General features: G+C 42.6%; 4 protein-coding genes across 10 annotated transcripts; 1 reads left to right on the top strand and 3 right to left on the bottom strand.

Moving 5' to 3' along the window:
* Positions 1-230: 230 nt before the first annotated feature.
* Positions 231-103553, top strand: unc5cb (unc-5 netrin receptor Cb). Of its 3 annotated transcripts, XM_068573865.1 has the most exons (17): positions 231-888; positions 56998-57228; positions 63972-64115; positions 69261-69364; positions 80398-80578; positions 82219-82386; positions 82670-82834; positions 86693-86749; positions 89470-89661; positions 91399-91761; positions 93852-93939; positions 94081-94252; positions 97591-97824; positions 98532-98681; positions 98770-98934; positions 100190-100368; positions 101611-103553. In XM_068573865.1, the coding sequence occupies exons 1-17, from the start codon at positions 771-773 to the stop codon at positions 101768-101770; spliced, it is 2871 nt and encodes a 956-aa protein (XP_068429966.1). In that variant the 5' UTR covers positions 231-770; the 3' UTR covers positions 101771-103553. The 3 variants fall into 3 exon arrangements, with proteins under 3 accessions (XP_068429966.1, XP_068429967.1, XP_068429968.1); XM_068573866.1 differs by lacking the exon at positions 86693-86749 and having other exon boundaries at positions 101611-103552; XM_068573867.1 differs by lacking the exons at positions 82670-82834; positions 86693-86749 and having other exon boundaries at positions 101611-103551.
* A 1156-nt stretch (positions 103554-104709) lies between these two features.
* Positions 104710-149853, bottom strand: bmpr1bb (bone morphogenetic protein receptor, type IBb). Of its 4 annotated transcripts, XM_068573855.1 has the most exons (13): positions 149762-149853; positions 146467-146534; positions 119625-119954; positions 110634-110793; positions 110117-110222; positions 109728-109830; positions 108358-108454; positions 107601-107742; positions 107025-107217; positions 106638-106935; positions 106370-106539; positions 106033-106163; positions 104710-105786 (listed from the first exon to the last, which is right to left on the bottom strand). In XM_068573855.1, the coding sequence occupies exons 3-13, from the start codon at positions 119710-119712 to the stop codon at positions 105661-105663; spliced, it is 1614 nt and encodes a 537-aa protein (XP_068429956.1). In that variant the 5' UTR covers positions 119713-119954; positions 146467-146534; positions 149762-149853; the 3' UTR covers positions 104710-105660. The 4 variants fall into 4 exon arrangements, with proteins under 4 accessions (XP_068429956.1, XP_068429954.1, XP_068429957.1 ...); XM_068573853.1 differs by lacking the exon at positions 146467-146534 and having other exon boundaries at positions 149762-149846; XM_068573856.1 differs by lacking the exons at positions 146467-146534; positions 149762-149853 and adding an exon at positions 144416-144559.
* An 847-nt stretch (positions 149854-150700) lies between these two features.
* Positions 150701-182864, bottom strand: pdlim5b (PDZ and LIM domain 5b). Of its 2 annotated transcripts, none has more exons than XM_068574089.1 (13): positions 182793-182864; positions 178258-178363; positions 169247-169398; positions 162265-162298; positions 161418-161929; positions 158926-159068; positions 158045-158072; positions 155229-155392; positions 152930-153107; positions 152575-152755; positions 152044-152164; positions 151834-151949; positions 150701-151714 (listed from the first exon to the last, which is right to left on the bottom strand). In XM_068574089.1, the coding sequence occupies exons 2-13, from the start codon at positions 178354-178356 to the stop codon at positions 151625-151627; spliced, it is 1818 nt and encodes a 605-aa protein (XP_068430190.1). In that variant the 5' UTR covers positions 178357-178363; positions 182793-182864; the 3' UTR covers positions 150701-151624. The 2 variants fall into 2 exon arrangements, with proteins under 2 accessions (XP_068430190.1, XP_068430189.1); XM_068574088.1 differs by having other exon boundaries at positions 155229-155416.
* Positions 182865-187013: 4149 nt separating this feature from the next.
* Positions 187014-195446, bottom strand: opn4xa (opsin 4xa). The gene is made up of 9 exons (XM_068574090.1): positions 195310-195446; positions 190692-190825; positions 190138-190341; positions 189859-190030; positions 188645-188806; positions 188249-188356; positions 187990-188164; positions 187523-187666; positions 187014-187418 (listed from the first exon to the last, which is right to left on the bottom strand). Exons 1-9 carry the CDS (start codon positions 195441-195443, stop codon positions 187014-187016), a joined length of 1638 nt encoding a protein of 545 aa, XP_068430191.1. The 5' UTR covers positions 195444-195446.
* Positions 195447-214075: the final 18629 nt, after the last annotated feature.

The raw sequence follows: 214075 nt of genomic DNA on the forward strand, positions 1-214075 counted from the left end.
AAAGGAGAAAAGAGGCTACTTTAGAGCTGCAGGCATCCCTAAATTCAATGATTGAGCCCATCGCGTCCATTAATCGTGCATTTATTTGATAAACGCCATCCATTCCTCGCCGCTGTCCGGGCCAGGTTTTGATGCAGCGCCGCCACTTGCCGGAGCACTTGGATTGGCTGAAGGAGCAAGGTAGCCCGCAGAGACTGCTCCTTCCACCCGGATCAGTCCCGTCAGTGGAGCGCGAGGCGCGGCGCACGCACACACACGGCTCACACACACACACACACACACACACGCACACACACACACACACACACACGCACACAAACACACACACACACATTCTCTCTTGGTCGACACGCGTGAAAGGTGCGACGGAGAGTGGACTCACCGGAGGACTCTGATTTTTGAGTGTGGGGACCAATCGGAGCATGCGTTTGTCATCAAGTCATCGATCCACACCTCCAAACAAACCAAGTGAACCTTTCCAGGGAAAAGCAAACGGGGACAGATTTTAATGCCACCTCCTTCCTGACGGAGGGCGATATGCACCCGCCTCTTGTTCCTTAAACTGTCACAGTTTACATGACTGCAAACAAAACACAGCGCTGGATCTATTTTCTGCAAAGGCATTTTTTTTTCTTCTTCTTTGCGCTCGGAGTTTTTGACGGGTGACATTTTGCGACTGCAGCGCACAACAACGAGCGACAGTGCTGCGCGTGTGAGCGCAGTTTCCCAGTGACTCGGACTTGCCTCAGAGCGGAGTTTGACTTCTCGTCATGGGGCACGGTGCGCACACTGGAAGAAGGGGAGGAAGAGTGCCGAGATCCTCGCCTGAGATGCTGACCGTGTCTTGGCTTTTGCTCATCCTCCTGATGGATATCGGAGTGGCTCAAGGTAAAAGTCGAAAGTCTTTTCTTGACCTGTGAACTTGGCTTTACGCTGTGAAAGTTGTGTGAACTCCAGCTGCGGGGTAGTGGACAGGAGGAAGCACCTGAAGTTAGTCCACTCACAATGAGGGTTGAACAACGTACAACTGGCACTTATAAGTCACAGAGAAGGCCTAAGTTGTGATACTGCGGGATAAATATGAAGATATGAGCAATAAGGTCATAATAACTATGCCTGGTTACAGTTGTGTAAACCACAATTGGTATTTGTACACATAAACAGTCCCACCATCGCATGTTTGTCTCTAGGAAAATAACTCAAGAAGTGCTGTTGTGCTGCAGCTATCCAAATAAAATTGAGCCCATATTTATCGTTTTACATCCAAACCCAAATTGATCCTTAAATATACGTGTGCGCACATTTATTTACTTCAATAAAAACGTCCTGCTCGATATAACATTACGGGAGGTTAAATATCTTACGTGTTGTAATTATTATGAAACAAATTATATTTAAATTACGACACATGACCCAGTTCCTACCGCTATGAATTTAGTTTTAATGTGGACATCTGCTCACTGTGGAAATCCTCTGGAGGAGGTTCATTCATTTGCTTTTTTCCTGGGTTTTAAACAAAAGTGCACAAAATGATTTATTTTTGGGCCATCTTGCTTAATTGCACATATTAATAGTTTCCTTACAAAGTAAGATGTTCATTCTTTTGATACAAGCTCATCCGTTTAATTATGATTATTGTATAAATCCATGTGCAGCTATTGGAAGTATTTAGGAGTAAAGGAGAGAGGTCTTTGTTGGGAATAAATACTCTGTATGTTTTGATATGCATTGAGTTTCTGAGGCCATTCCCCTCCACATATAATCAGTTTGAATTGCTCACTGTATTTACCCCCAACCAGTAAGCACCTTATTATAATGTTGTTTTCTCCAGCATTTTCCCACAGAGTAGAGTCGTCTGTTGAAAGATGTTTTCCGTAAATCGCACTCGCTGTCAGTTCTGGAGAGCATTGTGATAATGCCACAACACCTGAAGCCATTTACTTAATCTGCTCCCTACTGAGTGGGATTGTCTGTCAAACAAAGGGGAGGCTCGGAGGAAGCCATCTGTGTGAGGGTGAATGTTCAGTATGTGTTTGTGCATGTGTGTCAGATGCCAGATGAAGTGTGTGTGCCTCTGGTAGGTGGTCCGCCGGCTCTGCTTGGAATGAACCGTGGCTGACTAACGTGATGAGATGGGAGGAAATGAGCAGATTCTCGGTCTGCAAGGAAAGGCCTCCAGTATCAGATTTTGCAATGATCTGACATATTTTTGGGGGAAGTTATGACTGCTTATGCAAGAGCAACAGTAGCTTAAATTGGAGGTCCAATCACATACCCTGGACAGGTATGGGGCTCCGTGAGCAACCTTATCTAGCTGCTCCAGACCTTCATCTCACTCCTACATAGTTAATGAGCAAAAGAGGGAGAAGAGGAAGAATAAAAAACAGCACAGGTCTGGTTTCTGAAGGGCAGCGTGAGATGACATAATACTCATTCCAAAACCCCAGAGAGCCCTGTGTCATTGACTAGATGGGAATACGAACAAGGTCCTTCTCTGTCCATTAAGAAGTCGATACAGCAGCAGAACATGCTTTGAGACTAATTAATGGGCCCCGCTATTTTTGGGCACTGATGAGCTCTACACATTTCCAAATCGCTGGAGAGTCACTTCTTCAGTGTAAAACTACTGGTGATTAAAGTGGCTCACTTACCCAGGCGCTCCTCGTACAACCAGCCCGCTTCTGCATATCTTGGTTTGGAGTCATTTGAACACACTTTACATATGTGTATACTTTCTTTTAGGTCCATTCCTCCTGGCTATCGCAGTTTGTTTTTACTTCCTGACTTTGCCTTTGAAAGGACCCCCCCCCCCCCCCCACACACACACACACACCACATCTGCAGACAGAAGTGAGCGCTGGGAAATGAGAGTGCTCATTAACCTGCTGAACTCTTGACAAAGGAGACAGGTTGAGACAGATATAAGCTGGGAGCTGCCAGAAAGGTAGCTGGGAGCTCTGTGACAGTAGCCTGATTGGAAACCCTTGGTGCAAGAACAGATGTACTCCGGGTATTTCCAGCACATCAGCAGAGCTGTACAGTATGTGCAGCGTCCGTATCCCTGTGCGGTTATGGGAATATGTTGAATACCTCATCCTGATGATTTGTGAAAAAGAGAGCGATAGATAGGATATAAGGACGATGTGTTTTAAAAAATACATATTTCTTTTTTTGGGGTGGGTGGACAATCTGCAGTTCTGCTGGGTCAATCAGAAATATTATAATTTGTTATCTATCAAACAGAGACCAGTGAATCAGGGGAATTGATTATATATCAAATTGGCCTCAGCTGTGAAGGAGACAATGTGGGTTCACCGAGGCAAATAGAGACAGTTTTGCATGTTAAATGTGTTGTGAGCGAGAGAAAATTACATTTTACGCTGTTTCTCTTTATGGATTCATCCCAGTAATACCTTAACATTAACATGCCTATACTATCTCTGAGGTAGGCAGTGAATACAAATATAAATTCCAGGGAAGTGAATTAGTTCAGTTTTTTCCATAATGCTGCTATTATGTCTCTCCTCCTCTTATGCCATGTTCCCGTTCCTGCCGTTTTCCCACTTTCTGACGACGTGCCCTCTGAGGATTGGGTTTGGGAGGGAAACGTTAAAGCTTCCTCATTATATAGGATTTCTAAAATATGGTGACTCACAGTCAGTGCACAGTAAGACTTTGCTATTTTTCCACATGCGACACTCCCTTTGAGACTGATCTGAGCGTTGCTGTAAGAGTTCAGGTGAACGTGAATGTTATTTCTATCATTATAATTCTCACTGGCTTCCCTGTGGCCTGACAACTGGCCGCTTGGGGGCTGCTCACGTTCCAACCACTGCGGTCATCTTATAAACAGGGCTTGTACGCACAATGAGCACATTGTGTGGAAGGAGCAGCATTTATAAATTACCCTCTGTGATAGCTCTTTGCCAGCGCCCATGAGCCGGCCGTACGAGACACTTACAGCAATTTTCGGTAATTGAAGGAAATTGCTATTCAGTAGCACGCTCCCCTACGTACAGGTGAAGGAAGAGGGCAAAGTAAACAGTGTGTACAGTATGGTCCGACAGTGCCGAGTGGGGTTAGAGGTGCGTGCCGGCTGCTGGCTCAGCCCACAGACGGTGCGGGGAAGTGAGTGATAATTACTGTGGAAAGTGTCTGGTGCTGAGTTTGCTCCACTTGATGTCGTATACTATTGTTATCGTGGCAGAAAATATACATGGAACTATTTTTTGGGCCAGGGTGGCATGATGTGCTGTCGCCGTCATTGTGTTCAGGATTTTAACTACTGGGTTTTAAAATCTTTTTTTTTTTGTTTAAACTCCCATGTTTGACAAGCCACCAAGAAAAGCTTTTGAAATATTCTGAATATTTTAGATTTTTTACTTTATTTTCACTTCACTGAATCATTCACCTCTCACTCTCTTTATACTGTTCCAACTTCCGTTTCAGAGCTTTCCCCAGTCTATTATAAAAGTGATAGATACATTCTAAATTATTCTATTCGTAGTTTAATAAATGAAGCCTAAAATGACATGGTAAAACAGTGTTTAATTGGTGTATAATTCCAAAATGTGAATGCTGTTAATACCAAGAAACTCCCGGGAATATCAGTGTCAACAATGCTTTGGATGGTTAGGAGCCTTGCTGTCAATGCCCATGCACCAGGTCTGAGTGGGTCCCTCAAGCAATTAAGTTCATTCTGCGTTTGTATGCTCTCTCCAGCCGAGTGGAAGGATGCCTCTTCCAGTAAAATAAACCTGAGAGCTATTTCTTCCCCTTTTTTTTCTCTCTCTCGCTGTCAGAGGTTTTCTTGCCATTTTTTATTTGTTGCTCTCATATTTTAGGTATTTTGAAACCAGAGCTTTGCAAATAAACTTGACTGTTGGGGAGTGTAATACCGATTTTAGATTCCCATAATCTCCCGTCCTCACAGAGAGGCCGCAGAAAGAAAAGACTTGAGGTTGTGGGAGTTAGAAGAAGAGGGTGATCGCAAGGACACACAAGAGGCAACCGGGACAGAGAGATTAGTGGTGAGCAGTGGACAGGAAGCTGGAGGAGAGAGAGAGCGAGAGAGAGAGAGAGAGGGAGAGAGAGAGAGGGCGAAAGCAAGATATGGAGCGAGGACAGCGATGGACAGGGGAGGAGAGGAGAGTGTGTCATTAATCACCCCGTGTGACACTCTCAACTACAGGGGAGCTTCACAGTGCAACATTCACTTCTATTAGCAGTCCATTAGCAGAGCCCGGCACAAGTAGCAGCACTTGACAGACGGGCCTGTGCCAGAACGGCTGACCAGTGTCTTCACACAATGTCTGCTGCACCACCTAGATAGAGAGTGTGTGTGTGTGTGTGTGCTTTTGTGATAATAGTGCAAGTCAAAGTGCATCACAGTGCATACATTTTTAATGTGGTGAGTTTAGCTTTTTAGGCTTTGGACGACAAATTCAAATAATTGTGTAAAAGGGTCCTACTTTCAATTACGCGACTGGATCAGATAGGGCATAATGATTGCAAAGATGATGGTGGTGGTGGTGGTGACCTGATTTCCTACCTGTGATATCCGCTCTGCCAGAAAAGGGCTCTTCAAAGTTGAGATGGCTGATGCATTAGAGGTACAGTCATATCTCATTCAACGGCTTGTTGGCCTCTTACTAGCCGAGAGCCTGGTGATTACAGGATCTCAGCCAAGGGGGGAAGGGGGTGTGGACCACTGTCCCTGCTCTTGATCTACAGTTCATTTATGATTAGAGATCAGAGCCGACAGTCAGAAAATCAGGGGTTGAGGGTGGAGGGGATAGAGAGAGGACCAGAGCCAAAGGGGGAGAGAGAAGTGATTACGAGTTAAGTGGCCCTTCCCATGCCATTATAAGCAGCAGGGCTGACAGAGCACATCATGAGTAAGCATAAGTACACACTCCACTTCTGCCCTTTAATTTGGCATGGTGGCCTCCCCCCTGGTGCTCAACCACTAATGTCCTTCTGCATTTTTGTGTTTCCAACAGGAAATCAGTCAAGGGCATGTCATTAGAAGCACAGGTACATAGTACCAGTCTCTCATTGATAGTAGGTCGAAGGAACTTTAATCTTCATAGTTTTACATTTATACTTTTTTACTTGTCCTACATACATCCATATATCTGCTTTTTTTCACGTTTGTTTTCTAATTGTGTGATAATCGTCATCATATTTTGTTCTGATGTAATCTCCAGTGGATGCGGCAAAAAAAATGATGTCCTGTACTGTTGCCATACGTGCTACTCTACCTTGCAAAGAGGATTAGGGTACAAAATAGACAGAGTTAGGGAGGATTTAAGATGGTGCTGAAATTCTGCTACTATGCACACAGACAATATAAAAAAAACTCAAAGTGTTGATGAAAGGCCGAGTCAGGAATGCTGTTATTTCCCCAATGTCCTTTAACAGTGTTCCCTGCAGTCTTGGTTCTCCGGCCCAGCGTGGAGCATGAAGCAGTCTCGCCAGCTACCACATAGCAAGCACAGTCCACATGAAACAGCATGATAATAGGTGCTCCAACAGTAGGCCCCACATTTAGGGCAAACATGCTCCGCATGCAGTTTTAAGGTGTGAGATAATCCTAGCTTATCTCCGTCGTTGCATATCTATGGGGCCAAGAAGCGCCACTGGTCAAAAATTGAGGGATGAATTAAAGAAAAAAAGTTCAACATTTTGGGAAATGTGCTTATTCGCTTTCTTGAGAATTAGATACGAAGATTGATACCTCCTCTCTCGCATCTGCCAGCAGCGCTGAGCTTGGCAAAAAAGACTGGAAACACAGGGAAACAATTATCCCGGCTCGATCCAAAGCTAACAAACTACCCTGAGCCTTAGGGGTGCTGGTAGTTGGATTTAAAACTTAATATTAGTACTTATTAATAATGAGAGGACAGTGGGGAGAGTGGAAGACGGTTTTCTACCTTTTAACCAGAGCTGCTGCCAATCACACAGAAGTGCAGTAACTGAGTGCACTTAAGATAATCTTACCTCAAGTATACACTGCACACAAGTCGCATACCTTCAAAGTACACATATCTCTGAAAACAGCATCTACGATTTGTTGTTTTGTAAAAAAAAAACAACTTAAAACAAACTTCTACAAATTAAGACATTGCTGCTTTGACAGCTGATGAGATCATCCAAAGACAGACAGAGAAAAACCAGCCCAGAGCGCCAATATCTCTCTGAATCCTCTGCCGCCGCCGCCGCCGCCGGGGCATCTTTGATGGTAAAGCCAGGTTATATGTTCGGGTCTGATGAGTATACCGCTGAGGCGGTAATGAGTGAGATGATATCAATGGTGACTCATAACACCTGAGTCACACATGCAGCGTTGAGGCTTTGGCAATCACCTGAAATTTCACATCTCTATGGAAATCCAGCTCGCTCTCCAGAATGGAAATCCAGCTGCTATCTTTCCCTCTGTTCTGACTCTGATTGACGAAGCTAAACCCTTAATCCTGGCTTTGCCCCGTCTTGTGCTCCGAGCCGGAGCCTCACGAGTGGAGTGGGACTAAAGAAAATATGTAAAAGCCCTCATGAAGAATAAGAACAGCGTTCATCTGTAATATGTCATTTGTGTTTTTATCAAACACTCAAGTGGATACATTCATATACGCATTTTATGTACCTGCAGACTGAATCGTTTACTTCATTTTCTGGCTGAAAGTGTCACGTCTCTGTATTTGTGAAGTGCGGTGGTGGTTTCCAGACGCTGCACTAATGTCTAGTTGGGGAGGGTTGTGGTTCATGTATGTCAGCAGAACAGAGAGACGGGTAAGGAGGAGGGAGGGAGGGCCAGTATGGGACCGCTGGTCCCGACTGAAACATGAGAGCAGGAGACCCGCGCTCCCCATTTCCTGTCTCCACTTTATCAGCATCTTGCTCTCTGTTATTTCTGCGCTCTTAAAGCATCCGTTGAAAGCCTTGCCACAGATAAATGTTTGTGCCTCCTTGTTTTTTTATGGGGCTCCAATGAGGGCCTTTATCTGCCTGCCCCCACCCCGTCCACTACATACTCCCCCCCCCCCCCCCCCCCCACCCATTCCTGTGTCTGCTTTGAGATGCCACAAGAGAAGTTATAGCCTCTGGTTTACATTACGGTTCCTTTGAGATGGGCTTGGGACTTCTAAAAGGACAATGCGTGTTCTTGTTCTTCTGAAGGAATACATTTTTACAAGACATTAGGGAGAGGGCATGACAAAAGATGGATGATTTAACCGCACCACATTTGTGCTTACTTTGTAAGAAATAATTATTTCCACCTATAGACTCATTCAGATGTGGTGAATGAGAGGTTGAAAAGAAAGTCGTACTTGTCCTCCAAGTCTGCACTCTTTCACCTCTTATCGCCTCACACAATATTTTCCTTTTGACTTGCATAATTCAGCCTGCTTCTGTTTTCTTAGTTTTCTGTATGAGCGTCTGTGTGTGTGTGTTCTTGTTTGTCCTTATTGATGACACAGTGTGTGTGTGTGTGTGTGTGTGTGTGTGTGTGTGTGTGTGTGTATGTGCCTGTGTTTATTCAATAATAACAGAGTCCGGGAAAGTCTGTTTCAGATAAATCTGTGTGAATACCAGACCATTCATCCCCAGGAAATCAATCTTTCTCATAATTCCCCTCATTTTTCTTCCATCTGTTATCTACAGAGCTGCCAAACAGACTTTTAAACAGAGCAGACCATTACCAGAGGGCAGAATTAAATGTGTGTCAGAATGCCAGTCTGTAAAGTTGTTGTTTTTACTGAGTTAAATGAGGTGCTAAATTAAAGCTTCACGATTGTTAAGCACCGTTGTGTGATGAAACCTCCACCTTCCACGTACTCCAATTGTCAAGAGCAGAGAAAAGTCCAAATATGTGCTGAGAGTCAGGTATCATTTTTTCAATGACGCTATTGAAAATGCTGCTTGACTGTTGTGGGCAGATGATACATGGTCGTTTGTGTCTGTTTTGTGTAATTACTCTGCACAAGTCTCAACAAACACTGTGGAATTCTTCACCAGCGACTTGGAAAAGATTTGATTTCCGCAGTCGGGTCTTAAAGCAAAAGAAGACTTTCAGAGACTTGATTCCCCCCCCCCCTCAACTCCACCGCCATCCCCCCGACCACCAAACACCCACGAACCGGAAAACCCGACTGCGTGACCTCTTTTCTACATTTTGGGCTTTGTTACTGTGAGTCCAGTAATGGTTTGCAACTGGAGATTGCTGTTGGGTGTCAGCACTTTCCTGTGTTTGTATAGAGTGTGTTTGTGAGCTTGTGTGTGTGTGTGTGCCGTATCTCCACCATCAGTCCCCAGTGACCGGAGTACTGGCAGACAGTGTTTAACTGGGGCAGGCTCAATGGGCCTCATTTAAATGGGGCCCAGACAGAAGCCCCACAGTGAAGGGTTACTTTATGACTCCTAATATGTAAAGCACACTGTCAAAGCTGCTACAATTTGCGTAATTGCCAGAGAAGGGAAACTGTTCTGTGTTCTTCTACTTCAGGAAACTGTCAGGGAACCAACAGGTTTGGCTTACGGTTCAAAATCTGCTAAATAAGAAGGTTCCACGTGGAGCATAAGCGCCGTCTTTAGGTCTGTGTGCATTCTTCAGTTAATTAATGGAGACCATGGAGATATGGTTGATAATGACCGAAAGCAGTCCGCGCAGCTTCTAAAGTTCACTGCTGCAAATGTCAGAATTATTAATGAGCTCAATGTGTCGGTCCCTGCGTGTCCTACAAGATGTTCTAACATGAAAGAACGGAGCAAGTCACATTGACAAAATGTCTGCAGTGCAGCGCATGCATGTTCTTATCTGCGGAAAGAGAACTCAAACGCATTAGGAATTATGTACTTTTGCAATTAATGCAAATCTTCACGTCGTGTCAGGGATTGGCAGCAGACGAGAGCTTCCAGCTGTGCGTTTGCCTCTTTTCAAGGAGCTAACCAAACAGTGGGAAGAAGGTGAATAATGGATGTTGTTGTGATGAGTACTCTGAAATGCAGAGAGAGGTAAAAAAAAAAAAAAAAAAAAGCAGGAGTTTTTTCTAAACCAGGTCAAATGTCTGAATTGGCCCTATTTGTGTACAGATGAGCATTCTCGCTCAAAGTTCCTGGAATAAACACAACTCTTGTTTGTTGTTTAACATCCACAGGCTCCCGATCCGTTTAACCCCAAATATTTGTGCAGACATTAAACGTCGCGCATACGCCGCCATCAGACCTCATTGAACCACCTCCAGATTAAAATAAGTCCTCTGTACTATCGCAACATGAAGGATCAGTGACTGCCTTTACAAATACCATTTTTTATACCCAGTATTACTACCAAAAAGCATCATAATGAATCCGTTGCGCGTACGTAGTATTTTTACGAGTAGTATGTGGAGTTTTTTGCAGTTATGCCGAGCTACCCATCACTCCGAGGGGGAGTAACAGGGCAGGTTTTGTCCAACTGCTCTCCCTCAAGTCAAGTTAATGGAGAAACGAGATCTGAAGTTTGGGAAAAAATGACCGAGCTTAGTCAGATGACAGGCTTGTTTCTGTAATTCCAGACCTCAATAAACTATGATCCCATACAGTACACCAGCTGCACTGGAGTCCGCACACTAACTGTAAACCGATACACCATAATGGCTTGCTGCAGATATGCTCAAGCATGTGCTGCGGAAACCGATAATTCAGTGGTGACACATTATGCATAGGGGTTCCCATGGTTTTAGGCTGACGTGAGGTAAACTGATCCGTCAGGTAAAACCCTGAAGAGACATGGAGGGGGAGGGCAACGCGGAGTAACCTCTGCTGTGTGAAGGAAAGAGCCGAGCACTGGTAAATCATACCTCCCGATGAGTTTCTTTCAGTAGCTGCTTGTTTAAATCCTCCTGCGTGCATTCCTTCCCCGTCGCATTTACAAAGCTGCGCATCACTAAATCATGGTATTTTTGTTTTTACAAGTCTGCGAAGGCTTCCTAGCTTTCTGCTAGCCACATTTCCGTTCCTTATCGCTGGTTTTCAATGCCAAATGTTTTATTTAGCAGCCTGCTCTAGCCCGAGACCTCGCCAACAAAAGCAGTGATAGCGGCCAAAGGAAGACGAAGGTGGAGACGAGGGATGAAATGAGACAGAGATAGCCACTCCTAAGCTGCATGGCTTTTACCCACAGGATGAACAGGCGGATGCATTCAGGATTCAGGCACATTACCCCACAGCTATTCTGGGCTGCTTTGTTCATGAAAAAGAGGTAAAAAATCGGGTAAACAAATAAGAACAATGTTGAACAAACCAATGCGTTGTAAGGCTCGGGCGGCTTTGAGCATTACCAACTCGCATCCATGCACGTTTCCCTCCCCTCGCAATTTCTCGGGACATTTGACGGGGTAATCTGAGCCTTATTGTGTTGCTTTTCTGTGGAACACCAGATACCAGCTCAACCTGGTTTGCGTTTTGACTGCCATTTTTTCTCGCTGGCAGTTGTTTCCACGTTGATTGAATTTGAGGACGAGTGACATGTGAAACTCATGCTGGAGTATTTACTCCGCAGCTTCCATTTTGGTTCTTTTGCCGTAGTTTGTTTTAATAGCAGCTTGAGAGAACGCAGTATACTCCGCGAGGAATTTCGACGGGGCATGTCAAAGCCAGTGTCAGCGGCCGCTGTTAACGCGAGGCTCTGTCATGTGGTCATGAAGTCAAATGGATTGGTCAACGAGAGGGAGGACAAACGTGATCAGCGCTTTGGTGGATGTGTCACAATGAGGGGATGTAGCTGTCCAACTTCAGTCGTTAGAGGTTTTCTCTGCTCAGCCCGTCACATCCAACTAACTTTTCGACACATCTTTCGCCTTGGCTCTCTTCTCGACTCTGTCAGAAGAAGCTGGGTGTTGGATGGAAAAAAAAAAAGATAACGTCAAAGCCTACAAAGAGCGATTTTGTCAAGGTTTACAAGATTATTTGTCACTGCGTGGCCCCAGTTACAGAGACAAACCATGTCCTTTGTATCAGGGTGGTCTCCTGGGAGTGAAGCAGACATTTTAATTCAATCAGCTGGAAAGAGCAATAACCCCCCCATCCTCCTCCTTCTCCTCCTCTTCCTCCTCCTCCTAAAACTCACTCATCTCACTTCAGTGATACAATTACGAGCTGCGCTGCGTTGGCCATCTTGTTGGAATTATATGTGTTTACATGGGAGGGAGGTGTTTACTGTGGAAATTGCGGCCCTGTGCTGCTGCCCATTTAGCTACTGGAGAAAAAGAGCTGCTGTGAAATATCATTTATTTATTGTCTCTGCTGCAGAGTCATAATTATTCTCTAACTAGCATTACGATTGTGTCTTCCTGTCCTTGAGAGTCTTGAGATGAGCGGCTCCAGATGTATTGAAAATCGGTTATGAGGTCTGGAATCAAGGACACGAGGATGAATGTGTTTGTATGTGAGGAGAAATCTACGGCACGGACTCTCAAGCAATAACGGAAATGCAGTGTGCACTTACTTTTGCTTTTGATGCTTTGTGAAAAAAACATGAGATATATACGAAGACTTGTGTTTGATTCACAGTATGTGGAAATATCCTATTCTTATTCTCCAAATGATTTCAAACGTATCTTTTTCATGTATTATTCAATATTTCTGTACTGAAATTTAGTAAAGTCTCATCTACAATGTAAAAGTAAAGCACTATTATAATGCTTAGTCTAATACTAACCCTTGAATTTGATCTTTTTTTAAAAAAAATGATCTTATTTGTAAAAGTTCCTTTTCATGGAGCACGATGAATACCAAAAAGAGTAAAAGCGGTAAGTAGTTTTTGAGTAATTGCATCCACAATCAGTCTCTTAAATTGTACGAGACTTTTGAAAAGAGCAAATCAGATCATTCGTCTTCCGTTTCATATTTTTAAGTACCCGTCCACCATGGGCCCCGTGTCGTCCCATCACTGCAGCATTCTGGTGATAACATTGCCTCACTAATCTCACTGACGGTCACATTGCCTTTTCGGGCCCCAGCACTCTGTTTTATTGGTGTAGCTTTATGCACAGTGTTTTGACCATTGTTTACTCCACAACATGCCACTTGTTATCTTCCGCAGCGAATGGCCACGTCTTTACCAATCACGTCTGGCTTTTGTCTACTTCTTTTTTTTTCCACTGGATGAGCAGCCATTTAGTGCAAGGGTCAGGGTTGTAATTGACAGCCACCACTAAACAAATCTGCCCGGCTCGGCGGTAGACCAACCCCACCTCCCGCCCCCCCCCGCTACTCTAATCTAACTAATGCACCCATGTGTGTGCTGGAAAGTGAATTAAGCATAGAAAACTCAATACCTGATCCATCTGACAGAGCTGCCTGCGTGCACATTAGCAGTTTCTCTGCAGCCGCTGTAATTGTATTACACAAGTTGGCCGCTCTAACGATCAGGCCTTACACACACTTACACACTTATACACACTCTCCCTGTTGTCGTTAATCGCTGCCTTTGCTGGCCCCGGAGGCGTGCGGCGGGCCAAGAACAGAGCGGCCGAGGAAGAGGAGGAGGAGGAGGAGGAGGAGGCTGAGGCGCGTATAGTTCAGCCCTCCCTCAAGGCTGACATAAAGTGAAATCATTGCATGTGTCTATGTGACTGTGTGTGTGTGTGTGTGTGTGTGTGTGTGTGTACATGTGTGTTCTGAAATTGGTACATTTCACAGCGTCTTCTTTTTTTACAGCTCTGCAGCCGGACTTTCTGCATCTGCCTCTTTGCCTTCTAATCAGGGCCTTTTCCAGGCACTCCTGCTGCGTGGCCCTGTTTCTGTTTCTGCCTTCCACAAATCCCACCGCCTGCTATCTGTGTACTGTCAGCAGTCCTGCTCCTTGCCAGAGACCTCAGCGTGATAAAATGAGCTTACGCTCTCCTCCTCTCCTGCCCACTAATTTCCCTTGACCTATGCAGACCGATGCAAGGTTAGAGAAGTATCTCTTTGCTTCGTATGTTCAACAGTACTCAGGAGATGCAAACGTAATGAACAATATATCTGATCCCAGTGTGTCGTAAACCTACACCTGTGCTCCTTTACTGTACTTTATCAGTGAGAGCCCAGAGAAAGGAGGAGGAAAAGAGAGAACAAAAGGACTGAGAGGGTGATTGAAGGGGTTGTTGTGTTGATTTGCTGCGTGTTGCCATGCTCGCAACTATCTGTTGCCATGCTAGCAACTTCTGTGGCCTCGCTAATGGAGACTTCAGTTTGAATCCGGGGAGAAGCTCTTTAACATTTTATTCCTTCTAACGGGCTGATTTGTAATGATGAGCCCCGGACTCTTTTCCACCGCAGCAGGGCATCACAAAGCGTCCAGGGGAAGTGAGGGAACTATATATAGTGAGACCGTGGAGGGACTCGCTACGGGCAAGGAAGAACCCAGGAGATAGATGCTGAAAGATGACCTCCCCACATAGCCCGGCCAAAAGCCCAAGGCTGACGATGTATAGATGACCTGCGTTGTCCGGAAGGCCTACGTGACCTCGACGTAATTCACTGAGGTCACCCGCCTCCCCCTCCATATTCCCAGTTCTCGGGGTCCAGTGATACCCTACCTGCCAGATGACACCCCAGGATCCAGACCAGTGTGTGTGCAAGTGTAAAAGTCCCTCGGGAAGGACTTGTCAGAGAGTAGGTCATCAGATATGCCAGTCACTGTGTGTGTGTGTGTGTGTGTGTGTGTGCGTGTACCTCCGTATGCGTGGACGCTCACATTTGTTTGTGTGTGTGTGTGTGTGTGTGTGTGTGTGTGTCTTTGTGCGGCCCATAACGGGAGGCATATGGATGAGCTGGGATGGGCGGATTCATCATGCTTATCTGGAAGGTCACTCCGTCATTGTCGTACTGCACTTTACAGACGCTCCCTGTGGTCACCACGAGGCAAGCTGATCCTGGAGAGACAGAAGGTGGAAAGGGTTGAAAGAGATTAGGTTAGCCTGGAAATGTTGCACCAGTTTAAAGGAAATTTCCAAAGTCTCATTACATTATCAAAATGGCACTTATTCCTCCTCTGTGACTTTTATTTAATGACAATTCATTGTGTTTCTCCACGAGAATTATGGATTTAGAAGTAGGTCCCACAACATGGCTTTTCCTTTTATTTTTATTTTCATTTTTTTACAAATCTTTAACATTTCCCTTCATTTTTTTAAACGCGTTTATTCACAGTGTACGCAAGACCAGGCCAGTAAAAATCCAGCTATTGTGTAAAAAATGAGGCAAGGAACAAGGAACCTGTGGGAGCCTCTGAAAGGGTTAATTATGTTTGGAAGCACAATTATCACTGGAGTGAGAACGCTGTAGAGGTAGGAACTCATCCTCCTGTGCCTACTGTGCACTCGCCAAATTTATGAGCGACACTAATCCTACTGGTTCTGCTGGTTATCCCTCCTCCTCCCATCATCCCTCAGCAGGTACGCCCTCCCTGCCAAAGTTCCTTCCATGACACCTATCCCCTGTTTTTCCCACCTCATCCCCTCCTCAGCCGCCTCTCCTCTCGAGCTCTGTTTGTTTTCACTGTTGTGTCTCGGTGACATTCGCCACAGTAATCCAATCGAAAGCGCCTCAGACCTCGAGCCGGATTCTGTGGGGTTGAGGCGTTTCCATGGGGATCTCATGGATTCCTAATTAAGCTCGTTAAAGCTTGTTATTAAAGCTCGTTAAATCTCATCCTGACACGGTGGCGCAGCTCCTGGTGTCTAACTTTACTAATTCGTACACTGATACCCCCCCGTACACACTTACAAGCGCGCACGCTCACGCACAGAAGTCATCAGTATAATGCATTTTGGGTGTGGGTGTAATTAAAGCTCTCAAAAAGCCCTGCAGTTTTCCCGACTCCTTGGTTCGAACGGCACGGAAAGAATTTTGTGAACAATATCATTTACATAGCCAAACACAGTTTAACGCTCGTGCAGTTGGTGTGATGTTGCTGCCAGTGGGAATTTGAAGAAGAAAAAAAAGACGTTGCAGGAGACGACGTATCATTCATGAATGACATGTTTTCCCCGTGGGAGATATTTCAGTCAAGTGCAAGTCAGGAAAATAGGGAAAATCTTACTTTATTTTCTGTTCACACACACACACGCACACTGCATAATGTTACCGCGTGCCCCCTGACCTCGCTCTGAGTTTACACGTCGATTCCAAATATTGTTCTTTGGCTGAGAGGGAACAGTAAACCATGATGTATTTGGGGTCTTCGGGGGGCTGAGTGGAACAGTGTGTAAGTGTATGTGCTGAGAGAGGGAAGGCGAGGGCGAGAGACTCCTCTCGCAACCTGAATCGGCCCTTTGATGCTGACTGGCCTTGACATCAACAATGTGGCCTTTCACAGCCCTCTCCCACCTCCGAGCCGCTCACCAAGAACACACACGTCTCCAGTCTTTTTCCTCTCCGCCACACTCTCTTTAGTTTTTGGCATTTACGTTTTGTAGCGTTTTGTGCCCCTTCACAAAGCAACTGTCACTTCGGCTTGAGAGGAAAGAAAGCGCAGAAAGGAAGTGGAGGACGGCGTTACATGGATTGAGTTAAAAATTCAGAGCATCAGATTCAGCAGGAGACGATCGCTCTGCTTTTTCCCAGCAGAACCAATGAAGCTCAAATATCTTGTTAAGTCATCTGCAGGAAACACATTGTAAACACTAAAGAAAAGAAAGACTATTGAGCTGAGAATAGTGAAGAGTGGAATCAGTCAGGGCTACAGGGACACATAAGACAGTGGACTTCTTACAGTAAGAGCCCCCTCACTTTTTTGTTTTTGCATTTGTTCCCGTAAAATATTCCCTTCTTGTTCCCCTCTGCTCTTGTCGTTCCTCTGACATGAAAGGGATTTCAACTCTGCCAGTATTTTAAATGTATCCTGTGTCACAATGGCTGCGGTTAAACAGTCTCTCTGTGAATGAAGTCCATTCCAGATGAAAGTTGAAACACTCAAAGGGAGGTTCTGAAGCCCGGCCTGCCGAGAGACGTCCGTCATTGACATCATCGCTAATTTTGGTGACATACTCGGCAAAACATGCCCAGCTGTGTGTGAAAGAATTACATGAACTCAGTGTTTCCATTTCTTTTTTTTCTTCTTACTTATGCTTTTCAACGGCTTACAAAAGCAGACGCTCATGTCAAACATATGTTTCTTTAACGCTGTATGTGTGAAAAGGATCGACCGTGATTGCGCTGACAAATGATGTTTCCAGTTGTGTGTCGGGCTCCTGGAACGTAAATTCTCTGAACTAAAATCTGTGTTTACTCTAGCCGCGCTCTGATGGAGCTGTTAGCTTTAATTAGCATTAGCACTCTAATAACGGCACCACATTATGCTGCTGCGGCCGGAGAGACGTTTATTGAGGTTGACACGACTTGACGGAGGTGATGAACTGTCCCCGGGGCTGCGGCCTTCAGCGCGGCGTAATGAGATAATACCAGAGTGCAACGATTACGCTGACTTAGGGGTGTGTGCTTCTCAATCAAACACCAGTTCACTAAATGATGTGCTTATAATGTAGATGCATGCTACAAATTCATGTAACAAAAAATAAAAGAAGGCAAAATCTTTCCCTTTTTCTCTTCAAAACCAGCAAGCATCTCGCGGTTAGGACATCGACTCTGTCTCTTGTGACGCTCTTGAGTTAAACACATCTTACAGGCCGTGCTATTTTCTGAAGATGAATAGGTCCCTGTGATGAGGGGAGCTAAATGTATGCAGTCATTTCCCCCGCAGCGTGAGTGTGTGTTTAGGTGATGGGTCGAACTGAGGATGTGGGCAGTCGCAGTGCGTCCACTTTGGTGCCTCGCTGCCGGCGTCCTCCGTGTCTTTGCCACGTGGAAGTTGGCCATTGAAGCCGTTGTTTGTCTGTTTTTTCTTTCTCCCTCAATGATTGACTTGTGTGGTTAAGTCTCAGCCAAATGACTAACCTGAAGATGATTGGCGCCAGAGTTGTGCCTATTGATCTGGAGTTCATAGTTATATTACAGAGACTCTTCATCTTTTTAACAACCACGCTGCGCCGCCCTGCCGGGCTTTGATGATATCCATCTATTGACAAATGCCTCGACTTTATGGCATCCGTTATGCACATTGGAATTTGAGAGTGAGAGATGGATCTTGATATAAGATGCTTCATCAGGGCCTTTTTGGGGCTTTTGAGGGTTTTGTCTAAAAGCATTTTCCAGACAGGGATCATGAAACGCAGTTCTTTGCTGCTCTTCATCAACGTTTATAACATACAGTGTATGAACGTAAAATTAGATTTTTTCCAATGTATAATCAGTTAGAGCCAGGGTGATTATGAAGTTAGTTCAAGCTATTTCCGACTTTGAGTACAGTGATTACAGTAATGGCAACAGTGGACGTACAATCCTTCTGCTGCTTACTGATAATTTAGCGAATCTTGTTTTCTCAGCCTGTAAGCGCTCGGTCAAGCCGACTGCAGTCCTGGAGCCTTTGAGCTCCACCCAGCTGCCGCCTGCCTGCATCCGCAGCTTCAGTGGTCAAAGGCTCATATTCCAGTCTTTCTGACTGAGGTGGTTTGCTTTGATAGTCGGGGCTGTTTACTGCTTCATATCCTGGGGGCTAACTGGGCTCAGATCGCCCTCACATGAACTGAGGAGTGAGGGAAATATTCAACACAGCTGTGCTTACTCTACGGGCCGGGGCCAGGAGAGACACGCTGCTCCGTTTTCAGGTACAGGGCAGGTCTCGCCTCTGATGCCGCCTTCAGAGAGCCCGTTTGCATTTGTAAAAATGTTTGCTTGAATACGAAAATAAAGATTTCCCGGATGGCGTGGGATGGGAATGCAGAGAGAGAAGTAAGCTGGATGTAGATAAAAGATTTTTTTTTTCTAACAGGTAGGGAAGCAGCTAACTCAGCGACTGCTTGGGGATACAGCGGCATCTCCGCAGCAAATCAAAGGTAGTGGTACTCGAAAGACTCTAGCGGGCTAACTATCCTTGTGTAAATCTAGCCAGTCGCTCCCTAGAAGCTTAGATTAAGAAAGATGGTGTTGTCGATACTGTACTTTTTCTTTTTTTTTTTGCCTCAGCCTGCTATATGTCATGTTGTCTTGATGCTCAGTCCTCGTTGAATAGCAGTCCCTCATCCTGGATGTCTTCCGCTTTCGCTTTTAAGATCCATGTGCGATGGGGACACATTCAATTCCTGCTCTCTTTCTCATTCTGTCAAGACTTCTCTGAGCCAGCGTTGCTGCTTTGACCAATTTTACCATTTCTGTGTGCCTGCACAACAGACTGGAGGCTGGCAGCAGCTATGTGAGTGGCACAGGGAGGCTGCCGTGTAATGAATAGAGGGCATGGCTCGCTAGTTGGCAGGAGAGGATGGGAGGAGGAGATCACATATGCTGTTAACTTGGGCAGCGTGGAGAATTACGTTAGGTAGTACAGAAACAGCTTCGGCCTGCCAATAATCAAAGTTCACCATGTTTTCCTGAACAGTTGTGCTTTCGCAATAACCCGCCAGCCGCGGGGCGGCCGTTCCGCGTGTGTGTGTTTGTTCTGGATGACCATGCGTAGCCCGCTCTAATTATCAAGCTATTCTTAATTCATGAGTGTGGCCTTGCAAATTAATGCATGCATTCCAATGTTTGTTTACCAAATTAAGGATTCATAATGTGGCTTCCTAGTGTGCCTCCTTTCTATGATCATCATTTGAAATATACCATTCACAATGTCAGCTAATTTATGCTCCTACAATACTACACAAGAGGCTTCTTCTCTGTGCAGTATGCTCCTGAGTTATCAGCATAATACATTGACAAGACTCACATTTTGTCTGATTAATGCAAAACACGTTTAACAAATGCACATTTTTTAAAACTGGATTTTATTTTATTTTTTCCTGCGCTTTCCAAAGCGAACGTACCGCCCAGTGGAATAAAGAGCAAACGTCGACGAGAGAAACGGAAAGTCATGAGCAAGCGGCGAGCGAAAAACATGTTGTGATTGTATCCTAACTGCCCACTGTGTTGCTGGCGGCCAGGCCGGCCCCCTGTTTGTGTGTGCATCCTGCACCCCTCTGCTCGACCGGCCCTCCTCTCGTTTCTCCATATTTCCACTAGTTCTTGCTGTCCAAGCCGGCCTAGTGTGAGCTCTGGCAGGCCGGCCCTTCCCCGCCCCTCTCCGCTCCGCTCCACTTCCTCCCCCTGGCTCGGTGGCCTGGCAGCCCGGCGGGGGCAGCCTGCTCACCTCCGGGGCAGCTGGCACGCCTGATGGTCCCATTCATCAGACCTGAGGGCGAGGGTTGGGGGCCACCAGTGAAAGGAAGGGGAACGGGGAAGGGGGGTTGTATCGCAGGTCTTGTTGTTGACTTTATTGGGATAGTTATTAAATAAGCCATGGTGACAGTGGAGGAGGAGGAATGCTTTCAACTCCCTCTGCAGGAGATGTCCTCTGCAAACTCCGGGACTGGATGGATGTCGGCAAAGGAGGAAGGAGGGAGGGACAGAGCGAGGCAAACTGTAATTTTGTGAGCCTGAAACACGGGAGGGGCGGGAGGAAAGCTGCCAGAAAGATATATTTACCAAGACGGTGTCTTTCGGAAAATTAATCGGGGACTTGAAGAAAAACGAGCATTCTGGAACTATGTGGAGTTTTTAGGTTTCAGAAAGAGATCCGAGTTTATCTTTTCGAGACAGATGCCCTCAATGTAGAGGCTGGTGGTTGAATGGATAATGACTGAATGACAGAAACCCCTCCTGAGACACACACACACACACACACACACACACACACACAGAGTCCATTGAGTGTCCCAGCAGGGGCAGAGAAACGGCCAGGGGCCAAGGGAGGGATGCAAAGGGCAGCGGAGGTCTCCCCACAGTTTCATACACAGGCAGCAGTTAAGCATTGGCATGGGAAAACCCAGCCCTGTGCCTCCACACCCTCAGCTGCATTCAAGCCTAACAGTAGCACATCCTTGTGTGTGTGTGAGAGAGAGAGAGAGAGAGAGAGAAAGAGATTCCCTTGACCCTAACTCTGCTCCACAGCTGTTGAACAAGGGAGGAAGAAAGCCCTAACGCCAGAAAAAAAAGAGAGGGACACAGAGAGAAAGGACGGCAGAGATGAGAAAGCTCGAATTCAGTCCCCTGGGGCAAAATGAATCACTTACTGACATCCTCTCAGCTAGCCTCAGAAGTCTGGTTGTTTCGAACAACGCTTGAAAAAGAAGTTTCTTTTCACTACATTTTATTGCCACATTTATCTTTCAAGTCTTTGTTTTGGATTTTTATGATAATGCTCTGAGGACCTTCTTGTACACAACATTACCTGAGCTTTTCAGTGAAGTCTTGGGGTATTTTAGAGACTATTGAGTGTGTGTTTTGCGGATGATGAACACCATTTATCTTTGAAATGCAGAACAAAGCCACATGCTCTTTCAATAATGCACCAACCGCATGATACAATGTGTAAAGAGAGTTTGACTAAAGAGAGAATCTCAATCGGAAGTGTTGTCATGGAAAAATACTCATTACAGCTCAACCTTCCATCACCACGCTTGTGATTATGCTTATTTACTTGTCTACTTGGAGAAGACCTGACAGCCAATCACAGAGCCCGTAACTGTCAATCATGCAAAATGAATTCACAGCAATTAAACCGCAGGTTGTTGAAACCACACTACCTGTCAGGTGTTGACAATTTAAAGGGATTTCAAAGAAAACAAGGAGCCCTAATTAGTTTATTTAACGCTATGGCGCTAAAGAAGACACATGTATTGCATGTGAAAACCTCAAAAGGAATCTCACAAAAGGAGTTTGATCACCGAGCGACCTGAAAACGTTCCACACGAAAGCTGCCGACCAAGAGTCACTAAAAGAAGTCTAAAACAATGGTCGGCCTTCAGCGGCTCCGTGTACCACTGATCAAAGGCCCTCACCACATGGATACACGGGGGCCGTTTTCGGCCCGCCGGGTCCGGTTTGAATGTTCTCATTTCTAACTGGACTGGACATGACGACGGCTGGAGGACCGGAAAAAATGTCAACTCTTATTCGATGCTATTTCCTTGAAAACGACAATGGCAGCAAAACATTTACAGTGAATGCATTTATGGAAATGTTTCACTTTCACTGTATTCTTTATATTCTTTAATGTATTGATTTTCCATTCTTGCATGCGGCATTGGCACGGTGCGCACAACTATTGACTTGACATTTTCAAGTGAGCAAAATTCACTTTTCTGGTTGGTTTCTGATCCTTTCAGCCGATTATGTTTTTTTAAGAAACAATTTGGGCAGACCGGCCACTGTGTTAGAGACTTCTGGCATTGTTTGTCAGGGAAACTAACAAAAGTAGCTCGGCTGGAGCCAAGTTTCCCATGAAAAAGAAATGACACATGTAGTTACTCAATACAAATAAACAAATACAGCTGGCGGCATAATGAATTGCACTTCAAAACATGCACATGTTTAAGAGCCCATCTACCCGTCTTAAAAATGCACTCGCGGGCATGCGTGCGACCCGGTTTTCATCCTTTCCCTCAGTCTTGTAATTATCTTGTCAATTAACCTGGAGGTGGAAGGATAAATGATACTCCTGTCTCCCTGCCCATTACCACTGATGCCTCCTGTTTTCCTCCGGTTTTCAATCAATGCACAGTGGATGAGTACAGAGAGACTGATGTACTGTATGTTTGGAAAATCCATAGCTATTTAAATTGGACTTTAATTTGGTGTTTTTATGATACTTTCATGACGTTCTATAGCTCTAATTGCCTGGTTTCGAACCTCAGTGGGAAAATTTAAATCGTTTTTTCAGCTGCTGTTGGTTTTTTTGGATCGCGGACGTGTTATAGGTTATAAAGCAGCTTTCTGTGTCGAAAATAACATATTTTTTACACAGTCCAGTTTCCATTTTCAATATATATATATATATATATATTCCCTTTTCTGAGTCTACTCTTCTCTCGTCTCATGTTTTACACCTTGACAAAAGGAGACACTGAAATTCTTGTTTCATCCAGTTCAGTGAATCAGCCAAATGAATATAGACTTTTCACCCTCAGTAACTGTAAATCATGTATGCTTTGTGCTGCATCTGCAGCCGTCCATGTCACATCTGCATAGTCTCAGCGGTGTAAATGAGCCTGTGTGTGCTTCATTGTGTTTCGGGGTACTAGGGACAGTATGCCGTCACATCTGGTCAAGCAAACCACAGTGATTGTTGGAGATGTGCAGGATCTGTCTCCCTGTGCAAAAAAATTCTTCACCTCAGCAACAATGACAACCTCCGTATTGAAAACCTAAAAATAGTGTGACAAGGGATGAATAACTGAATAATCCTATTCATTTTTAACAACACATGTGAAATTAAATGACACATGGTTTGGGGAATTGGAAAGAAAGGAAGCCAGATCGAGTTTTGATGAATATATGATGAATAGCATATTCTGTCCACCTGTGTCCAACACGTCAAGACAATCTGGAATTCAAACATTTTCTACAGGTTGTCCAAGGACATCCCGAATGCACCATACCTAAAACTTGGACCTGAATGTTTCAAGTGCGGGTGCATTTTTTTCCTCTTGTCCTTCAGAACTCACAGAACATATTCTTTGAGATTATTGTGTGTTTACCAGGGAAGTCTGAGGATAAAGATGGACAGAAGTGCTTGTACGGCCAGTGGAGGCAGTTAGTCAATAAGGGAAGATGGGCTTGGCAGCTTGCTTCCCCCCCCTGCTAACTGACTCATTATTCTGTATCAACTCATTGGATCTCTGCTGTCAAAACATGTTTGTTTACAGACAAGCCAGTGCTGACAGATGTGAGAAGCATTTAATAAGCAATCTAGTTGTCAAAGTTATTCCATCAAGGATAAAGCAAGAAGCACAAAGGCATATTTCACTTAACATGTATTTACAGTTTAAAAATGACATGCAACCTGTAGAGTATGCTGTTGAATGAGTGAAGTGTGGTGTCCTCAGAACATTTAGGTTAACTTCTTATACCTCGCTGGTTATGCTCTGCCCAAGAGCATCATGACTGCTAGGGGATGGGAGAGGTAAACAACATTGTTTATATTCACAGCTTGTATGTACATTGACAGATAAAATAAATACAATTATCTATCATGCTGATTTTCAGATTGGACTTGCCCGCTCACAATTTCCTCTTTCTTGTTATGTTAAGCATTATTCCGTGTTATTAGCTAGATTGCTAATAATGTATACAACATAGCAAATATAATTAATACAAGGTAGAAGACACACAAACCTCCACGCCCATGCTCTGCTAGTGATGCACACTCAGACATTTTAACAATCAGAGAAGACGTGCAGACGCCTTGCTCCTGTGACCCTGCATAACACCGGCTACTATATACACCTCACACTTCACGCAGCACAACCACTGCTGGATGTGTGCGCATATGTGGAAGGAGACCGGGAGAAAAAGAAAGAAAAACAGAGGGAAAGAGATATGATCTGTCCACCTGCAGCATTGTCAGTGCATCTGTCCTGTCGGTGTGTATCCGCAGCTGCTCACGCCACTGAGCACTCAATCACTGGGAAAGGTTTGTGCTGAGTTTTTGTGTCTGACTCTAAGCAAGAGGGATGAGAGAGTGTGTGTGTGTGTGTGTTGCAGGGTTACCCATGCAGAAGCTGATCAACACGCCGAGTGCATTAACCCCAACGTTGTGTGTGTATGTGTGTACGTGTGTGTGTGTGTGCGTTTGTTTGAGGCGTGTGTCTGCATGCCCATCCACACTGCACTCTTCCCACAATCCTCCAGGTCATGCCACTTGTGCTCAGAGTGAAGCTTTCGTGAGCTCAACCTTTTTAATTTTTTAGAGGCTTGTGTGCCTGTTAACTTAACCTCCGGGTGACCTGCATGACGTCAGTCTCTCCGGGCCACCAAGCCCCATATTTTCTTCCTCTTCTCAACCAGCCCACAACATGTCTCACTGATGAATTAAATGATAGGAAGGGGACGTGATTACAGAAGAAACATAAAAAGCCTCGGTCTTTGCATAGCACGGTATTATTCCCAGCAGGGCAGATTAACTTGATAGAGATGGTTTGGATAACGTATTGTGCTGAGTGTGCTGTCCTGGTCTTCCGGGACACCTTTTAACATGTTAACAAGCTTGTAAATATGTTTCAATTTCAAGCTGTACTGCTGCCGTAATGAACAGCGGTTCGATAATTAACAGTGATTAATTGTGGGAGGTTCGTTGAAGCGAATGAAAACCTTTTTAAAGGTCTGCAGAACATCATGTCATCATCCTCCCGTTCTTCTTTCTGGTCCCTTTTGTTGGATATTAAAAAACGCCGAGACGGATGCAGAGCGAGAACAGCGGGAGCCGCGAATGTAAATGCAGATGAAAAGGATCATATAGCCCTCGAAACAGAGACCGCATGCTGGTCTCTGGATCTCGTCTCTGTGGAGGGCCAGCTACAGCCCCCACCCCCCCAGCTCCTCATGTCGCACCGGATCAGAGCAAAAAGGAAAGGAAGGGAGAGGGAAGAAGGAGTGGAGGGATTGCATTTGACATTCAGCCCCTCTCTTCCCCCCCCCCCCCCCCCTCCCCCAGTCATCCATTTAACCCTGCCACCGCGGCTAGTGCAATATTAATGCCCTTAAACGCAGATGAGGTGAAAATGTGTCTGAAGGAGCAGATCCCTGTAGGGAGGGCCGCTGCATGCATGCACGGGGTTATGAACAGACACACTCACGCACACACACATCAATACTGCACACATGGAACCCTAGATCGACACCTGCACAAGTAATACTAATTCATGTAGATACATTTACATTCAGATGGTCTTTTCAGCCAGATGTATGTGTCTCTATGCTGTACGTGATCTATCGAGCAGCCGGCCTGCCTAAGTGTTTGAGCAGACTCTTTTCCTGCTGTTTAAAACTGAAACAGGCTTAGCTGAGATTTAAGGATCAATGTGTGTTTATGTGAAGTCCTAAACCAGCTCAAAAGCAGCCTATTCCACCAAATAGCCCTGCATACTTGCTCGTGTGGCCGGGCCCTTTTGCACTCTGTGTGGACGGTTGATCTGAGAGGAAAAAGGAAGCAGGTGAGAGTTGAGGGGTGAGGGCAGTAAATCGATTCAGTCCCGTGTTACCTGAATAATGAATAAGGCACTGTGTCCGGAGATCTGGAAGGTGGACAAAAAGATAGTTGTAAACATGTGTGTTTTGGTTCCACCTTTGCTTTGAGTTTAGCATATTTTTTAGTTTTTTTTCCATCATTTGGGTTTAAACGACCTGAGTGGAAATACTACCGGAGATTACAGCAGTGCTTTGAGCTACATGCAAACATCAGCATGTAAACCTGCTTATAGCGACGGTGCTAACATGCTGATGTAGACAAGCCATTTCCATTGGAAGTTGTGGACAATTGATCAGCCATCCGTAAAGCTAAAACGTCCAAAATATTGTATAAGGTTCCATATACATAAAACACAAACCACCACACTTTCAAATACAGCATTGAAACGTGACGATGTATCAGGGTTACAACTAATTGGATTAGTTGTGTCGTTTTGTAACTTCCTTTGGAGTATATTCATTTCTCTTTTTCTTTTGCTGACATTTCAAACATGACCTCGAGCGCAGTACTTCGGGGAGCAGCACACCGCAGCACTTCTGTCAAAGTGGGTCACACCTTTTAGCCAGGACTCAACTTTTACCTCATCCCTCCCTGAGCAGTCTGAGTAAGTGTCCCACATTGCTTTTGAAGCTGGACAAAGTGGCCACAAACTGCCACAGGATGAGCTTTCTGTGTTTCTGCTGCAGTAACAGCCAGTCCTCGCAGCCTTTTTATATTCGTTATTTTATTCTGTGAAAAAGTGTGTTTTCGCCGTCTCGGGGATTGATGGAAGTAGTCGCGGCTGCGGTGGTGAGGGGAGAGGGGAAGTGCCAAACAAGAGAAGAGGGCTTTTGGGAGAGTGAGCGCAAGACAACTCTGTAACGCTCCGCCACTTTAACAGTCGCTGCAGAGTGAGCAAGAAGTTATTCTGTACCCCAAATACTTACCATTAAGTCCCTCTGAACCTCTGGGAGCGTTCTGCTGTCACCGCCGCCCTCGACTGGTTCTTGCTTGGATGTTTTATTGACATGTGGGTTGGAGAAATCAGTCGTGTGAGTGAAATGTAACAGATTTGAACTTCTGGCACTTCTGGAGTGTGAAGAGAGGGCATGCAAAGACATTCAGATGGGCGGGGTGACCAGTTTTGGTCACACCACTATAATGGATGATGTCAACGCCTGAATCTCGGTGACGCCCGTACCACCGCTCTCCCACGTTGAGTGCTGAAACTACACAGTTCAGATATTCCCTTTCAACCCCAACTCTGAAGAAAAGCCATGCCCTGTGACTGACCTCTCCCTTTTCACAGCTACTGTGCTCACACATGCCTCCGTCACAATTACTTTCACATCACAACGCAGAGAGAAACACATGCATGCACACACATACGCTCTCATGAGGATGTTTTTTTTGCTCCGGCAATGGTGAATGAGGGACAAAGGGAGGGCTAATATTGGCTCTTAATATTTGATGCGCCAAGCTGAGCTTCGTGTGTGTTTTTCATCAGGATGTCTCGGCCTCTTTCGCTCCGTCTCAGGTTTGAGATCGTGAAGAGACATTTGATTGCTTAAAGAAATAGATGGTGCCGCGTAATCTACTTACATCATTGATTCATCTTTTATCCAATTGGGTTTCCTTTTGTAACCTTACTCCAGGCTATATCTCTTCATAGAAAGAAGAAGTAGCCGCTTAAATGTTTATCGACAAAGTCTTTAGGTATTCAATTAACCGTCTGTAGGTATTGTAAGACCAGTCTTGCCATAAAAGCTGTTGCTTGCTATGTTTGCATTTGCAGCAACGGCCCCCCGTTTTCATGGAAAGTTGTCAAAAATTCAAAGATATTTTTTTCCCCCTTTTTTTTCTCTCAAAGATCCCAAAAGACACAGTATTTGATGTCATTGTTTGTTGCAGGAAGGGAAGCAGGGGTGTGCTCTAGCCCAAATAATTGCTGGAGGATTCTCAGCAGGGGAAGGTAAACTGAAAGTGACACCAGGGTGGAAAGCTCGGCATGATGCCTCCTTCCTTTCAGCACTTCAGCTAGAAACTACAGACCCTCTACAGTTTCCACAGGAGCACAAGTGAGAGCTCCCTGACTGGAGGAGCGAAGAGCCCTTTGGCAGACCCGAACACTGATTCCCCCTTCTCTTCCCATTAATCTTTTATATCCAGGGCTAAATATGAGCCGAGTTGATGTGACGCTGCGTCTGTGTCGGGGGCAGACTGAGTAGGGGGGAGGCCTGTTGAGGTTAAGTGCTCTGGTGTCTGCGACTCAGGGGACGTGGGGAGAAGAGACGGGGAGGGAGGGGGGAGTGTGTTCTGGGATGAAATTGAGGGTGGAAGAAAGGAAGAGGAGACGGAGGACAACGGAGAGATCATCCCATGGTTGGAAAACCTCAAAGCCCGGCTACGGTTTCACGAGTTTGGCCTCTGTGCCCCGCATGTGCACGCTCACACTGATACATGCGCGGACACGCACATGTACAGGTGCTGAGCCGCCAGCGAAAGCTCGCCTAATCCAGACAGCTCTCATGTTTCTGTTTTTAAAAGATCCACGGGCTCCTCTCGGAAGGGCGGGTGCAGGCATAATATTCCGGCTATTGTAATCCAGGAGAAGTCTGTACATTTTCTAAATTCTCACAGCAGAGGTTTTGATTTCTGGGCTACTGCAGCTCGTCGTGGGGTGCTTCTATTGCGCCGCGGCTTTTTCAAAGCTCTGTATGATTCTATTGCTGGTGAAATCTGAAGGGAGTGCTGAGGGACGCACTGGAGCGTACAGTAATTCTTTCGGTCTCTTATTTAGTCTCTCGCTCCCGCACTTTTGCAGACGCACATGAGACGTAGCAAAGGTCCCTGCTGTGATGCTAGATTATTTGTTGCTCGATGCTGATTGAAGCCTGTGCCTGTATCTCCCCGTGTGTACGAGCGTGTGCATGAAGCAGAACACAGCCTGATCATCATATCAAAACAATAATGGGAAGAAAAGTCAACATTGTGCTCTGCCATGCTCCATTAACAACAGCAGAATCCATAATCAAATTCATTTTCAAGCAGCTTTATTAAATAAAGTGGGATAGGCCCGGTACCCCCATTACCATAATGCTACTTAACATTAATCTTGGTCATTAGAGAAGACTGACACAATCCCCAGGCATAGGAATTAGGGATGAACTGTGGGAAGAGCAGTGCTTAGAACTATAATTATGTTTTTGCCCCTGTTTTTCAAATAGGTACTCAACGCAAAAAAAAAAAAAAAAATCCAAAGATTCCTAATGCTTTTGTAAGTATTGATGCTGCTTGCCATGGTTTGGAGGTGAAGTTCTGATATACCGCTGTGGATGTAAACAACTCATTAGGAAGGGAGCAGGATGCCTGCTGACTGTCAGGGACAGCAGGGGTTCTGGGGATGGCTGGGAACATGTTAACTATATCACTGTCTCTCTCGCTTGATCCTTTATTCCACTTCCATCCGCTCATCAGCCACCAGAGGCTTATTTTGGAGATGTGGTGGTGTAATTGTATCTTACTCACAATACCCACCCATTCCATCTCTTTCCTTTACCTGCTGATTGAGTCTGAACCTGCTTTCAACCCCCCTTGTTACGCTTCCTCTTGCATTTTAGTCATCCTTTTCATCCCACCTTCTTATACCTCTATCTTTTCCTCCTTTGCTGGGCTGCCTCTTCTCACACATTCTCGCTCTCTTAATCAATAACCCGCCCCACCCTCTTCTCAGCATCCTGCATTTCCTCGTGCTCTCTGTGCCTCACTTCTTCTTTGAAGACGATGTCAGACAGTCTTTCCTCATATGAAGACGTTTCCATTCGGCTCCATCACTCCAGAGACATGACCTCTCCAAGTACCTCTTTTTTTCCCTTTGCACCTACGGTATCTCTTCATCGCTCTTGCACCTCCAATTCTCAATTGAATCACATCTCCTTCTTACAAGCTTAATAATGAAGAAAACGCGTGGTCATCCGTATGTCGTGTCTCGGCCAGAGATCAGTAAACAACTATTGTTTGAGGACTTTGATTACTGCGACAGCAGGATGGTTATGTATTTTTGCAGTGTGGTTTACTAGCATACAGCAGGTAACATGCCAGACAGCCCTTGAGCAAAGTAAACTGATCCAACTCAAAGTGCTTTATGGAAGCAGAGAAAAGCGGCATTCACAAACTAAACAAAATCGAATTAATTGATTTTATTTAGTTTTTGAATGCTGTTTTTCTTAATTAAGAGAAATTCAAATGATCAGAAAAATGTAGAAAATAAATACAAATACATATAGACAAAAGTAATAGACCATAAATACATTAATAGCAGTAATTAGTTGTACACTAACCACATTCAACAACAGGGGTAAAGGTGTAGAGATCAGAAAGGTTGGTCTACAAGTAACTTGAAGCCAGTGTCAATGTGTGAGCTTGGTTCTCTTGGTTCTCTTGGTTCTTGTTAAAACTCTGGCAGGAGGTTCTGATTTAACTGAAGTTGTCTAAATCGTGTGTATTCATGGGACCCGTCATTCTTGCTATTTGATTAAGATGATGGAATAGATATTTAGTTATTGCCTTGATGTGACTGCTGGAGCTCAGATGCGAATCAATAAAGAATCAAGATGAGCAAGAACTTTCCTTTATTCCTCCAAATATGATTTGTGGATTGTGTTTATTTAATTGATCAAAATATAATTGCATCAAACTATTTAATTGCATTGAGAGAATGAGTCTGGGAATCGTAGTCACGTGGTTAAAATGCAGAGTAAATCTAAGCATCATTGTCGGAGCGGTGGAAAGCACCTTCAGTGTCATGTATGGCTTCACCAAGAAGCTGTGCCTGTTGAATAATAGTGGCACAAGAATGTAACCTTGGGGAACTCCACATGTCATCATAATCTGCTCAGATTTATGTTGCATCTGTCTTCGAGATGTGATCTGATCCCATTGAGGATACCAGGTAATCCCGACCACTTTTCTAGTCTGTCAAGAAGTCATTTATGTCTGACAGTATCAAAGGTCGCACTAACATCAAGCGGCACCCAAACTAAAGTTTTACTCAAATCAGTATTCCGCCGAATTTCATTTAACATCTTTATGAAGTAAGTTAAGATAGAGTTTCATTAGGAACCGTAAAACAACTACAACAATATCATACAAATATAAACTTATCAGTAATAAAATACAAAAATATTGTGTTTAAAAAAAGAATACCGAGACCATTACGAAAAAGAGCACAATAGCAAGAAGAGTAAGGTAAAACATATGTAATTTAACTAAAATAGAAAAGGTTAAATACAACAACAAACATTAAATACAAGAGTGAAAGAAGAAGTGAAACCAGTGTCAAATGTAAACAAACAAACAAAGTAATATTGAGCATCTTATTGAGAGAGATATTGTCAATTATATTAAAAAAGTAGTAGAAAGTTATATTGCACATAAATTCATGAAAATAATATTGCACATGAAATTAAAATGTAATATTGCACGTGGTTGAAAAAAAGTAATATTACTCATGATGTGGTTTATTATTGTTGTGAGTGTAATTAGTGCATCTCAGTGCTGAGATAGCAGAAATCTGTCAAAAAGACCATTTACCTTTTTTAAAAGGTTGCTGAATTAAATCCAAACCGCTTTCTCAATATTTTTTTCCAATACAAGGAAGATTGGAGATGAGTCCATAATAATGTACTATTGAACGATCCAGGTTGCCCTTTTTTTTAGAAGTGGCTTAATGCAGTTTTCAGTGATTTTGGACAAATGCCTCATAATTAGTGCTCTCAACAAGCAAAATGAGTTGCTGTTGGTGATGTATTGATTGTTTGTAATAGTTCATGCATTCTAATGAGATTTCTGATCCATTAAAGGGAAGGTTCAAAATGTGAGTTTAAAATGATGACGTCGATACTAATACCTGGGCTGCCCGAAGAAAACAATTTAGGACTCAAAAATAGATTTGTAGGTAGCTTGTGTGTTTCAGGAAGGCTGTATTATAATTCATACCATTCATGTGTGCTCAATCATTAATTGGACTCAACATGACCCAACCCTGACAATCTTTATTGTGCTTTTTAATTCTTTTTTAACTCTTTTTTTTTTTTTTTAACTCTCTAGATCTCTTTTTATTCAATGGTATGTTCAGTGGAGTTGTCGTCTTCCTTCACTACTCCCAGCCAGTCGGTTAAGCTGGGATTAGTGTCTCTTTGTCCCCCTGACTGGCATCGCGGAGTTTGTGACAGACCTGAGAGGCACCGGAGTCTCATCAGATCAACCACCCTAATTAACTGTTTAAAGAAACTTGGGGCGAGAGTCAGGAGAAAAGCTTTCAGCCCCCTTCAAAAAGCCATTAAAAGGAAACAGGGAGGGGAACTAAGTGACACAAGCAGGGTGGTGTGCACTTTTATCGATGGCATGGAACCTGAGTCCTTTGTGTATGTGTGTGTGTGTGTGTTCGTGTGGGGGGGAGAGGAGATTACGAGGCTCTGTGTTTATGGCGCAGGTCAGTCAGGAATGAGGAGCCTTCTGAAGAATCCCAGACATGAGCAACTTAACCTTTGACCTCTGTATGCTGAGCTCAATCAGAGATCGCAAACACAGATTCGAGCGAGAGAAAGAATACAGGGAGGATCAAACAGGCAGCTAAACATACCGAAGTGAAAGTCCTGCACCACAGCTTCATTGTGAACTCTATTTAGCTTGGTGGTTAGCCTTCATATCCAGTGAATCAGACGTTTGGTTTCTGCTCCCAGAATAGGGGGTTTGCGTCTTGCGGCTGTGCACACAGTGTTGTAATATTATTGTAGCTGGTTCTAATGGAGTCGGTGGTTTTGCAATGTCGATTAGCTCCGTAGCATCTGACTGAAGCGTCTTCATGAGGTGCTACGCGTTGTGTAGCCTGCGCTAATGAGCTCCGCTTACTGCCGCTGAAAGAAACTAGCACAACAACCTTCATAAAGTTGTGTGTATGATGCGTGTCACCTTTTCTTTCTTCCTCACTCTCTATGCAGTGTGTTATGCGTTTGTGTGTGTGTGTGTGTGTTTGGTGGCTGGCATTGTAATTAGACAAAGGGCTATTATCCAGTAAAGATGTTTTCCCTCACAGACCAGTGGAACACTCGCCTTGAGGATTTTGCGAAGCTAAGAGTTAATAATAGAAACGTTCAGGTTGAGTAGAGGCAGCATTTCCACAGGGCTTCGTTTAGTAATAAAAAGCCCCCATCGATGTGCAGTGGACAATCATACACACACTGGCGCACACAGAGAGAACATTGCACACCCTGTCAGAAAATGGCAGTGTTGGGCTTTGACATCCTCACCATCAAATGGCTCTACAAGATCAAATCACATCTCCATGTAAAGTTCCTTAAATATTCTTGACAAAATTCCCCTGCTACCAGATTGCATTCTGTGTCATGTACTATAAGTAGCCACATGGTATTAAAAATGCACAGCAAATACATTAAAACAGATGCACAGACACAGAGCGGAGACAAAGCCATGTTGGACCCGTGGGGACGCCTCAGTGTGATGTATGGTCTTCATTTCCCCCCCACGGGCCATCTCCAGCTCAGCATCAGCCGTGAGACAGATAGAGGAAATGAACGCTGGGGAATTCATCTCCCATGCTGGCATTGTTTCTGCCTGGTGAGCTCTGAATTAACACATTTATTAAAGTGCTGGGTTGAAACCTCCACTTATTACAGGGCAGAACTGCTGATTGTGTGTTATGTGTTTTTGTAAAAGTGCAAATTGAAATGAAAGCTGTAGATTAGCGAATTAAAAGGTTGGGAAAATTAAAAGGACGCTATCATTGCTCCTATCATCCTCGTATTTACGCTGAGGGGCCAGAAAGACCATTGAAACGCACACGCTAAAACAAAAAGGTGTGTGAATATGTACACGTGTAGAGTCTCAACATACAGAGAGCTTTTACCTTTTTCTCCGTACACATTTTCTGTGTCTTTGCAAAGTTCCTCAGGAAATCAGCGCTGTCAACATTTGTCACTTCAAAGAAAGTCACGCTGAACGACACATGCTGGAGGAGGTAGCAAAGGCCTTAGCTTACGCGATTGAGTATGAAGCATTTAGTGTCATTTCTGTCTGATTTTGTTTCCAGGCTACATGATGGTTTAGTCACGCTTCATTTGAAACTGACACATCCCTGTAAATGTGAGCAGAATTTGGCACAAAGAGGGAATACTAAATGAAGAATTAGTCCAGTTTGAGCAGTTTGTGTAGTTGATAATCCCCCAGCAGGTTAGTAGTGTTGTGCAGAGGGCTTGCACAAATAAATGGGGAACATGGCTGAACACATGCAGGTAAAAAAAACCCTCAGGCACACCAGCCAATCACAATCACCGTCGCACACACCGGCAACTAATTTAGGGCCCCCCGACCGAATGTCAACACAAAAAAAACACTCATTCTTTAACTGGATTGGAGAATCCCTCAGTAGCTCCCCACCAAACATGTCAACATCCAGTCAAAGTTAGAGGGGGAGCAGAGCAGGAAATCACCCTGATTCGTGATTGGATCGGCTCATAAACTAAAAAAAAGGTCGGTTTGGCAACATTTGAACAGCGACTGTGCTGATTCTTGATCAGACTCAGATGTGCAGACGGAGAAGCTGTGTAGCCTCAGCGGTATGAAACCCCTTCGTGGTCTCACGCTCATTTCCTGTGGTGTTCCCTGCTCTTTTCTTGCCACTGTGCTGTTTCTGTCTCGGGGCTGGAAGCTAAAGCAGGACCTTTGATTTGATGCCTGAGCAACAGTCTTTAACTTTGCCCTCCAGTCCTCTTTTGTTCCTCCCCTGGCCTGGACTGATGTCTCAGGGGCACCTCATCTCCTGTCTCTCCCACTCCTTCATCCACTCTGCTTCCACTTCTCCCCCTACGGCGGCTGCAGCCAGCCAGGCTAATGGAGCCACTTACTACCCCTTTAAATCTTAAAGGTGCTGGTTAACCCTTTATTGATGTTCCGAGACCCTTCAACTGCCTGCCGGCTGACCAGACTGTAAATCTACTACCTGTGCTTGATCAGCTGCTCACAAGGAAGCTTTGACTGGATGCAGGCCCGGTCATTAGACGAAAACAACAACAACAAAAGTAACGAGAACCATTTGTCAAAAACTGAACCGTGATGTGTTTTCCTCGGCATTTCGAAATCCTTTGTTCTGCTTCAAATGCTGTCGCCTTCTGGTGCCTGCAGCCACTGGAGATGGGACATACTGAACATTTTGTAGTTTTCCAATTTACACAATAACACAAAAGTTAAAACGATTAAAAGTACTTGACTACGCTGGTGTGCTCTTATATTTGCATCTAATTTACTTTTAGCTCAAGGCATGTGTTGTTTGTTTTTCATGAAAAAGCTTTCCTTGACATGCCAGCAATAATGCTTTACAGATGAATTCAACTGCTATGTCCCTACATCAGATGGATCAGCCTCTGTGGCAGTCATGTGACAACAAACAAAGCTAAGATGTATCCACATTAGCTTGAGCGAGTGCTAAATGGAAGAAAGGGGGTGAAACTGGTGTAAGAGCAGTGGTTGCGAGGGAACAATGACAACCATCTCGATCATGCTTCTCGGATCATTTCCCCTTCCATATTGGAGTTTATGGTTTGTATATTCTACTGCAGTAAAGAACGCATTTTCTGAAGCAGATGTTAGCTTTTGATGGATTTCTCCTTTGCCATAGAATATCTCCCAGATGCTCCTTCTGTGTTCCTCGACTGTTTGCATTGCAGAGACAGACTAAAGCCTTAAAACCATCAGCAGATCTCCCCTGAGGCACATGAAGCTTTATCAAGTCCGGAGAGCTTGTCCAAATATCTAATAACCTACCTTTAGGTCTTTAGGCTACATCCCACTCTGATCCTACTCATCTCTCTTTCACCCCTAAGCCCTTCAATGGAAACTTAGAGGAAAATATGCTGGTTCACATGCAATATCGCATCTGACCACCCCCATTGGTATTCATACCCTGCAAGTGACAGGTGGCCTCAACTGCGGCCCAATAAACTACACAAGACTGCTTCTCTTCCTTTTTTTTTTTTCCTCCGGCTTCGCTCCAGCCCTCCTCTTCGAAGGCCAGCCGTATCCTTTTACCTCAGGCGAGTGTTGGTCTGATGGTCTGGGACATGTTAGCCAGCTGCCAAATGAAAGGGGATAAATCACGCAAATGAAAACAAATAGAACCAGGTCTGCTTAACTCTAATTAAAGCTGGTTCCCCTCCTCTGTAAACTCTACTGTGTTCTGCATACTTGATGGTGGTGCCGGAAACATGTGTTCCTCCTGGATTCCTTCATCTCTGAAGCAGAGCCATATGGGGCAGCACAGGGGGCAGGGTAGGACTTTCTGGGGCGCTCAATCTTTCTCTTTCATTCAATGTTCTGCTCTGTTTATGTTCTGCAGAAATTACAGCCTCCTAGTTTACCAAGATACCAGTAACCACATGAACATGGAGGACAAAGATCCAAAATGGAATATGTGTCGTAATGTTGCACTTTTTAAATGTTTCTGCAGTTTATTTGTTTGAATTGTGCTAATTGGTGTTTTTCTTTCTCTTTTTTTCCCCTCTCTCCTGCACTCGTTTTCACATTTCCCCACATCTGGTGACTCCACTGCATATAGGTAAGAATATTCTTAAAAATCTATTTTGTTTTGCAACTTTACTCCTCATCTGAATAGTAGGAATCATCTGGAAAGTTCCCGAGACTGAATTAAACATGCATGCACCAAAAATCCATCGCTTTAGTGGTTGAACTTGCATAACTGGAGAGCCAGACTAATGAGCGTTGGCTTGCCAACTAACTTAATGAGATGTATGGCATGTGTTCCTCTGCATCACTCAGACTTTCTCATTTATATTATAACGTCTATGTTAGGGTGACAATTGTGTTTGTAATGGGTCGATTCAGGGATATCGGAATATTAGCTGCAACTGTTTTTGAGTGTGTGTGTGTGTGTGTGTGTGTGTGTGTGTGCATGTGCAATGCATGCGTGCAAATCAAACGCTTCATTTGGAGGATGAATAGATTATTATTTGCCGATTTGTAAATGAGGCATACATGACGCTATATGGATCTGGCGATATGAGAATAAGTGGGCTTTATATTCATAGTCTGTTCCCAAGTACATCCTCATCTGGAGCCTACTTGGCCGAAAGAAAACACCCAGGTTGCCACTCTTCGTAATCCCCGTCATCACAGGGCTCCGGGTTTCCTCTCCGCTTTACTGCAAACCCTAAGAGTGGCTCAGTCGCCGTACAGTGGCAGGCTGAAGCGCCCTCCAGCAACGACGATATCTGCTCTGCCAGAATGTATCTGTGCACTTCTGCACAGGGAAAACAGGAAGGCTCACTGACCCATGGACCAGTTCAATTAGCATTCGGCAACGACACCTGCTCTCACCAGCAGCACACAGTGCTAGTGTGAGCGTGCATGAGTGTGTGTGTGTGTGTGCGTGTGTGTCTGTGTTTTTCTGGTATTACTGCACATTGGCATTAAATATTAAAACATAAGGTTGGGAGTGCGCTGGGGTAGACCTCCTGTTCCCCTCTCTCATCAAAAATAAAAGGACAGCAACTGTAAAGTACTTGGAAGATGAAACAAGGAGGGGAGCAGTAAGAGAACTTATTTTACCAGAAAGCAGTCGGGTGAATATGGGCAAAACACAAAACAAGTCAATTAAAGTAATTAGTGAAATAAAAACATTGTGGACAAATTATGAAAATGGATGTTTTTTTTCTGTTATCCGAACAAGCTGTTGACTTCATAACACCTGCTGCCACACCAGGCCAACTCTAACTCGAAGTGTTGAGAAGAAAAGACAGGCCGTGGTGAAATGAGGGTTAGAGGTCAGAAAGTGGAGCCACCCAGCTCGTAATGGCTTTAACCTCTGACCCTCAACCGTGTCCTGAGTCGTCTCCTAATGCAGCATGACTGACAGCTTCACATTCTTACGTCTGTGTCTCTCGCAGACTGAAGAGAAACTCTCATTTAGACTCCACATTAAACACTGAATATCACTCTGTAAATTCTATTTTTTCCACCTTTGTACTTGCCTTCTCCCGCTCTCTTATGATTTAAAATGCACTGTCAGCATGATGCAAAATGCTGAAAGTTTTACTTCCAGGAAGCACCCTACTGTAGGATGCCATTTGTGCTTCCTCAGAGCCAACAGTCCCAGTTTTCTCTCTAATGAAACAGACGACTTCAAACGTGACTAATTGTTATCTGTTTGTTTGTTAATGTGCCTCTTGTTCGATGCTGTTGGGAACAGATGTGCGTGATGAGCTTTGTGAAGTGGCGTAGCTAGGCAGTGGGACGAGCCTAATCAGTAGCACAATTATAAGTTGTGGAGTGCATCATCTGCATGAGCTGAGGAGGAAAATGAAGTTGTTGTTTTTGGATTTGCCGTACATGCTGCATTTTGAGTGTGCCTTTTTTTTGTAATAGCGTGAGATCTATCAGAAGACAAAACAAGAGGAGGTTTGCCTGGCAAGGCAGAGGACTAACTGATGTGCCTGTGTTAAAGAACATCTGGCCTATGGCCTGACCAGCCTGTAAAAACACAGGAGAGGAAGAAAGAGAGGCGTGTAGTGATATGGGACTGAAATGAGGATGGATCTGTTGTTGAGGGATGAAGGGAGGTGACATACCTCCTAACCTCCTAACTGACCCTGTGTGGTGATGCCTGAGGACTATGAAGGACACAGCCTTTAGAAATCGATGTGATAGGTGCCTCGGGCGTCTCCAGGATGGTCTGTGAACACCAACTGTGTCTTTGAAGTGTTGTGCAGGAGATTCTCTCATCATGGGGCTTAGTTATTTTATTCAGTGATAATTTCAGACTTTACCAATGCATTTTTCAGTTGAAAAAACTGTTGAACGTTGTAGTTGAGTAATTACACATGGATTTCATATCATAACCTCTTAAATTCACAGCGAGACTTTTACTTTGATTCCTGGGCCCTTTAGCTATTGGATTTGTTATGAATATGTTACAAATAAGTACAGTCTTCCTTAAAATATATGTTTTTCATGTTCACATGAAGTCGCATATCTGATCACGCTCAGGGAAAAGCAGCGTGTGCATGTGTGAGTTTAGAGTCCTGTCCAGCAGATCACACAGATTTCTTTAGTACACTGCATTCTGGCTTCAGGTCCTGGATGGTGCCCACATACATGCACGGGGTCTTGAGGTTGTGTTCGAGGGGCACACGGCTTGGCAGCAGAGGACACGAGCTCCTGTGCATTTAAACTGCTTGTGTCTCTTCCTGAAAAGAGGGAACACACTTTGTTCTACTTCAGTTACCGGGTGGTGAGGTTAATGCATATTTCTTTTTTTAACTACAAATGCAAAAAAACAAGACTTAAGTGGAGTCATTTGTAATCTTGTCTTCTCTCAGAATCCTTTTTTTCTTCCTTGTCCACCTCCACCTTCCCTCTCTTTAGCTGATGTTTTATCACCCTCCGTTCTTCCTTCTTTATCCCCTATCAACCTCTGAGAAGGAGAGTCTTTACTGCTTATAAAGCTAGATTTACACCTTCATGCTGATGCGGGCCTTCGCCGTAGTTGTCTGCTTCCCTTAAATTAGACACAGGGCCTTTGCGTGCCACACAAACGTTTTAATTGGTCTGCCTGGTCTTCATTATAACTCCTCACAAAAAAAGTAGCGGTCATAATGTTTCCTTTTTTTCGGTTTCAGCTAAATTTGCTTTTGCTCATGTAGAAAAGTAAGCACCAACCTTTTCTCTATTATGGTTAGCACCCTGTATCACAAAGTCAATCCAAACACGTGTAAATCCTATTACTTTGGGCTTTTCTCAAGAAATGAACGCAGTAAAATAGTGAAGGTTTCCCAGGACTATAAATCACTGGTTACTATTTTAGCACCTACAGCATTATATCACCACAGACGAACAATTCAGGCTTAAGAGGAGGTTTTCCGTATGTGAGGAAATAGTGCTCATCATTCTTCCTCTCCCTCCCCTGATTAGAGTAATGGAAAACCCAAACTATGTCTCAGCAGAGACCAAGTCCATTCCTGCAATGAAACTTAAATCCCTGTGGGCTGTTTGGAAAAGCCACACATTCAAATATATATATTTTTTACCATACAACACATTTCACACTTCTTTTGTTTTCTGAATGTAGAAAGGACCCTCTACCATATGTAATGTAGATTTTGAAGTGTGTGTGTGTGTGTGTGTGTGTATCATGCATTCTTCTCTGCTTGTGCGTTCCTACCTCTCTCGATGTGTGTACATTGTGTGCTTGCTTTGGTTTGCATGTCCTCGCAGTGTAAAAAGCTCTCCTTGTGGATTGTGATATGCTGAGTGTGTCCCTAGCAGTGTGTGGGAGATAATGGCAGCAGGCAGAGGCTAATGTAAAGTCCTATAAACAGTAATGGACCCTATGGGGATACAGCACCGGTATGAAACTTGGAGGCCGCTCTCATGTTATATTGCCTTTAATATGGTGCTGTTGACACATGGTGCCGCACAGTCCATGATGGGCACGGGTGTTCAGAAGAACAGCAGGAATATGACATTACTGTATTAAAAAGACATTAGGCAAATAGGACCCAGGCACTGCGAGATGCTCGGTGCTGAGCTGCGTTCCCCTTGTCAGGACATGGAAGATCATTTTTGGATTTTAATAGGTTCAGATTATTCCAGTTTGTAGGAGATTGGATGTGATATGATGCTGATTTTATCAGTCTTCACTCTGGAATTGTTTTATTAATCCGAGCGCACATTCTTTATTACTCCTATTATTAACACAATGACAGACAAATAGGCCTCCGGCATTCTTTTTCTGTTTTTTTCACGGCGGACAGTCTCTTCCTAGTCACAGTGATTATAGCAAAGTTATGATAATGTTTAGTGTAGTCAGGGGCAGTGGTGCTCGCATGAGCAGATACACCATTAATCATTCTGTCGAGGACGGAGAGAGGCAGGGCGGTGGAGGGAGGGGGGTTGGGGCGTTTGGGGGGTTGGACGGGGTCGGCGTAGGGGGCAGTGACAGTTTGGCAAGGTGATGTGAGCTGAACTACTCGCCTGTGGAGAAGTCCCCACCCCCATCTTCCCCCAGCTCACGCCATCGCTCGCTCTGGAGCTACCACTCCTTGTCTCTCTGTCATTTTCTTCCTCTCTTACCAGCCATGTTTTCATCCCCTCTCTTCTGGCTCTGTTTACCGCCTGGTGTGTTTCTCCTGTGGCTGAGTGTCACTCACACAACTGAATGTTAGAACGCACATGTCATCATGAGATATAGGTTGAATTGTTCGGATGTGTGAGAAATGAAATGTGGGTACAGTATATGCACACTGTATGTGTATGTGGGAGGGACAATAATCCAAATGTACAATGTTACTGGCATTATGAGTCTCTTACCAACCTAAATTTACTTTTACAGCAATTTTAATAAATGTCGATAAGCTTACGTTACAACCATTTGAAAGGTTGAGTCGTCACATAAATAACTAGACTCAGAGGTTCACATTTTAATGCTTGAACCTCTTTTGATTTGGTCATAAACCAAAGTATTGGACAAACTAAAATATCGACCAGCTGATGACGCTCATTGAAAAGTCAGGGCATCTTCATCTTCATCCTCTCCAGCGACCATGATTCTCGGTATATGTTTCATATTTATTTGACTTACCGACTTACACACTAGCTAGCGTGACCAAACATCCAGATTGGGCCATATCATCCAGAATTATATGTCTGTTTATGTGTTTGCACATGTGTGTTTATCTTCGTGTGCATGTGAGTGTGTTGTACAGGCACCACTGGGAACTTAATTGCAATAAGTTCACTGTGTAGCTCTTTAGGTGAGAAGTGACTAATATGATCCGACAGTAAATGTCACTGTAGCAGCTCTTCGTGTGAGCTGTCAAGTCGAACGCTTTCATGTTTTAAATTTAGTTCAAGGATTACATGCTCTTTAATGGGATGAGACGAACGTACACACACCCCTTGATTCATGTAACCATTTCCAAACCTGAGTAGATAAATTAAAAAACACATGGTCATCGAACTAAAAATGTACAAAAACAATACTGTAAGCTCACGCCTTACAAGGCAAGTTGTCATTTAATTACTCGCATAGCGTCTGACAGCTGAAAACATGTATTTTTGAAATGATTTCTTTCGGAAGCTGCTTTGAATGTCAAGTGCACTGATTTTAACTTCCGCAGGCCGGGTAAAAAAAAAAAAAAAAAACTGTTATGTGGAATCCTGATATGAGCTGGAAACAGCAGTGGTCATTTCTTAACACAACCGCAGGGATAATTGGTTTATAGGAAAACATCCTTTGGTAGATTTTCAAACATTCTGAAAGGTTCATCCCCGTGTGTGTACTCTTTGATCTGTCAGCTTGATTTCCCTGTGAAGTTTCTTCGTGTATATTGTGTGTCTGCATTAGTGTGATCCATTCAATACGTGCTCCTGGGTGGACATGCATGCAGTGTTGAGTATTCGTGTGTGTTTGCATGTGTATTATTCCATGACTGAAGGCCATGTGTGTAGGAGTGTGTAGCAGTGACATCAAGGGCTCGCCGTAGACAGGAACCTCGGGGAGTTGCATCAGCATTTCCAGACAGACATGCTCGTATCTGATGTGGTTGTCTGATTCAACCTTGGAGCCTGGCCTTATTTATATAATCAAATACGTAATGGTATGTTAAGTTGAAATATTGCAATTATTTCAAAATGCTTCTTTTTGCTCCTTTCATTTCATCCTGTCTTTTTTTCTTCCGCATGCTGGTGTACTTGTGAGGCGTCTGTGTCAGTTGTGTTTTAAACACCTGCTTTGAGAACAGAGATCAGTCGTGTGGAAAAGCCCAACAGAAGCCTTCAAGGGCTGCGGATCACAGGCAAAGTCAACTATTTGGGCATGGAGCGGCATGGAGGTGCACAGAAGAAATCTTTTCATCCCTCTTCCCCAGATGAGGATTTCTGTAGCTGTCAGAATGCATTTTAGGGTTTTGAGCAATGAGTCCCGGCAGGTGACAGGGTGAGATACGTTTACCAAAGAAGCTGATTACATTTACCATCTGTTTGGCCTAGCTGCTCCCCATTGTTGTCGTAAAGGGATATATGACTTAATGTAAAGCTTCAGCTATCGATTCGTTCTGTACATCATCCTGCTGCTGGGACGTTTACTTTGTAACAAGCAAATATACATCTATTCTTTCTGTAACTACAGGATGTTAAATTAGTAATCCAGTAGCTCACTCTGTATTCTCACAATATTTTTATATTCTCATCAATTCTAAATTAATAAAAACAATAGGACATTTTCAGCCAAGTTCATCTTTGAATGGCTCTAAACCACAAACCTGTGACTGTAAACTGTGCTCCGTCTTTAAAATCACTCGGACTATTGGAGGCCTCGGAAAAGGAGAGTTTCAAAATGGACGCCCGAGGGCCTTGCAGAGAGTAGAAGCGCTGCAATTGTCATTATGACACTTTAGTGCACTTGCCTTTAATGCAAACAATTTAAAAGCCACACAGGTGGAGGATACCATACTTCAGAGCTAAATGTCGCATTGTAACATGAATATCTTCAGCTTGAGGCAGCTCGTTGAACTAAACTTTAAGTGCTGATGCCTGAAGGAGAAGAGTTCAGGAATGAATGAGGCAACTGATCAGATTGTTGCGGCGAAGCAAGAGCTAAAATTAACGTATGCTCTAAGCTTTAGTCACCACTGTTGCATATAATCCCTGTCTGCTCAGTCGTATTCTGGTCTTGAAAACAGATTCTGATCCGAACAAGGGCGGAAACACAAAAGGCTTTTTTAACCAATAAAATGACATTCGGAAGAACCTTTGCTCTTGATCTTCTAGCTTTTGCCAGAAGAGCACTTTGGGGATGTTTCAGGAAAAGGACATCGGGGTGGATAAATACATTAAAACCAGGATGAATGCATTTGAGCTCTTCTTATCATAGTATAAATTAAATGTTGACAAACACAAGGTATAAAAGAGAATAATCTGCATTGCTACTACCCCATGGACGAAACTTATTTCTGCTTCTTGTCGGCAGTGAGGTTCAGTATGAAACCCGGATAATTGGCTGAGTTTCTTTATGTCTGTTGCCTGCTGTCGTCGCTCTGCTGCAGTATTTTATATATCTGCCACTGGGGAGTGTCAAAGAGATGTATGCAGTAGAGATGAGAAGGGGCAGCATCCACTTTTTAGACTGTGGAGCTATCGCTATCTGTGGCTATTTATCCGCATTTCCCTGTGGGTGACAGGGAATGTGGCTGAGCTTAGCTCTGGCTGAGCTCCGTCCTTGGAAGTGGGTGAGCAGCGGACAGGCTGAGAGTCAGACTGATGCCCTCAGCTTACCACAGATCATTAATGCATGAGCAAGATGGAGATGGGCAGTATCCTGTTCCACTGGAGAAAAGGTCATAGCCAGTAGAGACTGCGGAGAAAAGACAACATGAGTTGAGAGTGCAGAGAGATGTATAGAAGTAAGATAAGTAGAGGGAGGATAGCAAACGGGTCTATGAGGATGAACTGTGACACGTCCTGAGGTGGTGTCTTTCCACATTCATGTGTATGGATGCACACTTGTGCGTGTATGCCTCACATGTTTTAGCATTTGCCATCAGAAGAGCACGCAGCATATTTGTTTAACCTTTTGAATCTGTCTGCTGCATTGACAAAAACAATGGTGGAAACACAGACGTGCATTTCTCACCAAGAGATAATCTCTGGGATGTGTTGTCCAGTCAGAATACTACAACATGCCATAAAGAGATTCACGATTTCATTAAAAATGTTTGTATGAAAAGCTCAGGTTAAAAAAAACAACAAAAAAAACAAGATCAAGTTGACGGACTCAAAATTCCAAAAATACTGGAACCTATAATGCGAAACCATTCTGCAGTGTTAGAGTTGTCCTCCTATGGCTTATTAAATTGACTTTGTCATGCACACTTGGTGGAGTGTCCCTTTAATGTTGCAGTCCTGGTAAACATGCTTCTTTGCAAGCCTCCACCTCTCTCCTCCGCCATCTCATGCTCCGAAGGAGAGTGCGTGACAAACCATTTGGTGATTGCGAGCGGTTCCACACAATACACACAGCATCCCATTATTCAATTTTTCCAATTCTCCTTATTTAATTTCGTAGAGCTGAGCATTTTAGGGCGTTGTTTTTTTTTTTTTTCTTCATCTGGTGAATGTGTTCATTCCTTACAAAACGCTGGAATCCGCTCTGTTCAAGCGTGGCTGTGGAGATGTCTGTTGTGGCTGGGAGGTCGGCATGTTGTGGCTGGCCGTGCCCGTCTCCCGTCAGCCTGCCTCTGTGTGTCCATGGGGGGGCGGGGACCATTGCTTGTTTTCTGTTGCTCGATGGTAGAGGTAACGGGTGGGGTGTGGGGGGGGGGGATTGCTGGGGGGCAGGGTGGGGTTGAGGGAGGGCACATACTTGCTCCTCATTGCCCCTCCATTATTTGTGGTTGACCTATTTCAGCAGTGAGCAGCAGCGTCGGGGAGAGAGCTGGGAGGGGTACATGGCAAAATCACAGGCTGACAGAAGTCCCCTGGTGAGTGGAGCTGGGTGTGTGATTCCCTAATGCAGTCTCCCCTCCCTTAATACACACACAAAACAAACACACACATACACACACACACACACACACACACTAACTGCCCTCCATCCCAGCAAGTGTTTTTGCCTCTTAACACGTCCATTAACAGGTGTGAGGTCTGTGCGTGCTTACGTACGTCTTTCTGTCTGTGCGTGTGTGTGTGTGTGTGTGTGTGTGTGTGTGTGTGTGTGAAACGAATGTGAGGGAGTGCTTCTCGGTGGACAATGAATCAATAAGTCAACATTGTGTCTATGTTATAATGGAATAGGTTTCTCTGGATGTATTGGCACTAATATCTGAGCGAGTGTGTCCTTTATGGAAGCATTTGCATTTGTTATAAATTTCCACCCATTTATTCAGTTTTGTTCCTTCTGACACTTGTCTGTGTGTGTGTGTGTGCTTGTTGTTTGAGTTTGTGTGCCTCGAATCAGGATCTGATCTCTGAGGCTGCATTCTGACTTGGTTGAGGATGCATCGGACCGCTAATGAAGAAAGGCCTTCTCTCTGCAGTATTTGCACGCCAAGACAAAGCACAAAAACACAAAAACAAAAGTCTTAACCCGAGGCAAAATTCCGTCGTGTTCCTCCCTCTCTCTATCGCTCTGACAGCACAAGACATTCTCTATCTTGTGTGTGTTTTTTTTTCTAGTTTCAACCAGTATATGATTTGTCTCCCCACAGAAAGGATGTCAGTGGTCACTCAAGATATGTAAGATGCATATTTACTCCAGGTGTGATCTGCCATCTATCTCAGCCCGATATAGTAACAGTCCGGATACAGCTGATGCTCTGATACCGTGTTTGAACAGGGTCACAGTGAAAATCTGTGTTCATGTGTGTGTGTATAGGCATTCCCTCATATGTTCCCTTATGCCAGTGTTTATTATACCATAAAGAAACTGCACAATTACTGTTCATTTATGATCATTTCTGGAAACTCTCTTCTTATCCAAACAACCATGCATGGGAGCCGAAGGCTGGGAGGGCAGTGATATCAGGCAGAAGTGGCTATTTGGCTTCGCAGGAATGCAATCAATGATCCAAGCTGGATATGGTGTAGTGTACAGTATAGGAGCCAATGGGAATATGATACCCTGTCCAATGTGTAATAGCGGCTATGTTGTCAGTTCTCTACAAGCCAATATTACAAGGGAAAGGAACTGTGTGAAATGGGCCGAGACAACAGCTTTTTGTTGTTGTTGTTGTTCCCGTTATAGCCATGGTAACAGGCCTGATATGTTGTTTTGCCAAATCCACACTCAGAGTATTTTGTGCCACAGGATTGGGTATATATTCTACCAAAAGAAGAAGAAGACAAATGAACCAAGTACACGCAGACTCCCTCCCTGAAGTGTTCACTGGTGAGTGTTGGTACTGTTCAAAACAATACAGCCAGCAGCCTTCTGCCGTTGAACATCTACCTTTGGTAGTCTATGTGCAACAACCAGCGCGTCGCGATTCCTCCCGAACGCTTACAAAGCTTTTTTCCATTTTAGGAATAAGCCCAGAAAGCATCCTGGCTACCCTTGAATAAACATGCAGGAATAAACAATGGGCACATTCTACAGCACAAGACTATTGTGAGACAGCTAAACGTGTCGCAATTCTCGCTGAATACCTGCGCTGCCCTTCTCATTTGAGTGTGCTCAGCAGATACGCCGTGGACAGAAATATCCTGATGCAAGGGAAATATTCTTTTATGCATCTTGCCCATGTGAAAGAACAGGTATGTTGCCATTGTAAGGATGCAAGCCCAGTGAGATGTATTTGTATGACGGTGAATGTGAGCTATGTGTGAATAGCCAGTGTTTTCAGGAGTGCACCTACCGGATGAGGAGTTGCATTAATTATTATTTTAATTCACGGGAAAATATGTGTGCTGCTAAACCAGCCGAGCCCACTGCAAGTGTGATGACTCATGCTCTTCACCAGCAGCATCAAAGCCTTATAAATCCCAAGCAATCCATAGAAAACCCATTGAATCCATGAGATATAAGGTACATGTACATAGATCCAATCTAAAAAATCTAAAAAAAAAAAGTCTTGGGGGGCACAAAAAAAGTAGTGTGTCTACATTGACAGACCATCAGATTGGATAGGGACAGCTGTCAGAGTTTTCTGAGCAGTCTGTTTGGAAACAGTTGGATTACTGATCAGCTGGTCAGTGTGCTTTTGACGGCCAGGCGTGTTAATTTACAGTAACACTGGTTAGCTTCGTCTGTGTTTCTGCGACAGTATTCTCAACAGCAATGCTGTCATGCGTTTTCAGAGCTCCATCCCATGCGCTCCACACGGCGAGTAAAGAATTTGCATGTTGTATAACAGCATTAAGATTTGAACAGTATTACAACCATATCTAACACTTGAGCTGTTGGGCTCAAAGCAGCATAAAAAATTGCTGGAAAAGCGGATAGAGTTTGTGTTTTGTGTGTAATTCTGCATGTGTGTTTGTGTGCGTGCGCATGTCATAACCCTCAGGGCCAGATATAGAGTCATGTCTATTAGCAGGCTATTGCGGCGGGGACCTTGTTTTTATTATCAGCATCATAACGTGCTGTGTGTGTGTGCCCTTTAATATATCACCTCCTGCTATGCCTCTACTGATCCCGGGGCTAAGATTTATGATTCTGCATTACATCTGCCTTGTCACATTAATTCAGCCATCACACACGGACACATGTACACGCACGCAAACACGCAGGCTATCTCCCCCCTTCACCCACAGTTCCACCATTAAAGCCTGCATTCGGGCACAGGCCCATGTTTGGTGTATTACCGCATACAGTAAATCCTGATCTTCTCATTTCCCATCACATCTGAGGTCTTTAGTAGATGGCTGCAGGTTCCTATATTCAGCTCGGCGGAGGGGTTGGGGGACACGAGAGAGGATACAGTTCTCGAGAGAGAACATTTAAAGATAAAGGAGGACTTCTTAAAGCACCGCATATGTCTTGTCGTGGTTTCCCACCTCGCAATTTGATTGACGAGATGGTGAAAATGAGATCTGCGAGGTTGGTGTGTGTGTGTGGGGTGGGGAGGGGGTCTGTGTGTCTCTCAGGGGATTAGGCAGGCAGCTAGATTCAGTGACAGACATGGAGAATAGACTGTGCTCCGGGGACTGTGTCTCACACATTCTGACACACTTCCTCTCTGTAATGTCCTTCAGATAAAGTTCTGCCAGAAATGTTTTGTGTGAGGAGCGTTGGACATGTGAGTGCTTCAGGAGATATGTGTGTGTGAAGTATGTATACATATGTAGGGGGTAGCACATATTCCTCTGCTGCATAAAATTGCATTACATATGGAGATCACTTTATTAAGGACTGACTGGATCATTGTCTTTTCTTGGTGTAATTTTGACCGACAATTATCAAAGTCATCATCCATACCTCTATGCATGTATGTCTTTGCTAGCCTTGTCTTTGTGTATTCTATTGTTAATTTGTTTAGCAATTAGCTCTCTAAAGTGCTTGCTGTGTTTGTGAATGCCGCCAGATAAGGCAAACCATTTTGCCTTTTTGTGTCACGTTGTCACACTTCCTCCTGGATTCTTAGGACCACTTGTTATCACAGGAGATGTGATTTTTATGATATGTTTAAGGGAACCTTTCTCAGGCCTCAGCGTCTCTTTTGTGACTTCTAGTATGATGTCAAGTTGACTCCCCAGCTCATTCATGATGACCCCGTGTTCCCTATTGTCATCCGACTCTTTGTATGTTTTTGCATTCTGATCTCTTGGCCTTTCGCTGGTGGCAGAATGGGGCTGCCCGCTGCTCTGGGCCAATTAGCCATAGTAGAGGCATCGCTTCGAACCATTGGGCACAGTGAGGGGTCAGACACTGCGACACGTCTGCTCTGACAAGAACCGCTCCACTCCACAGTCCACCGGTCAGTATGGGGGAGGGTGATGGCCCTGTCTGGCTTTGGGGCACCCAGGGGTGTGACGTGTGACAAGTGAGTGGGCATGCCAGTTTGTGCTAAAAGGACCAGTCGTTATGACTGCAAGTGTAGTCAAGCAAGAGGCGTCTGTATGCAGTGGCTGCTTTAAAAACTGTATTAAAGTGTTTGTGCATCAGTGAATGTGTGTTTTGGTAAGCAGTGGGTGGGCCGCGAGCCACAGGGGCATGACACATATTCATATTGACACCTGTCATTGAGGCCTTGAAGCATAAAGAAAGCAAACAGAAAGCCCGCATGACGTTAATTGCGGTTTGCATCGGGGCTGTCTGCGTTTGACGCCCTGCTCTCCCTCTTTGGAAGGTGTTAGGTCAGACCCTTCCACTCCTTCCTCGCACCCCTTTACCTCGCTTGTCTCTCCCGCGGACTCTACTCCGAGAGCGATGTCTGTGCCGCACTGCACTGCACCGTAAATTAGTCCCGGGTGGTGACATGGTGCTTGCTGGGTAATTTGGACAATGGGGCGTTTGACAGCTCACCCATCACGGCTACAGCGCCCCAGGGAGTCACTACTCCTCCTGAGCTTTTCTCTCTCTCCTTGCGCTTTCCTCCCTCGGTGCTGATGGAGTGAGTCTCTAAGTAGCAGCATCATTCTCCAATCAACCACCAAAATGGCTTTTCATCCAGGAGAGAGCAAATGGGCAGAGAGGAGAGAGGAGAGGAGAGAGGAGAAGAGAGAGGGTGGGAACATACAGTGCAGAAAGTGCACTGAAACACCATCACTGCTGGAAAGACAGAGCAGGAAAACATTTAAAGAAGCGGCAGAAAAACAGAGATTGTGAATAGCTGCGATAAAATAACCAGATCTCAAAATGAGAATGAATAGATAGAAGATTTTACTTGGTTATGAATTAAAAAGCTTTTCATTAATAACCAATTTAAGGATAGACAACTAATCAGTGTGTACACAAACACAAAATTTCAGTATAAAATATTAAAAGAAGGGAAAACATACAGCTCAATGCTTTGTAATTGCTCGTGATAATTACGTGTTTGTGCTCTCAAGCAATGTGACCTTTTCTCGTCTAAGATGAGAGACCTACACTGATCTTTACACGCACATTTCAAATGTCTTGCTCTGGTACGTTCTCACCTGTTCAACAGACAGCATTTATGTCAATCCCACTTTGGCGCTACAGTATTTGTGCATTTTCCAGAGATCCAGAGATCACTTCATCCATCTCAACATCTTGACAGAATTCTCTTTCTCATGAATTAAAGAAGGCGTCTGCTCACTTCTGCTGCTCCCACTCCATCGCTATGACCTGAAGATATGTCTGACCAGTCTGTGCAAACGCTGCGTTCTTGCAGCGGAAGACATGGCAACGTTTAAATCTGGATGAATTCAAACTATTTCAACTTTGAACTATTTGCGCGGTGAACATAGTTTTAAAACAATGTAAAGGATGAGCCTTAATTATCATGATGGTTTGACCTTGCCTGTGATGTGAATGGATAGACAGTGGCCAAGGCCTAGCGTGACCCTGGCAGCCACCAGCTGTCTCCTGCCAGAGTGCAGCCAGAGAGGACCTCGTGAAGGTCAGGCATGAGGACCAGAGAGAACATGTAAACACCTCCAATGAGAAAGACAGAACTGGCTGCACAGAGACAAGAAGAGAGGGATGGCTCTGTGCTCTGAATGCTACTAACCGTAAGACTGTTTTTACAATATTTTACTTTTAGATGAGCTTCTTCACCACTGGAGATGGGTGAAAAGCAGGAAGGGACCATAGGACACTTGTTTATCACTTGAATGTCTATTTCTTAGCCGATAGATTCAAACTGCTTATCTTCAGGCCCTCTCCTCAGCTCTGCGGCTGCTTGCTTTTCAGCTGACTGTTTGCACTTTACTGCAGTGGGCTAAATCAATTTGTTTCCAGATTAATTTTTCCAATTACATCACATACTCTGGTAAAGATAAGACTTGTGTATTTGGACCACTCTATAATGCCCTGATTGAATTATTCATTTGGTTTATTTGGCGGTTTTAGTGTGCAGGGGTTCTCTCCAGGTCATTGTGAATCTGGCCAGCAATGAAAAAACTAGCTGTGAACCGATTGGGAGGTCAGTGTTGGAGCCACCTGACTTTTAACTTGAAGGACTGCCGGCTTGTTTTTTCTTGACTTCTTCCTCTCTTGCAATAGGTTGTGTGATGGCAGGATTCCCCAGAGATGAAATATGAGTGTACTTAGCACGCCCCAGCAAAGAGGCTCAGATAGGACAAAGCAAGGGAGGGGTCACTGGCCCCCAACAGTAATCAATAAATACCTGCTGCAGCCAAGCGTTAGATGGGGCCCTTTAGACAATGTGTGTAGACACATTAGTGTTTATAAAGCACTTGGCTGGAAAGAGACATTAGAGTGGAAGTAAGCCTCTGCTCGCTTTGCCTGTTTCTCATGGAGCTTCTGAAGGATTTTGCTTTAAAAACAACAGCCATTCGTATTGATTTCAGCAACTGGGATGTATGGGTCCAATACTAACAAGTATTGACTGGAAAAGGTCGTTACCATTGATTTATGTTCACTCAATATAATGGGTAGGTGTGCTCAAAGTACATTTACAGGCAGATCTGATTGACAGTCTATTTATCCTGCCTCAATTGACATGACAGCTGAGTGGTTTATTATTCTGCTTGACCACTCAGCTGCGAACCACCTCTCGTCCTTCCCCATTGCCGCATTGCAAAACATTGGCTAGTAAAACTCCCCGTCGCCTATTGGGCCAACCACTTACCGATCTTTTTCTCTATCTGAAGCGGGAATGTGTATAAGAATGATGAGAAGGGTGAGTGGAAAGAAAAGTGACTGGGAGAAGGCAAGTGGGACAGAGCAGAGGGTGAAGAGGATAAATAGGAATAAAACAGGAATGAGGAGGGAGAAGATTTATGCCAGTGCTCATCCTTGTTCATGCTTGACTCTCTCCTGATTGAAGGGAAACATTGGCCCGACTGATACAGTGCTTTCCTTGGGACAATAAATCTACGTGAGTACAGAGAGAATAGAGAGAGCTTATCTTGCACAGTGGTGTCAGAGCCCAGCTTTCAAAAGCTGTTATCATAGACACACATATATATGGTTTAAGAAATACAGTCTTCCATATTTTCAGCACAGACCTACAGGAAAGCAGGTGATATATCAACTATATATATGGTCCATAGGGCATGTATAGTACACTGTATATGTGGGAAGGCATTTTAGTATCGGACTGTCTCTAGCACTATTACATTGTGGTTATTGCTTGATTTGAATTGGTGAACTTATCTCCAGTTTAACAACAAATATGGACACACATTGTTGGTGAAATGGTTCATAAAACTGCGTGTGAGCTCTGCCTTGAAATACGACTTTAGCGCACTCTACGGAAATCTCTCAAGGTCTTGAGTTGGCAGATTTCCAGAGCATCTTTTGTGGGAAATCGACGTTGGCGTCCTGTTGACACGTGATGTCCAAATGTAACCTTACCAGCGCAGTTATGGTCCAAAGTGCATTTGCGAAAAGGCAATCGAGCAGCAGCTGAAGCCCAGGACAACGTCATCGCCGCCTGAACACTGGCTCCATGTCTCATGTGTTGTGGATGTCTTGTCATCCGTTTACACAGTCCTCAGCACAATGGACCTTGTTAATGTGACTAAGGTATTGATGGTTCAGTAAAAGTGGTGTACTGATTGCAGTGGTTAGTAGTAATAATGCTTCGGGAGGCATTACTGTAGCTCCTTTAAAAAAAAAATACATGAACTGCAATCGCTGGATGATTCATTTTTTATAGCCGGCCAGTGCTCGTTTCTAATGAAAGCTATTGATATGCGCTCGTCATTAAGCCTCTGTTGTGTACAAGATTCAGTCAGGTGACGGTCACCCAGACCACGTTGAACACCTTCAACATGAACGTGTAGAAGGAATGAGGAGCACACAATAGGAAACTCTGGCTTTAGCACATTGGGGAGGTCGTTTGGGTCTTGGCCAGCTGTCTGCCACGTACTGAGGGTGCATACTCTAACCTCGTCCATTTAATGTCAATTTCTGCATGCTTGCGTTTGGTGTGGGTGTTGTGCACTTCTCTATGCAACGATTTATATATTTCTTTTACACAGATTAGCTCAAGATGGGCCTCTTTTGGATCATTTATTTTCCAGCTCGGTGTGTCTTATCTCTGAGACGGTGCTTTGATATGTAGCTGTGCCAGGTTTGAGGTTTGCCTTTAATTTGCTCATGTCCATAATGTCATCATCCCTTAATAACGCTCCACTCCCACAGCTATTGGAGTTGACTTATGCCAAAGAGGGGCTGACTGCCAAGACCTTCTCATACCTCTCCCACTTGCTAATCTTATATTAATTTGATTCATTCTTATCCTTCTTTATATTGTTTTTTTTTCTTCAAACTGTTTTGTCCTCCACCAGATAAATTCAGTAACAATGCAAGGGGGCAAATTTCATTCATTCATTAGGTGTATTTTGAGGGCAATATAAAGCTCATTTATCTTCAAAACTTGTTGTAGTTGGGATGTGAAACTGATATAAAATTCAACTAATATTCAATTTGAGTCTTAAAATATTCACTAATAAGACTTACAATATGAGTTAGGAAAACTCACCCCAATTACAGAGCAAAATACAATTTGAATAAAAGTGCTGCGAGGACATATTTCATTAAATGTTAAACACTCAATATGGAGGCAAATTTTCTGATTAAAATCAAGCCACAGAATTACAAATGCTCGGAAAAATCCATATTGCATATGAAACAGTGGAGGCATGCCATATTAATGCCCCTATTAAAGGGCTATGGCACTTAAAAAGAAGAGAGGGAACATTTTTTCACAATACGTATTTAATTCACATGAGTATAGGATTATGTTGGCTATTAGGCTTGTGATTATACACACCGCAGCTGTGCGTATCCACAAAGATTGCATCATCTTTAACGTGACGCGGCCAAAACTTCCAAACTATGGTCTGTTTGTTTTGTCGTTGTATATGAATGGAGACAGTGTGAGAAGGAGCCAGAAAAAATGTTTTCTCTTGAGCTTCTAGTTGCTTTCAGTACTGTGTTCACCAGGGAGGAGGGTGTGTGTGTGTGTGTGTGTGTGTGTGTGTGTGTGTGTATGAGTTAGGGTCTTTCATTTAGTCATGTGGTGTCTTTTTTCATTTCGAGAAAGATTTTTCACTAGCGGGCTAGTTTCATTCACTTGAATTTATTATTTCTCGCACTGAGGAAGTTGATGAATTTGAATATCTGTGAGCAAGTTTGTGTGCGCCTCTGTGCGCATTAGGGCCTGCACGGGTGTATATGTGTGAGCGTGTGAGGCGCTCGTCTCTCACTGTGTAAGAGAGCGACGCTTTCATGGCTGTTTCAGATCTCTCTGCCTCACAGTTCGACAGAACGAGGGAGCCAGGAGGGAGAGAGAGATGGAGAGATAATGGGAATGGAGGGTGAAAGAAGGCTAACACAATCTTTAATGAGTTTCCTTGGCTCTCTTTGCCTGTTTCTGGGTCAGGGTCCCCTGGCTGAGGATGTGGGTGGACTGTGGAGCAGAAGAGAACAGACTAACCCATGGTCTGCTGAAATAGACTTCTATATTAAAGAGTCATCACCTTCATAAAGACATAACTGATAAAAAAAACAACAACTTGACAATGTTTCAATGTTTCTTTTCTTATCTAGACGGCAAAAGATTAAAGTTAATCAAAACGACTGTGATCTTCTTCCAGCTCTTCATTCCACCCACACAAACACAAACAGAGTAAGGAGGCGGCCGCAGTTAAAGGTCAGAGTTCACTTGAGGTTTTACTGCCTCTGCTCAATTAGCAGCCGATGAGGAGCCAAGGAAAGAGAGAAGTTTGAACTTTTTTTTTCTGATAAGAAGCACTCGCACGCTTACAAACACACTAAAAGAAAACTCCCCAGCATCATACCGACAAAGACAAACACTTTTTTAGGAGAGCACACAGACAACTGGACAACTAGCGTGGTGAGGATGGCCTCGGCCCTTTTCTGATTGGTTCCCCCTTGCCCTTTCATTTCCTAGCAATCAACTGCAATCTGTGGCAGGTATGGAGGGAGCGATAACATGAGAGAGACATGGTGGGGAGATATCTGCTGGGCCGAGACATTATTTAGTGCTCCCAAAGCATCCAGGAGACAACCTCTGTCAGACAACAAGGCTCCAGCGTGTCCACACAGGACATGGAGGCGGGCAGATAGAGGGACATGGAAGAATTACTGATGGGCTGATAAACTCCTTTGTTATCCGAACAGTCTGCTTTCCTGTTTCTGTTCTCCCGTGCTGTGTTGCTGTCTGTCCTCCCAACTCCATTTCAATGTCTCAATCTATGTCTGTCTGTCTGAGTTACTTTTACCGTCTCTTCCTGTTCTCTCTCTCTCTCTCTTTCTCTCTCACCTTCTGTTTCCCGCTGTATCTCTGTCTCTATTACTCTGCCTCCTTTCTTTCACACTTGTGAATAATTGATGTCTGCCGGTTCGATGGTAAGAATAGAACAGTTCTGGAGGTGACAAATGGGGTGGCGAATAGGCTTCATCCTCCTCCTGTTTTCAAAGAGTTAGAAAGTTAGCCGCGCTCGCTCCTGGACGTGTGCGCTCATACATTTGTGTGCTCGCGATGTTTTGTGGCGCTGCGAGGGCGTGTTGTGTGTTTGTGTGTGAGCGAGTGCGCATACACACATGCAGTTGTGTGTATGCGATTTAAGACAGGGAGATGAAAGGGAGTTGTAATTACAGGGAAGCGTATCTGTCTACTGCAGAAGTATCCGAGGAATGGCACAAACTGGGCCAAAAGCCTGAGGTCATTAGATCTGCTGTGTGTGTGTGTGTGTGTGTGTGTGTGTGTGTGTGTGTGCGTGTGTGTCTGTGTGTGTGTGTGAGAGAAACAAAAGCAAAGAGAGAGAGAGACAGAGAGAAAACGGGAGACAGAGAGAGATCAGCTTATAACTTCAGTTCCTCAGAGTCAACCTCTGAACTCTGCTTCTCATTATCGGCTCTGCCTCTCTCTCGCTTCTCAGCAGTAGCTGGTTGTGGTTAGACCAAGCAAGGCCCCGGTTCTGTAAAGCCAAGCAGCCTTATTGCCTGAGAGGAATCCCAGAATTTCCTGCGCTCCAAAATACACTTGTGTAAACATTCCAAAATATCAAATGATAGGGATTTCACTGTGTGCTGCGCAGATGGATAATCCCATGCAAAGACTGTGGTTATAATGCACTGTCCCACTGTCTCTTGTCTCTCCCAACACACCCTTTCTCTCTCTTTCTGCGGCGCTCTGCCTCTGTTCTCCACTTCCCTCTCTGTCCATCTTCCCTCTCATCTGCTCCTCCCTCCCTTCATCTTCTTCCCATCTCTCTCTTCACAGTCGAGGATGACTTCATTGGTCTCGGCGATCTGCCGGAAACCTTCCCTTCAGATCCGCCTGAGCCGCTGCCTGTGTTTTTGATGGAACCGGAGGAGGCCTATATTGTGAAGAACAAGCCGGTCAACCTATACTGCAAGGCCACGCCTGCCACTCAGATCTACTTCAAGTGCAACAGCGAGTGGGTTCACCAGAAGGAGCACACTGTGGAGGAGCGGGTCGACGAGAACTCTGGTCAGTAAAACAGATGCATGTGCATTCAAGTGCACATCTAAATCAACCGTGGCATAAAAGAAAATGTATATTATTCATATGTAACACATTTCACATTTGATTTTGCAAATGTTGTTTTGGTGACGTCATGCTGCACCGATTGTTTTAAGCAATATAATGTGTGCATCTTTTGTGAGCGTTAATCTTGAACACACCTGCCGACTTGTGCTTATGTTCAAGAAACTCAAAGTTTGTTAAGGATTAGTGAGGGAAAAAAGTCAATATTTAACCTTTGATTGCATTGGTGAAATATTGAAAAGGTCAACGATAATTTGAAGCATGACAGCCTGACTGTGCAGCATAAGCAGAGATCACATGTGGCAAAACAGCTAACATAATTATTCAGGTAGCAAATTCATATTTTGTAGGAGGCGGGGTTGATGAAAACAAACACATACAATATGTGTACATATATACTATCTTAGTCTGCGTTTCAATCTTACAGGTCAGTTTATTTGATCAATGAGTGCATCATCTTATCCGCAGTACATGTTTGACAAGCATTCTTTCACTTTTGTGTGGGCCTTTTGGGTGTGTAGCTGTGTGTCTGTGTACATGTGTGTGCGCGCGTCTTGAGGAGGTAACGGTCGGTAGTGAAGCTCCAGCAGGGTTGTTTTCAGGTGAATTCAGCCCCCGACGGCTCCAGAGCCATTACGCACAACAAGCACAGCACTGATTGGCTGCATTCAGCTGCTGTATTGGAAATTGAGTTCTTTCTGTCGCCCACAGGTACCAATCACATCACATTTACCCTTTTCATCACACTGTTCTGCCACACGTCTGTATGCTCAGACACACTGACAGCTGCTCTTTCGCTTAAATTTAAATGTTTAGGCCCGTAAGCACACACTTACATGCACAAGATCGGCAAGCGTTCTGTTCCATGTTGTTTCTGAGGTGTTTCGGAAAAATACAACAAGGGAATGGTTTACTGAACTGTATGAAACACACAGCATTGTTGCGGGCTGGCGCGCGGTATAAAAGCAGACACACAGATACAGAAGAGTGCTGGAGCCCAAACACATAGAAAATAAGTATTGAAAAAACAACCTCGCAAGCTGAAATCCTTTCATTTTGACCCAGTGTGCTTTTGGAAGAACACACAGATCTGAGGCTGTGTTTCATGGTTATGATTACGACAAAGAAGAAGGTGAAGGTATCACTGGCTCTTCGCCTTTGTGTCAGAAGGTTTTGTGCTAAAAGCATCAACATGGAAAAGAACCCACGCATCACACACGCACCCACTCTACACAACCATATCCACAGGCTATTTACTGCACAGATATTCATTCATTTTATGCCCTTGCACACCCACCCTCCCCTCTTATCCCCCCACACACACACAAACACACGCACACAACACCACAAGAGCCCAATGGATGTTTGTAGCCTTTCTCAACCCACTCCATTGCTCTCTGATTTCCCTAGATTGACAAAAAAAAAGGAGCACAGATAGAAAGTGGCCAGCCTGGTCAATACCACTGATAGTTTAGCCTGAAGGAATTGGATCTCTCCCTCTTCACCTTTCTCTCTCCTCACCCCCCGTGTTTCTGTTTCTGTTTTTCCTGTCTTTATGTCTCACTTTCATGTTGGCAAGAACTTAGATGAAATGAGAGATAATGAGGTAAAGAGAGGGCAAGAGACTTAAGCTACAGGCTGCATCCAGTGCATGTTCATCCAGATGTGTGACACACTCGTATGACAACAAGGTGCTGTCCACTCCCATGCATGCACAGGAACAAAGGAGTTTGTTTTGTGTGTGTCACATGTGTTTGGCACTGGAAATTAGTGGATTACGTTTAAATCCCCCCAAATAAGTGACTTTATTCTGTATTTTGTTTTAGTTTATTGTGAATTACAATGCCAATAAAAAGTTGTGTTGTCTTGTGAATCAAATTAGATTTAATGGCAAGACCTAAACTATTACAAGACAAACAATTATTGCAGTGCCAAGATGTGCTAAGCATCTATTAAATAATGCATGTGCTAAATACTGACATAAACTCTTATTGAAACTTCATTTATCTGATTCAATGGTGTACCACAATGAAACCTGAACACTTCTGAAGGGCGTGAATACTTTCTATAGACGCTGTATGATGCAAATAACACCAATTTCTGAGTGGCGTCAGCAGCTGCAATGTAATCAGCAATAGGAGGCTTGATTCACTGGTAGCCTTTCCCTGCACAATGTTCTTCACAGCATGAAACAATCCACCTGCAGCTCTCCATTGCGGCTTTTCAAGAGACCCCACGCAGGTACATTTCCTGTCTCAATGCTTTTTATTCAGATGGATATGACTCACAGTGGGCCGTGTGTAGCACACGTGACACACAAGCACTTGGCGCAAAACCACCTGCAAAAAGAGGAAAATAAAGTTGTTATTTTGTTCTTCTTTTTAAAGTTTAGCTCGGGAGCAGCAGTGAAGGCAAGTCATATTCGTGTGAACTCAGGACCGTGAACCACTCTGAATTGAACTGAGACCAGTTTTCTGTGAAATAATGAGGACGCACATGAAAGGAGACCATAGATTCAGGTCACATGTGCAAGTTGTGACTGAGGAAGAGACGAGAGTAAAGAAGGTGGTGAGGAGGAACAAAGCTTGATGGTAATTTGCCTTCCGCACAGTGCTGATTTAGCTTCAGATACTCCCCCTGCTGTCAACTGAACACCAGAGCGTTTACCTCCCGGCGTTGAGGCAGGTTAGAGTTCGTCGCGAGCAAAAGGAAAATTGATGAGTGAACGAGCAGCAAATTAATTATAAGTAGGCACAGCTACAGTCCTGTAATATACACTGGAGACAGCTTGTCAAACTCTCTGAGAAACGAGTTAGAAGATCAAACGAGTACTCTTCATCTGGCCAGATAAACCGAGCGTTTACCCCCCTCCCTCCTCTTCCAGAGCTCCTTCAATGACCAATGCCTCCTTTTCCGCCTGACTGGTCTGATCAATAATGTTAGCCTGCACTACCACTAAGGAGCTTGACTAGCTCATTTTAACGACCACATTAATAATATATCATCTCCAAAGAGGCGCCGTACTTCAGCCTATTAATGGGACCTATTGTAGAATAATTTCTACTGCTAATGGGACACATTGACATGTGTGAAGTAGCCCCTCAACGCTGGTCCTGACATGGGCCATGCTAGCGTGCCCCTCTTGATGGCCAATTGAGTCAAAGTCTGTGTGTGTGTGTGTCTGTTTTGTTGTTATCTTTGTAATGCTATACAGTCTACTGAGAGCTCCTAGCTGAGCAAACACATGAAGTCACTGGATGAGGTCAGCAGGCCCAGATCAGACCACCGCTCATCTGCTAAAGTGATGCTTGTGATGTGTTTCAAGTGCAAAACGTCAGGAGGACTTTACTCCTGCTTGAATGAAGTCGTGAATTACTCTTAAAGTAGACTTATAGCTGGTCGTCATCGTCGCTTGAGGCTATCTTACGGTGCAGAGGGCTTGTTCCAACATCAAACAGATAATTACCCGCTATAGAAGAACCTCCTTCAGACACACAGACGGGAAAAAATTAACTGATTCTGGCGCGTGTTTTACACCCTTGGAGAATTCATATCTTCGTATTGCTTCCACTGTATTGATTTTGCCTCTCCGACTATGTGCGTGTGTGTGTGTGTGATGTTCTAACATCCATCACATCCATCCGCGGCGTTCTCAAACTAACAATCCACATCCTCTCAGACACATTGACTTACAGTACAGACAACCACAGACACACGCCCTTGGACTCATACATGCACGTGGACACATACACGCAGCGGCAAATGTGCACACAACAGACGCGGCTGTTCTCCTGCCTGTCGGCACACTGTGTAAATTTTACATGAGAGCTAAGCTGGTGTGTGGGATGTCACTCTGCCTGGTGTGTGTGTGCCAGAACAAGGAGGCTGTGTGAATGCACTGAACCTGAAGTAAAATGGCATCTTAATTTTTTCAGCCACCCGGTGTCTTTGCATTCAACCAGAAATGTAGACACATGCAGTGTAACCCTACTTGAACCATATAACAGATCCTGAACCTTTGTACAAATTGTGTGCATCCAGAAGAGGAGAATAAAGGTGGGGTCATGGTCATTTAAAAATATGCATAAAAAGACCAAAACAAATCTATTGACTGCTAAGATATTGTCGATCTTCTGTGGAAATACTTTGCTTTATCAATACGTATTCAATGAGTTTCGTATTCCATTGTAGAGATATCTATAATAGCAGTTATAAACATTTGTATGCTTTGTGATGTGGACCTTTTACTGGCACAATAAACTGACTGCCCTGTTTGGGAAATTAAAAGAGCATCACAGTTTTCATGTTTCTGCATCAAACCATCAATGTAAAAAGTAGAAATTGGCCAACAGATTATAGCCAGATTTGTCTTGATACATTTATTACATTATGAGTAAGCTTTCAAAAATTAAACTACACCATTTTTTTCCCAATATTAGATTACTGACTAAGGTTCACAGTGTGTCTCAAACAGGTCCATTTCATGTCTAGCTCAGCAGGTAGCACAGTGAATCACAAAATAATGAATGAGATTTCAGGCAAAGATTGGGTTACTGATTGAATGAACATCGGGGCACCATGAGTCACTGATTTGTGACACAAGGCAGCGCATGTTAATGAAGTCACATCAACCACACACCATCTCATGGGTAAGCTCAGTTAAAAAAAAACACTATGTGAATGGTGACTTATTAAATATACTGGAGGAGCAATAGTTTAATTTGATAGCAATTAGACCATTACAGATGTTATTACATTACAGTTAAAAACACAGGTTGGTTTAATGTTCATGTGCTAAAAGGCAGACACACCCAAACCATGAGTCATTCATTGCATTAGCTGCTATCACTGCAAAAAAAAAAGGCCCAGCCCTCGTATAGTAGCTTAGCTTATCACACAGCCGTTAAAGTTACTGTAGTAACCTACATCATGATAATATTTCACCTACCAACCTAGACAGTTAGCTAAGTTGGCTCACTAGCTCTAACACCGGAAGGATGCCCATAGTTGTTTCACTATCACTATCTAAAACATGACACCTTTGTTTGAACAAGCTACAGTTTAGTAGCCTACTAAGCTAGCCTTTCGAAAACACGGCCACATCATTCATTCTGCAACGGCCCCGTTTGATTTGGTATGCACTCTGAGCAGCCCTTTAATTTGTGTCCCCCAAGAGACATCCGCCTCCCCGTTGTTTTTGAATTAGCAGGCAAGGATGTGCACTAGGACAGAGAGTTTGTGGATGTTTGAGAAACTATATAAATGTTTTTTTGTGTTTTAATTAACTTAAGCCATTAAAATGTGCAAAAATACAATATCTGTAACAATAATAAGATGTACACATCGCTGTTCATGTAAAGCGTTTGGTCATGGTTGTGAGTCTCGAGACATTGACTCAAAGATTCCAGACAGTAGCAATTTTGTGAAAAGAATTGGCAATATATGGTCAACAAAGAAAACAGTGTGCATATTCAACAAGCTCCCTATTGGATGTGCAACAACTGCAACAGAAGACTCCCAGTTTCTGTCATAATGTCAGCGAACAATGAAACACAGCCACAGACCTCGTCATCTCCAAAACAGGGTAACTACACAGTGGGGAATAGTGGTTTTTAATTCTGATGACACCATCTGATTTATGGTGGACCAAAAAAAAAGTGTAGATGCATCCTTTCTGGTGGTAATTGTATAGAGAATGTTTCCAAAGCACACAAAAGGCTCTTCAACAGGACATAATTTGAATGCCACGATCCACTTTCACATTATTGCTGACTAGGTACATCAGCGTGACAGTTCCAGGAAAATGACATCAACTTAACTTTTTCCAGTGGGCTGAAAATCCTCCACATTTATACGTAACAGAGCAGCACTATGATGACGAGGTGGCATTGGCTATTCACAGCATGCTCTCAGCATGTTCTTGTAAAACATCTACATGTTGTCCCCTGACCACAAAACATGCATCAACACATACAATCATTTTCCTTTTTATTGTGTCAATTCGTCTTATGATGGGTTCAGAAACTATACATCAAAGTATGCATTGTCTCCTAATATTTTTAGTGAGTTAATATAGAACATGTCTTTCTTTTCCCAAAGACCACCATTGTCCTCACAAATATCTCATTACATCAAAACCGGATGATGGACTGATCTGCAATAAGGCATAACATTGCATGTGAAGTATCAGTAGCTTCAGTAAACGCTCGTGCGCCACATAACCCATTCATTTATACATACACACAATTCCTATGCATGGTCGACATACACACACTGCGGCAGCAGCTTAATCCGCTCTGGAGGGGCAGCTGTGGGTAGAGGCATTTGTTTTGAGGATGATTTGTTTGTTTGGGTCCTGGCACCCAGATGAGCAGTAATCAGAGGAGTTAGCAAACAGGATTGTGGTAGCCATGACGCCGGGAATCCTCCCCCACAGGGCCCGGACCCAAACAGCTCAGCTCTCTGGCTCTGGAATCGGGGCCAGACTGACACAAACAGCCAGTGTCAAAGCATGTGATGTGACTGATTTCAATTTGACTGATTCGTGATTACAAGGAAGTGCATATGACATAAACTGATCAATTTGGGTCGCTTTCAGTTCATTGGAGCTGGTTGTTCTTCGTTGATCAGTGCTAATATGTACCCCCACCCTTTCCTCTTTCAATCCTTTCTGTCTTTCCTCACAGGACTGGTAGTGAGAGAGGCCAGCATCGAGATCACGCGGCAGCAGGTGGAGGAGTTGTTTGGGCCCGAGGACTTCTGGTGTCAGTGTGTTGCCTGGAGCTCTGCAGGGACCACCAAGAGCCGCAAAGCCCACGTCCGCATCGCTTGTGAGTATCCTCCCCTCTCTTCATCCTATTATTCAGTATTTATCTTCTCTCTAATCTTTGTACTCTTCTCCAAACAAAATGTCTCGTCTGCCGAGGAACTGCGTCTCAAAGACTGACTTGTGTATCATGACAGACTTACAGATTCTGGAGATTGAAGCAGTGGAAAAAGGTCTTACTAACATGGGACTTAAGTGTCCCTTTGAACTTGAGTTGGTAAAAAGCCGACATCTGATTCTCTTTCCTTGTGTACAGTATAAACCAGTACAGAGGATAGAGAGAGCTTCATCAGTGTATACACTGTAAAGAGGCACCGGCACTTGTTTATACCAGTGTTACCTCTTTTTTTTCTGTAGGTGGTCCTCATTTGTTCTCTGCATTTGTGTTGGTCCTTCTACTGAAATGTACAACACAAATCGTTTCCAAGTAAAGAGAAACATTCTGTTGCCTGTAAAGTTTGGGCTTGTTGTTTTTTTTATTACTTTCCCAAAAGGATATGCCAATCAAATTCTGAAAAGTAATGAAACCCCAGAAGACATGGTGAGGAAAGCAGAGATGTAAGAGTAGTTTGAGTTGTGACAGTAAGGCAATGCTACTGCAACACATCACATATTACATAACACGACTGCTTCCACATTATTGTCAAAATTCCACCTGAAGGGACTTCTTTTGTAGTATCAGCTTGATCCCGCTGCGCACTTTCAAATCCTGACGAAGTCACTTCAATTGTCACTTCGCTGTGACTGACATGTGGCAAACAGACACAAGATGCAACACCTACTCGCGGAGCTTATTGTTGTCTGCGTCAAATGTTTTGGTCTCACTGCTCGATAGGGATATCACTGTAGCTGGCAACCTACTGTTAGAATGATTTCATTTTCACTTTACAGTTTAGCAGAGCAGCACAGTACGGAGTCGCAATCCATGGGTTTCAGGTGATTTAGAGGCAGTTTGCAGTCATTTATCTGTCTCTCTCCATTTTCATCTCTCCTAATTCTCATTTTCTTTCTCTGCATCTCTCTCTCTCTCATGATGTCCCCTGGTTTTCTGTACAGTTGGTCTTTGAGTTCAGTGTATTCCCTCTTTTTCAAACACCGGTAGCTCTTCTCATTACTGCTTGTCGCTGTTATACTTGCCTGGTGAATCAGAATCATGCCTCTCAGTCTCCCCCGCTGAGTCCACTCCCGCTGCTCCACCTCCTATAATCACCCATGATGAGCAGCCTTCCAGCACTAACCTATCCCTCAAATCACAATGGACCCCTCTTCCCCTCTTATTAGCTTCTGCTGAATGGATTAGCTCCTCTACTGTGCTCTCTCTTCAGGCAGGCTTCTTCAGAGTCAGACTCGATCCTGTTAGGCTAATGGAAACTGGGCTTGTTTTCCTCTCCTCTCCCATCATCTAAACATATACTGTTTAATCAGACAGTGAGTCAGCGCCAGCGTCGGCAAGTTAAGAGGTTGTTGTGTTGGAGGACTGACTCGCAGACTTTCAAAAAGGCTGCGTCGGGCGAAAAGTATTGTCAGAGATATTGTGTGCCTGTTGTAGGGAGAATGTGTGAATTCCCCGTGATTGCGTTTTCTTCTTGTGACCTCCACAAAACCATTTTGATTGGCCTCCATCGTTGGGGAGCAGTGATTGCTTGCCAAAGAGAGGCAATAAAAGCAGTGCATAGAACCAAATTAAATAAATGAATCAAATCAACTGAAATGCCTTTCAAAAGATTGTCGAAGGGTAAAGTTTACTGAGAAAGCTGCAACATGATTTTCTTGTTTGTAGCTTTATAATTTTACAAGGACAAGTCGAGTGTTTCTGGTCACTGCTAACTGTCTGCATCAGAACCTTATGATTAGAGCGAGGAAGTTCCCGAAGTGTAATTTCACATGACAAGTAGCCAAACATACTGTCTCTTCTTAAGATAACGTTGTCACATGTGTATCTTTCTGAGGCCGAGGGAGGCTGGAAGTGTTTATCGGCCAAGGAAGGAACAGTGGGACTCCCACAGGAATGTCGACATAGCTGCCCCACACCCTTCTGTGTCCCACAGTATTGTTCAGGGTTACGAGGAGTGAGGAGAGACTCTGGAGGGGGAGCATAATTTAAAACCCACATCCAATAAAATATGCAGCGCAAAATTATCACTCGCATGCTATGCTTACTGTGTTTCATTAAGAGGAATGTCAAAGGTTTGCAAAGGATGATGAAATTAACAAAACAAGCACTGGGGGTTTAATTGTGGTTAAACAAGCTGTAGTTGATCTGCTACAACAAGCGCATAAAACAAAACTAAAAAGAAGGAATATATCACATACTTATAAACGCTGGCCAATGCAAGTCATTCAAATAATTACAGTTAGGCTATTCTGTGATGTTTATGTTCTGTACAATAATTGGTGGTTGTTGTGGGAGGAACAGACTCCGGTTTGATACTAAAGACAGAAATGTCACGATCCAAACAAGTTTATTATTTGGCAACAAAGCATTTTTGTTTTGATTGCTTAGGTTTAAAGAGGTTATTAAGTATGCACTTCTTCTCATTATAAACACACTATATTTCTAATTTAAAACATCTTTGGCCCAATGCACGGACACCACCTCCAGTACGACTGCTAAGCATTATGGGCCACCCCGCTAATGCTGCAGAGCGAGCAGCCAGACTGGTATTCTCTCCAGTAGGTTTATGGAGAGTTCATATTGTATTTATTGGCTTTGGTTGCACAGCATATATACTGCATAGCATTAAGTGTGTTCCTGTGTAGGAGACAGTGTGCCTCCTGCTTCTCCTTACCTGTCATACTGTGACAACATCTTCTTTTATCTTGTGCAGGCAGTTTGAACCAGCGTTCATCTCTACATTGTAGTTCTGACATCAGAGCAACAGCAGAATGACTCTCAGCACTTCAAACAGCAGTGCCCCTTTGAGACGGAGCTGTGCTGCCTCTTTTCCTTTCTTTACCTTTCCATCTTAATAAAAACAAACTGTTGCTCCTTGGATCAAATTCCATAAAGCTTTATACTTCCCACAATATACCCCTCCAGTCATCCTTCTTTTAATTTCATACCAGACTTTTACAGAAATTGCCTTCAATTCAACAACTCACGCTTTCAGCTTTTATAATGCATTGAAATTGTGGAGTTAAGGTTATTATTCCCCTGAAGTCATGCATACTAACAGGTGGAGTTGGGACAAGGATTGCATTTGTTATTTTAAAGTTCATTTTTTTCAAATAAAAAATGAACCTTAAAGTGACTATATGTATTATTCGGGGCCTCCAGGTGTAGTCTGATCATTATTCTGTAATGCGAACAGAATCTAGTTTCTCCTGCAGGGAAAGTGGAACCGTTAGCTGAACAGTAAAATGTCTCTATTCAAGTATAATGTGTCCTCGTGTAATAGCTGTTGAACAGAAAGAAAGCAAGTGATGCAATCTGTGAATGTAACCTCTATTTTGATCATGTTTTAGGGGCGCCTTCTTTATATTTCAACATAGTGATGAATATAAAAAGTCTATTGCGAGAAAACTCTGTCTTTACTATGTCCATTCACACACATATCTCAATCCCCCCACACATTTAACAGCAGCTCTTCACGTTTATAGACGTGGGTACTGTAGCCCATTACATGTATATTGTATTCAGAAGTATTACACATATTATGCGCAGTCTGCTTCAACTTTTGAAGTACACATACCGCCATGTGTCGCTGCACATCTGAAGGTGCTTTCAATCGACACTCATCTCACATATAAACCCATTCCCAATGTGCTATTGCAGAGGTATCTTCTGGAGATATATTATAATACATGTATATTTTTTTTAAATTCTAGCACACAATGTCAGTGGGAGACCCCGCTCAGCGGGAGCGCAGGGTCACCCTTCAATCAAAGGATCGGCCGTTCGATCCCCAGCTCCGCTAGTCCGTGTCGATGTGTCCTCGTGCGAGACACTTCAATCCGATTTGCCCCCGCAGGCTGTTCCCGCGGCGTGTGAATGAGTATGAGTGGTTAGATAGTCCTGATGGGCAGGTGGCACTTTGCACGGTACCCCCCACCCCTGCCATCAGCGTTTCAGCGGCTGAATGATGACCCGTGGTGTAAAAGCAGTCCGTTACCATTACTGTAATAATAGCCGTCTGTGTATAAGACTTGCCATAAAGTTTCCACAGATTGAACCAGGGTCATTTGTTTGTTTCCATGGACACGGTTAGGAGCTGAAGATGTCTTGGTATCACACGCTTGGATATTAAAAGTAAAGTAAACACAGACTCCCAACACTCAAAGTCAATCTTACTGTGGCGGCTTTTTTGCAGTTTTATTAGAGCTTTTTTAACATGTATGTTTCCCGCTTCGTTGATCCTTTCAAGGTCTGAGCTTTTTTTATAGCCTCTCAGTTTGAAGTCATCGCACAGATATCCTTTTCAGCTTGGTCTCGCTCGCTCTTTTGCCATGTTTGCCTTTGTTTGCGTGACTCTTTTTTTGCCAAGAATATTTCAAAGACTGTGGAAATGGTATCAGTGGAGTTTGGAGGTTTGATTGTAGATTTGCGGCTTCAGTGACTCCAACGTTCCCAAATGGTGCTGTAACTCCCCATTAAGCCCTCTTCTCTCCCTTCCCCTCTGTTGTTGTATATGATGTCCACCGCTCCTGTCTCAGTCTGTGCAGCAGGTTATGATATATGTCTAATGGGCTTTGGGTTCCAGTGTAGCATGACACCTTCAGTAATCCTGCCCTGTCAGTTCCACTATCCCTCCCTCGCACTACTCCGTCAGGACTCTCACTCCAGGAAAATATTAGTTTTTCATTGGCGGGTGAGGGATCCCCTTCTATCTATCTTCTCTACATCTACTTCAGGGAGGTTTATCTGTTCGCTGAAGGAGAGACGGAGATAGAAAGAAAGCACAAATCTCAGTTGCTGTTTCTAACATTCAAACACACACTGTTGTGTAGTGCTTTCTTTTCACAGTGGCAATTATTATATATGAGTTACCCTGCCTTTTTTCTTCTGAAGATTTATTGTTAGGATACCAATCCTATATTATTGATTGAATCAGTATTTCATATTAAACGTAGCTTTAAAATTGCCCTCACATTGACCTGTCTGTGAGATATAAGTAAATATTGATACACAACGTGTTTCTTTTTATTCTAGACCTGAGGAAAACGTTTGACCAGGAGCCTCTTGGAAAGGAAGTGTCACTCGAACAGGAAGTGTTGCTCCAATGTCGCCCACCTGAAGGCATCCCAGCAGCTGAGGTAAGGTTCAAAACACATTTCATTGGGCCACTGTTTCAAGTTTCAAGTTTTTATTCGCTCAAGAGGGTCAATGTACATTGATGAACACTTAAAATTAAAATGTAAATGCACCCAATTCCAGCCGCAACGCTGATTTCCATTGCCTGTCCCCCTGCCAGAATGTACAGGCTGAGTGTCCTAAAGGAAAAGATCAGTGGTAATAAACGACAGCCCATAGCTCACAATACACTACAGTTCAGCAAAAATCAGTGTAAGGAAGACACCGCACACTGCACACAGATACACTGCACACAAGGGCATCAATCAATTTGCACATTCAAGGTCTCACTCGTTCATATATAACATCAATACATCACACATCCATGACAGCACCAATACTGTAAAACTATCTATGTGCACACTTCATGTGCTTTTTAAAAGTGCTGAAGGTTTGGCACTCATTGAATTGTAGTTGTTAAAGATAAGTTCTAATATGCAATTATACGTTATGTTCACCTTAGAAATGCAGGCAGTTGTCTCAACTCAAATCCAATAAACTGGCTGCTCTGAAAAGAGCTTCATGGGAAGAGCTTCACTGCCAGATTTTAGTTTCAGCTGAAATGTCGACATTATTTTTTGGTGTGATTCTTTTTTTCCCCTTTCTTTTTTTTCTATATAACGGGTTAAATGTCCAACTCCCCCATCATTTTATATTCCTATATGTATTTATTAGCATGTATTACATGCTTTGATAACACCAGTCAACGGTTCTGTTCTTTCATGACACATACAACTCTGTTGATAGCAGAATGTCCCTCAGTTTGAAACTCTGCTCATTTCAGAAGTTGTAATATAATAACACTGAATAAATCTGACATGGTCCGGCGCTCAGATAAGGACATTTTTCCACCACTGCCTGGGCTATTTAAGCTGTTTGGGTATTTCGGCCGGTCACTGCAATTTGGTCCCAGGAGAAAAAAAATTGTAATTATCTGCAGTGGGGGAAAAAAAAGAATAAAAACCATGTGTGTCACCTTAGCTCAGCTAATATCACCTCCCTGCTCCCTCTCTACCTACAGTAGAGCGCTGTTACCGCTGCATTTGAAAAGGTTCAGTTGTGATTGCAGGAACATAAATAGAGGATGAAAGAGTGGCTGGATGGGTGAGGGAGAGGGGGGGAGGGCTTTGGTGTGTTTTTTTTTTTTTTTGGGGGGGTGTTGGGCCTGAACTCTGTAAAGGCTTGTGATTGACCAGGAAAAGCCGAGTTAAGTGAGTGGAACTGCACAGCATTTATCCCCGCTCAAAGTGCTGACAGGCTAAATGGACCAAAAGTTTGGGCCTGGCACTCCGCAGACTCTCAGTATACAATCCAGGCTTGGGTCTGATCGTGTTGCTGTAACAGCCATACAGCACTGGTGATTTTGCTGCCTGTCTGAGGTCTCTCTGTCAATCCTGGATTGGCTCTGCGCGGCGATTAAAGACTCAGCTGGGGTCCAATCATGACACATCTATGCTTTATGAGATATAGAGTTGCTGTGGCAACCTCGATTTTCAATGACGGGTAAATAAGAGGCTTGCCAACATTTGCAGTGTATACAGTCTGGGTAAAAGTATGTGTGTGTATGTGTGTGTGTTTGTGCGATCCAGTAGAATCAGCCTTGTACGACAAACAAGTGGAAAAATAATGGGTTGTTAAATTCTACAGGGACAGGTTAAAGTTTTATATGATGAGGTCAAAATATAGGATATGATGACGGCATTTGTAGCAGGCAGTTCACCTCTTTCTCCTATAAGAAAGAAAAGGAAAAAGAAGGAAAATGCATCATTTTCTGTATTCTGACTAAGAGCAGTGATTGTTTACTTTTCCTTCTATGATCAAGTTGGATTTTGTGTGTGTACCGAGGCCCTTTTCCAACTCCTTTTAATTACTCACACTTACCTCATGGGTACAAAAAAAGACAACAGTTCCGTTCCACAAGTTGTTTTTCTCCCTCTTCTTTTTTCCCAAAGTCAAACACAGCTGCTTCAGTGGGAAAAGGGACAAAACCAAATGCTGCTTTTTCATCTGTGTTTTTCAGGCCTGGAGAAAAAGCCTCGGGAAAAAAAAGCAGATGGGCTAAGTCTGTGGTTACATATGAAATCTGCAGAAATGTGTAGCAGCCGTTTTGAAGGAAGGATCTGTCATATTTCACCCACTCTAAGACAAAAAAATAATATAGAGGGGATGAGAGAGGCTGAAGGCAGAGGGAGAGGAGCTGTTGCGGGTTGTCGGGGTTGGATCCGGTGGGTTGCTGTCAGGCCTCCAGTGGGCTGTCAGTTCGCTCCGGGCTTCCTTCACACGGCTTTGCCTTGCGAGGAAAAATCTGGAGGAATGGCAGGCCCCGACTGAGCCATAAAACCCAAACTCTTAGAGCACTTTTGTTAAATCATGTGGACTGTATGTGGTGGCCATTGTGCTGTGTGGCACACACACACACACACACACACACACAAAAAGGCATTGTACTGACTGTGCATGAACTGTCACATCCCTGCTTTTCCACATGGATGTTCACATGTCGAGGCACCAGCAAGCACATTAACGCGTCTGTGTGCCCGGCTAACATGGTACCATGCTGCCAACAACTCAACTGAGCACTGACAGTCTCTTCATCTATTCTATGGAGTGAACAGTGTGAGTGTGGCTGACCTTCTGGCAGAAAAAACATTCACTGTTGATGTATTGCTTCCTCTTTAGAAACTAGAATAAAGGATCTTTTATGAGGAAAATGTGTCATTTAGGTTCAAACACATTGCGTTACACAAGTTTGTTTTTCCTGCTAACTGACATTATAATAGTTAAATGGTTGCAAGCGCTGACACTTTTACTTAAGTTTTAATGATTCAGTTGAGATCAGCTATGATGCCACATTGTTGCAGCTGTTTTAGATGAAGAGTTACAAAGTAACTCGCCCACACAGAATCATTCTCAGAGCTGCAAAGCCCACGTTCCCGACAATCAAAGTAAGTCGTTCACAATTAGTTTTGATCTCGGATTACAAAGTGGAATTGCGCTATTTGATGTGATCCAGTGTCAGTCTTGTGTTCCCTCTTTGACTTCCCACTTTACAGATGATTTACATTATAGGTTTTCACGATGGTTTACCACAGTAAGGACGTTCTGTTACTCGATTTAAGTGGTTTTGAGTCTTTGTTGGCTTCCTGCAGCGGCTGTTGCCCCGAAAATCCCACATTATGCTGAATAATCAGGCTTGCTCCTGTGATGATACAGCAACTTTTCATAACGGAATATAAAAAACAGTTATTATCTGACATCTCAGAGGTTTTCACATTCACAGTTCATTTTTAGGGTATCCTGGCCCTTATTTTTGACAAGTTATTCAAACTTCATACATTGATTTTCTAGTGTCCAGATAGTCCCGGAGTTGTGGAACACACACACAAACACACACACAGACACACACACAAAGAAAACAAGCAGCCGGCATTTATTTTGGCTCTCCTTGCGGCCATTACCAATGGAACTTTGGCCTCAAAGGACTGAAATACTGCGAGTGAGGTTTCTGAAATAGCACAAGGATTCAGTCATGAGCGTCTTGTATGGTCTGAATACATTAGACACTCACCAGGCCCCCTAAAAGTCATTGTTACACATTTCCATTGCCATGAATATTTGATGTGTACTTAATCAAAAACAGAGGGAAAATGTAACCATTGAGACTATTATTGGACGGAAGGGAGAAGGAGTGATTTGGCAGGAAAAGCTTGGTTTCTGTATTACGTGGGCTCTCATGCTGAGCGCTTGCCTTAGATAGAGGCAAGGTAAAGATGGGGAAACTTTCCCTCAGCTCAACACTGATCATTCTCTTTTAATACTGCCATGAAGCTCTTTCATCACCATCTTAAGGGCCTCTACAGAAGTAACAATACCCTCTTTTCATACTCACGAACATGTGGCAGGCTCATAAAATTGACTTAAATCTCCTTGTGAAAGAATGCAGTTTTATTGTTCCTCTCTCTTTTCTTCTCCCATGCTTGCCATCTCCAGCTCCACTTCAGAGCACTTGTCACAGCCCTGGGAGAAAGGCAAGAGTTCAGAGGTGATGCAGCACTGTGAGCTGCTGAGCCTGTTTCCATGGAAGCAGGTTTTTAATTCAGGCATCTCCTCAGTCAGCCGGGGTCCTGCCGTGTTATCATGGGTAACGAGTCATTGACGCTCTGCGGGGAAGAGGCCCTGCTGCCATGATTAAGTCCACTGGCTTTACTGAGAAGAAAGCGAGGAAACGTAAAGATCTTTACTTCACACTCCCTCATCCAGAGAAATGAGAAAACTAAGTCTGATGAATTTAGACAGCTGGAACGGCAGCCACAGCAAGGGTTTCACATTTCTATAGAGACAGATATTTTGTTATTAGGTTACAATTATGTTTTCTTACCTTTTTGTAATTGACTAAATGTGCCTGTAATGGATCTCTGCATTGACTCTTCTGTTATTAAATCTAATCGGGCTTGAATATCTTGACGTTATGGAGAGCCAGCATCCAGCTTTTCCACACGTCAGACCACGTAATTGGCAGTGATCTGTTGATTTTAGGTCAAGTTCCACTTAATCGGCGATGTGAAAGCGTCGCACACGCTGCCGCTCATCGGGTCACCTTGTCAAAAAACAACTGAGTGCTTCAACCCAGTCAACATGCCGCCTGTGTAGTTATGAGGGGGGCCAGGAATGTCAAGAGTAACAACACTTCAGTGCCCAGTGAAACAGGAAGTGTGTTTTCATTTAGTTTACCCATGGGAGAGAAAGTGTCAGGAGGGCAGACCAAAAAACCCCGGAAACCAATCATTTGCCCTTTAGGCACCCATCTGTCAATCACCGCAGTCTCCCTGTGCAAAGGCTGTGATTTACTCTAATAGCTCAACATGTGTGAGCTCTGCTGTCCTCTAGAAGTCTACTGTAACCTCCGATGGTTCAGGGCTTGACAAACATGGAAATGTACAACGCTGGACCCCAGGGGGTTCGTGTAATCCATCGGACCCCCTGTGAGAAAGAAAAGAAAATATAATTCATTACAGGAAAAAGACCAGAAGCACTTCTTCAGGCTCTAAGATGTTGCAAAAGATAAACTGACACTGGAAAACCAATCCAAGAAACTACTATGTACATGTATGGGCTACTGAAGTAGCGTGTGTATTGAAAACCTCTTTGTATTTTGAATTAGTTCCAAAAAGAGCAACCTGGAATCGTAAGGAAGGAGAATTGCTGGATGCCGAGTGGTATTTTCTTTTAACATGGCAATGAGACTTAAATGAGGGAGTTCTCATTCTGAGATGAACTATTTCTTTATCACTTTCCAATTATTTTTGAAACTGTTTAAACTGAACTTGTGAAACGGTTCCAGCATCTTTCATCCTTACTCCTGAAGGTTGTATTGCATACAAAGAGAGTTCTGACCTCACTGCACAAAAACCCCGTCCCTTGGTAGAGTTATCAACTGAGCTTTTCTAAAGACCAGAGGAGACTTGGGCAGACCAAGGACTGCATGCACATTGTTTATCACACAGTTCTTCACTTTGCAAAGCTGCAGCCACAATAAAACTAGTTAATTTCATATTTCACAAAAAGAAATGGCATTAGTGTGCCATGCCTATCTGCAGCCAACCTGTCCTTGACCATCCACACGTGAATGTAGCAAACATATGTGGGCTTAAAAACTAATTGTGCAATATAATGACAGATATCCAACAGTTACATCATCACCATCAACATATAATCAACCATTCTGTGGAAGAAGCATGAGTCATATGCCAATTTTTAAGCAAATACTTCACGCCTCCCTAATCAACGGACGAAAAGAGAGCGGTGAAAACATAAACTCCTCCCACCTTCATGTTGTTTGCACTGCAGGCGGTGAGGTGTTCCAGGAATCACATTTTAAGAGCCATACGAACTGTGCAAGAGAAAATGGTGAGAGTTGTGTTGCAGCAATGAATCGTCTGGCTGAAGCGAGTTTAAGAAATGGCTGTTCTCGTTCAGCAGACTGTGGAGAGCTTGAGGCGGGACTGCGCTGGAGGAGGCCATTACTCCTGGCTCAAATCTCAGATATCTGTCTTCTGCATGGACACCGTAACCCCTCCAACCTCTGTTACCGAACCTCACCATCCCTCCCTCTCTCCTCCGCCCAACCCCCTCCCCATTCCAGCTCCTCCACATACACACGTCCACCGTCACAAACACACACACACACACGGATATCGAAAACCAGCAAGTAATGACACACACCGCGCACACAGGAGCAGACATTCCGCTCATCACACCTCAATACATCACACCTTAGTGCATTTCAGCTTCTAAATATTTTCACAGCTCACATTTCCATTCTTGTCATGCAGGCAGATGCAGAGCATATGGCTTGTTGTCTCATAGTAAGTGATTGAATAATCAGTTTGTAACCTTTCGTGGTTCATTCTCCAGGTGTGTCATTCGAGCCTGCGGCAGGGTATACGCTGTGAAAGAAGGGACATGAATAAATTACATCGGATGGATAGTTAGACTTCATGTGGAGGAGCAGGAGAGCTCATAATGACTTCTCTGTAGAGGAGGCTCACACATTTCTGTGGAACGTTTTTTTTTTTCCTCCCTGTTCTTCCTTTTCACGCCCCTCTCCACCCCCACACTGTGCCGCACGTTCTATTTCTGACACAACGGGGATGAGGAGTGAATGGTGTTGCCTTGCACTGGTTCTTATCAAGTGAGTGGATTGTTTGCTGGTTCCTACCAAGTGATTGTATACAGTGTGTTTAGTATTTTGTGTTAATTGGTGTTGTGCTGGCGGAAACATCCCACTCCTTGGTTACAGTCTGGTGTGCAGCCAGTTATGTTGGCGAGTGGGAGAAGAGGTGGCCGTGGAAGGACGCCACGTCCACGTTGACGTGTTGAGTATGTGGACCACAATGGGCGGTCTCTCAAAAGACCTGAACCTGCTTCATAGCCCCTATGATGGTACCTTTTTTTTTTTTTTTTTTTTTTAAGTGAACCTTTTAGGGGAAAGTACAGTCCAGGCCTCATTGCGTGGTATTTTTGGTAAATGGCTGCCCATTTAACTTAATTGTTACCACACTGTAAAGACACTGTTCTGTCTCAGCCAAATGACTACATTTTGATTATATTCCTAGAGTGATTATATTTTTGGTATACTTTCATCTAGCAAACAAAGTAGTAGTCTTATGCAAAACACACAGTTTATAACCTCTTGGGTTTTTTTTTTGGCACGCTAGCTGTGACCACATTTGATTTTTCTTTTTAGAGCAGATTAAAATCTTGTTTTATTGCACAGTACTGAGTCTGTATAGCATGTATCCTGAGGTGCAAAAAAACAATAAACTGCAGGGTAATATGTACAATAATACTAAGCATGAATAGGAATATATAGTGGTGAAGGGAAAATATGAGTAGGCGATGCAGTATGATACATGTGCACCCGTACATGTGCAGGGAGAAGTCTAATTTAACACTTAAACCCTACTATGCTAGTGGAAGTTAGGATTCAATTCTAATCAATTCCCCATACCTTCCCTTTAATTCCAATGGAACGTTTATACCGTGAATATATCAGGATTATTACAACCCTGTCTTTGACAGATGTATTTTTCTAACCTGTCTTTACATTTTTCCACAATACCATCAGATGTATTCTGGTATGTGACGTTTCCAGAGCTCAATAGATGAAAAAGATATTTCCTCTAGGTTACCTTTCTCTTTTTTCTTCACATCTCTAGTCTCTCATTACTCCCTCACTTAGTCATCACGTCTTCCAGACAAAGTTACCTCTTCGTAACCTTTTTCCTCCATTCCCTGTCTTTATCCCTGTCTTATTCTTCTTGCCTCTCACTGATGACATGTCATACATTTTGGCACACTAACTGTCTGTCCTCCCGCTCATCTCTCCTTTTCTCTGTCATGTGGTTCACCTGGGTCTAGGTTTAGGTCTCTCTCTCTCTCTCTTTTTCTCTCTCTCACTCTCACTCTCTGTCACTTGGCTGTCTCCTCCGACCAGACAGGGGACTCTGTCTCTGTAAGACAGCTGACATGTGGCAATTTCCCTTCGTTAATGACAGGAAATATGCCAATTACCTCTCCGGATGTTTCACTGCCAATCAGATGCTAACGAGCTGCAAGTGTGTGTGTGTGTGTGAGTGTGATTGACTGATTGAATCTTTTGGCATGCAATAAAGTTGGACAAATGCTATATGAGATTTAGTCTTCTGCAGAATGTTATTCACTTGAAATATTTCCACAAGTGTGCTGTAGTTTGGCTTACCTTTTCATCTCCGCTTTTATTAATGAGTCCTAATTATAGTCGGTACAGAATAAATGATGGGTGAACTGTTGCTCACTTCTGCTCTCGCACACCCGTTCCCACTTCTGACACAAGATTCTTCCACTTTCTATCCCTCGTCACTCGGTCTGCCTCCCACCCCTCCATCTGTGCTGGAAAGCGCTTTTGTTAAATTTTTAATTACCTTCTCATATAAAACTGCTATTGACATCTCAGCGCAGCTCGTTTGGTGCAAAATTGGACAACCTCCTCTCTGTATCAGCTGTCCATCTCGATTCGAAAAACAGACCTTTTGCTTCCCGACGCTCCGCTCACACCGATGTGAGCTTTAACACATTACAACATAACATATTTATGATGTCAACAAAACCCATCGTTTCTCTTGTTTGCATCATCTTTATTTGTTTTGTTGGACTTTTTAACATGACACAGGGAACAAAGGATATAAAATGACAATCGAATCCCTCTGAACTCTTTGTTCCCTAAACACAAGAGTTCTTGCTCATTTTTTTCAGTGTCATTCAGTTTCAAAATGTGTGGCAGTATTGGAAGAAAAAAATCAACAATCTACAAAACCAATGAATGAATACATTGATGCATTCACTATAATCACTTTAGTCTCCCTGTTCGTGGTGGAGAGGTAATAGTGCGTTATGCTTTACTAATAATAATAATTCCAGGTTTGAGTCCAAGATAATGCGCTGGAGTTATTTACCTTATTTAAAATGTATGTTTTAAAATGTATTTCATTGTTGAAACCTCTGGGAGGTTGAGTGTGTTATTTTGTAATTATTTTGCTCTAATCCTGAAAGTCAAGACAGATGTCTAATTGCCACCTCAGCAGATGTCAAGACACATTTGCAGTACAATTAAAACAGAAGCCAACTTATTAGCAATCTACGGAAATACCTAAATATACACACCTATCACATATGGACAGGCGTTGCTATACAATCCTGAAATAACTATTAAAAAGCTGTTTTTTTAAGTAAAAATTACATTTATTTCAGCACAAAAGAATTAACATCATCCACAGCTTGACAAGGACACATCTTTTACCGTAGATTAAATATTTTGATTCATATCTAAGTCCATACTGCAGTTCTTATTGATTTGTGTGATGATGAAGCTGCTTTTATTAACCATCTAGTTGTGAATTTAATTAAATTAGCATCTGTTAACATAAAGCCATGTTTTCTTTGCTGTACCATTATGTTGAGGAATTAAAATGATGTATCACGTATATCTCCGACTAAGTGACCGATGTAATGCATGCATCGCAACTTATATATAAAGTGCAGTATAACTGATGTTATATTGCACTTTATTTCATTGCACTCCTGTGAGAGAGATTTAATTTCAGCTTGTGAAATGGCTCACGAGATGGCTTGTGAGGGAATCCAAGTCAGCCTTTGAGTCAGCTAATATATGTTGATGGGGGAAAACACTTATAAGCATCAAATCAGCAGAGAATATACATCACACTTACAGAGGTTTACAGTAAAGCTCTGCTGATGGAAAGTATAAATACATCACCTGCTCGATATTAAGCATCCAGTGTCCGACAGCTGTTTTACGGGCTGCACAATATGAGCGTTGTGTGCGTTCCCGTGAAGGAGGGCTGGGTAGGCAGAGTTTGACGATGACATAATTGTGTAGTATTGAAAATGTTTTTCGTCCCGGCCTCTCCAATGTGTTCCTGCTGGATAAGGGAGCAGGCCACTGAGGTGTGACGCTGATGGCGTCTTTGATATCCGTCACTTCAAGCAAACACAGATACTGGGAAGCTGGTGATGCATGCAACTCCGTGCATGTCCCAATCAGCCCATCTCCTCTTTTGAGAAAGTTCTAACAATGCTCGTCTTCCAACATTGCCCCATGTGTTATGTGCATGCCTGCAACACGTCATGCCACGTCTGTGTTTCTTAAGAAGTCTAACAACAATAAGCCTGCACATCGTGTTGTCTTGGCAGCCCTTATATCAGGTTATTGTCCCACTTTTTTGAGATACTTTATCTCCCTTTGAGAACAATCTTTTCTAAACATCCTACTTATCTTTGCCTGTAAGACTCTTATCTCTTATCAGGCCCCGCTCCTCGTGGGATATCACAATACACAGGAAGTTAGCTATTTGCCAGGTCTCCCCATCGCTGGACAGCTTCTTTTGAAGAAAACCAGGCAACCAGCAAATACTGTTGAATCGAAGTGGCTTTAGAGTGTGAGGCGGCACAGGTTATTCTTTTTGAAACCTTTACACCTCTTGAAGAGAAAAGGGATCTTGGTGATTTACTGCCGTATAAAGGCTCTAAACGGTCTCCTGTTCTGTGATAGTGCCAGGAGTTCAATATCCGTATCATTTAGAGAAATGAAACTCATAAGTAAAGGTCAGAGAGACTCTCAGATTCAGGAATTTTCTCTCCTGCCTGACAACCCTGATGTTACTGTAGTGCTTTGTTCTGAGGAAGAGGAAAAAGAGCCCGATGGCTCCTGACTTTTTGTAGCCGGACCTCATATTAGTAAATATTTGTGCTCTAATCGATGCTGTTTGAGAGGTTAGTCGGAGACGAGAAAAACTAGATTTGTTTAACACTTTTCTGTGATTTGTCTACAATTGAACGAGGTCAACATGTGATACGTTCTCACAACGTCTGTTTAAAACGACTTCTCCGTTGGCTCGGAAGTTCAAGTTTGTTCAAAGTGCTCTCTTCTTCCTCCTAGGTGGAGTGGTTGAAGAACGAGGAAGTTATTGATCCTGCAGATGACAGAAACTTTTACATCACCATCGATCACAACCTGATCATCAAACAGGCCCGCCTCTCCGACACTGCCAACTACACTTGTGTCGCTAAGAACATCGTGGCCAAGAGACGCAGCACCACCGCCACGGTTATTGTCTACGGTAAGCGACCGCCATCTTGACACTGACCAACACAGTCAATGAGATCTAACAATAGTCCTTTCATCTCCTGACCGGCAATCACTCTTTCTCCTCATTGACCACCTGAGGGATGAATAAAGTGCCGAAGAAAAGTGTTGAATTCATATAACGAGGCAGCTCAACGTGAACAAAAACAAAATTCAAAGTCACTCTGCATAAAGCGAAATCCCTCTCTCTCCTGGGGCGTGGAACAGTCGCTCATTTTGTTCATGCCGGAAGGTGTGCAAGGAATGGAAGATAAGTGATTTTCTGAACTGTGCGCGAGGTGCTGATGTGGCTGAGCCATACTTAAAGAGACCCCTGCTGTGGCTTCACACAGACTTACCCACTGTTTCCCCAACATCAGCTAACGTGACTGTTATTGCACAGTGCGGCTGTGAAGCTGAACAAGGCCTGCTCGAGGCTCTGCCTTTTCACACTGAATAAAGAGGTATTGTTGCGTGCATGCGGATGAATACGGACTCCAGACAAATGTGAACAGATGCTTGAAACTGATACTTTCACCGGGGGTCAAGTTTAAAATCTATAATTCCCTCATCACTTTCTTGTCTCATGAACGTTAAGAACAATGTGGCTGGTGGGGGTCAATGTCAGGGCGATGAAGAAACACAAATTGTAAATTCAAGAGAGCCGATTTCAGGGACAAGGGATGCTGTCTGTGCAAGGCTTTTACTGTCACTGCCGTTGAATAACTGCTTTGATGTCAGCTCATCCTTGGGAGAAAGTACAACGAACCACTGCGTCTATTAGTGCTGGCCTTGCTTGTAATCCAAATTGGGTACTTGCACCTTTATGCACAGTGTGCTGTATGTGAAAGTACACATGAAGCAGTTTAAAAAAACGCAAAGCATAAGAGAGAGAGAGAGAGTTGTGTCTGATAATTGGAGATGGAAAAAGTGAGCACATGCAATATGTTTTTTTAGCCCAACTCACGACCAGAACACTGGAAACAGGAGCACAAGCGATGGATAGAAAGAAGGAGGGAAGAGATAGATCCATAATCCATGGAGGAAAGAAAGCAGACAATACAAAAATGCGGGGCTTTGGCAGTCTTCCCCGAGAGTCCAATATTTTTGGGCTTCACTCATAAGCATGTCACATTTGAAAGTCGGAGGCTCTGAGGGGCCCGGTTCCAGCATCTCAAATGCCACGGACTTGTTCTCAGCCACAAGCCCTGGTGCAGCTCTGCACTGGATTTAGTCGCTGACAGAGATGGATGAGAGAGGGAAGAGAGGCATTAGGAGGACTCGGTGAATGGAAAATGCAGCCATCTGACCAGGATTCACTGTCTGGCTGCATAGCAAAGTAACATCCAGAGATATCCGAAACTCTATACATACATCTATTATAATGGGCAGTGATACTTCATATACATTATGGATTGATAAGTCACACTGAGGACAAACCTAATTAAATACAAGTGTTTTTTATTTGCTGTCTTTCTGTGCTTTTACTGGAATTTTTGGTCTTTTACGTTGAGTTATTGTATCGTGAAGCACCTTTTTACTTGTTGTGTAACATGCCCTCTAAATCTAAGGATGAGGGGAGAAGACGAGCAGTCTGAGTGAGGGTTCAACATGTTTTATTCCCATACACACCAGTGAACGGGGGTTGGTCGACATGGACGGAGTGGTCAGTGTGCAACAGCCGCTGCGGCCGCGGCTACCAGAAGCGCACACGCAGCTGTACCAACCCGGCCCCTCTCAACGGCGGCGCCATCTGCGAAGGGCAAGGCATTCAAAAGCTGCCGTGCAATCCTCTCTGCCCAGGTATGGCATCAAATTACAATAAACCCACTCAGGAGTGGGTGGAAAGGGTTCAGGTGCACACAAACAAAATACATCAAATATGATACAACTCTGTGTTTGCACATTTCACTCTGTTTGTGCCTCCACCCTTACGTGTGTGTGTGTGTGTGTGTGTGTCTCTCCCACATATCTCGCTGTCTCAATCACGTACACATTCACCCACTCGTGCACTGTTTTGGTCTTCATCTTCTCATTGGCCATTTCGTTCACTCTTCCCCCGTCTGTCCCGTCTGTTGTATGGCAGTGGATGGCCTGTGGACCGAGTGGAGTAAGTGGTCCACCTGTGGGACAGAGTGCACCCACTGGAGACGGAGGGAATGCAGCGTTCCAGCACCCAAAAACGGGGGAAAGGACTGTGAGGGCATGGTGCTCCAGTCCAAGAACTGCACCGATGGGATGTGCATGCAGAGTGAGTACCCGACTAATCCTCTGCTACTCTCTCTGACCTGCCCACCAAAAGGAATCTCTTCACCCTTTGACCATGAGTTTCCCTTCGCTCTCTCATTGACACGCTGTGTTTCACATGCCCACGTAACGCTCTCGCCCTGTCTTCACTCACGCTGTTCCACTTCACTCATACATAAACAAAGAGACATGCTAAAACGCCTTTCTCTGTGTCGTCTGCACTCAAACTCTTTTTTTTTACACATTCATAGAACACAAAAGCTGTTGTATGAAAGTGACATAAAAGAAAAAACCACAGCACGTCTTTTCTTGTGTCAGCTCCGCTTCAGATTTAAGTATATGTTAAAAAAAAAGACTATAGGCCACATGGGGAAGTGCTCTAAGTAATTATCCTTGTCACAGGCTAAGCATTTGGGAGTTATATTTAAAATAATAATCAGTGATTATATTTTAATCACATAAAGCGGGTCACATCTACACGACTGCTTTGATTACTACCTTGATTTAAAAACTCTGGATTCCTTCGGTCCAATGAGAGGAAGCACGTGGCCACAAAGTGTCCCGAGTGAAGACTCGCTGCTTTTCCTGCCGGCAATTACATGCGTTGCAAAGTGAACAAGTATGGCAGACTGCTTAATAATCTTACAATGATTTCAAAGTATACAAAAGTCTTAAGGATGCGACAGCATTTCTTGCTCATCGATCACAATCCTTCAAATGTTTTGTACTGTTTTGTTGCCAACAAAAATAAAAAGGCCAAAGCCAGTGTGTGCTGCAGCCAGATATTTTTCTCCAGGCAAAAACAAAAATGTTCTGTGCTTCTCTTTCTTCCAGCAAGTTGAAAACAGCCACGCAGTTTAGTCGAGCCGGGCTCCCTCTCCTTTTTAATACAGTCGCAGATTGGAGTCATGCTGCAATTGCTCTGATGAATGTCTGTGTGTACATGTGTGTGTGTGTGTGTGTGTGTGTGTGTGTGTGTATTTACTGCAGTGTTAGGAATCTACTGGGATAAGTATTTGATACCTTGAACTTCATCTACTAAAACAAGTCTTTGTCTTCGTTTCTGTGCCTGTAATATTAATAAGAGGAATCGAGAAGGAGAAGGAGGGAGCTGGGAACACTGCACAGTAACTCAGTTACATTCTGTGTCTGGTTTAATAAAAAAATCCTCTCCAATAAACATCTTTGAAGGTGTTAGACCCCCACACATTGTCACAGATGCCTCCATTATGTGTATAACCTACTACAGATGGTGATTGTGACACTAATATAATAACAATGGCTCTGCTGCTACTGGATGTCTAGAATTTGATACAGCTGGCCATCACCGTGTGCAGCTGATGTGAGATTTTGCAGCACTATCAGGTTGTTAACGGCTACCTGCAGCATAGTGTCGACATGATGCATAATAGGTTACGATTGGCGACCAATTTGCATCTTCAGACGCAGATGGCTGATGGATTTGCATGCGTCTGTCCAAAGTAAACACGTACGTATGGAGGACCAACAAGAAACTGTGACTTCGGTGCTCATTATTTCTTCTTAGTTTGCATCAGAGGAATGAATGCATTAGCTGATTGTATAGCCAGGGTCCTATGTCTACAGTGTATTTAAAAACATCAGGGAAAGAAATCTATAAAAACTCTTAAAAGTACTGTTATTTGTCTTATTCCTCTTGTTTTATTTCTGTGACTCAGCCCATCACAGAAGCATTAGTTCTCAGTAGATTGATGGCCAGCTTGCAGAGAATATAAAGCTATAATGATATAGATTTAGGATCGTTTCAGGGATTGATTTTTTTTGGAAGCTAAGAGGGTGAAGCCACTTATGTCAATGCTAATGACCATTTCCACTTGCATTTAGAAGAACGGCCCATTATCTAAAAGCTCACATTATGGCAAATATGATTGGGAATGGAAGTTGTGTGCAATCTGAACTCACCTCGGACTGCTGATCTGCTCCCTCTAGTGCAGAGCTGAGATCTGAGCAAACACGTGTCTGTGGATTCCATTGCAGCTTGATCTTATTTGCTGTTGTTTGAATTTATTTAAATCAGTTCAATTGCAATCCACTGCAGGAATCTGGCAAAGGAATTTGATATATAACCAGAGCTGGAAATAGAACTTGAGATGCTCGGTCTCCATTGCTGCACAAAAACACAACTGACCTGAATCGAAAAGGAGAAAGCTGTATTATAATTTACTTTGCAGCTTGTTCATCACATTTAAACTGTCAGGGAGTTTGGGGTTTGGACTTAACAAAGTTATGTATCTACAGATTGCTCTAGAGAGGTTGCACTCTGCTTGTTCGGACAGAACTTCCCAACTCTTAACACAAGAGTGTAGTTTTCACAGTTCACTGAGGCTGACCTGTCGAAATCTCTTGTTTTGCGCTCCCTCTGTGGTCGGCCTTCCCTGATTCTCAGCCTTTGGTAACCCTACTCTCAGACATGACATTTCCTTGACATATTGATGTAGAGAAAGGGGAGCTCGCACTGCAGCCAGGGCAAATGCTTTATTGCTATCAAACACTAGAGACAGAGAAATCATCATTCTAAGGTTCACTTCAGCCTTCCAAGAGCATGAGGTTATTTACACTATAGTGGGTGAAAAGTTTTGATTAAGATAAAATAAGATATACTTTATTGTCCCGCAGGGAAATTTATCTTGGGCTCTAAGCCCAATACTACTATAAATATATATATAAAGATACATACACATGTCTTTGGAGAATAATCATGAATTTCAGTGAATGTAGATTCATACCAAGGAGTAGTGCAACATCAGTTTCGCCACATGACAGTATTCTTCTCTGAGGATGAAAATCTGCCACATTCAAGGAAGTAATGGCTGAAACCCAGACAGTGATTTCCTGTACGACGAGTCCCCTTTTCCTCCCCAGCTCCATGTTGTCAGTAAGGAATAATCTTTGTCTCTCTCTGGGGCTCTGAGGTTTCCTTTGGAGGCCACCCACTGAAGCATGCTTTTACTCTCACTATACTGTAGACTGACGGATGAATAGAAACTCTACAGGATGGGTTCAAATGGGCCATCAGTTAGACTGACCCTGACAGTCTTCCCCTTCCCCCACTCTGGCCCGGCCTTCCTTTTGCCTGATTACATGAACACACCAGCTCCATCTATCAAGCCATTGATTTTGCTGTCGGTCCACTTGTCTGCCCGTGGCTCTCTCCCTCCCCAATAAGGACTTCATTGTTTGTATAGTTGTTTATGGATGTCCCAGGGAGACTGAATATTATGTGCACTAGTGCCCTATCCCTGGCTGCCATTATATGCTGCCTCTCCTTTTTCCAGACAAAGCCAAAAGAAAAGAAGATATTGGCCCAAAAAAACATCTATGTGGGCGATGATCTTCAACCTTTTTCCATGTATTTCTCCCCTAACGTGAGCGATCCTTTTATTTCTTGCACTTACCTCTCCATCCACCTTCCAGCGACCTATGCAAGGCTGTTGGTTCTATTGACTCTGTTGGTGGAGCCCACACTTTATCAGTCCCTCCGTTGCCCTCACCTGCCAGCGTATCAGTCCTGCTGCTGTGAGGCACTGAGCCCAGTTGATAGATCACACCACTCCCTCACAGAACTCTGTGTTCCCCCCGTTCCTCTCATCCATCTCTATACTCTGGACACAGATCTGGAGAGGAGGGGCCAAATCAAGAAAGATCGCTTCCCCGTATCATCACTCCTACTCATGAGTTTGTTGCTGTCTCATTTGTTGAGTTTGTTTTTCTGTTGCCTTAAATTTGATTTTCATCATCCCTCTCCCGCTACCCCCTCCCCTCCCCTTCCTCCCACCCTCCCCATCCTTACCTTCCCTCCCCACAATGTCTACCTCTCTTTAAGGTTCCTTTTATCAGAAGTCTTCTGAGGCTAAAGACAAGAGTGATTTTGGAAATCCATGTGAGTTATTGGTTTTGTTTTTTTAATCATTTATATATTTTGACATTATTTCTACATTCATTGTCATGTCTGTCTCTAATCTTCATTTAAATGTTTTCCAAGAATTTGACCGGCAGTCATACTCCCAGATTAGAAAACATTTCCTGTCTTGCAAACAACTGTTTTTTTCCCATTAACGTAAAACAAAACATTACAAAACAAATGTTTGCCATTGTCCTTTTATGTCCATCTCTGTTTCATTGCTGCTATTCTGCTTGTATTTTATGAGCACCTATAGGCATTTCCTTTTTTTGCTTTCCACTCTTCCCTATCTCAGGATGCGTCTCTGCTCGACAGCTATCTGTTTACCAACTATTGTGCAACTCAGAGCTGACAATGGCCTTTACCCTGTTGCCCCTCGAGAGCTTCTGCTCGACACTTTGCCTCCTCTGGAGCTCAGACACTGATTCTGGCAAAGAGTTTAACCTACTGTGTCTTTCTGTGTCTATATCTCTAATATGTCTCTCTCTCTCTCTCTCTCTCTCTCTCTCTCTCTCTCTCTCTCTCTCTCTCTCTCTCTCTCTGTATTCCACCCTCCCTCTGTAAATCTCTGCGTCCTCCTAGAGAATGAAGTGTTCAATAATCCCTTTCATTTCCATTTCTTGTACTTTTCCCTCTCCGACAATGGCTCATGTTCAAAGGGATGTATTAATCTAAGTGATACATTTTAATGCGTACACTGAGCAGGTTGCTGCCTTTATCATCAAAGCGTGGATGGGAGATTGTTCGACTGAGGGGATGTATGTTAAATAACTGCAGGGAAGCTTGGCAGAAGAAGCACAGTGAAATTACATTTTCAGACTTTCATCATTGGCTCCCTGCTCTGTTTTCTGTTAGTGTCTGTGCTAGAAGAAGGATTAGAGGCCTAACATATATGAGGATATATCTTGACACTCTCCTTTAATGTGATGTCTCAGTTAAGGTTGCATAAAGAGAGTGAGGCCACACACGTCCTTCCTGTGGACCAAGGGAAATGACGTCTCCCAGAGCATCTTAACTGAAAGAAACTATCTACTTTTTTTCTTAATCACTGTGTTAATTCAGCGAGCAGAAATGAATGCCCTGGTGAAGGTCATACCCAATTTAAATTCGATAGAGATCCTCTAAGAGCATTACATATAATGGATGTTAAACTGACTAAGCGTTGAATGACACACTTGTTTAGTTAGATTTAAAGCCTATTCATCTCGCCAAATAAACATCAAGTCATAACTAGAAAAATTGAAGCCTCGCACGTCCACTCTTGGAGTCCAAGGATGTGCTAAAAAGCACAACTTATAGCTTTAGATTGTCGCTCCCTTCATTTGTTTTTCTCCTCCTTTCCTCCTCTGGACAAGACAACACTGGAGACACAGATTGAGTGCCATCTGTATCCTGAGACACATGAGGCTAATTTACACAAACGCTCAGCATCATGCATGTCCAGAAAGTGCTGTGTATGGATGTATGGTTGATGCTGCCATCTGCTGGTGCAGATTCCGTGTCATTTGCATACTCAAATGATCTAAAACAACAAGACATTTCCCTCTGATCGAATAACTTTATTCTCTCATGAACAAGAATGCGTCTTTATACGTTGTTCTTTGCCTTTTAGCAGAGCCCCCTGACATCTACTGTGTGTATACACAGGTTGAACAATGCACACACACAGGCTCACACATGCCTTCAGGCGTATCGCTACCTCTAAAGAAGAGTTTCTCCCCCGTTTGTCAACATGGTGACATTGAAGAACATTCTTTCCCCCGAACACTACAGAGAGTTCAGACTGTCAGTAGGCATCCATTAGAAGGTCTGATCGGTAATGAGTGCCTGTCTGAGTCTGAGTTTCCTAGAGCCACCATATCCATGCCAGGCCCGCTAATCACAGAGGTTACTCCAGCTGGAAAGTGGACAGAAAGACTCTGGGAGGGAGACAGAGATGAAAGACAATTTGAGAAATGCAAGCTATGTCTCGATCGTATCTTCAGTGTGTAAGAACAAAGACAGAGGCAGACTCTGAACTCCAACACATAGCACGGTAATTTGAAGATGAAAACATCCATATCTCCGTCTTCAGCACTTTTGATCTCACTTCTGAGTCTGCTTGTTAGGACAGAGTGTCATTGGGTTGCACTGGAGAGCCTTCTTCCTTATTAATTGCGCCGTTGTGCACAGAGTTCATCATCATTATATATATTTTTCTTCTTCCTAGTTATCTGGATAATGTATGGCGTTCAGGCCTAACATACAACACATCATGACTCTGGCATATTATGTTGAGCAGATATCTTTGCAATATCTTTTACTGGATAGCCAAAATGTAAAGTTAGATGGCCACGATGAAAGAAGAAAAAGGCAAAAAGGTGTGACTATCTACGGTACATGCATCATTATCCCTTTTCACTTCTGACAATTAAGAGTGTCCTTTATTATTTAATCAACAGCAAGATTATTTGCCACAATAAACCGGCATTAACCAAAGTAAAAAAAAAAAAAAAAGACAGGAGAACTGTATGCATTTATTTCCCAGTAGATGGTTGTTAATATCCGGCTAAATCTTGGACCAGGATATTAGTCTGCTGATAATGGCTTCATCACAACCCCGTGCATATTGAGAAAGAAAGCTGTTGATGTGAACTCATGAGATCTTAAAAGGCTATTTTTCTTCCTTGTCTTTTGTCTCTCTCCCGCTCGTCCTCCAGTGGCCCCCAGTACAGATGACGTCGCTCTGTATGTGGGTATTGTCATCGCGGTGATCATGTGCCTGGTTATCTCGGTCGTCGTGGCGCTCTTCATCTACAGGAAAAACCACCGTGACTTCGACTCTGACATCATTGATTCCTCCGCCCTCAACGGAGGTTTCCAGCCAGTCAGCATCAAGACCGCCCGCAAAGGTGGGGTGCAGGATTGAAACATGTTTATTATAGTGTGTGTTTGCCTGCATGTATCAGTGCTTTATGTCTTGTTTTCACACGCATAATCTTCTTTGTATCATCTGAGAGTGAGATAGTGAACATTAGATGGCATTCATTTTTCTGATACTGATACAATAATATCCTAATACACCTACCAACAAGTTAGCAAAAATATGAGTTGAATCAGTATATATCTGATTGAAGCATAAGTTAAATAGGAAAAACAAATCTATGCTATGTGACAGTCTGACAGTTTCCGATGCTCCGTGTTGTTCGACACACATTTCAGCTGAACGACTGATGATTGCGTAGCTGTAATGTCAGGCGTTGGAAATCACTTGCAATAGCAACCCAAAGCATTCACATGGTGAGATAAGTTGCACTGGCGCCACACGCGTGTTAGTGATGGTGTGAATGTAAATGTGCCTTTTTGATTGGAGATGAGCAGGGAGCCTGTGAGAGGACTATAGGCAGCATGTTTTTTGCTGGTGAGGTGGTGAAACTATTAAAATGCTCGTCGCTGTGATGATAAACCGAACTATGCCCCTTCATTAAGGCATAATAAGGCCAGCCTGCATGTCGCATATTAAACTCTAATTAGATCTGAGCTGGTGACGCATGACTTGAAAATACGTCGCAGAGCTGAGGACAGGTGGCAGTGAGCTGGGTAATAAGACAGCAGGGCAAAGGACAGATCAGAGGAATTGTGTTGTGAAAGTCAGTCCGAGCTTTTAGGAACCAGAAAAAGAAAAGCTGGAAAATAATAGCAAGGAAAATAAGGTTTGGGTATTTAATTACAAAGTATTTGCTAAATGTGTGATTTTTGTCACTATTGGACGTGCATCAAATACATGTCAATGCATGAGCTTTTTTTTTTGATTAAATACAAGAATATTTGTGAAAGAAAAATATGTTTTCAAATGTACTTCACGACTATATTGATAGCCTCTGGCAGTCCAAATCAGTAGATGTCTGAACCAGATGACCGCAGACGGGATCTGATGGTCGTAGATAAACAAATCAACACTGTCTGGACTGACGGTCAATGTCAGCATAATAATATTAGGTTATTTATTTTGAGCCATTCCTAAACTAGTGTGGAACTCTACTTACTTACTTCTTTAAAAAAAACTGGCTTGAGACATAATCAGAATACTGCAATGACACAAACATGAATACTACTACAACTATTGTGCTACCACAAACAATGGAAATGAGAATAAGCATGAATCTTTATTTTACCCATCTCGTGTTTTATTTGAAGACTTTGTAACCTACATTGACATATTCGCCATGCAGAAACTTGGTGGTGTTGGAAAGCAGAGAGGGGTCGAAGGTAGCGCAGAAGCTGGAGGACAGAGCGCTCCCACAGTCATCGCTCCACCCACTCAGCACAGCTATTACACATTAATCCTTATACCTATTGGTTAACTGAGCGTTAGTGATGCCATCTGTTACTCATGAATCACAGCTGTGCCTGTAACTTCTCTGACTGAGTAATGCTTCTTGGTGGTGAAGTGGACCTCCCTAATGAGTGAAAAAATAAATGAGTAAAGTCAGGCAGGAGTCTCGCTGATTGCCGCCAACACTTCAGTTCCTCGCGGCTATTTTGGTTTTAAGTTGTTTTCCTACCAGTTGGAAAGAAGATGCAACGACCAATGACCACACAACTTCTCTCAAGACTTTTGACTGATGTCACTTTCTTTTCTGTTCCAGCTGATCTCCTCACATCACCCCCTGACCTGACCTCAGCGGCCGCCATGTACCGCGGCCCCGTCTACGCCCTCCATGACGTGGCTGACAAAATCCCCATGACTAATTCCCCTCTGCTGGACCCTCTTCCCAACCTGAAGATTAAGGTGTACAACTCCTCCGGCTTAGTGACCCCACAAGATGACCTGGGAGGGGAATTTTCCTCTAAACTGTCGCCTAAGCTACCGCACTGCCTCCTGGACAACAATGATTGCACGATGGGCCGTCGCACACAGACCCAGACGCTCCTCCGCACTCGGGATCCATCCTGCACCGCGCTGGGCTCCTTCAGCTCCCAGGGAGGCCACCTCATTGTGCCCAACTCAGGTACTGTACCAGGAGGACGTGTGTTCACATTTCTGCGTTTTGAATCTGTGATTCATTGAATATCATTTGTTTAACCAGGCAAAAGCTGAAGTGTATTTTGATATATGCAGAGATAAGCATCGTATAAGAAGGGAATAAATGAGCTCTCATTCTTAAAAGAGGGATCAACAAGTTCCAGCAAATTCATAGTTCATCCTAAAACTCATTAACTAGTTTGATTGGAGCGGCATGCTTTCATCTACCAGTGGCTCTCCTTTCAGGTGCATTTAGTATAATTATGTTTGTGCATGTGTGAGCATGTGACTATGTGTGGGTGTGCACATATTTCCATACTGGTAGGGTTAACCTATGTCACACACAAATCCCTCCTCCCTTTTTTTATCACACTTTTTAGATACGGATTGAACAAACCAGATATGAAGTGTTAATTAGTGTTTGGAGATGCTGGCAGGGGTCTTTTGTTACCATCAGACAGTCAGGCTAGGTGTTTCCCTCTTGTCCATATGCTAAGATAAGCTAGCCGTCTGCTAGCTGTGGCTTTATATTTAGCGGACAGATGATAGGGGGTCTGATCTTTTCATCTGTAAGAAAGCAAATAATCACATTTCTCAATACACATGCTGAAATAAGCCACAACTGACAATAAGTTCTGGTATGATTGTTTCTACCTTTAGAAATACAGTACACATTATGTTCCAGATGTATGAGATGTGAGCCGTCGCTTTACCACCTTTATCAGGATCAAGGTCACGTCACACAGATGTGACCATAAAATACTAAGCCAAACCAGATGCAACCTATCAGTGTGTTGACTGCACACAGTGTGACAAGGGCTGATGGATACTTTAGGTGTGTGTGCACTGCAGTACTGACCTTAGAGGCATACTGTTTCAGGCAGCTTATATTAGCCACGCTGTCCTCACTTTAAACACATGTGGGCTGTCTGTAACTTGCCAGAGATGCATGTTGACAGTCAAAGACAAACTAGCAGACATTAAAGGATACACCGACTCCTCAAGTTTCTTAACTTTTGTTTTTTTTTCCTGCGTTTTGATTCCTGTAAAAATGTTCTGAGCTGCTAGTTGGGCTCAGCCACCTCATCATGTTACATAGGCAGAGAGAGAGGAAAGAGCACATTTGATATTTGATCTGTTCGTGAGTCTGGGTAATGAAATATGTTGTGGCACCGTCAGTGTGGCTGTTTGGTATTTTGCATCTTAAAATGCATTTCCTATCTCTTTTGAAGCTTTGCTGTGAGGGAGAGTGGCAGTGTGCGAGACGTCCCCGTGGCAGAGTTGTGATTGCCTTGCTAGCTAGCAAGAGAAGCTGTCTGTCACCTTTTTGAAAAGTTCAGTACAAGGACATGGGAAATCAATGAGCTATCTGAGAAACCCCTCCAGAGAGAGAGAGAGCGTGTGTGTGAGCGTGTGTGTGAGCGTGTGTGTGTGCGTGTGTGTGTGTGTGTGTGTGTGTGTGTGTGTGTGTGTGTGCGTGTGCGTGTGTGTGAGGGGGGGTCCTAAAAAAGACATTGGACAGGACATCATATCAAATCAATCTGAAATGGAAAAATGTAAATCATGCTGTCTGCAGCATTATGAGGATGCTATGAAGAGCAGAGAGATCATTGATTTTAGAAATGAAATGTCACACCATTTCCCGGTGCCATAGGAGAAGGCAATAAACTGCCATAGTTTTTATAAGTGAGGCTGAGGGGAATTGTGATTATTACTCTATTTCTGTTATTAAAATATTTATCACTTTTCACTGGGGCTTTAAATGCGCTTTCCTGGTGAAGTAATACATATCCTAATAGTATAGCCATGAGAAGGAATTGGTTTATACCTATCTGTCCATTTTGTTTGTTAAATTAGAGTGTTAGGGACCTTTGTTTCACTATGTAAATATACATATGCAATACTAATTTTACGTCTTCATGCTGGTCTGATCTGTCTGTGCTTTCACTGACTCTCCATTTCACGAAAGAAACCTATTAAACACATTCTTGACATCGGCATTGGCAGCAAAAAGAATCCAAACTACCTGACAACTCACAACAGCCTTTTTGTTTGTCTGTATATTGTGCTCCCCAGGTGTGAGTCTGCTTATTCCAGCAGGGGCCATTCCTCAGGGCAGAGTGTATGAGATGTTTGTGACTGTTCAGAGGAAGGACAACATGAGGTATGCAATGCCGCCAGCCCCAGAGCTCTGTTTACCCCTGTCAAGTCCACCATGTCACACAAACACTGAAACTGCTGTCACATTGTCACTAAACAACATTTGTGTGCTGCTGCATGTGTGTTATTCTCTGTGCACCTCCAGGCCCGCGGTGGAAGATGGCCAAACAGTGCTGAGCCCCGTGGTGAGCTGTGGGCCCCACGGGGCCTTGTTGACTCGGCCCCTCATCATCACCATGCACCACTGTGCCGTGTTCGACGGCCAACAGGATTGGCTGATCCAGCTCAAGAGCCAGTCGCAGCAGAGCCACTGGGAGGTGAGATGAGGGATGAAAACGGTGTCGCAGACTCTTATGTCTATCCCGACAGTCTAAGTTAGAAAATGTGCTTTTGGCAGCCGTGTGAAGTATTCCGTTCATATGATATGTTTGCCAACTAAAATTAGATTCACACATGTGATTTATCCTCATCCACGCTGTATGTAGTTGGTTGAAAACTCCACCTGGTGAAGAGCAAAGGGAAAGGAATCGGGGAAAAATGAAATTGTGTCATGGCAGTGGTAGCAATAGGTAGCATGGAGAAGGTGAAGGGGGATCCACTTCCCCTCCTTTGTTTTGCAGCTCAGCACTTGGAGCGACCCCCTGTTGCAACCAGGTGCTGAAATAGAAAAGCTCTGATAGCATTTTCCCCTCGACTGTTTTCTTTTTCCCTTTATGAATGACTATTTGTGTGCGCTGTGTGCTGTGTTTTTGGAAGCCCTACACCTGAAGGCTGCATCATTAACAGTGCTGATGATGATAAGTTGGGTTGCTGAGGGCAGCAGTGTGAATGTGTTCTGCCTATCCCCCTCTCTCCTTCTCTTCTTCATTTTGTCTGTCTGTCACACACACATACAGACACACAAAAAGTGCACTTACCACAAACAGATAATTTGCAGAGAAACCACGGTATGCTGTAAATTTGTTCCAGTTTTTATCCCTCTCTCCAAAAATGAGTAGTACACCTCAGATGATACGAAAGAGCTCAGTTAAGACTGTTATTAGCATCATTTCTTTTACCTGCCAAGAGAGCCTTTCTGAGTAAGCGCTCCTTCCGTGTGGTTTTTAATGAACTCTCGCAGGCAAGGGTGTGCTGAAACATTTTCAAAGTGTAAGACGCTTGCGTAAAAAACAGGCTAATGAGTTGTGTAACAGCGGGGCCCAACACGAGCGGAAGAAGAGCACCAAAACGTTTCCTTTTCTTCAGAATTTGGATTTTAAGTCCATCAAGGCTTCGGGCCCAAATTAATACTGCATACATTTGAAGAGGGCACTACTCTTTGCTGAGGGTAAATGTTGAAGCATGCTGCAAAGCCCAGTCACAGTTGTGAAAATCCAACCACTTAGCACCATCCTATAACTAATATATATCTGTCAGCTCAATGAGTCGTGCCTGGAATACAATCACGTTCAGGAAGGCACAATCGCCACTGCTGATGTGATGATAGGACTTATGAAGCAGAGAAATTCTGCCGGACTGGCCCCACACGCCTCCGTGACATTGGTGAACCACTCAGAGGCCGTCAATAAAGCTCAGTGTAAACTGAGTATTTATAAGGAGGAATACTATTGATCAAGAGCAACACAAAGTGTCTGTGAGCTTGTGCTTGTGTGTATACAGTCTGATGAAATCTGGAAGTAACCAATTATCAGACAAGCTCCTGTTTGTGTCAAAATGTGCTCATACCTCAAATATAATTCTGGAGTTCGGACCATCCGAAGACGTGTTGGATCATTGAAAATATAATAATTATTCATACATTGGAGGGGATATGTTCCCCCGTGGTAATTACACACTTGCTATTGATTATATATAGCTGACCTGTCAGAAAGGCAGATGGTAATATCCTATATATATATATATCTATATATATATGTATATATGTATATATGTACACACCATCCCTGTCAAAACACATACAATACAGCGTCATTGAGGGAAGATGGTGTTGTAATGATGATGATGATGAAGACAGCAGGTCACATAATGAGGAACATGTGGGGCTTTCTGCTTCAGTAACTCTCCTACAAAGATTCATCCTCCCACGCCTCCAAGAAAAAAAACTCTGCTGATGAATGCAGTCACAAATTTGTGAATAATTTATGCTGTATGAATATCTCTGTGTGTGTGTGTCATGTTTGCGCCTGCACACATATGTATGAAGCAAAATCCTACTTTTCCACTGTGTGTTCTAATTATCCCCCAATAAGGAGCCCCAGTGCCATCCCTCAGGAGCAGTTAAAGAGTCTAATGATCAGCCGTAATGCTGCTGTTAAACGGCCTAGCTCACAATAAAATACTGTAATTCCTCTTCTGTCTCTCATAATAGGCTGAGTTAAAGCCAATGTGCTGCTCACAGGAGTGTTTGGATTAGAGAGAGAGGGAGAAGGCAAGATCAAGAGAGATCAAGAGGCGGTCTTATTGGAAAATAAATACATCCTGGCATTACTGCCATTACAGGGGTCAACTACAAATAGTAGACGCATTAGGAAGTAATACACACTTCCTATGTGTAATATTTTATGGACACAGCTTCTGTAAAAATAAAAAATAAAACGCCACCCCTAATTGTGCTCTCTCTCCTTTAAATTAAAATTGAAACTCAGTTTCAATCAACCCATTTTTGCCCACAACTGCAATTAAACTATTCCCCTTGGGGGAATAATTCTCTCGGCTTCCCTACATTTTCAAAATGTTCTGACATGAATTGCAACGTAAGATGCTTTGCAGCATCACACAAGGATACAAAATAATTGTGCCCACGCGTGAGAATGGGCGACTGTGGCTCAGTGGTGGAGCAGGGTCGTCCTCGGAGGACTCGTCCATGTCGCTGTGTGGCACTGTGCCTATTCCTGCGGTGTATGAATAGGTGTGAATGGGTGAGAGATAACAAGTAGTGTTGAAGCGCTTCAAGTGTTCGGAAGACTGGAAAAGAGTACAGGCCCATTAAGCATTTTTTTTTATATAAACTGTGATACTGAAAGTGGCTGATGTTTTGGTCCATTGTGCAGTAGACATTGATGTGGCATCTTCTTTGTCCAGAGACATTCACTTCTTGAGTCCGTGTTTCACAGCTTTCAGCATCCAACTATTTAAATACATTGACAGTGATTCCATCGGCTAGCTATGCTACTAATTTGACCAATCAGAGTAATTCTTGGTATACAGGTTTTACAAACACGTAGGGGATGGTTCAAATGACTGACCAAGTCAAACAACACATTGAGCTCAACTAGCTGTGACTGATTGTCTCCAGTGAATGTTTTATAGATTGAATGGTGTCATTTATAGGAATGGAAAGAAATCATTTAATTACATTGAGAAGAACAGGAATTTGTCTTGGAGAAAGCAACAGTGACCGTTTTTCTCTGATATTAATGTCTATACTTGGCAACAAATTAAAACACAAAGGGACCAGAGCCAGAGTGACAGCATAATAAATGCTTTTAATTATGCCTTCTTTTGTTCTCATCTTTTTTCTCTATATATAATGTGTTTTTTTCCCAACTACCAAATGTAACAAAATGATGAAGCCCAGACTATTTCTATTTTTCTTTTTTTAGCTTATTATCTCCCACACTTGTGTCACCTTTTTGCTCTTCCTGTCCGCATGTAGGACGTGGTGGTGGTAGGCGAGGAAAACTTCACCACGCCGTGCTACATCCAAATGGACGATGAGTCCTGCCACATCCTGACAGAGACTCTGGGTACCACCTGCCTCGTGGGCCAGTCTCTCAGCGCTGCAACCATCAAGCGCCTCAAACTAGCCATCTTCGGCCCTGTCACCTGCCCGGCCATGGAATATCACATCCGAGTCTACTGCCTGGACGACACGCAGGACTCGCTCAAGGTAAAATATACAGCAGGTTGCCTGTGTGGGACCATATGTTTGTCTCTGTGTTTTGCAGAAAGGTTACGTAACAGAAATGACATGCGTCCGTGAGCATTATTGATCTTTGTGAGTGTATCATTTCAACTGACTTGTTAATGTGTGTGTGTGTGTGTGTGTGTGTGTGTGTGTGTGTGTAGGCATAGCCAGTAGATGAGCTTTGGGAGGGAGAATGAGAAATCATTGTGTCGCTGTGTCATAACAAGGGGAGACAAGCGCTTGCATTTGTAAGAAAGATGTAGCTGCTGCGCCAACACAAAATAAGCCACCTTTATCCCTCTATTCTACTATTGTCTCCCTCTGTTTAATACCTCCATCTACCTACATGGAGGAAAGATAAGGACGGATTATTGTACTGCGCAGGGATATTAAACACGGTTATTAAGTTTGGGAATGGGTAATGAGAAGTGATAGAGATCCTGCTGCAAAGGCATTGAAGTTTGCTTCAGATGGCTGGTCCAGATTCAGGTTCTTAAAGCCTGGAGGGACAGTGATGAATATACTATTAAAAAAAACATTTCATTTCTAGATTAACATTAGACCATTTGCAAGAAACTGCTTTCACAGAATTCAACAGTTTACAGCTGCACAATAGTTCATTTGTGGCAAGGTGAGCATACTTGTTTTCCAAACTAAACTGGTGTGTGTTTATGTGTTTGTGTGTTCAGGAAGTCTTACAGATGGAGAAGCAAATGGGCGGGAAGTTGTTGGACGAACCAAAGACTCTCAACTTCAAAGACAGCACCCACAACCTGAGACTTTCCATTCACGATGTCCCCCACACGTTGTGGAAAAGCAAACTGCTCGCCAAGTACCAGGTAAACCGCTCGTGCACCTTTTTTCAGAAAGACGACAACCATTTTCAAACGCTCGCTGACAGCTGAGTAAATCTTCTTCTCTCTGCAGGAGCTTTCCTTCCAGCAAGTGTGGTGCGGCTCACAGAGAAACCTCCACTGTTGCTTCACGCTGGAGCGCTTCTCTTCCAGCACCGTGGACCTGGCCTGTAAGATATGTGTGCGCCAGGTGGAGGGAGAAGGACAGATTTTTCAGCTGGACACCACACTGTCAGAGGTAGGCCTTGTACTTGCACAAATTCTCCTTTTCAGGTGTAAAACTATTGTGCTGTCAACCTTCCCGTCTGTCCTTGATTGACCGTGTTGTCATGCTGCCCACTGCACTTGAGCTGGTAAACCCTGTGCATCGAAGTGCATTACGCTTTATGATAAATGACAAATGTCAGACTGTTCATTGTGATCCGCATCACACGGTTAGCTGGAGCACCTTAAAGGTGAGATGAAATAGCAATCTTATGACAATCATTGAAGCTGTGAGTTAAATCTAGTAACTAAAGTCACCATCAGGTAACTCACCCTTGTACTGTGGATGTACCTCATGTACGCACTTATGTCGGCAGAACTGGTTTTCATATACGGGGCGTGAGGGGGGAGAAGGGAAATGTATTTTAGACACCTAAAGGACAAAATAATCAATATCTTCCCCTCAGCAGTAAATTGCTTCTCCAGACTGTTGGCGTGCCGGCCATCATCTAGTGCAGGTTTCACACTGACCGTCTACAACCCCACTTCAAAACACCTGGACTATCCCTTGGAGCTCAACGAATGAGAAATAAATCCAATGCAGCCGAAGCTATTGCGTAAAAGAATGAATCGCCTTGTTTAGATATGAGCCATGCGTCACAAAATAATATTTTAAAATGTTGGTTTGAATAATGTGGAGTCTGCCTCCCTCCGTCACATTGCTTTTCCTTCTCTCTTGGCTGTGAGACATGCTCAAATGAATTCACCCTCTCTCCCCACGACCTTTCACCTCTTTTTGCAATGTTCACAAAAAGACAGACAGGGTGGAAGACGGGAGTCTCAACCCTCGGGCCCTCTCATAGTCCCGACAGGCCGATGTAGAGCAGAGGGGGAATAATCGCCCTCCAGTCGTGCTGCACTTGTTTCACAAAGGCCATCTGGCCAGGAGGATGGAGCTTGAGGGATGGCGGAGCACTCTGGCTTTGTGCTCAGTAATGAGATGAATTACAGGACATGCAGTCCAGAGCCGCCTGACCTTGCTTCATTTGTCTCTGAGTCTTGCTCTGGTTCCTGGAGCACTTACTCCTCCAGACGCAATGCATTTGAAAATCAGTCACTTGCATCATTACAGTGACGTCAATAAAAGGACATACACATATTTTAAATGTATACCTTTTATACAACATAGAAACATGCATTGTCTGTGCAGTGGATCAATTTTGAAGCCTATCGTCTTTAAATTTGTGTCGTCTCTCTCTTCCTCTCTCTCTCTCTCTCTCTCTCTGCAGGACTCCCAGAGTATTGACACGTCCCTGCTGGACCCGGCCAGTAACATCACCACACTGGTGGGGCCCAATGCCTTCCGCATCCCTGTCTCCATCCGACAAAAGTTGTGTGGCAGTCTGGACGCACCACAGACCCGAGGAAATGATTGGAGGATGTTGGCCCACAAACTAAACCTTGACAGGTGGGTGGAGGAAAAGGGCCGTCCGAGAGAGAAGAGGAGGGGCAGTAGATTTAGGCTCCTCGTGGTTTTTATGGGAAAATGAAAGAGAATAAATAAGAGTGACTAGTTTTTTAAATATGGACAATCTCCATATTGTTCAAAAAGTTGGTGATGTGCAATTTTAGCTGCCAAATTCTTCGTTTTCACAAGAATTAGGTAACAAGATAACAGAGGGAACAAAACTAAAGTCTGTTTGTATTCGATTAAAATACATTCTGAAGGCAGTGCGGCTCATTTGGATAAGCATCTGCTGAAATGAGCTTAATTAAGTTTGACTAAACTGAGACAGATGCAGAGAGAGACAAAGAGACGGCGACGCTTCTCTTCTTTAAAACGTCACCCATGTGCCTTTGATAGTCTGTGTGGTGATAGTGTGCGATGGAGATACAGTGTGTGCAGTTATAAGGTCCCAGCTCAGCGGGGGGGCCTTATCGCAGGCAGCAGCTGCAGAGGGACGAGACCGCTGACTGAGTGTGGCGTGAAGGAAGGAGAAGCTTCAACCAACCTCTCACTCAGTCATGACTCATACCCGACCGTATGGTGCATACATGGGGCTCATTAGTTTCCACTTTCACATAAATATCCACGCAGCTTTACATGGCTTTGATAATCATTGTGAATCTTCACCTATAGCCAGATAATACTGCGCGTGAGTCCTCATAATTTAGTCATGACATTTATAACATGTCTAATTTGTTACGATGCTTTGGCACATCATGGTAGTTATGATGTTCTGTGCAAGCCAGGAATCAGAATATTCTTTCATACACTTTGGTGTGGATGTATGTCGCATTATGAATGCTGAACTTAATATACGTGTTGTTTTTTATACTTAACATCTGATTTAGGTATTTTTACAGTTTATCAAGAAATGCTCTTTCGAAAGTAAGAAATAATAAAATATATGAACCATGCATCTGCCCAAGAAGGGCCAGAAAGAAAAAAAATAATGTTTAAGCAGATAAAGTCCAACAAACAGATATATTAAAAAAAATATAGGCTCAGTTTTTCTTAAAAAGACAAGTACTATGTTTCATCAAGATGTAACCCCATATATATATATATATATATATATATATATATATATATATATATATATATATATATATATATATATATATATATATATATATATATAACGCCTCAGTCTCATACTTCCTTCTCTTTCTATCCGTCTCGGTCCTTCCACAATCCTTCACCCAGGTATCTCAACTACTTTGCCACCAAGTCCAGTCCTACGGGAGTGATCCTGGACTTGTGGGAGGCCCAGCATTTTCCTGACGGCAACCTCGGCCGCCTGGCCCAGGTGCTGGAGGAGATGGGACGCCACGACAGCCTCGTTCCCGCAGCGACTGAACACTGACACCTGCCCACCGGGGAGCGTGACATTCCAGGGAGGGAAGAAGACACGAAAAGAAAATAAGAGAGCTGGACGCCATGAAAAAAAAAGCCGAAAAAAAAAAAGCAGGCGAGTCATTCGCCATCACGATGACAAACGCGAGATGCACACTCACCCAGGTAGTGAGAGAAGGAAGGAAAAAGAAAGCGCGAGGTCTACTCAGCCATGACCCAGTTAAACATTGGCAACAAAGGGTGAGAAAACTTGGAGGGTAAACAAGAATCTCTGTCATTTCTCTCTGGCTGCTTCTCTCTCTCTCTCTCTCTCTCTCTCTCTCTCTCTCTCTCTCTCTCTCTCTCTCTCTCTCTCTCTCTCTGGTACAACAACTTGATATTTTTGGCCCCTTGTTTCCTTGGAAACAGCTGTCCGGTTATGTGGATAGACTATGTGGATGATGCCCTTGCCATAGACAACCGTCTGAGAAGTGTGACACTATCAAAGGTCAAAGAAGCAAAGGAGCGTTGCTTGGATCAAAGGAAACATCTCTCATTCTCAAAAAAAACAAAAAAAAAACAGTCTCCATAGCAACTCCATGGATGAGTATGTGTCCTGTGATAACATAGTATTTAATAATATGCCTATTTATACATATCTTTTTTGTATTTTATGCTGCCTGTTAAAGGAATACTTTGCAGTGTCCTCGCATTTTGTTTCCTGTTCCATTCTGTTGACTGTGTCATAGCGCCTCCAGGTGGACTCGTGCAGTAATGACTCCTTTACGTGTACAGAGGGAAATCAATAATGTAACCATTTTACAGCTTAAGTCTTGCTGTCGTAACTACTTTTTAATACTTTTTATTCATGTCATGTATAATTAATGATTTTCAATTACGTGTGCTTCTTTTACGTGATTATTTTTTTTTAGATCTTTGAAGTATTTTTGATAAGTTGCATTGGTTATTATTCTTTATTTTCTTTGCATGTTTAATATCAGGTCACTTGGCTAATTACATCAATTGATCGCCCCTTAAATAAAGGGTGAGCCGAGACAATATTCCCATACTGAATAAATTCATGATTGTTGCTGATGATTTGTATGTTGTTCAAGATTAAACCATCGACATTGAAGAGAGGTAGAAAGGGAATAAATAAGTATATTTTTGTAGGACCAATGCAACTGAATACAACTGCTTTGTACCAAATAATTGAGACAGTGTATGAGGTCAACCGGAGAACGGCCATCCGACTATCGCACATCATTTAAAAAAGTGTCACTTGTTGTGTTCAGAACCGAATGACACTCATGTGTAATTCTGGAGAGCGGACTCAGACTCCTGTGTTTGTACATTAACGACAGAAGCCGTCAGTGTTTTGATGACACCGAATGTGTGCAAAAGAAATATCTGATAGTTGTAAACGCAACATTCCCTTGATGCAGCCGCACTCGTGAGTGTTTCAAGTGTTCTTGTTCGGCTCTTGGTTTGATTTCGTTTCTTTTTTAATGGCAGTTGTCCCAGTTTTCGTAAAAGCCGTCTATGCAAACTTTGCATCTCTCTGAAACAATCTTTACATTCTCAGTGGGCTCGCCTTTTGCATTCCCTCGGTGTTGTTCAGCTTCATGATTATTATTGTGTATAGTGAGAATGTAGCCTGTCTGTTTCTGCCACTCATGATGTTCCTCGCAACTGCTTGCATTTCATCTGTCAAGTTATTGTACAAAGTGTAAGAAAGAATTTTTAAGACTAATAATAAATTATATTTATATGCAACATTGAACGCGGCGCATGAGGATCTCATTTGTTTGCATTGCAAGATTAATAACGTGAATCTCACAACAACGTTCAACATGAATATGCAAGCTTTTGTTTTCTATACTCGTACACTCATTAATCACATGTGTTCAGATTAAATGGGAAACCTGCCATAATGGTAGTCGACAGGACAATTAATGTACACAGATAAATCATTAAAACACATTTTAACATTCAGCAATGTAATTATTAATGGATTGCAGCGAAATTATGAGTCAAAAGAGGAGACAATAAGCGAGAGCAAAGCCTCAGTCTGAGCTTTGAAGGACAACTCAAATTCAAGTGTCTTCTGCAGAGGACATAGTTAGATCTTTAAGATAAGACTCAAGATGAACATATAAATACGATGAAAGCACAGCCTGAACACGTGGTCTGAGGCGGAGGCGGCTCGGGCCATCGGAGGGCAGATCCCTCGTGACATCATAAACCTTTTTGCCACTCATTTTTCAGACTCCCTGCGGACTGTCGTGTCCATCGTTCATCCTCGCTGTTGGTTTCCTTTGTCCCATCTTTCACAGTCTCTTTTTCCCCTCTTTGGTGAGGAGAGCATCTCTCCTTAACGCTCCATCAGTTTGATGTCCTGCGTCTCTAACAGCTTCGCCGGGGTCTTCTTCTTCCATTTTTTTTCCTTCTTTTTTCCCTTGACCTCCAGACATGCAAAGTCGGGCCGTCTCCCAAACAATGAGAGCCAAACTGTACATGTCAGCCGTCATGAAACACTGGGTCTGCTTACGGGTTTCTTCCAATATTTTAGGCAGCATACAAGACTTCGTACCAACTCGTAGGTTGAGATGGATATCCTCCTCGTTGGTGTCACTGACGGAGAAACAGAAGTTAAATAAATAGATTTTAGGAAATGTTCATTAAAGAGACATACTGTGTGCAGTATGTCATACAACATGACTTACAAAGTGTTCGGATAATACCTCACAAAAATGCTATATGTGTGTCAATAAAATGCAGAAATATTAATTGTATAATATGTGCAAGAAAGCATTTTTAAGACTAACATACAAATGTGTGTTATAAATATATTATACTCACGACATTGAAAATGAGGATATCATTTGTTTGCATTATGAGACTAATGGCATAAATCTTACAGCATGTATGTTTGACATGAATAGAAAAGCCATCGAGATGCATCGTCATTTTATTTGGGAATGTTATCCAGATCCACTCACACACTCATCAATCACATATGTACAGATTAAATAAGGCACATGCCATAGTGGTAGAGTGGACGGGACATATTCTGTACACAGATAATTCATCAAATACACATATTAACATCCAGCGAGGCAATCAATAGAAGTCAGCTAAGTTATGAACACATTAGTCGTGAGTGGAAAGAAGAGACAAGGAGGGAGAGCAAAGCCTCAGCCTCCGCTCTGGAGGACAATCAAAAAGTCACAAATCTGTTGATGACAAGCGTTTTATGCAGAGGTCTTATTTTAATAGATATAAAATGTGCATATGAATACTATATAGAAAACTTTGTTTCTGCTGGACATGTTTTATCATTACTTTGGTCTTACTCGGCTTTGTAATAATAACAATAATAATAATAATAATAATAATAATAACATCATGGACCATGAGGTCACTGAACGTGACATTTCTTTTAATGGATGACAGTCAGTATGGTCAGACTTGACAGTGACCAAGTCCAAAAAAAAAAAAGTGAAGACAGCTATGACAGTACAAAAGACTGCCCATAGAATACTGCAATATGGCTTTAGAATAAGCAGAGAGATATCAGTGCTCCTCTCCCGCTCTGGTCTCTGTCCGTCTGGGCAGTTTGGACCTGACAACCACTCAGCTTTCACAGAAAGCACAACCCGGACACTTGGTCTGAGGCAGAGGCGGCTCACACAATAGGCGGGAAGATCTCCCCTGACATAAGAAATCTTTTGCCTCTCATTTTTCTGGCTCCCTGTCAACCATTATCTCCATCACCCGTCCTCGCGGTCGGTTTCCTTTGTCCCATCTTTCACGGTCTCCCCCCTCCCTCCCCCTCCTTTTCTTTCATTGGCTCAGTGGCGCTGGGCCAGTGGCAGCGACAAGTCTCCGGTGATGAGAGCATCTCTCCTTAACGCTCCGTCACAGTTTGATGTCCTGGGTCTCTAACAGCTTCGCCAGGGACTTCTTCACCCTCAGGGCTGTGAGGCGACTGGTCGGGTTGTGAGCCCAACACTCAGACATCATGTGCCCCATCTGCCGTAAACACTGGAGACACATGCACAGATACATAAGAATACAGCAATCATTTCAAAAAACATTTGTGCAAGTTGAAACGAATAGATTATTGACCAATATGTCTTTTTTTTTAATCCAACTCTTTAAATCAGTGGTTCTCAAACTTTTTCTGTCACGCAATGATTTACGAAACATTAGTAAACGCCATCAATGCATTTAAATACTTTAAAAAAAAATGAATTGTTTGAAAGGGGGATAGAAAAACATTTTAAATACCTCATCACTAGTCCAACGATTAGCAAATGAAGGCCTTTGTTTCTTAATACAGACAACTTCTCTCATGTCCTCGTAGGACGGATCAGTGGGCACAAGGTCATGATAGGGCAGCTGATACTCCTCCACAATGCCTTCAGAAAAAAACAGATATGGGAATCAGCATCATTTAGAAAACATCTCGGCATGTATAAACCATGTTCAAGTAAAAAGAAAGAGATGCAGTTTTAGTTTTGTTAATTTTGCTGAGATGTGCCCATGTTTATATATAAATTCCCTTAAATGTAAAACACTTTGAGTTCATGTGTAATAAAATGTGCCATATGATTTTTCTCCTGACCTCCAGAAATGCAGCGCCGGGCCATCTCCCAAACGATGAGGCCAAAACTGTACATGTCAGCCATGATGAAAGACTGGGTCTTGTTCAGGGTCTCCTCCAACACCTCAGGGGGCATGTAGCGCTTCGTACCGACTCGGAGGTTGGGAGGGATATCCACCTCGTTGGTGTCGCTGAGAGAGGGATGAGAAACAGAAATGGAATAAAGATATTTCAATAAAATGATACTCCAAAACTCTATTAAAAAGAGTCTTCAAACGCCGTGTGGTACCTGTTAAACTTGACAGCCAGTCCAAGGTCCGCAATGCAGCAGAATCCGTTCTTTTTCACTAAGATGTTTTTACTCTTCAGGTCTCTGTGTGCGATGGCCGGTTTGCCCTGCGTGCCATAGATCTCTGTGTGCAGGTGACAGAGGCCGGATATGGAGGAGTAGGCCAGTTTCAGCAGAGCCTTGACGTCCAAGGTGTTGGACTTGAGGTAGTCGTATAAGGACCCGTTCTCGTGGTAGTCTGTAATTAAGTAGAGCTGAGTCCACGAGCCGGTTCCTTTAATATCTGCTGCTATGAATCCTGGGAGTTGGAAAGAAGGAATGATAGGAATTACGAATGCATTCTTATTTTTTTTTCCAAACTAATTGTTCTCCTTTATGTCATCTTACCCAGAATGTTGTCATGTCTCATCAGGAAGGTCTGATATATTTCAGTCTCTCTGAACCAGCTGTCTTCTTCTGTGGTGAAGAAGACTTTAACAGCCACTCTCTCTCCTCTCCACTTGCCCATCCAGACCTCTCCGTATCGCCCTTTTCCAATCTGCTTAACCATCTGAATCTGTTTGGCGATTGTGCGCTGCACCTGGAAATAGATTATAAAAAAGAATGTGTGTGGATTTATTATGTCTATTTCCTTTAAATACGCTTTTTTTAAAACTTTCTTTATAGACTTATTGATTATTAAAAACGTCCTCATTGCAACAGCTTTTGAACCTGTTGCTTTTTTCTTTATTAGTTGCACTCCCATGGAAGACACTTAACATGAGGGCAGATTGTGGGCCTGTGCTAAAGTACAGTTGTAATAGCTAGGACGTAATTATTCTTGACAAATTATTATCGATAGGTCAAATACAACTCTTATTTCATCCATATCACTCAGCCCTAAGTGAAAGAGACAATGCAGTAATGTACCGGTATTCATAAGGGCTGTGATGTTGAGCCAGATGTGCACTTATATTTCTTTACCAGTAGAGGGAGTCCTGACCCTGAGCCAGACCCGATGCTGCGGGAGCGGTCTATCAGGTCCTTCAGGGACTCCCCAGGGGGGATGTAGGTCTCCTCCTGTTCCAGATCAATACTGTAGCGCGGTCGAGCCTGCCGCCGATATCTGCCGTGAAGAAAAGTAGATGAAATGTTAAAGACAGAGAACAACATGTCATTAAAAGATCCAAGAAGTAAGTGTATGACATGTCATGAAAGTGTGAGAAATTAGTAGCATAATATGTCCTGTATTCGTAAAAGAAGTCATAGTATGACATGTTAATAAATGTTTTAAAAGAAAAGTAATGAAAAAGCTATAATTAAGTTTACCACAAAAAACTAAATCATTATTTCATAAAAAAATGATTTGAATGAACTCATAAGACAGTATGTTTTATTAAAATGAATTACTTTTAAATAGTTGTTGTAGAGTATTGACAGAAAGGCTGTAAGGATTTATTTTCACCAGTATCCTGAAAACTATTTCAAACCATCCCTTGGTCAGTTCAATCCATAAAAAATAATCCCTTTACATTGTCATAAAATAGTCAAAGTAAAATATGTCATTAAAATTCCATAAAAAACGTCATAGTCTAGAATGTCCTAAAGAAATCATAAAAAGGCAGAGCATAATGACAGGTCATTAAAATGAATAATAAAAGTCATAGTTGATGACGTGCACACGGCAGGAGTGTGAATACGTGCGTGTGAAACACACATTCCATGTCTTCTAGACGCTTACCTGATGTAGCAGAAAATGAGGATGAAACCAAGGATGATAATGCAAACTGTGATTGTAATGAAGAGAGCCATGTACTGGATGCTGCTGTCAACGTAATCTAAACAAGTGGGGAGACATATTCATAATAATTTAACGTCATTATAATAAACTCTGTCAAATTAGAGGTGATACATAGGTGGTGACATTCATTTCTGAAAATAGTTTTTCAGCTCGAACATCTTTCTAATATTCATTAGCATGAACAAGCTTCTTTTCCCCATGGTCCCTCCCTCCCCCTCCCCCTCCTGCCCCAGCGTGTGATCGATCACATCCCCTTCCTGAACTCCACAGATCAGTTGTCACACTGACAGCGCTACAGAAACCCCAGAGGCCTCCAGCAGCTCTGGGACTCTAGCCTTTCTGCTGCGCTCCTGCCAATCAGGCACACACACACTTCACGGTGTGCACAGAACCCCCCCCACACACACACACACACACATGCACACACACACACACACAACAGCAAAGTGTCCAATGAACACCGTTCAGAGAGGAAAGGGATAGCTCTGGCTTTAAGGAAAACCGTTTTGGAAGAGACAACAAAGACGATCACTTCTGTTTTGCCACTGAATGAAGTCGTTTCCAGCCTTTGGCTGAACCGCTGGCTCGTCCACAACCCATCTGATCACGTTGGACTGTTCTCACGTCTCAGTGTTAACTTTGGTGAGTGAGGTGTCGTGTAGCTCTATCAATTGATGGCCAAATACTGTAATAAGAAATAACGTGGACAACAAATTGTAAAGTCCTTTATTTCGCCGGTTATTTTGTTTGTCGCCTGTTTGAAGGTCAAATCGAAGTGTGCGAGATTGTGCGAAAGTGTAATGGTGAGTTTGTATAACAGAGACAGGGAACGAGAGAGAAGGAATGTCTGTGCGTGCGTGTGCGCGCGTGTGTGTGTGTGTGTGTGTGTGTGTGTGTGTGTGTGTGTGTGAGTGTGTTTCAGAGTAACAGATGGACAGATATCTCACATCCGTCCCGAGGCAAGAAACTCAAGCAGGCCCTGGGGAGAGGCTGTCCTTTTCATTAGAGGGTGAGAGAACAAGCTGAGCCTACAGACTCTGTTTCACCTGCCTCCCTCTCTCTCTCCCTCTCTCTCCCTCTCTCTCTCTCTCGCTCCCTCCCTCTCTCTCGCTCCCTCCCTCTCTCTCGCTCTCCCCGCCGCCCGGAGCAGCATGTGCCACTTCACTCCAGCACCACACTGTGGTTTGTAACAGTTTAAACTGTCACTACCCATCACCACCCGGCGTGGCCTGAATGAGCCCGTTCTAAAAGGCCCTGAAGCCGGGCAGGATTACAGTGTGTGAAGAACTCTGCCAACAAGTGTGTCTCACCTGATGTCATCAGAGGAGGAAGAGTAGGATGCAAGTCTCTGTTGCAGTAGTCCTGATCGCTGCAACACTCCAGAGCTCTCCTCGAACGAGTTTTCCACGTGTCCTGTCACAGACCAAGACACACACATAAAACACATGCTTTTCTACATCTGGCTAATGAAGACAGTAGGGGATATTTACAGCCACGCCCACTCCTAATGAGAAACATTTTACAATGTACCAACTAATTGAGTAAAGATAGTGGGGCAAGACAAGTCTGGTTTAAATAGGTCTCATAAACAGCGGTGGTGAGTGCAGCAAAGCTCATAAAGGCTTAACAACAGCTCATGAAGAAGGACACACATACACAAGTCCAGCAATGGGCAGAATTACACGCACATCCGACTTACTCTGCACTGGAACTCGAAGCCGGCGAGACCCAAACAACCTGCGGTGACGACTGCCACACCCATCTCCTCCTCATCCTCCACCATGGTGAAGCAATAGCCATCAGTTCTGCCAGAATGCACACACGTCATCGGATGAGTCAACGTTGCCTGGGAGTCTTCCCGTCATTGTCTTCATCCTCATACAGAGGAGTTCACATTTGAAACTGCTTATTGAGACCGAATAAGTTTAAAAATCTCATCATGTGCACCTACAATTCTGTACAATCGCACATGCAAACACACACATATGGAGGCGCAGCTAGTGAAAGTGGGCGTAACCTTCATCTTAAGGGACCTAGTGGATCCAGTTAAAGAGCGCTGTTCAAATATACATTTGCCTCATCTTTGATAATTGGAGCAGATAACCATTTGTATTGTATCTTGATAGCCTTGATGTAGAAAGGGATTCCGGGAGACTGTGTGTGTGTGTGTGTGTGTGTGTGTGTGTGAGCTTAGCTTTGTGTGTGCTTCACCGTACAAGCAGGTATTGTTGACCGAGTCCTCCGGGCAGTGGTGGTAGCAGTGACAGCGAAGCGTGTTCTGAGGCGACGGCGTGGCTGTGCTGCTGCTCTCATCCGCCCTTCGCTCTGATCCTCCTTTCCATCCGTTCTTCAGCAACAGGGTGTCCAACATGTTGGCTAGAGAGCGAGCAGGAGAGAGAGAGAGAGAGAGAGAGACTTAGCACCACATCAGGCCAATACATCTGGTCACTCTTCTGGCTCGAGGAAAGCCAGAGGGGTAAAAACTGAAGTAGAGACACCTCAGGGAAATTAAAGAGGGAATAAATCAAAGGATCATAACGGCATTTCTGCTCATTTCCAAAGAATGATATATAGTTCTGCCTGCTTTGGCACGGTAATCATTGCAATGCAATCCACAGAATGTGTGGGTGCGTGTGTGTGCGTTTCTGCATGTCTGTGTATTTAATGCAAGTATGTAAGTAAGTGTACATGTGTGTGGCTGCAGTATCCATCCACCATATTTGCCGAACATGCAACATTTTCAGAGCTTGCACTTTTTTTTTTAAACATCATTTATGGTATTCATCATGTTGATATGCAATACATCAAATCCTCCAAACCGACACGGGAATTGAATGTCAAAAGAACTGATGATCCAGTCAAAACTGCTCACACAACCCTGTTAAATGTTGAACTCGCCTGTGATGAGGCTGTCACTCAGTAACAAATGTGCAAACATAAAAAATAGAAAGTTCCCGTAATTTGTGAATGATCTCTTGTACACCTTTTGTATCCTCCATCCCATAATCGATCTCCAAATAGCACAGGATAGTTGACAGACAGCATTGGTTTCCTTAAAAGTCCTTAAAAGCTGCGTACACAGGTCACTGGGTAGATAGCAGGACGTGCTCATCCTTGAAAGTGTTAACTGTTGAAGTTGCCACTGAACACTGAATCAATCACATGTTATGATTCGGGAAAAAAAAAAAATCCATATTAAGTTATTTATCAACCGGAACTTTCATAAAACTGGACTTTGGTAAATGTTGATTATGAAAGAAAAACTGGCAACCAACTGGAATTTTAAAACATTAATGAATAAATAAGCCTGCCTTCTGAAAGAAATATTGCAATAATTAGCATTTACTAATTTAGCATTTAACTTAATGAAATGATGAATGCACTACTCCCTTGTAATTAATAATGCTTATATTCAAATACAATTTGAACTGTTAAATTATTCATTAAGAATGATTATTATTACAATGAGCAGCCGTTTTTGTATCCTAACTATGGAGTAACTGAAGGAGGAGACATTCATCGGTGGAGAATGAAACCACTTCAGACAGCAGCTCGTCCCTGAAGACCTTTGTGGTCAGAGAGCTGCACCGTGTTGTGCCTCACGAGATGGGTGTCTTCCTCGCTCTCACTTTCCTCTTCTGATCACGCAGTGAATTATTTATATCATAAAACTGTAGATATTTAATCTGTGACTTAATTTAAGAACGCTCACGAGCAACTACAAACCGAAAGCAGAGACATCACAGGTGTGAATCCCTGCATTGGGTCCATCCAGCTATATAATCCAAGAATAGCTTCTTTGGACCGTGTGTTAAAAGATTGAGTAGATTTAGGAAGTGCTGCAGTCTAAACAAGCAACCAGCCACTGGAAAAGAGACGTGCCATTCTGCCCACATCAGCCCTGTTTTATTCAAGCCGTTACAAAGCCGAAAGGTGAAAAAAGCAGAGAGATGTTACAGGAACGCTGACGTAAGGGAAGGAGGATCCTGCTTTGGAGAAAAGACACACATGTGGCCTTGAAGAGATACAACACTAAAACTTGACTGATCAAGAGCTGATCTATGAAGTTCAGCACTGCGTTAGACATCATATTAAAAAGACAACTGATTTAACCAGTTAAAACCATGGAGAGAGCCGTTTAACATCCAGGATGCAGAGTGGCAGCACATATCTACACAATAAACATGCTATTTTATAGTGAACTTAAATACATTACCAAATGTTTGATTTATTCTCCAAGCAAACTTACCGCATGTACCGTTCATTAAGAGAAACAATGTGACATTTATGTAAAGAAAAAATGTTTAACTTCTGCCAAAAACAGGTTTAAAATTGACTTATTGAGAGTTTGTTGTTATTTATTGTCACGTTTGTGCAGCAAACACTTAATTAAGGGCACAGGGGACTTCAGTTGTAGCATTTAAGTTAGCAGTGGATGTATGCTATACGTTAACGTAGGATTTGTGGCGAGAGAGAATCTGTGTGTGTGTGTGTGTAAAAAGGCGCTTTTACAACAGAGTCACTGTATGTTCAACAGACTATTTAAGAGGCTATAGGATGTAAAGCCAGCAGGAGTCTTACAGTAAGGTAGAGGCCATCTTTGTTACGCGTCACAAACGTTCTACTCACAAAGAGCTTTTCTTCCTTTGCTAAAATAACACATTCATAAGGGGGAAAAAAATCCTGCATAAAATAGCCTACCTTTTTTGAGAAGATAAATTAGATGGACTAATGACTAAACCTATTAGATTTTGGCATATCAAATCAAAAGTTAAGTTAGTATTAATAGTCTGTTATTTTTTACACATAAACGAACAAAAGGACAATTGTTCATTGTCCCTTCGTCTCTGTACACACACACACACACACACACACACACACACACACACACACACACACGACGAGGCACACTCAAGGTCACCCCGAAATCTGATCTGCATCCCCCACACATTCCACAGGCTGTTCCTCAAACTAGAGACGCACACGCACGCATGCACACACCCATACACACACACACACACACACACACACACACACTTGAAGCAATTAGAAGCTACATATCGTGAATGACTCCAGCTGGAGACGGTCAGTCACAGCTCATCACGGTCAGTGGCACTGCATCGTAGGCATGTCCGCGCTGGCTTCAGCTTTCCCCAAAGAGTCTGAATTAGTGATGACAGATCACGCGCCGTTGTGTCGTCTTCTCGGCCGTGTTTGTCATCTCTCCTGAGATGAACACTATCGGTGTGGTCTGTGATACTTCCTCCTTCCACACTTCCAGTTCACGTGTCCATAGTAACATCATGACAGTGGTCACTTCTATGATAATACTAATGACACAGGAACTAAACTGACATTGACATTTTTTTCCCCTTGTGCTCACTTGGTCCTCAGGTTTGGGGTCGTTTGTTAATTGTTGTTCATTTAGAGAATGATTGTGAATAAATGAAAGACGAACTTAAGCCATAATGAATGTACTTGTTATTGTATATACTTAATATTCTACTGATTTTCATGCCATAGACTACAACAACCCATCTGGTACAAAGCCATCACACCATGCGTACAACCAACATGCCGGCCATCCTGTGACCTTGATGCAAAAACAAAACAGAAATGTGAAAAAAAAACTGAAAGAATGAAAAGTCCTGGGTCGAGCCAATTTTTTCTCAACTACAAAACCAATGACATCACTGTTTTAGCTGAATTAGTTTATGAACGCCTTGACTGTTTTAGCTGAATCAGATGCGTGTAACCACAACTAATAGACAGGAAAGTATATTTTGAAATATTTTGTTTATAAAGACACAAATCCCCGACTCTCCAACCAACTGAGTAGCAGCATAAACAGCGAGCTACAGCATTGGCCCAACAGTGATTTTATTTTATTTTTTATTTTTATTGCATATCACCATTAGTACAGGAATCGTGATGAGGAAGATGATCCTAAAGGAAGGTAAACACACTTGGATGATCAGTGTACGGTGACAAGTGTGACACAAATGCAACAGCAAGAGAAGAAAAGTTAAAATTAAATGTAAGTGTTGTGTATATTTAATGTTTCAAAGAAGAAGAATCTTTCGAAATTGATTGTTGTCGAACAGGTCGGGCATTTTTAAAGAAATATGCTTTGTGATCTCTTTGGTAAGTGAATCCAATTGGTCCCTTTGTAGCCTTGTGTGTGTGTGTGTGTGCGTGTGTGTGTGTACAGTTGAAACATGCATCTGAAACTATGTTTTTTCTGAATTTATTTCCTGATATCGATATTGTCTACGGCTACTTTGGATTTGTTTTGTGCACTATGATGCGATCTTTACTGCTAATGCTGCGATCCAGACAGACGCTGGCGATCAATACATATACTGTTAGAATATTGGGTTTGGGGTTTCGTTCAAGAAATAACTGGAAATCAATGCAAAACTGAATTACTGCCATTACCAATGATAAGTGAGGAGATTAATGTTGGGGGTGGGGGGAATTTAACTTCTAGGAAAACAAGAGGAAAACAAATCTCTGCATAAAGTATTCCAATTAACACGGCCGTTTCACAAGAGCCAACTTCACAGCACCACGGCCATTTAGTCTGTGAGCTGAGCCCTGCACACAGTTCATCACGGGCAGAGAGGGGGACATCAGAGAAAAAGGGAGATAAGTTACTCCAGGTGGCCGATATAAATCACCTCCTCAAAGGAGACATCTTCGCCAGCGTCTCCAGAGTGCACTCTGACCCCGAGGAGGTCACAACCAACCTGCAAAGGGGCCTTGCATCCTCCTCCACCCTATACCACCGAGAACCTCATCGCTCTCCACCCCCTGCAGGCTTCAAAGGACTCTGCCACACGAGACACTGGCGCGTGTGCACGTATTGTACGTGCGCACACGTACACACACAACAATGTGTCTGAGGAGCACATTCCATAATCTCTCCACCATCTCTGCCACAACCACATCGGGTCAACCGTTTCCCCCGGAGCAGCTTCCGGGCAACCTGTTCTGTGTTTAGCGGCCATGACCAGACTGCCGCTGTGGAGGACTGAGATGGAGGCGCATCTGCTGTAGAGTCCTCTCCACTTTGTACCCGCAGCCACACACAGAGACGCTCCCTCGACTGGCGGGGATTCACAATGTTTGCAGAGAAAAGAGAACTTTGCACAAAGGTGTGAATACAACGTTGAGCTGCTATATCCACGGTAAAATGCTCAAAACACCCAGCAGACACAGACAGACTGACTGTCGCTCTGTTGCAATGAATACCAAGAACAGAGAAAGAGTGACAGCAGGTCCTGGATAGAAAAAGGTAAGAAAACCAGGAAATAAAGAGAAAATATATGAACCGTATTATGAAGAACATGTTTAAAATGTCCCTATTTCCGTACTTATTTTCATCTTTACCATTTCATGTATAGTTGTACAGTATTTATTCATTAAATTCACATTATTATTATTATATCATGATAGAATTATACCAATCCACCCATGATCTGTAACCGCGTATACTTTACAAGCACAACACACTGACTCAAGCCTATCTTCTCTTAACTATTCCTGCTCTTGTCACATTGAAGATATGTTTCCAACAACGTCTATCCACAATGCCCGTCAGTTCATATCACACTTCGTCTATCTGTACATGTGGTCTGGACTTACTGGAAAAAGCCACAAGCCACTGACTAATGCTGGGCTCCATTACAGACATTTTGAGAGCCCACAGCCATAGCGCCACCACAGCATGTCATTTTACCCCACAATATTACAAAAAATGTCTTTTCCTCAAGGTTTTTTAAGGTCTTTATTGCTTAAAACCAGATATGTATTATTCATGCTTCGGGAAAGTTCGTAATTCAAAAGCAGCAATTCAAAATATGTAACCTCAAAATGTGGAAGATGACTATATCTATGTTATATATTTAATTGAGTTGTGAACTTACATTATCCCAAATATTTCAAAATGACTAAGTACGTGTATAAAAACACAAACTTTCAGAAAGTTATCCTGAGGATCCAAATCTCACACGGCAGATATACTCATGTGGTACATGTGAACAGCTATTACACATAAATGCAAATTCAGTATATGCCTCTCATGCCCGACCGCTGGAGCAGCACATCTGTCTGGGGATCAAGTTCTGTGTGGGGGAACCGTATCCACATCCTGACAGGAAGCAGCGCACAGAAGGCAGGAGAGGCCGGTCCTGCAGAGGACCCACTGCTGCTGTTTTGTCCTCCTTGGACCACTGCACCCCATCACCCTTTGACCTTATTCCACAACACTCAGCTCCATGCAGTCTTCCAAAGAGCGATAAGTGAGGCAAGATATCCAATAGAGGAACCAAAAAGTTTTTATTTCAAGAACAAATATGACCATCCTCGCAGAACATCAGAATGATCCTGTTTTCCCGATACTAAATACAAACAAGAAAGGTTTGCAATTTCTAACAAAAGCTATGCTTCAAAGTCCTTCACACTGCTGTAACTAAAGTGTAGCTACAGAAAACTAATGGGTGCTGATAAAGTAAACTACAAATTCCTCTGAATGTTAGAGAGACACACTCCTACAGAGACACACTGACATTGTCAGATATTCGAAGATCAGTGTGAAAGAAAACAGTGAGTTGACTTCACGTCGGTCCAGCAGACCGGAGGATTGCTTTGGTGGTATAAAGAGAACATACTGTTGGCCTTCTGTGTATTTCCGTCATGGGATGAGATTGAAAACAGCAGTACTGTACTCATAAACAGCTTGTATCAGTCTGGGAGTCAGTGTCTCTGCTCGTGGGTGTTAGGCAACATCTCACCTTCTCAATATAGATTATAGTCATATTTGCAGCATATGTCCTGGACACATTGGGTTTTTATTGCCACCCAGCGAACATGAGATACAGCAAAAACACAATTTTGGATGGAAGAAATAAGCCAAAACCAATTTATATTGTCGAATATACAACCGACATCTTTGTATTTCCACTGCATTGCAACAGGAAGAACGAGGCTGTAGGACTCATCCAGTCTCTGTGAACCTTCGCAGCCTATTGCAACAGGTGGCAAATTGACCGTGCCGCTTTGATTTATGGGCAACCTCCCATATGTTTTACTCATTTGGGCGACCTTTACACAATCAGATCACAGAGGAAACCGAATGAGCAACTGGTGACTCTAGTATTGATGAAAGAAAGTGGACAAAAGAGTGTAAGTATGGAACACTGCACAAAGAGCATTAGTATTGAATCTGTCCAAGAAGGCTCACCGCTTTAGTCTTCAGTCTGCACTGACTGGAACAACCAGAACTTGCCTCCTGTCAATATATAGTCTGTTGGAAGAATAATAATCAATGCTGCCTTTCACGCATTATTCCGTTTGAATTTCACTCCATCTTCCCACGTCCTTTCCATCTGTGTGGTTGCTGACCCTCAAACACACTGAATGAGAAGTTCAACACTTGGTCTGCACAGATATCAATGAAGGACATTCTCTGAAGAAACATTCATTAGCAGCTGAGGTATTTCTTGACCAACTGCGAAAGTTACAGATAGCTCTGATACTCAGTCGGTCTGTGGTTTTACAGCTGGGCTTTATTTTTGACACTTTCAGTGAAGCATCTCTTTCAAGATTAAACAACATCCCTTTGTCTTCTCATGTGAAGAGTTGAATAGCGGATATATATATATATATATATATATATATATATATATATATATATATATATATATATATATATATTATTCCTGCTATTTTACTTTCTAAAGCTTTCCAATTCACGAAGAATTTTTCAGAAAATGTTAATTTCTGTTAATTTACTGTAAAAGCTTTGGTTTAATTTTTTGCTATATGAGGAAAAAATACTTAGTATATTAGATATGTACTGGTATTGGAAACATGTACAAATATACTACGTATTGTCATACACTGTCAGTACACTGTAACTAAAGTATACCATGAGGTGGCCACGGCAGCACCAGGAGTGAATCAATAGGTTAAATTAAAGAACCGAGACGTCAGCGATCATTTCATGGAGATCCAGTTGCAGCAAATCAGTCGTACGGTGAAATTCTCCAGAACATCACTTTAATGACAACATTTATAAACACTGTGCTTTTGCGTCTGTGTGAGTCTTTGTGCGTGTGCATGTATGCGTGTGTGTGTGTGTGTGTCCAGATGCTGGCTTTACAGCCTGGCACCCAACTGTGTTCTTAATAAGTGTTTGACAACTGATTATGTGGGCAAAGATTACACTTCACCATTAAAAGCAGCACAGCAACTTAAGATTGTTTTTATTATTAATGAAACTGAATTCTTTTTTTTAATCAATTAATTAGCTTCTTGGTGTATAGAATTAAATTGAAAATATATGAAAACATTATTTTCCTGAAGCAAAGGCGATGCCTTAAATGGCTTGTTTTGTCCAACCAACAGTACAACCTGTAAATATATTCATCCCACAATCATATAAGGCAAAGAAATGACAATTATGAAAATAGCTGCGTACCAATTTTCTGTAGAAAGTCACACATCGGAAACTTGAAGATAAAAGCATTAAAAACAAAATAGGCCTATTTGTGTGAAACAGCAATCAAACCATACTAATACTAACTAACACTGAGCAATGTGTCTTTCCCATGCTGTGATCCCAAGCAGAACAAATGCACAAGTGTCATCCTTTTGGGGCTGGGAGCCTTTCGGCCCTCCCCGCCTGTCACAACCTTACGGGGCACCATGACACTGTTGGCATTCATCGTAAAAAGACAACTGGCTGTCCATCTTCAAACAATTCAAAACATGACCATGGTGGTGGGGGGTGGAGGGGTGTTGGTGGAGGGGCGGGGGGGGAAGGGAGCAGACAGATAAATGCACACCCGTTCTCATGGTCTGTTGAGATCATAATACATTTTGCTCATCATAAATTCCGCAGGGTAGAAAATAGACGGATAATCTCACAGCTAGTACGATCAACCTGCAACCTGACAACTCCAAAAATAAAAAAAAAGTGTGCGTCTGACTTCAGAAAAAAAGAGTGCATTTAACCTCCCTCCACCCCAAAGCACTAATGCCAAAGAAGTAAATGTGCATAAGTTGTATTTCAATTTGCTTCTTGCAGCTTTATATTACAGTTTGGCATGGAGGCCTCAGCCTCACCAGCCTTGCTGTGACTTCAAACATAAAAGGCAGCATCAAAACACACAGGAAGAGCTGGTTTCCAGCAGCGTACTTACCATCAGACCCACAGCTTAGTGATGCCAGTCCAGTCACCAGGAGAACAGCCTGCCAGGCCCAGTCCTGAGGCGGCCACACCACCACCATCACTCCAGCCCCGACTCCGGTCGCCCACCTCCTTCAACTCCCGGAGGCGCAGCCACAACGAAACACGCCCGTGCAAAGACGCAGAGGTGTGAGACCGTGTTTGATATCCTTCCCGTGAAAAAAAGCGCCAGTCCGCTTTCTGTACAAGTGTCTCTCTGTGTGTGACTTCCACTCTGCCTCTCAGCAACTTCCCACAGCACACTGCAGCCCCGCAGCCTCCAGCTCTACTCCACACTGACAGCCTGGGAGAGACAGACACAGAGAAAGAAGAGGGGGAGTACAGAGGGGGTGGGAGGGTGTTACTTCGTTGCTCTCTCACCGTGCTATTTGTCCGGCCCTCTATGACCGGTTCACTATAGGGAACAGCTGAGTGTGTGTGAATCCACGTATTGCCTCTCTCTCCTTCACACAGAGGCATACGCATTAAAGATTATCATATCACTCGTACGCAGAAAGTTGAGTCGAAAAGAAGGGGGCAACTTGCCCGTGGATGTGAGCGAGGACTGAATGAGGTGGGAAAGCGTTACGAGCTATTGCCACAGGCATACAAACACACAGCATGCCAAGAAGGAAACAGAAACTGCAGTCAGAGCTAAGGAGTATAAACTTACAGAGGACATGAACATATACTTTGGTAAAACCACCTGGTATCAAATCCTGCAAGTCAAGTGTTTGATGCACTCGAGCGAGAACCCAGAACAATAAGTATATTTGTGATTGTTGTAAAAGGGTCAACGCAGGTTATCCATTCTGGCTCAGCAAAGTTTGCAAACCTGAGGTGTGTATGTGTGTTTCTAAACTGCTAAGCGTTGTGAAAGGATGAGTTATGTTTCTGCAAAAAAAATAATATTCTGTCGGGTTACTGTTCTGTCAGATATTACCAGTCAGCACGTCAATTGTATTTTGTTCTTTAAATAAAGAAGTTTCATTTTCCACAATACAACTCTAAACATTCAACAATACAACTCCACATTCAAAAGGAAGTCTGCATGCTTAAATTCACCAAAAGAAGGAGAGTGTGGCCTCCCTCCTTCACAAAGTACAAAAGCGCTTCAAAGATAAAAGACCTTGAATTGCACGTTTCATCTGTCTGGAAAAACAACAACACAAAAAACAAAAAAATCCACGATGACGAACAAAAAGAAATAAGCAACCTACCTCTCAAAAACCTCATCTTCATGTAATGTGTCTGGAAGTACAGCTGTAGACACACAGGTGCTGTGTGAATGGAAAGACAGAGGCACTAATCTGTAACCAAGAGTCTGGTATTTAAGTTCAGACGTAGGCTACATCGCCTTCAGTTTCTCATGTGAGTCGGTGTGTGAAAGGGGTGAAAACACAAACACTTGTCGAGGGATCAGCCCATCACACATGAGGTGATTAGAGGTGGTTAGAGCTCACACCTCCAGGCACCGCCACAATTTTGCAATTTCACACTAATCCAACACAAACATGCAATACCACATAAAACAAACCCACACAATAACAATAATGACACATTCCAGCGGTGAAGAATTATGTGGGTTACAGTTTAAGAGGATTAAGTACGCTATTCGACAGATTACATCAAGTCTAACCGCAGCACCTACACAATGCATAAACATTTCAGAGATGGCAGAATTTTCACATCAGATCCTTGTGAGTGAGCGAGCTGAAGGCGGAGGCATTTATTTATTGCCCATGCAAAAACAAAGCAACAACAATACCAAGTCTGGGTGGTGTTAAAGAACAACAACAACAAATGGGCTTCTCTGCTCTCCACCTGTCCCCTCCTTAAAGTCTGTCTGGGTGGGAACAGCGGCTCCCAGAAGCCACCTCTTTACTTCAGTGCTCCTATGGCCCTATAGCTGTCACTCCTGGTTTGTGCGGGTCTGTGCATTACATGTGATAAGTCAGCCTATTCTGGAGCACGAGTGCATGGGGAGCGATGTGAATGGGTCAGTGCACCTCACACACCCTTCTGCGCTCCATCAAACGCCCAGCGTGGAGCCTCCCTGTATTCTCAGACGGCCGACTCAGCCCACAGGGGTAGGGGGGGGTCCAGAGGAGTGAGCGGCTCTGTAGGTGGGGGTCACTTCACCACATAAAGGGGGTTGAACGTGGGGCTGACTGGTTGGAAAACTTGCTTTTAGTGAAATTAACTCTTCGCTCTCCGTGCTTGTTCTTCGCCTCCCTCTCTTAGTGATAATTTTAACTGCAGAGCTCATCTGTCATCACACATAGTTATAGGATGATTAATACTGCCAGTGAAATCAGTCTGTCAGCGCCTTGATCATTCTGCAAAACCACAATGTTTGTTGCGACTGGAATGAGAAATAGTTACATTAGACATGCAAGCGCCAGAAAACGGATTCGAGGGCTGCCTTAAAGGGTTACTCCACCGGTTTCCCACAGCAAGCTTCAGTCATAGAGAGGACTACTTCATGTGAACATAGAGGGTTTGTTTATTCTGCCTGAACAGTTCAGTTAACTTGGTTTGGGTTTGAAGAGTTTTTACAGGAAGTTTGTATTAAAAACTGGGGTAGGGAATTTAAAGTGATTGAGTTGTATTATGGGTAATGTCGGATCCAACGATTTTCCAAACCTGAGCTACACTTAGGGTTAAAAGTATCAGAACCTCTTCTGCTTTGATTTTGACCACGATTCTGTTGCAAGCCACTCAATGAAAAGTGCAGTGCTAAATTATTTGAGTACATCCTCAATGATTACAGACATGCAGAAAATTATTCTTTGCTAAATAAAGTAAGTCAGTGCTCGGCTGTGAAGCAATTCTAGTTAAGCGATCACAATTAGAATTGCTGGTCCAAAAAAGACTTTCTTTTCCACAATAATTACCACACAAACTGCTGTATCACAATAAGTAAGGTTTTTCCTAAAGGGTCAAACATGCTTTCAAATAACTCTTTGTTTTCTCAGAATTCAGGCCACTGGGTTCAGTAAAACATGTGAAAGTCCCAAAGAGCTGTATTTGCAAAATGTTTTGTGCCAGTGTAAAATGTTAGCAGGAAGTCACCAAGCTGGCTCACCCACAGAAGGACTCCAATGAGCATGGTCAATGGGCCAAACACGGGGAGCCCGACAAAGTTTTTCTGTGTATGTGCCCAGAGAGAAACCTTTGTTGGAATGAATGGAGGGCCATCATGGAAAATGGCTTCCAGTTCTCAAATAAGATTTGTGGTTTCACCTCTAAATTTCTTCAACAGACCCAAAAATTCCACCTTAAGACTCCAGACACCACCTCTGTCCTGTTCTAGGATTATTAACAGCACAAAACTCCTGTTTACTGCGACTTCTTTTCACAACAGTATGGTAAACTCAAAGTTATTCCAACAAAGAAAGATTAAAATACGTGTTATATTACCTATATACAAATAAAAAGCATCTTGAAGGAGCTGTGCCCATCAGAGAGAACATATCTCATCCAACACAATGTGTAAAATATATATGTTGCCACATAAACACTGTCAGAACAATATACTTCAGAAAATTAGATACCTCTTCACTTGTCATGGTGGCACATGTTTTCATTCATGGTGCTCTACTTCTGGCTTTGACCTCTTAAGAGTGGCATTAAGTTTTGATTTGGAGGAGACTGGGAGGCTGGGGAGTAGTTGAGCTGTGCGATTATTTTCAATTTGTTTTGCAGACTCTGTATCCCCCACAATCTGCCCTCCAGCAGTCAGAGATCAATTAATGCAGCTTGGTTGTTTGTAATAATCTGTCTCCATTTCATAAGGCAAACATTTTCTTATGAAATAGAGACCGTTACAATAATACCAGCCACAACGCACCATGAAAATGAGTTACGTTTTTTATTTCAGAAAAGGACTTTAAAAGGAGCAAACGCACCTTTCATCATACAGCAAGAGGAGCGGGATGGATGACTGTGAACAATCACTGCTAACCTGTGAAACAAAAAGCCACGGCCGAACACAGATGATGAAATTACTTTGGGCAGAGATGGAATGCGTGTCATGAGCGATGTTCCAGCCGGGGCCGAACTGACCCCCAGCTCTGTGAAATTAGGAGGATTTTCAGCAGCTCAGTGTTAAACCTGCTGTCACAGAATCCTGGAAAGCAGTTTATTTCTGTGGCAACACAGCTGTCTGGCCCAGATGGTCCAATCAGGTTGCAGGGGTCAAGAAAGCGTGACATCGTCTTCATCATCCAGCGAGACAAAGATGTGCTCGCTCTCCTGATTGAGTTTTTAGAAACAATACTACACACTATGAACCACTAAACATGGGGCAGGATTGATCAAGTCCCACGATACTGAATTTCCAATTCCAGCAGCCTGACCCATCTTGAAGATTCAAGAAGCAGTTCAAAACACAAATATATTACATTTACTATGATATAAAACAGCAGAAAAGAGCAAATCCTCAGGTGAGGAGGTGGAGCCAGCATCTGTTTAGCATTTTGCTTTTTGGATAATTTATTAATTATCCAAATTGATATTGTGGAAATCGATTATTCGACAAATGGAACTGTGCCAAACAACATCCGCTGCAATTGTAGGTCTCTCGTTATAAATTAGATTGTGCAATAGGCTTCGTCTAACAACGAGCTAAGCAGTTAGAGTTAATTCTTTGTATTAATTGGAGTACAAAAGAAGGCTGATGAAGCCTTGTCAACATTTAAGCATGATACCAACTTAATTAAAAGACTATGTATCCATATAACTCCTTGACACCCAGACGTCAGTCATCCATCTCTATACAATCTTTATCTTTATCTACTACTATATTGTGAGAACCCTGCAGATCCGAAGCAGAGTCTCAGTTCTCAAGGAAAAGAAAGACCCTAATGAATATTCACGACTCACACAATAGTAAGGCCATATGACTCTGCTGAGATTGACGCTTTGAAGTGCCAAAGAATGCTGAGAGGGAAGAAAAACGTCATTCATAAAGAGTGAAAAGGCGATCACAGCAAGATGCAACCCGCCTTCCCCTTCCTCCGTCTGTCACGCTGTCTCATTCTCTCACTCCGTTTGTTTCACCATCTCTTTCTTTCATGAAGAGACGACGTTGTGAGATATTGAATTATTTATTTCTGCCAATATGTATGTTGTATAACTTCTGGATATATGCAGAAAAAACCACGACTATCACTTGTGAGTGTCTTGGTAATGATTGCGTGTCACTCATAATTAGTGCCCCTATACGAATATACCATGTATCACTGTTTCATTCAGGATGTGACCTGTCTGACAGAAGAGAGCAACGACTGCAGACTCATAACTATGTTCCAGACAACAAGGAGAGAACGTGATGTATCCACATACTTGAATTTACAGCATTCAGGCCAACATAAAGATGCACAGTGTGCAGGTGATAATTAAGTTTTGCAACCGCACGGTTTCTGTAAGGCGATTGTCTGTGTCAGGCAGTAAATGTCAAAACTTTTGTGATACCAATAAACCTTTCACTGAATACTGCTTCTAGCGAGTCAAGAAAAAACTAAACCAAGAGACGACATGCAAAGAAGCAATTTAGAAACTTTGTGTTATATATAGAGCCCGTGTAGTCCCACACCCACAAGCACGTAAGCACATGAAATATGAATACAATATCCAATCTTAATGGGATATATATATATATATATATATATATATATATATATATATATATATATATATATATATATATATATATATATATATATATATATATATTACTTTTTTTGTTTGGTTAATCTAGTAAATGAAATATCGTACAAAACGAGGCGCTTCTTCTCGTTGATGCAGAAATCCTGTCAATCCAAAAATACAGTGAATTTGTCCGGCACATTAATTTGCAGGACTGCACATAATCTGAGATATCAAAAGGTATGGATATTAACAAATCATTACCAGTAGACTAACCTCTATCCTGTCACAATAAATACCATCAAGCCCCCACTGGCCAGTCCAACAACAGATCCAATGCAACCATTAGCCCACCATAACCCACCATAACCCACCATAACCCACCATAACCCACTGGAGACCTTCTCCCACCACCACACATCCAGAACCAAGCATTGGACCTGAAGTGACAGGTCGAGGAATCTGTATGGTGATACAGAAGAATGAGGAATTTGCTATCTATTGTTCCAATGTGAACTTTTGAATCAATGCAATTTGAAGCTTGAACCTCCCGTGAGGTGAGTGGCTAATGATGACATGGCAGATGGTTAAAAAGCTTTGGTGTGTCTCCAACTGATAACTATAACATTTCTCCAAGAGAAAACATGATGTTACATTTTAGACTTCTTGCAATAATGCAACAGTTGTGTGCACCGTTTTGACTATACGGTGTGCTTGTCGCTTGCTTTTTATTTGTTCCATATGTTATGAAATACATTTTCTGAACTGAGGGTTATATTGAACAACTACAGCTGTCGTACATCATAGAAAAGTGTAAACTGCAAAGAACCTGATGAGATTGCCTCAAAAACCCGCTGATGTAGCTTCTTCGTGAAAACTTGGCGGGACAAAGACGTTGTAATCTCTATATCTTTGACTACTAAACACTGAATCCAACTGAAAGGCTGCGATTACAACAATGCACAAGGCTCTTTCTGTGGACCAACTGGTGACTGCACCTGAAACACACCTGTGGCTCGCGTTTCACTCGCGGGCACCAATGGTTACAAAACCGCCACACAACCTGGCAGATGGATTCCATGTGAAGAAGTGTCCGATTGGCTCTCAAGGTGCCGTTAAGAAAGTGCTCTGGGATTTTCCACGGCCGGGGCAAGGACACGCTCCGGCCAAGATCAGCATAATGCAATCTCCCCCCTCTCTCTCTCTCTCTCTCTCTCTCAGTCTCAGTCTCTCCCTCTCTCCCAACCACCGCAGGTCACCGGGCCTTGCTGGATCTCGACTGAGTAAACCTCCTTGTTCTTGTCAGCAGGCCTGGCTGCCAGTGGGCTGAACTTAAGTTAATTCCCTCACAGCTCTGTTCCTTTTCATTTTCTGGCCACTTGATCTCTACTCTGAAATCTTACATAATAGCTTGTACTCACACTGCAAATATACACAAAACCAAAGGCAACATTTTGTTGAAACAACATAATAGGTGCAGCAGCGTGTAACCTCAAATTAATCATTGAAACTGTTGCAATGATGAAAACGTTTTGGGGGTGTTAAAGCATGTAATCCATGTTTTATAGATTTGACATAGGCTACATGAAAGTAATTACACCTAAAGTAGGTTTCAGTTCAGCAACACACTTAATCTCATCTTTTCCTGTTACTAAATCAGGATTAAACACATTTACTTCTCAGTAATGAAAAACAGGTACGGATGCTCACCATTCAAAGTGAAACATTTCCCTGAACATGGATTGTGTGCAGCAGGAATTGGGGAACTGAGGCTCCTCCTGCCAAGTCAACCAGGAGCATTTAATGAAGGGATTGTTGCCGAGTGTCCGCTGGGCTGCGTTGAGCAGACGCTGCAAACCAAAGGGTCTAATTAAGGGGTTCCTCTGACGGTCAGACAAAGCAGACAGCAGGGGTCAAGACGCCGGCCCACAAACTGGCTGTGACCCTCACACCTGCCTGGTTGCATTACGCTGCACCGTGTCGGCGCACAGTGGACACGCTCACACTGACACGTCATTAGTGAACTTGTGCTTGCCACACACACACACACACACCGACACAAGCGCGAGCAAAGAGACAGTAAAGGGCAAGTGGTCCAATAAGAACGTGATCAAGCAGAAGTGTCAGTGCAGCACAGTCTCATCATATATATATATATGAAAAAGAGAAATAATGACATGTTGACTACCTGTTTTTAGAGTAAAAGCATGCATTTCTGAGCATATTGATGGCGAGAGGTGTTTTCACTTTTGGTGTTGCAGAGAGAACTTTGACATTAGCCCACAATAAGTTAAGCCTGGCAGGCTGCTAAGGGGCCCCATATACGGCGGTGTCAAAAGTTCATGCCCTCCTTCCACTGTTCACACTGCAAAAACAAGAAGATCGCCCAGTGTGAGCTTTTGCCACACCACTAACAAGACTGATTGCTACAGAGGGGCTCCACCTGTCTCTTGCTCCAATTAGTCCTGCAAGCCACTAAATAACCAGCGGGGAGGGAAGTGACATGACAGCAATAGGGTCAATGAAATGTAAAAATGCAAGAAAAGCATGGGATGGAGGCTGAGCAGAGACAATAGTTTAAGTTTAAAAGTTTCAGTTAAAAAGACAGCTTTTTTTTTGTTTTAATGAAGCATCACATTTAGAGGGAAGTTAAGATGTCCCAGTTTAGTCACCCGTAGCACTTGCTTCCTCTGAGGATCACAGGAAGCTGTAATTAAAGGAAACTGGTCGTGTACTCAGCATATCACATGTTCTTTAACAAGCACTAATAGCGTGTGTGTGTGTGTGTTTGCGCGCGCGTGTGTGTGTGTGCACTCAGCGTGTGTAGGAATGTCGTACCAAAGCTGCAGGAAATGTTTAATGACGAGAGCGGCGTGGAAGACATGGTTTGTGTCAAATCTGTCAAACGCAATATAAACCAAAAAGTGTGAACCGGAGGTGACGGGGACAGATGAATGAGTAATGAAGGAGGGTGGTCACTAAATTATCAGCTTTTTAATTCTCGTCAAACCATTAGTTAGTGTGTATGCAGAGTATTTTAGTTCATTTAATATAATGATATAATATTACCAATTTTAGGTGAAAATATAATGGTTAAAATGCCTTTAATTGAGATTAGATGTTGAAATAAAGGGCTCCAAGAGGACAATGTGTATCTATACCTTATAATAAACAAAGTCATCACGTCTTGTGGTAAACTTTATGAAAATGAGTACAAAAGTAAGAGGAACAACAAAAGGTATTTTTCACATTATTGATCATTTTCATCTCACTTGCTTTTGTTTTTACAGAACAAACTTTTATGCACCAAAATAAATGAGCATTCGGCCTCTGGCCATCATCAGAGCAAGACAACATGCACGCAATGTAAAGACACAGTGATCCCTTCACAGGGGGAAACAGTCCAACTGACCAATCACAGCATCAGCAATCTGACTAATGTTAATGTTTAACAGGAACATTCTCAATGTGATCTCGCTGATTAGTTGTGTTGGACAAGCCCAGCATTCATGCCTCTTGGTTAAAGTGGTTTTGGAGTAAATAATGTCTTCTAATGGCGTTTCAATGGCACAAAGATTTGTATTTGAGAATAAAGAAACATTCAGGTCAGTTGATTAAAAATAAAAAGCCTGCATGTTATTCCTCAGGCCCTTTGTTTTTTCAACATGCCCAGGCCTTGGCTGTAGAAAAGCATGAAAGAATGGATACAACCCAACCCTTGCAACATCTATTGGACTACATTTATGCCCCTCTCTACGGACTAGTTGACACAGACAGGTGTGGTTTAAATGGCAAATTAACTGCCCATAGATGCCCCAGAAAGCCTCTCTTCATTAAAACAGAGGCTCCTAGCCGTTACGATTAATGGTGTTTGGATAAATTTAGTTTTACTGCTTTATAATTCAAAAGGCAATTAATAGAATGGGCCGGTCCAATGCTTCTGGTCAAACTACCTGCTTCATGTTGTTGGTGGTGTGATTGAGAGGGAGTGCAGACCAAGAGCAGGAGGAGGGAGTCCTCTGTGCATAGTTTCCATGCACACCCAAAACCCCTCCCTTGGCTGTGGTGCTGAAAGCTCTTTTGTGCATGTGTGAGCGGTATAAAGGCTCGAGTGATACAGCGTACACCTCAGATCTTTGGATGCACGGTCACAGGCAACATTTTGATGGCAGATTTACACAAAGAGATGGGATTACAAACTCCAGCATCAAGCCAGAGATTATCTCAAGATGTCCTGCATGGATCTACGTAATCCTTAGCTTTTTGACAAATGAAACTTGGAGATGTGTAACTCTGGACCAGCTTCTCCATCCATCAAAACCCTCCAGGTTTGTTATCACATGCAAAAGCTGGAAGGTTTGAACACGAGTTTGGGCATGTCACTATCAACGGAGATCATGACGGTCATTATCTGATTTGGCTAAAAGTTATTCACAAAGTTATTTTCTCAAGACTTGACAATTGTAATGAACTCATTCTCTGTCGAAACAATAAAGCACATTCACTCCTTCAAGTTATAGAAAATGCTGCCGACAGACTGTTGGATCAAACAAAGATGATCACATGAACCCCATGTTAGCCTCCTTGCTATGACTTCCAGTTAGCTTCAGGATTGATTTGAAGTTTTAAAGTACTTTTAAAGTGTTACAAGGCCCATAATATATCATTTGAAATGACTTTTTCACCCTGTTTTGAAAGGTGAAAGATCCACAGAGGCTCTATCAGACAGCAATGAAAGACATTTCAAAAAAAAGAGAGAGATGGAAAGATACAATTACTATAAATTGCCCGTAATTAGCACATAACTACCACTTATTAAATTAAGTAAATGACTGAATGGATAAATTAAATTAAGTGTTACCTTTTCTAGACAGACAATGACACACAGTAGTCGTAATGTCTCACAGCTGTTGATACTTACGGTCCTATTTCTGTGTTGGAGCAAATTAAAACACTGTGACCTTTTTGCCGAAGTGAAATGCCTTTCATCTGTGACGGCACATGTCTCACAGAGCTGGCAGCACTCCAGAGGTATACAGATTGAATGTCCCACTGCCTGTTTGAACATATAAACATGTGATGGCTGTGTCAGGTAAGGACATGGTGCAGCTCAAAAATACGGTGTGCTACAGTCATGCTTCTAGATGTTTCTTTTTCATCCCAGTGAAATGTATCTGCACTGAGTTATCATTCTTATCTGAGCCAAAACTTCATATGATGCAATGGATGCTTCAATTTAAATTGGTTAAATCCTTTAAATTCCATTGGATTTCATCCGGATGTGGTCATATTTAAAGAATTATTATTGATTAATCTGTTAAAAACATATTTCAAGGCAACGTCTTCAAATGCCTTGTATTGAACAACTGAAAACCCAAATCAATTCAGTTTACAATGATATAAAACAGAGTAAAGCAATGCATCTTCACAGAAATTGCAACCAGAGATATGTTCTGCCCAGCAGCTATGATGTGATGTCATAGAGGATTATTCCTTTTAACCTATAGAGGACAGTGCAGCCGTGCTCCACAACACAAATCAACTGCACATGGAAAAATAACGAGAGACACAATGTCAAGTTGACTGGATTCCACCAAAATGGAAGACAGAAACGAGGCAGAAGTTAAATATAACATCTAATCTTTATCAGGACACAGACACCCTGCTGACTGGCCCAAACTCCTCTTCACTATCACACTTCATCACTTGTTCCACCACATTGCCTTCTTCTTTTCACAATATCTATTGTCGCTAAGCTGTTCTGTCTCCTTCAAATGATTGATACAGATGGTTTAGCGCTGAACAGATATCCATGTTGTTCCCGTCACATCCGTCACAGCACTATAAGCCTGCACTCTTTCATGATTTCCTCTAACTCAGGGCGGATGGAGATGCAAATGCTAACAAAGATATCCACATTCAGCTGTTACTCCACTCACCTAACCATAATCACCATCAACAGATCTTTCCATTGTCCATCCTGTCGTCAATAAGCTTAGATAGTCAGGAGCAGATGTGAATGTTGGGACTGAAATGAATGAAAGAATAACATGAACGTTGGACACTGGACGTTTCCTGACGTTCAGATGTCTCACAGGGATACAGTAAACACAACAGTAGTCTGGAGTTCAATACGAAATCGAGTGAAGGTCGAGTCTGAAGTGGTACTGGAGTGCAAAATGATATCTCCCTCCCATGCACACAGTCTAAAAAATAAGCGATTATTCATGAAAGTATTCAATTAAATTCCATTTGGTATTGTTTGCCTCCCGTGTTCTTCTGGGAAAGCCGACTGAGCGTTTCACAGTTTGTTCTCCGGGCTGATGGGAAACCCAGAGCCTGTGCAGTGTTGGCGGGGAAACTCTGGCTCTGGTTGTCTTTCTGACCCGCAGCTTGCCAAACAGGCATCTTTAGCCTTAATTGGGAGAAACAGGTCAACAGCTTGTGAACAGAAACATGTCGTTCAGAGGAAAAGCTAGTTGGTTTATTCTACTCTGCTTGTCTGTCTGTATTCACTCTCAAACATCTCGCTCCACACAGTACTGCAACAGAGCTAAAATTGAATTGCTCCTAAAAATATAATATTTGGCATGCATTAAATGACTCTGGACGTTGTTTGATACTAATAAAGACAACTATTCGACAAGGAACGATGTGTGTTCTATAATTGTGTTGTGAGAGTTTATTGTAAGTATCACAGCTCTTACAGTAATAGCTCATTCAGAGACATGCAGACATTACATTATTAGGCGTTCTAGTACATGTAAATGTCTCTCCCCGGAGATCCGAGCGCATTAGATACGGAGCTATCAGTAGCCTTTCCCCCTGACGTTGTTGTTTGCTCTCATCCAATGATAGCGCAATGAAAACACAGGAAGCCGCTCAGAGAGCAATGAGCCTGCGATCGATGTCTCCGTGTCAGACTATAATCTAGGTGAGGTCTTAACGTCTGCCCTCTTCACTTCTCAAGCCCCTCTTTTCCCTCCAGCAGGCCCGTCAAGTCTCGCTCTACCACTAATGTATCTGAATGCAGTGTCATCCAGGGCCGCCTCGCAGCAGTCGATAAATACTGGAAATGCTATCCATCTCTGAAACATCACTCCTTCACTTACTGTAAGTGCGCATCACTGTGGGCAGCATCCCCGCACTGCTGACAGGGAGGAAGACAACACCTCATCTGATGCAACCACAGACGTAGTTTTCAATAGGAAAATGTCAGAGAACAGACTGCATGTCTGAATTGGGCTCGCATTTGTAAAATATGAGCCAGTGTTAGAAATCATCCCAGGAGTCAGGATCAACCTCCAAAAAACAGGCATGACATATGATAGGATGGACTTTTCTCCTGATGTCCTCCGATATGGCAACAACTTTCAGCGCAAGTGTTGGTTTTAAAATGTAAAAAAGAGTCCAACTGGAGTAGGTGGACCAAGGTGAGTTTGAAGTATGCATGATGTCACGAGCAACACTTCCAAATGTATTAAACTATTTAACTTGGTCACTAATTCTTTGACAATACATTTAGTTTACAATAGAGGGATTTCTGGACTTTCTGTCCTGTTCAATATATCGCTAAAGCGTCGCTAATGGAAGACACGTTGCAAAAAAAGACAGTTAATGTTAAAGAGTCAATTCAACAATACTACATTCATACAGTCAGGCTATAAACAATTTATATCTTTTACCCAGGGTCTGTGATAAAAGTGTGATAATAAATATATAATCTGTCAACCTTTAAATGTTTTGAAAGGTTGAGTAATTGCATTAGTAACAGCTGCAGATGCAGTGCTTTGATTTGAGACTTTACAGTAATTCCTTGGTAGACTGAAACATATTTCCTGTGAGAAACTTGTAAGACTCATTTGGTAACGTATATTGAATCAATTAATCTATAATTCACATATTTTGAGTTATATCAGTTTATTAGTCGAGGTCAAACTTCTTCATACGCCTGATGAGATGAGATAGAATCTAATATGTACCACACATCTCTTCATCTGTAGTTAACTCTGCAAAATGCCTGCAGTCAGCAGCAGACGCTAGTAAAATCCATCCTGACTCCATGGAAAAGTGTTGATTTTTAGAAAATGATTGTGTTGGGTTGTTTTCTGCTCTCTTGACTTGGCCTGCTGCCGGTGAAGGCTGGAAAGTTGTTGGCAGGAGCATCTCATTAGACTGTTTCCATTTTCAGACCTTCTGCTCTCCTCATACACTTCTGGAATATACAACAGCGGTAACAAGTCTCGGTTATTGTGATCACAAGTTTACAATTCAAGCTATAGGCTTCAGCCATAGTGCAGGAAACCATAACTCACGTGCTATAAAAAGGTGCATGCGAAGTCAATGGGGCAGAAATAAAATGTATGGAAACAGAGTGTGAAGAAAATTTAAGAGTCAGGTCAACCATATAGGAGCTGCACAGACAACATATTATTGTTGGTGTGAATACCATACACAGCTCTCTGTTTAAGTTTAGAGCGAGAATAATAAATCTACACCCAATGAGTTTGAATCCACGGCAAGAAATAAAACTGCACTTTTGAGTGCATTTCTTTAGCTGCGTCACGCTGTACACTGGCTACACACAAACAAGTCAATAATTCAGTACAGGAAGGCACGCTCAAAATGCAAATACTGGAAGTGCTGTTTGGATATTAATCATAACTGTTTCTTTTGCACAACTTAAAGCTGCTTTGCACTCAGTCAGGCCGCTTGCACTGTGTTTAAATTCTCATTAGAACTTTCAGTTTTTCCATCCCTTTGCAATAAAACCGGCTCTTGTTCGAACCAATTGTGCCAGCTGCCTTCTCACTAAGTCTTTCTCTTACAAATTCCCATATATTTTACACCTTTTTATACTGGTCAATGTAAGGGATTTCTACCTGAGTCTTGCCTGATCTGACTTCCACTGACCAGCACAATAAATCAGCGCACCTTCCAATAACATTTGGAGTTCACCGTATAGCCTCCACAGTCAGTGTAATTAATGGCGCCATGGGTCCTGTGAGAGTGGGACCAGCTGCTTGTTATGTCTTGTCACCAGTCCCACTCTCTTTGACACTTTCGGCCATGTCCCTCTCTTCTGATGCCAAGAATACTGGTGGAGTACACTGCCGGGTCTGAGGACTCTTTGTGCCCACCCTCAGAGAACAAACACTATTAAGACTCGACAACGTGCCCCTTTGCCCATCCCCAGAGTGCAGGCAGTGCCAGCGTCTGTAACTGGAGAACAGAGAGCAAAACAGCTGCTCCCAGTCTATCCTGCATCTGCCACAACTGTGATCTCATGGAACAAAGCGAGAATGCAACCACACGTTTCGGCTGGGTGTTCAGTCACACTCCAGCCATTGTCCTCTCTCTCTCTCTCTCTCTCTCTCACACACACACACTCTCTCTCTCTCTCGCTATACCTTTTCTTCTTCTGTCACACTAATACGCTCCAAGATGCAGAGCATGGATATCAAGCCAACATTGTCAGTCCATCATTAGTCATTGCACTGATTTTCTTTTTCATGTTCATCTTCGCTGTACCGTGAGACCTGGATTCCTTTATGACAGACATACCCAGTAAAGCAGTGGTGCAGCCCAGTTGCTCGCCAAGGCCGCTGGCTGAGTTCTTCAAACTGATTGATGGGGATTTTTGGGTAACTGCTGTCCCACAGACAGGTGTTTCAAACAAAGTGTGCCGACTCTTAAACTGAGGCCGCCTGTTTACTGATATGCTTTTACTCTTCCTACACTTATCAAAGAGGCACTTTCATAAAGTTAGGGCACCTGTGACACGCAGCTCAACAACAATGGTTGCAGCAGAGGGTTAGATATACAGACTGTATAAGTCATCCTACACTACCCATAATGCAACAAGAGAGATCATTGAATTGACTGGTAAACAATGTATGATAAAACTCCTTCAGCCACTGAACGTTTTTCAAAAGCAGACGAGATCTGGTATTTTAAAGGTTTGGGGCAACACATGTTTTTTTTATTTAGCTAAATTGGCATTATGTGCTGTATTCTTTTAATAAGAGATTATTGACTATTTCAATGTACAGGACATGTGATTGCATAAAACTAAAATGTGATTATTTTTTTCTTTGGTTTTAACTCCTAACTTACCTCAACTAATTACCAGAGTAAACATCCAATGTGTGAAATCAAGAGTCCATTTGTTATCTATTGTCATCTATGTATAGCTAGATACTGATTATTAGTAGCATGTTTGTCTTTAGCTGATCACTGCCGAATAGAGTTAAATTCCTTTCACTTTGTAAATCAAAGTTTTTGCAGTTTGGGTTTCTGGGAAATTACAACAAACAGAAATCTACCCATATTTCTTCAGGAATAAAAAAAAAACAACATCAGCAAAACAGCTGTGTGACCAGCTGGCTAAATTACACTACTATCTATGAAAAAGGACTTATTCTTTTAAGAATAATCTCTTGCATAGGTTTCATTGTGTGCGATACATTTCATTTTGTTTTTATTGCAAGATCATCATTCATATGAGATACTACAAACACTAAACACTGCTGCTTGGTACGCTGCCAATAGTAACCTTGATATTTTGTAATCATATTGATAATCATGGATGAACTGCCCTAAGATGAAGTCTCATCGCTCCATGTGGACCGGTGGGCTTAGTTTTGAATGCCTCTGTTGTTTTTAGCAAAAAGGAAGATTTATAGCAAAAACACATCTTCAAACTTTTATCTCTGATTTGTATACATGTAACATGTTTTGTTTTAAGATACTAAATGATACTATGGGGATTCACAAGCAATACGATATAAAGCAGATGCCATTCAATTCCTGTTCATCTTGATTTTGTCCACTCATCGTGGCTGGTTTACGTATTAACATATTTGTCTTGTGAGACAAAATAGGCAGCAGACAACCTCCAGAGGGGTTTAATTTCAGCTTTTATAGAGACTCCTGGCCGGCTACTTTTCCTAAAGTAGCAGACTTCTCCCTGTAGGGCAGTTGAGTCTGATTGGGATGTGACCTCAGTGTGTTAGTCAGCAGCAGTGAAACGTCCACAGGCTTTAAGCACAATGAGCTAATAATGCATATACTTCTGGGACTGGAATTTAAAATTGGAAAACAAAACAGCCATTCTGGACCCATCAGAACGACTCCTCGATGCAACATTAAATCTGCCACAAATTGACCTTGGACTGTATTCACTTCTATAGTTAGATAGTGGCATGCAGCCAGTGTGGCTGTGTGCATGTAGGCATGGCAGAGTGGCCGTCCACCAGAAAGCCTATCTCGGAAGGATCAATACAGGGTTACGGACAAATCCCTCACCAGACGTTGTCTTTGAGTGTGTACAATCCCCAAGTGTTGAAGATTCCCCCTCATGTATTTGACTATCAATCATATTTTCACATAAAACTGAATGACGTTTTGGAAGGCAGAATTTACTTGAAGATGATGACTTGGTTGCAAGTGTGCACGTGCATGTGTGTGTGTGTGTGTGTGTGTGTGTGTGTGTGTGTGTGTGTGTGTGTGTGTGTGTGTGTGTGTGTGTGTTCAGAGCTGATTCAGTGGCTGCCATCACCAGGTGTGTCCATTTGGGGAGTGGAAAAATAAAACAGGAAAGCTGAGCCACGCTGCTTATTTGACATCACAGTGGAAGAGGTTGACTTTGCAGGCTCCAGTGACTTTAAATAACTAAATCAGATGATTGACAGAATGACTGACACTGGTGGAGGGTTTGCTCTGCGCTGCCTACCAATCCACAACAAGCTATACGGTCTATTTTTATGCTTTACATGGTAGTGTTAGAAGGACAAGGTCCTGTGCTAAGAATTCCTGCTTCATTCCCTTGATGGTTTATAAATGTTCACAAAACAAAAGTGTGGGCAGTGTCCTTGATTTCTGACTTCTGATAAAGTCACTTTGAAAAACACACTGGCCAGAAAGCTTTAAATGTGGCTCTGGTCATTATGTTTTCGTCACAAAATTACACAGAAAACGCCAACCTTACAAGCAATAATACATACAGCATGTCATCTGTCTTCCAGACGGCATTGATAGCTCCCTCTCCTGAAAACGTGAGCACACACTGTATACACCCAAACAAAACACACACACACACTCAGGAAATATTATAGACAAAACAGTATTTCTTAATTGACAACATAGGCTTCTTAAACATGCAAACCATCCCACCGGATTTCCATGAAGCCACCTTATACTCTTTACTCAGCTAATAACAGTACTTTTCAACTCGGAAAACAACACAGACAAGCTATCTGTAAGAGAGGAACACACATCTGCCTCATCTGTCAACACATTACAACTGAGCCAGTAACAATCTCTGGGCTCCCAGCGAGGTGGCAGAGAGGTCAGTCAACTGTGGATGTAAGCGTCTGAGCGGAGAGCACGAGTGTCTATTCTGCTCTCCAGGTCTATGCTCAGGCTCCCCCGCCTCCCCCCACGACCCCCTTGGGAAACTGAAACCACAGCGGGCAACCTGAAACCCCATGATGTCATCCTCAGAGAGCACAGGCTACCGGCAGTCAGTGAGAAAATGTACAAAATCCAAAGTCAACATCACACAATTACTGGGGTTAATTGTATTTACAGTTGAGCAGCTGTGGTGGATTACGGGGCTCACCGATAAAGTATGGCGCATGAGTAAAGAGAGGCGAAGGGTCCTCGCTGGGGTCGTTTGAGAGAGGAAAGTCGAGTTGACGAGGACTCTGCATTTGACTAAAGATTCCTCACCGGCCTTTTCTGATCCGAGTGATGAAGTAGAACAAGGATGCATGTCTGCAGGGGTTGATTACAACCTAAGACGTGTAATGTGTTCTCACTGATGAACTCAGCTTCAACCGCAGAGGAGGAACTGATCAGCAACATCACACATCTTTAACCTGATGGCCTATAATAAGAACATATTGTTATATTTCATTATTAAGCCCTCCTGTATTTATTTTGCCGTGTAGATTACTGGTTACAAATTCTCTTAACATTTTGTTGGGCTTGGAGGACTTGGAGGACTTTGAGGATTGGAGGAGGTGAAGATTGACTCCTTAAAAGACATGAATGGCCATGAGATTATTGCCATCTTGCAAAAAAAGTTGCTGTTGTTGTCAGATGATCACACTGACTTGTCTCAATGCTTCTTTTTTGCACCCATTTGTATTTCTGTGTTAGTAAGAGGTCAATGCATCATTACTATTATTCCAACCAAGGAGTTATGTTTTCAATTCCATTTATTTTGTATAGCCCAGAATCACATGCATTATTTGTTTTACTTTTGAGAACGGGTGGTCTGCGTTCTCGAGATGCCCGTTTTGTAACATTGTGTAAATGAGCAATCTATTGTGGGATTGAGAATTTTCTCAAGGTGAAAAAGTGAGAGAGGGAGAGAGGTGGGGAGAGGAGAGAGAGGATATAGGGTCAGAGACGTCATCACATGCTATCCATGATGAATGGCTATTTCCTCCCTCTTTTAGGTTCTTAAAAAAAGACTTCTGTTCCTGTTCAGCTCTGTCTTCGTGCTGTAGAGTCCAGTGCGTGCACAAGGCCCTTTCCCCCGCTGGACCCAACACAGAGGTATGAAACCAGGATCCTCAAAGCATCAAAGACTCTATACTCTATCAGCTCCATGGGGATTACCCCACAGGTTTCATTCATTTACTACGTTCTCCTTTATATCTCTTTTCATACAGCTACTTTTCTGCTGACTTTACTTTCTCAAGGTTCACCATGTGTTAGATTCATATTTCTTCTATACGAGGTCACTATGGCTTTGATTACATTGATGTCTTTTATATTGTCGCATCATTCTAAATTGTTCTTTCACTAAAATCCTCAAGGTGGAATCTCGAACAGGGAACTATAGAGCAGCTGTAGCAGAGCGATCCTGCAGGACAACCTAAAATCAGCTTTGAAATGTAACCCTGTGACCCTGCATTCTCTCCAAACCATATGCTCATGATTAATGCCAGGATGCTGCGGGAGGAACATTGTGGATACCGACTTTAAAAAAAAAAAATGCTTTCGTCTGACTGAGAACTGGGTGAAGTGTCACTGAAATGATGATCTTCTGCGGTACGTTTATCATCTTTTAGCGCATGCTGAGCAGCAGTTTTGACTTTCTTATGATCTGTTGAGCTTCAATCTGAAGGTTCTGTGTGAAAGAATGTAAACAGTCATGGCAAGTCATTATAGTCTCATTATGGTTCCTGTTTTTGCATGTCAACTGTGGTTCTTTCCCTTCAAGATAATGTAATTGTTCATTTTACTTTATGTTTCAGAACAGGAAACTTCCATTTGGTTGATAATTGACCACTTGAGTCAATTTCTACAGTTCCCTGACTAACAAAGCACAGTTGCACTCAATGATACATTTGCAGACATGACCCAGTCTTCGGTATAAGATGAGTGTGTCATATTTTCCTCTTCACACAGTGCACTAACTGTGCACCCTCACTGATCAAAGCCTACCAAATTCCTTGGTGATGATTCCTCTTTTGGGTCAAATGTCAGGATCAGAGACCGGAGCAATACTCAGTCAAACAATCCACATATGATCCATTTGCCATGCAAGATCAATTGCAAAGGCACTCACTCGTCCTTGTGCATGCATACATGGACCAAGAGGAGGCCCAGAGACAGCTGTCCTGTCACCCTGTGTCTAATATAGACAGACAGTGGGTGAAGAAACGATTAGACGCAGTGAGACACTCAGTAAACTCATGGGAGGCTGAGAACATCAGGATGACGATGAACTCTGTTTGTACTGGACCCACAGTATTAACTTGTGTCTGCGGACAAGAGAATTACAGCCTGCTTGGGTTTCTGTAGTAACATATCAACTGAGTAATAGATGGATAGATTGAGCAGTTGAGGACAGAATCTTCAAAGCCTTCCCAAAAGTCAGATTTATCATTTCAAAGACAGACAGTGGTTGTTGAACTTTCATGCACACGATTAAATTGAATTATAACACAATTTAAGAAATATTTCGACCGTTTGGATTATTCGTGGAGTTTGCTTTCTTGCCGAGGAGGTAAGTCCAGAAAGTCCTGTTTGCACAGAGGAGTGTTTATATATATATATATTTAGATATTTATGTCAACATCATATTGTGGTATACCACAATATAATCTCTCAATTTAAATATCTGGTTTGGGGTTGGAATATAATGTGGCAGGAGACCTCAGCAATTAATGCTCTGACGCATGGAAACGGGATTATCAATCAAGTGGGCAACCCATGTAAATATATGATTCATCAAACTTGTTTCTATTAATGAAGTTTCAAAAGAGGCTAAAAATATTTAGTGTCAGAAACCAGCGGCAGAAAACAACGAGATCTGAAAATTACTTTCAAAACCTGCTTCATAACCCCCAAAGAGGTCTCAACCTCGAGGTTAAGAGCCACTAGACTAAAGAAAATGAACAACATTCTTGTCATCTATTCATTCCTCTTCCTTTTCCCAGATCCATACACTCCTTAGGCTTAGGATGTGGTGCACTTAACACACACACACATACACACATACATATACATGCATTGAGTTTGTCATTCCAGACATGTTTACCCAGACAAAGTTAGATCTCATAGCAGAAACCCTGGGGGCTTTGTCTTTGCCAGAGGATTCCCCTTTCTTCTCTTTCTTCTATCCCTCGATCCCTCCTTGTCCTTCTGAACCCTGGTCAAGGTTCAATTTTGGGGACTAAACTCCAGCTTGGCCCCTCAGGACGGTCTATGTCTATGTTTTTGCTTGGTTTAGGTCAATTTACTGCTTGTAGTATTACCAGTAAACTGTCAAGCCACCATGAGAATATTCCCACAAAACACACACAGTTGGTTTTCATGATCCGACATCCAAACCGGATAAAACAACCCGAGGAGGACCCGTGTGAACACCGCCAACGGGCCTTATTGACAAGTGACGGCCGTTAGCTTTACAGCGCTGTTGGCGCCGGTTTGATGTGATGCCTCATCATCAGTCAGGCTTGAATCCCGAGCAAACCCAACCCAAGAAGCCGGAGTCAGGTCTGGGCACACAGCACGCCACCGACCCGTCCAGACAGAGAGCGGCCCAAAAACACTCGGCCTCCTCTCCGTCCGAGCCTGTCAGCGCGACTGAGGGCCTCCTGTCTGTGATTGATGACCGTGGGTTCTGCACATTTGTGAATTCGCCGACACCGTGTTGGCTCTGTTGGCTGGGAGTTGTCTCTGCTCCATTTATTTTATTCTTATTATTTCTCTGACAAACCCAGCTGTGGAGTGCATGCATGTGTGTGGACGTGCACGCAGGGAGGGGTTTTTTCCATGCCCTCAGTTGTACAGGTATGTGTAATGAAATCTTGAGTTTTGTTTTGAAAACCCTAGGAGTTCCAGTCATTTACACATTTAAGGTTTTTCTCTCAGCTTCCTTCTTCTCCGTTTCCTTCTCACCAACCCGTACTCCCACTGAACAATCCACCCAAGGTTACCGGCCGCTTAATTTGCAGCACTTTCAAAAAGTAAAATAAACACATGTTTTAAAAAGGCGGGGAACACCCACCATCTTGACCACTTTGTGTCCAGAATCAGAAAGCAGTCAATTGTCGAAAAACTGTGTGTCAACGTGTGCATGTGTGTGTGCTTAAATCAAGCCTTTTCAGCTGAAAGCTGAACCAGGAAACCAATAAAGCCACACGATGTTGGCCCTTGAGACAAAAAGCTGCTTATCTTCCAATTTCTTGCGAGTGAGAGTTGTGAGCTTTAAACCGGCGCAATCGCTAATTTAACTGGATCTTTACGAGAAGAACAAGAGAACTACTGTTGTGTTGTTCAGCCGCATTACACAGGTGGGGAAAAGGAGGAGCAGCTGTTCACTGACACAAATGTGAGCACGATCATGAAAACACACACACACCTCGTAACATTTTAGGGAGTGAACACAATCTCTAAAACAGAGACATGCTTATTATATAAAGGGTTGTTAAAAAAAACTACCGTGGTGGTATTGAGACCCAGATTAAATATTGTGATCCTATATAACTCACTGAACATAATGTTCCTTCGATATAAATGCTGAGTTATCTAAAAGTGTTAGTGACAGGCAAATCACTCAATTTAACAGCTCCTCATCAAGCCTTTTTTCCTCAAATTAAAATGACGGATACTGAATATGCATGACTCTCTATATCGTTTCAGCATAGAATGATGTGATGGATGCGTGTTGACAAGCAGAAGAAAAGCTGGAGCAGCACTCAGACAGAGAGGTGAGTTAAACCAAATATGAGCGCTCCAGTCTTTGTCCTTTATGTGAGTCTGATACTTGTCCAACACTGATTAAATGATGGATGGACATAATGTAACATGTATATATATATATATATATATATATATATATATATATATATATATATATATATATATATATATATATATATATATATATATATGAAGAAATCCAATAAGTAACCTGATTTATTACATACAATATAATTATTGTGTGATGCTTCTTCAAAGCATCTTGGCAGAGACTAAGAATCAACTTGCTTCCCGATTTGGAAGACAAAAATCTGCACATCTGACCCCCACTTGCGGCTACAAATGATACACATTTGATATTTACCTGAATTTTTCCTGACTGGTCTCACTCTCATGCACTCGCACACACACACCTACACACAGTCGTTGAAACAGTGCAGAAAAAGCAAATTTCAATTCCCTTCTGTGAACAGATGTGGTCGACTGCTTTTGGCAGCGTAAAATGAAACCGACTTCTTCAAAACATACACGTAGCAAAGAAAAGGCCAAAGCAAATATGAGATTCAACCAGAGACTTCTCTTTACCAAGAAACCATTTCATCCCCTGAAATTGTTTTCTGATTCTTAAATCCTAATCTGTTGATTCTGGCATGCCAACATGCACTTGTATGAGGCCATTCATGTGTGTCTGCAGCTCAACGTGTGCAGCTACAGCTCATTAACAGCCGTGTCTGCTCATGAACACCTGCAACAACAGTTCACGCTGTAGCAGGTTAGCTAGCTGCTACTATTTCTCTTTTGCTTTTTATTGTAATCCGACCCCGCCTCTCCTTGACGTAAAGCTCTCGGAGTCACCGAAGGGTCCAGACTGGAGAGACAAGAAGAGAAGCCGGTCTTCTATCAGACTGTATGGAAACTGTAACTAAAGATGAAGGACGAACGGTTGGGTGTGGCTCACTCGTTTTCCCCTCGAATGCTAATTCGGAAAACAGAAAAGGCTCCACGTGTTTCTATCAACTGTAATCTCCCACATTCATGCACAGAGTTGCAAATCAATAGGACTGTATACATAATGAGTCATATGTGAAACAAAACAGCACCACAGTACAGACCACCGATTAAAAATAAGTCAATCAAGCTGCTGAACATATAGTTTTCCAGCTTTTTCCCAAAAGTGAGGCAATCAAGAAATTCTGTCTCCGTCAGGGGCGTCATCAGGCCTCCGTGCCACATGCAAAGCTCATAATTGAAGTAACTTAACTCACAATTACAACATAGTGCTACCAATGTGGGCCATATAAGACTGAATGTCACTATAGTATACTTATAGCCATAAAAATATATTTCACCTTCTGCACTTAATATTGTCACAGTAACACAGTCGTCACCTAATTGAGCTCCAAAGAGGACAAATTATCTTTGCCTCTTGCCAAACCGCAGGAGAACCGGTCAGTAAACAAACTTGAATGAAATGTTCAAGATGTCACAGGGGAAAGTGGAAAAATCATGAAAGCATGTGTCAAAGCACCTACTGCTCCAACAATAAAACCGCAGCTGTCGCAAGTTAAAGTAAGCGCCGGGGTGTGGCATACATAGACAGTTAAGGGTTGACACGCCAGCTACAGTCACATGACTCACCTTTTGTTTGCAATTGTAAACTAAGTTAATGTACCGTTAAAGTCCTTTTCAGGAACTGTTGACATGAGTGTGTCACCTGTCACCTATTTTGGCTGGCTGCCTGATCCACCCTGATCCTCCCTGATCCTTGAGCAATGCCAACACTTGACAGGGATTGTGATATGATGTAGCATTGTGGGTAGCTGATCCTAGATACAGCAGTCTTAAATCAACTGATTAGATAAGAGATGTCACCCAGAGGGGACTCACCCGTTATTATCTATGCAAATACCTTCTTCTGAAACATCACTGCAGCATCCTCCTCAGCCGCCTCTATCCACCGGTTTCCAATGGAAGGCTCCTATTTCAGCACATTTCCCTGCAGAGGGCCTCACAGGTACGACTCTGAATGCCCCCTGCCCTCCACCGAATCTGTGGGGATCGCGCACATGAAAGCCATTTCACAATCTGTCATCAGAAACACAAGGCGGAGCAGCCGGAAAACACGAACAAGACAGAAATTGACTTCATCTGTTTTTCCATCTCCTCTCGCAGTCTGACTGGCACTCGCTGTCACTTGCTATTTAGCGGACGAGTGTGAGGTTCAACTGCAGAATCAGATACGGAGCAGAATAAAGGTCTACGGCTCAGAAGACGCGCAAGAGCACAGAACAAAGCTTTGCAGATCAGTCTGTTGAAAGATCCAAACTGTCGAGGGAGATCACATTGATATGCTTTGAGTCTGGTGAAACACCGAATTCCTTCTTCGCACAGATATAAAGAAGAATGAACTTTAAGCAAGTGTCACAAAGAATACTCCAGTAACCTTGAGCCAATATTGTATCAGCAAAATAACACACTGGGTCACAGCTGGGTACCGCGCTAAGCTAACACGGCAAAGAGTGTTGAATCTCAGACGATCCCTTTCCGCTGGAACAGGTGACTGTATAGTGGGTGGTCTCTCGGACCCGTCTTTTTTGAATAAAACATTAAGTTACAGCATAATTATGGGCTGACTTCCTGCCTGCTACCTGCCTGTCAGGTATGTATGTGCACCTGAGAATGAGAGAGACTGTGTGTACACTGTCATATCTGCTGTGTAACTGCAAACATAGTTCTTGAAACATGTGCGTAACAGTTTGTTGCAATAACCTTCACACGCAGTAATGATATTTGCATAATATTCCTTTGTTTTCTGCCTATCTTCTGGGTTTCACATGCATGCGCGCACACACAGACGGACTCACACACAGCTGTCTTTTATTTGCCAGGATCCAGCCGCAGATGGTGATACAGTGTGAACTTTAACACACGGATTCTTGACATTCCTTACGGGTGTGAGTTACTCTCCATTCAAACCGGTGCTTGGCCTCGGCCCTCTTCACTTCCCTGCCAGCAGGTCACTGTCCCACAAGGAGTCCGAGCAGGCCTCTCCCAACACACACAGGCTGCTATTGTCCTCGCTTAGGTACAGTAACTCGATTTATCGCTGCCCTGCATGGGTCCGGCTCCTGACTGTACACCAAACCTCTACGTTGGAGCTGTGTCAGCATATTCTGCCTTTTATGGCGGGTCCTGTGGTGGCAAGGTCATCATTTAATGTAAAAGGAATGCTAATTAAATGATAAGAGGGACAGCATATATATATATATATATATATATATATATATATATATATATATATATATATATATATATATATATATATATATATATATATATATAAGACATTCAAGTCCCGCATTGCTACAGTAAATTGCTCAGGTGAAATCAAAGCTTCCGAGAGTTTCTAAAATGTACGACACTCTATCAGATGTTGATCTCGTTCGTTTCCGGCACTCCGGTGGGGAGACAGAGTCCGTGTCTGACTTGATACTTTAGTGGAGAAAACAGGAATCTATTATCGTCAGTGAGGTGTATTTTACATAGCCATCCAAATGCTTAGCAGAAAGTCAATTAGTGTGCCACTTTGGAGGCAAATTGCTGCAGAGACGGAATTACGCACACACACACACACACACACACACACACACACACACACACACACACAGGATCATCCGTGTCAAATGCTACCTCTACTGCAGGAGAATCAACACCCAAAGTCTCACTTGATCAATGTGGCTTTTAGCTTTAGATTGAACTGAAAATCAAGTGAAACCCCTGCTGATCACATTTGAGGGCTCATGTTGGACATTTATTCGTATGTCTTAGTTTTACTCATCGGGAAATTGCAGACAAATGCGTGCTTTGTAATTCAATTCATGGCAATTGTTACAAAGTTGAAGAACTACAGATAGAGAGTGCCAGAGAGCTTGACTCACCATCCAATCATAGGACATCAGAAAGCATCCTGTCACCCCCCTGCCACGGCTCCAGCACTTGTCTTTCTCTGGTAGAAAAACAAGTCCAGTTATTAGGAGGAGCTCATATGTCTGCCATCGACAACAGAAAAAAAAACTGCATTTCAGGCTCAGGTCACTTCCCCACTTTGACTTTCACCCAGTCATGCAAAGTACCCCTTATCCTCTTCTGTTCTTCGATTTTCATCCCCCCCACTTATCCTGTACCTCTTTCTCTAATAACAGGATGTCGGCTTTTTCTCACATGGTTGCTGACCTCCCAGGCAAAGAGCAGAGCAGTTTGCAGCTTTAAGTAATTCCTGTTGCCCGCATTTGTCTCTCATCAACGACTGCAGATGAAACGGTGAGCGGGGATCTGTACTTAGCTCTGGCCGCTGAATTAATTGTCAAAGAGCCCGAGGAGTCTTCAGGTAAGAAGAAGATTATTCCTAAGTGGAACAAGAGCAGCTGCATTACGCCTGTACTTCCTAACGGATGGGAGCCAGAGGCACAGCATAATACCCTCAGAGATCAGTTTATCTCAAAGTAGAAGTTCTAACTTGATTTGTATTCAAGAACTGTGGCCACAAAGTATTCGCTCAGACTCTCTATCCTCCAGAGAGGAACGAGTCTGTGTGGAAAAAAACCAAGCACAGACCTGCATCAATGGCCGCGTCTGTGTTGACAGTTTTGTTGTTATAAAGAAAATACGAGTGTGTGGCTGTGTCTCTCTTTTAGTTTGTATGTGTGTGTGTGTGCATGGGAGATAGAGTACATTGTGATAGCATGTGGGAAAAACAGCCGACCACAGCGAGAATCAGTGAATGAATGAAGATGGAAAAGCCAGACTGTACCTGTAGAAAGCTGTGATATGAGATGCTTCTCTATCAGCGTGTGTGTCGAGGAAAAGAAACTAAAGGAAATGGCCGCGCAGCTGGAAAAGACATAGAGCAGAGTCTGACAGTGTGTATGGTGGAGCTCCAGTATATGAAGAGACAGTCTGTCCGACAGTCCACAGGCTGCTTAAAGCTGGAGTGTGAGGCGATAAAGTCAAAACGTTAGTGTTTTTTGCTTTCAATGTCACACAGACTAACCCGAGCACTCCTCATTAGCAAGCGATCGTCCAAACTTTCTGGAAAAACCTCTCCTCCCCCTTGGACATACTTGGTCATTACCTGTCCAGTCTTCAAATACTGCTCCCATTGAGCTTGTTAATATGCACCAAATATCTCTTCTCTGATTGGCTGGACTCATTTCCTGTAATTATAAAGAGAGGAAACTAGGGTGAGGGGTTGCAGCTTGCTAAGTTTAGCTTGTGGACAAACCCAGACTCCGGTGTCCAGGCCGGTAACTGATGATGACTGCTTGTTCTTGTTGTTTCTGTGCAGTAGAGGACGATCTCTGGATGAGCGTGCATGTATCTGTGCATGGACACACATGGACAGCCATCTCTAAGAGGAACTAGTGTCCTCCGGCAACAGATGTCTTTATTTCCCAAAAAATTGTGACGTTATTTGTGGGGGTGGGGGTTTCAAACATGCGCTTTTTCAAAATGTCATGTTTAAGGGCAGTGTATCAAAAAATAAATGCTCTAATCCACTTACAGAGTCGCTTTATTCTCCTCCGAGGTCAGTTTCATAATTTTATGCGGCCATAATTCCATCAAGCCCATATTTTGGAAATATCTCATCGTCCTTCACTTTTCAACCACGGATAAAAGTCCATTACGAAGCCCACAAGTGTACGGACGGAAAGTGCTGTTTAGTTTCAGATCTACATTTTCCTGGATTACCATGAGTCAACATACTCCTCCATGCAGAGGCCTGTGAGGACTCTCACAGGCCGGCCTTCATGCCGTTACTGTAACTTGGCCTAACATGACAAATGTTGGTACTTTTCTCTCTCTCTCTCTCTCACACAGACACACAAAAGTCTGTGGTAGACCACAAAGCGCTGCCTTGCCATGCGCCCTCACTTGTCATGTCATCCCCATCGTGTAAGCCTCATGACGGGCGTTATACTCTTGCCAGGGGGCAGAGTCAGGGCAATGGCAGCGGGGTGGTGGTTTGATCGCTTTCTGTGTGTTTAACATCACCCAGAAACACTCACTTAGCGCCGCTTCACTGAGCGGCTCTGTCCTGAGTCAGAGGCTGGCTGGTGCATTCAAAGACAACACCACAGACGTGCACAAGGTGCAGCGGGATGTGCACGGGGCCCTCTGCACTCTGAGATGCTGATGTAAACATCAGTGAGTCACAGACATCAGTGAGTCACAGACATCAGACGCTCGGTGATGCACAGCAGAGCACAGAGAGGTTTTGTGCCATGCGTTCAACAGTTAAATATTGCCATTGACGCCATGCCACTGTACACCGACTGGCGCTGGAGTCTTTAGCGAGCTGCCAAACATTAACACTAACAGCGGGGTTTTCTTTTCCTGCACTGTAGTTAACTCTCTCTTTCTGCACTGATGAGCGTAATCCTAATCTTAATTGACAAGTGAGCACAACAATCACCAAATTACATCATAAAGCGGAGGTTTAAAGTTTCATCTTGACTTTGGAAGCAGAAGTTGAGAAAACAATCTCACCACAAGGTCCATTTAGAAGCTTCATATCATATGAAATGATCCAGTTTGGAATGACAATTCAACTTTAAAGTTAACATGAAAAATGAACATTTGAATATCTACTAATCCATAGAGACTTGAATGTTTCATCCTTCAGTCATAATAAACTATATATAAACTATATATATATATATATATATATATATATATATATATATATATATATATATATATATGTTAATGTCTATAAATATATATTACTAGGACAGATTTTCATGAGATTCACCATGTTGAGCTCAAATCAATGTCAATTAATTAAAGCTTTAAACTCAACTGCGTCTTATCTTAACGCAGATCGCAATGCTACCCCGGGGTCAGACGTTAAGAAGTACTAAGCAGCGATCAAGGCACCGATTACTGATAAGCATCATCGTCCCCATCACCATCATCACAGCAATAACACCGCCTGGAGTCCCGCTGGTCGCCCGGAGCTGCTGCCAGCATCAAGCTCAGCGCAGGCAGCAAAAACAAGCTCCTCGGTTGAATCCTAATGAATAACAGCAGCACGGAAAGCAAATCAGGCTTCGGTCCCCTCTGGTTTCTCACAGGGAAGCTTGATAATCACAACAGCAACAGTTCAGCTGCAGATCACACCAGACTGCTGCTGCTGGGGGTTTCTTTGTGTCTTTCTAGGCAAAGTATCCTTACCGTCTCCTTCTCGCTGTAAACGCAGCTCGACAAGATCCCACCTGGTCTCGATATGAACTCTGATCTCGCTCTGCTGGATTTCAATGAGTGCCTCTGCGTTGCGGAGTTTTCCAAGTGCACCACGCGTTATTTGAGGCTGGTAGATCTCGCGTCGTCACGCGCACAGCTCCCACCTCCGATGTCTCGGAGCAGTGCGCGTCAGTACTGCTCTGGTCCTGCAGGTACTGCGTCTGCCCAGCGCCTTCACGCAGCGACTCAACTTACTCAACGTTGAGTGTGTGTTTCCTGCTGTCTTCCATTCCTAAATAATGGGACTGAAATGAATTGTCATCGTACAAGAAAGACTGCGCCAAGTGTGTGTGTGTGTGTGTGTGTGTGTGTGTGTGTGTGTGTGTGTGTGTGTGTGTGTGTGTGTGTGTGTGTGTGTGTGTGCGTGTGTGTGTGTGTGTTTCTCCTGTCCCTGTGGAGATGTGTACTTTTTCCTCTTCCTGCAGGTAAAGCTCGTGCTGGTGCCTGTCTGCTCGCCTCTGAATATGTACTGTCACAACTACAGATGTAAAATATGCATGTCAATACAATTAAATTTAAAAAAAGTGATTTACTGCTGTGCTTTCTTTGCAAACACACGCACAAATGCAGTATTTGCAGTAGTTGCTTATTAATGTTTCAGTTAAGGCTCAAATAATACGTTAAGGTATTGTTGTATGACTCATGAGCTTCGACATCAATGTTGAACCCTTTTATTTGAACTGAAAGTAAGGAGAGGAAGAGAGGTGCTTTATTTATGTCCAATAGAAGATCCATTATACAACTACAAACACATATTTTTGACAAAGAAAAGCTGATTATATATATATATATATATATATATATATATATATATATATATATATATATATATATATATATATATATATATATATATATATTAGCGTTGTTTTGTGTTAATTGGACAAATTCCATCAAATACCAGAAAAAACTCTCAACAAATTCAACATGATGGTGGGTAGAAAACAGCAGGTCTCACTTCCGCCATATTTAACAAAAACAATTTCAAATTCTGTGCATTTCATGCAAGGAGCAAGTTGAATTAATGGAGTGCAGTTTTATGGTGGTGCATGAAGCTCCTGAACTATAACAAATCAAACATAAACAACACCATTCAATCCATCGAGGGGTTGTCTCTGTAATAACCAGACTTTTTCTGTAGATATCATTTTTATGCAGTTTCAACACTTAAACTTGACCTGTAACGTGTTTAATTTTCACACTGCTGTACACATTACTTGTCTTGTGTTTTCTGTCACTATGAATGGTTACACACCACATACTTTTATAACAATAAAAAAAAAATCGCATCATAATATTAAAACTTGCCATTTTTATGCTGAAGGCCAGAAGTCATTTAGCGGCATGTTGACTGACCAATTATTGCTTAGAAATAAATAATTTACCCCCTTAATGTTAAATAATCATCATGTCTAAACCCTTCACTCGCTGAACTATTAGCATACCTTTTCCCCGTCAATATTTATTCATAATATGACCCTCGAGGGGCTCAGTAGGTCATTGCAATAAACTATCCGACTCTGTGTGAAACAAAAAAAAGCCCATCAAGAGCTCCACAAAGCTTCAGCACAAACATGTGCATTGGCAGGCAACACGTCAGCTGGCAAAGGGCTAACAGTGTATATTGAAATGTACTCCTGCATATTCAAACTGATATGACATAACAATATGAGAGCAGACATAAAGCTTATAGTGGAACCTCTGACCCAATGTTAGTTCTGAAAATAATTAACATCTGACTGAAATATAAATGCTATAAAAGCCTTTTTGCCCCATGTTTTCATGAGAAGCAGGTCAGACGTTGACACTGTGGGCATGTTTCTTGCACAGCGGCTTGTCTTTTTTGGAGAAGAACTTCTGACCTTCCAGACTAGTAGAGCAGACCTGTGGAGAAAAAGAAAAGCAAAGTTATTCAGAGCGCTGTTGATATTCACAATAGTCGCAGCATTCTCATATTCGCAGCTCTGGCTGTTGCTTTGAGTGAATCTGTCTCGTGGACGTACCGCACACACAAAGCAGGTGTCATGCCAGGTGAATCCCAGAGCATCCAGGAACTTGTCCCCGGCCTCGATGGGGAAGTCACAGCCGTGGCAACTGGACCCAAACAGCTTGTAGTAGTCTGAGTGAACAGCATGTTGACAAAATGTCTGCCTGTTTGCACACATGGTTTCCTTCAAAACATTTAGTTTAGTGTCGTGAGCTTCCTACTGTACCTATTTCACAGTATGGCTGTCCATCCTCCATGTGAAATGTGTTGCCTCTGATTGGCTGCTGGCAGCCAACGCAGACGAAACAGGACACATGCCAGGTCTGTTTCAGGGCATTCATGACTTCCTGCGGAGAACATTGAAGAAGTGAATGAAGAACAGCGCGGTGGCGTTGTCACCTTCATGCTTTGAGTTCTTTCAATGCTTTTAAATCCATTTCATCTGGAGACAGGATCTTTCTGTGCTTGAACTGATATGTTGGATGTGTGGTTTGTACTGCACTTTGATTATTGGTACGTTGGGCTATGAAATGTGGAATCTGTTTGTTTTTTTAATCTGTTCACAACCACATTTTCATGTGTATCTTGTGCTGCATCCTAAATATCTCGACCAGGAGCTCAATTGGCCTCATCATCATTGGATACAGCTTACATATATATATAAAAGGACAGCAAACATTGTTTCTTGTCAACGAAACAAAGACAGAGAAGTATAGACTTTGTGAGAGAACAATCTCGGCTCAGTTTTGTCCCTCACCCCCAGAATCTTCTGCTGGCAGCGGGCGCAGGTGGGAGCGAAGAACTGCTCGTAGCAATGCCCACAGTACACTTGGCCTCTCTCCTCCACAAACCCGTTCTCTGTCAGGGAGGAGTGGCAGTGAGCACAGTTGAATTCCTCTGGGTGCCATGACATGCCCATGGCCACAAGGAATGGGCCCCTTTGTGAGAATAAACAAGCGACAGGAGAAATTAGAGTTACACGGAAATGATGCAGTTTCTACGTGGTGTCCGTTTTGTAGGATTGTACACTCCAGTTGAATTCTACGCAGTGCAATATCTTTCAATTGTTCCAACGTTCTCAGTTTAAATGCAGTCCTTCTGATATTACTCACCTGATGACGTTGTTGCACTTGTTGCACATTGGGGTGCGAGTCCCGGCCGGGATGTGCTCAGCCCGCTGCACCACACACTTGAGGTCCTGTGGGTGTGGCTGTGGGGTGGGCCGATCTGGACCTTTGGGAAGGTTGGTCACGTTGCCAAATGAAGGAGCTGCTCCAGCCTTGAGAAAACCTAAACCGGAAGGAGAAAAAAATGGTTCAGTATTCAAATTGGAAAAATAATGTGTAGTCGATAAAGTGAAGGACAAAATATCCTTTCCAACATTTTTAATTGATCAGCAATCGAGCCAACCATGAAAACAATACTTGACATACTAATTTCATTCCCCTGATCCTCTATTTTGTGAGTTATTTGCATAACTCGAGCAGAACATATGTGCACAGTTTAGGTTTGTGTTGTCAGGATTATTTGATGACCTCTAACCTCCATGCCTGACGCATGAGACAGCTGTGTTGGACAGAGACACCCCACCCAACACTGACAAGGGATACATTTTTCTCACTGAGAGGAAACAACACATTCCCAGAGTCAGAGGAGACACCTGGAAAAATAATCCCCCCCCGCCCCCCTCCCCTCACACCCCCTCACTTTATCTCCAAACATACGAAGAGGATGCACAACTTTTCCTTCTCTCTCACAGTAAAAAGACACATCCAGGACGGAGGTCAGTCCTGTTTCTCAGAGGGAGTGCTCGAGGGTAAAGACATTGGGGACAGAGACACTATTAAAGGAGAACACCGCTGTCAAAGACGTTGGAGGTCAAAGGGCAAGAGCTCCCTAAATTTCCTTGAAACCGAGAGCAAACAAACTAAATGAACAGAGCGGGCAGTGGCAGGGATGCGAGGAGACTGTGTGAGTGAGCTCAATAGGAAGAAAGACCCCAGAGAGCAAGTGTGATGGAGAGGAATATGGACTCCAAGTAGAGACACAAAGATGCTCTCAGACATTTTTATTTAGTTGATTTGAAAGGTTGTTCTTGTTAAAAACTCCATCATCCAATTACTAGTGAAATTAAGAAAAATAAAATGTGTAAAATATCCCAATTGCCCAAAACCTCCTGAGCAGGTGTTCATTTGTATGTTTTTGGGGAATTTGAGGGGCTTAGCAAACCTGAACCTGAAACATGCACATGTGGGATAGATTATATCATTTATATTATGATATTTTAATGCTAATCCCATGTTTTTAGAATTAATATATTCATATTTGACGAGGTCTAGTCCGAGTATTCTGTACGTTGTGTATTTATCCAGTAGTCAGTATCAGTGTGAAGATAGTTTTGAGACCACATTTAGACCTTCTAAAATCTGTTGAAAATAGAATTGCCATTCATAACATAGTGACACTATATAGTATCTAGCCTTATCTGTGTGACCTGCACGATGAGGCGGATGGTGATGAGCTGTCAGTGGGGCGAATATATTCTCAACGAGCCCCATTAAATAAGACAGAAAGTGAATTGATAGTCCATCATTGCCGTCGTGCTATATGAGGAAAATAAGGAGAGAAAATCAGAGCAGGGCTGCAGATTTCTGTTTTGTCTGGTGGTCCAACTCACTGAACTCACAGCCAGCAGGATGGAGAGTGACAGAGAGCAAAAAAAATAAAATCCTATGGCTTTCATACTCCACAAATTTCTTGCTTTAAAAGGTTGTTGCAGTTTAGTGCCAAAATTATTCATTCATGTCAAGAAATGAAAAGGTCACATTCCACATATTGCACACGGCCACTATGAGATATGTGCCTGTTTACTTGAACTCAAGTATGTGTTAACTTGATAAATAACACAGTCAACAGAGAACCAACTGTGGGTTCTCCACCTTACTCCCTGTGGCACCTTTCAGCAGCCGGTTCTTCAAAAAAGGACTCTGGGGAAATACGCTCGGCCACATAGTGCATCTGTTCTTGTATGAGTGCACACTTGTGTCCTAGCATTGCTAATAATGAGCCCTTCACTGATGCCTTTCAGCAAATATTTACCCTGACCAGCTCGAGGTCTGGTGGCAGGGGTCGCTGGATTTAAAGAGCAGCCTTCACACAAAATAAAATACATAATTCTCACTTTCACAATCTATTTAACTAAGGGGGTCTTGGGAAAGGCCATTAACATGAGGTCATTAACAAAATACCTGTGGATTTTATAGAGCTCATAATCTGAAATGGCTTAGTGTCAGATATTAAAACCTGCAATAAACGTTATGGCTGAGCAGCAGTGGTTTAAAAGGCACGGGGCTGCCCCCTGTAGGCTGAAAGAGGCAACTACACAAAATACACACAACAACGTTCCTCTACCTGTTGGACCCCCGGGCTGGAAGGAAGGCTTGTTCTGGACCACTGGACTCTTAAACGTGGAAGCAGGGACGCTGTTGCCATTCCTGGGCGATGCTGCAGATTTGGAAAATGTTTTGGCTGCAGGCGAGGTGTGCGCAGCAGGAGAGCTTTTGTCAAGTCCCTCACTAGAAAAACAGATGTAAAATGTTCTATAAATCACAACAACACACACACACACACACACACACACACACACACACACACATCTTTAACACGTGTCATCTGATGCCTGTCAGTTATGTGGTATTTTTCTTCTGTGTTCTGGACCTCCAGTCCAGACTAATGGTTAGTGCGATCCGGTCGACTGCACAAACGTTTACAATCAGTTGGTCAGAATCTCAGTGACACGTGCAAACAATCAGGACAATTATGGGGTACGTTCAAATGAGCCCACCGTCCATTTGGTTTGTCAATTACCGTCGTAAGGAAACAATTTCAGGTGGTGATGCCTTAGTATCTGCTGTACATTTAGCTCACCCTCCAATCATTTCTGGAGATAACCTGCGGTGTGATTTAAGTAGCGGTTTTTGCTTTTATTCCGCTGGAAACACATTTTTTTCCCATTGCAGCACGGCATGTTAAGTACCACCACATATTTGAGTGTAAAATGAGACGCTCTGGTGTGTCTAGTGCCCACCGCTCGTTAAGTTTCACAGCTTTCATTTCAAGCTCCTAAATGGAACGCAAAAAAGTTTAAAACCCATAAAGGCTGAACACGTGCTGCGTCTCTTTCTCAGACAGAGTTAATGCTCATTTAATCAATTTTTTAAGACAGTTTGGTACATTTTATCTGCTTTCCTAATAATATTGTCTTATTTCCTTTCGGAGCATCCTTCCTGTTACAAACAACAAACAGACCCATGTATACACTGTGCAACAGCGCTCACAAGATGTCAATCAACCCGACGAAGACAAGTGTTCAGCTACCATCCTGTTGCTGCTCAGAAAGGCAGGTTAAGCAAAGGATTTGCACCAACAGGTTGACAACTTCTCACCCTGAGGCTGTTTGGGTTTTCAGCAACACAACACGCCGTGTTAGAAACAACACAGCCGATGTGCTGTCAACTAAGGATTTATGATTCTTATGAACGGCATGAGAAACATGACTAGAAAATGAAACGCAAATCACGCACAGGTTCTATTACTCATGTGCGAGTACATTAACATTGCTTTTGTGTGTGTGTGTGTGTGTGTGTGTGTGTGTGTGTGTGTATTAAACTCAAAAGATGAGAAACCTGAGACATTTTAATGGAAAACAGACCATGCCCTGTTTATAGTTATGGAAAGAAATGTTCTCATGACTTTGAAACGGTGCAGATAAGATAAATTATTTAAATTGAACCATGTACATTTTTGTCTCAATGCTCAAGTTGGTACTCCTGTTTTATAACTTCATATCGGCCTTCAGCTGCAGAACATCTCTAATTGAAAAAGTTAAATTTTTTTCTGCTTGGCAAGAAGAAAATGAGGAATGAAAGATTAAGAAATAGCAAAGCAAAAGCAGAAAAGAAAAAAAACAGTTTATTGAAGAAAAAAAATCATTCAAAGCGGACAAATTAAAGTTATTTGGTTAGTAAAGGCAAAAGAGGAAAAAGACAAATAAAGAAATATTAAGTATCAGATTACAGGAAGTGTGCAGAGGAGAGGAGGCTTGGACATGAACAATATGTTACAGAGATTTATACGTGTACATTAAGACACACTGACACTGTTACTTGCATGCCTGCATTTCATTTACATATATAGCTCAATATAGCAGGATATATCCCTAAAAATACTTTTTTTTACAACAAGAGTTTCTCAAATGTTCTTCTTCACGTTTTACTTGTGTTGCTTACATTTTGGAATTGGGACATATAAGAAGCCAAAGTATATAGTGTGCCAAATAAAGTACATAAAGGGAAGCAATGTATTTTAAATAGTGGTCAAAATATAATGAATCAAACATTGAACGAGACAAACTGTGCCTACTGCACGTAGAGCACGTGTGCTGAAACATCGTGATGCCAATCCCTCAGCTTGTTGTACTTCTGTCCTATAACTTCTGGGTCCAACTTGTCCGCTCTGATTAGCCCCATAGAACAGGATGAAAGGAGAGAAAAATGAAGAGAAAGTTTGAAAGGTTAAGATTGAAGAAGAAAAGCAAAAGATAACACATGTGAGACCACATTGATGCAGGAAATTGCAAAAGCAGCAAAACATAACAATACAAATAACACAGTTGGAGATGAATATAGAAGAAGAGACTTGTTCCTTGCAGATGTGTATAGAATTATAAACCATGGCAGATGTGTAATATGCCCTCGCTAACAGAAAGAGAGCGCGAATCTCCTTCTGGCGGGGCTGCTGTTACCCACAATATCACATAATTACCAACAGGTTCCAGTGAGGGACACGCTGATTGGTACGGAAGGTAGACTGAGCTTATTGGGGATTAAATTGATTTAAGGCGGAGGACAGCGCAGTCACAGCCTGTGCTGAGACGATGTCTGTCAACCATCTTCTCCTGAGAGCTCTCACGGAGGTTTCTCTAAATTAAGCCTTAAATTAAGCATGATACTGTGGGACCGTAAGATCAGGAAATCAGGATTTACAGGCTCTGAATCACAGGCTCCAGGACACGCCTTAATGAGTGCTTTGAGGGCCAACTCTGAATGCGAAACCTCTATAATCAAAAAATTATTATTATTATGAAGCTCAGAGACAAAAGACAGAGACGGAGAATGAACCACAACCACAAACCGATTTGATTGAATCAAAAAGCACCAACCACTTACTTCTTTCCACTGTTCTCTGCAACGGACTCTGCAACAGTGACAAAGAAAAACGCCAATGAAAATGAAGTCAAATGAAGAATAAAAGGTCAGTGAGAATAGTGGAGACACTCTGTTAAAGACAATGCTGCTGCTGGCTGCAGCTCTATCTCTGCTCCTTGTTGTTCCCCGTTCATCTCGTCAGGGTAAGAACTGAATGAGCAACGCTAATCCCCGCAAACTAGAACCTGCTCCAACTTCCTGGACATATTCCCAAATTGTTGACAGCTGCAGAAACGGCGATCACATTGAATATACGTCAAACGTTCAAAGCACATGGCATATCAAACACCGGTCTGGTAACATCATTCTGCAGAAAGAGACGGTTAAATCTCCCTTCTTACTTCATTCTAATAACTGAGTTATTGCAAATTATATTGTGCATAGGTTAAGCAGATCCATGCACACATTCAGACATCTTTTATTCATGGGGGGAGACCCTCTGATTGTGTAACCATTGATGTCCCCTTTACTTAAAACGGTTATATAAACCGTACAGTGATGAAAGCCTTCTTGAATGACTAAATAAACCGTATTCCTTTAATCTAAAGAGGCAAAGAAATAGGATTATAATGCAGGGACATAATCAAAGCCATGTATAAGATTATAAAGGATTACCATAGGATTGGGAACCTTTGGATAAATCTGTTACGTGCTCCGGCCTAAAGTGGTTTGATAGATTTAGAATGAACTGACAGAAATACAAAGCTGAGCCTCGCAATACTCAGACACCTCTTAGAATATTACATAAATATATCAGTGGGATTCAACTCTTTAGAAAATAAACATAAACACTGTAATACGTTCCTGCTGAGCGTTAAACCTTCGAACAGAGCGGTACGCACCATTTTCAGTGCCGGTGAGCTGAGCCAGCATACGGAAAGAGCGGGACTGGGAGGTGCCAGACCTCGGATGCCAATCCTCTGTGTCCTCAATCAGACGCTTCTTGCTGGCATCGCTCAGTGCGTGCTCCTCCAGATTGAGTTTCCTGTACAGTCAGATCAACCAGAATGATGTTACAGACATGAAAGGACTCCTGAATATCACTGCTAAGAACAGCTGTTTAAAGTTTTACACACACACGTACTGTAAGTTAACATGAATACACAGTACACACTCATATTATTGTACTATGCAATAAGTGCATCGCATTCAAACAAGGATGCAGCCTTTAGATTTCACAATGACCTCCGTGGCCGAGCTAGAGGTGAACTTCTGCGGGCGAGCAGTTAGATGGTAGTGATGTAAAAATGTACGAGGTAGAAAGAACAAATTTAAAAGTCACATTAAAGGCCAAGTAACATGAATGACACTGCACTGTGTATTTGCTGAAGTCAGGAAACTGTTCTGCCCGATACTTGCTTAGGACTTCTCTGAGGTTCACTATTAAATAAGGAACCACAGTGTAGAGGAGAAAAGGTCAGCCAGATAATAAAACATCTTAACTGATGAAGCGTTTGGATTTAGTGGATTAAAAACTGAGAAATTACACCGTTTGCAATGTAATAACGAGTGAAAGATGAACGTGACAGTGACCCCATGTCACCACAAGGTGGCAGTAATGTGCTTTGAAACTAAAAAGCTCACCTTTGCTTCCATAAATATTTTGAGGGCATTAATATAGAGCTTACCGGTTTAGTTTAGTCTAAACTAAAGTCAAATCCATGTGGAAAGTCCAAGCATTTGAACTCTGTATTTGTTTCTGTGTATCAGGTGATTCGTGGTGAAGGATGATCAAAGACAGCACAAGTCTGCCTATTCTCAGCCACAGCAGAATGCACTTAGCAATCATTTTCTGGCCTAAACATACTGACAACAATAGCAGATGGAGCTCGACAGATGCACAGCTTGGTGACTCAAACAGCCTGAATGTGCCGCCGGGCCCGCTTGTAAATACAGTATTCGCTTAACACAGAGCCGTAGTCCACGAAGAGAGTGAAGGAGCAGTCTGAGCTGACCCCCACTGGGTGTCCTGTGGCATCTCAGAGATTATTCACGGGGTTTCACAGTTTGTTTGGACCATGAAATGAGCATGTACTGTAAGTGGAAGAGCACGGATGTGAGGTTTGTGAGGGTTATGCTCAAAGAGGTGCAAGCATGCTGTCATTTGGTAATCATAAACCAGAGAGATGTGAAGGCTGTAATCACATTCCACATGGTTAGAAAGCAACTGCAACAGATGTATTATCATTCACAACACTAACTTGGTGTCTGTCCCTGCTTCCTTCTGTGGGCAAAGAAGGGGTAAATGGAAAAGGATTGGAGCAAAGAAAGAGCATGAATAGAGCATTTGAGAAATCAACCACACTCCGAAACGCATGCCCTTTTAGTGAAAGACCCTTCTGAGAGAATGTGCACGAGGCAAATCCACAGAAACCACAAACTAATCATGCAGGTCAGGACTCCAACGCACATGCGGCAACAAATAGGCTTCAAGAGAAAGCTTAAAGAAATGACACCACAATGTTGCGTCTGATAACACTCAAACTTTTGATTTTATACTTAAACTATGACCAATGTGTTCAGAAACCCAGGTTATGAAACCGACTTAAATCATTTAATAATCGTCCGTTACCTCTGTAACGTTGTGAAACACATACAGATAGAGGAGGGCTTCTTTCCCAGATTATAGTATTTAAGTGTGAAGCTGCTTGCTCACTTAAACACAATAAAAACAGATCTCCGGGACCTATCTTTGCAGATGACAGAGTAAAAAGTGGCAAAATACTTCGCTAGCCTAGTTCAGTCTACTGTGACCCGACCAGGGAGCCAGATCCTGCTGATGAAGCCCCGGTCCAGCCAAACTTAGGCCTGTCCCTCGTCTCTAGAAGCCCACAGCCACCAGAAGAAGTCTGGCTAATTGGAAACAAGTGTTGCCCGAGCAGAGGCTGTTGGACAGACTGTGTGTTTGGCAGCGCTGAGAACCACGCCGTCAATTATAGATAGGCCGGCAGTAGCATCAGTTAGCAGGTTGTCTAGACGCTGTTCCCTCTTCGGTTGCCCTGCAGAAAATTCAAACAAGATGTGCGGCATGCTTCGGAATTCACTCGTGTGCATCTGTGTGGGAGCAGATGGGTGATGGGCTGTTTCAATGTTAGCTGTCCAAGCGAGACAGATTTCTTGAGGTGGAGTAGGAGAACGAGGTACAGCGAGAGCAGAGTGGAATATTAGATTTTCTTCTCGGCACACTGAAACACAGAAATGTCTGCTAATCTGTGGCCTCAATGAACCACAACTCCTTCTGGACTAAAGCACGCAGCATACATACATTCCTTCATCACCCAATGATGTTTTGCACTTTCACTAACAAAAACCAGGTCTTCTAGTTGGTACCTACCCATTGAAGGCGTCTGACAGCCCCTGGCTTTCCAAAAGGCCGCGTCTCTGTCCAATGACCGCCTCACATGCATTGGTGTTGGAGTAGAGGTTGATCGGCGTGTTATAGACGGACGGCTGTGGGACATTAGGATGGGAGGAGGGTGCTGTCACTCGAGCTGGAGAAGAGGAGTTAGATGAGGAGGAAGAGGCGGACGGGGAAGTGAAGGTGTGGCGAGCGGGGCCGGGCACGGGAACCGAGGTGGCGGGAGGCGAGTCCGTGGCAGGGAGGCTCGACTTCAGCAGAAACGGAGGCTGCGGTGGCTGAGAAGGGGCAGCTGGCTTGAAAGCGGAGGATTGTGAGGGAATGGTGGGGGCAGCCGGGGAGGAAGCTGTGACCACGCCGCCGTCGCCCCCAAAAGGCCGGGCTGTCTTGTTGTACGCAGCACTGGGCTGACTGGACGGCTTGGTGTATGCGGTGCTCGTGGCGGGGTGAGTGATTGGGACAGGCTTAATGATCTCTTGAGGTTCGTCCTGGATCAATGTGGAGACACACAGCATGCAAATACAGCAAAATCCACCATAAACGCATGCATGTAAAGCAGCATTTTCAAAAGCACTGCACAAAAAAAACAAAACACATCAAAATCAAAAGGTGTTTTCACACTTATGTATGAATGAAAAGTCATGCCTGTGCTACACAAGTTTAAGAGGTGCAATAACACGTGGCCTGTCAGGGCAGTAATGCATGCCAAGCCGATGTGTTTTCTGACATAATCTCAGAAGGGCACAATAAACATGCTCACTATTAATATGTAGAAATGTAATGGATTTCAGGTACTCTTTAGTTAACTATAGTGACTTCTTACCTTCGGTACTCCATCTTTCGGGGCACTGGAGGGTCTAAGAAGACAGAGAGGAAATCATATAAACACCGCACACATGTAATATCTCCATAAAAAACATTAATAATTCTTCATTTCTGTACATTAAAGGACTAGACATGCTAACTGCTGTGAGAATCAAACTTGATTTTCCAGGATGGACAGTGAAAGGCCCAGATAATGTTGTGTGCTCTGCTGTGTGGGTGATATCAGGGCAACATTATCTTACACGGGGATTTTTTTGTGACACTGATTTAATTTTTTGAAAGAGACTTTTTATTATCGTTGTTTTTGATTCAAGGCTTCCTCTATTTCCTCTATAACTTTGATTTAGAAACTAAATAAACCAATGTTTTGAGTGATACAATACCATCCAAAGCAAAGTAAAAGCTCTGGTAATGGACTCTTATTGTCCACTGAAATAAATGGAAACACGGGACCTCGGAAATGTCCACAGCGCTGTCGCGTTTGAGTCCATGTGCAGACTGACGTTGGACTGTGGTGTAGAATTTACACTTATGATTGAAGCAGCTGCCACAGTTTTATCACCTTTGGGAAAGAGGGGTGGTCTGTTTGTCTACATGGAAACGGGAAATGATCCAACAAAGCTTTCATCCCCTCCTTTTGTTACACTCTTACCACTTGCACCGTCTAGCACAATATAAAATAATAAACATCGATGCACATTCGGATGTATTGTGTATTAATACACCACGTACCCCCCTTCATGTTAAACAAGGCACATTTCAAGGCCATGTCTTAAATGATTCCAGTCGTGACGCATTAAACGTAAAATTCAGACAGCTGCCTTTGTTAACAACGTGTGCTATGCTCGGTCTGAACATGCAGACAAGGTGTTTCTTGATTCTCATTAAAAAGAAAATACAAAAAACAGACAGTGAGTCAGCAAGTCAGGTCCCGGACCAGCTGCTACGGTATGTCTGCTGCCAGGCTTCCTTCCTACCATATTAGGAAAACACTCAAACTCTCAAGCCCTTCCTTCGGTACAGAGCCGAGTCGCAACAACTGAGCTTGGCATCATCAGGTAGTTAAAGAGCCCCACCCTCCAACCAGATGTTGATGTCATCCAGGCCCATACTTGCATTCGCAGTTTCCACTTAGCAGCTAATATACGGTATGCTTATTTTCCAATGTACTCTTATTATTGGACATGCGTAGAGGGAAGCAGAAGACCATGCCAATAAAAAGAGTAAAAGGTCCAAAGATTAAAAAGCACATTCCATTACAAATATGGACTGTGTGATAGTCGACAATGAGGCGATGTGCGTCTGCCATCAGTGGCCCAGAGAGGGCAGCTGGGTGGATTCGCTCCCTATCACTCTTTTTCCCAGAGCAAACTGAACAAACAATAGCGAGGGTGGTCCTGTGAACATCTGTTCAGCCCCTCTGTGCCGTCCCGCTCTCTGGCTAGCTGGACCTGCTTTTGTTCTGCTTTGACAAAGAGACAAAAAAAAAAAAGAGGAAAACTTTTTGGCGTACGTGGATGTAGTTAATCGCAATGAAACGGATCCCCTCGCTCCATGAAATTTGTAATGAAATGTGATGTTTGTTCCATGTTAGTACTAACATTGTTTTCAGGGTTATTCAAGAGGCCAAATGCTCATTTAAAAAAGTCATGACTGCACAGGACGTAGGACTTGTTAGCTAAAAGACATGAATACCTACTAAAACATATACAGTATGTCATTTTGAGTAAATCATATTTTAGGAGAGAACATTAAGTATTTTTCTCCATCAACAGTTTAGATTTTTTTTTATCTCTTAAACCAACATAACCATCAAGTTCATCTGTATTTTCACAGATGTCATGCAGTACTACTTTAACCAATAACATAAAGATACAAGTTATATACAATATTAAACATGTATGTGTGTTATCTTCTGTATAACATAGATATGTGATATGTTATGACGTTTCTCTCATTTCCCTTTCATAAACACAACATATCTGCTTTCCTTGTATGTGAAACTCCCCTATTGTGCCACTGCATGTGATCATAATACTGACTCAGCTTTGCTCATTGCAGAACATACTCCTTTAATCTAATCAGGATGCCTCGCTTTATTAGATTAAAGATAATGATAGCTAAAATATGTATTCATGGAACTAAATGTGAAGCCTACATACTAAACAAAAAAGTGTTCTTGGAAGAAGGAAAAAGTTGTTGAGTTTGGTTTTCATCTACTTAGACTTAAACTTCACTTAAACAACTTCACTACTTAAACTTCACACAGAGTTTATTTTGGAAAAGTACCAAAGAAACATCTTAAATTATCTTCTGATTTCAAGCATCTGTTATTCTCTCATTTGCTTCAATTTCTAGTCATAATGTGTTCACTATATAAAATCTGGATGGGAAACAGAAGTTTGTGTAGATAATACAGATGTCACACGCTCGTACAGTAACATCATGCACAGAGTACATTATTCCAAAACATTGAGCAAAGCAATGCCCTCTTATATTTAACATGTGTGATACATGTTCAAACTCTGTGGGAGACTTGGCAAATATGTTTTCTCAGATTTACCGCCTCATGACAGTTTGAGCCAAAGCATAGAGAAGAAGGAAAACAAGAAGAAAAAAACATAGGAAAGCAAAACAAAAACTCCAACAGAGGGATGTGGAATAAGCGGGTGTGGAAAAAAAATAATAATTATATTTTTCTGTGCAGCTGGCCTCTCCGCTCAGTGGCAAAACTCACAGCTTGCGTCTGGCACACGACCTCTCCATCTCTCTCTTCCCACTGCTCCCTCATATTTCACCAAAAATGAGCATCCAGAGAGGGAACGTTGCGCTTTTATGTAAAGCTCACGAGAACTTTTCATTAAAAAGAGTTACGACAAGAAAGGGACAGAGAGCTTTAAACCTGTGACGGTGATAGCAATGACGGAAACATGACTGCTGTTGTTAAAGCTTATCGTGTGTTCAATTATGCTGTAAAATATTCACTTGTTGAACTTTAACCAGACGGGTTTTTAATCAGACGGGTTTCTACATTGAATGTTGCAAGGATGCTGTCATAATTTGTTATTTTTAGAATTACACGTAAGTGACATACTTCGGTCTCTCAAAGTACACTTTGTGACAGTGAGCGGCGGCTGTGAGTGTCTGCAGCAGAGAAGATTAAACTTTGGACTTTTTGAGTGCAGACTAAACGGCAATACTTTGAGGAAGAATGGAAGTTATTTTCCCAAACTTGTACGAGAGAAATTAGATCAGTGAAACATGTTCTGTCGGCCACGTTGCATGTAAAGCACGCGTCATCTCGAGGTTTAAACTCCGCTACAGGTTTGTGGAGGCGACACCGTGTAACCCGACAGCCCGCTGCTGAGCGGCCTGGATACTCGGCTGTGTCTAATGTGTCTGTGCACGCGTTGAGTGGGAACCATGTGCACTGATCCGTATCAGCAGCCTCGTGCATCACCATGACGGAGGACATTCATTTCCGTGTGCCTGGTCAGGACTCTCGAGAGCACCTCACTGTATGTGTGTGTGTGTGTGTGTGTGACAACTCTCTGGTAGTATTGTGCGCTCGCCTTGACGAACAAACAGTGGGATAAAAGTTAACCGCCGGAAACTTGAATTTAATCGCCTTTAGCAAATAAACGTGCATCTTGATCAAATCAATGGAGAAAGCGAGGAGGGATATGCGGCCAGTTCTTCTCAAGGCCCGTTCTCTGGATGCAGAAAACCACAACTGAACGAGCTGCACCTCTAGTTGATATGTTTATTTGATGTAGATCCGAGCAATGCAATAACAAGCCCCCATCCTTTCTTACTTCCCTTCCGACCGCCACACCACATCTGGCTAAGACTGCAATTGGGTTGTCCTCTGCTTCACCCCCGTTATAACCGATCCATAAGACTCGCTGGGAGTACATGATCCATGCAAGGGAATATCTGTAGATTCAGCCGCCTCGCTGACTCGTGATTCATCAATTCTAAAATTCGTTGAAAGTGGGTGATGTAATGAAAAGAAGAGGAGGACACCAAGAGTAAGAGGATGTCAGGAAGATCAATGTTGATTCATTTTATTTCTACTGTTTTAGAGAGCGAAAAATATATAACAGTTAACATACTTAAAAAAGGCTTCACGTTGTCCTTTTCTCCCCAGAAACAGCATGGGCTGGAAACACACAAAGTGAAAAAGACACAAAACCGTAATGTGGGAGCTGCCTTGAGTTCTTGATGTGCGTTGATGTGTTTTATCTTTGAGGTTTTGGAACCAGGTGCAGTCAGCCACAACCTCTGTGGAGTGGTGGGTTTTTTTTTTTTTTTTTGCACTGTGCTTCATATTTCAATGACAATAAATAAACATCAATTATCATTCTTTCCTAAGGCTACTTCCCACAGCCGCCAGCTTTCCATGATAGTGGAACACAAAGTACTCAGTGAACATATCAACTGCATATCGAGTATATATCGTGAGATGGATAATCAGAACACAGATTTTGAATCACGATCACAAGCTTCAAGCTTCAGGAAGGACTCCGTACACGGAGCATGCTCAGCTGAGGTGGATCTTATCGCGTCAAATGTCGGACTGGGTCTGCGTGAAGATCGTCTCCGAAGTGCAACCACACTTCCAAAAAAACCTTTGGTCAACCTATCTGTTCCGTTCTGTTCATGGAAAGCACTGTAATATGTTTTGACAAGCTTTCTGAGACCACAATCTGGAAAAAGGGAAACCTGTTTTGTTCCACTCTGTCACAAAAAGCACAACAGCTCGATGCATATTCAGACTCATTTTGACAGTTGACGACAGGATGAGAGGAGTACTTTCAAACCCAAAGTCCATTTCCTCTCGAAAGCAACAAGGAAACAACTAATGGCATCAATTACTGTTAGTTCAAGTGCGGCTACACACAACACAGAATGATTGAATGGTGTGCAATCTTTTTTTGGAAACAGTGTATGTGATTGATTTGTTACCACATCTATTTTATGTTCACTCGTTAATGTACAACTGTAGGTGTTATCTCTTTCGTAGTTTTTTCTCTGTGTGTTTAAACGTACACATATTTCATGATCTACCCCTCGACTCTTTTTTGTGTGTTTTTTTAGGGAGCTGCCCAAAGAATGTGACCTATGACAAAGTGACATCATGGAACTAAACTGTAGTCGCATTAATCTTCTTTTGGAATGTTATCATAAGAATAGTCTTATCAGTGCTAATCATAACCATAAATCACATGTGAGAACATGGACGGAGTGGAGAATTATTTCAGTTAAATAGTTATTTGAATACATATGTTATACCGAGCTGAGCTTAAGTATTTTAAGAGACAAAACCATAATGATCCCTGTGACTGTATCCATCTATAGTTCATTTAACCAAGTAAAAAGTTAAAATAATGCAATACAGAAAGGAGACAAGAATACACACAGTAATGTTCTGTGTTAGTAAAAGAAGAAATGCAATATCAGAATCATGCGAACCATTCAAAAAATGAAGCCAAAAACGAAGCAAACTACGCTTGTGTATACTTTGCAACAAGGAGACTGTTGTTGTTTACAGGGTGACTTTTATTGGAGCTAACATGCCCTGCGAGAGCCGAATGTTTGAAGTTTCATTGTGCAGCCATTACCCACAGTAGATTACACGCAGCTGTGGCACAGGGCTATTTTAGGACTATTTTCCCACGTTTAGAGCAAAGAGGCTTCTTTCTCTTTTGATGTGGTGATGGAATGACAGGACATGTAAACTCAGCTTTGAGTTTTTCTGTCAACATGTTTTGCAGCTTGGAGAGGGTGCGTGCTTCGCCTCCATTTGCTTTTGTCCGACACTAAACTGTTCGCTTGGCTGCAGGAAATGTTTGGCTGAAATTCATTCGAAAGGATCCCTCTTTTGTTTCCATTGATCTTCTTGAAGAAAAAATAAGCGCACAATATATTGTGCTTTGGGGCGAGAATTGAGCCGAGTGAAAATGCTCTTGGACGCGCACTGCTTCCTGTGAAAAGAAGTGTCAAGTTTGAGCTCTTGAGAAGATTTCTTGTTCTACAAAACCAACCCAGGACCTTCCTGTGCATGGACTGTAGAAGGAGTTTGGCTGAAACGTTTCCGAGGTGGACGAATCTAATGACAAACTCAGGTGAAAGCCCTGTTTTCCTTTCTTTGAAGCACATAATACGACTCAATGGAGCGCGAGATAAGGGTCATGTAACGTGCTCACCGCACTGCACTACGGCTTTAATATACTACGGTCTTCTTTTTGTCTCATGGGAGGAGGAGAGAAGCAGTTGGTGAACTCAGCTTGACTAAAAAAAAAGTGAAGGCTTTCACAGATTATTGGCCATAAAGAAATTCTGTGATAAAATGTATAATAATACAAACGTTTGTGTGCTGTGTAGCTTTACATGCAATCAGTTGAGGCGTTTAAGTTTACACATGCCCTTACTGGAGATCCAAGGTGTAACTGGAACTTGACTCAATTCCATTGATTTACATTAAATGTGTTTACAATTGCTTTGTTTTAAATTGTACTTTTCAGAACACAGGGGAATTACTATAATTCCTATATCATGCCAAAGTTCTCCAACTATAATGGAGATGATATAGAAATTGTGCAAGAAACATCAAGCTTAATTCAGTCTTTTTAACGTTTAAACTTCCTGTAGTTACAGTAGAGTCTGACGTGTTTTAAAGGAGCACAACGGACGTTCATCTGTTCCAAATAATAAGAAGCACAAATAAACCAAACAGGACAATCAGACTGATATTTTTCTTTCTTCTGTTCAATAATAACGTGAAAAGTATCTTCAAATACAAACTACAGTACGGAAACTCTTGGATCTGCACAAGCTCTTCAAACAGGCTTACAGTAAATACACACTGGTTGGCAAAATCAACAAAGTATGCATTCCATTGCCGAGCGAGGAAATCCATAGATTATGTTGTAGTGAGTGTGTGCTCATGTGTGTGCCTGCATGTGTGCAACTGTTACCTCTGGACAGTGAGGCTGAGATTGCCTGTGCAGGCCTTAATCTTGTTCTGGGCGTCGAGGTGATTTATGCCATCTGTGGAAACGCCATTAATGGACAGAATGATGTCTCCAACACTCATCTTGGCTCTGGCTGCTTTGCCGGCTTCGGTCAGCTGCAATGACACACAAAAGACACACAAAGAAGCTCATCATTCACATATTTGCAGCACACAAAGAGATGTATTCACAAGGGCTGGGTACCCGTAAAATGATACAGATACCAATAGAGTACTCCATTTGATACCCGTCATGTGAATGGAGGGTTTCAGCTGCGTATGATAAAGGCACCACCACCATATTTTCTTTTCTCTGACCACACAGGCACGTGCAGCCGTACTGTCCGACACTTTGGTGGCATAGTGTGTGCACCACACCACAGATTGGGCCGTAGCTGCTGTGGTTGTAGGCTAATCACACGTTGGGTTAAATCAAAGCATGCATGTTGTGATTTGAAGCAAGCAAAAACATAAAAATAGTCTTTTTTTTCTAAATCTGGTCCGAGTACTGATACCCAACCCTTGTTTTCACAAGGCATTTTGTTACATCAACTCCCCTTCTTGTGCATAATTTAAGATGGTGCCATGTCAACATTTGAAACTTCATAACGTGAATAAGATAAAGGCATTTCATAAAAACATGTGTATGCACCACTTTCCGTCTCCTGTCTTATCTTTTCTTGGATAAGACAAGTGTCATCACAAAACAAGTTAAAATGACTTCACAATGGTTTGCTATGTATATTATGCATAAGGATCAGATTCACTTGGAAGGTACATTTATAGTAAATATATACATATAATAATTTAGTAATTCTATTTAAAACAAATGTCTTAGTAAATCATTTATATGCTGCATTGATCACTTTGAAAGAGTCAATCACTGTCAATGATTACGGCATCACGTGCCGTCGTTCTCTCAGATTTACAGCTTTCAGAATAAATATTAGTATTGGTGAGTTGTAATCTCCAGCTCTCTCCTCAGATTGTCGATGGGGGTCACATCCACAGCTTTCCGCTGGGTGTCTCAACAGCATTCAGAGGCTTTGCCGTGTGCTTCATCTGTTATTGTGGTGCACAGCCCGTTTGCTCTAAAGCAGCTTTTCCTTTGAGAGCTTAATGTCTTTGGCTCCACCTCTCGTCCCAAACCAGCCTCCCATTCAATTGTTTTGTCTCATCACACGCGCCTTTGTGTATCAAGGACCTGCTGCGAAAGACTGGTATTTCTGTATCGCAAACTCTTTAAGTGTATTATGAATTAAAACAAAAACCTATTTTCCAAAGCTTTGACTCCAATGATGGAGATGAAGCTCTATAACGGTCTTTCCAGAGAGCAGCGTAAGGTAAGTTTAAGGTTGATCAGGATCCTCCTCCTTTCCACCATGCTGAGACTTGCATTACTCACGTAGGAAGTAACACAATAAAAGCATGACGCTGGGGTGAGTCTCCACCAGGTGTGGTGCTTGACCAGTGATTACACACTTAAAGCCAGTAATCTGCAATCATGCTTCAACAGAAAGGAACACTGTGTGCTTATTATATTACACTGCTTTCATCATATTTCTATGGTCTCTCCCAGTAGCAGCTATTTAGCAGTAGCTAAATACTTAAACTAAGGACATCTAGGGACACACACTCATGTACATGAGGTGGTGGCGCAGGTGAGATCTATGCATGTGTTGAGAGACAGAAAAGTATCATGAAGAGGGCACGAAGCACGATTTAGTCTGTCAACTCTATTGAGTGTCATCAACGATTAAATTATAATGCATTTAAAACACCTTTTACTTTAGTTATTAATATCAGCTGGCCTTGATTCAGTCAGAGAAGCAGGAGGTATTCCCTCTCCCCACTGCTAAAGAATGCATTCAGGTTAGAAAACTCCAAATAGACTTCCCCTTTGGCTTTAAAAAATAAAGAACCAATGAGACATAAGGAATGTGCCATTGTGTTAACGTTCAAAATGAAATAAGGGGGGGAGTGGGCGGGAGTAAGGGGGAGAAAGAATGAGGAAGTGACAGTGGCGGTGGCAGTGACCCACACATTTTCTCTGGAGCTTTCCTTGTGTCATTATCAAGCAGATCAGCAGCAGGAAGTGTCGAATGCATAGCTGAGGCTGATGTATGCATACCAGCGTCCTGGAAACCTACCGCCACATGCTAAGTGTGGCTCACAAAGGGAAGGGTCCTCGCGAAGCAGGCATGAGCGCAGCGACTGACTCACTCATGGACTCATAGACACCTGCCTCACGCGTCTGTCCCGACTCATTTACTTTCATTAAAATAACTCATTGCTCCTCAAGGCGGAGTGGAAGCGCTCTTCAGAGATCGCTGGTATTTGCTGCCTCTGTTTTTCGATCTACTCGACAGCCGAAGAGGTCAATGGATTGATGAATGGACAGACAGTCTTGTCTCTCCGTCCGCCCGTGTCTCCCTCTGTGTGTGCGTTTGTGAGACAGGAAGTGAGAGAGAGAGGGTAGAAAGAGATCTGAAGCTCTCTCCTTGTAAGGATGTGAAAAAAGACAATACTATACAGCTCTATATATGGCAACTCCTCAAACACTATTTCAAGACATGAAGAGAGGAGAAGACTGTTGTAACATTCTCACACAAAAAAAAATGTGTTTTTATATGCGGTTAACAATGTTTAATGCTGTAGTCTGCGGTGAACAGAGAGCACTTTATGAATCCTAACTTCTTTCAGTCAAACACATTCTCACATGGGTACAAAGCAAATAGATGTTACTGTAGGAATTCCTGGCATCCACAGTCTCTAAATATAAATCAAGAGAGCTCTGAAGCACTCGTGACGAAGAGAAGATAAGTAATGAAGGGGAACTTTTGGAAGTTTTACTCCAGCTCTCTGAAGAGAGAAGAGGATGTTTCAACGACATCATTTTTACCAAATACTGTTCAAAAGAAAAGAAGTCATGCAAGGCAGTTTCCCACAAGTCAAAATGTTGAATTTAAAGAGTAAAAAGAAGAAGGATGTCTCCATTTGAATGAAGTGTCTTTCCAACTGCGCTCTCATGAATGGGATTCCAGGCACATAATGGCGTTGCCGCTGTGCTGCTCTCCACACTGCTGATTTCACTTCAGTGCAGTTACTGCTAATGACTCGTTATCCCTAACACATGCTCCTCTGCGCTCACGAATGTAGCGTGAGTAAAGCATGCTGCACAATAGTTTGGAGAAACATCGTGACGCTTATGACAAATCCCGAATGGAGGTGACGATATGACGAGCCAAAACAGATCATGTATTTATTGCAGGTGTGAATGTATTCGTGGAAGAACAGCATCTTCAAATAATTGTAAAGAGATGAAGATACATTCAAAAAGGGATTTGGTACCCGGCGTCCCGGAAAATAACACAAGTGGTGCAAATTAACAGTCCATTGCTTCCATGTGTCTTTAATTCGTCCATCATAAAGCCGTAATCAAAAACATTCAAGTGCGCTTAATACTAAATTGGTTAATTCCAAAGACTATTAAGATTTATATGTTTACTGAGTGATCAGCTTCTCCTCGGTAAGGCAGTAAACTAATAAAGAAAAATAAAGCTTTCTATAAGAGCCAGCGTTGGTGAAAACAAGACACAAGAGATTCTGTTTGGAGGGAAAAGCAGCTTTGCTAAGTAGTTGACACAGCAGAGTGTGTGACCTCCAGTACCTCTCTGGAGGCTCTGTTCAGTGCAGGAGGCTGCTGCCAAACCTCCCATTACACTGGAATCCTTCAGATCAACGCTGTATTTTCAAACCACTGATTTACAGTGGTTCGTCAAACATTTAAAATTCCACACAAAACTCTTGATAGGGGGAAGAAGCCAAACACACTGAAGGTACGGGTAACAGATGTGCGATAACACTTCAGCACGACTGGGACACTAATCATCTTCCAGGCTGGTGAAACTCCCTGACTGCAGGGGAATGATGGAGGAAGGAACGGGGCTGTGGTCGCTTCACTTTTGAGAAGTAATGTTACAGGAAGCTTCTTGTGGTGAAGGCTGGAGGCCTGCGAGATGCATGTCATGTCTGTATAGGGGAGACTAAAAAAAAGAGGCCCATATATGGAAAAGACTTTGAGCCGAACATTATGTCATCACAAACACAGACTGATTGACTCACAGAACTGGCAGGACCAGTAAAGCTCATTAAAAAGTTCACCCTGCAGAGTCTCTGGGATGAATCTGTGAAGTGAACATCAGACAGCAGAGAGCACTGCAACCTGCCGGGCGAGCACAAGCAGAAGTCATAAAACACAGTTTATGATCTTCTCTTCGAGGCTCGTACGCCAGCAACCCCTTGAACTATTCAAACAATGACGAGGTAGAGAGATGAGGCGTCGGTGGAATACAGAAGTTCGGGGACCAAACGGCAAGAACCGCAAACCGAACATTGCAACCAAAGGGCACTTGAGCGGAGGTCGACCCGTGGTTGTCATGGTTTGACCCCAGTCTCTCACTATATCCACCAGGCGTCTGAAAAACGCGAGATGCCAAGCGGACCTACGTACGAGCTCTTGGGTCAGGTCACCACGACAACGCAAACAAAACCACACAAAAGCCGCACCAACCCCGCGCTGCATACCGAACGCTCTTTAGTCGGGTTAGAAACAAACCCGGCTGAGGATCGCTGCCGGCCGCTGATATGAAAAGGCTTTAGTCGTGTTGGGGCTTGAGCCAAGTGCAAGTGCTGGTTTCCACCTCCATCCATGATTCATTCAACTCTCCTGTGGGGTTTAAATTGGGCTTTTTTTTCGGGGGATTCAGCCAAACAGCATGATTGTTAAGTGTTGAAATGCGCTGGCTATGTAATGTACTAATGACGGGACTGACACAAAAGAATACCACACCCCTATTTGCAAGAATATACAGTTTATCATGACGTCACAGGTTCCATCAAAGGTACAATAACACAACACATATTTTGCATGATGGAACAAGATGGTTGTGCGACTGTGGTTAATGTTAAATGGATTGCACCATAATTGTAATCCAGAGATCTGTGCAAAGCCCTTTACAATGCTTGATAATGTTGGATGCCTGGTAAATATCATGAGTGACTATCGCTGTCGGTGAGGTCTTTAAATCCAACTGACTTTAGTGATGGAAGTGAAGGCCGATCAAATGTAGAGGCCCAAAGGGTCTTTGAATTTACAGCATATGGGCTCATTCTTCTTTCTTCTTAAACTAAGAGAAAGATTGTTGCTTAAAATATCTTTTCTCAAAACGATAAAACTCCAAAAAAAGTGTGAGCAATCTAAATCAAAATGAAAAGACAGCTTGGTTGTTCTTTATAGCTCTGCCATATAGAATTAGGGAGATTGAAAGCAGATGCCCTCAATACAACTCCAGACAGACCCCAGGGAGATCGTACTGGGATCAAACACAAACTTTAGATAACTGTGTTCTACTAAACCCACATGTAACCTGAACACATCTTTACGACCCCGGATAAAATCATAGATTATTAAATATGCCTTGTGACGCGTAAAGTCACAAGGCTCTGAAATACATGATGAACTTCACTGGTTTCTATTGAATTTCAGTTTCCACATAAAAAAAATCCTAAGGAGACTTTAATCCAAGAGGCAGATAAAAACAAATACAGACGGACTGTAAGCTTTGCAGCACAGGCCACGAGTTATCTGTCTCAATAGTTTCTTCAAATGCCAGGGGAGTTTTTTCACTGCATGTTTTTGTTTGAGCTGAACCAAAAGTTATGTCTCAATGGCGGGGAGATTGTTCTTTATCCACTGAGCTACACACGACACAAACGTCTTGCAGAATTAACAAAAAAAACAGGCAGATTTCCTCTATAGTTGCAGAAATTCTAGTACTTGCACTTTAACACTTGCTTATCACACACGCACCAAGCATTTCTCATGAAGGTTTTAGTAATCGATACAACTCAATGTAATGCATTACAATAAACATCTTGTGAGACGATGCAACATTGTAACTGATTTAGCTAATAATATTTCCAGCTAGCCAATGGCCGTCCACTCTATTGGATCCTCCTCTCTTCAAATGAATGCACAAAGACTACCTTTTTCCCCTGATGTTGATCTTGGTTGCCCAGACACACTACTTCTTCACATTCCTGTAGCCTCAACATATTAACACATAATGGGGTGCTTGAAAAAAGACCAACTCTGGAAGTCTAAAGTCTACTGCAAACACAGAGCTAAAATTAGTTCGTACAATGTTCACTTAAAGTATCACATGCCACTGAAACAACAAGCCAAAGGAGACAAAAGACAAGGGGGGGAAGTGAGGGGTCAATGGGAAATGTGGGGCCACGTCTCCGTGCTGAGCTCCAGCTGACCTTTTTATGTTGTGTTTCTGCTGTTTCGTAAGCAATGCAAACATTACTTAAGTGTTTCTCATCCGGAAGCCTGTCAAGAAATGCCTAAAAAAGGAGCTGGAATAACTACGGCTGATGGAAAGAACATAAATGGGGGCTTCCTTCGTAAGTCACCTTGACATTATTGGGTATTCTCAGTTTCCACAAACATTCGGAGTCATTATTACTGTGACTTATGACATACTTCCTTCTATGACTTGTGGTATGTAGTCCACCTCGTACCAAAGTCCAAAGCCGAGTATTCCTAAAAAGGTTTCAGGATAACAGGCGTCGGTTGTCGTGTAAGCAACCCGCCTTGTACAGTACTGATGTAATCTTTGGATTAGTTACATATGGTAAGGACATGTTAAGTCATTACATCATTATTCCATAGCGATCACATCTATCTAAGCTCAATAAATATTAGCTTTAACGTGAGCGAATATTCTTTCCTGTAGTCGGTCTAATTAGCGTTGTGGGTCTCTAATGAACCCGAAAATAAGCCTATGATCGAGACAATTTCCTCGTCGCTCCGCTCATGATTGAACTGAAGTAATGGTTAAACTGTTGGCAGATGTTTCCATATATGTACGTTCTACTCACTTACTGTAAATAATGTTACTCCTTGAACTTAGATTTCAGATACAGCAATCACAACAACAACGATCAGTTTTAAGAAAACGCATGGACAAAAATGTGTAAAGAATTCAGCCTTATTACAAGGAGACCATGCTCATGATGTGTTCGGCTGGTTGTGCCCTATGTGACATCAGGATTTGGAAGATAAATAGACAAAAGGGCGACTTATTCCTGGCTCCTGGACAACAACAAGAAATCTAAGCCATGTATGGTGTCATTCACTGGTCATGCGCTGGGATGAAAATATGTCACAGGAACGACACAAACCACCGCAGCGTAATGAAAAGCTGACGTTTTGTTTGGTTCGGCAGTGCTGAGGCACGCTCCAGACCACTGATGACTCCACACTGCGCTGCTGGTGAGCACATGAGGCGTATTCAACACGTTTGTGAAAAGAAATAATCAAAACTATCACATTACATGCACTGGGGAGTTTAACAGATTCAAGGATTCTGGAAGGCTTTTTTTGGAAACCTGTCAAAACTCACCCATCTGTAGTCATTCAACTAGGAAAAACATGACTTGTTCCCACACCCCTACAAATATCACAATCAGGTGTCAGATGCCCTTCTGCTTTTCATTGTTTATGTGGGTTGTATGCAGTGTAGTAAGAATATTACACCGTGTCAACTCAAAAACCATTGTCTTACCCGAGTACATATTCCAGTCGAAATAGTAAAAATGATGTGTACAATTTGGGTCTGTGCACTCTTGTCCTTGCAGGCCCTTAAGAATTCCCAGTGAAACTACATTTAGCTGTTAAAGGTAGAGGAGATTTGTAGCAGATGTTGGTCTTGTGTTTTTTTAACAGCCAATGCCAAAACTGAAAGGGCAACAGAGGCAAAATGGCCAATTTCATGTCGATTTTGTTTTCCTGTTCCTCTACGGAGAGACACAAAGGTTTTATTTTTATACACACACATATATATATATATATATATATATGAAAAATGGAATGAAGGACATTATGTTGTCACATGCATGGAGCTGTGACAACATAATGTCCTTCATTCCATTATCATCATTGTGTCAAGGCATAAAAATAGTCTGCGTAGCCATGCTGGCCTTTTCATACTCTACGGTTTAGTCTGCTCTTGACAAAGGAAAGTAATTTCTCCTTCACAAACAAAACATTCAAACTTCTGTAACTGATCCAGCCAACAACAAATAAACAGAGTAACTGACCTTGGTCATGACACGGAGATAACAATTACATAACAGGAAGCAGCATGAACTGCATAACACAGCTCGTTCTGCAGCAGTCAAGAGTTGTTGACAAAGTACAGACTACACTAATAGAGGACATGCCGTCTTCTTTTAATCCTGTTTGAGAAGAAGCCATGTTATTATGGTTGAAGGCTCTTCAGATACCCTTGAAAAAGGCCTATTTCTCAATCAGTCTCCCTGCTAAGGACTCAACAGGACCTGGTCAGCCAGAGCCAAATCCCAGTTTCAGGGTGCGTAACTAGTTATTACAGAAGCGCTGTGGCTTTTTGGCCGTTCAGGGACAGGTTCTGATGTTCCAATTACGGATCCAGCAGACATAGTTTCTTGTGCTTCGCCTCAGGACGAACGCGAGGGAGAAAGGCCCGGACGTTCAGCACCATCACTCATCTGAACGACCAAAATGACAGCAGCCGTTAACAGCCATCCAGCTTAATCCTCCAAATATATGACTGTCGGAGAGATTCAAGGGAGTTTTTAAAATGGAAGGATATTGTAGTGATGGTTCGGTTATGCAACACTATTATGACAATCAGTCATGGCCTTTACGGGCGGTAGCTCATGAACGTAGGGGACCGAGAGACAGAGGTCATGAGCTGTTAGAAAAAGTGTCTAAATCCAGCGATGAGTGTCACACAGGAGACGGATGGCACGCGCACTTTCATCACCGACGAGACGAATGGGATAGCGAGCATGGACAGCATTCCTCAGAGACGATTGTCATGGCGGGAAGGCCGCGCAAGTGTTGTGTGTACGTGTTCCACTCACCCGTGAGATGGTGAGGGGCATACAGAAATCCTTCCCCCCTTGCAGTCTGAAGCCCCAGGGGGCCGGGCCGGCCAGGGAGACACTGTAGCTGCTGCTCATGATTCACCTATAGAGACAGAGGAAGATATATGTTACACTTCATGATAAAAGGGGCATAATCTATCAAGAGACAGAACAAACATCACAGACACAAGAGACTTTGGGAAAGGGAATAACAGGAAAATGAGGATATAAACAAACAAGCGTATCACGCAACGTTTAAATGTTGCGCAACCAACAACTGGCATTTTGAAGAGATTACTGCGTTTTGCACCGAAACCCAAACAGGAGGATTCATCTGAGGAGATTAAATGTATGCCATTGTTCGTTGTCTACCACTGTGAGCTCTGAAATCTCGTTGTCATCCAATAACATTTCATCACATTGAAGCTTTCTAAGTGAAAAGAAAAGTTAGAGATATTTAAAGCACAGAAGTACTGACTGTCCTCTGTTTACCTTAAAAAAAAAAAAAAAAAACAGATCAGCAACTCTGGAGCTGCACTTTGGACCTCTGCACTTAGTGTCCTTTACTGAACCCATTGCATTTGAAAAATAAAAAAGGTACCCAGTGTGAACACCTATAGTAAAAAATAATCTGATTTCATGGATATATTGCACACCAGATTAAATCACAGGGGGTTAACAATAAAACCAGGGCCAAGTCAAGCATTTCTTTTATAATAAGGCACTGTAAGCCAAAGACTCTTCCAAGTCAAACGCTGTGCAGCAAATAGTCCCATACCTGTATCATCCTTCACACTCATTCCCGAAGTTGAGAAATCAGGATTAGGAGATTGAAACCTTAATACATTCAAATCCTGTGAAAACCCTGTTTAATCCCTGACAGGGTGAGTGTGGGCTTTTCCATCGGGCGGCGGTGGAGCTGCTGGGCCTACATAGGGTCAGAGCAAAGGCCAGACACACCCTGGATGGCCACCGACTTGATAGAGCTCAGCTGCCAACTCAGCGTTTCATTGGAGAGCAGGTTCGCTTTCCATTTCAACATCTTAACGGCTGAAACGCACCCTCATGTTCCACATTACCTCATGGATGGATACAAATACCATATTCCGCTTAAACGTGTGTGCATTCAAATCAAAAGGACAGTTCCAGTAAACAAAGACTATTTGGTGCAGAGCAATATTTCATGCACTATTGAGTTTCACTGGTTTAAGCCCTGCCTGTCATGCATTCCTTTTTCCCCTGAAAAAATTGAAGCTGCAAGCTATTTACTGGAAGCGAGACTGAGGTTAAGTACAGTCACATGTTCATATTTAGTATACTATTACATTTATTAGTTTAATAATTGAGGAAATTGGTGTCCCATATTTGCAAAATCCTTTAAACTGGTTTGAGTATTCAGCTAACAGGCTGTAGTGAATCTGTCTGTGTGACTGTGAACCGCTGTGCACAGATTTAGAAAAGAAACACCAATCATGTTGAAATATACGACCTTCGCCCTGCCCAACAGGAAGGGTGTATGTTGACATGAAAACATGACATCAAAGGCTCACCACATGCATCATATGTCACATACAGTACATTGCAATTATGATGGAAAAAGGGGAAATGTAGAAGCAAAGCAGCTGAGTCGAACTCTGAACAGACGGGTGCTTTGTTAGTTGCTATCAGGGTGTACTGTAGAGAAAAACCGAGAGCCTGGGAAAGCTAAGACTCATACTTCTGATGTAATGAACTAAAGGTGTTCCAGTTGAACTAAAAAAGAGTAAAGGGACTGGTGGTGAGCACAGAGGTTTCATTCGGTGCTGAACTTAATGCTCATGACAGACATTTGAGAATCTGCTCTTTTATTTCTGGCTTTGATGAGAAACGGTTTTACTTCGACAGCACAATGGTGAGAGAACGTGTGCATGTGACTTGTTCAATGAAGCAATTATATGTGTCAATGACTGCCTGGAAAAAGTGTTACACGTTAAGACATATTCACACGTTCGTGTGACGGGCAGTGCAGAAAAAACATACTTTCCTGATAAGTATATCATGAATAATAATGTCTTGTCATCCCAGAGGAATGTCATTTTGTGGTTGTAAGTCATGCTCCTGTCACAAATTCCCTCAGGGACACAGCAACACCTGCCAGCCTGTCACCTGGTCAACTGTGACACACACATCAAACCAGAGGGGTTGGCCTGCGCTGTTTCACCATCAGGCCTGGAGGGGAATCAGCCTCTTTAAAGAAGCCAGCAATGGAGCCACCAAAGTGTGTGTGGCGAGATAGAAATAAAATCACGTGTAAAACCCAGCTCTACTATTTATACAACACACTTTCACCATCAAGCCAAACAAAATCACAAGCAGAAAGGCAGGTCTATAATAAGAAAGCAACCATTTCCAGACAGCTGCCACCTTCAAGGTGACTAAGTGTGGAGGTGAGCCCAGTAGTGTATTTTTAGAAAAATAAAAGGGTTGTTTTGCCCATTAATTGTTATCATGAACATGCTAAACTCATCAAATTGCAGCATTATTTGAGAAACAACCTTTAATAATTAACAGTGATAATGAACAGACATAATGTTTCACCAACAATGCTTTAAGAACATGAAAGCGCCTCAAGAGAAAAGGATGCCTATCCCACTGTTTTGTTTACAACGTACTTTGAATCTGAGTCTTCATGAAATGATATTCTGACACAAGACACAATGGACATAAATACAGCAAGTTGTATTCAAAGATTTGTGAGCCAAGAGTCACGGCTTGAGCGAGCCTTAAGGAATACACAGGACCGAACAGCTGTGTCAGTGTTAGATTTCATCTCGTACATAAATGTTGATGGTGAAATCTGGATCATGCTCAAGTCATATCCGCATATTCTCTTCCTAATATGGAGAGAACAAACATTACGTCTCAAGCTCCTACTTGTTTTGCAATCTCTCTTATGATATCATGCATAGACACGAGCAGACACACCTTTCGCTGTTCCCAAAATGAGGAAAGAAGTCGCGCTCTACACACACATTTTATTGATAATCACGTCAACCCTTCTGCTTCTGGTTATGTTCCACTCAGGCCTTATCTTTCATGCTCCTGTCGTAATGGCACATTACTGCACTTGACTTTTCAGCACGTTCGCACCAAAAACCAAGATTAAAACACAACACTTCCTGAACAGCTCAAGTGGGAGTTTCTGAAGTTGTCTCCATTTATGAATTTTTGTGGACGTTGATCCAAATAGTGTGACACTGAATTTAGATGTTGAATTTACAGTTAATATGACGTGTCAATGGGAACATAGATGGAGATAAATAGAAGAATAGATGGATACTTTATTCATCCACAGGTTTTTTAAAAGAAAATGCAAAGTATATTCAGTGTCTATAAAGTGTATATAAAGTATATACAGTGACTAAATAAACAACAAAAGTGTTGCTTGGGTTATTGATGATTCAATTGAAGGAGGATCTGGCCAGTGGTGATTAATCATAAAGTCTTATTGCAGTTAAATGCAGTATTGGGGGGGTCATTGATGAATAATAACAACTTTCTTAAATTGAAAAAAAGCAAGATCATCAAGGTGCCGTTCACTGTTCTGACCTCGATCCCTATGCACTGCATGTTGTGTCAAACTGCAGCTGTGTTTCCGTCAGGTAACCTTTAGTCATATAGGGAAGTGGCTGTTGCTTGTTAAAGAGTTTCAGACGTCATGCTCATTTCACAATGCAACGGGAGACAATGTTGCCAGGTGACATCATTGCAGGACATGTTGACTCACAGAGCGGAGTTTATAGCGGCGTGTCGGCCCATTGTACCTCACTAGTAGGGTGTCAATGACATCTATTACATTATTATTGGTCAAATATCAAAATCATATTGCATATGTATAAATAACTCTAGATACATTTTTTTTGTAAAACTACACCAAAAACTTTAAGGGAACGGTTGACCGTATGAAATGTCTTTGGCTTACCAAACATCAGAAGAACAACTTGTTCCAACATGACTTCATGTGACACTTTTTCTACACTGGCTGATTTGTTCTAAAGCGACTTCTGTGCTCTTGTAACCAATCCTACACTCAGTGTATACTTTTCAAAGTTTTTTTCCTCAGTGTCAAGACCATAAAATATAATATACCTTCCAGGAGTAATTATCCAACATAACGTTTGAGTTGCAGTCGTTGTCATCTTAGGACATCCTGTGTTTACTTCAAGGGCCCTTCATTAGAGTGTGTAAAATCCAGCATGCTTATTTTTTTTTACTCACGGAACCTGCACTTTAACGTGTTGCCTCAGCGGGTGTGAAATAAAACACGTCAGACATTATTAGTGCACTTTTCTGAAATGCTTTTTTATCCCACTTCTTACTTGTCAGTGAAACAAACAGCCCAACAACATGTTTACGTTTTGTAAAGTTATTGATCCATATTTCGATGGAGCATATGGTCTATTAATTGCAACTTTGTACCGGGCACATGCAGCAGTAAAATAAAAAATGGAAACTTTGACTATTTTTGAAAAGGTGTCGTCAGATAAACTCACCTTGCGTTGTGAAGCCGGGTCTGGTGTGCAGAGAGAAGCGTGACTTTAGTCCGTCTGTTCGCAGTTTCGGAGTCAACTGGACAGAGCGGAACTGGAACTTCCGCATATAAGCCAGCCCCATCTGGCAGCCGGTAGGAGGGTTCACAGCATTGTGTGTGTCTGTGTGTGCGTCTGCGTGTGTGCGTGTGCGTGTGCGTGTGCGCGTGTGTGTGTGTGTGTGTGTGTGTGTGTGTGTGTGTGTGTGTGTGTGTGTGTGTGTGTGCGCGCGCGCGCGCGTCGAGTTAAGGCAACGCAGCAGCGGCAGGCATGGGCTTGCCAGACTGAAACAGAACAGGTGAGTTTTAACTAGTTTAGTCCTTTTGTTGGCGGGCTGACGTGAAGCTTAGCATGATACCCGCTCACATTCCGCAAAAACGACTAAATCTTGTAAAACGTGAAACACTTATTCTGGGATATCGGCCCTCATTGGATTAAGATACAGCACAAAAAGGAAAACACGTGTTGCATTACATTGTAATCCAGTTACAAATTTAGATAGTGTTTGTTGTCATTACTTATTTTCTTCTTGTGATTGTCGTTGATTTCTCTGCTGTTGTTACAATTTTCGACAGACATAGCAGAGTTTCTCTCTTGTTTAAATGAGGGGTATAAAGATAGAGGGTGTTTCATTCTGCACAGATTATATATAGTAACAATTGACTTGACAGATTTCCTTTATTATTATTATTATTATTATTATTCCTCGCGTTATTTGTATCCACGTGTTCTTAGCTTTCATCGTGTTTTCACTTTGTCTCTGCATTTTGTGCGCTCTTAATCCCTGTAAAAAAAACAACTTGTTGCAACGTTGTTAGGTGCATCGATGTCCTTTATTTATTATACTACAGCCACTATGATAGCAGCTTTCAATCTTTACCCAGATGTAAATGTGTAACCGAGTCAAATTCCATGTATCTGTACACACACATGGCCAATAAAGCTGATTCTGATTCTGCTGGTAATGGCGCGGTGTGTGTCTGCCCTCTAGTGGTCAGCAAAGGTAGTGCATGCTTCACAGTGTATTCCGGCCCTGTGGATTATAAACTACTGATCATGGCCCGAGGGCACAAACTCATACCTAAACATTCATCGTCTCATCTTGTTCTCGTCTTCCAAGACGTAGCTTTTAGCCTGAGGCGACGGTTTTCACGAAGTCAACTCAAGCCAATGTAAATAAAGACAAATATATGACTGAAAACTGTGTTTTGACCGTCAAAAGTTTTAATGGAAAAAAAATATGATCATTAACAAGAGTTTACTATATTCCAGTCACAACTGTATCTTCACTGGACAGGCCACACCTAGAATAATAATACATGTCCAAATATAAAAACAAGGTTTTACAAAGTAAAATCAGATTACATTCGCATACTTTTTGTGGATATACCTTTTCTCCAGTATTGGCCAATATTGTCAATATAAGAGCAGATTGACATTGATTGAGCACATTTAATGCCACACAGATGATTCAGGTTTGGACAATTAGTTGACCAACATTAAAATGAATTGGCAATCATTTTGAGAATCAAATACTTATTTTAGTCCTTTGTTTAAACATAACAATAGCAAATTATAATTTATACATTTTAATATTATAAGACATGTTGGAGTGTGGAACAATAAAAAACGGGGCTTTGTTTCAGAACCTTTTATTAAGTAAAATCTATTAATCAATGAATTAATCTAAAAATGAATTGTTATTATTCAATAATCATTATTGCAACTCTATTTCTTATCTTCCTAGTTTCTTATTTATTGTCTGATCTACAGGTTAGGTGGAAGATTAAGAGGTTCGGCAGCATTAGAGGAAAACCTTTATGAATGTCGGTCCGTATTATAAAACATATCTGGACGACATTCACAAAGGTAAAACACTGCACACTTATTTGATGGACAAAAGCCTGTAATCCCTCAGGTGTAAAGTATGATTATAGCTTAATCCACAGTTCCAAACAGGACAGGAATGTGTATACTAGGATGTCGACATTGTACAGAATTTTGTTTAACATTTTAATCAAAGTGATGTTTCACAGTATTTCAGCATTCCAAGGGGTAATTGTCCCGGTACTAATGCATTGCTAAATATATCTTTGTCCCATCTGATTTGTTTGAAATAACTCACATTAGTGGCTATTCCAGCTCTCTCTGAACTTTTGTATCCTTTTATTTCTGCACTGTGATATTTTGTTAAATAAATATACATTGATTTATGTACTTGCTAAAAAGGCATGACACATTTTACAGATTACCATTAACTGTACTCAACCATTGAAGCTAGATAAATGTTTGCATTCAATCTTCACTGCAGGTCAGCAGGGCTTTCTTTCAGCTCCATGTGAGCCATGTCAATATATGGCTATGGACTAATGGGAAGCCCGGCAGCAGAATTCCCTTGTGCAATGCGATTGAGCCACTGAAGTGCACAAGTCCTTTATGTAAGCTTTGCAGTACATACCTTTAAATCATCTTTACATAACTGGAGAAGTGAACCGCTCAGAAAATCTTGGAATTAAAGTTCAAAGACATGTCGATCGAGGGCTTTCTGGGTGTTTGATGTGGAAGGAAGAACACACTTTCAGTATCACTCGAGATAAACGGCCTCAGCTTTGGAGGGAACTGTACCATGTAATCACATGGACGCACAAGTCAAAATGAAAAAGGATGCACAGTGTAGAACAACAGCCCCTTGCCAATAGAGTCATACATTTAACAGATCCACATTATTTATGGACTCCTGCCATCCTGGTGTCTCAGATGGTCAAAGCACATGCACTGTGCCCTGCTTTTAAATCCAGCACGGGACATCTGTTGATGTCATCCCCTTCTCGTCCTTTGCACACTTCATCTGTATTTACGCTCGCTGCTCTACGGTACAAACAGTTAAAACATTAATGGGGTGGGGTGGATTAAAAAAAGACACGGAAGAAAATAGATATAATGCATGTATAACATATGATGCACAGACTCCATTGGAATGTTGTTATCTATGCTTAGCACTGTTTATTATGTGTGAATTGTTGATCAAACTGCTTCATTACAACACTACCGGTAAATTGACTTTATTTCATTAATGAATTGATTTGCAGCGAGTTATAAAGACATTTCCCTGAAGACTGGAATTATTAATGTAAATTACACTTTCGAGTGAAGTGAAATAAATTACATAGTCTTTTATGTTCCATGAGGAAGTTGTTTATAAAATCAATGTTTTATTTTTTTTCCAAGCTCTAAGAAGATGGACCAAAAAAATGTGTTAAAGATTTATTTCCCAAAACAAATACACCAAATAAACCATTCTATAAAGATTTACCAATAGCACCAAGGGCAACAAATATGTAATGTTTGAGGATGTAACAATTTCAATGAATGCCGCTACTGTTCCCGGGAACATGCAGCTGTAGTCCTTATCGTAACGGGTGATGATACGATACATCAGGCGCCTTTATGGCTTGCTACGTCTGGTCGCCGAAATGTACTATGACTCATTTTGCAGAAGGCTTTTTATCAAATATAGTACATGGTTTCCAAAGTAGCTGCGGTGGATGATATGTTTGGTCGTGTAAAGCTTCACTGTGGTGCCTGAACTCATGATACAGCACATGCACATATGGAGGCGATCGTGCATGATAGACATGGCATTCACGAGACATCGATATATAGCCTTGGCAACTAAACAAGTGTATAAAAATTAGCTTACTCACAAAATAAACCAAAAAACACAAAAAAGGAGACACACGTTGGTCTCTCAGCAACAAGTAGATAATACATCTGATTGGCCTTTAGTTAGTTTTTTTTGTACACGGTTGATTCTAGGCCTTTTTGACAAAGTGCATACTATTTTGAACTTCTTAAAGGTCATTTTAGATACGGTTCCATTTCTAAGATGTTCCTTTGCGTCACCGTGACAGTGTTGATGGTACTGAAGACCCGCCTTTCACAAAAACAAGGGTAGCATTATGTTGTATGTTAACAGCAAGCCTGAAAAGGAACGGTGTGCCTCAGGATTAATATCTAAAACAGTGAAGTATACAATTGCACAAAAACGGACAAACCAATGTATTTGGTTGCACTGCATTGCTAAACAGTGGATGCAAGTTTTGTCAGCTGCTTTGGAAGATACCTCATTCTTCAACGATAAAAAAAACAAACAACTTGTTTACTTGATACGAGGACACGTAACATTTAGCTGAGGAATCTTTGCACGGACTCAAGCTCCTGAGCAGAACAGTCCAGAGGTTGTAAAGTCAGCAACAGTTCTCTTTGTCTGCTCTGTGTGCTTTGTTTCTCCTCACAATGGCTGCGATCCAGAGGATCTTTCTTTGAGTCTGCTCTGGTGATTGCTTGGGAGTGCACACATACAACACTGTCCAAAGAGTCTGGCTCCTTCTCGTCTTCCTCCTGCTGTTCTTGCTGTGTCTCTCTCGGATCCTGTTCGTCTTTCTTTACTTCCTGTTTCTTCTCTCCATTCCAACTTTTAGGATTACCCTGCCTTCTCATCCCCGGAGCCAGCGGCATCACTGTGTTGACACGTTCAGACGACAGGGTGTGATCACTTCTGTTCAATGAGCCTCGCTCCGGGATGTGGATCTAGAGCAGGAATAATCAAAATAACACAGCCCTCTATAAATACATGACTTGGACTTCAAGCATATTAGACTTTGATCAACAAGTATAATGATGAGCACCTGTACCTGTTCCTGGCTTTGGCTTTCTTTCTTCTTGATCTGCTTCACCAATGACTTGTACTCTCTGTCCCTCAGAGCTCCGAGGGAATAGCTGGACCTCACACAATGGCTCTGATCAATAGGGTCCAGCTCCACATCACTCCAAACCTGCTGCAAGGGACATGCACATTAATGTAAATCAAGGTAATCATCTCATAATGTGACTCTGTATCACACACACACACACATCTGCCTTGTAAATGTGGAAATGAGGCTGCTCCTTTTTTTTCATGGTGTCTCTTGAGCAAGAAATATAAAAATAATGATGAGAATTTAGAATCATGTAGAAGCCACACTGTATAATGCATATTTATTGTGACCTTCATTGGCCAAAAGGGAACCATACCAAAAAAACAACAACAAAGAAAATAACCCAACTTCAATGTCTGTGCGTTTGATGTCTGGAAGCATATCGCTGATGGTGCCACACTCACTGTGTCTGTTGTGGACATGGAGGAAACTCTGTGGAACTTGGTTTTGGAGAGCGATGACTGTCTGCTCAGCATCAAGTCCCTCAGGGAGGACTCGCTGTGCGACACTGAGATGCACTTCCTCCTCTGGGTCTGGGCTAGGAAGTGGAGGCAGGGAACCTTTTCTGCCATGGTATCTCTGTGGAAAAATAAAGATCCCTCAGCAAAACTTCTATCTTCTTTTCAAGCTGAGCTTGCAGATAAGTTGAAAGACTGCACTCACCTGTATTTAGAGTGGATGATGGCGTAGATAAAGGGATTATAGATGGCCGATGCCTTGGCTATAACCGCAGGGACAGCTTTGGAATAGGGACTGAGGCTGCTCCCATATCTTGAAAGGTTTAAAGTGTTTGTAAAGCGTCAAACTGTACATCACCTGTGATGGTACCGGTACTGTCTTTGACCCCATTGCACTTCATCATGCCCAATATAATCATATTCTAAAAGAGATGGAATATGGCTCATGGTTTAATGGCTAAGATGAATTACACAATGCAACCGAGCATCCTATTTGTTTAATGGCTGAATCTACGTAACTGTCTGTACACAACAAATGCAGTTAGACTATGAGAACAAATGTATTGGATCATAAGGAGCCCTTGTGTTGCTGTATATTTACCCAGCCCAGGCGATGAGGGTGACACATGCATAGGGCGACCAAGAAAGCACAAACACTATGATGACCACAAAGGCAATCTTGGCCAGCTTCCATTCAGTCTTGATGGACTGCTGCTGGATCAGGGTCGACTTCCTCACCTGATACCCAAACTTCTCTATATCTCTGTGGAAGAAATACAAGACAAAGAGAAGGAATAAAGACATTTTGGAGTCAACATAGAAGTATATTCAGAAGTATAAATTATTTCAAATGAACCCAACATGTATAGTGTTTGCAGACAGAATGGTTTTATGTTGTACGTATGGAAGACTGGGGACCCAAACGCAGACGAAGTGCGGCGCGGCCAAGCAGACCGTGCAACCAACAGGACAGGCAGGCACAGACACAGGGTACATCCAATTGTTCTTATTTGCTCACTCGAATCGTTGTATTCCTTTGAAGAGGATTGGAATACTCGTAGATGGCAAACATGATCAATTTCCACATCAAAAGGATGGATTATTAAATATGAATTAAGAAGCTGATGTACCAAAACTGGGTAGAGCAGGCAAAAAGTAACAAGATGTTGCTCAGAGGCACGCAAACTTCTTTAAGGGACACGGCCTTCAATACTGAAAACAAAAAGTATTGGATGATTTTGTCGTTTAGTTAGTCACTGTATATACTTCTCACTGTATACACTATATACACTTTGCATTTTTGCATTTTCTTTATTTCATTTTCTTAAATGTAATATGTTCTGCTCTGCTATTGTATTGTATATTGAGTATTTTCATACTTTATCTATTTGTCTAGCTATCTATGCTACCCTTGAAAAGAAAAGGCTTCACTCACTGAGGGGTGAATTGCTAATGTGTGGCTACAGACCTATCTGAAAAACAGACACATATACACACACACAGACACACACACATGGATAATATATAAAAGGAAAGAACGAGGGTGACGGATGCCAACATCACAATATATGTCACATGCTTGTGTTAACATTTGGGAAATTGCATTGCAGCAATGTCAAGCCTCTTCTGAGACACGTTTCAGTAGATGGTTGACGTGTAGATGTGACAATAGAGGGAAGCTATAAGCTGCATTGCAATGGTATGATATTGTTTTATAGAGTTAATAAGAAGACTTGCTTCAAATGGCAGCATTTCAAGTAGTTTGGATGTGTTTAGTGCTTTAAAGTGCTGCATATTCACCTATAATTCATTCACCTGCTTGCATGGCGGATAGCCAGGAACATGCACAGATAACAATAGGATATAATGGCCAGAGGGATGAAGAATACAAAGCAGCATAGCATCAAAGTGTAACTTTTATTGGCGGGAGTAGAAGTCACATAGTCCCATGTGCATGAGGTCATCAAGCCCTCTGGTATGTATGAACCTTGAGGTAAAAAAGGACAAAGACGGATAAGACCAAAGTGTAAGGTCAAAAGTATAAATAGAGGGTTTGTTGGATAAAAAGAGCAGGTGACAAATTAAGTGACTTACTCCACCCCAAAAGGGGTGCGAGGCTCCATGCGAGAGAGTACAGCCAGACCAGGGCAATAATGAAGTACGTGCGTCTCTTGGAGGTCCACCGTATGGCCTGCAGAGGCTTGGTGATGACAATGTAGCGGTCCAGAGAGATCGCCAGAAGGTTTATCATGGAGGTGATTCCAAATAAAGCTCCACAGAAGGCGTATATTTTACAGCCTGTGGAGGAAAAGAAAGACCGAGGTATTTCATTCATATGTGTTTTTTCCCTCTGATTGGAAGACTATGTATTACATGAGATAAGTAATATGAATAGTCAGGACTTCAAAATGCAATTCACACCATGTATTCATTGGTTTCAGGTTAAAAGGGAGTCAGGGACTAAATGCTCCTAGTTTCTAAACGCTATTATAATCAACAGCAGGCACAGATTATATCATACACATATTCTGAGACTATAGAAAAGAACTCGCTAAAAAATAGCTCAAAACATAGACAATATTGATAGATAAATAAAAGACAGAGCTATTTTTGGAGTACAAACTATTTAATTGATAGTTAAAAATTACCTGTTTCACCAAAAATCCAGCCCTTGTAAAGGGAGTTCACAAAGAAGATGGGAGACTGTGTAATTGCCATGAGGAAGTCACTGATTGCCAAGTTCATGATGAAAAAGTTTGGAGGGGTCCGTAGCTTCTTGTTGCTGAAACACAGAGGATTTAAAAATCTTGAATTAGATTCAATATGCCACAAAACAATATAATGTTGTTATTGTCACATTTCTGACTAAATTAAAATCAAGAGGGAACTTTCATTACAATGAGAGTCTTATTGTTTGGAAAGGTTGTTTTTTTTAAATTACATTTTCGCTAGTGCGATGCACAAACATGTAGAAGGTCAAAATCTTTCCAATAAGTCAAATCCTCATCTTTCTAAACTCTATTCCCACTGCCTTAACATAACAAAGCCAGGAGGGTGGAAATCAATAACAATGTCACATACCCCCATACAGTACTTCAATACTTGTACTCTCCTAAAGTAAGTAACACTAAAACTGTGCACATGAAATGAAAGGACAGAACACACAATCAATACTCCAGTATAATGGCTTCAGTGGACTCCCCTTTTGAATCACTGGGGCAAGCACAAGCTCTATTGCCAGTCAATGATTGTATTTGTAAAGCGCTTTTCTAATCTTCCGACCACTAAAAGCGCTTTAACACCACTTGTCATCCTTCACCCACTCACACCCACTCACACACTGACGGCAGGGGCTTCCATGCAAGGTGCTACCTGCCCATCAGGACCATCTAACATTCACACTGCGTTGGCAAAGCTACGGGAGCAATTTGGGGTTAAGTCAGTCAAAATGGACTCACTATCATAGGAAAAATCAAATTATAAATAGCCTTTCAATTGGAGCGTCACTAAAGGAAAAAACGAGTTCTATGACCCACAAACGCCTGCAAACTTCACTAGATCCCGACAGTTAACAGCTTTGTACAAGTCTGCTTTCACCTTTAATTGTCCAGAACTAACCTTTCTTTAAAAAAGACAACTCACACAATATTGGTTAGAAGATCTGTCGCTATTGTCCACCCAGGGCCTTCACATGTGTACAACAATAAAATAACACAAATAATTATCTTCAGTGAGGTTTATAATTAGTCAAAATACTGCAGTTATGACAGACCATTATTCATGTGATGCATGTTGTATGTTGTATGTTGTTATGAAATGGGCTGCATTATTATCAAAGACATGAGTATTCATTTATTGTTGATTAAAAGTAGCTTTAGGAGGACAGTATGGAATCACTATAGCCAAATGCCTTGACAATATCCATTCGATCAAAGCAGTAAATTCAGACATTGATTGCAACACAAGCTACAGTAGTTAATTCCTGAGCGGGTTCAGGTACCGGCAGGAAGTGGATTTCTTTGGTCTGTATTTGTCTCCCACAAAGGAACACTAAACTTCACACCTACAAAAGACGTTAAATGTCCCAGAACAAAGCAGCTAGTTTTATAATCAAAGCCTGTGAACAAGTTCAAGAGGAAAGTTACGTTGCACTGGAACATTACATGTGTTTGAGAATTTAAATGTTCAAGCTTTTTCACCCCAATAGCAGCTCCTCGCCTTCAAAACTCCCAAAAATCAGTTCTGTCCGAGTAACACGTCTATTCGCCATCGCTGACAGGAGAAACAAACACAAAATGCAGCCGAAACAGATGCCCAATAAATCCATTATTTCTGTGAAATGATCTTATATTGGGTCAGCCATCAGTTAACAAGAAGATAACTGTTAGCATATCCTGGGAAAAATCTGAATATTCGCACAATCCCGCTGTGACACATTTTAAATTTACAACGTGTTATGAATAACAATGAGCTGCGACCTAGCGGTCTATGAGGGGGCTGCAGCAAATGTACCGCTGCTTTTTCTCAGGCTGTGAGTCAAACAGATGGTTAAAGTTTGTACTTAAGAACCTCCCATTAGCATACCCTTGCTCACCTCTGCTTACTTTTTTGTCATCAGTCTGTAAATTATAGATGATGCCCTTGTTACTTTGAAACAAGCCCCCAGAAACAGTGCCAGGTTGTGGAGAGGGCGAAATCTCAAGATCACCAAAATGGAGAAAATCCTTTTGTACATGCAGACTTCTGAATACGAACAACTTTTGATGTCTTCCATCATTTTTTCACAATGACATAAAAGGCCTTGAGAGAGTACGGGACACAGATGCTGGATGAATATGTGTTCCAACTGAAATGAAAACAGTGCTTTGTCCTGGATATCTAAACCTGAGACCAGTGTTTATATACAGTGACATAATCTACTGTTTACTGTAATAGTTACGCCGGCTCCATTTATCAGTTAAAGCTTCTGCATTGTCCGCTGACTGTAAAATCACCTAAAAACTAGTAAATATTCTACATGTTTCCGTTTAGGTGAGTGTCTATGTACACTGAGGTGAGGTGTGACTGGACTAGAGATCGAGTGATGCCACAGTTAAAAAAGATTTGTGTCCCTTGTGGTCGGACCTTAATGCAGAAAACATGTCAGACCAGGGGTTTTATCTAACTCTTGGGCCTGTGAAGGCGAATACTTCAGTGGAATACTATATAGCCAGAGTGTATTTACATGTCACGTGTGCTGTCATTTTAGCTATATCTATATTTCAAACTCTTTCAAGTACAATAGAAATTAAGAGTTTGGGATTTGACCTGCGTGTTAGAACGTAAAAAGTAGCGTCGCAATAATCGCATTAATTGGCAGACAGGTGCTTCAATCTGTATGAACACAATACCAAGGTGTTTTATAATAGATCGGACACAACATCACACACAAGAATAAGGCAGCTCTGACCGTCCGGTTGGTTTGTGGTTGGAGAATATTAAGACAGGGAGGAGATTTTGTTGCTGCATCATAATATGTCACTGGAAGTCAACATAATTAATAAATGAGAGACATGGAGGGACTTTTTCCAGAGAGGAGAATATATAGTGGGGCACGCAGTTGATTGGATTATCCTGAGTTGCAGTCCTGTTATTTAAGCTTCACTGCCCTCTATGTGGGTTCGGTGGAACTATAAGAGTGTTGGCTGTATGTAAATAAGGCAGAAGCTAACTGAATTATTAAATGCACGCATTGATTTATCCAGTACAGGGAGAAAATCACAGAGCGGCTTCCTGCTGTTGAATGCCTGCAAGCGTGTGTGAAGACCTCGCTGCTTGTTCTTCCTAAATCAAGCACAGAGTGATCAGTAAAGGCTGGAAATGGAAATATAATGCAGGAGTTTGTGTTTCGAATCTCTAGAATATTAGACACTTTTAGTTAATAGTGACAATGTAAGATATTCAATTGGATATATTATAGATTTTATACATCTTCATCCAAACAGATATCTCGAACATGCTTTTGATATTGTTATATTAATAATATGACTATTATTATAAAACCAGCAACATGCTAACATGCTCTAAAATATACAATAATTTCATACTCTGAAAGAGGCCGTTCGGATTAACACAGGTTTTTACTGTATGTGCAATTTGTTGCCAAAAATGTTTTTTTAACTTGTGACAGAATATTTTCAGGGTGAGAAATTTCTTCCACCTTCACTGTTTGATGTGCGATTTTAATGTGTCCGATAAACAAAACAGCTCTTGTGAACTGGGTTATTTTGACGTTCCAGCGGATCTTGAACAGTAGAGCACTGTGGAAACTTCCAAGACATTTGTTCATGGGACCAGTCCATGTGCAAAAAGATGATAAAAAGTGCTAATTGAGCCTTACGATACCAAAATGTCGGCACGTCATTCCATGTTGGCTGATCAAACTGCGGTCATGCTGCAGATGGGAATGCGCCGTCCTCGTCAGACACTAGCATTTAGATTCCCAATCTAGTCGTGGTTCCAGAGAACTTCAATCACAATGTTGGTTGTTTTGTTTTTACTGATCTCTTTCTTTATTAATTGGAGCTATTTTCAAGACATTTATTCAAACTATATACTCCTAATTCATGGTAATCTTAATGTACCTTAATCTTTTGTCCTTTTCTTTTCATGATGAGCCTCATTCACAGCTTTCACTTGAGCATGTTGTATTGTTACGGTCGTATAATAGATTTTAAAATGACGGTTATTTAGAACCCATCAATATTTGCACCTCACTACTCATAAATATTCACTACTACTGTAGTTAAACGCAGCCTGCCTCATGATGCTTTACTTCCTGCTTTAATCTTAGTTTCCTGAAATGCATTAAATCCATTTGTTCCATCTGTTAATAAGTTCTCAAGCAAAGTTAAAGTGTGATTAATATTGTTAGAGACATGGACTAAATTGAACAATTATACAATTATACTGTGAACAATGAAAAAATATTACAAAACAGCATTGTTGACTTTATTTGGACCGTTACTTCTTCCAGACTAGTTTATGGGATGATGGCATCTGAGGACGTGAGACACGACGCAGTATGACATTAAAAAAAAAATCATTAATAAAAAGCAGAATTACAAATAATAGTTTTCTGGAAAACTAGAAGTTGTATTGTGATCAAACTCTTTCTGCACAGTCCCTCATCTGTAGAAAAGGTGAGTAACGTAGAACTGGTTGAATCATGCTACTCTTCGATTAGTGACAGGCGTGCTCATCATTCAGCATCACCAGTTCACTTACCAGAAAAAGGCGTACATGACCAAAGCGTTGCCAGCAACACCCAGCGTTCCGATCACCAAGACGAAGAAGGCGACGATGTAGTGAGCGTGGGCCTGGACGTCCACCTGCCGATAGAATCCGTGATCCACATCCATCTCTGTGAGAACAAACACACACGCGTGCACACACACGCACACATCAGCATCAGAGACTTGATCCTGTCTGACCCTCTGACCCACTAAACTTCCCTGTTATATAAAAGTACTCATCATGATAAGTACAAGCCCCGGGGGCAAGAGTATGAAATAAGACGTGATGGAATACAGCTTCCATCTGTAACACAGTCTTCATTCACAGAGGTCAACACGTTAATTAGTCGAGTTTGACTCAAAGTCATGTGAATTAGTTTATGTTTAAACATTAACTTGTGCTCATAGGGTATACAGTATATTCAGTTTTACATGTAGTATCCCTCAACCTTTGATCCATTGTACTTTGTTTGCTTTTATGTTTTCCAGGTCTACCAGTTCAGTGCTCACCTTTTGAACACACCCACTATTTTCCACGAGAAAATCTGAGGAAATCCACACATTTCCTCCCAGCGTGCCATTTTGAAACTCATATGTGAACTTTGTTTAGTTTTAAAACAGGAAATTTTGGGTTTTGGGGTTGCTGCTGGGCACTGTAACAACATCGTAAGCTCAGAGGAGAAGTCAATACTGTTCAACTGCCTCCACCACTGTACAGTCTGTCTGTCATGTCTGGCTTTAAAGCTGTGTAGGGAAAGCTCTCATGCTACTTTCACACAGAATAGTGCGAAAAGCCCTGAAACTCTACACCTGGGCACTTTTGAGCCTCTACTGTGTGGATGTAATGTCAGGCTGTCTGCCAACAGGTTGCCTACTCGTCCTGTTGGCACACCAGGAGCCCGATGTGTGCCTGTGCACAAAAACATATATACGGCAATCTCTGCAAGTAACGGATAGTTATCAAAAAGTGAGTAAGTGGTGAGAATATGTGCACTATGAAGCTACAGTGGAGATAGATGTTATGATTCTGCCTCATTTTATTTGGTTAACTATTCAAAGCAGCAATTATAACCTTCATCAGGATTAACTACCAGAAATGAAGCTCACGCAAAAGCGGACAGTTTCACAGAAATTGCAAATCTGAGTTTCACGCGTCAGCCTCCACATTTAGTTTTTCATCCTTTCACTCTTATGTTTCAAGGTTGTCCATCTGTCCATCTGTCCGCCCGTCTGTCCCATTTCCATGACCACGACACCTCAGGAGCTCCTTGAAGAAATGTATTCACATTTTGCACCACTCAAGCATGAATGGATGGACATTTTGAGGTTGAAAGTCAACATAACTATGACCTCACAAAACTTGTTTTGGGCATTAACTTAAGAATTGATATGCTCATGATAATTTAATATAAATGTTTAATAGGATAAAATGATGAAGAGACATTTTAGACAAACCAGGATGTAAACTGCAACTTGAGCGGTATTATACACAACGAGTCAGTTATGCAACGACTTGTATCTGACAGTGACTAGGACTAGGACAGTGAGTGCATTTTATTATGAGTTAATAACCCTTGGAAACTGTGAAATCGGTTGGCGAAGTATTAATCACAATAAGAGTTGAAGAGCAGTGAAGCTGAAAGTGAGAGTGAGATCCTCACTTAGTATTATTGAATTTACCAGCTTTGGCAGGTTTTTTTTCTTTTTTTTCTTTAGGAGAGCCACAAACAGCTTTTTAAGTCAATAACTCTAATAAGAGAACATGGAATTTAAAAATGGACAATGCAGGAAAGATGCATGAACTGCAACTACTGTTTTTAATCTGTTAAAGTGCCCAGTGACTGAGAAATATGTCCCCACAAGATGATGAAGGAAAGACATTCTGACAATGTGAATTACAGCGTGGACTTCAACATGCAGTTCTATGTGGCCATTGCTCAGCTCGGGCTGTGGTTAATAGACAATTTCTATGTTTTGTTAATGCGATGGAATCCAAAGGGCACGTTGAGTCAAACAGCATTCATCATCCTGTTTGCCTCCGAGCTGCATTATAAAAAGGAAATTAGGTGCTCTCTGCTACAGACGATGCTGTAAAGCATCCGTCATGTATTGCATTAATAATTTGTTGGAGAACATGAACATGTTATAAATCATGCCTGCTGTTGACTCAGAGGCCACGATGCAAAGCTGAGATGGATAATCCACCAGAGCAGAGGGAAATCTGACTCATCATGCACGTCCATGAGAAATCTCTTGTGTTCTTTCTCAAATGGCGTGTCGATACTGTAGAAAAAGAACTAATGGATAATATGCTACTTATTAGATCGTACACATGGACATGCGGGGTGTCGGAGCCAAACGGGGAGCTCGTGCTGTGCTCAGTGAAGCCTTGGACGTCAGAGGAACCCGCAATCACTTCTCACTTCCCCTCGTTAGGCATCAAAGCACCGTCTCGTACGAGAGGCGAGAGTCCCATAAATCAAATACATTCCTGATTTAGTATGACCGTGTTCACACGAAAGGTGAAATGCAGGTGAAAAACAAGCAAGCAAAAACAAAAGAAAAGTAGAGTATCCAAGCTACAGATTTCTCTGCAAACCCAAAATGCAATTATTGAATGAACACCTTCTTGTAAACTGTTCTCCAAGAAAGTTTTGTTGATACTGTTCATTTTCAACAGATTTGCATAGTTTACATACTCAGAATCAAATCAAAAAAAAAAAGAGGTTCCAATATCAAGTCATTATATACATTTTCTTTATGAAAAATTAAAAAGTCTGATTTTACCTCATCCGGGGAGTGAAGCCCCTTCCTCTTCTCCTCCTCTTCGGGGCACCTCTGTGTTCGTAGCGGACTGTCAAAGAGGATCAGAGACACTGAAGCCGTGCAGCATGTAGAAATGCTCCACGCTTAAGGTTTAAATGGATAAGGCTGATGACTGCTTCTCTAATCTCCAACTTAGATCAAGAATCACTCACACACAGCAGCAACAGTGCACTGCTGCTGCTGCTGCTGCTGCTGCTATTGCTGCTGCTGCCAGGGCTTGTGAGAGTGAGAATACACAGAAACACACACACACATACACACACCAAAAGCAAGCAGTAGCACATTGACCCATCCCCCTGCTGGCTACCCATCACACACAGCTCTCACATGGCACAATGCATTGATCAAGCCAGTGTGGGGGGGTGTGCATGCATGCATGAGGATTTGTTTGCGTGAGAGGCTGGTCTGATCATATTAATGTGTGTATATATATATATATATATATATATATATATATATATATATATATATATATATATATATGAACTATTTTCAAACACTAATTGCATTTGGCATCATTGCTGTTTCCCCGAAGGAATAATGTGCATTCAGCAAAGTATCTCCACATGCATTGCTTTCCGTGTGTGTGCAGTAATACGTATTGACAGTGACGCAATTTCATGCGAGCACCAGATGCCATTGCTGACTAAATGGGATGTGAGGAACGGCCACAGCTTAATTCCGACTGCTTCCCATTGGCTGATTTGTGGATTGCAAAGAAAGGTTGTGTGGTTTTGAGACGCGCCAAACCTTTTACATATCAGACGTGTTCCCTGTGCATCCTTGTGTAAGGGGAATCTTGAGAAAAGCACTCAGATAAAAGCTTCCCAATGTTCATCATCTCATGCACAACTGAGCAGGCAGCTGTTGCACCTCCTCATGCCCTTAATATTTCTCTTTTGTACCTTGCAATCTGGCCTCATTGCATCTGGGGAAAAAATACAAGGACTTATAAAATAGTGCTTTCCCTGTGACGCGTCAGTCTGAATCCCGTCTCGCAACAGGAGGATAAGCCTTTACACTTCTGGGTCACTGCACTTGTGAGGGAAACAGAGCCATCAACAAACACTACTTTCCAACCAGTTTGCTTCACTTTACAGATTCTGACATCTTCACACAGGGAGGCAGACGCTATGTTTTGCTTTTTGTGTGGATTGTGTTTTTTTTCTACGCCGTCCGTTGAAGCCTTGTTCAATCGCTTGCTGGGTCATACTACAGGATTGTGACGACCAGCTGATCCACGAGCAGGGCATTTGTGAGATCATGGGTACAACGCTGAACTGTTTTCTTTATACGGCTCAGACAAAGAGAGCGTTCAGCTTCATCAGAAAAGGAAATCTGAAAGGTTTTCGCGAGAAGTATGTGAACTGTCTACAATGTTAACTCGTTTCCATGTTTATGGTCATTTTGTGGTGTTGCATTGCATTTTCCATGGGGGGAGCATATTATTAAAATTATATAATAGCTACTGGAATGGCATATACACATTATGAAGACAAAAAATACTGGGACGACGTGGCCAGAGGGAACAACTGTGTGGGAACATGTTGTGACACCACTTTGTTTGACTTTGCCATTGCCTGGAGGAAGACAAATACAACAATTGTTGCTTCAACTTATTATTATGAAGTAGATGTTGTACTACATTTGGAATAATGAGTGTTTGGATTGTTTCCCCTTACTTTTACGATGTATTTATGTCTTGTGCCAAATGGGATGATGGGATGGTAACAGTGACCATAAACTAAAAGCATCCTAATGTTAGTGGCTTTCATCAGGCTATAGGAGTGGATGAGAGGGCTGTTTGTTTGAATCGTGTGCCTGAGGTGACCCCCACCACAACAATCAACCATCCAATTACTGTCAACATAGTCTGGCACCTCTTTCAATCCCTGTGAGGTGTGAAAAGGACAAATGCATTCTGCAAAATATTCTTCAATAAAGAAGCTTGTATGTGAGAATTAGTCTGCCCGTAATGGGTTTTAGAGACAAGCAGTGGACCACAGAATAAAACTGAAGATTTGAGGGGCCGCCAGCACATAAGTACACACACAACATCTCACCGCGCAGAAGCATCGGGAAAACATCGAAGAGAAAAGTTTGATTTGTCTGAAACCGTCTCCAACTAAAATCTTTAAGCGCAAAAGTAAATGTTTCTCGACCATTTTAAGAACATATATGTTTAATGGCAAGGCAAGATAAAATTGTCATCCTTAGTGAATGACAATAATAATCATCACAATCATGACCATGATGACAGTCGTTTTTGAATCGTAATTTTAGGGCTCCAACAGGCCATTATGTGTCATTTTGACAAGTGAATGCAGCGCTGAGTGAAATGCCAATTCAAATGTGGGTTGTATGAAAAAGAAATTGGGTGAATAAGCTAATTAGGTTGCCACATTAATTGTAGTCAACCAGATGCCAGAGACCAGACAGAAAAGATGGTTTGAAATTGTTTCACCTTCTTTTTATGAACCGCGTGTCCTCGCACACCTCCTGTTGTCCAAGAACATTTTTGAATCCAGTCATTTCTTGGATCACTTGTTCGCTCTTTTATATGTCACGATTATATTTTTAGAGCAACGACGTCCAGAAATTACATTAAAATTCGACACATTTTTTTCTGTAGCTGCTCTTCCCCTCCATGCTGCTTTGGTTAGCTGCTCCCCCTCCCCCCTCTGCTCAGAGGTGTGTCTCTTCATCTCCTTACCTTCCTTAACTTCCTTTCCTGTCCGGGTGGAAAGGGTGTAGTTTTTCCTTGAGGATGTTTTGGCATTATGTTCCATTTATATTTTAAATTATTTACTCTACTTTGATAATGCCTTGTTTCATTTTGCCGATTCACATCAGTCAGTTGGTTTGACTTCCAATCTGCTGCATCATCAGACTCCATCGCCACCTTTCTCTTTTTATACCAGTCAAAACAAGAATGAAACCTGTGACCCGTTCATGGGCATTCACGAGCCCTGTGGGACTCTGACGTGTGGCAGTCATTTGTGTCAATCACAAATTGCCGCTACACTGCCTACACACAGATTTGCAAATCTGTGTGTAGGCAGTGTTCATCTCAACCGGCCCCTGGTTGTCGTCATATCCTCAGCAATTTATGTGTGACCATGCTTGGCTCCATTTTCTTTGGAGTGGATAAAGTCCTCACTTTACACACCGCGCTGTTAGCAACTCCATACTCAGGCAACATAGAGATATATAAATTCCCATACAGTATCCCAACAGCTGACACATGTTAAAGGATTGACTAGTCACCTTCACAGTATGCTCCTGTTCATTTTAATGTTGTTATATTGATTATTTTTGGACATTACGCAAGTGTCTCAGCATAAGTGAGGCAGGGGATGGTTAGAGGAACACTCCAGGGCCGTCATTAGGAGAAAAGTATTATCTAATGGCAGAGGATCAACTACTCAATTATATTAAAGGCTCCTGCAGACCTGTCTATATGGATTACTACAGATTTAGTTATAGCTAGTGGCACAGCAACTCACAGGAATGAGAGATTATCAATGAAGTTCACCTCAGTGACACCATGCTCTGTCAGAGGCTGCGACAGCTTTACCGAGACAATATTGAATAGTTGTTTTATTCTATGGCTTTTACATTAAACATCGTTCAGTATTTTAACAATGCAGCTATATCCTGATGACTGACAGATCAATAACAGTCATTTCATTTCTCAACTCTACTTAAATTCTTGTCATTGTGACGTCTTCTGCTTGTCTAGATGCATGAAGTGTCTTTGACATGATAACACCTGTGCAATATGACACAATCCAATACAACAGCCCTGCAATCGGTACTGCTTAGAGAGGCTTACACACATCCAGTGTTGTTAAAAACCTAAAGGGAGTCCATTCAGCTCCAAAGTCATCTTGTGTTTTTATATAAAAGGTGCCACTCTTCTCTACATTGTAAAATGCCATGTGAACTATTATTTACTATTGTGCCACTTAAATGCAAGAACACACTTTACAGTACGTGTGTAAGACAAGAAGAACAAACATGTTGTCACGTGTTACATTTGTCCTGTGAGAATAAATGTGCCAATAAAAATGTGAGAATAAACCCAGAGGATGGGTGTGCTGGCATACATAACACTTACATTTCGTGCACTTTATTCTAACTTTTCCCATTTATTGCACTCTGTTTATTGTTAAATATTAAATGTTATGCATTTCCCGCCAGGACAAATTCCTTCCTGTTCCTATCGCTGTGCTATTGTTTCATGCAGATTTATTAGTACTTACCATAACTCTGCATTATCCTTTATCTCAACTGCAGATGCTACATAATACAGCTATAACTACAGGCTTCCTCAAGTCACGTCCCACCCATCTGGGGGCAGCATGAGTGATTTGGCTGCTCTATAGGAATTCACCAAACATACTGTAGTCTAGTGAGACCTGAAACTATTGTGACATTGTCATATGTCTTACTCTGTATCTGTCTTCAGTAGAGTTTAATGGTGTTGTACTTTAATGTGTGGATGTGGGCTGATTGGGGTGTGTGTATATTTATCAGAAACTACCATTGCACAACAGATGTCCAGAGGTTTTGTCATTACAAAGACGTGCACTGAATCAATGCTGAGGGAATATCAGATAAACTTTCAATTGTTACAAATGTGAAGAAAACATATATTGAGTGTAAAGTATACTGAACTCTAATGTACATTGCTAGCTGGATGTAATCTAATGTTTCATTTTATGTGCGGTCAGTACACTTTACTGCTTGCTACCAACCACCAGAGGGCAACATGATACATTTTTCACACACCCACGCTCACACATAGACACACAAGCACAGTATGTCACAACAATGTCAGTGGCATACTGTACACTACAGTACACTGTTTCCCATTATAATGTATCTTTTAATAATAACTTTTATAATTGCTCTTAGTTGTTGTCATATACATCATATGTATCTGTTTAATTGCTTTGTGAAACTTCAGCATCATCTGAGCTAATTACAAGTTAACTATAGCGTTTATACATTTCATTTGTTGCCATTCTGTCACTGTTAGCGTATAAATAAGTCGTGTGTCATTTGGTCTGCACGTGTCTGTGGCTTGCATCTACAGTAATGCGCAGCATGTCTTTCCACCACACATGGAATTGGAGGAATTGGATGAGTGTAATTGAGTATGATCACAGGATACAGATCAGGGATCGAAAGACATTCATGGCACTGCAATGAGAGATGATGCTCTCATATTGCAGGTAGAGTTTGGTTCTATTTTTAAAAATTGAACAATAAATTTAGTAAGAGTACCTCACTGCACGAGACAACACATTCCAGTACTGTTAGCCTCACTGAAGTCTTTCGCGACCTTGAACAGAATCCCAAAGGTCATGGACCCGTTTCAAATCAACACCATGGTTATGGACAAACACGCATGGCCACTTATGCACCTCACGCTGTATCCAATCACACTTTCATGGTTTAATTAAAACCGAAAATTAATTTCTGTGTTATCCTCTCATCTTTTTTTTTTTAGTTAAGCTTTATTTAAGCAGGATAGAGATTAAAAGTCTTGTTTTCTATAGAGTCCTGGCCAAGGTAGGCAGCAGCACAGGATTTCTGATGATACAGTCCAGGGTCAGAGTTCAGACCTGCTGTAGATATGCTGTCTCCTGGCGGATATCCCGATAAAGAGATGCCTTATATGGAGCTTTACTACCACCTAGTGGATCCTCGAGGAACAGCAGCTCCTGCAGATGTACAGTATCCTAGTGGAAGATGTAGGTGGTCTAAGGTGGGCCTCTCCAGTTGTAAATAGTGTTCTGACACGTGTGTGACCACTCCGGTGTCTGTGACCTCTCACCCCTGAAAGCTTAGCTGTACCACCTGGGGGGGGGGGGGGGGGGGGGGGCTGTTCTTGATCTTGCGGCACTTCGAGCAGGCTGGTACACATCTCTCTCCCTCAGTCTCCATGTAAAGAACCTCAAGGTCCACTTTATTGTGCATGCACATACAATTACATGTGTGTGTGCACGGCCCTTTTTTTTTTAGTAAACAGCTCTATTACAAAAGTATTTTGACGTTGAGGTTTTTGGAATTGTTCGTGTCATTTTTGAGCTGTGAGTGGCTCATGTTTCTAAGTGTTACTTTTATATCCTTGCTTGTTACAGAGTTTGTTTATATTAAAAATACCTCAAATAAAACACTGTCCCATTCAAAGTTGAAGCATATGCACCTCTGTGTAAATTCAGCGTAATTAGGTTTCCCCTTGTTTAAATTTTTTGCAGAGTGTGTCTGGTCAGCTGTCTTGTGTTTCACCTCCGTCGTTTGATTCGTTACATTCTGAGGATGCATCATTTTTCCGCAGCGCAAGTGAAGGCTTGTCTCGACATCAGTGTAAATAGGACTCAACACAGTAAAACTGGCTTTAGCTATTGTTTATTTTGGGCTTAAGCACATCTGGGGTGTGTTATGACTATAAGGCCCTCTCTTCCCCTCAGATCCTCACACAAACACTCTCCCTTTCTCCCTCCTTCTCTTGCATTGTGCGACATAACAGAAGCTGTCATTGACTATGAAATGTCTTGATGTCCCGCATACAAGCGTGGGATTTTGCATGTCGCTACTTTGAAAAGGGCAGATGGCGACATTGGGCGATGTAAAAACCAGGTGTGGTATTCACTCAGCGGTCCTCAGGTGCGTCTTTTCAATATCTGCACGAAGAAGCAGGATATCACTTTGATGAGCTTCTTGGTCCGCAGCATCACTTCTTTTCCTCCGTGACACATCAGACCCCCGACCCCACACACACACACACACACACACTCTATTCACCCGCACTGCCTTACCACCTAATGATCCTCAACACCCACCAGAGCAATCATATACAACCCCTTGATCAGTTTATCCCTCACTTTAGTATTGTGGAAAAAAAAGATACAGCACCAACAAAAGGCCAAAATGTGGCTCACTCCCACTGCCGAGCCGCCCCTCTTTTTCATTATCCATTCCCTTTTATTCCCTTGTCCACATGCAGTACAGAACAATAGAGCGCAGGCGGACAGGGTGGAGGCTCATGACAGGAGTGGTAACACGATGACACACCAAAGGCCAGGTGAGTGAAATCCCCCTCCACAGTGGGACATGTGTCACAATCCAGCCGTGTCTCCAGCCTCTTTTGTGGTCTCGCGTCTCTCTTCCCTGGCTCTCGACGCCTCCGGCCACAACGATAAAGCTCCCATCTGCTGCGGGGACGCGGGTCTTTCTCTCTCTGAACTGATCCCTCGCAGCAGTTTCCCCTTTGTCAGATGTGCCGATCGCGTTTCACTTTTGACACCTCTCTGTTTTACGCTTGCGACAGGTACGAAGGTTCTTCTGTTCTCTGACGAAATGTATTGGAAATGCGATAGTCGTCCGCTTCCAAAGCTTTGCCCTCTGCGCCCTTGTCCCCCTGCAAACAGTATTTTTTAAAGAGCAGAAAAACAGTTCTAAAGGAATGCATGAGTGTGTTGATCCTCACTAAGAGTTGGATAATTGACCCTTCGGCTGACCTATTATTCACCACAAAAGGTGCAACTTGGAACTTCCTTACAGGAAATTACATTTACTGTCTCCTCTTACTTTTTAATGCTACACAGTCTGCAAGATTGTAGCCTCCACTTTGATATCTATAATATGTTCACATGGATCTGCCCGGCTATCTGTCACCTGTCTGGCTATCCTTACAGCCGTATATCCATCTATCTGTCACATCCATTTGTGAGACTGTCGTTCATTCATAGTGTTCTCAGCTGCTTCAGTGCGTCAACGGTGTTGCTGGTGATTCTTCACACAAACTTTGCACATGCCAATTGTTAGTAACATGAACCGACTCAGCATCCTAACCTGCAGTGAGATCGCCTGTCACAGGTCAAAGAGACAGCTGTAGTGTTTTCAGACTCGGGCTTAAACTGATAAAGTGTCTCGGAATGGGAGTGATGTGCGATACGAGGCCAGATTATCTTGTTACAGTCATGATAAAGTTCATGTGTTGTCGTGCATCTCGCCAGCCTCCCAGAGTCTGCAATCAGAGCCCTCTCGAATAAAATCCCAGGATCGTGATTAAATCAAAGTGTGTTCATGGACTATTCACACTTTAAAATTCAGATTTGTTTTCCTGCTTAGAGGCGAGACAAAAGTATGCCCTGAGCAATTCAATGTCTGACACCTGAACCTTGACCTATGAACCCAAGTGTATGTCTCTCCAGATACTTCAGCTATCAGGTAGACTCAAAACAACGAATGAAAAGAGTTTGAAATGTTCTCTCTGCCCTGAATGACTCACTGCCTTGCCGTGTACAAATACTTCTTGTCCTTGGAGCCAAACACCAAAGTGATTACCAAATAAACCTGACCTCCATATCATGATAATGATGATAACATGCAGAATTCTCACAGCATCCTTTTTTTATTCCTAATTACCTGCTCTGTGTCATCAATACTTCCTGTACATCTACACGGCACGGTGTCTAAAAAAAAAGGGTTAATCATTTCTCCATTGAGGTATTAAATTCATTTAGCTTGAAGTAGGATAGCATGTTTACGTTCTTGGTCGGATACATTATCCACCAAGGTTATAATAAACAGTTTCATTAGTTCATATCTGATATCACATTACAGCTGATTGGATGGAGGATCCCAGGATCCACCTTTACAACTAGTGGCTATCGCTAATTTATTTGACCTTGGAAGTAAATAAACACGGCAAGTCAACTTTCCCATAACCTCTACTCCCAAGTGAACTGATTAGATTATCGCGCTATTACATCCAATTGTCTCTCGGTAAGCTCCATTCTGTTTGTTATTGTAAGCCTTTTGTTATGTGCTATTCATGAAACAAAGTTCAAGGTTGCCGCCACATTTGACTCACCTCTCTTTTCATGACAAGACCAAGTGAGCAGCGTTTGTCTAGTGGCATGACTGCATGTTAATACGTGCTAATGCTCCCTATGCTCGAGCGGTAATGTCATTTAAAAGCAGTGGAATATGAAACACAAGGAAACGCCACATCCTGTTTAGCATAATCATGAGACATATTTCTCAGGGCTGGTAAAGTTTGCCTTCCTTCATAAACATCTGTCCTTAATGGATTTTGACTGCTGGCAGAAGCAGAGTTTATACATTTGAACATGGGTGGCCTCAGTTAAGTCTGAACTTCTAACCCTGGCAGTGTGAGGGCCTTGTTCTACACTTGGAGGTGTGCATGTGTGTGTACTTTGCTTGCAGTATTGCGGTGCGAGCGCGCAACTTTGTGTGTGTTTCGTTAGCATTATTGTACAATGCAGGATTATAAATTCAGCGTGGAGCGAAAAAATCCTTCCATTTACTGGAAAGAATGGACCATAAAGCCAGCGATAACCTGGATTGTAACGGGTTAGACGTATGAGAATCTCACCCTCATTTATGCAGAATTAGTATATTATGCTCAGAAGTCTTTGTGTGTGGTTAATTATTAAATGTCTAACATGAATGTGTGAAAAGACAGCCAGTCATTGGCAGATTAATAATATATGTTTTCTTGGTCTCACAATAAAGTCGGTGGAAGTCGGTGACTTCTGAAATGCTGATTAATCTGAGTGCAAGATTCCTCTCTCATATTCACAACTCAAACAATTTTCAAGGTGACTGCCCTACGTGATTTACATCAAAGGGAGCATGTGGTCATGCAGCTCTGATCAACCGTCCAGTCTGCTGAGAGAGACATAATATCCTCCGGGTATTACTGACAGGGAGCATGAGGTGTGTGTGTGTGTGTGTGTGTATGTGCCTCAGTGTGTGTGCATTGGTTTGTCACTGTATGCATTTGTGTGCATTAGTGTGTGTCACTGTGCTTGTGTGAGCGTGCACATTTACACACGGGCCCACGTGTATGAGTGTGAACGTGTATGTGTGTCACAGTGTATTTATGTAAGCGGCTGACATAAATACATCAAGGGGAACACACAGCTGTCCAGTGCCATGTTTCTTAGGGGTTAGGACCTGAAATGGACTGTGGGACGGTTCCTCTTGTTGGGTCACTTCATTTTTGAGTTCCTTTCAGTGAACTTGATTCCCGGCGCGAGCCGGTGCCAGACTGTCGTCTCGTGCTTTCGACAACGAATTTGCAGCAGTAAAGGAAATGGGGACTTAGCAAGTCGCGCCGCACACAGCCACCGGATGGCTGCGGTGAAAGAGACCTGCTCTGATCTCAACACATACCAGGCTGGATTAGAACAGGGAACCAGAGCAGAAACAGGATCTGACCCTCTCTGCTATCACTCTCTAACCCTGCCGCTCCTTCCCAAAGACATCCTCAACACTTCCTTCTCCAATTAAAGTGACCTTGTTACGTCGGGGACGGGGCAGCTTTGTGAAAATCAAGAGCCAGCTTTGTGCGACACACTTTTAGCAGCGCTGTCCAGGCTCGGAGACGAGAGGTTATAATCAAAATAGCTCAGTTCAAATCTGTAAACCGATACAGATAGGCAGGGCAAACGTGCAACCGGCAACGTAACCGTGTCCCTTCCCCGAGGGAGCTTCGCATCATTGCCCAGTGGTTGTGATCAGCACTTCTCCAGGCCTGTTTGTTTAGTAACACGGTAAGAGGAGGCCCTGGCGGACGCTCTTTGAATGCTCAAAACCGTAAAGCCAGCAAAGAGGCCGACACTGTGCCACAATTGGGAGGAGCGCCACTATCCCACATGACCAGTCTTCAATGAGGGGCGCCACCGACAGCTGCCAAAGGTCAGGGGTCAAAGTCATGGCAGGTAGATATTACAGGCTGCCGAGGGCAGGCAGCGGGAGATGCTGGAGGGCTGAATTTAAAATGTGGAGCAACCACAGAACATCCTCAGTGTGTCTGTAGGCGTAGTGTTGTGTGAACGTTTTGACATGCGACCGACCGCACAATATAGAATGCACGCACACGTATTCTCTGAAATTCTTTATTTAAATCCATCTTTTCTCATGCAGACAGCTCCGGGTTGGCCAAGATGTCCCGAGTGCATCTTAAAGTCAATCTCTGCATCCCGCCTGTGCAGCCCTTTCTGCACAGAGGAAAAATAGCTTTCAGGAAAAAAGAGTAATAAAAAAGCAGGGAGAAGTGTTGTTAGGGGTCAAGAACTTTCTCAGCGCTCTCGTCCACTTGAAGGACCTTGAATTCATCATTTCCATCATGGCCCAATGAAGTCACTGGTCCGTGGGAGCGAGCTTACTGGATTCCCATTTGCCCGTGAGGTGATAATTCCCCCTGGACCAATAATAAGCTGTTCACACAGCGTGCAGCTATTTGCAGGCTATTGCGATGTAATGACAAGCTAAGCCTTGATGTAGCATTGCCTCTAAGAGGAAAACAGAGTTGATTCAACTCATTGTTGACAAGAAAAACAAATTGCATTGACTAGCCTACCATTTTTACTAAAAAGCAGTAGAACACCCCAAAATGTACTCGACGTATATACATGTAAGGAGCCGAAGAGGACATGTGGGCTTTTAAATGTTACCCTCTCTCTACACATGTAGTATCTGTGTCTGAGAGATTTAACCTTCCTTACTTCCTCCCTTCTATTTATAACAGTGTCATAGTCCTGCCTGCACTTTGATAGTACCAAGTGATCTCATTTACACACACTCGCTCACACGCAAAGTCAAACACACATACTCCAGCAAGCACATACTTTTGACTGCATACAATCTGTGACCGATGCCAACAAATACTCATAAAATGTTTGCGCAATGACTGAAACGGATGGATATGCCGCTCCGAATGCCACAATGGCTGGGCATTTGGCGGCACGCCACATCTGAATCGTAGCATGTCCTGGTGGATCAGCTGAGAGCTATGTGAATCCTGCAGTATCTGCCCTGCCTACCTGCTCTCTGTGTCTCCGTCTGTGTGCCGAGGTTGATCCGGGGCTCGGTGCCCGCTGACAGCTGAGCTCACCCTGGCAGGCAACCGGCACTCCTGCACACAACGACTTGCAGAGCACATAATGAGAGGCTACTGTCATGATTGGCAAGAGGACAATGATGTGGAGTTTGAGCTGCCACGCATTGGGTGGACACAGTGAAAAGAGGGTCTTGGTCATTTATTGCAATCCCAAAACCCTGGCACGAATTAAGACTGGTTTTCCGCGCCACTTAATATATCAGAAGGTTCAATTTGCTATGTAAAGAAATGTAATACAACCACTACACAAACAGTCTGATAATTATTGTGTAATTGACCGTGAGTTAGCCTCGTACTGTATTTATTTCAGTGCTATTGCATTGGACTGTATCACATTTTATTGGTGTTTCTGTCGTCGTGTCACACACCGCTCATCAAACATCACGAACGGCTTGAACCTGTGCAGCGTGCATTCAAACACACAACACACATCGCGACATCAGCACGATGTTGCTCTGGCTGCTAAAGATGCTCGATGCAGGAGTCTAAATTACAACACACGCGGGGGTTTTATTCTCTTTTTGAAGACGACATTACAGCACTATAGTTATGTGCTGCTCTAGTAAAGCTCTGAATGTTGTGTATCGAACCTTTAAAGCTAAAACTGTTTGAAATAATATTTGATATTGAAGATACAAGTGAAAGAAACTAAATTTAACATCATACTGTGCATTTTTCTAGAACTGATTTTTCACTATATACACCTCTGCAAGACAGTATCTGGATTTCCTTTTGTTCTGCTTTGAACAACAAGAGGCTCGACATGTTTCATGTGGGTCATGGTCTAATTTTACTCAATGACTTCAATCACCACACACAGTCCCTGCTGCTTTTTCAAAGTAAACTGCAGAGCAGAGGTATAAACCAAAGTCACTGTCATGTCCCTTGACCTATTTCGACATGTCTTGTGCTGTAGACAGTGTATAATTCTGGGGGGAAAAGTTCAAACATGCCAATCTCTGGCTAAGAAGGGATGCAGCGGATGTGCAACAATATATATATATTGTTTTTGTGGCAAAACATTTTGATGTACAGTTTACTGGCCACTTTAAACCACTTATATTTATTGCATTGTCCTCCTGAGGGACTCATGCATAGTGTGTTGAAATCTTTTACTCGTCAAAGCAGCCATTGTTAAGTTGGAATGAAACATTAAACAAGCCTACAGATGTCCCACTTTTATTGCATGGTACATGCAATAGTGACTCATTGAATCATTTGTTTCATATTAGGTTTTATTAAGCTGAAACAGCTGCATTGATCAAGTTGTTGTCTAATTATCGTGACGTAAACTCTGTTTGCGAGGGCCGGCCGTTGCTCACTGGAAGCCTGACATCCAACGTTAAGGTGCTTGTCCAGTGTTCAGATGATGAAAGAGGGCTCTTCTGTGCGAGTGACACGTCTCTTCCTTGCACCCCATGTGGTGGTGATTCGTTCAGCTTACTCATGTTTCTCCTCCAAACAAATTAATATTTATTATTGTCACTCAGGCATTCAGCTCAGAGGACCGATGACTCCCCTCCTGCCGTGCCGTGCTCGCACATAAAGGAACTCTGTGAGATGGTTCTATTTTGGGTGACCATTATCTTCTCAGCTCTGCCCGTGTGAGACAGAGGAGAGTCACAGAGGAATCCTCTGGTGACGCTATATATCAAGATATCAAGAAACAATACGGCCTCTGTCTGTCGTATCTGTGAGCTGGTTGAGTCCCAGACGGAGCCGTCATATTTAAAAACATCTCCGATGTGAGATCTGCTCCAGTCATTCATCACATGAAGATACGTTTCATAAATGACTGCTGCCAATCAGACATCGACGGTCACAATGCAGAACTCGAGCAGCCATCACAGACTGTTATTTCCAATGAGATTATTTTTGCTTTACACAATATGACAAATAAATCAAATGTAATTGCTAAACTATTTTCTTTCTATTGACTGTCTCTCAGATTATTTTTCCAATTAATAATTTAGATGATAAAATGTAAGTGTTATATGTCCGTTCTTACGATCCGTTTCCAATCCGTCTTCATATAACTTTTTATCTTTATTGCTCAGTTATCATAGACATTATCATAGTAACAGTTGCTGATCATTTCTGTTAATTAACTAACTTAGTTTGATTGGTTTCAGCTTTTTCATATTCCTCTACAAATTAAAGTGTTTTCCATGCGTGAATATTAATAGTCATAAAACATTGAATAAGACCTTTATATGTTAAATACAGTATATACAGTACAATGTTGTATTAAATGCTGTTCTGTATGTTTATTTATCATCGTCATGTTTGCCATATATTAAAATTGGACCTACTGAGCACTTCAGAGTTCTCAGCTACTTCTCCAGACAACTCCTGTGAACTTTAAATAACCTTCAGGAGCCACACGGCTCTGCTCTGCTTCCAAATGACTCAATGTTTTTTCACAACGTACTATAATGTTCTGCCAGTTCCCATTACATTCATGTTTTTTAGCTTGTTTATAGAAGTTTGGTTTCATTTCATTCATTCCTTGTACCTGCTTATTCCTGTTCAGGCTAAATGTGAACCTGGAGGCTATCCCAGCATGCACTGGCACGGAAACATTGCAAAGAACTATTTTGTTTTATGATTTTATACTCCTGTTGAACCCTGTTTTCTTCACTTTATTTGTATGAACCGAGTTATAGTGTCGCTGAGGTGTCCACTTACCCTGAACCAGTGAGACGCTTCAGTGAGGGAGAGGAGAAGGATCGCTGATGTGAAGGATCGCTTCAGAACAGCTCACACACAACACATCCTGGGTAACACATTGAAAGGTATGAGACTGGTATGAAAGGGAGCACATCATGAGAAACGTGTGCAGATGCATTTGGTGATCTGGAGTGCCCGAAAACTGGGCTGAACGGAGCTTCTTGGATCACAAAACATGAGATCCAGCGAGCAATTTAAACGTTCTCCTCTTTTTGTGTCATCTGCGGGCTTGTGAGAAGACACCGCCCCCATCGCAGCATCTCCACCCAACTACTTTTGCAAAGGTGTGCCGTATTTCTTCTCACAAACCAATCATCAGAGCAGGCTGGAAATGACTTGGGGAAGGGAGCTTAAAGAGACAGGCTATAAATAAAATAGTATGATATGGAGAAGAAAAAAAAAAGAAAGTTAGTATGATATGACCCCTTCAATATGAAGAGGACAATAATTGGTATTTAAAAAAATGAAATTAAGGAAACATTCAAATTGCATTACAATGTTAAGACTTTTAGTTAGTTTGTTCATTTAAATACTATTTAAATAGTTTAGAGGGGAAAGGAAGCTGAAGAGGATCTGGTCCTGTCACCGCAGGACAGTAACAACAGAAGTCAACATCAACTTATTCTGAAACACCAGAGATCCATGTGCCACTGGACAGACACGCCTATGAGTTACATTATATGTAATCCACTACATCTGGAGTGGAAACATTGCCAAGATATTAAGGGGAAAGTCAGGACCAAGTAAACATACATGTACAACAACAAATGATATGAATTCACATGGTTCCCTCACAACAAACAACACATTAGTATCTGTCAGTAAATACAATGAAACCATGTGAGAACATGACGGAAAGGAATCCATACAATTAGGACTTGGCTCAGTACCATGCAGATACTTTAAGAATGGGTAGGGCGCACACAAACGCTTGAAAGAAAACATGTATTGACAAGAAGCTTCAGCCCATGAGCATACACACATCCATGAGCCTCGCTGAATAACAGGTACGTCAGCGTGGATTTAAAGTATCAATGCTGGGATGTCTATCCTTTTTATTGAACAGCCGCATTTCACGTGTTAAATTAACACCAGAAAGCTTCTCGGAACAGCAAAGCGTTGAGTTGTTGGAAGGAGTCGGTCTCTTCTGGCACACGGACACACAATGAGTGTGATTCCTAAAGGACTGGGTAGAGCTTATGGAATTCAGTTGTGCAGAAGATGAAAGGCGAGTGCATGGCTTGTAAATCATGAA

This window comes from Clinocottus analis, unplaced genomic scaffold, assembly GCF_023055335.1.
Source record: "Clinocottus analis isolate CAN_PGR_092001 unplaced genomic scaffold, fCliAna1.0.p SCAF_13, whole genome shotgun sequence".
NCBI classification, from domain to species: Eukaryota; Metazoa; Chordata; class Actinopteri; order Perciformes; family Cottidae; genus Clinocottus; species Clinocottus analis.

What these genes read in the sequence shown, in the direction of transcription:
- unc5cb (XM_068573865.1), top strand. Translation starts at nt 771, where the DNA reads ATGGGGCACGGTGCGCACACTGGAAGAAGGGGAGGAAGAGTGCCGAGA. An exon ending in AACTGCTCGCCAAGTACCAG is followed by an intron (nt 98,682 to 98,769) that starts GTAAACCGCTCG and finishes TTCTCTCTGCAG; the next exon opens with GAGCTTTCCTTCCAGCAAGT. An exon ending in CACAAACTAAACCTTGACAG is followed by an intron (nt 100,369 to 101,610) that starts GTGGGTGGAGGA and finishes TCCTTCACCCAG; the next exon opens with GTATCTCAACTACTTTGCCA.
- pdlim5b (XM_068574088.1), bottom strand. Translation starts at nt 178,356, where the DNA reads ATGAGCAGCAGCTACAGTGTCTCCCTGGCCGGCCCGGCCCCCTGGGGC. An exon ending in CTGTCAGACGCCTTCAATGG is followed by an intron (nt 159,069 to 161,417) that starts GTAGGTACCAAC and finishes CTGACTGTACAG; the next exon opens with GAAACTCAATCTGGAGGAGC. An exon ending in GCCAGCAGAAGATTCTGGGG is followed by an intron (nt 152,165 to 152,574) that starts GTGAGGGACAAA and finishes TGTTCTCCGCAG; the next exon opens with GAAGTCATGAATGCCCTGAA.
- bmpr1bb (XM_068573855.1), bottom strand. Translation starts at nt 119,712, where the DNA reads ATGGTGGTGGTGTGGCCGCCTCAGGACTGGGCCTGGCAGGCTGTTCTC. An exon ending in GCTTCGAGTTCCAGTGCAGA is followed by an intron (nt 109,831 to 110,116) that starts GTAAGTCGGATG and finishes GGTCTGTGACAG; the next exon opens with GACACGTGGAAAACTCGTTC. An exon ending in CTCATTTTCTGCTACATCAG is followed by an intron (nt 107,743 to 108,357) that starts GTAAGCGTCTAG and finishes TCTTCACGGCAG; the next exon opens with ATATCGGCGGCAGGCTCGAC.
- opn4xa (XM_068574090.1), bottom strand. Translation starts at nt 195,443, where the DNA reads ATGGATGTGGATCACGGATTCTATCGGCAGGTGGACGTCCAGGCCCAC. An exon ending in ATCATCCACTCTAAATACAG is followed by an intron (nt 188,165 to 188,248) that starts GTGAGTGCAGTC and finishes ATTTTTCCACAG; the next exon opens with AGATACCATGGCAGAAAAGG. An exon ending in AAAGCCAAAGCCAGGAACAG is followed by an intron (nt 187,419 to 187,522) that starts GTACAGGTGCTC and finishes TTCCTGCTCTAG; the next exon opens with ATCCACATCCCGGAGCGAGG.